The 288,358-nt window shown below is 39.1% G+C and overlaps 4 protein-coding genes across 7 annotated transcripts; all 4 read right to left on the bottom strand.

Annotated features, from left to right (window-relative positions):
- Positions 1-59,729: 59,729 nt before the first annotated feature.
- F11 (coagulation factor XI) lies at positions 59,730-90,408 on the bottom strand. The gene is made up of 15 exons (XM_036763223.1): positions 90,319-90,408; positions 88,525-88,583; positions 81,664-81,826; positions 79,745-79,851; positions 76,382-76,541; positions 71,301-71,410; positions 69,601-69,760; positions 68,239-68,348; positions 67,956-68,118; positions 67,734-67,840; positions 66,440-66,608; positions 64,263-64,438; positions 62,488-62,583; positions 61,324-61,463; positions 59,730-60,311 (listed from the first exon to the last, which is right to left on the bottom strand). The coding sequence occupies exons 2-15, from the start codon at positions 88,580-88,582 to the stop codon at positions 60,153-60,155; spliced, it is 1,878 nt and encodes a 625-aa protein (XP_036619118.1). The 5' UTR covers position 88,583; positions 90,319-90,408; the 3' UTR covers positions 59,730-60,152.
- A 2,854-nt stretch (positions 90,409-93,262) lies between these two features.
- Positions 93,263-126,296, bottom strand: KLKB1 (kallikrein B1). Its single transcript, XM_036763551.1, has 16 exons — positions 126,163-126,296; positions 124,900-124,958; positions 122,576-122,738; positions 118,435-118,541; positions 117,600-117,759; positions 116,167-116,276; positions 109,162-109,321; positions 107,997-108,103; positions 106,103-106,265; positions 105,563-105,675; positions 104,992-105,160; positions 102,894-103,069; positions 102,000-102,089; positions 98,150-98,289; positions 95,102-95,296; positions 93,263-93,505 (listed from the first exon to the last, which is right to left on the bottom strand). Exons 2-15 carry the CDS (start codon positions 124,955-124,957, stop codon positions 95,138-95,140), a joined length of 1,875 nt encoding a protein of 624 aa, XP_036619446.1. The 5' UTR covers position 124,958; positions 126,163-126,296; the 3' UTR covers positions 93,263-93,505; positions 95,102-95,137.
- Positions 126,297-135,947: 9,651 nt separating this feature from the next.
- On the bottom strand, positions 135,948-167,028 carry LOC118852593 (cytochrome P450 4V2). Of its 3 annotated transcripts, none has more exons than XM_036762240.1 (12): positions 166,421-167,028; positions 166,221-166,329; positions 159,611-159,723; positions 153,127-153,212; positions 151,970-152,160; positions 151,497-151,566; positions 145,641-145,767; positions 143,084-143,263; positions 141,095-141,197; positions 140,063-140,197; positions 139,778-139,957; positions 135,948-136,478 (listed from the first exon to the last, which is right to left on the bottom strand). In XM_036762240.1, the coding sequence occupies exons 2-12, from the start codon at positions 166,327-166,329 to the stop codon at positions 136,318-136,320; spliced, it is 1,455 nt and encodes a 484-aa protein (XP_036618135.1). In that variant the 5' UTR covers positions 166,421-167,028; the 3' UTR covers positions 135,948-136,317. The 3 variants fall into 3 exon arrangements, 2 of the variants coding, with proteins under 2 accessions (XP_036618135.1, XP_036618134.1); XR_005010616.1 differs by adding an exon at positions 136,594-136,697 and having other exon boundaries at positions 136,389-136,478; positions 166,221-167,028; XM_036762239.1 differs by having other exon boundaries at positions 166,221-167,028.
- Positions 167,029-184,595: 17,567 nt separating this feature from the next.
- Positions 184,596-276,347, bottom strand: FAM149A (family with sequence similarity 149 member A). 2 transcript variants are annotated; one of them, XM_036764826.1, is made up of 15 exons: positions 275,653-276,347; positions 275,116-275,556; positions 235,379-235,489; positions 232,594-232,732; positions 231,509-231,651; positions 229,115-229,240; positions 226,222-226,371; positions 224,801-224,991; positions 222,454-222,608; positions 215,144-215,247; positions 213,919-214,146; positions 207,861-207,981; positions 188,693-188,821; positions 188,525-188,603; positions 184,596-184,851 (listed from the first exon to the last, which is right to left on the bottom strand). In XM_036764826.1, the coding sequence occupies exons 1-15, from the start codon at positions 276,345-276,347 to the stop codon at positions 184,778-184,780; spliced, it is 2,886 nt and encodes a 961-aa protein (XP_036620721.1). In that variant the 3' UTR covers positions 184,596-184,777. The 2 variants fall into 2 exon arrangements, with proteins under 2 accessions (XP_036620721.1, XP_036620722.1); XM_036764827.1 differs by lacking the exons at positions 275,116-275,556; positions 275,653-276,347 and adding an exon at positions 245,704-246,341.
- Between the last annotated feature and the right edge of the window lie 12,011 nt (positions 276,348-288,358).

Below are 288,358 nucleotides of genomic sequence, written 5' to 3'. Positions count from 1 at the left end.
GGAACACGCAGTAGATAAGCAGTTACATCTTTTCCATTGACAACCGACAGATTATCTTTTCTCAAGAAAAGCCACCATTCTTCTGTATATCTCTTAATGAAATCTAACAAGGACAGAGCAGCTGTTTGTGGATTTTAAATATGTAAGAAGATAGTAACCAGAGATACTTTCTGAAGGATCCATTGTTGAAATCCTCTCCAAATGTAGATTAATTTAGATGATGCAGGTTCCTAATCACTAGATCAAATTGGAAGAGGAAATGAGTATATATTGGTTCTCACTTTCATAATTTAAGAAATATTCTGTAAGGAACTATAAAGTCCACCTAATCCCACCCGTTCTTCTCACAGATGAGGAAACTGAGTCAAGGAGATTAAAGTGACTTACCCAAGGTCACATAAACAATAAATGACAGAGGCAAGTGTTGAACCCAGCTTCTCTGATTCTAAAAACAAGTCTCTGCCCATACTGTACCATACTGCCTCTTCAATAAAATGGTGGATATTAACACACGATCACAGCATATGTGTCAGAGGGGAACGATATTTTAAGCTTTGGAGAGTATTGATTTCTTTTCCTTTATCACTCCATTCATTTTGCATAGTGTTGTGTACAGAGTGGCTGATCCATTTGAACTCAGGCCTTCCTGACTCCAGGCTCAGTGTCACATCAGCCTAGTGGCCATTTAGTGCTAAAATATTAAGGGTAAAGATACATAGAATATAGATTTCATTTTTTTCTCTCTTAGAAAAAAACCAGTTCTATTTTCCCCATAATCTGGCTTCAGACACTTACTACTTGTGTGACCTTAGGCAAGTCACTTAACTCTGTTTGGCTTGGTTTCTTCATCTATAAAAAGAGTTGAAGAAGGAAATGGCAAACTACTCCAGTATCTTTGTGAAGAAAACCCCAAATGGGGTTGTAGAAAGTCATACTTGACTGAAATGACTCAACAATAACTACAAAAATTTTCCCATCCCACTCAAGGGGGAGTTAGGCAACAAGAAAAATGACCCAATATGAGCCCTACTCAACTCTCCAGTTTTTTCCTCACCTAGTTGAAAAATACTATAAGTCTAACCTACATGTTGAAATAAATTCAACATATATTTATTACCTTTCATAAGCAGGGGAAGGCTATCCCTAGGTCATGCTCACATGCAGTTTAGGGATATGACAATTATGCAAACTCAGTGCAAAATTATATTATCATAGCACATAAGAAAGGTATAAAAGTGTGAAGTCCAATCACGGATAATTGATACTGACTAGGGAAAGCAGGTATTGCTTCAAAAAGAAAGTGTTGTTGGTTATTGGGCTTTAAAGGATGATTAAATGCAAAGAGGATATACAGGATTGGCATTCTAGACATAAAGTACATAACCTTGTGTAACATAGAGGAGGAAGGGTCAGGATGTGAGGGAGCTGGTGTAAACCAATAAGTTAGGTCAGCTTGGTGCCATTTTGTATACGGAGTTCCAAAATCTAAGGGGCTGAGATGAATAAGTCAACTAGGTAATGAAGAAAAAATTCAGGACTCAGAGGTCCAAAGTAAAGCAGGAAGCCAAAATGCAAAGAGTACCAAGGAACTGACTTTATTTGATTTAATCTAATTCCTTAGAGCTTCAGTCTTTTAATGGTAGTTACTTGCATTCCTTGTCACCATCACCTGGCATTTAGCCACACCCAATGGGAATCAGCCAGACTGGAGAACTTTTTGTGATGCTCTTTGATAGCTCTGATGTTGAATTTAATAAATCAAATGATGTGGTTTACCTTGGGATACCTAACAACTGGTCAGAAACAGCGAATGTCAAGGGAGCAGGAGATTCTAGGAAGACGCTAATGAAACATTAAAGCGGCTGGCCAGATAATGGAATTGGTGAGATAAAATGGGGTAACAGAAATAGTTCTAGAGCCTGAAAGTCATGATGAGGATGAAGACTAAGTTTAGAGGAGAGGTACGGTAGAGGTGGAAAGGCAGAAAGTTGTAGCCAGAGGGTAGAATTTCAAAGTTTCATCTCTTAGAGTTGGTACAAGAGTTTTGCAAGATATGACCATGCTGGTATGTGGTGAGAAGCTAATTAAAAGTGAGGTTGGTTCAAAGTCTCAAATGGACTTTGTACCATGGGTATTTTGATTTGGTTAATATTTTTTTCTGATGGTCTTTCTTCTTTGTTTGCTGAGATATTTCTCAGCAAAGGAAAGAGAGAAAGAAAGAGAGAGAGAGAGAGAGAGAGAGAGAGAGAGAGAGAGAGAGAGAGAGAGAGAGAGAGAGAGAGAGAAGAGACAGAGGAAACAGAGAAAGAAAAAAGCAGAGACAGAGACAGAGAGAGTTCCAACAACAGGATGGTTGGAGTCAACAGTGGCCAATGGTGTCATATGCTGGAGGGATTTGCTGATTAAGAAACTACTCTTGGCCTTTGATTGAGCAATTTCAATGAAGTGGAGTAAAGGGGCTGAGGAGCTAGTGGGTAATGAGTTATTGGAGGCATGGGAAGTTCGTAGAGAACTATAGCTGCTATGGAGTCATTGCTTTCATGTGGCAATTGGCATTTCCTCTCTGTCACAATTACCTTTGAAGACTTCACCTTTGTAAGGAGTAGGATATATTTTTCTACCTTAACTTCTCAAGTGATGTCTCATTAAAACAGATGAAAGCAAAAAAGGGCTAAGGAAATTAATAATTCATTTAGGATAAATTCTTTATTATGCTAAGAAGGATGAAATGGGTTCAAAACATGCTTGGCATAGTCATTTGCATACAGCTGGTGCTCAGTAAGTGCTTGATGATGGCAACATGGAGTAGTGAATAGAGTACTGGACTTGGAGTCAAGGGGACCTGGGTTCAAATTTGACTTCAGATACTTACTGGCTGTATGACTCTGGGCAAATCACTTAACATCTCTGGGCCTCTGTTTCCTCTGTAAAATGTGGGGTTTGGTATTGATGACCTCTCAAGTCCCTTCAGTATTAAATTTATGTATGATCCTATGATCTGATGCTTCTTAAAGCCCAGAGCTTCCTCTAAGGTTCAACTCAAGGGCCATCTCCTACAAGAGGCCTTCGTTGATCCTCACTTTAAGTTTTTAGTGCTCCTCCCACTCTCTGAAATTGTTTTGTGTTTACTTTTTAGATGTTTTATATTTGGGAAGATAGTACAGTAAATAGAGTGCTGGGTCTGGAGTCAGGATGATTCATCTTCAAGAGTTAAAATACGGCCTTAGACACTTACTAGCTGTGTGACCTTGGGCAAGTCACTTAACCTCGTTTGCCTCAGTTTCCTCGTCTGCAAAATCAACTGGAGAAGGAAATGGCAAACCACTCCAGTATCTCTTACAAGAAAACTCCAAATGGGGTCATGAAGAGTCAAACATGGCTGAAAAATGACTTAACAACAAAAATACATATTGTTTCCCCTAAGTAAGCTCCTTCAGGGCAGGAACTTAATTTATTCCAGTGCTGAGTACAGTGCCTTGCACATAGTGGGTTCCTTAATCCACACGTGTTGAATAAGATTTAATTTATGCCTTTTAAATGAAATACATTGATTTAGAAACACCATCACACTAGGAAATGACTTGTTATCATATACTGTTGACTATGTGATACCTTGGAAAGTAATTTTAAATAAAGCATTTAGGCCATTTGGATTAAATATTTTGGTGATTCTGTGCATCATTTCAATTGTTAATTACTTTAGAATTTGAATTTAGTGGTTTCTTGTAAGTGGATATCCCCTTTACTGACATGAATGGTACTTTGTCTTAGTAGAGAACATTTATGAGTTGCAGTATTCCAAAGCCTTCTTCACCTGATGGCCGACCTTCTGTAATAAACCTCTTCAAAATTAGTTAGACTGATTGTTGGACAGTAGACATCCATTACCAGGCTATTCTTGAAGACATCCCAGCTTGCATTGCAAAACAATACACACAGTGACTTACCACAATGTAGATGGGAAAAAGATGACACACCACAAAATCAAAAGTAAAGGTAACAAAACTATGAAGATCTAGTAGGACTTGAAAGAAGAGAGATGAGAAGACAGCCCCAACCCACCTCTTCATGGAGGTGAGAAGGATCCAGATGTTACACACTGCACAGGTTTTTGAACTTTTTCAATGTCATCCATCAATCAGTTGTGCTGACTTGATTTTTCCTCTGCAAAAAAAATACTATTTGTCATATGGGGTGGCTTTCTGGGAAGGGAAAACCAATAAAAACTTCTTTTTTAAAAAAGTATTTTAGCTTCTTACAAGTAGGAATTGGTTTATTCTTTGAACTTGTGTCCCCAGCACATTATATTCACCAAGTAAATGAATGCTGATTGATTGAAAGTGTGGTGGATATCAAAATCTGACTGTAACAGCAAGCATCCTGGCACACCCAGAACGGCCTGCTAGCACAGGTTTTGATCTGCTTTTCTAAAGGAAAGGCAACTTTTAAAGGGGTCAACAATCCTACATTAGTTACAGATAAGTAGAAAATACAAGCAGAGAAATTAGCACAGAGATTCAATAGACAGGGCTCCAACTGTCTGAACAAAGTAATACAACCACCTACATACACCACCAGATTGGGAGAGCACTAACATCTGAGTAGTCATGGGGCTCTTAATAAATGGCTACTCAGAGTCCTGTCCAAGGAATCAAAAGATCCTTCTCATGAGCAAATCCCCAAAGCAAATTCTCACCTCAGAAAATACATATACACTTTTGGCTAATAGGCTCAAAGCCAGAAGGCATCACAACCCTTGTGATTCGGTGCCTAATTAGCTTAGTACCAACCGGTGTGAAAGCCTTCCTGCAAGCAAGCTTCCCCTAAGCAAGCTTCCCCTTAGGCAACTTCCTCTCCCAGTGGGCTCTGTGTGACTCAGGATGTATCACAGCTGGGCCAGAGTTCAAAGCAGCAAGACATCTGTGATTGAACACATGTAGTCTCATAGGCCTATTAATGGACAGGGAAGATCTTGGGGTCAAATGTAATGTTAATGGATATTCTCCATCCATTAACAGGTCTATGCGACCACATGTGTCCCCTTTTTTCCCAGAACAGGGGCTGTGTTCCCAGGTCTAAAGGTAAATCACGGATGTCTTGCTGCTTTGTGCTCTGACCCAGCTTGCAGCTGTGATACATTCTGAGGCACATAGAGCCCATTGTGGGAGGAACTTGCCTAAAGAGGTGTTGGCTTAGGGGGAGGCTTGCTTGTAGTAAGGCTTTCACAACTTTTGTTACTAAGCTAACTAGGCACTGAGTCATGAGGGTTGTGATGCCTTCTGGCTCTGAGCCTATTAGCTAAAAGTGTACATATATTCTGAGGTTAGGTTTTGCTTTGGGGGCTTGCTCATGAGAAGGACCATTAGATTCCCTGGATGGGACACTGAGTGGCCATTTGTTAAGACCCCCCCCCCAACCCCAACTCAGATGTTGGTGCTTTCGGGATCTAGTGGTGTATGTAGGTGGTTGTATTACTTTGTTCAGACAGTTGGAACCCTGTCTGTTGAATCTTTGTGCTGATTATCTGCTTGTATTCTCTGCTTATATTTTCTCCATGTGTAGGGTGCTGACCTTTCCCCTGTACTAGTGAATGATTTGTACATGTTTGATTAAGGTAAGATTAAAGATTATAGTTGCCTTTCCTTTAGAAAAGCATATCAAAGAACCTGTGCTAGCAGGCCGTCCTGGGTGAGCCAGGGTGCTTGCTGTTACAGACTGGAATAAAAAACATAGTATCAATAAAATTTTAAAATGAAAACAAATAAATATTTATTGACGTGTTTGATAGATTGAAATATCAACGTTATGTTATGGAACTAATAAGGTCAGTGCCTGGAAAATGCCTTCCCAAAATATTGGTTTCCAATTTTGTAAATACAGAAAGAAGAGAAAATAATGCAATGTCTTCTCTGTAAATAGCAACTGGATAGAGCACCCGACTCTGGAGTCAGGAGGACCTGAGTCAGATCTGTCCTTAGACATTTGACACTTACTAGCTGCGTGGCACTGGGCAAGTCACTTAACCCCAAATGCCTCGCCAAAAAAAGAATAAATAAAAAAATAGCAACTGTAGTTAGAAACCAGGAGATAGTCTGACAATGGGAATGGAGGGGGGAGGATAGATGGAGAGATGTGCATCTTTAGCAAGAAAATGATTGTGGAGCTTTGGATAAGGACCCCAGACATGAGGCCCATAAACTTCCTGAGTTTCTATATCTCAATAGGCAAAGTCTTGGCAAAAAAAGAGGGGCTTCATCAGAGACTAGTAAAAGAGGGTAAGAATAGGACTTTGATGTATGGAGTAGGGGAGAACATGGAGCTCAGAACAGATGGAATAGGTTTTGGAGTATGGCGCATAGGTATCAAGACTTTCTTTCTCCCTCTTCCTCCTACTATTCCATCACACATGCACAGTATGGAAAGGAACATAGGCCTTTTGGGATAAACCGAGATCTAGTTAATGCATGATGACTGTGATTAATATCACTGCCTCAAAATCAAATAAGGTCAGCCTATGTTGTGCTATTAACTGTCACTTTACAGACTTGAGTTTCCAAGCCCAGAAATGACAAGGCAAATTATTTCCCTTCTGCTACTTTGCTGTGACTGCCTAATTGTCACCAAATGATAATTAGCGGTACCTTGGTTACCACATGGTCCATGCTCCAAATGGAAAAATTTCCAATAAGCATAAAAAGGGCAAATTTGCAGGTTTACCAATAAATATTCAAAGAGAAGTAGCATAGAGAACAGGCTTAGAAGAAGAGACCTGGGTTCAGATCTTTTGAGACATTTTCCATCCCCACCTCTGACACCTAATGGCTGTATCACTCTGGAGAAGTAATTTATCCTAGGCAATTCTCTGAGATATGAGTTCTGAACTAGGGATCCCTGGATAAATTTCAGAGGGTCTGAACTTGAATGGGAAGAAAAATATGTCTTCATTTTTGTAATTTTTTTTTATTTTATGCTATTAAAATATTATGTAGAAGGGTCTACAGTTTTCATAGGACTTCTAAAGGAAGCATCTAGGTGGCACAATGGGTAGAGCCCTGATCTAGAGTCAGGAGGATCTGAGTTCAAATCTAGTTTCACACACTTAATAGCTGTGGGACCCTGGGTAAGTTGCTTAACCCCAATTGCCTCAAAAACTACCCCCAAACAAAAAAACCTCAAAACAGAGTTCCAAAGGGATCTGTGACATACACACAGAAAGGTTAAGAACGACTGCTATGCTAAGACTATAAATTGCAGAAAAGTTACCGACCTGTATTGGTAGAGGTAGTTTCCTCAACTGAGATTTCTCTATACCAATGAAATTATAGGTCTAATCCTTATCACTAAATTATATATTTTTATATATGTATATGATGATGATAGCTAACATTTATATAGCCCTGACAATGTGCCAGGCACTGTGCTAAGTAATTTATAATTATTACCACATATTTATATATAATTATATGTATACATGTGCATATGTATGTATATACATGTACACCTGTGTTATAAACATAATGATACATACACACAGAGCACAGTACCTGGCACATAGTAAGTACTTAATAAATTTTTGCTAAGCAGAACCTTTAAAGAATTACATTACTATAGAGCAAGTTACCATGAAAAATCAAAACCTACTCAGAATCTTCATCTGAAAATAGAAGGGCTGACTTTGAGAATCTCTAACATTCTTTCTAGCTCTAAAATCCTATGTGCCTGTAAGTCTACTGGATAGAGTTTGATGCCTTCTTCATTTATTCTTTAAAAAAATAAATTAGAAAGGCATATTTATTAGAAGAATTTAAGTATTTATATGATGATATAGTGCTAACATTCTCAGGGGGAGAGAAGAACAAAATGCCATTTTATCACTTTAATATCTTTTTAAAATTTATTTTAACATTCTTTTCTTTTTAAATCTTGAGTTACAGATTCTTTTCCTCCTTTTTACCCCTCCCTCACCCACTGAGAAGGCAAACAATGTATACATATAAAATAATGTAAAACATATTTCTGTATTTGTCATATCACCAAGACAGAAAGACAGAAAGAAAGGAAGGAAGGAAGGAAGGAAGAAAGAAAGAAAGAAAGAAAGAAAGAAAGAAAGAAAGAAAGAAAGAAAGAAAGAAGAAAAGAAGGAAGGAAAGAAGGAGGGAGGGAGGGAGGAAGAAAGGAAGGAAAGAAGGAAGGAAGAAAGGAAGGAAGGAAGGAAGGAAGAAAGGAAGGAAAACAAAGAAAGAAAATTATACTTTAATTTGCACCCAGAGTTCATCAGTTCTCTCTCTGGAGACTCATGATTTTTTGATCATGAGTCCTTTAGAATTGTCTTGGGTACTGTACTGATCAGAGTAGCCAAGTCTTTCTCAGCTGATCATCACCGCAATATTGTGGTTACTGTATATGATGATCTCCTGGTTCTTCTCACTGTACTTGGCATCAGTTCATGTTGTCATGTCTTGCCATGTTTTTTTTTTTCTGAAACCACTCCCCCTCATCATTTCTTATAGTACAATAGTACTCCATCACAATCATATCATTTATTCTTTACTCTTATTAATCACTGCTCAAACTGGTTCCAATCCCCTCTTCCTACTTCCACCCTCTTCAGCCTTGAGTAGATCTCTTCCTTCTCAGCTGATCCTGAACCTTAATCTTGAGGTCGAGTCACTCCCCAGAGGACCTTGAAACTTCAGACCAAATTAGTGTAAAAACAAAAACAAAAATCCCTATGGGAGCTTGTTCTCTGCTAGGCTGATAGATCAAAGGCAAACGTGGACCCTACCCTTCCCTCAGGTCCATCGATTTCTAAACTCCCTGTCAGCCTCCCTCCTGAACCTTACATGGAAGCTAGGAGTTCAAGGCATCAACTTCCTCCGACAATAGAAACCCCAATGACTCTTCTCTCTAACGAGGAGGTTTCTTTTCACCTAACCACCTTTCAGTCTTCACTTTTTAGGTTTTTGAAAAAACCGTTCTTTCTCCCTCTTGTCAAATGTTCATCTTACACATATATCCAATGGATGGTCTCTTTATTGAGGAGCTATATCTCACCATCTCAGTTCAGCTCTCTATTGCCTTGCCCAGGTAAAAGTTTAATAAAGGCTTGCTGATGTTGAGGCCACTGTTAATGTTGGTGTCGATACTCATGCTGTAGGTTCAACTCAACAAGGGTTCGTTGAGCCCTTATCATAACAGTCATCCAGTAAATGTACTGGGCCCTGGATAGCTGACCTCAATTAGCGATAATATTAAAGGGCTGATGCTTCTGTATACGAAAACTCCGGTTACAATATATATTTGGCATATTTTACATAATTGCAAATATATAATCTATATCAAATTGCTGACCATTTTAGGAAAAAGGGAAGAGAGACAGAGGGAAAAAAATTTGGAACTCAAAATCTTATAAAAATGAATGCTAAAAATTATCTCTACATATAATTGAGAAAAATAAAATACCTTTAAAAATAAAATATATATTTGACCATGACTCAATTTTAAACAAAAATTTAATGTGCTTTCAAATGTAATATAAGCACCCATTTAGATAGCGCTCTCCAGTTTGCAAAATATATTATCTCGTTAGGTCTTCAGTCCTCCTCCCCCTCTACCCTCAGAAATGCTATTATTTTTCTCATTCTCAGATGTGGAAACTGAGACTCAGAAAGCTTGTGTCTTGCCCAGGGTCGATCAATCCATCAACAAATCAACAAATATTTATTAAGTTCCCACATGTCAGGCACTGTGTTGGATACTGAGTACACCAAAATGAAAATGAAGCAGCTCCTACTTTTAAGAGGCTTTTAGTATACTAGGGGGAGAAAACAGTTGGTAGGCATCCAAAGCAGTAACTGGAGTTAAGTCTTCCTCCGTGCAGGAGCAGAGATATTTCTGTAATCCACATTGTGTTTCATTTATTATACATGTTCAGATAGAGAGATAGCTAGCTAGCTAGCTAGATAGATGGATGGATGTATAGATAGATAAATAGATATCTAATACAATCTAATAGAGATAATCTAATACAATATCTAACAGATAACTAATACAATGATGATTATATACATGATATCATAAAAATATGTAGTTGGGATGTCATCCATCATTGCGTTAATTTTTCTTTTCTTGAGGGAAATAATCCTTTAAAGTTATCCATTTTCACTGGCTTTCCTCCATGTCTGGAATTCTGTTCATTCTCATTTCCACCTTCTGGCTTCCCTGGTTTCCTTCAATTCCCATCTAAAATCCCACATTTTGGCAAAAGGCAAATCCCCCTTAATCTTGGTGCATCCCCTCTGAAATTATCTCCAATTTTCCTGTACATAACTTTTTTTGTACGTAGTTGTTTGCATGTTTTCTACCCCATCAGACAGGGAGGTCCTTGAGCAAAGAGGTCAATTTTTGCCTTTCTTTGTATCTTATCATTTAGAACAGTGCTTGGCACATACTAGGACTTATTAAATGTTTATTTACAACTTGACTTACCATCAAACATTGGATTAGAATATATACACACCAATTTTGTTTGAAAGACACAGGTTTTTCATCTTGACTTATATTGCTGTATTTATTGAGTGATGGAATATACAAGCCTAGTATAGAAATTCAGTGCTTAATATTGAGTTTCAGAATCTATGAGCCATCATTTAACAAGAAGTTTTATTGGACATTTTCAGTTTTCTCTCAACCCTTGACAACATCCTTTCTCCCTCCACTCCCATCACCTCATACACAAATATATGTTTACGAATTATTATATTATTTAAAGGATATATGCAATATATTAAATACAATTATTTATACATGATACATGATTAAAGGAAAGGTTCTCATCTCTGTTCTGACATGAGGGTTCAGCATGAATTTTTATTTCCATTTTTTTCTATTTTTGAACTTTTCAAAAAAATAGACAATCTTTAAAAAAATTCTTCCCTAAGGTGCTGGAAACACTTGAGCTTCAATTCACGTACTCAGTAACCAAAGGTGACAGAATCCCTTTCCAAACTCTCTATTGCAGTAGGCACTGTGTGAAAATCTGACTCCTCCTGTACACTGAATTAATCAAGCAAACAAAAGATAAGTCCCTGAAAAGTCAAAGTTGGCTCTGTTGCTGTTACAGAGAAAGTCTTGATGCTAGAATAAAAGTCATCAGAATGGCTTTTCCCAAGCAGTATGAATAATTGAAATATTAATCTAGGAAGTTTTGCCAGTGGGTGAAGTGAAAGAGAAGAGAAAGGAGAATTAGTTTATGGTTCTAATAGGGCAATAAGGGAATGGAATGATTGAACAATGGTCACAGACTTAACCTGTTAACCCTCTCTCATTCCTACCTCACCCCCCAAAAGTAGCAGAAAGATTGCAGACTATCATAAAAAGCAATGGGGAAGACATCCTCTGAACTCAACCCTTATTTAAGCCCACTTTATTTGAGATTAAGGTAGGAAAATTCATGAAAAATTAGAATTTCGCTATGACTATAAAACCAAAGTCATCAGCTAGTTGTTGACCATCTCCCATCTTCCTAGGGTGGTTAGTGAAATGTTAATGGAATAGAAGATCTCCCCTGCCCATTAATAGGCCTCACATGGAGCCCATTAAGGGAAGCTTGACTAGGGGAGGCTTGTTTGTAGGAAGGCTCACCCCTTTTTGCTAATTTCAAATTAGGTACTGAGTCATTGAGGGTCGTGATGCCCTTTGGCTCTGAGAAGTATATATATACTCTGAGGTTAGCATTTTGCCTTGGGGGCTAACTCATTGGAAGAGTATTCATGTGATTTGGCCAGATGAGACTCTGGGTAACTGTTAAGGAGCCCCCTGGCTTTGAAAACCCAGATACTGGTGCTTCTCTCTCTGGCAACTATGTATATACAGTTGGGTGTGTATGTTGATCTGTGCTATTTTCCCTGCTTGCAATTTCTGTTTGTATTTCCCTGAAGTTCAGGGTGCTGACTTTTCCCCTGAACTAAGTGCATGTTTAATTAAAGGAAGATTGTTGATCCGTTTAAACAGCTATCTTTCCTAGGAAAGCAGATCTAAGAACCTACACTAGCAGCCATCCTGGGTGTGCCAGTGTGGTTGCCCTTACAGTTAGATACTAACATACCAAGATGACCTTATTACCAAGGGACTAGACCTAAAAGGGAAATCCACAACATTTCCCTACATCTCAGTATTAGCTCAAGGCTATCGTGTATTTGTTTTCTGTAATGGTAAATTGATATAAAATGACTGTCCAACTGAAGTAATCTTTTAATTAAATATGTTCAGGGTTTCTCCCCTCCCCCCTTTTAATGTTTCTATTCAATTTGTCTCTTCACCTATAGAATATGTTGTGGAAGTCTCCTAACCTGGCCTCTCAATGAACCCAGTTTGGGAAGCTCCCATAATGAGAAAGGACCTCAAGGATCCAGATTATCTCTGTGTTGTCAGAATATTTATACAACTATTTCCTCCAGGTCCATCCCTTTATAGACCAAAGTCTCCTAACCTGGCCTCTCAATAAACCCAGTTTGGGAAGCTCCCATAATGAGAAAGGACCTCAAGGATCCAGATTGTCTCTGTGTTGTCAGAATATTTATACAACTATTTCCTCCAGGTCCATCCCTTTATAGACCAAGATCTCTCTCTGTTTCTAGAATATATTGCTATAAGGTAATGAACAGAGCTAATAACCACTGGGGTGGGAGAGCAATTGTCAGTGCGTACTTCTAATTATTGAACAAGATCAGGTAATTTACCAGCACTGTTGGTTTGTGATTAAATATGATCTTTTGGCTCTGCTTTCCTCACTCTACAAGAACTCATACAAGGCATCCCATGTGTCTCTGAATTCTTCAAATCCATAATTTTCTCTAATGCAATAATATTACACTATATAAATGTGGAAAATTTATTCAGCCATTTCCCAATTTGGGAGGACATAGATTGTTTTCATTTTTAGTTATCACAAATAATAGTGCTGTGAACATTTCTTATTTTCTTTCTTTCTTTTCTGCCTCCCTTTCTCCCTCCCTCCCTTCCATCCTTTCTCTGTCCCTTCCTCCTTCTCTTTTTCCTTCCTTCTTTCTTTCCTCCCTCCCTTCCTTCTGCTGTCCCTTTCTCCCTCCCTCTCTCTCTCTTTCTTCCTTCTTTCTTTCTTTCCTCCCTCCCTCCCTTCCTCCCTCCCTCCCTTCCTCCCTCCCTCCCCTCCTCCCTCCCTTCCCTCCTTTGTTCCCCCCCCTCGTCCCTTCCTCCCTCCCTTCCTCCCTTCCTTCCTTCCCTCCTTCCTTCCTTCCTTCCTTCCTTTCTTCCTTCCTTGTCTCCTTTGGATATGCCTGGGCCTTGAACACCTGCTCACAATGGTCTCAGAAGGCTATAGATTGAATCCTTTGGCCCTGGAAAGTGAGTAGAGGAACATTATCAGGTTCAGGCAGCAAGAAGGTGGTAAACCTACAAAAGTCACCAGCATGGAGTGCTCCTGCAGAACTACAGGCTTAGTAACCATCCCATAACACCACTCTGCCCACCAGTGTATTGCCTGCATCAGTCCTTCAGGGATTAATGAGGAAGGAGGAGTTAGTTTCCATTGTATGCTTGTGTTATGGTCAAGGACCTATGAACTTCAACTGTCACAGATATGTCTGAGAGATTAGATCCTTCTCAGATCTAAAATTGGGCCGTTCTCCTACAGGGAACTTCAGGGGAAGAGAGAGACCAGTACCTTCACTTCAGATATTTCCAATAGCTAAAGATTTCCTGTATCACAGAATAATTCCCCTGCTTTCCTCATGTTGGGAACATGTAAGCAGGCATTTCCTCTATAATGTCCTAATATCTCCTGTAACAGAGAGCTCACTACATTCTGAGGCAAATGATTCCACTTTGGGATAGCTCTAACTGATAGGGAGGCTTTCTTTCTGTCTAGACAAAAATCTAGATGAATCTATACAAAAAAATCTGTCTCCACCTCCCACCCATTGTTCTTTCTTCTGCCTTGTGGGACCAAGCAGAACAAGTCTATTACTTTCCTCCACACGACAGCCTCCAAATACTTGAAGGTGGCTATCAGATCCTCCACCTTCAATCTTCTGTTCTCCAGGCCAAACATTCCAGTTATATCAGCTGATTCACAAATGGCACAGTTTACCACCTCCTCAGCATCTGCTTTCCCATCTCTAGATGTATTGTACTTTGCCCAAACCTAGAAATAGCATCATGAAAAGAAAAAAAACATTTTTTTCCTACAGGTAAAAGAGAATATCTCCTCATTCATCACTGATGTCACACTCACTCTACTTAAAACATCTCAGGGTAGTTTTGGATTATACTGTTCCCTCAAGTTCTCTAACATGACAAAAAAAATTTTTAGAGGGAGAGAGACTCTTTGTTATAACCTGAAGAAACCTTTCTATCATTAGTTAATTAAAGATGAAATTACTAGCTGAAATGTAGCTAGCACTTAAAAGTTTACAAGGCGTTTTACATAAATTTGAGCTTGAAAAGAAGCCTTTGAGGTACTGCAGATGTTATTATTGCCAGAGTATAGAGAAATGGGATGAGAAGAGGTTTAAGTGACTTTCCCACAGGCACACAGCTTGTAAATATCAGGGGTGGGAAGTGCTTCTTCTTAAACCCAAGTGTGAAACTTTCTCTGCTATTTGCCACTAACTTAGGTCCATTTACCTCCTTTTTTGCAATATCTTTCGTTGTCTTCTGACTTCCTTTTTCAGAGTCTTCATTCTGTTCTCAAGATGATGAGGCTGTCCACATGGCTTGTGGCTCAAGCCTATTTAGTTAGAAACACTCCTATGCTGTGGGGCATTCTCCTATTCAAACTTGCCGGTTTACCATGGCTCCAAAGAAGAGATCTGAGAAGGCATTCCCTACCCCACTCCAGTACATTGCACATATTTTTACACTTATTTAGGTACTGATCAGTTTTGCTGATTTTTTTCTCTTCTATTCTTTTTTTTTTTTGGAGGAGAGAAGCAAGGCAATTGGGGTTAAGTGACTTGCCCAAGGTCCCACAGCTAGTAAGTATCAAGTGTCTGAGGCCGGATTTGAACTCAAATCCTCCTGACTCCAGGGCTGGTGCTCTATTCACTGCTCCACCTAGCTTCCCCTCTTCTATTTTTCCTTTAAACATATTGTTATATAGGATGGCACTCTTGGATGGAGAAGGGGAGGTAGGATCCTGGAGGAAATTATGGTAATTCATGGATATGGGGGCACAATGGATAGAGTGCTGGTCCTGGAGTCAGGAGGATCTGAATTAAAATCTGTCCTCAGATACTAGCTGTGTGACTCTGGGAAAGTTATTTAACCGTGTTTGTCTCAGTTTCCTTGTCTGTAAAATGAGATGGAGAAGGAAATGGCAAACCACTCTGCTATCTTTGCCAAGAAAACGCAAAGTGGGGCCATGAAGAATCATACACAACTAAAAGATGACTTAATAATAACAAAAATAATATATTATTGCAAAAAACTTCCTTGTCCATTAAACAGACATATTGAATCTGTCCATTAGGCAGAATATTGCTAAGGACTGTAGGAGGTACAATGCATAAAACATGGTCCCTGCCCTCACAGAATTTACAATCTAGCTGGGAGATGACATAAACACAAATAATGGGAAGCTGAAAGCTGGGAAGAGGGAACAACCAGATCCAGCTGAGGTGATAAGGAAAGGAAAGAGGATGAGAACCAAGCCTTGAATATGGAGTATATTTTCAACTGGTAGAAATGGAACGTGGAATATTCCATTCAGGGAGAGAAAGCCAAAACAGGAACTGGGAAAATGTAAAGCATATTTCAATTTAAAATAAAACTGGGGACAGACTGCAGGAGGCCTTGAATCACTTTACCCAGAATTCCATTGAGAATGTTTTTAATATTTTATTGACATCCTTTGTTTTTATATCCCTGATATTTCCCCTCTCCCTTTTCCCCCCTTACAGAGGGCCATCCCTTGTAACAAAGAATGACAGTTCTTGTTTTTTTGTTTGTTTGTTTGTTTTAATTCAACAACTTTCCCTCCATTCTCTCCTAGTTATCTGGAAAAGCAATCTGATAAACTCATTTCTGCTAAGGTGTGACTGACTGATAACAGCTTAATGTTTACACTCTCCCCTGGGAATCTCTAATCTTAGATTTTAAAGAGAGGATATCTTCTTAAGGCTGGCCTGAGTGGAAGTAGAACCTCCAAATCCTGCCTTGCAGAAAGTCATCTCTTTACTCATTTTTCTGTGGGATGCTTTGGTAATTAGTTTAGCTTATCTTTTTTAGCTTGGTTTCCATATTCACTGTTATCTCTTTAAAGTCTGGAAGCTTGAAATGAGCCTTGTGTCCTAATTTTAAGGGACACTGCTGTGCTTCAAGGATAGTAATCAAGCAAGCAAATTAGGAAGCTGGAGGTTGATTTTTTTTCTTTTTTAATTCCTGACAGCCCTGGGTTGCAGCATCTTCATCACAATTTCTTCCTCTTTCCACTTTCCCCACCTAGTGTTCTTTGCTAGAAATGCACTCACTTTTAACTGTTCCCCATCCCACTGGGGACAGACACAGAGTCATAGGCTTGTACAGACCTTAGGGGCCCACACAGAGAAGAGTGACTCAGCCCAGGACACAAGGCTATTATGCTAGAACTTGAATCTCCGTTTCCAAATTCCAAGTCTAGGTCTTTCTTCCACCATACCCATCTCTGCCTCTCGGATCACCCATTTCTGTCCAAAAGCAAATGGCATTGGTTCATTGTTTATTCTAGTTTATCCTATAGAAACTATAAGGAATTACTTTATAATATTAAGAAAGAGGGGTAAGACTAACCTCTATATTACAGGTTAATTCTGTTACTTCAGGCTTTTCCTCTAGGAATGTGGTTGTTTAGGGGAATGTTAGATCATAGATTTAGAACTAGGAGGGATGTTAGCTGTCATCCAATCCAACCCAACCCTCTCATTCTACAGTTGGAAAAACTAAGGCACAGAGAAGGTCAGTGGATTGTTCAGGTTCTCACAGGTAGTAGGAGGCAAAGCAATGATTGGAACATAATTCCTTGGATTCCAAATTCAGTATGCATTCCACTAGACCACACTGGTATACATGAATCCAGGTCTAAGCAAACCCTATTATCATGAAGTGGTTTTATAAATTTGTATTTATATGACTTTAAATTTTGAAAATTATGTGAATGAGGACTTTTGAAAACTCTAACCACTTTCTATCATTTCTCAAGGAATCCTTAAGCAAAAAATTTTTTAAAAAAGGCAGGAGGGATGTTTGTCTTCAGCAACTTTCTACCTTTTTTCTGTCCTTTTTCCTCCCCTCTGAAGACCCTTTTCCTTCGGCTACCTGAGCCTTCCTTCTTCAGGACACTCTGGACCTCTTTGCCCCCAAACCTCCTTCCCTCCACTATCCAGACTTGCCTGTCCAATGTGCCATTCATTGAGAACTCTACTGTTTGACTCACTGAATTGATAAACCAATTTGAATTAGGATATATATGCATATATATATATATATGTTAGCTGAACATAGGTGCACATTATCTTTCCCAGATAAAACCATCTATATCCTATATCTGAACCCAAAGAAGTAATTAAGTAAGAATTTCAACTACCATAAAGGAGATATTTTGGGATAGGGTAATAGGAATCCCATTTGTGATCCCAAATCACACCATATTAAGTAGCTGCTTTTCAATTCTATAAATTTTATGGTATCTTCTTAAATCAGAGTTTCTGGAGCTTGAGACAGTAGAGTAAGTATAGCCCTTAGAGACAGAGAAACAATAGTTCAAATCCTGCCAAATGTCTACCTGACAAGGTCATTATAAAACCCAAATGAGATAAAGCACTGTGCAAAACTTGGGTGCAGGGGTTCTTAAATTTTGTGTGTGTGTGTGTGTGTGTGTGTGTGTGTGTGTGTGTGTGGTAGTCTGGTGAAGTCTATTTTTAAATATATAACATAAAATACAGAGGGTTACCAAGGAAAGCCAATTATATTGAAAAATATTTATCAAATTTTTTTAAAACATGTTCATGAATCCCAAGTCAAGTTAATAGCATTCTATAAATGCTAGCTGTCATTTGGTGGCTGAAGAGCTATTCTACCCACATCATTATGTGCAATAAATGGTTGCACCCAGCTCAGTGAGAATGAGTTTTGTCTCACAGTGACCAGTTAGCTTTTCCTTAATGTCACAACAATATGTTTGACATGTGGAGTCCTTGTAAGTTGTAGTTTAAAGTCATGTTTTCTTATATAAGGGACAAAAGAGCTCCAAATATCTAACCTAGGAATTTCTGAATATGACTAAAATCACAAGAATATGAAAACATCACTGGACCACTCATGGATCTTACAAGGTCACCCAAGTGGAATTCCGTGTCCCATCACAGAGCCATTTGTTATTCAGTCATGTCCGACTCTGTGACCTTGTGGATCATTGTCCATGGGATTTTCTTTGCAAAGACACTGGAATGGTTGGCCCTTTCCTTCTGCAGAGGATTAAGGCAAACAAGTTAACTGACTTGGCCAGGGTTACACAGCTAGTAAGTGTCTGAGACCAGATTTGAACTCAGGTCTTTCTGACTCCAGACCTGGTGCTCTCTCCAGTGAACCATCTAGCTAGTCAGAGATTCAATGACTTGCCCAAGGTTACACTGTAAACATCTGAAGCTGCATTTCAACTCAGATCTCCATGATTCCAGGCCCAGAGCTCTATACACTGAGCCACCTAGCTACCCCAACAGATCCATAGTGACCCCCAAACTTATATATCCTAACTTTTCCCCCCTTGTCTGAACCAGTGACTTTTTTTAGGTATAAGGCTGTCTCTCTACCAATGTATACGGGTATCTGTTCTGCAGTGTATGGTCATAAAGAAGTGGGGCACTGAAGAATTAAGTGAATTGCCTAGGATCACTCAGCTAGAACACATCAGAGGTGAGACTTGAATTCAGGTCTTCCCGACTCTAGTCCAGGCTCTTATGAATCCACTATGCTACACTGCCTTTCTTTACTCTTACAAATGCAGGCAAACTGTCTGTCATCTTTCCTCATTCCCCTACCCCAAACACACACACACACACACACACACACACACACACACACACACACACGCACACACACCAGAACCAAAGGAAAAAATAAGACTTTAAAGTAAGTTACTGCCTTCCCCAGGCACCAAAGATGTCCCTGAGTGAGAGGATGGCTGTGGGAGAATGAATTGCTCATCTATGACAGGCCTCTGAAAAGAAGCCCGGTTACTATTGTTTCGTTTGTACTAACAGCAATTTCCTGCATGTCAGTATTATTTTAACTCAAAAGAAAAATCCCTAGGTAGAGAGAAAATGAATGCAATTTATCAACCTAGATTATTTTTATGAATTTGAATTTCTAACGGAAAACTTTCAGGCAGAAATTTTGAGGATTGAGTCAAGAACCCTTATTGACCTAGCAATATCCCTACTCAGAACCACTGAATGAACTTGTCTGCTTTTCAAATGACTGCTTAGAAGTTAAAGCAATTTTCTCTAATAGCTTTTCCTCCCCCAAAGGTCTAATCACTCCCCTGGACCCAGGAAGCCTGACTACTTTCAGAAGCATTTCTGCATTAATGCCTTCTCTACCCTTCGACGTTAATTTAGTAGTGGAGGCCTTTGGGTCTGTATATGGTAATTCCTGGGAATCTGACTACCGGGAGAGGAAGTGTCTCTAATTCTCATCCTTGAGGAGCAAAGGGAAAATAAAAAATCTATTCTCCGAGCCATGCCCAGAAGAGCCTATTTCCATTCTTAAGAGGAAAAGCATAGTAACTCAGGCTCCTGTGAAGCCGTACTAGAAATAATTTAGGGGACAAAAAAAGATAATCCCTAATGGAGTCTGAAAGAGCTTGTTCTGTGAAATTTAAATTCTTTCCCCCATTTAAGATAATACATTAATCCATCTTAGCAGGTTTATGTACACTTTGTAACATAACTAAATCCCTATTAAGATAATCACCCTGGACTTCGCTGCCAGATTTCACATCCTTAACGACTTTTTGTCTAGGGAATGGAGGATGACAGAGGGCATCATATTATATAGCAGGGCTTCTCTGTGGCTGGTTTCCCACTAGCAGGGTTTCTGATAAGGACAGATATTTTACTTTTAGTCAATTAGTGTTTAAAATACACAAACTTTCAGGTATTTTTTAGGGGGCAAAGGAAACTATTACTAGAATGCCCAGGCTACACAGGTTCAACCTCTGTAGCATGTAGTCAGATCTCTTAGCAGTGGTTGACTCTTTAAAAGGTTATTTCTTCTTTCCTGACTGAAAAAGATTACCCGGCTGAGAAATGTCTCATGTAAATGCACATATTCGAATATGCTAATATATGTAAGCAAGTACATCTTTTCTACTGCCTGTAATAATAATAGTGGACTTTTATAGAAGGACTTAAGTCTTACAAAGCACTCTATAAATGAGATAATACAGTTTTAACAGCCTAAAACTGAACTAAGTCTTTTTAACACCATATATATATATATATATGCATATATATATATATCACCATATAAATTTTTAACCAATCTTCTTCATATGATTGATAGATATAAATATATGTATGTATATCAATTAGATCATTTGACTCTCAAAGTTATCCTGTGAGATAGGTGGTACAAATAGCATTACTCACATTTAACAAGTGAGAAAACTGAGGCTCAGAGGGTTAAAAAGATTTCCTCAAGGTTACCTATTTGGCAAATAGAAGGGTGCAGGCCTTCTGGCTCCCAGTACAATGATCTATATAAATAAAAAGTCCGACAGTCTCAGTGTTCTAAGGAGTTGAATATATACAATGATGGAAATGAGATAGATGGAGAAGCTCTTGTTTTAAGAAATAAGGAAAAGAAAGAGGAAAGGAAAGGAGAGGATAGGGAGGGAAAAGGCACATTCACCTTGGGATAATACTGAACCTTGAAAAATCTGCCAATTGGTTAGTTAGTCAGCAAGCATTTATTGAGTGCTTACTATATGGTAGACAAGCGCTATGCTAAGGGTTGAGGATAGCCAAAAGAGACCCAAAAAGCCCTTATGTTCTAATGGGAGAAATAGCGTGTAATAGATACCAGGTAAGTACAAGATACAGTATAGAGAGAAGGCAGTCTGCAGGGGGAAGGCATTACTAGTAGCTGAGAGGATGAGAAAGGCCTTTTGCAGAAGGTTAGATCTGAGGTGAGTCAAAGGAAGCCGGGGAAAATGAGAGAAAGCCTTTCAGGGATGGGGAACCCAGAACCTCCCCACCAACCCAATTCTGTATTTTTTCCCCTTCTCTCCTCTACAATCCTCCTCCAGGAGAGCTCTTTAAAGAAATTGCCTAAGTTAATGGACAAAAATACTCAATTTAGAGTCTGAAAGAACTTCAAATCTTGCCTCTGACCTCGATAAGTGACACTAGATGAGTCACTAATCTATTAAAATCTCAGTTTCCTCATATGAAAAAAATGGATATGATAATATCTTTTTGTAACAGCTTCACAGGACTATTGTGATGTTCAAATGAGAAAAAGTGTGTTTGAGGCGTGTGCTCCCCACGTAAGATGTGTATGTCCATATGGGTTGCTTAAAACTGGCTCACAAGGAGGCCTTGGTAGACATCTCTGGAATATTGCTGATCTCTCCAATTCTTGCCTGTATAACAGCAGGAGAAGGGGCCATGGCATTGGTCTTCTCTGAGAAGAGAATACCAGACTAGAATTGTATCTATCTGCCTCCTTTGTTGTCGTTGTGTTTGTCCTTCGTTTTAGAAGAGGACCACAGCATCAGGGAAATGATGACATGACTTGCAGTTGATTTTGTTTTGAGTGAGGGAGGGCTGTGCAAGGTCACCAGCCTTACTTTCTCTTCCAGCGCCATCTGGATCCAGTGACTGGACACAGATTGGATCACAATAGGTCCCTGCCCAAGCTCCACTTAATGGTTATATTTTGGGCTCTCTTGCCTTAGAGTGAATGTCAGTCTGCCTCCTTAAATATTGTTGGGTGTAGGGGCACAATTTTTAGGTTCAAGATATTTCCCGGCGGGGTTTTGCAGGGGAAAGTACCCTAAGCTCGCAGCTACAAAAGTGACTCCTTCCCACCAAAATATAGTTACACAAAAGACCACAACAAATAGTGATTAGAAAATAAACCCATTTGTCAAAGTCAATAGCAAACAGAAGTCAAGGAAGTTCTGTAGAATAAAATATGTCAGAGCTAAGATCTCACTTGACCAAGATTGAGCCCCCAATCTCACCCAAGGGGACATTCCAGGATGTCTCTAGGTGAGCTGGAAATCAGGAGCATGTTGAAGTGTTGGCTTCTCTATGTCTGCTGCTTCCCAAAATCTTTTATCCCTCTCCACAAAGACAATCTCAAAACACAAGTGTCCTCTCTCAAAGCAGAAATGAAGAATGTCTCTTCTCAGAACTAAAGAACCAACTTCATATGATCAAGTAGGACTGCATCATCATTCTCTGCATAGATTAAGAGTCTTAACAAAATGCCTTAGACATGAAACCCAAGTTAGATATCTAAAGTTAATGGAGGTCTGCTATTTCATGTCTAATCCTCTTTCTCTTCTAGTGTGTGTATCAAAATACCCATTTTATTTGGTATTTGTTAAATTCAGAATAAAAAAATTTAAAGAAAATTTATGTAAAGTGCCCTGCAGACTTAAAGGCATGGTAGAATGCTAGTGGTTATGATTATTATATTTTTAAATTAATAGTGTTTTGTCCTGGAACACCTTGTACATCTTAATATGTCACACTCACCCCTGAAACAAGCTGTTTTGTCCTTCATCAGCCTCTCTCATGCCAGAAATCTTTCTTGGACTTGGCCCTCACCCTTGGGAAAGCTCTCCCAGACTCATACTCTGGCTCTGACTCCAGAACAATGAGTGATTATTTTGTATTCCTCCTGGACCCTGTAGCTGTCTTTTCTTCCCTAATAGGGCGAGGTCAGGTCAAGCCCTGGTAAGCACCAAAAAGTCAAGGGCCACAAGGCTGTCAAAAAGCAGCAGGCAGAGCCAGAGCAATTGTCATTTGTGGTCAGTCTCAGGCCACATCCCATCTCAGTCACTATGCTCTGACTTACTCTAAATACAGGAGTAACCATAAAAACAAACTCACACACAAACAAAAAATCCCTTTCCCCTCCCACCCCAACTTTGATCTTTTTCTTAATTTACAGATCTTTGGACCCCCTGTATCTCTCCACAAGGTTTAACTTCCTACACTCCTGGGGAATAGCTTGGCTCCCACTCCTCCCCTTTCCCAAAAAGAAGTAGAAACATTCTTTTCTCCCACAAACCGACTTCTGAAATCCATAATGTAGGTAACCTTTTCTGACGATCCCTTATCTTCCACCAAAGGCTCTTCATACGCTCTTCCCTATTTATTCTGCTTTTAATTTAAAATGGAATGATACTCTCTTCTGAACATACAAGCCCACCCCTATTGGTTCATGATTAACCCTATCACTGAATATAAGATCATAGCATCATAGATTGAGAGTTGGAATGAACCTCAGGGGTCATCTAGTCCAACCTTTCATTTTACAGATATGGAAACCAAGATCCAGAAAAGTAAAGTTACTCATTCATAGTCATGCAGTGGCAGATCTGGGTATCAAACCCATATCCTCTGCCTAAAGTCAAGTGCTTTTCTTCCAGTAAATCACATAGATGCTTTTTCCTCCTTTATACTCATTTCTCAGGCCTATGCAATCTTAACATTATAGGCAGCTGGGTCTAACAGTGGACAAGGGTGCTGGATCCACAGTCAGAAAGACTTTCTGTTTAAATCCAGCCTCAGAGCTTCCTAGCTGTGTGAACCTCACTCTGGCTCACCCTCTGGAAAATGAAGACAATGATACCACTTACCTCCCAGGGTTGTTGTGTGGATCAGATGAGAAACTTTGTAAAGCACTGTGCAAACCTTAAAGCATTATATCCATGGCAGCTAGCTCTTATGACTTTTATTATTATTTTATTATACTTTATTTGTTATTATTTTATGACAATAGCTAGCTATTATTACTATCTTCCTTCCGTTCCCCACCACTATTCAGAAAATGCTTTCTCAGGTTACCAGAATCCCTTTTCTCCTCTCCCTTACCCCCAACCAGTAGGCTCTCAGAAGAAATTATCCTTCTTCATGCCCAAAGAGATCAAAGAAAGAGGAAAAGTACCTATATGTACAGAAAAAAAGTCTTAATAGCCCTTTTTGTAGTGGCAAAGAACAGGAAACTAAGAGGGTGCCGATCAACTGGGACAAGTTCAGCACACTTTATGGTAAATGGACATAAGAGAATATTATTGTTGCAAGGAATGATGATAGCGATGGCTTTGAAGAAACCTGGAAAGACTTTTATGAATTGATTTATTTGACTGTGAGCTCCTTGAGATCAGGGACTGTGTTTCGCCTTGTTTTATAGCTGCAGCATTTGATAGAGTGCCTAGCGCACAGTAATTGCTTAATAAATGTTTATTGACTGACTAGCAATAAGTGAGGATAACCAGTAGAAAAATTTAGACCATTACAACATTGTAAAGACTAACAACTTGGAAAGACTTAAGAATGATCAAAGCAATAACCAACCCCGATTCCTGAGAACTGACAGTGAAGCCTGCTACCTTCTTCCTGACAGAGAGGCCCAAGATTCAAGGTGCAGAACAAAGCACTTTTGGACAAGATCAGAGTGGGGATTTGTTTTGCTTAAATATGCTTATTTCTTGCAAGGGTTTAGTTTTTCTTTTTCCCAATGGTGAGGAATGGTGTGGGGGTAAAAAAGAGAGAAAAATAAATACCTAATAATTGCAGATGGAGGAAGAATAGAAATAACCACCATTTCCTTGGGTTTGGGCGGTGGTGGTGTTCCACCAATTGCCTACCATGCCAGGGGTGGGGAACCTCCAGCCACATTTGGCCTTCTAGGTCCTTGGGTGCGGCCTTTGGACTGAGTCCAAGTTTTACAGAACAAATCTTTTTATGAAGGAGATTTGTTCCGTGAAGTTTGGATTCAGTCAAAAGGCCCAGGACCAGAGGGCCATATGTGGCCTCAAGGCTGCAGGTTCCCCACCCCTGGGCCCTACACCTTCTCTTTCACTGAAGTATATTGAAATCGTCATGAATCTAATATGGTCATTTCTCTGAAATATTTTTCCATTTATTATTTTCAGTATGATGCAGTGAAAAGAATATTGAATCAAGGATGGTAGAGAGGGTACTGGTTGAGGGGAGATGTAGGGGGTGACCAGGGACACCCTCAAGTCTCAAAAATATATATTCTGGTATTTTATGTTTGAGCTATCTTGAATTTTAGATGGATGGGTGAAAACCAACCTAACTCACTATATCTAGCTCGCCTCAGACTACGCTTCATATGCCATCCACCATCCGCCAGGAAACCAGGAATTATCAAGCACAGAGTTCAATTTAGCCAGCCATCTATGCCTGCCATCTCTAGCTATGCTCTTCCTCCCTCTTCCTTTGTGTATCTCCCATTCTGGTCCCTCAGCTTCCTACTGGTGTAACTCCATTCTGAGGAAGTGCCCAAGCCAGCCATACTCACACTTCTCCTCAATCCACTCCTGACTCTCTAGACTTTTCCACCATGTCCCAACTGCCATCTTACCTGGGAAGATCCCTCTATCCCCGTGGCCCCTTCCTCTGATTGGTGACTTCCTTTATTTTGAGGAAGTGCCCAGATCAGCCACACTCACTCCTTCACTCTCATCAGGCTTCACTCCAGACTCTCCGGGCTTCTAACCCTGCCCCTGGGTGAGTGCCTTCTTTTTCCAGCTTTTCATTTCCATTTGATGGGCTGTCTTCCCCCCATTCAAATGTAAAATTCTTGAGAGCAAGGACTTTTCTCTTCTTTTTTTTAGTTAATTTATTTATTTTTAGTTTTCAACATTTACTTCCATAAGTTTTAAATTTTCCCCCATCCCTCCCCAAGATGGCCTGCAATCTGATATAGGCTCTACATATACATTCCTATTAAACATATTTTCACGTTAGTCATGTTGTTTAGAAGAATTATAATGGATGGGAAAAACCATGAAAAAGAATAAACAAAACAAAAAAGAAAATAGTCTGTTTCACTCTGCATTCAGACTCCATAGTTCTTTCTCTGGATGTGGATGACATTTTCCATCATGAGTCCTTTGGAATTGTTTTAAGTCCTTGCATTGCTGAGAAGGGCTAAGTCTATCAAAATCAGTCATCGCAGACTGTGGCTGTTACTGTGTACAATGTTCTCCTGGTTCTGCTCCCCTCACTTAGCATCAGTTCATATAAATCTTTCCAGGTTTTTCTGAAGTCCATCTGTTCCTCATTTCTTATAGCACAATAGTATTCCATTACATTCATATACCACAACTTGTTCAGCCAGGACTTTTCTTTTTTACTCCTATTTGTATTCCTGGTGCATAGTAAAAATGGGCTTAATAAATGCTAATTGATTTGACTTAGTGGAAAGAGTGTGGGACCTGGAGTCATAAAAGACCCGTTCTCAAATCCAGTCAAGTGTCTGCCTCCCAAAGTTGCTGTGATAGCCAGGTGAGAGAAAAAGCTATTGAAACCTAGGTGTCCAGCTCTTACCACTCAGACATGAATGGCAGAGAGCAGCATGCACAGCTGGCTTAATGCATTTGGACTCTTCCACTTGTACCCAAGCCCAGCATGAAAGTATTCGGGAGACAAAATTGCTAATTTACTTTGTGGAGATGTCTCTGCCTGTGCCCACCCCCTGCATGTACTCAGAGACATTAACTAGTAATGTTTGCACATAAAAGAAATGCCAAGAAATGGGGGTGGCAGGAGGAGACTGGGGAGAAATTGTCCTGGGGTATGGCTGACCAGGGGAAGAGTACCACGGTCCATTGTGAGACCTTGGCCAAGAGATGGGGGGGGGGGGAATGCCAGACTAGGAAGGAGGTCACCTGAGTTGTGGCTGCTAGGGCAAGGAAAATCTCCTTTGACTAGTTAATCTGTCTCAACAGGCAGTAAGCTCAGTTGCTTCTATGCTATTCAAGGACTTTAAGTGCTAATAGGCTACTCTAAATTTCTGTACCCTGATGCAAAGCCCCAGTCTCCCTTCCCTCATTACATTTCTGCCTCCAGCACTCAAAGCATCAGGGCCAGGGTCAGAGAGTAGGCCTGGTGACATAAGACTGGTATTTCTACAAATACCATGTAGTAGTTTTCTTGTTTGACTTTGAAAATTGTTCAATAAAAGCTGATTTATTCGTAGATGCAGGCCAAGAAGATGAATCCACTCCCAAACAGAGCAATAGCCTACTGTAAATAATTATAGCTCCCAACATCCACCAGGGTACATGATTTACTCAGTTTGATTGTCTACATTGATTAAACCAACTGATTAACAGACAGACTGTCCTTCTGCTTGGTGCCATGCCCGCCCAGTCTAGGTCTGGATGCCTTCAGAATTCCAACTCCTTATTTGTTGACATTTATACCAGATGCCTTCATAGAATTTCTCTTTCTTCTTACCCTTTGCAATAAATGTTGGTACATAAGCTATAATCCAATAGAATTTACATTCTCCTTGATGGGGTGAGTGAGCTGTTCTGGAAAATGAGTCAGTCATGCCTGTGCAATTGGAGGGTCTATCCATGTAGAAACTACTTGGCTAGGGAATCATACCCGGGAAGGGAAAAATTACATGTAAGGTATAAATTAACTAGGAACGCTAACAGCCGGCTGCTGCAAGTGATTGTAACGATCAGTGACACCTTCTGCAGTCAGAATAAGGTGGTTGTTTGGGAGATGTTGGGAAGTAGAAGTGGAAGGACTGGACTTGGAAGATGCAACTCACAGGGTGTTAGGCTTACTGTCCCTTAGTTTGCAATAGTGAGTTTTTATAATACTTTGTGATTCACTATTAATAATAATATCATTTACATAGTGCTTTAAAGTTTATAAATCATATATGAATATATGAGATTATAGGTATATATATATATTATACATATGTATGTATATATACATCTATGTGTATATGCATGCATATATACATACATACATACATACATACATATATACATAATTTGATCCTCACAACAACCTTGTGAGGAAAGTGCTATTATTATCCCCAATTTACAGAAGAGGAAACTGAAGTTTTAAATGATTTGCTTGGGATATATGAGGCAGGATTTGAACTCATGGCTTCCTCAGTCTTTCAATAAATATTTACTGAGTGCCTACTGTATGCTAGGCACTGTGTTAAGCACCAGGGATACAAAGGCAAAGAAAGGTTAAAAAAAATTCTGCTCTCAAGGAGCTCACGATCTAATGAGAGAGACCCCATGTTAAGAACGGGATGCCAAGTCCAGTACTGTGTACCCCTATGCCACCTGGCTTTCCCAGAGGAGTAGTCAACACCACGGCCAATAGAGTATGAGACTACTGAGAGTAGCTGGCTGATTTAGCTTGTCATTAAAGCGATGAAAATAAGCAGGGGCTAGTCTTCATTGAGCCATCATTATGGCAATGTGCTGGGGCAGTCACACTAAGGATATTTTAGGAGGCTGGGAATGAGGTGAGCCTCCTGACATAGAATGGGAACTCTCGTTTTGTCATTTTTTGAAGTTAAATTTGTCTAATCTGAGTGTGCTTCTGCATCTTTTCATTGTTGCTAACAGCAAGTGAGGAAGCAATTAACAAAGACTGGGCTAGGGAAGGCTCTCTCTCTCTCCCTTTCTCTCGGTCTGTCTGTCTGTCTGTCTCATATTTAGTGTATTGTAGCAGCACTTGGAAAAGTCTCCACGCATCAAGGGGTCGCTGATCCAATAAAGGCTGGGCCCTCGATGAGAAGGTGTTTCAGAAATAACTTTGACTATAGTTCTAACACAGACTAAAACTCTGCCTACTTTTCTGTAAGGTTGTGTCTTGAAATCTCATACATAACATTGGTCAATGAGGATGAATTCCTTATATGTGTCCTCCAAAGAAGTCTAAAAAGGGAGGATAACCCTGGGAAATGAGAGTTACCTAGTTTATCTGAAATTAGGGTAGTCAGTCAGTCAACAGTAAATTAATCAATCAATAAACATTTATTAAGTGCCTACTATGTGCCAAGCAGTTCCTAATGGGAGGCAAAAGATAGTCTCTGCCCTCAAGGATCTTACAATCTAATAGGGGAGACAACAACAAATACAGACAAAGTGAGATATAGATATATATATCTAATATGTATATATACATTATATACACATATGTATATAATGTGTATATATGTATATATACACATACATACATATATATAAAAAATAATTAACAGAGGTCACTAGAATTAAGAGGGGTTGAGGAAGACTTTCAATGAAAGACTTGGCTTTTAGTTGGGACTTAAAGGAAGCTGCAGTGGAAGAGGGAGAACATTCCAGGCTTGGGGGATGGCCAAAGAAAATGTCCAGAGCTGAGAGACAGAGTGTCTTCTACATGGAACAGTAAGGAAGTCAGTGTCACAATCAATAGTCAAAAATCACCAAGTATTTCCTGTGTGTCAGGCATTGTGTTAAATGTTGAAGGATAGGCAAGCAGGAGTATTCCCTACCCACCCGTGCCCACCCCCATATACCAGGGCCTCACACACTAACACAATGAGTGCACATGTATAGAACAAACACTTGCTCATTGGGAATTACTTCTTCTTTAAAAACCAAGAATATCCATTCAAGCTGTCAATTAACCAACTCTTCCAGAGTTCAAGTCTGGCCTTAGACATTTAATCTGTGTGATTCTGGGCTCGTTGAGGATACAAAGAAAGGCAGAAAAAATTATCTCTGACCTCAAGTAGCTTGCATTGTAAGGGGGAGACAATGTGAACATATAAATAGACAATACAAGATATGTACATAGTAGATGGAAAATCACCTTAGAGGGGAAAGTTCTAGGAACTGGAGTGGGGCTCAGTAGGCTGAATATCCCAGGAGTTAGGCAAGATGGCTGAGAGGGTGGGGCAGGAGAGGGGATGAAGTAGAATGAAAAACCACTCAATCTTAGCTATTCTACACCTGTATCCTGACACAGCTCATTTTCTCCTACTTCTTCAGCCTCACCCTGGTCACCTCTCTGACCAGCTCAGAATTAAGCATGCTTGATGGTGGTTTTCATTATTATTCCAGTAGAGGGAACATGGTTGCTAAGAGGCTGGGTCATTTTCCTGGGTGGCGAGGGTCTAACTGGTTGTGTACCTAAGGTCCCTCCAAGCCCTGAATCTATGATTCCATGATCCTTCCAGAACCTTTCCTGGGAGGTTTTGAATCAAAGGGAAGGATCAAGCGGATGAGGTCATCTCTTAATCCCTTGTTTGCCTAGCAGAAAATTCCCCATGTATTATCCTGAATAAATTCTACACAATGCTTTGAATTATTTATCCCAGTGTGATCTTTGAAAATGACAGTTTAATCTCATTTGAAAATAATTTCTAAGTGAGTTTAAATTCCTTCCTTGGGATGAGAATTCACCGTGTAACTTCATCAGTGGCAAATCCTTGCCCTGCTAGAAAACCACCAGGCTCTGGGAAAGCTTTTCTCTTTTCTTTGCCACTGAAGCATAGTTAACTAGCCAGAATTCTCTTCAACCCAATTCGCTGCATCATGTGCCAGATGAAATCCCAACCTTTCTGCAAAAACCCATTGACATAGGCCATCTTCTGGTGTTGAAATTATGTGAGAAAAACTGAATAAGTGACTTACTAAAAAAAGAAACCACTGATTGGAGGTGATGACAGACATTAGGGTGTGATCTAATCTTTGAACTTCAAATAGATAAGACATTTACAAGACTAATACCAACAGATGACACTCAAAAATGATAAGTTAGTAGACCTACAGCACCCAAGGGGCTGGGGGCACCCTTTCTCATTAAGGAGCTGCAGCTCTGGACCCATGCAGAAGAGGTTCAGTCCTGAGGGGGTCTGACCCTGAAAGAGGAGGTTTAAGCTCTTCTCACACTCTCTAGCTCATTATGTATCAATGGAATTCTGGAGATAATTGACATAAACAAAATCTCAGGTTTGATTCTGTTTAGTCTCCGCAAAAGTAATTAAAAGGATCCCTAATGGAAAGTACATAGCAGATCACCTACAGAACAGCTATTTACTTCCTCTAGCATATAAGAGAGCAGCTTTTGGATAGAGTATGGGCCTGGAGTCAGAAACACTCATCTTCCTGAGTTCATATCAGGCTTCAGACACTTATTAAGCTGTGTGATCCTTGGCAAGACAGAATTAAGAGAGGTACGGTGTTCAAAAGCAGTGAGGTAGTACAGTAGAGTGCAAGCTTAGAGTTAGAAAGACCTGAGTTCAAATCTAGCCTCAGTCACTTACTAGCACCGACCCTGAGCAAGTCACTTAACCCTATTTACTTCAGTTTCCTCAACTGTAAAATGAGCTGGGGAAAGTAATGACAAACCACTCCAGTATCTTTGCCAAGAAAACCCCAAATGGGCTCCCAAAGAGACAGGACTGAGAAACGACTAAACAACGGCACATAAAAATGTTCAAGCACAAAACACAAATATTCATTGACAAATACTTAAAACATGAAGCAATAATTAATAACTGCTATTATATTCTCAAAAAAGATTGATGTTTAAAACATAAAATAATATACTGCGTATGACAAACAGGCATTTCACCATGACTTCAGCTGCGAACTATATAAACAATTCAGTCAAGGTCCGTATGTTGAGTCAAGCTCATTCCCCCGTTGTTGGTCATCTTCTCTTCTGAGAAATATTATAGTAGTTGCAAGAAGCACCTCCCACCCTAGTCACTTGGATCTTTCAATGACTCCAGTTCTCTTGAGTCCACAAGGTAGCCAACAAGATTGGAAATGTCCATCCCAGGATTGCTATTTCATCACCTGTGCTTAGGACATGAAACACAGAACAGGCACAGCAACCAGAGACTGGAAGTCTAGTCTTGGACTTATCTATGCCATCTTGGGGGTGGGGGTTGGGATGGAGGGGGTGGGAAGTATCTTTGCACTTCTCATGGGAAGTCCAAAGCAGAGCTGTCAGTGCCCCCAAGATACATTTTCTGAAGAGAGAGAATAAAAGAGTAAGAATTGAAGTTATTTTTTTCCTTTAACATCTCCCGAGTGGCCAATTTCTTGCTGTTCAGCAGCTCATCATCTTTGATAGGGTCTGGGGAAAAGACAGCATGTGGAAACAAATTGAACAAACAGATTGAACATACCCTTTTATCTTGGGAGAGGGGGTGAAGGGTAAAAGAAGACAAGAAAGATTTGGGGGGACATTATGTAAATTATAAAGAGTTTTGATTTAAAAAAAAACTTGCTGATATAAGGTATTGCTCAGAAAAAGATGAGAAAAAAAATCTGTGTGAGGAGCATAGATAAAAGCCACAAGAGGAGAAACCCAGCCCCTCAGATACAATTGACGGAGAAGGGACAAAGACCTGAGGACCTGAGTCAAAACAAGATCCTCAAAGGCAGAAGTGCTGATTGGAGGTTGTTGCCTGCATAGCATTACTGTCCATCATGTCATTTACACATGATTGTTTAATACTTTTGAAGGCTAATTGCTAAGTAGTCATTGGTGTATCTGTTGTTGTTTGTCCTTCATTCTTTGAGAGGACCATGACATCAAGAAGGTGATGACATGACTTGCAAGTGAATTGGAATTGCAAGTGAGGGAAGGCTGTGCAAAGTCACCAGCCTCACTTTCTCCTCTGGAGCCCTCTGGGTCCAGTCGTTGAGATCCAGATGCAGTAGGGGACCTTGACCTTTTTAAGCTAAGGTCTTTCCCAGGTCTTAGTTTGACTGAGGCAGAGCCCATTGAGTAATTAAGGCTAAGTAAGAAATGAGTCAAAGAATGTCCTCTTTTACCTAGTCCAAAAAAATATGACTGTTTTCATAGTTTTGAAGGTTAATAGTTGATAACTCATAAATCAAACAACAAGGTGGTGGTGGGGGAACTTATATAATAACTACTTATACTCTATAGAAATATCTATTCTGGTTTCTTCAATCTAAATTGAGCCATAAGCTGAGGCATTAGATACCAAGATCATGGAGAGAAAAAGAGAAGAGATCATGGGAATAAGAAGGCACAGCAGCTGTTTAAAGAGAAATATTGATAACAGTGACAGAAGCTAGGAGCTGCTGGGAGTTCATCGGAGGAGAGCTTTGTAGCTGATAGGAGGAAACAGGATCCTCCTCCTATGTGAATAACTGGATATATTTGTCTATGTTTTTAGTATCGGCTGTCTAGTGTTTGAGAAATGACTGAAGACAAACTCCTCCAAAGCCGATGTGGGAGTTGATTTACTTGGGGGAAACCTGCGTCACTGCTGAAGAGACATTGGAGGAGACATCTGCCAATGCTTCCTCTGAGACACATTTAGATAACTCATGGAGACTATGTTTAAGTTTGTTCAACTTTTATGACATTAAAAGAAGTATGGGATTGTGGATCAATCTTCCATTTAAGTTTTATAATTTAAAAGGAGTGTACAAGACTACAATATGTTGAAGAATTATTTCTATGTCACTCTGATATAATTTTGCCTACAACTTTTCTCAGAGTACTAATGATTATTCAGGCTTCCTCTGAGGCCTGAACGATGCTTGAACATAATAATAAAACCTAGTTCTTATCTCTATAATTTCTACACTATGGTAAATATATATTTGGCGGCGGTTACTTACCACATGAATTCAGAGATAAGATATTTCTCCCATCTCAGGTCCTTGATGTTTCTAGAATAAGGCACTCTATCCCTTGTGTCCCAGCATTTTCACTGGCCTTCCATCCCCCATGGCTGGAATGCATCTCCCTGACTTCCTTCAAGTCCCAGGTAAAATCCCACCTTCTACAAAAACTTTTCCTGATTCCCCCTTAAATCAAGCACCTCCTCAATTGATTGATTATTTCCAGTTTATCCTGTATATATCTTGTTCGTATGTAGTTGTTTACATGTGGTCTCTCCCACTAGACTGTCAGCTCCTTGAGAATAGAGATTATCTTTTATTTTTCTTTGTATTTTCAGCACTTAGAGCAGTGCCTAGCACAGACTGGGTGCTTGCTGAATGCTTATTGATTATTAATTGGACCTTTGATTTTTATCATTGTAGAGAACTCGTGGAAAAGAACTTCCCCTATCAATGTGGATGGTACCTGTTACGCAACATATAGTCTCAAAGAATTGCCTCACGGTCATTGCAAGGCTAACTGATTTGCCCAGGTTTACACAGCCAGGATGTGGTGGTAGTAGGCCTTGAGGTCAGGTCTTCCGAAGTGAGCTCTTAATCTGCTGTGCCATAGTACCACTGATGGTAGGACTGAAATCCAGTCCTGGAATAGATCCAGCTAACCCCAAGTGGATACAAAAAGTGGTTGGCTGCCAAGTAGATTCGAATCTATTCTAGAGTTGGAATTGTTTCTTCTTAGGGAATAACGCTTGAGTATTTTACATGTGGTGCAGTGTGGGTGTTGTTCCACTCCTCACTTTAAAGTATATTTCAGAAATAATCATTGTGGACTTTAAGCAGAGGCTTAAACAGCAACATTCTTAAAGAATTTATTAAATCTCTCTCTGGATGTAGATAGCATTCTCCATCGTGAGTCCTTTGGAGTTATCCTTGCACCTTGTGTTGCTGAGAAAAGCGAAGTCTGTCAGGGTTGGTCCTCACGGAATCCATATATCTGTGGTTGTGTACAATGTTCTCCTGGCTCTGCTCCGCTCACTCAGCATTACGTCGTGTAGGTTTTTCCAGGTTGTTACGAAGTCCGTATCATCCCCATTTCTTATGGCACAATAGTATTCCATTACCTTCATATACCACAGCTTGTTCAGCCATTCCCCAATTGATGGGCATCCCTTTGATTTCCAATTCTTGGCTACCACAAAAAGAGCCGCTATAAATATTTTTGTACATGTGGGTCCCTTTCCCTATTGTGTGATTTCTTTGGGATACAACCCTAGAAGTGGTATTGCTGGGTCAAAGGGTATGAACATTCCTGTGGCCCTTTGGGCGTAGTTCCAAGTTTGAATGCAGATTGAGGCACACTTCATGCTCGCCTTTTTTTCTTCTCTTTTGTTTTTGTTTTTGGGTTTTTTTGGTTCTGTTTCTTCTTTCTCATGATTCATTCCATTGGTCATAATTCTTCTCCACAACTTGACTAGTGTATAAATTAATTTAATGTGAAGTTATACGTGGTAGTTATATGAGATTCCATGCCATCTTGGGGAGGGAGGGGGGAGGGAGGGGAGAAAATCTGGAACTCAAAATTATGTAGAACCGTGTGTTGTAAACTAAAAATAAAAAAATTAAAATTAAAAAATAATTAAAAAAAAGAATTTATTAAATCTCAACTTTGGATTGACCTTTAGCAAAGTCCCATTTGTACAATGAAGAGGCTCTAGTTGGCTGTTTATTTGCTAACAATATTGAAAGTAACACTTTAAGTTTCAATGGATGTCCTCTTTTTGGGGACAGATATTCCAAGGCAACATTCTTCTATTAGAGAAAATTATACATGGTTCTACTTCCTGAAACAAACATGCCTGATTTTGGAGACTATTATATGGAAAGTAAAAAGTAAGAGAAGTGGGAGAAAATGAGTGGACTGAAATATCAGGTTTCTCTTAGTGCAAACCCCTACATTCCAAAATGGAAATGTAAGAAGATGAGCAAGAAAAGGTTAGAAGGGGAAGGGGGAGAGATGATTCCTTTAGAGAAGACAAGTCCCTTGCAACTCTCAAACTTTTGTGATCATTATTAAGCTAATTCTTTCCAAGTAGAAAGACAGCCTTCATTTGAAATCTCCATGTTAAAATCACCTTTCTTTATAATCCATAGGGAATTACTAGTTGAAGGAAGTGAATTATCTCTTAAAATGTCCCTCTTGCTTGTGGTGAATGGGAATGGAGTGATCAGATCATCAGGTACATTGCATTCATATTAGCTCATCTGAAGACTTCTAATACTCTTTGGTGGTAGGGGAATATTGGCCACTCTAGGAGCTCTCTGGATTCAACACAACTCAAATATTTAGACTTCTGCATACAGAATGCTGTGCTAGGCACAGCTGTGCTGGGGAGGATAGTAATACAAAGTAGAGATCAAGAAGGCTTATTTCATGTTGCAGGGTTTATGAAGAGCAGAAGAAAACCAACCACTATGAAGATTATTACAGCTTAGGCACCATTTCAGAAGATGAAGATATAGATAAGTATTACAAAGACTTTGACGTGATCCTTCAAATGAAGTCAACGTTTACTTTGATAACCAGTGACTGCAGTGCAGCACAAGTGAAGACTGTATCAGAAAATAAGATTCAGGATCAAGAAATGAAGGAGAGTAAGAGTCTAAGGCTACTTAGAAGCCTCATGCCCATATTATAATGGGTAGATGCAGGTGTTGCTTTTGGAAAGGACTCACCTTATTCTTGTCTCTTCCACCTTTGCCTCTAGAGATTTAATAAGAACAATCTGTCACAACAGTTAGCTTTTTTTTTAGCCTTGGGGCAACAAAGTGACCCCTCAGGGCTAAATCTACTTGTCTCCTGCTCTACTGTTTTAAAGAATTTATATGAGATGAAAATTTGAGTACAATCTTAATTGCTCAGAGCCTTCAGTTGGGAAAATATCTAACACTTAGGCAGAAATTTGGCACTGGCCTTAATTTCAATTTATCTCTACTTATCCCTGGTCTCTATAATCAAGGCAAAATTCAGGTTACCAGGAACAATTGGGTAAAGAAGCAGAGTATGTTATAGTGTCTGTTAACAGATAGGCAGCAGGAGGGGAAGGTGGGAACTTCTTGGAACTTCCCTCAGTCTATGGGTACAACCAGTGGCTTCAACCTGAATTTACTGTTCTGAGAGACCAGTAGGGCTGATGCCCCTTTTTTAATCTCTCCCTACTCTGTTGCAACTTGATGCTACGTTTTTTTCCCCTCTTTTGACCTATTGATCTTATGCCATCAATACTTTCTGGCTCAGCTTCCAGGTCCTCAATTCTCCCTTTCCATCTTTCTCTTTTTCTCCAACTGTCTTCTCCACAGAAAGATTTTTAAACTCCTGCTGTGGTGGCGGAAAACAAAAACCAACTTCTACCCTCCAGTTCCAAGTTGTGATAGCTTCCTCTTTTCTGTGGGAAAGAAGGAAGAAATCTGGGGGGGGGGGGTGGAAATGGCATACCTGGAATCTTTAACCATCTAACCTCACCATGTAGCTAGTTCACATCTTGCTGAAATGACTATTATACCTGCAAATAATAAGTGTTTTCTTTAAGAATTCAGTTGGAAATAACCTCTTTATCAGAAACCGATCTCTCTCTCTCTCTCTCTCTCTCTCTTTCTCTCTCTCTCTCTCTCTCTCTCTCTGTCTCTCTGTCTTTCTCCCTTCTTCCTCCCTGCCCCCCTCCCACTCATCATTTGGGAGTTGTTAGCATGGAGTATGTTCAATTTAATTCCAATATATTTAACCCTCATTTACTTATTTATTTGTTTCTGGGTGCGGGCACTAGAGCAGATATAAAGTATAAGTGAGACCATCTTGTCTTGTGCTGAATATGACTGTACAAGCGAACAGACTGCCATGAAAATAGCTTCAGCTTGAGCACTGAAGTCCATTTCAGAGGGTGACAAATTAGAGGAACCTTATAAAGTAGGTCACAACATCTTAAGTTAACATTCACTGTGGCATTCAGTACCTCCAATCCAGCACAGGTGAGAGCTGTGTTAGAAAAATAAGGTCTTGGACCAAGGAATTGAAGGGTTTTAAGGTCTGAGTCTATTCAGAAGCCTCACTCCAGTGTATCAGGAATATTTTCTTCAAGAATGTAGTTGGAAAATATTTTGGCGGCAAGCTTTGAACATCACATACGCTCCCATATACACACACATACACAAATAAAATTGACTACAAATTAGCAGACAGGAACAAATTGGCTACAGATGTTAGCAGTCATTTCAGAATTAGCTGTCTGTGGGAAGTCAGACCATCTGCTGGCTAGAGCAAAGGTTAAAGTAAACAGGAATTTATAAGGACAAAAATGTGAGCAAGACCGTGTGTTGCGGCAGCTCCAAAATGACTTGTGTAAATTAGCTGGTGACTCCAAAAAAAAATGTGAGATAAATAAAAGCAAAGACACAGCCTCTGTTCCAATTTCTTGATAAACTTGACTGTTATAGAACAGCCTTTGAAGTGAAAGGCCAAAAGATCTGGCAAACAATTCATGTCCTTGCCAAGTAGAGAGACATGGAAGCTAAGGACATTGGCTGTGTAGAGCACAAGCTTGTTTCCAAAACACAGTGGAGAAAGATGACAGAAAATTATGAACAGTAATGTCTCACCAACTAGGAAGAAGCAGTCACATAGAAAACAAGACCGCAAAGAAAGCTTTTATGCAGAAGCATTTAGAGATGAAACTGGAAAGAGGAAACTCAACAAATGTAGAATGGAATCCATCTGCTCTTGTTTTCATAGCGACTTTTTCTCAGTAGCCACGAGAATGGAACCACCTCATTTAGATTCTATATATCCATATAGAATATACGCACACACACACACACACACACACACACACACACACACACACATATATATATATACATACATACATACATACATACATACGTATGCTATGATCTGAGAGGAAGTGGTGCTTAAGGAAATAGAGTGAAGAAAAAGGACTGGATCTAACCAAGTAAGTAAATGGAGAAGAAATCCACATTGGTGTGGCACAATTTTAAAGGCACCGAAGACCAGTCATAAAAAATGATGTAGTCTAGGGCTTCCTTGAATGCTATCCCAGGTTCAAGGTCCATTTGAGGTTATTTTCTACTCAAAAATCATAACTTATGAGCTCCCACCAACATACGTGCTGGAACATGTTAGATCATAACAAAAGATTTTTAATTAAACAACATTGCAGAATGAATTTTAGGTAAATGCCCTCCCTCTCACTCTCACGTACCCCCCGCTCACATACACCCACACTCCCCTACCATATCCCCTATATATATTATACATATAAATAATATGTTATATATATGTGTATATGTGCACACACACACACACACACACACTCACGCACGGATACACTCTGCCATAAATCACCACAGTGCCACTGGAAAGGAAATACATGTGGAAAAGTCACAAATATTGTTAGCGATTTTGAAACAGGAGTATGCTTTACTGGAACAATCCAAGTTCCATTGAACTACCTCTGCATCCGATGCTACTGTTTCTTTCCCATGCCCTACCCGCACACATACCTGCTATCACTATTTGCTTTGGCAATGACCCCAAACTGTGGTCAGCTGTACTGTATCCCTGTGTTGCCCTCTATGGCACTGTGTCCACTAAGTTTGCTCTTTGTTGGCATTTGCTGATCTTCTACGTAGCTACAAACTACTATCCAGTCTCTTTCCTGCAGGAAAGTGCATTAGATCTTCCTTACCCCTCCATAGCCTCGGGTCATGAAGTTAACCCTGTTGCACCCAGCCATCCCCAGGGCACTTTGAGTTAATGTTGTCATGACTTTTTACTCCTTTGCTTCTGTTTCACCTGCCGCTTACTTAGCCCAAGCTACTATTTCACAGAGGATGAGAAAATTCCATTCAACTCCTTCCCGTCATGGTACTCGCGGTACACCCAAATTACTTGAGGAGCTAGCTTAGTTTAGAGAGGCAGAAAAGGGTTGGGTGTCCTTTTGTCCTGTGTCCTCGGACCAACAAAACTGCTGTCCTCCCCAAAAGCTCAAGGAAGACATGAGGGAAAGATTTAAGAGTACTAGCTCTGGACCCAGAGGACTGGAGTTCAAATGCTATTCACTAACTATTGAACAAATCACTTAATCTCCTTAAACTTCAGTTTCCTTATCCATAAAATTAGGGGCTTGGACTAATTGGTTTCAGAAGTCCTTTCCAACAGCAAGTCCATGATCTTATGAAATACCCACAGGCTTGTACCTCATAGCAAGTCACAGTCTAGTAAAAAGAACCGTTGAATTTAGTGTAAGAGGAGCCAAGTTTGAATCCCAGCTCTGTCATTTAATTACCTTCATGGCCTTTAATCTCTCTTGGCCTCAGTTTCCTCATCTGCAAAATGAGGGGGTTGTATTGGTTGTCCTTTGAGGTACCTTTCAGCCTTAAATCTATACTTTTATGAAAACTCATCCCAAGATAAAAGGATGCCAATTTCACCAGACACATTAGTCATTTTCATAATTCTCTGGCATCCTACTCCTATTTCCTCCTCTTTGACATGACTTTCCCAAGGAACTCTGGCATCTGAGCCATGGATCTCATCCTTCTTTTCCAGGGAGGAGGATTTCTATTAGGATAAAGGATTACCCCAGTAAAAAACAACAAAAAAATAAAACACGGTCCCTCATTTTAGTGAAGAAACAAAACATGCAAACATGTACTGGGCAAATGGGAGGTAATCTCAGATGGAAGGCACAAGGAGTGGAGGGAACTGGGAAAGTCCTCCTGCAGAAGGTGAGGTTTAAATAAATTCTTGAAGGAAACCTGGGAATCCAGGATGTTGAAGTGAGGAAGGAGGCTGATTATGTGACAGAATGAAATTACCACTATTCAGGAAGCAAACTTCTGGCTTAGGGAGCATTGAAAGCTAGTGGTATTGCAAGGTCCAAGGGTATGCACACTATTATAGCCCTTTGGGCTTAGTTCCAAATTGCTCTCCAAAATGGTTAGATCAGTTCACCAAACTCCACCAAAAGTTTGTTAATGTCCCAATTTTCCCATATCCTCTCCAACATTTGTCATTTTCCTTTTCTGTTACATTAGCCAATCTGATAGGTGAGGGGTAGCACATCAGAGATGTTTTCATATCCATTTCTCTAGTCAATAGTGATTTAGAGCATTTTTCATGGGACTATAGATAGCTTTGATTTCTTTTTCTGAAAACTGCCTATTTATATACTTTGACCATTTATCAGTTGGGGAGTGACTCATATTCTTATAAATTTGACCCAATTCTCTTCATATTTAAGAAAAGAGGCCCTGTTCAATTTCTTTTTCTAAGACAGGGCTATTTAAGTATTTTATTTCTTCATTTGCAATTTATGTTTTTATAAATATTAATCCATTTCAATTAGATTGTTAGATTTATTGACTTGTATTTGGGAAAGTAGTTCCTAATAATTGCTTTACTTTCATCTTTATTGGTGGTGAATTAACCTTTTTCATTTTTAGTACTAGTAATTTGATTTTCTTTTTTTAATCAATTAGCCAATGGTTTATGTATGGTTCCCCCGCCCCATAAAACCAGACCCTAGTTTTATTAATCAGTTCAATGGTTTTCTTACTTTCCATTTTGTTAATCTCTCCTTTGGTTTTCAGGATTTTCAATTTGGTGTTTCATTGGGGGTTTTCACTATATTCCTTTTTCAGTTTTGTTGTTGTTGTTGCATGCCCAGTTCATTGATCAGTTCTTCATTAAAATAAGCATTTAAATTTATATATTTTACCCTAAGTACTGCTTTGGCTGCATCCCATAAATTTTGGTATGTTTTCTCATTGTTGCCATTCTCTTTAATGAAATTATTTATTGTTTCTATGATTGATTCTTTGACCTACTCATTATTTATGGTTAGATTATTTAGTTTCCTATTACTTTTAATCTATTTTCCACAGCCATGTATTAAATATAATTTTATTGTATTATGATCTGAAAGATGCATTTAATATTTCTGCTTTTCTGTATTTGGTTGTCAGGGTTTTATGCCCTGATACATGGTCAATTTTTGTGTAGGTGTCATGTACCATTGAGACGAAAAGGGTATTTCAATGATCTTAGACAATTCCAAAAGAGTCATGATGGAAAATGCTATCCACATCCAGAGAGAGATCCAAGCATACCATTTTCACTTTTTTTCTTTCTTGTGGTTTTTCCCTTTTGTTCTGATTCTTCTTTCATGACATGACTAATGTGGAAATATGTTTGATAGGATTGTACATGTATAAACTGTATCAGATTGCTTGCTGTCTTAGGGAGGTGGGGGAGAAGGGAGAAAAAATTCGGAACTCAAAATCTTATAAAAGTGAAAGTTGAAAACTATCTTTACTAGTAACAGGAAAAAATAAAATAGTATTAAATGGGGAAAAAATGGTATTTGCTTTGTGATCCCATTTGGGATTTTCTTTACAAAGATTCTGTAGTGGTTTGCCATTTACTTCTCTAGCTCATTTTACAGATGAGAAACTGTGACAAACAGGGTTAAGTGACTTGTTCTGGGTCACAACACGAATAGCCAGATTTGCAGGCCTAGCACTAGGAAGCTAGATGGCTCAGGGGATAGAATTCTGGGCCTGGAATCCAGAAGACCTGAGTTCATTTAATCTCTGTTTGCCTCTGAAGGAAATGGCAAATCACTCCAGTATCCTTCTCAATATTGAGCACAATTGAAAAAAAGGTATATTCCTTTCTATTCTCATTCAATTTTCTTCAGAGTTCTATAGTATCTAACTTTTCTAAAATTCTATTCATTTCCTTAATTTCTTTCTTATTTACTTTTTGGTTTGATTTATCTAGTTCTGAGAGGGGAAATTTGAGGTCCCCCAACTAGTATAGTTTTACTCTCTATTTCCTCTTATAACTCATTACACTTTTCCTTTAAGTATTTGGATGTTATACCATTTGGTGCGTATATGTTTAGTATTGGTATTACTTCATTGTCTATGGTACCTTTTAGCAAAATGTAGTTTCCCTGCTTATCTCTTTTAATTAGGTCTATTTTTGCTTTGGCTTTTTCTGAGATCAGGATTGCTACCCCTGCTTTTCTTTTTACTTTGGCCGAAGCATAATAGATTCTACTCCAGCCCCTTACCTCTACTCTGTTTATCTTTCTCTGCTTCAAGTGCACTTCTTGTAAACAACATATTGTAAGATTCTGGTTTTTTAATCCACTCTGTTATCTGCTTCTGTTTTATGGGTAAGTTCATCCCATTCACATTCACATTTATGATTAATAATTATGTATTTCCTTCTATTTTTTTCCTGTTTATCCTTTTCTTTCTCTCCTTTTACCCTGTCCCTCCTCAGAAGAATTTTGCTCCTGTCCACTGCCTTCTTCAATCAACCTTCCCTTCTATCGGAACCCCCTTTCTTGTGCCATGCTCTTTCTACTTCCCTGTAGGGCAAGACAGATTTCTATACCTAACTGAGTGTATATGTTATTCCCTCTTTGAGCCAATTCTGATGAGAGTAAGGATCAAGCGTTGCCCTGCCCCCATCATCCCCTCTACTGTAAAAGCTATTCCTTCCACTCCTCTTTTATGTGAGATAATTTACCCCATTCTACCTCTACCTTCCCCCATCCCCCAGTACCTCTCTCTTCTTACCCCTTAATTTTATTTTTACGAAACTTCCCATCATAGTCAACTCATATCCATGTCCTCTATGTATACTCCTTCTAACTGTCCTAATAATGATAAAGTTCTTAGGAGTTACAATTATCATTTTCCATGTAGAAATATTAACAGTTTAACCTTTTGGAATCCCTTATGATTACTCTTTCATGTTTACCTTTTTATGTCTGTCTTGAGTCTTATATTTGAAAATCAAATTTGTTATTCGGCTCTGGTCTTTTTATCAGGAATGTTTAAAAGTCTTCTATTTCATTAAATACTAATTTTCCTCCCAAAGGAATATATTCAGTTTTGCTGGGTAAGTGATTCTTGTTTGTAATCCTGGTTCCTTTGCTCTCTGGAATATCACATTCCAAGCCCTCTGATTTAAAGTTGAAGCTACTAAATTTTCTGTCATTCTTCTGACTATGACTCCAATTCTTTCTGCTGGCAATATTTTCTCCTTGACCTAGGAGCTCTGGAATTTGACTATAATATTCCTGGGAGTTTTCATTTTGGGATCTCTTTCTGGAAGTGATTGGTGGATTCTTTCAATTTCAAATTTACCCTCTGTTTCTAGGATATCAGGATATTTTTTTCTTAATAATTTTTTGAAATATTATTTTAGGCTCTTTTTTATGACAGTTTTCAGGTAGTCCAGTAATTCTTAAATTCTCTCTCCTCAATCTATTTTCAAGATCAGTTGTTTTTCCAATGTGATATTTCACATTTTCTCTTATTCTTTCATCTTTTAAATTTCATTTTATTTTTTCTTGATGACTTATGAAGTCATTTGCTTTCAGTTGCCCACTCCTAATTTCTAAGGGATTGTTTTGTTCAGTGAACTTTTTTACCTCCTTTTTCATTTGGCTCCTTCTGCTTTTTAAGGAGTTCTTTTTTTCAGTGAATTTTTGTACCTCTTTTTGTACTTGGCTAATTCTTCTTTTTAAGGAGTTCTCTTCCAAAGATTTTTGTGCCTCTTTTACATGTGGTCTATTTTGTTTTTAAAGGTTTATTTTCTTCAGTATTTTCTGTGCTCCTTAACCAAGCTGTTGACTCTTTTTTTATGATTTTCTTGCATCCCTTTCTTTTCCCAATTTTTCCTCTACCTCTCTTATTTGATTTTTAAAATACTTTTTGAGCTTGTCCAGGGCCTGAGACCAATTCACATTTTTCTTTAAGGCTTTGTAATATGACTGCTTTGATTTACCTGTTTTCTTCTAAGTTTGTTTTTTGATCTTCCCTATCACCATAGTAACTTTCTATGGTCATGTTCTTTTGTTGTTGTTTGCTCACTTTCCCAGCCTATTTCTTGACTTTTGACTTTATGTTAAAGTTGGACTCTGTTTTTGGGGTGGAAGGGCCTCTCTCTCAAGCTTCAGGTTTTTTATGTGGCTGTTTTCAGAGCTAGCTCTGGGCCTCTTAACGATCTCAGTTCTTCCAAGGTGGCATAATCTAAGGAGAGGTGTGGTTGCTGCCCTCCTGGTCTGAGCTGGGGTCTGTGAGAGACTACAAACACTCTTTTCCACCCTAGAGCTGAGCTAGTGCTCCTCCTTGTCTTGGGCAAAATTGCAAATGGGCAGTGGAACAGAGACCTGCTCACAGCTCCAGCAAAGAGTCAGCTGTAACCTCCTTCTGACCAGTTGTCTAACCCCCCTACTATCTGTGGGTTGAGAGCTCCAGAAGCCACTGCTGCTGCGAATTCAATCGCCACAAGTCCTGCTCTGAGCTGCATTCTACTCACACTCCAGTAAGACAGGCCTTTCCTGCCTACCTTCCAAATTCCAGTTCTTTTGATGGTTCTACCACTCCAGAATTCATTTTGAGGCATTATTTTAATGTTGTTTGGAGGTGAATTGGGGTGCACTCAGATGAATCCTTGCCTTTACAAATCTGCCATCTTGGCTCTGCCTTTCCAAAGTGAGTTTTGATACCTTTCTCAGATCCCAAATTGGCAACCAATGGATATGTTGACACCATTAAAGGCAAAGTATTGGCATAGTTATATACTTAATATTCTCCAAACCCCGGGTCACTAGTTTTAAGATACTCCTGTTTTTGTAAATCAATATCTTGTAGTGATTTAGCATATCTGTTTTTAATGAATTAGCCAAGTAGGGCATAGCTACCAACCTGTGACATTCATGTAGTAATATATGTATGCACATCCAGTAATATATGTATGTACACATATGTACATATGTGTGTACCTCCTACCTTAAGTGGTAATTCAAGTTGTGAAAGATCTCTGAGTAGTATCCTGACTGGCTTACTTCCTAAGACTGTGTTGGATAAAGGGACTGGGAGGAAAAGAAAGGGATGATGCAATTTGAAAAGGAGTGTTTTGAGAAGGGATGGGGGGAATTATGAGCAGATGACAGAAGTACGCAGAGCCAAGAAAACAATATACAGTACACAATAACTACAGCAATTTAAAAGGAAAGAGCAACTACACACACACACACACAAGTGAATGTTGCAAAATTATAAAAGAAATACATGGCTTAATAGGAAAGATATGAGAAGGTACTCCTTCCCCACCTCTTCTTGGAGGTGGAAGATCCACAATTTTTGCATATTTTACAAGTTTTCAGACTTCTTCAATGTGTTGATTGGTTGTGTTAATTTTTTCTCTTCTTTTTCTTTTTTCGTCTACAAATAATATTATTCGTTATATGGGATAGCACTCTAGGAAAGGAGAAAGGATGCTAGGGAAAATTATGATGATCTAAAAAAACAAAAGACATCAATAAAAACTTATTTTAAAAAGTAGATGACGTTTCCAAACAAGAGAAGGGATGATCACGGGAGTTAAAATGGATAATTTTGATTGCATGACATTTAAAATGGTTTGCACAGAGAAAACCTATGGAGCCAAATTAGAAGGAAAGCAAGAAACTCGGCAGGGGCAATATTTTAAAGCACGTTCCTCTGATAAGGCCTTATTTCTCAGATACATAAGGAACTGAGCCAGATTTCTAAAAGTAAGAACCATTCTCCAATTGATAAATGATCAAAGTATATGAACACTCAGTTTTCAGAAGAAGAAATCAAAGCTATCGACAGTCATATAAAAATACTCTAAATCACTATTAATTAGAGAAATACAATTTAAAACAACCCTTATCAGATTGGTTAACATGATAGAAAAGAAACATGATAAATGCTGGAAAGGATGTGGAAAAATACAAACACTGTGGGTGGAGTTTTAAACTAGCCCAACCTTTCTGGAGAACAATTTGAAACTATGCCCAAAGGGCTGTAAAACTGGATGTACTCTTTAATGCAGTAATACCACTACTAAGTCTATATGTCAAAGAGATGCCTTTGTGGTGGATTTAAACATGGACTTATTGCAAATATTCAAATTTAATTAATAGGATAGAAGTTTGGGGGGAAGAGGAAACTAAACAATTCATACAATATTAAGGAGTCTTAGATGACTTGGCTATTTCCTACCTGGTAACAGTTTAGCCCGGATATGATAGCTACACATGCCAACTGTTCAAGGAGACATCATTTATGCTTAACATGTATGAATTGTTCAATAGTCACCCTTTTCACAATTTCTGATTTTAAAAGGGAAAAAAATCACCCTCTGTTAGGACTTCTGATAAAAAAGGAAAATGTTATCATCTCTTACATTTTTAAAATTATACTTGAATTGCCCTTTCCCCAAGCCAGTATCTTTCCAATATATCCCTTTTATTCAGTAACGAGCCTAGAAATCACATTTCAATTCATTCTAACAAGCACATATCATTCACTTGCTATCTTCTAGTCACTGTGATAGACCCTGTGAATACAACATCTAAAATTAAGCAGCCTCCTGCCTTCAACAGTTTTATACTATAGATCCAAGATCTTCTAAGGTCTCTTTCATTTTTCAATCTATAACTCCATGATCCTATGCTGAACAAATTTGAAGAGGGGGAGAACACAGCCAAGGTGATGTTGACAGATGTGCATAACAAAGGCAGGAATGATGGCTAAGTGAATGGGGAATAATGAATGTTCAAGCTTACCTTGAGTTCTGGCTCCAATATATTTTCGTGCTAAGCCCCAAGGGTTTTATTTATCTTTAACATGCATGAATAGCTCAGCAATCACCGTTTTCATGCATTTCTGAACCTAAGTCAGATAGCTCTCTGGAACAAAGGGCCAGATATAGGGGTCAAAAGAAAAGACCAGATCTTATCCTGGGGCTACTTAGTTTAGCTTTTCTGTAATGAGGATACCTAGTAGCTATAACTAAAGAGCTATTAACTTGGTTTTATCAGAGAGACATTGCAACCACTGTTACCTAATAGGCTAGTAAATGGCCCAAAAGAAATTTCATCCCAAAATTGTGGGGAAAGGATCAGTAAATTACAGTCCCAGGAAATAGTAGAAGACCATCTGAGCCCAGTGGAGCTCACTGAGATGCCCACCTGAGATGAAGTCACCTTCAGACCAGCAGGTCCCAATAAGGCAACACACCCAGTGAAGACACTACCTGCAACAGGAAGAAACCCAGCAACAAAAGCCCAGTGAGAACCGTACAATGATATTATGAAGAGGCATACATGGTCCTGTATCCCCAGGCTATACAAGTTCCTTGTGTATGTGGTTGTCAGGCATCATCAATCCATTTGAATTGTTTTAGGGAGATTCTGAAGATCACCTGGCAGGATAAGATACCAGACACTGAGGTTCTTTCTCAAACTAAACTGCCAAGCATTCATGCTCGGCTTCAGAGAGAGCACAACTCCAATGGTCTGGCCACGTCGTTCAAATGCAAAATGTAGACTTGCCAAAAAGCCTATTTTATGGAGAACTAGTGATCAGAAGAAGCTATGCAAGGACACTCTCAAGGTCTCTCTTAAGAACTTTGGAATTGATCGTGTGACTTGGGAGACACTGGCACAGGACCACTCAGCATGACGTGCCCACATCAGAGAAGGTGTGCTCCATGAGCAAAGCAGAATGGAAACAGCTCAAAGGGAACACAAGATGTACAAATTTAGAGAACTCACCCCAAATGTTCACACAGACTATTTGTGTCCAACCTGTGGTAGAGCATTCTGAGCTCCTATTGGTCTGATCAGCCACAGTTGGACACACTAAAACTTGACTCTAGCATAGCAATGTCATGTTGGTCCTCTTCAAGAATGAAGGACAACAGCAAACCAACCAACCATGTGACCCCACAGAATACCTTGAACCTGGTATAGCCATTCTAGGAGCTCAATATGTGAGAAGGTAGTGTCTCAGTTGCTACACTGAGGAGGACCAGGAAAGTCTTTCCATAGGAATGGTACCTCTCAGTCAAATTTTCAAAGAAGCTAAGAATTCTAACAGGTGAAGGTGAGGAAGGTCATCATGCATTGGGCATGATGACCAATCTATACAAAGTTAAGAAGGTAGGAGATAGAATGTTAAATTTTGAGAAAAATTAAGTAGCCCAGTTTGACCAGAAAATAATGGACATGAAAGGGATTAGGAAAATAAGATTGAGAAAAAAGGCTCAGGGTGGACTGGGAAGGGCTTTAAATGCCAAGCAGATTCAGCCATCAGTTATGATGTTAATTCTCGGATGAGTGAGTTGACAAGCTGTCTCAGTGTTTGAGTATACTTTTGATATTTTCTCTTGTAATCATTATGATTCAGCCTGATTTGCAAAATTACTTATAAAAGTGAAATTGATCCCTAAGTTCTATTCTTATAATAAAGAATCTGTTGAGCCATGAATACTGCAAATGCTCCAACTTGCTCTCATGGCTGCCAGTTTCTTCTTGGGTAAATAAATAGTGTAGGGATTGATGTTCTAACAACTCTAATGGCCAATGTGATAGCAAAATGATATAGTCATGTAGCAATGATTGTAAATATCTATCTATATCTATATCTATGTCTATGTATATATGTATATATGCCCAATGAGGACCCCGTTGAAGCCAGGAAGGACCTGAGTACATGGAAGCACCTGAACCTCAGTCTTACTGACAATTATACAGAACATAGCAAGTCCATTCTCCTAAGTCTGAGGCATTCTATAGATTTTTAGGAGACCCTGATCCCTAGCTTTTCATCAGAGTCACAAATAATGATGGTGTAGAGCAGAGATGTCAAATGTGTGACCCACAAACCTTCCAGAATGCCTCCTGAATCAAGATTAAAATGTAATTGGGAAATGTTTAATGAAATAAGTAAAAATATAATACCACATAGATAATGTCAATTTGTGGGTTTCTAAGTCACTGTTCAACGTGGAGACAGGGATCTTTTTCTGTTTGATTTTAACATCACTAATATAGAGAATAAATTACCATTAGAGCTGGAGAGGGCCTTAAAGAGCAATACTTAATTTTACAGAGGAAGGAGTTAAGGCTTAGAGAGTTAAATAACATGCTTGCTCTTAAGGTCATAGAGTTAGAGCTGGAAGGTATCATAAAGGTCTTCTAGTCCAATACCATTATATATATATATACACACATATGAGATCCTAAAGCGCAGAGACATTAAGTAACTTGCCCAAAGTCACACAGTTAGTAAATAGGAGAGCCTGATTGAAACCTATGGCACAATTACAAAATGAGCTGTCTTTCCACTGTGTTACTCTGCTATCGAAAGTCATAACTAATTAGCAGAGCTCACATCCGGTGCCACTCTACCATGTTTTGAATCTCTACCACTATCCAGGAATTTGGAGTGCCCCAACTAGACAGAATTAGGTAAGTCCCTTTTCTTCCCGTTAATCTCTAGGGGCCAATTGCTTAGCGGTAGAGCAGGAGCTAAATGATTTGCTGTGTAATAGAATCTACAACTTAGAAAATCTAGGTAAAGCACTCAAGACCTTACTATATTTGCAGCTGCTATTATTGAAAAGTCAAATCTATTTGCACTAAGGTATCTCCTCTCAATTGATGTTGTCAGATAACACACACACACACACACACACACACACACACACACAATATTTGCGTTAGAAAGTTACAAATAAAATCATTTCAGAGATGCAGTTAGGAAATGCAGCATACACTGGTTTAAGAGTGCCACCTAGTGGATAAAGAAAGAACTGAGTCAGAAACATTTGAAATTTTTATTCTATAGGAGGTAAAAAAAAAACATTTATTAAGCACTTACTGTATTTTGGTTACTGGGTATACTAAGGCAAAACACTGACCCTGTTTTCAAGGAATTTGTAGTTTAATGTAAGAAACAGCATATAAACAACCATGTACAAACAAGATATATACAGGATAAATCAGAAATCATCTCGATAGAAGATCCCAGAATTAACGGGGTCCAGAAAAGGCTTTGAAAGAAGCCAGAAGACCAAGAAGTAAAGGGAGAGAGTTACATGTATGGGACCCAGTCAATAAAAATGCTTGTAGTCCGGAGCGGGAGTGTCCTTTGCAAGGAACAGACAAAGAAACCAGTGCCATTGGATTGAAAATATGGGGAGGGAATAAGGGGCAAGAAGACCAGATAGGTAAAAAGGCAACAGGTTTTTTAATAGCTTTAAAAGCCAAACAGGGGGCTTCATAGTTGATCCAAGTGGTGATAGGGAACTACATGAGCTTATTGAATAGGTGAGTAGCATGGTCAGACCTGAGCTTTAGGAAGTTTACTTTGACCATTGAGTAAAGAATAGACTAGAGTGAACAAAGACTTGAGGTAGGGAGACCAACCAACAGGCCAATGTTTTCAGGTATGAAGTGGTGAGGATCTAGGTGAGAGGTTCCCAAACTTATTTGGTCTACCGCCCCCATTCAAAAAAAAATTACTCAGCAACCCCCTGGAAATCTACTTTCTTTAACCCTTTAACATTTTTAAAAAATTGTGTCATTTCAAAAATAGGTAAAATATTTTTAAATGATGCAGCTTAAATTTAATAATTTATGTATGGTTGTGGGGTTTTTCCTGCATTGAAATGTTAATGATGCAATATTGCCTCAAGTGACCATAGCATATGGTATTGTAAACAAGTCATTACACACACATATTCCTGCCAATGCATGCTGGACATCCCAACAATGGGCGACAGGTTCATCTGCCAACATTTGCTTGTTAGGACTTTCTGTGGACTTGACCACTGATCAGTTACAACTTGCATTTTGTGGGTTTATTTGGAAAATAATGTAATCACCATGACTTTAACTCTGTTATACAACAGATGAAACATGTACGAACAGTTTTTCAAATTTTTCTTCTCTTCTTTCCTTATGCTTCCACCTCCCCTTTATTTTTATTCAGTGCTCCCCAATTGCACCACAGGATACTACCACCCCCCATATCACTCCAGTGCCCCCCCCAGAGAGAGGCATCACCCGCTTTGGAAACCTGTGTGATGGCATTGTCAGAGGAGAGATAGAGGCATAAACAGGGGATGTCATGAAGAACGAATGACAGGACTTGGCAACTCATTGCATATGGAAGTGAGGTGGGGCGGGGAGAGATGAGAGAGAATGAGAAATTGAAGATAATATCTAGGTTGTGAGGCTAGGTGACTGATAGGATGGTGGTATCCTCTACATTGCTAGGGAAGTAAGGAAGTAAGTACTTCTAGTAAAAAATATTTGTTAAGCATCCAGGGTATATTGAGCATGCTACTCTGAGTGTTTGGAGAGAAAGGAGCAGGTACTCTGTATTACATCTGAGTATGTGTTGGAAATAACGCTGAACTCAGAAGAACTAGATTTGAATGTCAGATCTCCTCCTAACTAGCTGTTACCTTAAGGAAGTCACTACTTCTTTGAGTCACTCTTTCCTCATCTATGAAATAGGAGAGAGAGATATCAGGCTTGATTATCTCTAAAGTCCATTCTCGCTTTGACTTTTCATGATCCGCATTGACAGATACAATTTCCTTGCGAGGGGATTCTCTACACTACTGAAACCACAGATATGGAACAAAAAAAGTATTCAAGAACCAATTGTTGTTTGTCACCTGCTTCTTTATCAATCCATCAATTAGTAAGTCGACAGTTCTTTAATAAGCAATGTACCATGTGTCACAGGCACTGTGCTAGGGACTGGGGTTATAAACATAAACAAAAAGAGAGACAAGCATTTATTAAGCAGCTATTATTCACTCCTTCCTTCTGGAACAACAGCACTAAATCCAAGTGGGTAGTTAGGGAGAGGTGCCATTAAATAAATAGACTCAATCTGAGTAAGTCATTAGAGCTGCTTTGAACTTCACTGACTGAGCTTACTAGCTCTTCTCACTTTCCTTGAGTTTTTAACATACCCTGGGTCCTGAGAAGTGAAAGGCTTAGAGGCACATATAAGATCAATTTCCAACAGCTCTCTATAATCCTTGAAAATGAAAAGCAAAGAAGGAATCCATATCTTTAATTTAGCCAAATCAATTGTTCTAAGGCCAAACACAGTCATGTATCTTCTACTAAACCCATTCCTTGCAGCCTGATGAAATATTTGAGGCTATCACATAACAGTCTAGTCATTTCACACTAAATCACAAATGGATCTGAAAAATATATATGTTTTCAAAACTGTTCAGTGTGAAAACTATGTCTTGGTCATTTACCGTAGTTTTGCAACCCACTGAAATAAAGTTTGATTCCAGAAAATCGTTCTTTGGGCTCCTTCAGTTTATCCTCTCTCAATGTTTGTATGTGCAATACAAAAATATTGAAAGGCACATCTAATGGGAAAGACAATGTTCCCTATCCTCACTTCCATGAGATTCTGCACTTCCAGGACAGACCTGATTGAAATTCTGCAGACTTTGGTTCCTATGATGCCATACTCATGAGTTCAGGGTGACTATTCCACGAGGAGAATAGAAAAAAAAGAAAGGAATATGGAGGCTTCCACCAAAGTACATCATGAAAGAAGAGAGACAAGCAGGGCAGCAAGCATATGATCAGGGCACAGGAAAGTATAGACAAGAACTGCAGGGATACACAAGGTGAAAGAGTGGGAGGGGTTCCTAATGGGTAGCAGTTTTTGAGTTGTGATGATAAGGCTGTCTGCATCGATGGCCAAAATCCTTCCTCACACCACAGTATGAGTAATGAAGGATGAATTCAGAGGTACAAACACAAAGTCAAGAATGCTAAAGATAAGAATGAGCTGTGCCTGGTGGGGAAAGTAAAGGGCAATAAAAGGATTTTCTTCCTTTTCCTTTTTCTCCTAAACTCCATTGGCTGATGATAACAGATGACAGAGAGAAGGCTTAGAGACACTAGAATAATTTAACTGCTCATTTCACTGCCAAGGAGAAGAATCTTTGAACAGGAAAGGGCAGAACAAAAATGGCTGATAAGGAGTTGCTACCAAAATTAAGGCAATTTTCTAAGCACAACGGATTGAGTGCTTGACTCAGGAGTCAGAATAACCTGAGTTCAAATCTTTCCTCAGATACTATCTGAGCCCTGGCAAGTCACTAATCTCACTCAGCTTCAGTTTCCTCAACTGTAAAATGGGGATAATAATGGTACTTAGCTCACAAGGTTGCTGTGAGGACCGTAGGCAACCATAGGTATAGCATTTTACAAACCTTAATGTGTTATACAGGGTGTTCCTAAAGTCTGAACACAGGCAAAAATGCATTATTTCAAGAAATGAAATGCATGGAATTTCCAACAACATTTTTATTTAATTGGAACATTAACAAATAGCATCTTCAATATGATTTCCATCATTTGTGATGCAAAGGTTGATGCACTTTGCAGGATTCACGTGAACTCAATGCAACAACTCCACATTGCTGTCAATTTTAGCACATTCACTCTTTATGCTTTCAATCAAATGTGTTGCATCTGTGATTTTCATTGAGTACACCTTCTCCTTTAGCATACCCCAGAAAAAGAGGTCGCTGAACAACACAGAGTCTTCAGGGAAACGGTTAATGAGATGCTAATGAGATTTCCCATGTGTCCAGACTTTAGGGACACCCAGTATAAATTCTGGTTATTAACTTAAGCATGGAGAGAGAGGAGCACCTAGCTACATTCAATAGCAGACAACAAATATTTATTATGCATTTACTTTGCTCCAGGCACTGTGCTAAGCACTACAAATACAAATAGAAGCAAAAAGAAAGGTAGTTCCTGCCTTCTAAGGGTTTATATTCTGATGGGGAAACAGAATCTATAAAGAGGAGCTGCAAAATGGGAGTGGAAGAGAAGGCACCTGCATGGGAGCATGATGGTGAAATATGGAGTCATTCACTAGCTGAGCCAGGAGGAAAATGAAGGATGATGAGATTGGACCCCTCCAAGAGAGGCTCCAAGGGAGACTGACTCAGCAGTGGGATAAAGGGGTTGCAGGGTGGAGGAATAGTCTAAGTTGAGAAGGCACCAGAGGCTTGGAGGCAAAATATGGGAGTCAGTCGCAAGAAGAGGCATTAATGAATTCAAAGCAGCAGGTCCAGATGAATTACATCCTAATATCACTGAAGGAACTGGCAGATGTCATGGCTGAACTATTATAAGTGATCTTTGAAAGATCATGAAATCCAAAAAGTTTTCCTCAGCATTGGAGAAAGGCAAATTTTGTCTCCATTTCTAAGGAAAGTAAATGGAATTTGCAAACAATAAGCAAGTGAGCTTGACTTCAATTCTTGGTGAAATAAATACAGAAATTACTATTAAAGAGATGATCAGTAAGCGAAAAGAAAAGGAAATAGTCATTGTTCAAGAACAGGTCATGCCAGGCAAACTTTATGCCCATTTTCACATAATTATTAGAATGATAGATCAACAGAGCAACACAATACTAATCTAAAATGGCAAATGCCCACCTGTGCATAGCACATTACATAATTCTGATGATGTGTTTCAAACTTCCTGTTTCTACTAAGAGTTGTGTTCCATCCAATTCATTTAGTTAGACTTGGTAAACATCCTATCTCCCACCTATAGAACACTTTATAAATAACAAAGCATCTTCACAGTGACCCTGTAAGGTGGGCAAGGCAGGGCAGGGCGAGTATTATTATACCTATGGGGAGTGTGACCAGGCAAAGCCAGGGCTGGGATGCAGGTCTTCAGGCTTCTAGCCCATTATCCTTCTCAATATTCTTCAATGCCTTTAAAAAGTGTACCAGATTTTAAAAGTTCATAGGATCTTAGATCTAGATGTAGAAGGCACCTTCCTTAGACACCACCTAGCTCAAACTTTTCGCTTTATAGATAAGGAAACTGAGCACCACACGGATTAAGCAACTTGCCCAATGTTCCAGGTGAGTGTTCAAGCCAAGATTTGAACTCAGCTCCTTTGGCTCCTAGTCTAGTATTCTTTATTTAATTATTTCTACAGAGTCATTTTACCCCGAAGTATGGAAAAGGCCAGAAGATCAGCAAAGCAGTGGAGGGAATTTCTACTTTATATAATTACTGCATAGTATTAGGAAAATAGGTCATAAGATTAGAGGAACATTACTGGAAAACTGGAAGAGACCTGAGGTTTCTAGTCTCACCCCTCCCTTTATTTTATAGATGACTAGTTAACTGAGGCTTAAACAGATTAGGTAGCTTATTATGATCACAAGATTAATAAGCATCAAAAACTAGATCTAAACCCAGTTTCTCTTGACTTCTGAGGCAGCTGATGTCCCAGTGGATAGAGCACTGGGCCTAGAGTCAGGAAGACCTGAGTTCAAGTCCAGTCTCACATCCTAGCTGTGTGACTCTGGGCATGTCACTTAACCTCAAATTGCATGACAAAATGGATCCACTGGAGAAGGAAATGGCAAACCACTCTAGTATCTTTGCCAAGAAAACCCCAAATGGAATCACAAACAGTTGGACTTGACTGAAATGACTGAACAGCAACAACCTCTTGACTTCAGAGCCTTGACACAGTGCTTAATTAAAGGATTCATTCAACAATTTTTTGACAGTTCAGGAACAAAATCAGCCTATATAACATATCTCTTAGGATTGCAGAGAACTATCAATTAAGAATTGCATATCAAAAAAATTATCAGAAGCAATTTGTTTTTCTAATACTTAACCATTGTCCATGTTGAACAATATAAACTCAGAGGTTAAGCTGTTGTTTAAAAAAAAGCAGCTCTATTTAAATCCATAATTATTTATTGAGTAGTTACAGTTGAATTTGCTAAAGAAAATATAGTCCAAGAAATCTTTCCAGATTTAGGAATCAGAAGATAATCCAACTATGGCCATGTGATAGTTTTAAAATAAATTGATTTTTTAAAGGTCCTCTTGCTGATTTAATGCTCATTAAAATGCACAGAATGATTTATACCTCAAAGAATCCTGAAAGAAAACATAAGAATGGAAAGGGCAGATTGTTGCAGATTATTTTTTACAAAAGACAACACTTTTAATAACAACTATATTAGAGAAAGAGAGACTATAAGATCCTGCTGTGTCTATTATTGATTTTTTAAATTTGATTTATTAGAATAAATATAGCTTTAGAGACTCCCCGCAGACAAGATTTCGCCTATATGTACAATAAAATTATATCAGACTTTAGGACAGACGAAAATGGAAAAGCCAGTCAATTGTTATGTGATGTCTCACATCAACTCTGGGTCTTCCCAGTTCCAAATATCCATGCCCAGTCTCTGCTCCCATATATGTGTTATCCTCCGTCAAAATGTAGGCTCTTGGAGGGTAGGGACTTTCTTGCCTATTTGTAATCCTAGTGCCTTGCACATATAAGTAATAAGTGCTTTATAAATGTTTTTGTATTCATTACTCCATTCATTCATATTTTTTCAAGTTTAGTATTGTCATCAGTGGAGGTGTAAACAGTTGAGGTGCTCATCAATGTTATGAAAGCAATCTTTGTGCAAAGTCCAAACAAGAGATAGATTTCCTGTTGATGCTAAGCTCTTCCAAATACTCCTATGGATGACATTGCACTAATAATGTTCTACACCCTATCCTCCCAATACTACAAAACTTTCTGAGTGAAAGTCATAGCAATAGGGAAGAGATCCACAATGGAAAAAAGTAGATAAACAAAACACATCGAGGCTATGGCACACCGTTGGGTAGGTAGCCTTTGAGTGAGTTTATCACTATGACCATCTTGCCCAGGTGATTCAGATGGGCCCAGAAAATGAGTACTAGGAGGAGACCAGGCTGTATTGCATTTAGGAAACTGCGTAATACTTTCAATAAACCCAGACTACTCCCTGCTGCAAAACCTTTTACACCAGGATTCTCCCTCCCTGTAATTGTAGAAAAGTAAATCGCTATGCTTCCTACTTTTAAAAATGCAGTCTGAGAGGGAGAGGTCTTCCTGAGAGGGAGAAAGCTGGGCTTTATCTAAATTGTAGTAAGGGTATTATGAAGCTGGGCTTTATCTAAATTGTAGTAAGGGTATTATGAGTTTATTGTATGTATATGAGTCTCAGATCCTTTTTATAGCCTTAACTGGTAGAGCCACCTCCTCCCTTCCTAGCTGCCTCCCCAAGTCACTGGTAGAAGCATGGGGGTTTCCATAGCAAAAAGATCGGAGCCACCACTTTGTCCCACTTTACCCTAAGGACATCTTGGCCCAAATACAGAATTAACATTAACAAATTGACAATTTACAATTACTAGTTATAAAATTAACAAATTAAAAATTAACTTTAACAAATGCAGAATAAAAATAGCTTTATACCTGGAAAAGACCTTAGTTATCATCTAAGCCACCCCACCCTCATTTTATAGATAAGGAAACTGAGCCCTAAAGAGGTTATGTGTTTCATCTAATATGAAAGAGCTGAGATTTGAACCCAGACCATTTGACTCCTGAGAAGAGCTCTTTCTGTTACGCCACATTCTTAGGACTGTTTCTACTTGGTAAGATGAAATCCCAATGTGTGTGAGACTCACATGGGTTGTTAAATATCCCAGGTAATGGATGGTGAGCTCTCCATCACTGAGGGTGGTCTAGCTGAGGCTAGGTGATCACAGAGAAGGGGCATGGTAGAGGAGAGTCATTCATTGGGTACATGATTTCTAATCTAGCTTATATTCTAATAGGGAAATGGTGGCCAGCGAGTTGGAGTTTGGGTCTGAGAAATCAGAAAACAGTGGGTGAAGCAAGAGGGCACCGACATAGCCTTTCTAGGAATGTTTACTGTTGATTTGTATACTCTCCTGAAAACAAGAGGTGAAACATTGGTGGGGAGAGAAGGAAGTAGATCCAAGTGCATAGTAGGAAGATGGGTATAGTGCAGCATGCTGGCTCTGGGGCTAGCTCAATAAGGAGATCTCTCACAGATAGAGGCTATTGCAATAATCCAGGCAAGGGGTGATGAGAACCTGAACTCAAATGGTTATGGTATAAGTAGGAAGGAGGGACATGCACGAGATCTTGTGGAGGTAGAATCAGTAAGCCATTGATGAGGGGGACAAGGGAAGATGAAGAGTTGAAGTCATTCATGAGAGGGACAAGGGAGAATGAGGAGTTGAGGCAAATGCCAAGATTGGGAATTGCGGTGATTAGAAGAATGGTAGCATCCTTGATGGAAAAAGAGAAGTCAAAAAGATGGGTGGGTTTCAAGGCAAAGATAATGAGTTCTATTTTGAACACGTCCAGTTTCACTCTCTCCTTCTGCATCTAAGATCATTGTCTACTAAAATTATCTTCCAAATAGTAAGCAACCACGGTATAGGGGAGAGATAGGTGGTCTCAAAGCCAGGATTAACTGGGTTCAAGTTATGATTTGACACATGCTAACTTTGTGACCTCGAGAAAAACAATTAACCTCTCAGTGCTGTAGACCAGAGATGTCAAACACATGACTGCCTGACTCATTTGGGCAACACTCCCCAGTGTAGCCTTAGGTTTTTTGGGTTGAAGTTCCTTGGAAGTGAAAAACTTCCATCTTTAAAACCTTTTGCCTCTTCCCATGTCACACAAGGAGATTCTGGAGGGCCCCTATCCTGTTGAAATGTAACAGGGAAATATTTAACAAAATGTATAAAATGTATAAATACATTGTATTATGATATATAATATATATCTATAATAAACGATATATGTAATATATTAAAATGTACAAAAACACCCCCAAAATAGATAACATTACGTTTTAAAACTAAGTCTACATGCTGCTGGCAGAGATCCTTTTTATGGATTAGTGGTGCCATTTCTATTTGCATTGGACACTGCTACTCTAGGCAACCCTTGAAGCAGAGGGTATTACAGAGAAGGGGGCACCCTGCCTTGGTAGAGGGAATTTCTTCATCTAGGAATTCCATGTGTCAGTTAAATCATAGGTCATCCCTATCCCAATTTTTTTAAAAAGCCGCATAGTAAGTCTTTATCTTAACAAATATGTATAGCAGTAGTATGAGGCAGACTGATCAACACTAGGACTTTAATTTTTAAAATCATAAAACAAAGAAGCCGAAAGTTTGCTTTCTCTCTTTGTCATGTTTTATTTGCAGACAAGCAGAAGTAATCCTAGGAGACAGGAATAGGAACTAGACACATGGTTTCATTGTTATAGGTTATTCTCAGATGAGAAAACTCCTTCTTCTAGTGCATGTGGAAACCCGGTCTGCAATGCTTAGAGAGCTGCTGACAAGAAAAAGAGGTTAAATGACTTCTCCAAAGTCATACAGCCAGTGCTTATTGAAAGGAGGCTTTGAACCCAAGTTCTCCAGGCCTCAAAGTCAGCTCACCACTGCCCCAGCTGACTCTCCAAACAAAATCAAAGGAAAATCGATGACTTTCTGGTCTTCAATGGGACCAAAGGAAATGATGTACTAAAAAACTGTCTTGCAATTAAAAACATTTCTTATTTCTTAGAAGCAAAAGACACTGAAGGTCCTCTTCATGTCGAGGTATTTTTTAGAATCCAGTCCACATACTCATCCACTCTGGTATAAACACCAGGATGTCCTGGGCGAGCACAGCCTTCCCCCCAACTGGTTATACCCACCAAATGCCAGATGCCATTGTGTTGACAGGATAGGGGCCCTCCAGAATCTCCCTGTGTGAGATGGGAAGAGGGAAAAGGTTTTAAACATAGAAGTTTTTCACTTCCAAGAGACTTCAACCCAAAGAACTGGTGAAAGATTTCTGACATTGTGCATCAGCCTCAACGCTTCAGAATTTCATGTTATTGCTTTGCCCGCAGTTTGCATACTTTAGATGTGGGCATAAACCCGTATGTATGAAATGGTCAAGGTCTGTCATGTATGTATGTATGTATCCCAAGTTCCCAGCCTTGGAATTTTCCTCAACTCTTCATTCTCACTTTTTCCCCCTCATCAATGACTCACTGATTCTATTTTCACAATATCTCATACATGTCTCCCCTTTTTACTCATACTGTAAACCCATGGTCAAGGTTTGCCATATGTGTACACATGCGTGTATACGTGTACATATACACATGTATATATATCTGACCTAGAGCACTGTACATACATACATACATATACATTTATACATACATATAATGTATATACACACACACATATACGTTTAAACATTTTGGTGTTGTTCAGTCATTTCAGTCATGTCTGACCTCATTTAGGGTTTTCTTGGCAAAGATACTGGAGTGATTTGCCATTTCCTTCTCCAGTCCAATTTACAAATGAGAAAGCTAAGGTAAACAAGGTTAAGTGACTTGCCCAGGGCGACACAGCTAATGAGTATGTAAGACTGGATTTGAACTCAGGTCTTTCTGACTCCAAGCTCAACACTCTATCAACTGCCCCACCTAACTGCCTTGCTACACAGACATATATACAAATGACACATGTATGTATAAGTCTATATGTATGTGTGCATATATATATATATATATATATATATGACCCTCAGAGACCTGTTGTGAGGATCAAATGGGATAATATCTATAAAGTGCATTGTGCTTGACTCAGAGTGAAGTACTTAATAGATGCTTGTCTTACTCCTCACTCCCACCCAATTTCCAAATAATTCATGAAAGCTTTCTCATATTTATACACAAAATTGTACCAAGTTCCCTCTGTTACCTTGCAAGCATCTTTCCCACCTTCTTTATAACCAGCACAGATCATCTGACTGGTTATTTTGTGTTCTCTGTACCTCATCTGGCAATCTTCATTTGTTATCAAAGGAACAGAAGTCTTCTGAAGAGTGTCTTGGATTTTTCCTACAAAAGAGAGTACACAGACCTTGGGTTTTAAATGTTAGAAATGATGCATTCATAAGAATTGAGTTATGCAAGTATGTGCACAGGGAGGTCAGAAGAAATGTTATAGTGATGCTGTCAAGGTCTCTGAAGAACTCCGGAATTGATTGTGAGACATGGGAGATGCTGGCACAGGATCATTCAGCGTGGCTCACCCACATCAGAGAAGGTGTTATGCTCAATGAAATTGCAGTAGCTCAAAAGAAAGGTAAGATACTCAAATTTAGAGACAGTTCCAACCCTTGAATTATGTAAGGAAGGGAAGAATACATTCAGGTGCAGGGATCAGCCTCGGCTTCACTCGGCGCCTAAGCTGAGCTTCGAAAGCAGAGAGGAATTCATAAAGGCAAGATCACAAAAAGAGAGAGTGCAACCCAAGCATAGGGGAATAAAAGCAGAAGACCCCAGGTCTGGCTCAGGGAGCAGGGGGTAGAACAGTTTTTCTGGAAAAGAGATTGTCTGAAAGAAATAAGTTTGCAATGAAGAAAAGGTAGATTGCTGCCAAACCATTCCATTAATGCTTTAGATAAGTGAACTAAAATAACAGCTAGATGGGGCAGCAGAGAGAAGGCTGAGCTCTGGGGCTCAGGATACATGAATTCTAATCTTGTCTCAGACATACATGAGGTGTGTGACCCTGGCTGATTTACTTAACCTCTCTTAGTGTGTTTTCTCTGCTACAAAACAAAGGGTTGTGCTTGATGGTCTTTCAAATTCCTTCCAACTCTAAATCTAACAGGGCACACACTCTACCATTCAGATATCTCCTAAAGAACAGCATGTTTTTAACATTTTATTTTATTTTTAATTTATGGAATAAAGCAAGCATTTCCATAATATAGTATAATAAAAAGATGATTGCACATGAAACTGCAAATCTACTTGCTATTCTTTTTAAATATACAACAAAGTTATCATGTAAATTTCTTTTTTTCTTCCCTCCCCCCATATTTTAACACAGCATATTTTAAAACACATTCATTACCTCTTTCTTTTGTGTATCCCCAGCCAGTTACCCAGCAATTGGTATATATCATTTTTCCATCTCCTTTGGAAGGAAGGCATATGGGTTGCTGGAGAGCTAAAATTGAATTTTAAAGTTTAGTTATTTAGGAAAAAAAAATTTATTTCCCCACCAGAGCTCCCCATTGAGCTTCCACCTAATTAGAGTTTTCTAAGCCTCTACTTTCATTAGCTCAAAGGAAATGCAAGATGCACAAATTTAGAAAATTCCCCTCCCCCAAATGTTCACACGGACTATTTGTGCCTGGCCTGTGGTAAAGCATTCCAAGCTCGTATCAGTCTGCTCAGCCACAGTCGGACATATTGAAACTTGACTAGCAGAGTGATGTCATTTTGGTCCTCTCTGAGAACAAAGGACAACAACCGTACTTTCCCCTCCTTGTCCTGTGTCTTTATTGCACAGAGTGCTGCCAGTAGGTCATGGATGATCATAGGTTTTCGATTTGGGAAGGACCTTTGAATGCTATCAGCCATTCCCACTCTCTCCTTTACAAATGGGCACATCGAGGCCCATGGAGGTTAACTGACTTGTCCATGGTAAAAGCAGAGACTAAGAAGCAGAGTCAGGATTTGAACCAAGGCTTTCTAATGTCAAATTCAGCACTCTTTCTACTGTGCTACATCATGGCTCAGTGAGAGTGCTGGGCCTGGAGTCAGGAAGACCTGAGTTCAAATGCAGCCTGTGTGACCCTGGGAATGTCACTTAATCCTTTTGGTCTTAATTTCCGCAACCGTAAAATGAGGTTAATGATAGCACCCACCTTCCAGGTTTGTTGTGAAGATCAAATGAAATACCACTATGTATTTGTGTCTTTCACACAGTAGGGACTTAATAAATTTTTCTTCCCTCCCCTCAAAAAGCCCTGAGCTAGGAGGGAAGAGACCTAAAAATAAGAACAGTTCCCATTTCTATCACTCTTTATGGATCATAGGGTTAAAGTGGAAGAGAGTCTAGGAACCTCATATTCCCACCTTCTTAATTTACAGATGAAGGAACTGGAGACCAGAGTAGGTATGTGATTTCTCCAATGTCACACAAATAGTAAGTGATGGCAAGATTTGAATTCAGGTTTCTGACTCCAAGTCCAGTACTCTTTTAACTCAACCATGTTGCCTCTACGAACTAATTTCCTTACAACAATCCTATAAAGTAGGTAGTATTCAGATTATTATCCCCATTTTACAGATGAGAAAATTGAAGCCCAGAGAGGTTAACTTCCCCGTGGTCACACAGTAACTAATAGAATTTAGATTTTCGGACCTCAAGTCTCGCAGGCTTCCCATGGCACCACGCTGTCTCAACCACTGATTCACTGTGTGACCCTTAGACAGATAATCAACCTCCCTCTGTCTCAATTTTTTTCTTCTGCAAAAGGAAAGGACTAGGGAAGATAATAGATAAAGTTCCTGCCCAGCTCGGTAATTCCATGATTCTATATTATTCTATATAGATTAAACTTTCCCCAGCATTCTGTACCCATTCTTGAATGTTTAATAATGAGGCAGAAGTTTCACCTTTGAGACACTAAGTTAGTTGCCCTTTACCTAGGATACATGGGCATGATCTCCATGCTTCCCCAGGTTCTGTACCTTCCCTGATAGCAAAACAATTGTCTAGATCACCAAGTGAATACCTTGTGGTTGATCCCGCACAATATTATTACATCTCGGTAACTAACACAATACTTCGTCTAGGTAACTAATACAGCTAACGTTTTCAAATAAATATTTACTTACTGGTATAATTAATAGGAAGCTCAACTTTCAACAAAGCAATGTCATACCCATGTTCTGCCATTTCATATTTTTCATGAATAATTATCTCTTGAACTCTGAAGAATGGGGTATTTCCACGTATCTCAGATTGGTTTACAATGCCAGCATAGACACGTAAAACTGTAGCAGCCTCTAGTCTAGATCACAAAAGCAGGGAATTGAGCTTATTTTCTTTTTACAAAATGTTGCAAATATTTGTTGCTTTTAAGTCATTTAGGAAAGCTTGAGCTATGTAACTTGCCTTTCCTGCATATATTATATGGGAAGTTCCTGGTGGACTTGGGACAAAGAAAACAATGACATAATGCTACTAAGCTTTACCAGTCACAGAATGTTAAGAATCATTCTCTTCCTCATAGGTAGAAGGGAATTGCTAGTATAGATATTACAGAAAGGAGAAAAAATTACTGCCCAGTCCAATCACCTACCCCCTTGCCCATACATACACATGTATTCATAGACAGGTACAAGAAATCTGGGCAGTGAGGTGGTACGGTAGATAGAAGGCTGAGCCTGAAGTCAGGAAGACTTGAGTTCAACTCTGGCCTCAGATGTTTATTAGCTATGTGACCCTGGGCAAGTCACTTAACCTTGTATGCTTCAGTTTTGTCATCTGTAAAATGAGTTGGAGAAGGAAATGGCAAACCACTCCAGTATCTTTGCCAAGAAAACCCCAAATGGGATCAGGAAGAATTGGACAACAACAAGAAGCCTGAATGCTACACAGAAGTGGGTTCTTGTACAAGCTTTATTCCCAACTAGCTGTATAGCTTTGGGCAAGTCTCTGAGCCCCCTTGGTCTTCAGTTTCTTTCTCTGTAAATCTAGAAGTTGACCTAGGTGATATCTATGTCCTCTTCTAGCTCTATGATCCTATGAGATTGTTTTTGTTACATCTAGCTACGCCTCCTCTGCCGATCCCTAGAGGTGAAGTCTAAATGTAGCCAGTCTAGGGACGTGACTCCTTAAAATTCCCTGGGACATTAATGCTCCAGTTTAGGCTTCTCTATTTTGCTTCACCTTTGCAAGAACTCCTCTGGGGAATGATTCTCTCCCTGCTCACCATGGATAAGGCTAATTAAAGAGAAGAATCTCAAGGGTGGATGTAGAGTGACGTGGCTTTGTACGGTGGAAAGAGCAATGTCTCTGACTTCATCCGGGATGGGTTAAAGTCCTGCCTCGGTTGCCTGTGTTATCTGTTATCTGGTGCCACTTGCGTGACCCCCCTGGGCTTCAGTTTCTTCATCTATAAAACGGAGGGGGCAGGGGTGGACAGAGTTGAACTGACTTCTGAGAACCCCTCTAGCTCTGGATCTATGGTCCTGTAACTTTCTCTGCCTTTCAGTAGGGCTTCTTAAATGTTTTCCACTCACAACGCTGGTCTAGAGAGCAGAGGAGCTAGTAGGAGGCAAGGCTAGAAGAGAAGAGGATATTATTCTATGACTATATTGGGTAAAGGGTGGCTTCTCATAAAACCAAGTGAACAAGCAAAAATCCCCAAAGGATCTAAGGATTCATGGGGAATGCAAAGGGGGTCCTGGGCAAGGATGTTATAAAATTGAATAGAAGCATTTCTCCAAAGGAGATAAAGCTTAAATTACCGGTGCTGGCATATCATGGATTAGTATTTTTCTCTTTGATCTTATTTAACCATAAGCCAACATTGCTCTAATGTGAGGGATATGGAATATATTAGAAGATATAGAAAGCTAGTATGTATACTAGCTGTGTGACCTTGGGCAAACCATGTTCTCTTTAAGAATTACAGTTTCCTTACATGTAAAATGCAGAGGCTATATTAGATGATGTCTCCTGGGAGATATAGTCTGGTGCATCAGAATTGGTGTATGAGGATCTGGGTGCAAGTATGGCCCCAACACTTAATGGCTGTGTGACCCTAGACAAATCACTTTATTGCTCTGGTCCTCTGTTTCCTCACCTATAAGATGGCGGGGGTGGGGGGGGAGGCGGTAGGACTAGATGACCTCCAAGGTCACTTCCATCTCTGAACCTACTAGTCAATGGTTCCTTCCAAAACATTCATTTTATAACATACAATTTGAAAGAGTTTCATTAGCTAGTAATAGATCGCAAAGGTGGGTATGAATATAGACATTAAAAAAACAAGAAAAAGACTAACCCTTCAAGGCAATGGGCAGCTGTTAATATCCACTGGTTCCCAATGATAGATCCTCCACACAAGTGTTTCTGGATGGGCGATGTAACATGCAAGCTTACCTGCCATGGCCATTCAGCACGAACTGAGTTAGTTCCTCCAACAACCTTTGCTTTTATTTTGTTTGTGCATGCTGGAAAAACACACACACAAAAACAGAGAAGTACACAGCTGGATAGATGACAGATGATTGATAGATGATAGATGATTGACAGATGATACATTGATGGATGACAGATGATTGATAGATTATTGATAAACAGGTGAAAATAATATAGACTAGATCTCTTATTTTTCCTTCTATATCCTCTAATTGCATACCTTCTAGCAAATAATAAATTCATTCACTGATACAAAACATTTGTTAAAGACTTAATGTGTGCCAAACTCTGTGCTAAGCTTGAGACATGCAAACACAAAGGAAAAAGCTACCTAAGGTGCTCACATTCTAATAAGGGGAGACAACATGTCTTGGGAGGGTACCTGGGGAGAGGAGTTTGGGTTTGCAAATTAACAGGGATTGTAAGGGAATAATAAGGCAGACTCCCTTTCCCCAAAGCAATGGTAGAAATTATTTGTTCACTATTCCCAGATCAAAAGGTGGAAAATACAGCAGTGGGAAGGTAGACAAACTTTTGGAAGCAGGATAGTTAAGATGATGGCAGGGGCAGATCATGGTCCACTCTGGGGCCAGCTAGGATTAGTGAGCTTTCGCTAATCAAGACCCTGCGACCCAGGGTAGAAATTCAAAGAAAAAAACATTTATTTCTCAAATTAACCATTCAGCAAGCATTTATTGAGTACCTACTAACTGTCCATCTCTACATATGCATATAAGAACTAAGAATCACAGGCATTTATTAAGCATTTATCATATGCCAAGCACTGTTCTAGGCACTTGATACACAAAGAAAAAGCCTAAACAATCCCAGTCCTCAAAGAGCTTGCATTCTAATGGAGGAGACAACAGATATATAGACTGATCATAGAAGAGAAATAAAGAGAAAATGGCAGGTAGCCAAGAGGTGAAGAGTTGCTCTGTGCTTATAGGGTGGTGTTCTAATTAACAAGACAACACCTATATGAGAAAGCAAACAACAATGTCATGCTTTGTGATTAAGGCCTAGATAATGATTTTTTAATAATTACTTTAGTTGACAGATAGATCTTTAGTTATATCATTGTAAGACATTTCATTTTTTGTTTTGTTTTGATATAAATTTCACAAGTCAGGTTGTTCAAGTGACTTGTCACTTACCATTTTCCATTTTACATAGCCTTAACGTGTAGCCAGAGATACCTCTCCTTCCATGAAGTATTTTAGTTGGGGATCCATTCAAAGACATTTTCAAATAACATTTACCTCTGAATGAAAGAAAGAAAGCATTGTAAATGACAATGCCACTAGGGGAAAAGAACATCTATGCATTTTCAAGCAGTTGCATGATTTTTCTATGTAACACTTAAAAATCGACCTTACCTCCCTTTGTTGTATGTTTCTTCAGTTGGTGAAAAGGTAAAAAATTGGCAGCGTATGGTGTCCGTGCACCTTTCTTGGCAGGCTTTGTGACCTTTGACTTCAAAAATATCTAGTTCCTCTCCCAAGAAATCAGTGTTGGTATAAATGGCCCCATGACAAAACACTGGACAGCAAACACACATAAGCAGATGTGAGATAAAGTGCTTGTGTTGACCATATTTTGTGATAGATAATAATTCTCTAGATCAAACCCAATTGTTATGAAACTGGTTATATTGTTTACCTGGGACACTGTGCCTGCAGCTTAATAGGCTAAAACCTGAAAAGGCATTCTGTCTGGTGATACGTGTACTTGGAATTCCACCTTGGGATGTTTTAAGGAGGCAAAGATTTCTAAAGGAAAGATTTGAGAGTGCTATTAAATCACATAAGGCAATGAAATTCTTGCAGCTCCAAAATATTTGCTATGGTACAAGTCATGATTGCATAGTCTCAATTTTGCTACTATATTTATGGATGGGGAAGACAGGGGGAAGGAGAGATGAAGGGGAAGAGGAAAGGAGTAAACTTTTACTAAGTACTAACAATGTACTATGCCCTCTCATTTGATCCTCAGAACCCTGAAAAGTAGAGGCTGTCATTACGCCCATTTTCCAGTTGAGAAAATGAGACAGACAAAGGTTAGTAAGTGACTTGCCCAGGTACACACAGCTAGTAAAGTGTCTAAGGCTGGATTTGAACTCAGGTCTTACTGACCCCAGGTTCAACTCTCTATCCATTGGGCAAAATTTTGATGGGGCTAAAACCAATCTTTACCTATCTATTTTCTTTCTCCATAATTAATACACTTCTTTCTCCTCAGGAATTCTGATGCTGCCTAGGTCTCTCATGTCACAAGAAGGAAAGCAGTCTGTAATTTGGAACGTGAGATGTCAACCTGGAATCAACTTTAGAGATCATCTCATACATTTCCTTTATTTTATAAGGTACACAGAAGGGAATTGACTTATTCAAGGTCACACAGGTAGCAAAGGACAGAGCCAGTATTTAAGCCCGAGTCTTTGGATTCTGAACCCTGTGTTCTTTCCACTATACTAAACTTCATTCACATTATTATGTTACCCCTCCAAATTTGTATTTGTAAAAGAGGACAATGATTTACATAGAGGAATGGATCATTAATGGTGGAATTTCAGGCAGCAAGATGGGTTGATGGTCTCTTGGTGGGGAGGAGAGAGTGATTTTTTTTCTGCTCTGGAATCACAGTCTTCCTACATATAAGCCCAATCCTATACATGGACTAGGATTATGTTGGGAGCTAATAAAGGAATATAGCCAAACTTTTCTGAGAATTCCTAAATAGACAAGTGGAAAAGGGGAGAGAGTGATACCTTTGATCACTGATGGGTCCTACTCTCACCAGGGAGTGATCAAGCTTGAGAATAGCTGAGTTTTTAGCATCCTGAGATGGGTACCATAAAAATGCAATCCTTGTAGCCACTTTTAAACTTTGAATCTTTTGTTTGGATTCTTCTCTTGTAAATATTTTAACGTGGGATTTTTTAAAGTTTTAGAAATTTAGAGCCAAGGGCTTTGGTTAGCTTTGTTTTAAAGGAAACACCCCCTACTGGCTTTGCCTCCTCACCGTTGAGATTCTTTAGGCCATTCTTTAGAAAGGAATGTAAAAAACAGGCAGTTGGGGTGATGAGTACAAATACTTTGGCACACCCAGGGATCAGGAGTGAAAAGCCTGTCTTCATCAACATCAGCAAAAACGGTATTAGGAAAGATGTCCCGGATGCAAGCTACAGAAGAAAAGAAATTTAACATTGCAATCATTTCAATGACACTGGAATTAATTCATTCATTAACCACCTCTATTAACCACACACTATGCAGTAGGCATTTGGGATCCAAAGATAAGATGAAAAACATCATCTGCCTTCAACAAGCTTATATTCTATTAGGGGAATTTATATTCAAAAAATATGTAAAAAGAATGAATTTGGAGGAAATGGAAGACTTCTATAAAGTGATGCAGAGATAAGTGAGCAGAACCAGAACTATATTATATATATATATATATATATATATATATATATATATATATATATATATATATATATATACACATATATGTGTGTATGCATGTACATATACACACATATATACATACACATATAAGTATATAAAACAAGTGTAAAAACAGCTTTGATCGATTTAAGAACTGTGAACCAAGAAATGACCAATTATGATTCCAGACAACTGAGGGTGAAGCTACAAAAGTCCTGACAAAGAGACGATAGATTCAAGGAATAGAATGAGAGACATAGTTTTGGACTTGGACAATGTGGGAATTTGTTTTGCTTGACTATATATATTTGTTACAAGGGTATTTTTCTTTTTTCTTCTTCTTCTTTGAAATTTGGGATGGTATGGGAGGGAGAGAAAATAGATGCTTACTAATTGACAAACTCAAAAAAGAACATTAAAAACATTAAAACATTAAAATGTGGTATGGTAGAGATCTGGTTTTGGAGTTAGGAAGACTGCACCAAAAGTCCACCTCTGACACATGCTGGCTGAACAATCTTGGGCATAACACTTAACCTCTCAGAGACCCCAGACACCTCTCTCTCTAAGACTATGCATTTCAGACAATGTACAGATCTGCATTGGTAGAGATGTCCTCATTGGGAGCTCCCTATAACCATGATGAAATCACAGATCCAGACATTAAATAAGTAATTGAATGCAGTATAATTTGAGAAGGCAGTATAATTTGCTAGTGAGAGCACTAGCAATAGGGAAGTCCCTCAAGGGTTCCTTAACTAGTGTTAAGAAACTTCGTCAACACAGTCAATATTGCATAATATACTCTAAATCACAGGATTTGGTTCAGCACACTTTTAAAAGTAAAACTTCTTTCATGAAAAATTTGCCATATGTTCATCTTTTTATTACAGAATACTAAAGTTTTTGCTAAGAGGTATCTCAGATGAAAAGCTCCTTGAGCTAAAATTTTATTGTAAAACATCATGATGTAGTACTACTTCCCTTGTGTCATTTGTCTATAGTATTTATCCTGTATTATTGTATCATAATTATCCGTGTGCATGACTTATGCTCCCACTGGATTGGAAGGTCCAGGAGGGCAGGGCATCATCTTATCTAAGCTTTGTAACTCTCTAGCACAAAGCTTTGCACAAAGTAGGAATATAATAATAGTTTTTTGAACTATATTGAATTACCCTAAGTTAGACTATCAATACTTTATATTTTAAGGACAGAGCAAACCTCATACGGTAAAAAAATACATACATACATATGCATACATATATTTACCCATTTTAGAAATTGCACAATATTTCAGTGAGAATCCAGATACCACATTCTCAAGCAAGTCTATTTTTGTTGGGAATCCTGTTGTAGTATATTTCAATACACACACATTGCTGAATAAAAAGAAAAGAAAAGAAAATATGGTTTACTTAGGAATACATCAGCTCATGGTTATATGCCAATTTTTTTTCCAAAATGTAGTTAGGATAATCCAAAATGGTTGACATGTTCTGAATAATTACATCGTCCAATTAAATCAGACTTCTTTGGCGTACTTTAAAATCACAGAATTTCAGTGTTAGATGTCATGTAATTCCATCCCAAGGAATGGGGGAACCCTTCTATATATTCTGGAAATGTGGTTATCTGACTTCTTCTCAAACATGTCCAGTGACAGGGAAAGCATCTTAACCACACCATATTGACCATCAGATCATACTGTAGAATCATAGCATCGTAGAATTGGAGGGCTAAAAGACCTTAGAGATCATCTAGTTGAGATCCCTTACCTTACAAATGAGGAAACTAAGGTGCATATAGGCTGAGACTTGGCTAGGGGCACACAACTCATGTCAGAGGAAGGATCTGAATTTACCGACTCCAGATCTAGCACTCTATCCACCATACCGCATTGCCCCCTTGTAAGTGTCATTGTATAGTCCTACAGGAGATTAACAGAATCAAAGGCATTGGTCAGATCTATGAGCGTTGTGTACAGACCTCTGTTGTGCTCCTGGCATTTCTTCTGGTGTTGTTGGATAGCAAACACCTTATCCTTTCTGAAGCCATACTGGCTCTTGAGTAGATGACCATCTTCTAGATGAAGGATCAGCCTATTAGGGAGGGACTCTGGCAAGAATCTCAACAGCAATGACTAAGAGAAGGACCCCCCCTGTAATTGTCATTGGGCAATCTATTTCCTTTTTCTTTATAGAGATGGACAGTGAACATCCTGGAAGATTTTAGTCAACATTTCTATGAGCAGTGGACCCCCTAACTTGCAGATCTCTGCTGAAATGGAATCAGCACCAGGCACTTTACCACACAAAAAAGAGTCTAATGGTATTCAAAACCTCTTCAGTTGGAAATTCAACTAGAGAGGGACTGACTTCAACCTGAGGTATATGGTCATTTGCCTCAGCATTGGTTGATGATGGTTTATTGAGAATACTATGGAAGTGTTCCTCTCATTTCTCTAGAATGGTGTCCTGTCACTGATCAGTGTGGTTCCATAAGCATTCAGTAGTTGAGATGTACCAGAGATTCTCCACCAGCCAGCACTGCACCATCCATATATGGGACCATTGGGTATAGTAAAGGGAAAAATTTTGAATACCGTGGATAAGTTCACTTGCCTTGGCAGTATATTTCCCAGGGGTTTCCACACAGATGATAAGGTTGATGCACACATTGCTAGAACTAGCTCAGTGTTTAGGAGTCTCCAAAAGAAGGTGTGGGAGAGAAGATGCATCAGGCTGCCTACCAAACTAAAGGTCTACAGAGCCTTTGTGCTAACTTCATTGTTATATATCTGTGAAACCTGGACAGTCTTCCAGTGCCATACCAGAAAGTTGAACTGCTTCCATTTGAATTGCCTTAGGTCAATTCCCTATCAAGATAAGGTACCTAATACTGAGGTCCTCTCTCATGCTGAACTGCCAAGCACTCAAACTCTACTGCAGAGAGTACAACTCTGATGGGCTGACCACATAGTCCAAATGCCAAACGTGTTTATCTAAAAGACTATTTTACAGAGAACTTGCACAACGCAAGCGCTCACATGGAGGTCAGAAAAAGCAGTAAGAAGACATCTCAAGTTCTCTCTGAAGAACTTGAATATCAATTGTAAGACATAGGAGACACTGGCACAGAATTGTCCAGCACGGTGTGCCCGCATCAAAGAAGGCGTTGTACTTCACAAGCAAAGCAGAATCACAGTAGCCCAAAGGAAATGTGAGATGCTCAAATCCAGAGATATCTCCATCCCAAATGTTCATACTATTTGTGTCTGACCCATGATGGAGTCTTCCAAACTTGTATGGGACCATTCGAACACGTTGTTCCCTGACCCAATATGGTGATATCATATCATATCATATCATGTCATCTTCTTATCATCAGATTATCTTATCATCATCTTCATATCATCAGATCATATCATCTTCTTCGAGTATGAAGGACAAATGACAAGTGGGAGATTGAGCTGAATTTCAGCCCTAAGAGTTTATTTTTGCCTCTCATGTTTTTATCATGCACTATACCTTTAGTATGAGTTCCTTGAAAAAAAAAGAGACCATGTCTTATATATCTTCGTATCTCTTGTGCCACATAAAAAGCACTTAATGTTTATTGAATTTTTTAAAGATAATTTCTTCTCTCTGGGGCTCAGTTTCCTTATCTTCAAAATGAGGAGATGGACTGGACAATATTCTGTACCTCTTCAAGAAATGTATGATCCGAAAAAGATGCTGGTCCTATAGCTTACAAGAGCTGGGGATAACAAGCAGGCAATCTAAATGCCATACTGGTCCACACAAAAAATAAAACAACAACAAAACCTAGAAGAAGACTTCCTCCCCATTGGGTAGACCATCAATTGAGGACTTGTAGGAGGCCATGGACATGATCAGGATGAAAAGATTTGGGTGGATTGGGCTCTGCAACTATAGGAGGGAGTGGAGAGAGAGGAAAATACCCCAATCACAGATTCATTGGGAAGGGAAGGAGAACAAAAATGCATTAAGCACCTGCTATGTACCAGGCATTGTGCTAAGTGCTTTACAAATATTATCACATTTGATCCTCATAAGAGGTCTATTGTTTATCTCCATTTTACAGTTGAGGAAATAGGTATGCAGAAGTTAAGTGACTTGACCATGGTCATACAGCTTACAAATATCTGAGGCCAGATTTGAACTCAGGTCTTCCTGATTCCAGGTCCAGCACTCTATCCACACTGCACTACCTAGCTGTTTCTGAATATAAGACTATTGAGTTATAATAATTACAGAATCATAACAGAAAAAAACAATTTTCATTACCAGACAATGAGAGGAAATCACATCTTAGTTTGATATTTAACCCAAAGAATATGTCAATATACAGTGTCCTGTTATAATATTAAGAAGCCCCAAGTTAAAACAACTTTATGAGGAATAAGTCTGATTTCAACAAAGAATTAGGGAGAGAAATAGGTAGAAGGTTTTCTTTTTTGTGTTCTCAATTCAGTTCAAGAAACAGTTCCTAGATTCATAGAGTTAGAGCTGGAAAAGATTGTAGTGGTCTTTTGGTCCAATCTCTTCACTTTCCAGATGAGGAAACTGAGTCCCAGAAAGATTAAGTGATTTGTCTAAGGTCATGCAGGCAATAAGTGACAGACCTAGGATCTGAACCCAGGTCCTCTGACTCCAAACTAAGTTTTGTTTTCATTGCACTATGCTTTAAAAGCCCAAAGAGGAGAAGCAAGCTTGATGGGATCTGTTTTCAGAAAGGCAACAAAAGTTACATCTTTTGTGAAATGAGAAATTGGATATATATATGTATATATACACACATATGTATATATACACATATATATTATACATACATATGCATATATGTGCACATACAAACAAAAAATATCTTTGTTCAGGCATGTTCCAATTCTGTATCAAAGAAATCATAAGACAGGTAGTGGCATGCCATAAGACCACTAAAATCCAGATTTAGATAAAGTATTCATTCATAAATTGTTAGTGTTAGAAGGGACCTTAGAGATCCAACAGCATCATGTTACATATAGGGAAACTGAGGCTAAAAAAGGGAAAATGTCACATAGTAGCAGATGTGGGGCTCCAACCTAGTTTGGTTGAGTCATGGTACAACGGTCTTTTCCCCAGCAGCATACTGGTCCTTTGCATGTTTTCTCATTCCCATTCTATATATATTCTGGTTGTTTCCTCCATTGGATTGTTGTTGTTCGTCCGTTGTTCTCAAAGAAGATCATGACATCAGGAAGATGATGTCATGACTTGCAAGGGAATTGGGTTTAAGTGAGGCAGGGCTGTGCAAGGTCACCAGCCTCACTTTATCCTCCAGAGCCATCTGAGTCCAGTGGCAAGATATAGATCAGGACAACTGGAGATGGCCCTACTACCCCAATCCCAACCCACTGGATTATATGTCCTTTGAAGACATGGATTTCTTTCCTGTATCTCTTCATGGAGCCTAGTATAGTATTTGGCACTAAATAGGGGCTTGGTCCATGTTTCCTCTGATATTTTCAAAACTAAATAATAATAACTGGAAACAAGCAGCTTCTCTATCCACTAGCATAGTAGATGGAGTGCTAGACTCAGGATGACGCTGGGCAAGTTGCTTAACCTCTCAGTCCTCCCAAGAAACTCTCTAAGACCCCAGTTTGCAGAATAATTGCTGATTTCCATTGGTACAGGAGTTTCCTGACCCCGTAACTCCTTGCCCAAGTGGAATTATGAGTCCAGAATAAGAAAGATCAAATAAGAGCAACAGTAGTAATAATAAATTGAAACAATAATCAATCATATGTTGTGACACATTATATTAATGATGTGTTATATGATATGTTATATGATATGATATGATTATGATATGATATATGATACGATATGGCATGGCATAGTATAATAAGATACAGTGTAGTATAATTAAGTATGTGATATTTGTATGATATAATATATGATATAATTTATAGTATGTATGACATAATATATAATATATGATATAATTTAATATAATTCTGACATTACTGTAGTGGTTTAAAGTTAGCCCAGTATTTTATGTGCATTCTCTCAATCTCAGAGTAACCCTTTAAAGTCAGTATCACAGATATTGTCACTCCCATTTTACAGAAAAAGAAATCTAAGATTCAGATAAATGAGGTAATGCCCAAGAACACCCACCTAGTAACTGTCAGAGGCACAATTTTAATCTATTTCTTTTGACTTCAGATCTCTTTCTACTAAATCATGTTGACTGTATCCTGTACCACACTATGAGTCAATAGATGTTTCATTTGCTACTCACACATTTGAGGAACCCATAGACCCAGCCTAGATCTCTCTCACCGATAGGCCTCACCGTGAAACTTCTGCGTGGCATATGTAAAGAAGTGACAATGGGCATCATTGGTGCATCTGTCTTCACATTCTTGAGCACTCGTGGTAACAAAGGAATTGTAGTTCATTCCCTTCATACTGAGGCCTATGTACATATCTGTGTGGCAAGCTGGGTAAGCAAAAGAAGTTGAAATATTTTTATCTGAAGTTGACCCTAACAATTACCAAGAAATATAGGATCTCATTGGTACCATGTGGGACCAAATATGAACAACATGATTCTATTTCAGTAACTTCTCTCCCAACTTACCATCAAGCTCCCCCTTCCAACTTTCTTTTTTCTTTTTGCATTTACACCATTTTTGCCCCAATGCAAAAACAATATAATAGCTTATGCTTATATAATAATTTAGTGTTAGAAAGTACTCTATACACTGAACATAGGGCTGCATGCCGAAAATTCCGGCTACTGGGGAGACTCAGGTTGATGACTCTTCTGAGATACAGAGGACTATGCCAATCAGGTGAGTCCCCAGAATTGGAAAGGAGTCCACCAGGTTACCTAAGGAAGGGTCATGTATAGCTCTATATCAGAAACTGAACAGATTAAAGCATTTGGGCATATCACCATTGGGACCAGACCCCTGAGTAGGTCCTGCCCTTTTAGTTCTAAGATAGAGAAATATAGTTTAAAAATATATTAAAGATATTATGTATTAATATCTTGATATATTAAAATATATTAAAGAAAATACTTTATACACATTACATCATTTGATCCTACTCTCCTCCCCCTGCCCTATAATCCTGTGACTTAGGTAATATCCCCATTTTAGGAAAGTGGGTCTCAAGGTGTTACCCAGAATTATTCAGTCAGGACTTGAATTCCCCAATTTAAGCCCCCAGTTCAAAACCCAATTTTTTTTTCATGACACTCCACTGCCTCTCCAGTAAAGTATCATCAGTATCTTTTCCATTTTCCAACTTTCTAGACTATTTCATTCACTCATTTCCTATTCACTTTCAGGTAAGAGTGAATCCAGTACTTCCTTATGGAACTGAGCGTATGCTCTGGCTCTGTGGGAGTTGACACAGGTGTTTTGGCCCTGGAGGAAATATATAGCTGTCATATCTCTGATAATACTTTGTACATTCAGTATCTTTCTTAAAAAGTACCCTGTTAATTCCTTTTGAGGGAGACCCTGGACATGAGTTCTTTTTAATCTTTATCTAGGATGGGAATATAATTGGAGCTAGAGAGTACAAGGAAAGCCTGATTCCAATCTCTTTGGGCCCAGTCTCTCTCGGGACTAAACCTGGTGCATTATGAGTCAAGAAGCCTTTGTGAGTATGGACAGTGCCAACCCCTAGCCCCAGGCCCCTTAGTAACACCACCTTAAGTTTATTCATTCTTTTTCTCTCATTTTCCTGTTCATTCATTCATTGAACAAAGGTTTATTGAATATTTACAATGAGGACAGACTGTTTGCCTTTTGTGTATATAAAATTTATGTCTAAGATTGTTATTTGTAATTGGGTAGTCTGTAAGAAGGATTAGGGTAGACCTGAGAATAATGTGACTTTAAAAAGTAAAACCATTTAAGAACAACTAAAAAGAGTAATTATCTTATACAAGTGAAGTACAAGAGGAAGAACAGACACAGAGGAATTAGATGGGGAAGGAGGGCTAGTAGTTCTAGAAATCTACTTTTATCAGAAATGGGTTCAATACACAATGAAACATATACATCTAGAAGAGTACAAAAGTCTTCTAAATTCAGAAAGAAATAAAACCCTAAGGGGATAGGGAGGGTGGAGAGGATAAGGGAAGAATCTCTAGAGGGGAGGCTGAGGGAATAGGTCAAAGGAGGGTATAGAAGGGTATTTAGATAAATGAGAATGGGAGGATAAGGGAGGGATCCAGGTTAAGGTACCAGGTAGATGTAAAGTAGAGGAGTTTAGAGGTATAGGAAATAATAGATACACACAAATATAAAAACAAAGATCAGGAGTAGAATTTGTTAGGGAAAGTATATGTTTATATATGTATGTATGTGTATATATGTACATATCTATATATTAATATATCTCCATTTAATTGTAGCCTTCTTGGGGGTGGTGGAGGAGGAAAAAGAATAAAGTAAAGAGTGAACAAAAGAAAACTTATAAGGAAGCAAAAAAAAAGATGGACAGCTCTCAACACAACGTGTAGTATTTATTGCATAGACTTTCTTGAAATGGAAATTTATTGCTATATACTTTAAATCCTCTCTTATGTTCTGCTGTGTATGTGACATGCTTTTTTTCTTTTCTTATTTTGTATTTAAGCTTATAATATGTTTCTTTTTCTTTTCTTATTGTGAATTTAAGTTTTAGTATTTAAGTCTAAATTTTTAAAAAAGAGTATTTCCTGTTTTTAAGGCACTGTTTAGAAGATGCAAAGGTGAATAAACCACAGTCCTAGCCCTGAAGAAGTTATAGCACAGTGGATAAGTATATTGGACTTGGAATCAGGAAGACCTGAATTTAAATCCTGCCTCAGACACTTACTACCTTTGTGACTCTCGGCAAGTCACTTAACCACACTCAGCCTCAATTTATTCAGCTCCACAATGGGGATAATAACAGCACCTACTTCACAGAGTTATTGTGTGGATCAAATGAGACAATATATGTAGAAAAAGTGCTTTGCAAACCTTAAAGTATTATCAGTAATCATTATTATATTCAAGTCTCTAATCTATCTTATCCCCACCCCCACATTTTATCATGTAGTTATTTATTTTCTCCATTAACATTAGCCCTTCTTGTTACTTAAGGTTACAACACGGAATCTATTAGTGTAACCAACATTTGGAAATTATTTTCCTTATTCCCTTTGAATCTATGTTTGTGCTGCTTCCATAGCTAGCCTACATGCTCCCTGAGGACAAAGACTTCGTCTCTTGCTTCTCTGAACTTAGTGCCTTACTAGGTTGGTGATTAATATGTGCTGCATCTTTGTATCGCTCATGGTAACTGTCCTTGTATCCATACTCTTTCCCTTTGTTTTCTTATTGTTAATGCACTTACTTTTTTCAGAAGTCACTGACAAAAATCTGAATCTACAGGAGCATATTATAACATGGTAGAGATAGAGAAGGATGGAGAGAATGGGGAGGGGAAAGAAAATATTGATAACTGGGAGTAAAAGTATGTACCTTTGTGGTAGGAATTAAGGCTTCCTGAACATTGGAGGTGTAACTGATCCCCATGTATATCTTTGGATCAATTTAGTCACTTCAGAATCGCGACAATATATCTACACTTTGTTTTACAAGAAAACAAGGACTCAATGAGAGCCGTCTTCATTGAGCCACCTCAATATCTTACCACTTAATTGGTGTTGACATTGTTTAAAGGAATGCCCAGAGATTGCTCCTGTCATGTTCACTGCTGGCAATGTTTCTGTGACGCTATCTTTCAAGAGGCAGGCAAACCTACATTTAGAAAGTAGCATGAGTCAGTGGAAGCGGTTAAAAACAAACCATGGACCCTGGAAGTTAGCATACAGAAAACCAAGGAAAAAAAGGAATCTATTCTTATGTCTCACACTTAACCAAAAATACTTTCTTAGCAGATTGAGATGGTCTTTAAAGAAACCTCCATCCTTATAGATCTATAAATGTATGATTGTATTCCTATGCATTATCACATGTACTCCCTATATACTGAACCGTATTGTTACTGGTACAGGTTGTTGCTAACTAGGGGTTGCACATCTAAAATGAGATCTCCTTAAAAAGGAAATACAAATGTAGAGTTGCATTTTTTTAAATAGGAGATAACAATCTTTGGGAACAAACAATAAAAAACTGTAACCTCCACACAGACTAATGGAAAATAACATGGAACCTTATATCTATTTATAAGATGACATTTTTCTAAGCAGAACTTGGGGTATGGAAGTGCAACCTAGAATAGAAGCATAAAATTTAGAATTGAAAGCCACCTTAGAGATCACTGAATGTGAGCCACTAATTTTATATACTATAGAAATAGGCAAAATTTGAGAATCAAGGCTGAGTAAGATGACAATGATTTAGAGAAAGTACATTTGTCATTCACGGCTGAGTGGCTGTAGTTGCCACACTTATCACAACTAGTTTGTGTGAGGACCAAACCTCAAAACAAAATCCCCCTCACTCCATGGGTCTCTCAAGTTGTCAATCCACCACAGTCAAAGGTTAGGATTCCTTAAGATTCCCTAGCATTATGATTTAGAGAATTTTCCACAGGCTCACCCACATTTTGAGCGCATAGAGTCAAGTAGGACTGGGACTACTGTATGGCATCTTAAATGTGGCCTCATATGGAAGAAATTTGGAATGGTGCATAGTAGGAACACTCTGGAATCTGTGGGGGCCCAATCAGACATAGTTATTTTTTTTTAATGACCAAAATACAGGGTCAGGCTATGCCTATGTATAATGCTAAGAATTATCTCCAAAAGCTCTCACTCCTCCAAAACAAACAAACAAACAAAAAACATGCAACAACTCCATAGTGCCCAGAATTCCTACATTAGCCAATCATTTAGAATAAAAACATTGAGGGCCACTGTTTTTTTTCTTTCTTTTTTTTTGAGGGCCACTGTTAACTGCTAACTTATTTTCTATAAAAACAAATGAATTAATCATGACTTGGCTCTTAGTTCAATGTCTACCACTAACTAGCTATGAGAATTTGGACAAGTCATTTAACTATTTTGAGCCAACCAATAGATAAGCATTAATTAGGGGCCATTATATTTTTAAGCACTGGACTGGGAAATGGATTTTTGTTTCCTTATTTTTGAATTAAAGGAACTGTACTAGATGACCTCCTAAGTACCTCTCAAGTCCATAGTTGTGGTCTATGACTTGAAGTGCTGACTTTTCCAGTGGGGAGGAGGTCATGGGCAGATACTGACCCAGTAGCAATGCCAATAATTGGTTCATACCTCTCCCTGTAGCTTTCAGAAAGGTTGTCTAAGGTCCCTTTCAATTTTATGTCACCTTTATGAATCTATTAACAGTCACTGACTCCATAAGTGAATTAAATTCATGAAATTGTCTAGCAAGTAATATAGCAAGAACTTTTGGGATGGGGTCAGCTGACCTTCTTATAAGTCCATGGCATCATCCCAATCCAATGGGGAATATATGAGCAGATTGTTTCTATTAAATATAGAAATATATGCATATGTACATATACATACATATATATTATGTGTGTACATACATAACTCCCTAGAATCAAAAAATCTTTACCATTTACTGGTATCTTTGGTTGATCCCGCAGGCAGAAAGCTGAACAGCAAACACCTTGGGTGATAGGTACACACTATTTGGCAGTACTTGGAGGTAGGTGTAAAAATGGTAGCTACATCTCCTCCCTGAAAGTATTTGTCTTTATACATCTCAGGCATGCATTCTGTAGTGGAATAAATAAAATATCTAATTAGAGACTTTTCTTCCAGAAGAGATGCTAGATAGATCCCTTTGATAGACAGTCAACCCAAACATGCAATCAATCAATCAACAGGAAATTATTAAGAGCCTACTGGATGTTAGGCACCATTTTAGCACCTAGTAGATACTTAATAAATGCCTGGGGGTTGATTGATTAGATTGATTCATAGTGGTTAAGGGACTTACCCTAGGTCACATAGCAAACTAGTGGATCTTAGACCAGAAGTCCAATCACTATTAATAAACCAATTCCTATTCTCAAGGAGCTTAGATTCTATCAGAAGACACAGTAATTACAGATGTTAAGTATGAAAAAAAATGAATACATTCAGAATAAATACAAAATAAATACAAGGTCATTAAATACAAGCTAGTTAGGGAAGAAAGGGATACTAGTAGTTGGGGAATAATGATAATGAAAACATGCTTGAAGGTAGTAAGGGAGGAACTAATAGCTAGGAGAGGTCGAAAGTTAGATAGGAAGGGAATGCTTGAGTAACGCGTACAATGTGAAATGTATAATAGAACATATATAATCATAGATTAGGTTTATGCCTAGGCAGGGTGTGGGAGGTGGTCTTCAGGGCTCATCAGTGTGTTTTCTTTGGTCCCTTCTGAGCATTGATACTCAGTCTTCTACATCATTGAAGTATACAGATGAACTCTGAAGTTATGCTGTCTTCAACAGGTCTTCAACAGGCATTCTTCTTGCTATAACTAAAAAGCCCCTTAATGACTATAGAAAGCCAACTTATTGGTGATGAGTTAATATATCCAGGACATCTGATTTATGCCTTTAGTTTAGTTGGAAGAGAGTTGCCTGAGGCTTTGAGAACTCACACTGCTAACCCAGAGCAAGTCACACTGCTAATAAGCATCAGAAGTGGATCAGAGTTCTAGTCTTTTTGACTCTGGGTCTAGCACTCTATCCATGGCTCTCTACCTCTCTGTTGATGTTGAAAATGCATTAATAATATCATTAATTAACCCATTTAAATGATAAAGCCATCCTAAAATATCTTTAGGAAATGAAGGATAAAGGAAGCTTTTACGGAATCATGGCTATTGCTCTCCCTCTTTTTTAAAAGTTGATTTTAATAATTGAATCTTGTAAAGGGTCACGACAGCATACAGTGAGGAATTTTTTTGTGCTTTCAATGGTATTTTATTTTTTCTCACAATTATATATCAAGAAAAATTTTAGCATTCATTTTTATAAGATTTCGAGTTCCAATTTTTTCTCCCTCCCTCCCTCCCCTTCCCTCCCCTCTTCTGAAAATGGTAGGTAGTTTATACATATACTACCATATAAAACATATTTCCATATTTATCACAGTTGTGGAAGAAGAAATAAACCAAAAGGGGAAAAACACAAGAAATAATAAAGTGGAAAAAATATGCTTCGATTTGTATTCAGAGTCCATCGGTTCTTTATCTGGATATGGATAAGCATTTTCCTTTATGAGTCCTTAGTACTTGTCTTGAATCATTGTGTGGCTGAGAAAAGCTGAGTCATTCATAGTTGATCATCACATGATGTTGCTGATACTGTGTACAGTGTTTTCCTGGTTCTGCTCGTTTTGCTTTGCATCAGTTTGTACAAGTCTTTCCAGGTTTTTCTGAAATGTACCTGTTCATCATCTCTCATTGCACAATAGTATTCCATTATATTCATATACCACAGCTTGTTCAGCTGTTCCTCAATTGATGGGCATCCCCTCAATTTCCAATGTTTTGCTATAAATATTTTGCACCTGTAGGTCCTTTTCCCTTTTATGATCTCTTTGGGATACACACCTAGTAGTGGTATTGTTGGATCAAAGGGCATCACAATTTGGTTGTCCTTTGGCCATGGTTCCAAATTGCTCTCCAGGATGGTTGGATCAGTTCTCAACTCCACCAACAATGCATTACTGTCCCAATTTTCCCATATCCTCTCCAACATTTATCATTTTCCTTTTTTTGTAATTTTAGTCAATCCAATTGGTGTGAGGTGGTATTTCAGAGTTGTTTTAATTTGCATTTCTCTAATCTAAAGCAATTTAGAGCACTTCTTTATATGCCCATAGATAGCTTTGATTTTTTCATCTGAAAACTGCCTGTTCATATACTTTCACCAATAATCAATTGAGGAAAAGCTTGGATTCTTATAAATTTGACTCAGTTCTCTATATATTTGAGACATGAGGCATTTATCAAAGACACTTGCTGTAAACATTGGTTCCCAGTTTTCTACTTTCCTTCTAATCTTGGTTGCATTGGTTTTATTTCTACAAAACTTTTCAATTTGATATGATCAAAATTATCTATATTACATTTTGTAATGCTCTCTGTTTCTTGTTTGGTCCCCATAGATCTGATAAATAGGCTGTTCCTTGGTCTTCTAATTTGACTGCTTCATTGTTTATGGTAATTTTTAGCAAGATGTTGTTATTTTCTTTACCTCTTTTAGTTGGGTCTATTTTTGTTTTTACTTTGTGTAAGATCAGGATCACCACCCTTACTTTTTTTTTTACTTCAGCTGAAGCATAACAGATTCTGCTCCAGCCCCTTACCTTTACACTGTGTGTGTCTCACTGCTTCATATGTGTTTCTTGTAAGCATTTTATTGTGGGATTCTGGTATTTGATCCACTCTACTATCCACTTCCATTTTATGGGAGAGTTCATCCCACTCACAGTTATGTGAATCACAGTTATGATTACTACCTGTGTATTTCCCTCCATCCTATTCTTCCTCCTGTTTGTCCTCCCCTTTCACCCTTTCCCACCTTACCAGTGTTTTGCTTCTGTCTACCATCTTCCCTGATCTGCCCTCCCTTCTGTCAGTTCCCCCCTCCAACCTTTACTTAATCTCCTCCCATCCTACTTCCCTGTTGGGTAAGATAAATTTCTATATTTAACAGACTGTGTATATTATTCCCTTTGAGGCAATACTGATGAGAGTAAGGTTCAAGATATGCCCATTGCCCCCTCTCCTAATTTCCCCTTCACTGTAAAAGGTCTTTCTCACTTCTTCATGTGAGATAGTTTCCCCATTCGACCTCTCTCTTCTTTCTGCACCCATTGTACTCCTCTTTCTCATCTCTTAATTTTTTATGTCATTCCCTCAAATTCACCTTACACCCATACCCTCTGTCTATGTATATTTCTTCTATCTGTACTACTAGTGGTACAATTTTTAAGAGTTACAAGTATCATCTTCCCATCTAGAGATGTAAACAGTTTAGCTCTATTTAATCCCTTAATGCCTGTTTATGCTTCTCTTGGGTCTTGATATTGAAGGTCAAAGTTTTGGTTTAGTTCTGGCCTCCTTATGAAGGCTTGACATCCTTTTGTTTCCTTGAATGACCATTTTTATGTTGATGTATTATGCTTAGTTTTGCTGGGTAAGTGATTCTTGGTTAGTCTTAGCTCCTTTGCCCTCCAGAATACCATGTTGACCTCCAGTTCTTGCAGCTGCCACGTCCTATGTGATCCTGATTATGACTCGCCAATATTAAAATTGCTTCTTTCTGGCCACTTTTATTTTTCCTCCTTGACCTGATAGTTATGAAATTTGGCTATAATGTATTCCTTGGGAGTTTTATTTGGGTATCTCTTTCCTGAGGTGATCAGTGGATTCTTTCAATGCCTATTTTGCCCTCTGATTCCAGGACATCAGAGCAGTATTTTACATGTTCTTCCTTTTTTTCTCATTCATTTGAATTTGTTGGACTGATTCATGATGTCTCCTAGAGTCATTAGCTTCTCCTGGCCTAATTTGAACTTTTAAGGTGTTGTTTTCCTCACTTAGCTTCTGTACTTTCCATTTGACCAATTGTACTCTATAAGGAGTTGTTTTCTTCACTGGAGTTTTGTAATTTCTTTTCCATTTGGCCAGTTCTACTTTTAAAGAAGTTTTCCAAGCTGTTGAGCTTTTTTCATAATTCTCTTGTATCCCTCTCATTTGGTTTTCTTCTACCTCTCTGATATGATTTTAACCTCATTTTTGAGCTTTTTCATGAGTTCTTCCCATTTTTCTTTGGGGTTTTGTCCATAGATGTTTTCATATCATTGTCCTTTTCTGAGTTTGTGTCTTGGTCTTCCCTGTCACCATAATAATTTTCTCTGGTCAGATTTTTTTTGTTGTTTTTTGCTCATCTTTTTTTGGGGGGTGGCTTTTTCCTTTCTTTTAAATTTGATCTCTGCTTCCAGGGTGCAAGGGGCTCTGTCTCAGTCTTCTTGTGCTAATGGCTGCAAGTCCTGGCTGTTTACTTGGTGTTATGCTGATGTTGCCATGAGGCCCATGGGAGACCCTCATATCTGGTACTGCGTTGAGAGGGAGAGGTGGGGAGTGGTTGGCACTGCTGGAGGCTGTAGGGGCCTGACAGCTTATCTGGTGCTGAACTGGGGTCCTATTGGTGGTGTCTGGCATGTGCTGAGGCCAGATGGAATCTTTCTGTATTTCCCTGGGGCTACACTGAAGCACATGGTGGTTCTCGGAGCTGGAATCTGCTGGTTCCCCTAGCTATGCTAGGGCACATGGTGGGTCCTGGTGTTGGTATTTGCCTGCTCCACTGCACTGAGACTCAGGATTCTCGTGCTGGTTTGCTGAGGTGGGGCTTGCTGCTGGCTTGCTGGGATGCTTCTTGTCCTAGAATGTGCTCTTCTTTTGCCCAAGTGAGATGGACCTTTCTGCTGATCCTCCAAGGCTAAAAGACTGCTCCACCCCAAATTTCTGCTGGCTCTGCTGTTCTACAGTTTGTTCTGGGACACTATTTATGGCTGTTTGGAGGTGAATATGGGAGAGCTACAGCAACTTACTGCTTATTCCATCATCTTGGCTCCCAGTGAGGAATCTCGAAGCAACCTTAGTAACCTTAGAACTGGTGTTATAGCCAAAAATCTCAATTACTTGTACTTCCTTAATATTTTCCTCCATAAAATGACAATTTACTAGATAATGATAGTCTTGGGGCACTGAAATATACTGAGATGACTTCTTAATTATCAAAGAAAGATAGATGTGTCTAATACATTTTTTACTGCCAAGTGAATTTTCTTGACCCTTAATTCTATGAACATGTGAATGTAATTCTAATAACCAGACTCTCTGACTCATTCAAAATGTCCAAATGTGTATGCAGAACTAATCAAGGTTGTCACACTTTAATATGGAAAAATACCAAAAATATGCCATAATTTAGATGTAATGCACCTCAATTTCTTTTCAAAATGCAAGATATGTCCCTTCATTTTTCTTTAAATAAAGATGCATAGGTTTAAAATAATATACTAATATTATGTATCCTACTCAGCTTTTTGGTCTATACATAGTTATTAAGTAGTTTACTAAACATAAGAAGTGGATGAAATCTATTAATCAATTAATAAGCTTGGTCCACAGTTTCTTAAGGAGAGAATGGAAGATTTTAGAACTTTGGTTCATGGGGTAGAAAAAATACTAAGGAGGTTCTTGTGGACATCAGGTGTAAGTTTGAAGAAGAGGCAAGAGGAAAAAATCTCCAAACCCTATCTCAGACAAATAGTAATAATAATAAATTGCATTTGGAAGTACTTTAAAGTTTGCAAAGTATGTCCCCCTCAGTCTCTCTCTATGTTTCTCTATCTATGTCTCTCTGTCTCTGATGCTGTCTTTCTGTCTCTCTCTCTGTTTCTCTCTGTCTCTCTCTGTCTCTCTGTGTATCTGTTCATCTCAGTATGTAGATAAAGAAACTGAAGCTCAGAAAAGATAAATGACTCACCAAGGTGAAGGTCAAGCAACTAGGGCATGGGTTTGAAGCTAGATCTCCTCTGTTCCTGGGGCCAGTGCTTTTGCCACTACAATATCTGGCCTCAGAGGATCTCTGGTGGCATTGCTCCCTCTGCCTCAAGGAAAAGTGTTGACTGTGTGATAACCAGACTGAGCTAATGAATAGCAGAGAGCAATGGAACCAGATAATTCTATTCTTACTAGGAGGAGATGAGATGGGCTTCCAACACTGGACAGCTAGAATGAAAAAGCAGCAGGTGCCATCCTCTAGGACCTCAGGAAAACCATAGGTTAAGGAACATGGTAGACAGGGAAGGAAAATTATGACATCCTCAATAGGAAGCATGTATAGTGGGAACCCAACCAATGTGGGGCATTCATAGATGACTAAAACTATGGGACAATGGGAAATTTTTTAACTGGTTACTTTCTAGGGCTTTGATATGAATCTTTTTTTATATTTATAGCAAACCTGTTCATTTTTTAGCCTTGTGAGCCTGCATGGCTATAAATGGAGTCAGTGGTCACACCCCAGAGGGGCAGGAGATATGGTGTTGAATGAACCAAAAATAATAGAAGTCCCCTAAAACAGTGCTCCCAGGTCTGTCGTGTCAGGGGCAGCCTCTGATTCAAGTTTACAGTTCCAACAAATTATGTTTTATCTCAAAACAACTCAATTCCTGCCACTATCCCTGAAAGGGATTTGCTCTTCTGGGTAAAACAACAGACCTTTCGGAGGGTGCCTTCTACCTACAATTGTTCCAGGAGAACAGAAATTTCTCCCATTCTTTTAAATCCATAAGAGACTTCCCTCTACAAATATGTGTGGGTTCCTAATCTGTTGATTAGAGAATCAGACAACTTCTGGTCTATAATGTTTATATTTTAAAATAAAATCATACTTACCACCCAAAACCAAAGCAAATAAGACAGTGAAATGAATCATTTGATAAAGCCAAATCATTCTGAAAAGAGAAACATATAACATTTTTTGGAGAGAATACAGTTTTTACTTTTTTGATAAACTCATCACTATGCTGATTGATCATTGCAGAAACTTCAATGAAAGAACCATAGAGTTTTTGAGGTGGAGTCTTCCTAGTTGCATTACCTGGTATAGCTGGTGTGCTTAACTCTTTCAGAATTCCCAATGGAATAGGAAGGAACCCAAAGAGGTCACCTGATCCTCTACCTTGCTGAACATAAACAGCTATCAACACTGTTGCAAATCTATGGTACCTCATGCCGAATCAGTAACTTCCTTCCTTCCTCCCTCCCTCCCTTCCTTCCTTCTTTCCTTCTTCCCTTCCTTCCTTCCTTCCTTACTTTCTTCCTTCCTTCTGTCCTTCTTTCCTCCTTTCCTTCCTTCCTTTCTTCCTTTCTCTCTCCCTCCCTCCCTTCCTTCCTCCCTTCCTTCCTTCCTTTCCTTCCTTCCTTTTTTCTTTCCTTCCTTCTTTCCTTCTTTTCTTCCTTCCTCCCTCCCTCCCTTCCTTCCTTCTTTCCTTCTCCCCTTCTTCCCTTCCTTCTTTTCTTCCCTCCCTCCCTCCTTCCCTCCTTCCTTCCTTCCTTCCTTCTTTCTTTCCTTCCTTCCTTCCCTCCTTTCTTTTCTCCTTGGCTCTCTCCTTCCTTCCTTCTCACTCCTCCTCTCCCTCTTTTTTGATCTCTTTTTCCATTTCTGAGATCTCCCTATACAGTTCACCAATGAACTCTCCACTCTCCCTGTGCTACAGTAGAGGACTTTTCCCACGATGCTCTGCACATTTTTGAAATTTAGTAGTAACAGGAGTTCTTGAAGAACATTTAGATGATAGAAGATACATAGTACATAGCAGAACATAGTAGATAATAGAGCTAGCCTCAAAATCAGAAAGACCTGGCTTCAAATACTAGCTGTGGCACATACTATATATACCAGAGGTGCCAAACACACTGCCTGCTGGCCAGCAACACTAGTAACTGTGGCCTGAATCAGTTTAAAATGTAAATGGGAAATATTTAACAATGACAACAATAGAACATAGATAATGTTGGTATGTTGTTCTCTAAGTCAACATGCAGCCTTAGGGATATGGTTTAGCGGCCCTCATTATTACTTACATCATTGGTCCATATTCCCCTGGGGATGTAACCTTAACCACTCAGTGCCCAAGGCAACCCCCTGAGTCAATTACTGTAAATCAGGTGCCCATTTGCATCGGCACAAAAATACTCCTCACCAATCCAGATAAGATCTCCAGCCTGGTCCAAAGTAAAAGTAGTGGTGCTTAAGCTACTAAACTCTAATTGTGCAAAATGATACTTTAATGTCCTGTGTGAGTTAAGGAACTTTCTCTAAACATTGAAATCAACTCTTCTGTGAGAAGGTTGGCAAAGAGGCAAAGGAGAAGAGAATCCCTTGAATCAGGAGCTCTTGTGAGATTAAAAACTGAAAAATGCCTCCCTTCATTCTAGTTATTAGTTATAAATGATGCTAACACTTCCAGTTGGCTTAACCAGTGCAGCGACCCTTCTTAAAAGTTGACTTCTTTGAGATCAGCTTGTCTTGTAATGTGGACCATGTCCCTCAGACCAAAATGAATTCTACATCTAGATTAATACCAAGTCAGTCAATGGTTGGTAAATAAACTAATTAAAAAGCTAATCATAAGATTTATTTGTTCTAAAAGAAAAATGAAATAATTCACAAAAAAAAATCTGTACCTGAAAGCACAGCTGTGTTCCTATTTTGCTTTTAACAGCTCTACAATGAAGAGGTTTCCTTTCCACCAAAAAAGCACACAAAAACCTCTTCCCAGCATGCTCAATGGGCTCCTCCAGGCAAAGTTCACTTGATTTAAATATTTGCTTTCCAGAGTCACCTGTTCTAGGTAAACAGTCTGTGTTTCTGTTGTTTGTGCCTACCCTCAGCTCTGTGAACATTATCACCAATCTCAGCTTCCAAAAAGTTTTAAAGAGAGAAATAGCCTCCTGGCATTTCTTGCTCCAAAATAGAAACTGGCTGGCTCTTGACTATATATTCTATAGCAAGAGGGTTAACCAGTTTGTACTCAGGCAACAGACCAGACTGGACACTTCCTGGAGAGATTTCGGGAAAGCTGAGAGGTACACAGGTGTCTGTTTTGTATATGAGCACACCACCTAGGGTATTTCTGTGGCAACTCTCAGATGACCTATTACATTTCTGATAATATTTGATAGTATCAAGCACAGATTCCAGGAAGAATTTATCATAGCTTTCAGAGAAAATTCACAGTTCTCCAAAATGTCTGGGAAAAAAAGCAGGACCTTAAACTCCCATCTAAGGAGAGATAGAAGGTAGCAGAAAAAAATTTTTTCACCACTATAGAAACTGTAAAACTATAATTTTATCCTGGCCCAAGACCTTAGTGAAAAGGAATGTGTATGAGTGTGTGTGTGTGTGTGTGTGTGTGTGTGTGTGTGTGTGTGTATGGGGAAGGAAAAATGCCAAAGAAAGTGTTATACTTTGTTCAAGGATCATTTGTTTATTGGAAAGCTATCTACAAAGCTGTGAAACTTTGGCAGATTTCAGAGAACACGGTGACAGAGGCAAAAAGACCCCTAGCAAGTCTTTTTAGACCAGTCCCTTCATTTTGCCAGTGAAGAAACTGAGGCCCAGAGAAGAGTGATTTTCCCAAAGTCGTACTCAAAGCCAACTCATGGTGGAGCCAAGAACATGTGTCTAGGGTCCCAGCATATACTCTTCCCAAATATCAGTGAGGGCTGTCTTCCAGATCTATGGCATTTGAGAAAGCAGGCCAGATTCCATTTTGACTCAAGTCCATTTGATATGGTGACTAACTCTGATTTGACAGGTTACAAGCTATAAATAAGGTCTCCAAAATGATGGCAGTAGATCAGATTCCTAAGGAAGTAGGTGAACTGAAAGGAGATTAGGAGGAAGGATAACATCAGCAGAGACAAGAATAACCAATGGAAAGTAAGGAAAGGTACTATTTAAGGAAATAATGAAAGAGACATTTTAGATGAAACTCCTCCGGTTTCAAATAACTGCGGAGCAAGAAGAAACCTAAAGAAGCCTAAGCAAGGGGGCCATTCCTATTTTAGCTGCTCAACACACTTGGTTATCAGCACTGCCATATGAGGGCACAGACTTGAAGAGCATTTTTAAAAGGGATGAGAGGTCAACTCTTTTTTTGGTTGGTCATCAATAAGCATACATGCCAGGCAGTGTGCCAAGTGCTGGGGATACAAAGAAAAGTCAAAAACAACTCCTCCACTCAAGAAGCTCACAGTCTAATGGGAAAGACAATATGCAAACCTCCATGTTGAACATGGAGCTATATCCAGCATATATTGGAGATAATTAATAGAGGGAAAGCAATGGCATTAAAGGAAATTGGGAAAAGCTTCTTGTAAAAGGTTGAATTTCTCCCAAGGAAAAGAAGTTGAAGATTAGGGCTTGGAAGAAGCTTTTGCATACAGAGTGCTTAAATATCTTGGGATTTGGTGTGGAAGCCAATGATTCAGGTATTTTCATTTGATCTGTTGCTATTGTCTATGGACATCTTGGCAGGAAGTCTCTCATTTAAGAAGCTCAGTTTTCTTGAGTTTCTATCTTTTTTTTTTTGCAAAAAGAGGAAATTTGATCTATTCCAATCTCACAAAAGGGATATTCAAGATGCATTGCCTTTATATGAAGTCTGTAGGTAGGATGGTAAGACTCTTTGTGCAGAAAGATTTTAAAGGAAATTGATATGTGAGATTAGATAAAATCATTATGTTCTTGTACCATTTAGAGAGTGTATTTACATGTCCACACTCAAACAATGGTGAAAAGGAGGTAACTTTAACTCCCTGACCATTGCTTATAGGAACAAAAAGCTTCAGAATAAGAGAAGAGCTTTAATGAGGAAATGTTTAGAGGGGTGGGGAGCCTGCGAACTCGAGGTTACATGTGACCCCCTAGGTCCTCAAGTGCAGCCCTTTGACTGAATCCAAACTTCACAAACAAATTTGGATTTGGTCAAAGAGCCATACTTGAGGACCTAGAGGGCCACATGTGGCCTCAAGGCTGCAGGTTCTCCACCCCTGGTAGATGACCCCTGAGGCCCCTTCCAGCTCTGAGGTTCTGGGTATGTGAAGACTCTCTGCAACATGGTACAGTGGAAGGAATGCTGAACTTGTCATAGGACTTGTCTTTTGGTCTTGACTGACACCTATTGCTTGCATGACTTTGGGCAAGTCACAATTTCTCTGGCCTCATTTTCCTAATGTACAAAATGAGGTGTTGGACTAGATGTCCTGTTAGGTCATTTCTAGCTCATATCAATGATCCTCTTTACCCCAGGGACAACAGAAAGTTTGTCAGTGGGAGTAGCTGTCTCAGAAGCATGACTGATAATTAACTTCAGAAGCAGAGGCAATCAGTCACTCAGGACAATACTGAGCTATGGCTAGGAGGACCCCTGGGGGCTAAGCCCCAAAGGGCTGAAGTTTGGCTTTGGGGGCAAAAAGCCTTATTTTCTTCTAGTCATAGAGCTCCACTACCATTAAATGGAACGGAAGTGTTTATCTGCCGTAGCAACGGCCACTCCAAAGGTCAGGTCTAATATGGTTTATAAACACCAAACACAAATTGGAAATAAAAGAACCCCAAACCATGTCTTTAATTTTTTTTTAATTGAAAAACAATGTAGGTCAAAGTTCCAGATCTCAATTACAGACTGAGACAGCAGCATCTTGTTCTTGATTTATTGTAACTTCCAAGATTCCTGTTCGTTTTGCCAGAGTTAATTGCTCCTGTAGCCAACTCTTGATTCTTCAGTTTCTGATTGTTTTTCTGTCTGTGGATTATTCAGACCTTTTAGTTCATCTGGTATTCTTGACTGAAGCCACTTCAGTGTTCCTTTTTATGTCCATCACAGGATGTAGAAGAAAAAATAGTAAAGGAAGGAAGGAAGGAAGGGAAAAGAAAAAGTGAAAGAAAAAGGAAAGAATTCAGAACACTTCCATTTAGCTACTTTGAACCAGTTGGGGTAAAAGATTTGTAGGTGAATATAAAAACCATCAGAGTATTTCATTTAATAATAATCCCAATGACAATCATAATAGCTAACATTTCTATAGTGCTTACTATGTGCCAGGCACTGTACTAAACGCTTTACAGTAATTATCTCATTTCATGCTCACAACCACCATGGGAGGTAGGTGAGATTATTATCCCCATTTTACAGGTGAGGAAACTGTAACGTTTCCACATTACCCATAGATTTGCATTACCCTTTCCTATTCCCCAATACTGTGGATAACCTAGGTTAATCTGATGTAACATTTCATACTTTTAAAATGTCTTACTATTGCTATGATAGAGCTCAATTATCTCCATTTAAGTCCCCTAATACTAAAAATTTCTGGGGCTACTAGGAAAACAATAAATTCCTTACTATAATTCTGTAAGACTGCACAATGAAGCCACAGCACTATTAGAAGACTCTTCTGTCCTGCATAGTCACTGGCCTTATTATTTCTAGGACTTAATTTCCTTTTGGGATGAAAAGGTCCCTGTGCAAAGTAACTCTGCTCATGCATAGTTTGGGGATAACACCTATTCCCTAAATTCCACGATCTATTTGAGGAATAAAAAGGCTGAGGCACAAAAAAAAATGTTGGAGGGGTTGTAACAAATCAGGCACATTGGTGCACTGTTGGTGGACCTGTGAATGGGGGTGGCCATTTTGAAAAATGATCTGGAATTATTTATGAAAAATTCCTAAACAATTTACGCTGGTTGACCTAGCTATACTTTGGTATTCTGTGGCCTATGAAAAGATATGTTAACCTGAGTTAATAGGGAAGGCCTTGGACAGTTTTTTGAAGAATATAGTTGTTGCTGACATGGTGGCACAAATTATCACAACAAAACCATGTTATCTCTGCCCAAGAATTTGGGCGGCTGATAGCATGGTCTGGCACAAAAGACTCCCTCAGAGACAAAAATAATACCAGAAAACATAAGCACAGATGCACAGAAACACCAGACCCCTGGTAGCCACAACTCTCTGCCAGGAAGAAGACTCTCTCTCTCTCTCTCTCTCTGTCTCTCTGTCTCTCTCTCTCTCTCTCTCTCTCTCTCTCTCTCTCTCTCTCTCTCTCTTTTCCCCCTTCAAGGACAGTGAGCTCGGCAAGTCATTTAAAACACCAGCCAGGAAATCAGGAAGTCCTATTCCTCCAAGCTTTTATATGCTATGTACAAGGCAACTCCAATAAAGAAGAAAAACCACTGTTCTTACCATCTGTTTTTGCTATACCCAAATAAACCTTAGATGCTCTGACTCTCATATTGTGTGACAGCTAATTCTTAAATATTTGAAAGCTTCAGATCTGATTCTGCTGATCCAAAAGAAGAAAATGTGGTGGTGGTGGTGGGGAATCACTCTTCCCACTGGGTTATTAGATTTGATAGCCAGCGTATTTGTAAAAGATTCTTGTAGTCTCTCATTACCATTCACAAGCAGCCAGCTTCATCGAGGGACATTGGTCAGTTCTGTGTCATCTCTAAAATCCAGTCTGCGTATGTAACCACTTTGGTATAAACTCCCGGGTGATCCTTTTTAGCACAACCCTCTCCCCAGCTGGTGATGCCAACGAGTTGCCATATTCCATTTTGGTAACAGGACAGGGGGCCACCAGAATCTCCCTGTATCACAGGGGTTGGAAAAACAAAATAGAAAAGAGGTGTTTTCAAAGCCAGTTCATAGTGTAGGTTTCTGCAGGCAGACACAAAAACATACATACACATACACATTTACATAGAGACTTAAAACCTTTTTGGTACTTGACTTGAACTTATTAATGAATGCCAAACTAATGGATGATATGGGTTTCAAAATAACAAAATAATTCTATTACCCTGATAAGAGAATAAATGAAAATTCAAAAGCTTTTGCGCAGTGAGACTATAAGAATCTTTTCCCAAATCTTTTATTTATCATAATACTCCAAAATCTCAGTATAATACTAGTTACCACAGAACAGATTTAAGTATAATGCACGTTTTTCAGAACCCATTTTTGGGTAACTAGAGTACCAAAAAGACCTAATTGTTAGGTGGTTTTACTTATAAGAAAATGCCCCATGTGCCCTCAAGAAAGCATTATAGTAAAACTCCTCTGTACTTCACTGTTCCCCCCATCAAAGATAGTCTTGCAGTTCAGTTGTACTGTGAAGTCCAATTCTTTGTGACCTCGTGGACCATAGTATGCCAAACCCTTTTATCCTCCACTGTCTCTCTCTAAGTCTGGCCAAGTTCACATTCTCCTGGCAACTGGCATCTGTTTCCTAAGCTGACCCTGCCACTCCTCTCCGGACTACAAACCCACCCTTGCCCACCTGCACTCTCTCTTCTACTAGCGGCCCAGTCTAATTTTGTTTTCACTACGTATCAACTCACTGGATCCATTTCATTAACATTCGTTAAGAATAGTAGAGGCAAATACCTTCCCGATACATCAGCTCTTTAGTATGTCCTCCAATCACCCTGGCAGCTAGCTATTGCTTCATCCCAGATTATCCCAAACTAGTACAACACTGATCCGAGTAAATGCTCTGAGTTAGAATCCCAATATTATAATATTTAAGATTTTAGAGAAAAAATAGTTTGGTTTTCTCAGATGGGACTAGAATGATGGGAGCTCATGGGGCATCTATGGATCATTAATGAAATGTCAGCATGTTTGACTGAAGGACGGCCCAAGGGAATAGTAGAACCATGTCATAAAGGTAAATGCTAAAGATGCACTGTGGCATGGTGAATACAGCACTGTATCAGGAGTCAGGGAAGCCTGGATTCGAATCCTGCCTCTGACACTTAGTAGCTACATGACCACAGTCAAATCATTTCATCTGTCTGAGTTTTAGTCTCCCTAGCTGCAAAAATGGAAATATTAATATCTGTAATGCCTATCTTGGTGAAATATTGCTGGGCTCAAACGAGCACATATGTGTGTGTGTGTATTTGTTGTACACACACACACATATACACACATATATACAGAGAAAGAGAGGAAGGGAGGGAGGGAGGAGAGGGAGAGGGACAGAGAGAGAGAGAAACACTATTCAAACTCTGAAATGCTGTATAAATGTCAGTTAATATTATTGGCTAAAAAGTTTGAGTGTTTTTGGGACAGGGGCATAGGAGCATAAAGGAACTTGACCTGAGAGCCCTATGAGGAGACCTGGAGCTCATTGAAGGCTATATAGTATAAAGCTGACAAATTGGAAGGAAGGATGAGAGTGCACCCAGATAGGCTAGGGATGGAGATTTGTATTATATTTTTGTTGTTTAGTCACGTCCAATCATGACCCCACCGGCCATATCATGACAATACTGTCCACGGGGTTTTCTTGGCAAAGAGACTGGAGTGATTTACCATTTCCTTCTTCTAGTAGATTGAGGCTAACAGAGATTAAGTGACTTGTCCAGAATCACAATCTGAGGCTAGATTTGAACTCAGGTCTTCCTGACTCCAGGCACAGCACTCTATCCACTGAGCCGCCTGTCTGCTTCTTTGGCATTCTATGGTTCCTAGCCAAAGATCCAACAAGACCCATTGGGGCTTGGAGAGTGGCCCAACCCATTTCCTCAGTGGGATGCTGAACAGCAAATAATTTAACTCAATTCGACAAGGGGGAAAAAAGCTTCCAGTGTTTATGCATCTTAAAACGTCAAAGTTCTCCAGGTAAGGAGTGAGACTGAAGACAGTTCTAGGTACTTGTTTTCATTTTGTTATTTCCCTGTCTTATCCAATAACCAAGTTTATCTGTTCCGTATCTCAGGACGATAAATAGAAAAGAAATCCAACGTCCATATATTTGAATCTAACCATAGTCCACTCTTAACACACATCATCAGCACAGCTGAAATAGTTGTGCAATCCTAAGGTTCACAAAACTCTTTGCTTGCATACATTCGTCATTTGACCATACACACGATGCATGTCTGAGGACTTTGGAGCCTGTATGATTTCAGCGTATCCTATGCTGCTTTTGTAAGAAACAGATGGAAGCATTAAAATGGGACTTGACAGTTCGTTTTTAATGTGAAGTTGATTCTAGCTTTACGACTTAGCTGGAGAAGTCACTAGTCTGACCTTCAGTTTCCTCATTCGTAAAATGAATGTTGTGAACTCATAAGACCCCTTTTCATTCCAATTCTATACTCCTTCACATCACATTCTCTCACCTCTGAGCAGGAAGGAAAGGAAGGAAATAAGCATTCATCGAGCCCTATGCTAAGCACTTTACAAAGACTATCCTATGTGAGCCTCACAACAACCTTTGCAGATATTTTCCTAATTTACAGTTAGGAAACTGAGGCAGAGACTAAATGACTTACCCAAGGTCACACAGCTAGTAAGTGTCTGAGGCAGGATTTCAACTCAAGTCTTCCTGACTCTAAGGTTAGCACTTTATCCGCTGGTCCACCTAACTAGATGGTCTTGCTTAGTAGTCCCACTCCGAAGGCTGATATTCATATAACAGACTTTGTTACCTTACAAGCATCTTTACCCCCTTCTTTATAGCCAGCACAGATCATCTGATCAGTTATTTCATGTTGAATGTATTTTTCCCGACATTCTTCAATGGGGACTATGGGAAGTTTAACCTTCTGGAGAGTGTTTTGGATTTCACCTAGCAAAATCGAAGGAACATGTGTATTAAAATCAGGATGAGAAATTGAAGCAAAATTAGAATTCTGAATTCTCTAATAGGACCCTTTGGGTAAAACCTGGACATTAGAAGTTGGCAAACCAGTTTTTTTGTGGCTTAATTTATGGTGGCATCATTCAAGTGATCCAGAAGGATCTAGTCAACAGGTATTTATTATGCACCTACTGAATACCAGGCACATAAGCCATATACAATATAAGCAGAAAACAATAAAGAAAAAGAAGGCATTAGCATTTTCCCGCTATATCCTGGATTTATTTCTCTTTTTTGGTGAAATAGTATTTTATTTTTCCAATCACATGTAATGATAGTTTTCAATGTTCATTTTTTATAAGATTTTGAATTCTCCCCCACCCTGGTCTGTCCCCATCCCCAAGACAACAAACAACGTGATATAGGTTATACATGTGCAATCACATTAAACATATTTCCACATTAGTGATGTTGTGAAAGAAGAAACAGAACAAGAGGGGAAAACTATGAAAAAACAAAAAAGTGAAAATAGTATGCTTCGATCTGCATTCAAACTCCACAGTTCTTTCTTTGGAAGTGGATAGCATCTTCCATCATGAGTCTTTTGGAATTAAGGCACTAGCATTAAAGAGGATTGGGAAAGGCTTCATGGAGATTTGGGGTTCAACTGAGACTTGGAAGAAGCCAGGAGAGCCAGGAGGTGAAAATGAGGAGAGAGAGCATTCCAGGCATGGGGGACAGCCAGGCCAGGGAAAATGCCTGGAGTCAGGGATGGAGTATCTTGTGAGAAGAGTAGAAACCAGTGTCACTAGATCATGGATCAAAGCCCTGGCTTTGCCTCTGAGACATTATCAGAATAAGTCTGGCTACGAAGCTACCTCCAATCTCTGGTCCACCATCTTCCTCCATAATCATCCGCCGTTCAAGGACCGCTAAGAACTTCAAAGCTCATCATTTTCATTTACTGCTTATAGTCTCACATTCTAGTTCTGTATTTTTCAATGGGGGAGGGGCAAGGCAATTGGGGTTAAGTGACTTGCCCAGGGTCACACAGCTAGGAGGTGTCCAGTGTCTGAGTTCGGATTTGAACTCAGATCCTTCTGACTCAGGGCCTTCTGACTCTATCCACGATGTACCTAGCTTCTCCATATTTTTAAAATAAAAAAAAAAACAAAGAACTATTCTTCCATTCTTCTTTTCCTACCAACCCAAACCTCCAACAGAAGCAATCGGTGGTGTGCTAGTAAATGTTTAACAACCTGCTCTCTGGGGGAGAGTGGATGCCCAACATACTCTTGAGTTTAATTTGCATTATTACTATTCTCTGCACCACTTTCTTAAATCTAGACAATCAACAAAACAACGACTCAAGCTCTGATTTGTTCTGTTTGCCGCTTTCCAAGGTGTAAATGCCCATTCTGAAAATTTAACAATCAGCCCTTCCAAAAGCAGTTCAAGCCGAATCCAGCATTCTTCTGAATGATATAGTGGAAAGACAAACAACAAAAAAACACTGGCACTGGAGACAATTAGCTTCAAATACTATGTCTGACACTTACTTCTTTGTGTCCTCAACAATCACTTAAACACTCCAGGCCTTCATTTCCTCACCTATAGAATAAGGGAGTCGGAGTAAATCAGAGGCCTCAAAATGAAGGCCTGCAAGCCACAAGTAGTCCCCCAAACTCCAGAGAGCAGCCCAAACCAGATTAAAATGTAATGTGAAACCATTTAACAAAACAAATAAAAATGCAATACAACATAGATAATAACATTTTGTGGTTTTCAGAGTGACTATGCAGCCTGCAGAGCGCCATTTCTATTTGAGTTTGATACCACTGCAGATGACTTCTCAGGTGTCTCTAAGATCATAAATATAGACCAAGAAGGGGCCTTAGGGGACAGCTGGCCCAACCTCCTTATTTATCCATTGAGGAGAGGGCCATCTCCAGTTGCCCTGATCTATATCCTGCCACTGGGCCCAGATGGCTCCAGAAGACAAAGTGAGGCTGGTCACTTTGTGCAGCCCTGCCTCACTTAAATCCAATTCAACTTCAATGTCATGGTATCACCTCCCTGATATCACGGTCCCCTTTGAGAACAAAGGACAAACAACAACAGCAGTTGAGGAACTAAGACCCAAGGAGGTTAAGTAATTTCCCCCAAATCTCAACTGTTTTCAAATATTGAAGTAAGTATACTTGAAGGGACTTTCAGCCTTCAGTGAAATGAAGTAAACAGCAAATCCTCCCTCTTTCAGTGGGAAGTTCAAATGCATGAGTTGAGATACTCCTTTCAGGACCAATCACTCATTGAATCAATTGTTGTTCAGGCATTTTCGACTCTTTGCAACCCCATTTGAGGTTTTCTTGGCAAAGATACAGGAGTTATTTGCCATTTCCTCCTCCAGCTCATTTGACAAATGAGGAAACTAAGGCAAAAAGTGTTAAGCCCAGGGTCACACAGCTAATAAGTGTCTGAGGCTAGACTTAAACTCAGGTCTTTCTGACTCCAGGCCCAGCACTCTATCCACCTTGCCACCTGGAGGACTGGACTGAGACTAGGGGACCTAGGTTTGAATTCTGCCTCTGACATTTACTCTCTGAACATGGTAAGTTATCTTTGTTTCTTCCTCTGAGGGGAGAGGAGGGTGACAATAACCACAACAACAATAAATGCCTGTAGTTCCTACCTCCATCTCTCCATCTCCCAGCTCTGGGCATTTTCTCTGGCTGCCACATGCCTGGAATGGTCTTATTCCTCATTTCAACCCATTGACCTCCCTCATTTCCTTTAAGAACCAGCTACAGTCCCATCTCCTCGTAGAAGCTTTTCCCAATCCCTCTTCCTTTTAGTGCCTTCCCCTCTTCATTATATCCCATTTTTTCCTAATATATAGCTTGTTTGTACATATCTGTTTGCTTTCTCTCTCCTCATTAGATTGTGAGCTTCTTGAGGGCAGGGGCTGACTTTGGCTTCTTTTTGTATCCCCAGTGCTTAGCACAGTACCTGGTATATAGTAGGTACTTAATAAATGTCTATTGACTGACTGGCTGACTACCTCATGGGTTGCCATATGAATCAAATGATATAGTAAGTGTAAAACTTTATGCCAAACTTAAAACATTATGTTGATTATGGTGATAATTACATTAAAGAAATTCAAAACAAAGAAGAAGAGATTGGTAAAATTGTGCAAAAGGTGAGTAGATTTTGAAGGAATGGAAAAGGTGTGTTTCTATTCTATTTGTTTTTTTTAATTCGGACCTGTGATTTCACTGATGTAATGGCGTGACCAGCGAAGAAACCCCTCCCTCTCAGATCAACACAATTCTCTCTACTATTAGAGAGTTGCCTTAGGTACTAACAGCTAAGTGATTTGCCTAGAGTCACACTACGGTGTGTATGTATACACACACATACACATATACATACACACATATACACACATATATATGAGTGTGTGTGTGTGTGTACCCTGCCAGAAGGCAGGACTCAAACCCAGGTCTTCCGGACTCCAATGTTGACCCTCTACCCACTACTCCATGATGCCTCTCATTTACTTCTAGATTAGAAGTATTAGATTAGATTTACTTCTAGATTCCTCTGAAATGCCCCAGATGGTTTTTTTACATTTCTTTTATTTTACAGGTAAAGCCCCCCCTCATGAGCATTTATTTTTAAACATCATTCCATACCTTTTTCCTGAGTGAAGCCCCATCCAGTCACCCAGCAGTTGGTATAAGCCATGTCTTCTTTTGAAGGCAGGCAGATAGCTGATTGGAAATCTAGATTGTATTTGTTATATTAGAGTTTGGTTAGAGAAGAAGGAAAAAATTCTGATTTTATAGGCGTACACACACACGCAAACACACACACCAATGCTATGTCCTGCTGTAGAAACCCTAAGACTGAGATCTCTCCACTTTCTGTTAAATATCCAATAATACATTAAAGATAATGGCATAAGAAAGTGGCCAACTTATAGGGAATTCATCATCCCAGGGCATTATGGGGATTAGAAATTACTAAATTCTCCCCGTCCCTCCCCTGCCCACTGGTGCCTGGGGCACCAGTTTACCATTGGGAAAAATGTTAATTTCTTCCTTCTTAAAGCTTATTCAGAATATGGTACCCCATAGCATGTCTCCAAACCAACCTCTTGCCTTCAGTCCAATCTCACCCCAACCACACCATCTGGTGCTTAGTTGGACATTGCTCTCTGACTCATTAGCCCCCGCCTGCTCGTGGCAATGTCTCCATTTAATTACAACACCAAATGGCAAGTTGATAAGGTTCTATGTTTGAGATCACCACCCACGTTTAGCCTTGTGCTTTTCTGGCACCTGGGATGCATCATCTCCTCTGATTTTAATCTCAATAATTTATGAGACATCACTTGTTAGCCTCTTGTTCTGGATGATACTTTTTTAGTTTAGAAAGAAGACTTGTCTTTCCCTTAGGGAACAGTAGCAGTTATTATTCCCTATGCCAAAAGTCAAATGCTGATGGAAAAGGCCTTACACAATGTGCTGTGAAATGTAAATCTAGAAAACTCAAGTTGATAATTTTGTGGAGAACAGTTTACATACCAGTGAAATTCATGGGAGTTTCAAGCTTGATTAAGGCAATATCATGTTTCGTTTCTGAAATTTTATACTGAGGGTGGATAATAATCCTTTTAGCCCTGGAGAAAGGTGTGGCTGCCTGGATTTCTGACTGATTTAAAATGCCCGTATAAATTCTCCAAATATCAGATGATGGTAAGCTAGAGGTAGGAAAAAAAAACTTCATAAGAATATTTAAATGTACAGAATGCCCTATTCACTCCCAAATTTCAAACTTTGATGTGCTTTTTTATCTCCCTACATTGCCACCCCACTGACCAACCTCTGCTCCCAATTAAAAAATCAGGAAAACAAAAAACAACTGTTTTTTTCCTCCCTCATGTTTTTGGAGCTCTGTTTCCGTCGTTAGCAACAGTCCTCACCATTTGAGCTGTTGGTAAATTAATAGCTAGCTATCGTTGATACAGTACTCTAAGATTTGCAGAATGGCTTACGTGTGTGTGTGGGGGGGGGGGGAGTGTGTAAAATCTCATTTGATCCCATCTTCTATAGAAAGGCTTTCCCATCCCTTCTTAATTCTAGTGCCTTCCTTCCTTCCATTATTTCCTATTTATCCTGAATATAGCTTGTTCATACATATTCGTAGATTAGATTGTGAGCTACTTAGGACAAAGGCTTTCTTTTGCCTCTTTTGGTATCCCCAGAGCTTGGTACAGAGCCTGGTCCAAAGCAGATGCTTAATAAAATGTTTATATACTGATCTGCTACTCAACTGGTTCTCTGATTCACACAGCATCCCATCAAGGCGCGTGCTATTACTCTCTCTCTCTCTCTCTCTCTCTCTCTCTCTCTCTCTCTCTCTCTCTATATATATATATATATATATATATATATATATATGTATATATATGTATATATGTATATATGTATGTATGTATATGTATATACATGTATGTATGTGTGTGTATATATATATATACATATATATGGAAATTGAGGCCAAAAGCAGTTAAGAGACTTGCCCAAATCAGACACTTAGTGATAGCAAGGCAGGATTTGAACTCAGAACTTCAGTCCAGAGCTCTAACCACAGGTTTACACAGCTAGTAAAAGCAGTTAAATACATATGAGATGTCAGATTGGGGGAGGGCATAGTCAAAAGCAAACATTTTTGAAAAGGGACAGGGTCAAAGGAGAAAATTAAATAAATGGGGTACAGGATAGGATGGAGGGAAATATAGTTAGTCTTTCACAACACCACTATTATGGAAGTGTTTTGCATAACGATACATGTATAACCCATATTGAATTGATTGCCTTCTCAATGAGGGTGGGCGGGAAGGGAAGAAGGGAGAGAATTTGGAACTCGAAGTTCTAAAAACAAATGTTAAAAACTGTTTTTACAAGCAACTAGGAAATAAGATATACAGGCAATGGGGTATAGAAATCTATCTGGCCTTACAAGAAAGTAAGCAGGGAGGGGCAAAGGGGGGGATGGGGTTATAGAAGGGAGGGCAGACTGAAGGAAGGGGTAATCAGAATGCATGCTATCTTGAGGTGGGGGGGGAGGGTAGAGATGGAGAGAAAATTTATAACTCAAACTCTTGTGGAAATGAACATTGAAAACTAAAACTAAATAAATTTTTAAAAATATATATATATGAGATGTGTTTAGTTACAGCATGTTTACTGTAAGCTAGTGGAAGCTCTCTTTACTTTTTATAATTCTTTAATTGCTCTTGTGAAGACATCAGAGCTGTTAATTTTGAAAGCAATAGCATCCCGCTGTGGAAAACTATGCTGTCCCTATATTCATTGAAAATGCCTATGTTTGTAGAAATTTCACTTGCACAGATTGGCCCTCATTCCTTCCTTCCCTCTTCCCCAATTAGTCCATGTTAATGAGACTGTGAAGTATACATCAGTTCTCTAAAACACAGCAAGAACTCTTCACCTTGGTGCACATTTAAATGAGAACAGCAGGCAATAGGGAGCCAAGAAATGAAGGAAAATAATTCCCGACGTGAAGATTAAAATAATAACGACACGGTGATAGTGAGGTTTTCCCCGGTATTCTTCCCCCTCCTTCTATTGGAATCTAAAGAGAAGAGTCAATACTCACTCATCAAAGCAATGGGCCGCCGTTACGACCCACTGATTCGCGATGACTGAGCCTCCACACACATGACTCCGTGTTCTCAGTTTGACTTGTAAGGAGGCTTGCCACGGCCACTCTTGGGGAGCAGATCGCATGCCTCCAACTACCCTTGATCTTACTGTCTTTGAGCAGACTACGAACAATTATAACGAGAGTGAGAGGCGACACGCATGTTACATGGACATAGAGTGGGAAGTTATGAAGCATGTCATCTATGTTATCTCATCTGAGACTGACAACTAATGAGATAGATGGTACGAGTCTAACAATTGCTATCTTATAGATGAGGAAAACTGAGGCTTAGAGAGATGGAGCGACTTGCCCAAAGTCACACAACTAGGAACTTGGATTTGGACTCCAGTCTTCTGATGGTAAGAAGTGCTGAAGCCAGTGTCCAGAATTAAGCAATAAAATCAGAGAACCTTCACCCTCAAGGTAATTCAAAATAACGGGCACCATCAAAAGACAGGGATTCATTGAATTATAATATAACAAGGTATCTGATTACACTTAGAAAAATAAGGACTTTACTTACCAGAAATGCTTGGCGATTTACACATTCTTAAAGTATAACCAGACGTAGCTTTTGTCCCATAGACTATTCTAGTTGGAGAACCATTTGAAGACATTTTTAAGGAACACTTACACCTAGAAAGATATATGGAAAAGAAAGGAAAGAAGGAAAGAAAGAGAGAATTAAAGGAAGAGAGGAAGGGAGGAAGGAAGGGAGGGAGGGAGGGAGGAAGGAAGGAAGAGAGGGAGGGAGGGAGGCAGGGAAGGAGGAAGTGAGGAAGGGAGGGAGGAAGGAAGGGAGGGAGGGAGGAAGGAAGAGAGGAAGGGAGGAAGGAAGGGAGGGAGGGAGGGAAGGAAGAGAGAAAGGGAGGAAGGAAGGAAGGGAGGGAGGGAGGAGGGGAGGAAGGAAGGAAGGGAGGAAGGAAAGGAAGGAAGAAAGGAGGAAAGGAAGGAAAGAAAAAAGAAGAAAAATGTGAAGTTTTTAAAGATGTAGTTTTTGTAGAAATGGAAAATATGTTCAAAAATTTTGTTAGCTAATTTTCAAAAAGAAAATTGATTGTACTTGTCTTCCTTGCATTCTCCTTGGTGGGGTGTATATGTGAAAAACTGACAGCGGATTTTGTTTGTACAGATTTTTTCACAAGCCTCAGCTCCTTGAACATAGACAACTTCCAACTCATCCCCTTCAAAGTCCACACCAGAATACCACTGTCTATGGCACCGGTCTGTACTGGTCACAGATATGAAAAATGGAAAATGCACACACAAATAATAATAGCTAGTATTTATACAGCACTTATTTACAAATATCTTATTTTATCCTCACAACAACTCTGGGAGGTAAGGTGCTATTATTATCCCCATTTTTACAAATGAGGAAACTGAGGCAGAGAATAGTTAAAGTAATTTGCTCAGGGTCACACAGCTAATAAGGGTCTGAAGGAAGATTTGAACTCCAGTCTTCCTAATTCCAGGGCCATCATTCTATGCATTGTACCACCTAGCTGACTAAATATATAGGTATGACTGGTTTCATCCTGCTATTATCACTTGTTTCTCTCTCTCTCTCTCTCTCTCTCTCTCTCTCTCTCTCTCTCTCTCTCTCTCTCTCTCTCTCTCCCCCTCTCTGTCTCTCTCTCCCTTCCCCCTCTCTCTGTCTCTGTCTCCCTCTGCGTCTCTCTCTCCCTCTCCCTCTCCCTCTCCCTCCCTCTCCCCCTCTCCTTTCTCCTGTGATTTCATTGGTATAAGAAACTCTGAATGGGGAACTCACTCCAACCAATGTAGATAAGCACCAACTCTGCAACTTAGAGGCTTTACAGGGAGCACTGAAAAGTTAGGAGACTTGCCCAGTGCCACCTGGCCAGTATATATCAGAGGCAGAACTTGAACTCAGGTCTTCATAATTCTGAAGCCACCTTTCTATCCATTCAGTCATGTTGTTTTTCTCTACAAACACTATCCAGTTACTAGCTACATGACTAAGGCCAAATTATTTCATCTCTCTGAGTTTTAGTCTCCCCAGCAGCAAAACGGAAATATTAATATCTGCAGCGGGGAGTGAGTGGAACAAGGAAGAACTGAGTTTGAATCCTTCCTTAGACAATCACAAGTTGTATGACCCTGGGCAAGGCCCTCATTATCTCCATACCTCAATTCCTCATTTATAAAATGAAAAGTTTGGACTGGACAATCTCTAAGACCCTTCCTGACTTTAAATATCTGATCATGTGGACCCAAGGCTTCCTATCTACATGTCCAGCACCCCATTCCACTCTACCACAATGCTAGAATAGCCTTGGCAATCTTATCTAATCTTTTTAAAAATGTATTTTATTTTTAATTTATGGAATGAAACAAACATTTTTATAACATAGTATAATAAAAAAAGATTATTTCACATGAAACTGAAAATCTAGTATGTACAACTTGCCATTATTTTGAATATATAATAAAATTATCATGTAAATTTCTTTTTTCTCCTTTTTTTTTCTTCCCTCCCCCCTCACCCCACCCTAGAGATGGCTACCATTAGACAAACTGTGGTGTCGAAGAGCTATAAATTACAGGGATCCCCATCAACTAGGGAATGGTTGAACAAGCTTTGGTATGTGATTGTGATGGAATCCTACCGTGCTATAAGAAATGATGAGTTCATTGATCTTAGAAAAACATAGAAAGACTTGCACGAAATAATGAAGAGGAAAGAGAGCAGAACTGAAAGAACATTGTATACAGTAACAGCAATATTGTTTTAAGAAAGACTTTGAGGAACTAAGTCATTTTGACTATTATAAATACATAGATTAAAAATAAGGGACATAAGAAAAAAGATGCTATCTGCATCCAGAGAAAGAACTGAAAAGTAGACGTATGTCTAGAATAAGGAATCCTCTCCAATCTAACCCCTTTGTCTTACTGATTCTCATCAGTTATTACTTGTTATTTTACCACATTACCAGGCAAATCTTTGCAGCCTAGAAGACTATATCCTGAGGTGGCGTTGACTTGTGGTATTCTGGAGCTTGGTTTTCCATTGTTTGATGTCTTGAGAAAACACATATTTCTAAAAGCAAATTTAAAAGAGCATGAGAAACATTAGGTAAGTAGGGAAAGCATCTATAATTGAACTCTCCTTCAGGAACAGAGGGATCATTATTCTTTCCTTTTAAAAAAATTGTGACTGGAGGCACTTTAGGGACTAGAATTTTGTAATATTGACAAAAGGTAAGTAGACTTTGACCTTGATTTCTCGTAAAGGCTTTGGTAAGGTAATTGGGCTTGGGAGAAGAGAAATCAGGGACTTTGGTTGGAGGAATACTGACTTCTTATCCTATCTTATCTTAGCCTCCAACATGTTCCCCTGCTCAAAGAGTATTATTGTACATGACTAATGTGGAAATATGTTTAATATGATTACACATGTATAGCCTATATCAGAATGCATGACCTCTTGGGGAAGGAAGAGGGGAGGAAAGAGGGGAGGGAGGGGGAAATTTTAGAACTCAAAATCTTATAAAAGTGAATGTGGAAAACTAAAAATTCATTAATTAATTTTTAAAGGAGTATTGTTGTAGAAAGTTTTTGATCCAAACCTACAATTTCATTAGAGTAGGGAACCCAAGTGTGGGTTGGAAATTTGTCTATAATTTGTAGTCTTTAAAAAAAGGTGCAGATCGAAGCAAACTATTTGCTTCTCTCTGTTTTGTTTGGTTTCTTCTTCCTCGTGGTTCATTCCACTGGTTATAATTCTTCCTTGCAACATGACCAATGTGAAAATACATTTAATGTGAATGTATATGTAGAGCCTATATTAGATTGAATGCCATCTTGGGGAGGGTGGAAGAGAGGGAGAAAGAGAAAATTTAAAACTCAAAAGTTCGTGGAACTGAATGTTGTAAACTAAAAATACATAAATATATTTTTTAAAAATGTTGCCTGGGGCATGGAAAGGCTAAGTGGCTTACCCAGGGACATACCCTGGCACACAGCTACATGAGAGTTTCCTAATATAAGACCAGCCATCTATTCACAGCACCATTGGCTCTTTTTGAAAAAGACTAAGCCTTTATAACATGCAAATTACAAAATCTGTTATAAAATGACAGCCAAAATCCCACATACCTTTGTGATCCTATGTGCCATGTGTTTTCATAGAATGTAAAAAATAAGCAATTTGAATGATAGGTACAAATAGTACGGCATACATTAGAGTCTGGAGCGATCTCTCTGCCAACGTCTTGACCGGAAAATGACATATGTTGAAAAATATCCCTTTGGCAACCTGTGAAGGCACAGAAGTCATTCGCTACTCAGAATTCCACGTGCTGTTTCATGCTATCAGGAAGAAACAATCTCCTCTGCTTCCAAATCCTATCCCCAACCTTTCCCCTCTACCAGACTCTGATTTCCATCTCTGCTGGAGAGAACTCAGAATTCTCTGTCTCACTCTGATCCTTCCCAGTAGTGGGGGTCCAGTGCCCTCCAGGCTCTCCACCCTGCAGAGCAGAGTCTCTGCTGCATCCTAAAGTTTCATGGGTCTTGACATTCACCCTGTACCTTTAGGACTTTGGGGCCTTCTCATCAACCCTGCTGATACAACCTCTTGTATGTACTGTCCCCTCCAATTAAAGAATCAATTCTTTTAGATTGACTGTCTTCTTTTTCTCTTTACATACCCAGAACCTTAGACTAGTACTTGGCACATTCTGAACATTTAATAAATGCTTTTTAATTCATTACTATTAACATTAAAATTATATTAGATTAAGATCTGGGTGTACTATTAATCAAAACATTAAGATGTAAGTCCACTGCTCCTTTGAAGCTCAATTCTCATAGGATCAGAGACTTGGCTGGAAGTACTGGTACATGTCTGTAATTCCTGCTCTGGGGAAGTTGAGACTGGCAGATCTCTTGACCTCAGAAGTTCTGAGCTACAGTGGACTATGCAGATGTGGGGTATCCACATTAAGTTTGGAATTAATTAATAATTGAGTCCTTGAAAGAAGAGAGGCCTCAAGGTTGCACAAGGAGGAGCAAACCGTCCCAGGTTGGAAGCAGAGCAGTTCAAAGGTTTTGTGCTAATCAGAAGTGAGATCAGGCCATGAGAAGTCCCTATACTGCTAGGTTGGGCAAGATGGAGAGATCTAGTCTTTATGAAAAAAAAAGAGAAGGTATCAGGTCTAGAGTTAGAAGAGACTAAAGGGGCCATGAAGTCCAAGTCTCTCATTTTACAGATAAGGAAACTGAGAGCTAGATAAGTGAAATTTCTTGTTCAATATCCTACAGATAGTAGCATCAAAAAGAAGGAGAGATTTAAACCCAAATTCTCTGATTCCAAGGCTACCGCTCTTTCTGCTGGAGTTGGATGCAGCGCAAAATATTTCTTTGTATTTGTTACATCATTTGAAAGAAGACAGAATCATTCCATGTTTGCAAAGTGAGCAAATTCTTAAATTTTTAAGGTAGGCAGATTTTTCCAGTGGCAGTAGACTCTTGATCGAAACTCTGCTAATCCCCATCATTCACTCAATCCTGTCTAAAATTATAAAAAAAAACTGCATTTTACTCCATTGGCCATCTGTCATATACTCAGTTGTCCTTTGCATTAGTCAGACCCACAGTCTGGGTACTTGGGAATATGAATGATCATTTACTTTGAGCTATTTTTCTGCAACTACCCATGATTCTTCACCAACTTCCTCCCTCAGTACCTCATCATGATGTGAAGGTAGCCCATGGCTATTCCTGCAAAAGCCAAGGACTGCCAGTTTCTACTAACCTGGAAAGGCTTCAAGTATTGGCCAGGCTATTTAAGTTCAGAGATTCTTATTAACAGAAAATCATCCATTAGGTGATAGATTTTCCAGGGACAGTAACTCTTAAGATGATCTACTAAGGAATACACAAGATACACAGTGTGCATTGATAGAAAAAAAATCCCCTCAGTAATGAAGTCATAGATTATTAAATCCCCTCAGTAATGAAGTCGTAGATTATTTAAGTATTATTAAGTACATATGTAATAAGATTAGGTAATGAGATGGCATGGTAGATTAAGCAATGGACTTGGAGTCAGTATGACCTGAGTTGGAATTCTGCTTCAGACACTTATTAACAGTGTGACCCTGGGCAAATCACTTAACCTTTCTCCACTTCAGTTTCTCCATCTGCAAAATAGGACGATAATATCACCTACATCTCAGGATTTTTTTATTAGGAACAAATGAGATAACATATGACAAAAAGTGCTTTGCCAACCTTATTCTATAAATGTTAATTATTATCACCACAGTCCCTTATAGCTCTAAAGGTCTGTGACTTTTATGATACTCAACCAAAAAAAATATCAGATAAATACCAAAGAGTTTATAGAGCCTGACATAAGCAAAGTTAGATTAGATCAGGAGAAAGTTCATTGATTATCACTTTTATTAGACTTGTTTGTCAATTCCAGTTGTATCCATTTCTAGTTATCTTATAAATTAGCATAACCTTTATGTAACTTTCAATAGTAATAGGGAAGTTGAATCACTGGTAACACAGGGAAAGCAATACCAAACTGATTGTGCATAACTTAAATGACTTAACCCATCAAATCCCCAAAGAGGTATGTGGGCAAGCTAATTTGAGAAGATGAATTCATTTGTATTTGCAATCCCAATGCTTGGCACATAGTAGGCTTTTAACATATACTTGCTGACTACAAGTATTTATGGAATGTCTTTTATGTGTAAGTCAAGTCTAGTCAACTCAACAAGCTTTATTAAGTACCTATCATGTGCAGTCATTGTGGTAAGTGCTGGGCAAGCATTGTGTTATATCCTGGTATTACAAACCTGAGCAGTGCCAAAAGAGCTATGAGTACAATGATGAAAGGGAAGGCTTACTTCTGAATGCAGGAGGACTAAAGTTAGCTGGCCCTTTTAGTCTGGGGATCACTCCAGGCACAGGGAAGAAAAAACACCAAGCTGAGAAATCATTAAAGGAATAGGGACTGTCTAATTTGGCTAAAGCATAGGGCTTCCATGGGGGGGTAATGGGAGATACAACTAGAAAGCTAAGGTGGGACCATAGGAAGAATAATCTTTTCATTTTAGCCTTGAGAAGTTTTACTTTATTCAGTAGGCAATATCGAGCCACCCAAGTGTTTTGAGGCTGGAAATGACATGGTAGGAGGTAGATTCTCTTCCAGCTCAAAGACTCTATCTTCTGGGCCCTAGTAAAACATTAATCTATTGGCAATATGTAGGATGGATTGGAGTGGGAGAGATACTGGGAGTGGGAAGGCAGGGAAATCAAAAGAAAATTCTTGTAGTAGTTCACTTAAGAGGTTATGAGAGTTTGAACCAGGATGGTGGTGGTGGGAATGGCAAGGCAGGGACTGATGTAAGAGATTTTGTAGGACACAGGAATGATAATAGTGCCTAGGAGTGAGGAACAAGGGAGAAGGAGGAATCAGATATGAAATTTCAAGCCTGTGTGACTTTGAATACCAGTTCCATTCACAGAAATACGGAAATCTGGAAGTGTAGATCATTTTAGGTAGTAAGATGATGAGTTCAGTTTGAGACATGCTGAATTTAAAGCACCAGGAGGATAAGACCTGGAAGAATCTAAGAGATAATTGGGTATGTAGTTCTACAGGTCAGGAGAAGGGTCATGGCTTTGAGATAAAGATTTAGGAAGTAGATTATCAAGGTAAAGAGTATATAATAAAAGAAGGCTGAAGACAGGAACCTGCGAACCATCAACATTTTTTTGGTCTAGGAAGAAAAAGAACCAGTGAGAAAGATAGAGTAGGAGCTTATGAGTTTTTCCAGAGCCTCCACTTTGTGGAGAGGTCCTGGCTATCCATCCTTCATCCGTCTCCTGGCTCTGCTTCTGACTGTTCAACTCTGCCATTATGTAGGCGCCTCCCTCTCAACTCTCCATCATGTTTTTTGGCTCTCTTCTATGAATTGTCTCACCCCCCCTCCATTATAATATAAGCTCCTCACTCCCCTCCGTGTTTTTCAGCTCTCTTTTATAAATTGTCTTCCTCATTAGAATGTAAGCTCCTTGAGGGCAGTGGTTATTTTTCTTTTTGTTTGCATTTGTATCCTTAGTGTTTGGCACAATGCCTGACATGTGGTAAGAGCATATTAAAAGTATGCTGACTGACCACTGACTAATAAAGAGATTCATGAATTGGATAGAAGGTTGAACTAGGTAATCTCTCTGAAGACTCTTTCAACTCAAAGATTCTATGACTATCTTCTTGACACTCAATTCCCCAGACACCTGTCCATACATCCCATTTTGTTTAGTGTTTTCAAGACAACACTCCTCACTTCTATACTCCATCTATCCTCTTCTGCCTAGAGGCATTTATCCCCATTCCCTTTCCCCTGGATCTCCAATTTCTTTTCATCTCTATTGACTCCTTCCTCTTCAGCCTAAAAACACATGCTCATGAATCCCCTATCTTGAAAAATCATTGTCCTATGCTACCCTCTTTTTCTATTATTTCTCTCTCCTCTTTTTCACCACTAAACTTTTAGCTATAATACATTATCTATATTCACTATGTCCTTCTCATCACTCTTTAATGTCTTGGAATATGGCTCCTATACAAGATAATAGATTTTGAGCTCGAAAGGACCTCCAACTCAGTGAACTCATTTTGCAGAGGAAGAAAGCAACATCTGCAGAAAGCCTTGTCCAGAGGCTAGAGACATGATTCAAACCCAGTTTCTTCCTGACTCCAAGTCTAGCACTCTATCCACTATCCCTATGACTATATTAAGTCTAATGTTTTCAACATCATTAATCTTTCTAGTTGCTAGTTGCTAGATTTGATCTTTTTTTAGTTCCTATCTTACTTGAGATTTCTGCATCATATGATACTGTTGACCACTTCATCTCTCTTGAGATGGTCTCTCATCCTCTCAATTTTCTGATAGAGCCATACCTAGGAGGTTTTTGCTGGAAGAGGCAGAGACAATAGAACAGGTGAATACCAGTGGCTGCACTGAGGCTTTGAAGATTTTATCAAAGAGGAACTCCAAGAGAGGTTTGGAGAGAAAGATAATTAAGTTCCCTTTGAACATGTTTAACTGAAGATGCCTATGGGATTTCCAGCTTGAGTTGCCCATTGAAGATATAAGTCTGGAGGTTAGAAGAAAGGTTAGGTAAGGCTGAATAAATAGATCTAAGAATCATCAGCATAAAGACCATAAATGAACTCATGGTGCTAGTCAAATTACCAAGCAAGAGAAGGATAAAAGGAGAAAGTTCAGGCTAGATACTTGGGGGAGTATCCATAGTAAGTGGGCATGACCTGGATGAAAATCCAGAGAAGGAGACTTGAGAAGGAGCAGTCATACAGGTAGGAGGAGAACCAGGAGAGAGTAGCATTGTGGAAACCTAGAGAGGAGAAAGTAGCCAGAAGGGGAAGGTGATCAACAGTGTCAAAAACTGCAGAGTTAGGAAGGATGAGGTCCAAGAAAAGGTCATTAGATCTGGTGATTAACTTTGAAGAAAGAACAGTCTCAGTTGAAGGATGACATCAGAATGAGGCACTGGAGTAAGCCCTAAGTGGATGATTATGCTGAGAAATTATAAAATTTGCTTGAGATAGAAAGTTGAAGAAGAAAGTCTGTGAATATAGCGATTAGCCAATTCTTTAGATCATAGATTTTCAATGATTTTTAATGCCAACATGAATTAAAAGTCAACCTAAAAGATCCTATCTCTCAAAAATCTCCATTCAAATGTTTTAATTTGTCTCAAGGACAGTCTTACAAACAATCAATCAATGGGTATTTTAACCACCTACTGCACACCAAACACCAAGTTAGAGTATATGAATACAAGGGCAAAGATGAAGTGGAGGATGAGGTGATGTATAAGGGATGCAGAAAGTCCCCAGGGCAAAACTAACTTATCCGTTGTCCTATCTGAAGTCTCCACCCTCTCTCAGTTCCAAGCCCCATGTAAAGACACAATGAAAACACTCCCCTTAAAGTAGTAAAGGAGAAAAAGCCACTAGAAATGTCTGTAGCAGCCAATGAAGCATCACTCTCATTGGCATTTGGTCATACCACATCTCATGGCTTTTGTTTATATTGCTAATTGCATGCCCCAACATACCTTCTGGACTTCCCCTTCTTGGATCTCTGCTTAGCCCCATGAATTTTGGTCCTCAGACTGTTCCCCTCCTCACGTTTTAGTCTCTTCTTCAAAAAACAAACTAATAAATAAACAAACAGCCTAGCTCCCTAAGTTGAATTGGCTTGTGTTTTCTACCAGCATCTAGCAATCAGCCCTTCCTCCTGTCTACTATGGAAAATATAGTATACTAGGTGAACAAGGTACTCTCCTTACTGATGTCTACTTCTCCAGATCCTCTGACCTGTCTTCCCCTACCCCTTCTTCACCTTTATATCAGCCCTAGTTAACCTAGTTAACCCCATATTTCCTTGGGGTACATCAGTATCACCCCTTAAAAGAGGTCATATAGTACAAAGGAATGAGGATTGCATCTGGAGCCAGAGGATATGGGTTCCAGTACTGGGTTTGCTACTTACTTAACTTCTCAGGAATTCAGTTTCCTTGATTGTAAAATGAGGAGATCTGACTGGAAGACTTCTGAGGTCCTTTATAGCTCTAAATCTACAATGATGCAGAAAACCTATTTCATGCATTCTATTTGTCAGTAATATCAGAATTTGTGCTACTCCATTTTCACTCACTGGGGATAGGAAGTTTTGACAGTGGGCAGGAAATTGAGAGGACATCCCAGGCAATTTAGGGGCCAGAGAGGATCATCTTAGGAAAAAAGGGATCAGTGTGAAGATATTGAGAAAGGGCTGATGAAAAAGAGAGACAGCCCCCTGGCCTTGCTATAGCTTGTCTGGTTTTAATAATGTTACCATCATTGATGCTATCCATAGCTTCATGAATTAAAATGAGCATTAGAGATAATCCTCTTGATAATCCAGGTGAATTATCCATCCATCTCAGGAGACAGAGTTCCATTGGTCCAAGTTATAGGAACCTCCACATTAGATATAAGCTCTGTTCAAATGTTCCTTGTATTCTGTACAAGAAATTGTGTAGAATGGTGGATATATAAGTAATTACCCGTATTAGAAAGTCCACAGAGCTTCAGGGAGAATCCTGACACCAAGCCATCTATCACTTTGATGTTGTAGGGGAATCCTGACTGGCTGTGCTTCAGCAGACATGTGTTTCTGAGCCAGAAGGAAAGAAAGCTCATTGATGATTTTGCTTCATATCCATTCTTTGCTTTCTGAATATTGTCACAAAATGAAGTAAGTTATGTTCGGCAGCACAATTAATACTTCCATCTATAACTGGTTTGATCCCCTCCCTCGGCAAATCCCCATTGAAAATTACGTAATGATGATCATGGCAATAAGATAATTGTGGCAATAAGAGAACAAGAGATGAAGCATTTGGAAACCATAACATGGGTGGAATGGTGAAAAGAATCAAGGAATAAATCAATTAGGAACAGGTTTGGGAAGGCCCTGACTTTGTGTGCATAGTTGTGTGACTGTGTCCAAAACTGGACTACTAAGCTATAGCTAAAAATCTATTCACTAATAATACACCCATAGACCTTTAACAACATTACCATGCCTAGAACATTGCCTTGAACAAAGCCTGTGCTTAGCCTGGAAGAGAGAAGACAAATCATCTTTTGTGTTTGAAAGGGTCTTTAGCTGAGACTCAAGCCACCTGGGCTTATGCCTCGGCTCCAATACATAATAGATGAGCAGTCTTGGGAAACTGGTGCACCTTGGTTCTTTTCCATCTGTAAAGTGGGATAATACATATTTATGTGCCCACCTCACAGGGTTGCTATGAGAATCAACTGAGGTGACAATATATTTTGCAAAGATAAAGTAGAATACAAGCTCCTTGAAGGCAGGGACTTGTTTTGTATTTGTCTTTATTGTTAAGTTTTCATGTTTCCCAATCCCCCTTCATGCTAGTCCCCTCCCTCTATTATCATCTGTAATTTATATTGTCTATGTCTTGTTCATTCATAGTTGTTTGCATATCATTTCCCCCATTATACTGTGAGCTTCTTGAGGACGGGGACAATTTTTTTAACTTTAGTGTCCCCAGCACTTAACAGGTGCTTGTTAACTTGTCTTGTCTTCACTTGATTCTTGTGAATTTTCCATCCAGTGTGGTATAGCAAACCCAACAACAAGGGTGGAATTCTAAAATGGACATTCTTTGGACAGAGAGGAGGCTGGAATGCTTTCAGGTCCATCAATGAACCATGCTTGACCATTTACCTTTGACACTTATGAAAATATAAAGTCTCTTTCTATGCCATTGTCCACTTCCCTGAACTACTCTGTCTCCCCTGGGAGATCTCATCGGGTGACTTAGCCTCAACCATAAAGATAGCTGCTATTTCAAGAATCCCAAGAAGGAGAAAAGTGATATTGAAATTTCCTTCATTTCGATTTGAAAAAGGTTAGTTGAGGCTTAAATTAAAATCCTTAACAGAATCTTTAAGGAAGATTGTTACTCACCGATCCTCGGGACTGTGGAATGTCTGCATGGCATACGTGTAAAATTGGCAGAGGGCATGGCTGGTACATTGTTTTTGACACTCTTCAACACTGTTCACCTTGGTTCTATTGACATTCACCCCTCTCATATCAAGTCCGACATACTTTTCCTTGCTACAAGCTGTAGAAACATAACAAACAGAACTAATGCAGTTTTGTAACTGGAATAATGTAACCCCTTTAATCAATGGCCCTGAAAGAATTTCCTCTTTAATACACCATTAGGAAAAAAACTCTTCTTTTTAAATTTTCTTTTCAATTCACAGAACAAAACAAACATTTCTGCAACACACTACAATAAAAAAGATGATTGCACATGAAACTGTGCCTTTAGGCCACAGGTTCCCCACCTCTGTAATATAAGAGAGAGCTATTAGAATAGAAGGGAAGGAGGGAAGGAAGGAGGTAAAGGAAGGAAGGAGGAAGGGAAGGGGGAAGGGGAGGGGAGGGGGAAAGGGAGGGGAGGGCTAGGGCAAGGTTGAGGGAAGGAAGGAAGGAGGGAAGGAAGGAGGGAAGGAAGGAGGGAAGGAAAGGAGGGAAGGAAGGAAGGAGGGAAGGAAGGAGGGAAGGAAAGGAGGGAAGGAAGGAAGGAGGGAAGGAAGGAGGGAAGGAAGGAGGGAAGGAAAGGAGGGAAGGAAGGAAGGAGGGAAGGAAGGAAGGAGGGAAGGAAAGGAAGGAGGGAGGGAGGGAAGGAAGGAAGGAAAGAAGGAGGGAAGGAAGGAGGGAAGAGAAAAGCTAGGCAAAGCATGTTATAACTAAGTCAGACCAATTAAAACTTAAGTAAACTACAACTTACCACTTTTTTGGTAAATACATTGTTTTAAAGAATGCCCAGAAATTGCATTTGTCTTAGTCATTCTTGGAAGAGTCCCGGTAACACTGTCTTTTAAAAAGCAACCAAACCTGTAGGAAAGGAGTGCATCACTTAGTGAAAATGGATAAGTATGTGAACAAATATTTTATAATTATATAAATTATTATATCTATATAACTATCAACACATTTAAAATTCCTAACTCATCAATACTTAATATGTTTTTAAAATGTATTTTATATTTAATTTATAGAAGAAAACAAGCATTTCCATGACATAATAAAAAGATGCTTGCATGTGAAACTGCAAATCTACTATGCACAACTTCCTATTCTTTTCAAATATACAACAAAATTATCATGTAAATTTTTTTCTTTTTTTCTTCCCTCCTCCCCACCCTAGAGATAGCTACCATTGACACAAATATAAATATATATACATATATATGTGTGTATATATATGTGTGTGTGTACATGCATACACATATATGTAAAATTATTCTATACATACTTTTTATCAATTCTGTCTCTGGATGCAGATAGCATCTTTCTTCATATGTCCTTTACAGTTAGTTTGGGTATTTTAAATATTTTTAACGGACAGAGAATCTATCACACACACCTTTTCTGACACTCACAAAAAAAAAGAATTAATTGCCAGAAAGCAATTGTCAATTTAATTCTATCCAATAAGCCATTGAGGTCAGAACACCGCACTAGAGGAGATAACAAAGTTGAGACAAGGCATGGTTCCTTCCTGGAGCATATAGTCAAGCAGGGACGTATAGTCTATATACAGATAACTCTAGTGAATAATAATACATACTAAATACTGTTTTTCCTTTTCTTTGCATCCCTAGAACTTAGACCAATGATTACTATTTAGTAAGCACTTAATAAATAAATGTAGATGAATTAATTCTATAATTGTATGTGTATTTGTACGTTGTCTCCTCCCTTAGATTGTAAGCTCCTTGGGGGCAGGAACTGTCTGTTGCCTCTTTTGGTATTCTCAGCATTTAACACATGGTAGGTAGTTAACAAACATTTATTGATTAATTGAGTGATTGATTAGTGTGGCACGATATAAATTTCCATCTAAGATAGGTGGAACACAAGGTCTTTCCTGGCTTAAGGGACAGGGAAAGGCTGTGATAAATGAGCTGCAATACTTTCAAAGATAGGTGATTTCATCACTTTGGGCTTTCTACCCATGCAAATCAAAACCCATCCAGCAGAGGGAGAAAAGCCCTTAATTAGAGTCTAAAATTCTAGGTGTGAAAATCAGAGACTAATGAGGTAAATTAAATATAAGATCAGAGCAAACAGCAAAGATAGCAAAAACTAAGAATTGTGAAAATTTCAATCTCAGGTGTGGTTGTGGCTCAAAAAAAAAAGCATTACCTTGTGGTTAATTGACACCTCCACCCCTGCCATCCCTTATAACAAAGAATTTAAAAACAAGGGAAAAAATCAACCAAACTAATCAACACATCAAAAAAAATATTACATGCAATATTAATTCAGTCAAGAAATATTTATCAAGAACCTACAATGTTCCAGGCACTGTGCTAAGCTCTGGGGATACAAAGAAAAGCAAAAGATAATTGACAGGCTTCTCTGAGCTTAGAAAGGCTAGTTCCAAGACTCCAATAGCACTGGAATAATATTTTCAAAGCCTATCCATATTCTTAGGACCTACCAGAACAGGCATTTCATTGGCATAGGCTTCAAGAACCTGGAATCATCTCCAAACCATGATGAGTCATCTGAGAAGGACTTGAGTGGGAGGAGGGGGACGCCTATTATCCTTCCTCATTTAATGATTTGTTTATGAATTATTAAAGATATAAATAAGGACTGGGATTGAAACTAGGACTTTACTGATATAGGAAGCTTCTTCTACCCATGCAAGCTTGCTCCTTTTTTGCAATGTATATGTAGTCTTCCAGAGTTGCCTAGAACACAATTGCTTAAGTGACTTGTTCGGAGTCATCCAGTTGGTATGTGTTAATCTTGAACCCAAGTCTCTCTGGCTCTGAGATCAACTTTCTATCCATGACACTGTGCTGCCTTTCTTGTGAATATTTGTCAGACAATAAAAAGGATCCATCTACTGAAGTCTTAGTCTGAGATCTCATGATGGCATGGAGGTAATCTGGGCACTCAAGGGCCTTTTCTCAATGAAGGATGATTCCTTCTTCTGGGCCTCTGTCCAGCATCTGACACTATTGAGCTCTCTCTCCTCCCACATACTTCTATATATTTTTACTGTCTATGGTTTTGTGACATTACTCTTTTTCTATCTATCTTCCCACTTCTTAGTCTTCTTGGCCAGATCCTCCTCCAAGGTCATGCCTACTGACAATGAGTGAGCTATGTCCTATGTCCTCTTCTCTTCTCCTTTTATACTATTCTGCTTGGTGATGTCATCTGTCCTCATGGGCTCGATATCAGCTCTATGTAGATGATTCTCAGATCCATATATCCAGCCCTATCCTTTCTCACAAGCACCAGTCCAAATTCTTCTTGAGTATCTTGAGCTGGTTGTCCTGTATACATCTCAAACTCAACGTGTCCAAAGCAGAACTCATTATTAATCTCATCCAAAGCTCATTTCTTCCCTATTTCCCTATTCCTGTCAAGGATATCACTATTCTTCCATTATTTCAGAGTCATTCTCTGCAACTTACTTATACTCACCCCCAACACTCACCAGATCTATTGCCAAGTTTTCTCTTTCAATATTCACCATACATCTACCTTTCTACACTCACACTGCTGCTGCCTTGACTCAAGCCTCATATCTTTTTTCTAGAATACTGCAAAAGCCTTGTTGGTTCCCCTGCCTCACACAAGATGACTCCTTTACTCAACAAATTCCAGTGGCACCCTACTATCTCTGAGATCAAATCTAAAATCCTTTGTTTGGCATGGAACGTCTTTATCACCCTATGACCTCCCTAGTTTTCCAGTCTTCCAATACTTTACTCCCATAAACTCTGCAATCCAGCAGCACTGGCCTTCATGCTGTCTCTTGAGTACAGTACTCCATCTTTGGATCTTTTTTACTGAATGTTCTAGAATGCTCTCCTTTCTGGCTTCTATGGTTTTTCCTTCAAGACTCAGTTTATAATCTCCTTCATTTAAGAGGCCTTTCTAGGGACTACCCACCCACCAAAGGCTAGTGCCTTCCTTATGGGATTACTTTTCGTTTACATTGCATATACTGTGTATATAAAATTTTGTGCATATTAGTCACTCCTTCCCCCATGAGGGGGACCTCGTTGTAGGAGGGACCATTTTTGTTTGTTTGTTGGTCTGCCTTTCTTTGAATCTCCAGGGCTTCAGATAGTGCCTGACACTAATTAGTAAGCACGTAATAGATGTTATGGCAAAGTTATACCAGCTTTGAAGATAATCAATCAATAAGCCTTTATTAATTGCCTACCTAGTACTAGGCACTTGACGTGCAAAATCAAAAATGAAAGAAGGAAAGACAGAAATAACTGTGTGTCTATAGTCCATGGTTCATCCTGGGTTAAAATCAGTGAATTAAGTTACCAGGCTATACCGTATAGCTATGTCAATGAGATAAAAGGATTAGAACAGTGTCTGGCACATAGTAGGTACTGTATAAATGCTTATCCCCTTCCTTTCCCTACCATGTGATTTTTTTTGGAGGAAGATGGCAACATGAAAGGCTAAGATCTGCATTAGTAAAGGAAGCAGTCTCAGAAATGAAGATATACATCTTTTCATAGCATCATAGACGTAGAGGTCTAAGAGACACTACAGGCCATCCCAGGGGTAAAGAACCTGTGGCCTCAAGGCCACATGAGGCCCTCTAGGTCCTCAAGTGAGGCCCTTAACTGAGGACCTAGAGGGCCACATGTGGCCTTGAAGCTACCAAGTTCCCCACCCCTGATCTAGTCTCACTCCCTCATTTTACAGATGGGGATGCTGAAGCAGAGGGAGGCGAAATGACTTGCCAAAGGTCACACATGTAGATGCTAAAGTGGTAGAACCAGTGTACTCAGACTCCAAAACCAATGAGCATCGTTGGGGGAGGGGCAGAGGGAAGAGGGGATCAGTTTCTCTGATAACGAATTGAAAGCCTTTACCTTTTGTTCTCATCACCAATGGCGTTCGCCGGTAGAAAGCTAAACAGTATGCACGTGGGGTGGAAGGTGCATACTCTCTGGCAGTGCTCAGCAGTTGGAGTGTGCACTGCATCCACATCTCCTCCTCTGAAGAAGGTGTTTTCATAAAACTGAGTCACGCACTCTGTAACAGAATAGGGAGAACAAGGATCTGGCGCAGTTAGCAATGGATGAGTGCCTTCTTATTTACTTCTTCCCTCGACATTATCACCTTCACCCACCCTCTCCATTCTTAGCAGTCCCCTCCCCCCACAATCTCAAGTAAGATACTGCTCAAATTCCCTAGATCATTCGGCAGTGAAACAGAGCAATAGATACCGGGCTGGCCCTGCAGGCCTCAGAACCTACCAGCTGGGTGACCTTGGGCACATCATTTAACCTCCGTTAGCCCCTATAAAATGGAGTTGATAATAATAGCACCTATTCCCGGATATTGTGAAGGTTTAATGAGGTCATATTTGTAAAGCACCTGACACACGGCTGTTATTATGATTTTTATTACCATCATCATTATCATTGCTGCTATTATTAATTATTATTATTAATTATTATTATTATCATCATTAGACTCCCACCCATCTGTCTGGACTTCTTTCATAACACCGCCCTTCACCATCTCCTCTTTCCAATCAATTGCCCTAATAATAATTAACATTTAATTAGTGCTTTTTTATACATATTATCTCATTTGATCCCACAACATTCTTGGAAAGTTAATGCTATTATTATTTTCATTTTGCAGATGAGGAAACTGAGGCAGACAAGAGCTCAGTAACTTACCTAGCAGTGTGCTAGGCACCAGAGGTTCAAATATAAAGAGTGCCTCTGCCCTTAAGGTGTTTAAATCCCACTGGAGAGGCATGTAAAAAACATATTCAAAATAAATGCAAAGATTATTTTTTGCAGGGGATTGGGAGGGAGGTTGAAATACCAGCAGCCAGGGGGGTCAGGAAAGACCATATAAGATTTGAACTTAGGAGGAAACTACGGATTCTAAGAATTGGCGGGGGTGGGGGCAGGGAGCATTACAGGTATGAGAAATAGGTTGGGAAATATCATGGAAATGGGAGATGGAGAATTACATGTGAGAAACAGCAAAAAAGCCACTTTGGCTTTACCATCTGTGCATGAAGGGGGCTCATATGGAGTGACTCTGGAAAGGCAACTTGGAATCAGATTGTGAAGAACTTTAAAGGTTTCACAGAAGAGGATACATTTGATTCTATAGGGAATAGGGGAGCCACGGGAGTTCATTAGGGGAATAATACATTGGATCTGTGTTTTAGGAATATAAATGAATAATTGAAGTGGCACATTGGAATCTCTGATATGTGGAGAGAGAGAGGAAGAGAGATAGAGATAGTGACAGAGACAGACAGATAGGCAGAGACCAACAGGGACAGAGAGACAACAGAGAGAGACAGGCAGAGACCCGAGAGAGAGAGGGAGAGAGAGGAAGTCTTCCACCGTGGACAAGAATTTCACAGAATAAGATGACATAAAGGGGGTATGATTTGGGGTAATTGAGAGAGTATCCTTGTGGGTGACAATACGGATCCATCAAGGATCTTATTATTTCTTATTCCCTATAAACTGCAAGAGAGACAGGTGTTTGTTTGGGGACCACTTGAATACAGTCAAATGCATTTTGACACCTTCTAGTAGTGAAAATAAGTAATGATCCTGTCGTAGATGTAGATCCAGAAGAGATCTCAGAAGTCATATAGGCTATTGAATAGAATCTATTCCTTTTTTCAATAAAAAAACCAAGGCCAAGGAAAATTTGATGATTTGTCCAAGGTCACACAGGTAGGAAGCATCAGAGGTAAAATTTGAACTCAGTTCCTCTGCTTTCAGAGTCAGTGCTCTGCTACAGTGAAACAAGACTCCTAAAAATGGGCATAGCTCTTCGAGTATAGTTCTTGATTTTGTTTTTGAAGTCTGTGTTGTTAATTCATTTCAAAGGTCTGTTTTCTTGGATTAGCAACCTTCCCCTCCCATCTGATTCTGCACTTCTGGGCCTCTCCCCCTGGTTCATGATAAAAGACCAGGACAGTAAGTCTAAAGAGCTTAACTGCTAGTTCTTGCCTTAGTTCTTGGTCCTCTGGTCCCTAGAAGGGGAGTCAGATGATCACAGACCCAGGGGCAGATTGCTTTTTAGTTTCCTACTCTCCCCAGAGAAATGAGCCCTCTTCACAGGCTGATGCCAAGGACAGCCACCCTCTCAACTTTACCAACTATGGAAAATTCTATTTGGATAAGATATATGTTAAAGTTGAACTTACCACTGCTCACCATAGCAAAGAAGAACAGGAAGTAAACTGCCTGGTGTGGGAAATCCATCCTAAAATGACAAAGCACATGAATAAGTCTCTAGGCTAGGACAATGTCTCCCAAAAAAGCATGACCTGGAGTTATGGTGGCCAAGTAATCTAACAAATCAGTAACTCGGTCATCTGTCTCTTCCTTGCTGATAGATGTTAACTATGAATTCTGGGCACAGAATTCCAGGCGTTAAGAAGATGGGTCAGCAGTAATTTTGTGTAATTTATCATTTGGAAAACAAAGTCAGTGCACGTCAGAAAACATGGAGTATGACAGCAGTAAACCACTCCCAGATCTTGGCACCATGCTTGACACATAGTAGGTTCTTAGGAATGTTCATTGACTTAACTTGATAGCAGCCCCTCTCGTCCACCTTCTTAGTTTTGTCTTTCTGAAGGACATTTCAGGCTACCAAATATCTAAATCATAGCTATATATTTACATCCATATCTATGTCTATGTCTATATCTATGTCTACACTTAGTTCTCTCTATGATATAACTTATATATTACATATTATAAAATATATAAATATGTTATAAAATTTTAAATTATATAACATAATGTAATATATCATAAAATATATGTTATAAAATGATATAATATAACACAATGTAATAAAATATTATGTCATGTAGATATATCATTATATTATAGAGATATATAATAGTTATATATGTAGATACAGCTATATTAATACAGCTTTAACTATTAGTATTGGTGGGGAAGGAGGATAGAGAGGGAAATATATATGTATATATGGGGAGACAAATCTTCTATCTCTTTCCATATATATATAAAATCATCATGCAACTGTTTAATCCTATATTATCCCTATGTATCAGTGATGCAGCTTGTGATCTTACAGTAAGGAAACAGTATGGGAGATATCTGCCCAGGCTTGATTTTAAATCGTATCGATTTCCACACATACAGTAGATTTAGAGTATAATCTTTTTTCTATTCTACTTTGTATATGAAAATGTACGATGTATTAATGACAAGTTTGGAATGAACAAAAAACACATTTTGTTTAAAAAGGTGACTTATGCTCCATCTTTCCACTCATAGCTGGCTCATTTTGGCTTCCTAAATATGCAGTGATTTAGAATCAAAACATCGCTTCATCGATGTAAAAAAAAAAACACACCAAAACAAAAAACCATAGTCCATTTCAAGCAATGACCTATGGAGAAGTGATCAGAATAAGAGAGGTTCTCTACCTGAAATTTTGCAGGCTTCGATGGCTCTGGCGGTAAGGATTAGGTCTTCTTTCCACTTAAAAAGTTGGATGATCGTCCCTTCATACAGAGGACTGTGACACAGCACGTATTTGCTTGGCTCTAACATTGACTCTGATCCTCTGCCAACGGACTGTCAGCATTTTTCTCTGTCAACATCTTTCATAAATGTCCAGCCCTCCTGGGTTCCAGCGACCTCATTAATATGTCAGCTATTTTGCTGTGCGACTGTGTAATTCAGGCCCGGGATTATTTCATGTTTCGGAACATCCCCTGTCATTTCTGAGCAAGTAAATTGCCCTTCTTGGACTGCACTTTTTCTATAGGAGAAGTATGAAGGGGATCTGACACGGTGGATAGAGTCCATAGAGCTAGATTGAGAGTCATAGAATCATAAAGCCAGAGGGGACCTCAGAGTCCATTCAGAACAACCCTTTTGGATATGTGGCTTGTCAAGGTTATACAAGGTGCAAGAGACAGGTGGGATTTGGATAGCAGTGTGTGGGTGGGTAAATGTTTAACAATAGGTGCTTTGAAAAAATGTACCCATGACACACTTTTTATGTTTAATCTGCAGAACTAACATTTTCCCCATTGGTTTCTTAAGTCTGGAAATCAATAAAACAATAAATCAAGCCTGGATTTGTTGCATTTGCCCATTTCTGAGGTATAAATACTCATACTGAAAAATTTAACAACTGGCTCTCTAGCAAAAGCAAATTAAAGATAGCTCACTAATTGAGTTCAAGTTGGATTTGAACCCAGATCATTTGACTTTGAACCCAGTGATCTTTCTACATGATCCTGCTGCCTGGGTACAGATCTCACCTCTGACTAGCTGTGTGATCATGAATGATGAATCAAACCATCAACAAGCATTTATTCTTCATTTACCAGGTGCTAGACTAAATGCCGGGGGTGCCAAAAAAAAAAGTAAAAACATACTTTGGCCACAAAGGACCTTATATTCTTTTTTTTAATTATGAATTTTTTATTTTAGACAAATACTAAAATTTAAATACATAATAAGAAAAGAAAAGGAAACACAAGGGGTAGCTAGGTGGCACAGTGAGTAGAGCACCGGCCCTGAAGTCAGGAAGACCTGAGGTCAAATCTGGCCTCAGGCACTTGACACACTTACTAGCTATGTGACCTTGGGCAAGTCACTTAACCCTAATTGCCTTCTCTTCTCCCCTGAAAAAAAAGCAACATTATAAACTTAAATATAAAAGAAAAAAACTTCATGTGCACAGCAGAACATGGGAAAGGATTCAGAATATATAGCAATAACTTTTCATTTCAAGAAAGCCTACATATTAAATTCTGTTCATTATGTTGAAAGGTGTCCATCTTTTCTTCACTTCCTTGTAAGTTCTTTTGTTCTCTGCTGTACACTTTTTACTTTGTTCCTTTCTCCCGCTTCCTCCCCACTACCCACCACCCCAAGACTACAATTTGAGCATGGATATATTTATATATAGGTATTGATATATACATATATGTGTACAGACATACATACATACATAAACATATTTTCCCAAAGAGATTCTACTCTTAATCTTGTTTTTATGTTTGTGCATATCTCTTTTTTCCTATCTCTCCTAACTCTTCTACTTTACTTCTACCTACTACCACACTCTCCTATTAACCTACCCCCACTCCAGAAATCTATCTCTTACCCTTCCATTCCCCTAAATCTAAACACCCTTTTATATACCCCTTTGACCTATCCTGTCCCCCTTCCCTCTAAAGCTTCCTCTCTTAGCCTCTCATTCCCCTAAATCTAAGGACCCTTCTATATCCCCCTTACAACCTATTCCCTCACCTTCCCCTCTAAAGATCCCTCCTTTATTCTCTCCCCCCTCTCTATTCCCTTAGAGTTTTATTTCTTTCTAAATCTAGAAGACTTTTATACTCTTCTAGACGGATATGTATTTTCCCCTCAAATCTATTCCTGATGAAAGCAGGTTTCCAGAACTAATAGCCTACCTCCCCCATCTAATTCCTCTGTATTGGTTCTTCTTCTTGTACCTCATTTGTATAAGATAATTACTTTTTTAGCTGTTCTTGGATGGTTTTACTTTTTGAAGTCATATCCTATTCAGGTCTACCCCAATCTTTCTTATAAGCTACCTAATTACTAGTAACAATCTTAGACATAGGTTTTACATTTTCCACACATAAGAGGTAAACATTCTATCCTTATTTAGTCCCTTGTAATTGGTCATTGGTGTATACCTTATATTTCTCTTGGTTCTTGTATGTCAAATCTTCAATTGAGTTCAGGATTTTGTTTGTGTTTTTTTAAACAGAGTCCGGAAAATCTGACAGTTGATCAAATGTCCATTTTTTTTCATTCAGAATTATTCTTAGTTTTACTGGGTATGATATTTTCATCCAGAGGCCTAGTTCTTTTACTGTTCCATATATAGTGTTCCAAGACCTGGGATCTTTTAGTGTCACCAGTGCTAGGTCTTGTGTGATTCCAATCGTGGTACCATCACATATAAATTGTTTTTCTCTTGTTGCTCATAATATTTCATCCTTGATCTAGGAGTTTCAGAATTTAACTATAATATATCTGTGAGTTTTCCTAGTAGGATGTCTTTCAGGTGGTGATCAGTGGATTTTTTCTATTTCTACTTTCCCCTTGTTCTAATGCTTCAGGACAATTTTCTTTAATTATTTCTTGTATTATTGTATGAAGATTCATTTTTTGATCAGAACTTTCAGGAAGCCCAATTATTCTTATGTCTTCTCTTCCTGATCTGTTCTCTAGATCTGCTGTTTGTCTTATGAGATGTTTCACATTCTCTTCTATTTTTTCATTCCTTATTTTTTTTCTTATTTCTTCATCTCTTATAACTTTGCTGGCTTCCCCTTGTCCAATTCTGATTTTCTTCCTTAAGATTCTGAATCTCCTGTTCTAATTGGCTGACTTTCTTGTCATAATCTTCCTGTATTATTCTTATTTTTCTTTTTAATTTTTCCTAAATCTCTCTCATTTGATTTTAAAGTCTTTTTTAAGTTCTTCAATGAATTCTTTTTGGGCAGATGACCATTTGACATCACTCTTTGGGGTAGAAGAGGGTTTCTTTGCTTCAATATCCTCTTCTGAAGATGAACCCCAGTCTTCTCTATTCTCATAGTAGCTTTCTATGGTTGGATCCTTTCTCCTTTGCCTGTGCATTTTTTTGGTAATAATTATCCTAAACCCTAAATCTAATCCTAAAGTATGGGAGATGGTTTCTTTGGCCTCTGATCCTCTTCATACTTTGATCCTCCCTCTGACCTTGAACTCATATCAAGACCTCCAGCCTCCTGTAAGTGTCCACAGCTGCCCCACTGCTTCTGTACTCACAAGATATTTGCTGTTTCCTTCTCAAACCATTCCCCCACCCTAGTTCCACCCCCCCATCAGCACAGCTGGGTCTAGCATTCCTTGTCAGCAGAGGTTCCCTAGATCTTCCCCAGGTCAGACACCCAGCTCCCCTCATTGTCCCATGTTCCTGTGGTGGGGCAGAGATAGCCTCCCTACCCAGCTACCCCCGGGGCATGTCACTTATTATTTAAGCAACTTGCTGAATGTTGTTAAAGCCCGAAGGTTTTTACTCTTCAAAGGGAGGAAATCTAGTCCTGGGATTTTTCTTCAGGTCTTCCCCAAATGACCCATGAGGACCCCTGTTCTGCCCCTGCTCTTATTTGTTTTCACGGCTCCATGTTCACCCAGAGGTACTGTTTATCTCTTTTGTGGACAAAAATCTGGAGAGCTTGGAATTTTCGGACCTACTCCACCATCTTCCCAGAATCCTCTCAGATCTTATATTCTAAAGGGGAAAACAACATGTGCATGAAATATTCAAGATACATACAAAATAGGTATAAGGTAACCTTAGAGGGGAAAGTATTAGCAGCCAAAGGGGAAAGGGAGGTGATATGACTAGCAAAAGTCTCCTGAAGAAATTAGTACTTGAGCTTTGTGTTGAAGAAAGCCAGAAGTCCTAACAGGTAGAGGCAAGAAGGGGATATATTTCAGGTACACTGCAAAGGCACAGATACAGCAGATTGAACATTGTGAATGAGGAACAAGACATTCGACCCACATAACTAACTGTAGAGTACTTGAAAGGAGTATATTTAAGAAACACATAAAGATAGGAAGAGAGCAGGTTGTCAAGTGCTTTAAATGTCAAACAGAGGCATGTATATTTGACCTTACATGAATTAGGGAACCAATGGAGGTTATTGAGTAGGAAGAAAAGGTGACATGATCAGAGCTGGCACTCTAAGAAAATTACTTTGGCAGTTCTGTGGAGGCTGCTTAGAATGGAGAAAGGCTTGAGGCAGGGAGTCCAATGAGAAGGCAATTGCCGTAATCCAGAGATGATGAAGACTGGTTGTGGTTGTATGAATAGAAAGGAGATATATCTTGTAGAGGTGGAAATTGAAATAACTAGATTTCTAAACTAGTTGAATATGCCGAGTAAGGCATCGAAGAAAACACCAAGGTGATGGTCCTAGGTAACATAATAGTACCGTCAGAAGTAATATGGAATTCATTTGATGTCTCTAAGCCTCAGTTTCTTCATCTGTTAAATGGAAATAAAACTATCTATTGTACCAACCTCACATGTTTTGGTAGGGCTTGAGACAATGAATTATAAAGTACTCTGTAAACTTTAAAATGTGACATGAATATAGGGGCCTTTTGCTCAAGAAACTGGAATGCCATTGGAATGGAAGAGAAATCACCCCACCTCAGCACAAAGGACAAAAATTTAAAGGGAAATGAAAGAAGGGGCCCTAGCAGTACTAGATATCAAACTGTATCACAAAGAGGTAATCATCTAAACAATTTGATACTGGTAAAGAAATAGAAAAGCTGATCAATGAAACTGATTAGAAACAAAAATAGAGAAGCAAAAGAGCGCAGTAGCCTGATATTTGATAAACCCAAATATCTCAACTATTAGGACAAGAACTCAATATCAAACAAAAACTGTTGGGAAAATTGGAAAGCAATTTGGTAGAAATGCAGTTTAGGCTAACATCTCATACTGCATACCAAGAGAAATTCTAAATGGATACATGATAGATATAAAAGATTATATCATAAACAAATTTGAGGAACTATTATCTGTCAGATCTATGGATAAAAGGAGATTTCATGACCAAATAAGAAATAGAAAGGATCACAAAAGGTACAAGTGATAATTTTGATTACATAAAATTTTTTTGATTACATAAAATGTAATTTTACATAATTACATAAAAATGATTACATAAAATTTGAAAGTTTTTGCATACCAATGCATTCAAAATTATAAGTTTTTGTTCAATCATTTTTCAGCATTTGACTCTTTTTGTGACTTTATTTGGGGTTTTCTTAGGAAAGATATTAGAGTAGTTTGTCATTTCTTTCTCCAGCTCATTTTACAGATAAGGAAACTGAGGCAAAAAGAGTTGAGTGACTTGCCCAGGGTCATACAGCTAGTAAGTATCTGAGGCCAGATACAAACTCGGGGAGATGAGTCTTCCTGACTCCAGGCCTATTACTCTATCCATTGGTCACCTAGCTGCCCAAATTAGAAGAGAAGCAGATAAATGAAGAAAGAGCCTCATTTCTAAGAAATATAAGGAACCAATTCATGTTTACAAGAATAGAAGCCATTTTCCATCTGATAAGCAGTTAAAAAGTAGGAACAGGCAGTTTTCAGAGGAAGAAATCCAACCTATAAATAATCATATTTAAAAAGTGTTCTCTAATAATTAGAGAAATGCAAATTAAAACAACTCTAGGCTCTACCTCATTAGATTGGCAAAATTGAAAAAAAATAAAAAGGAAAATGACAAATTTCACAAGGGCTGTTGGAAAACAAGTATGTTAACGTACTGTTAGTGGAACTGTGAACTGGTCCCGCCATTCTGGAAAGCAATTTGGAGCTATGCCCAAAAACTATTAAATTATGCATACCTTTGGTGCAGTGATACCCCTACTAGGTCCATACCCCACACAGATTTAAAAAAAGAGGAAAAGAACACATATGTACTAAAATACAGCAGCTCTTTTTATGGTAGAGAGGCAACGTGGTGCAATCAAAAGGGCATTGGACTTTGAGTTCAAGTCCTGGTTCAGATACTTCCTTACAACCAGTCATCCAATATGGCTATTGGGTACATGAAGAAGAAGAATGTACAGTATGGCTGGAGGAACACACCAGAATCAGATTGTGGAAGGTCTCAATTGCCAGGCTAGCTGGAAGAGAGTGAGGCTGACAACTTTGCACAGCTCTGCCTCACTTAAATCACTGAATAAATGCTTGTCAACTAATACATATCTGTCCATAGAATATCTGTCCTCACTAGAATGTAAGCTCACTAAGGACAGGAACTGTTTTATGTTCATTCAGTAGAATAGCAAAGAAGAGATTGAGACAAAGTGTTGGGAAGAATTGGAAGGCAAGAGAGATCTACTTTCTTTCCACTTTTATACTCTTCCTCCCTGAAAAAGGAGCCACATTAAAAAAAGAAATGAAGAAAGAAAATAGTAGATATGAAGTACCTGTTATCCAGTCTAGGGCAGCTAGGTGTTAGAGTGGTTGAATTCCTAGGCCTGGAATCAGGAAGACTCAAATCCAGCCTCAGACACTTACTAGCTGTGTGACACGGGGGAAGTCACTTAACCCTCTTTAGCTCAGTTCTTCATCTGTCAAATGAGCTGGAGAAGAAAGTGGTAAACCACTCCAATATCTCCAGACTTAAAGAAAAGGGGACTTCTTAAGCATCTATGCTTTTATGAAGAATAAAAGTTAAATGTCAGTATTTCTCTTTCCTTGATTTATTTGGATCTATAAATAGATGACAATAAATCAATCTACATCCTCCATGTCAGGAAACTTGTTACCTGCTCATCCTGTGATTGACATCGATGACCACTGGGAAACATTTCAAGGACATGGTCACTACCAACTTTTATACTGATAATTGATACACCCAAACTGTGTTTTCACAGCTCTAATTCTGAAGCCATTGAAAACAGACAGATCATACCTTTGAAATGGGTCTTCAGATTTCCTCCACAGACAGAAAAATCACCACAAAATAAACATAGACTAGCAAAAATAAAAGAGTAAAGCAATTATCTTCTTAAGAAAACTTGAGAGGCCCTCGGAGAAGACTCCAGAGGTTGAGGTTTGGTCTGAGTGAAGTGTAGACACATCCAGGCCAACTGCTCTGAATTAAAGGACAGCAGACTCTAGGGGCGGCTTGGTGGAGAGGCGGATAAGGTCTCAAGAAATTTCATCTCAAATTATGAGCTTTTACCTCACAAGCTTTCATCTGACAGCACACAGCTGAATGGGGGGGATATTGAAGGAACCCAATGTTTATTATAACCAGGTGGGATTTACAGCAGGGATGGTTAATCCAAAGGAAAACTGTTCCCTATTCTGATTCCTTCTATTTCTTTTTCTTCTCTTATTGCTATTGCTAGGATTTCCAATACAATATTGACTAACATTGGTGACAGCGAGCATCCTTGTTTCACACCTGATCTTACTGGGAAGGCCTCTAGTTTAGATAAATGTTTTTTTTGTAAATTTAAGGAAAAATCCATTTATGCCAATACTTTCAAATATTCCGATAGAAATGAGTGTTGTACTTTATCCAAAGCCTTTTCTGCATCTATTGATATAATCAAATGATTTTTTTTACTTTTATTATTGATATAATCAATTATGTTGATATTGGTATATATTATACATATATATCTTATATTGATATGATCAATTATGTTCCTACCCACCTCCTGCCGGGAACTGGGCTCAAAATGGAGAATCAGACAAGTATTTTTGGACACAGTTAATATGGCAGTTTGTTTTGCTTAACTATGCATGTTTGTATACTGAGGCACTTATCATGCACAGAATATTATATGTGTGTGTGATGTGTACTATACACACACACACACACACACATACACACACACACACACACACACATATATATATATGTATATATATATGTAAGTATACATATATGCCTACATGTATTTTGGAGCAGCTAGGTGAGACAGTGTGTAGAGCACTGGGCCTAGGGTCAAGAATTCAGATCTGGCCTCAAACACTTGCTACCTATGTGACCCTACACGAGTCATTTAACCTATTTGCTGCCTCAGTTTCCTTATCTGTAAAATGGTGGTTAACTACAGTGCCTACCTCTCAGGATTGTTGTGAGGTTGTTATTCGCTCATTATCAAATGAGTTAATAATTATAAAGCATTTACAATGCCTGGCATAGTAGGTACTATGTTAGCTATCCCAAAGAATAGCTACAATTCCTTTGAAAGATCCATTTTGTTTTGATATTTAAAAAACCCTTCTTTTGATCTAGGGGACCTTAAAATAATTTTGTGAATTCTAATAATTTCACTTGCAGTAAGAATTATTTTAAGCACTTCATATTTTCAAAGCACTTAATAGTCTTTATAAGTTATTCATAATTTACATAAACAGAATTTTTACAGCCAAAGGAGATCTTACAGACTTCTAGTAATTTTTTTATTCTATTATTTTAGTAATCTATTATCTAGTAAGCTATTATTATCTATTCCAAAGATTTTCTTTTTCTTTTCTTTTTCCTTCTTTTTTAAGTAAGTGAGGGAGATGGAAGAAAGAGAAGAAAACTGTTTAGAAATTGAAAAAAAAAAAGTTTTATATCCAAAAGTCAGTGCCTTCATTTTAATACTTTAGATCCCATACATGATTATTAGCCAACCCAGTAGGTATATGATAACCATGGCCATGTTAGACTGAGAAACAGAACCATTCCACTTACATTTTATCTATACATGCTCACTAAGTGAATCCTGCTCCTGTAAGCAGCAAAGGTGGAAGCGTTTCCCCTCTAATTACAAGGCAATCTGGCATATTTCTACTTCATATTTTTACTCTCTTATGCTATCAATGCACCTATCACTAGGCTTTTGATCCTCTTCTTCCTGTGCCACACACCATATGATTTTCTGCGGATTAAGAAACTAGAAAAATGATTTTATTAGAAGTATGTGCTGAGTAAAAAATAATAAACCTTAAAGAAGGTACATAGACGTTAAGGCATCTGCTTTGTGACATTTGTTTTTGGCTCCTCAGAGGCCTTTTTGCTTCCTTTCAAATGATGGCTTTCTTGGGGGTGAGGTGGGGGTGAGGGTGTGAAGATTGCTGGGAGTCTCTAAGATCTCCTTTGGCTCTAAAAATTCTGTTTCTTTATGTAAATTATGAATAACTGATAAAGACTATTAAGTGCTTTGAAAATATAAAGTGCTTAAAAATAATTATTACTGCAAGTTAAATGATTATAATTCACAAAATTATTTTAAGGTCCCCTAGAGCAAAAGAACAAAATATTAGGGTTTTTTTCAAATATCAAAACAAAATAGATCTTTCATCTCAAAGGAATTGTAGCTATTCTTCAGGATGGATCCCATCAATGAAAGTGTAACTGACTTAAAGAAAAAAGGGTTTCTTAAGCATCTATGCTTTTACGAAGAATAAAAGTTAAATGTCAGTATTTCTCTTTTAAAAAAAAATGCTGATAGGGGCAGCTAGGTGGCACAGTGAGTAGAGCACCTGCCCTGGAGTCAGGAGGACCTGAGTTCAAATCCGACCTCAGACACGAGACACATTCACCAGCTGTGTGACCTTGGGCAAGTCACTTAACCCCAACTGCCTGTCCTTCCCCCCTGCAAAAAAAAAAAAGCAAAAAAAAAATGCTGATTTCCTTCATTTATTTGGATCTATAAACAGATGACAACAAATTGATCTATATCCTCCAGGTTGGGGAACTTGTTACTTGTTCATCCTGTGATTGACATGAATGACCACCTGAGGAAACATTTCAAGGACACGGTCACTACCAACTTTTGCACTGATACTTGATATATCCAACCTTTGCTTTCATAGCTATAATTCTGAAGCCGATGACAACAGACAGATCACACCTTTGAAATGGGTCCTCTACCAGAGGGCCCACAATTTTGTAAGTTTCTCTCTCTCTCTCTCTCACTCTCTCTCTCTCTCTCTCATCTTTCAGGCTAGATGATGAATTGACAATACAGCTGATCGAATTTCAGGTTCCTTCCTATTTTCTCCTCTTCAGCTTAATCCAGATGCCGTTCTTTGGCCGGAGAATCATTTCTCCCACCAGGTGAAGTTCTTCTCTTTTTTGAATGGATTCGATCCAAAACTGCCTCAGCACCCAGGAAATGACAGTCTTTTCTTCCATCATTGCAAACTTCTGACCTTAAAATTTAATAGACACATGGCCACTTCAAAGTCGATTCATAGACAGAGATTTCAGCGTTCTCTATGATCTTAGGTAAGATATATCTGAAACATCTTCCCCTCCTCCTCTTACCTGTTGACTCCCTACATATCTTTCAATTCAATTCAGTTATCATTTACAAGGTGCCCACTATGTATAAGGCAATGTGGTAGAAGGTATGGCTCCAGGGACAAAAACTAAATAAAGGAGAGGGGAACAAGCGTTTATTAAGTGCTTACCATGTACCAGATACTGCTTTTAACAAATAGTATCTCCCCTCCCCTCCCTTGCACTCCCCTTCCCTCCCTCCACTTCCCTACCTCCTTTCCCTCCCCTCCCCTCCCCTTCTCTTCTCTCTCCTTTCCTTTCCAGTAAGCATCTGAGGCCACGCTGGAACTCAATATCACTGACTTCAGGTCTAGAGTTTTACCCACTGTACCACCTAACTGTCCTTGAGGACACCATATAAACATAAGTAAATATACAAGCAGGATAGGGAGAGGGATGTTTCAGCTCCAGGAATCAGGAAAGATGAAGGAGGAAAGGAGTCAACAGCTGAGCCAATTCAAGCCTGAAGAATTCCATGGATTCTAAGATATAGTGGTAAGAAAGTAAGGACATCCCAGGTATATGGGGGGCAGCCCATGCAGAGGCAGAGAAAGAAGAGATGGGATATCAAGTTAAAGTGATAGCTGACTGTTTTTCCCATTTGTACGGAACATGAAGTCTGTGAAGGGGAGTAATAGGAAAGGTGTTTGGAAAGGTGAGAGCCAACCTGGGCAGAGTTTTAACTTCCAGGATGATGAACTTGTATTTTATTGCAGTGGCCACAGGGAGTCACGGGAGCTTTTCTGAGACGGATATTCAGTGTTTAGAACTATCAATGTGGCAGTGTCACCACCTCTTCCAGGAAGCCTTTCTCAATCAGTGGCAATTCCTGGCACATACTAATAAATCTTAGGAAATGACCATTGATTGGTTGTTTGAATCCTCCCAGTTGACAAAACCTTCACCCTCAGGACTTAGGTTTGTAACTCTTTGATGCTGATATACTGAGAATGCATATTGTATGTTATATATAGTTTATTATATACAATTGTACATACAATTGTATATTATAACTATCTTTGTTGATGTATTCCTCCCCATGCTAGACTGGAAGATCCATGAGGGAAGAGACCCAGTCACCTTCACCCCTAGCATACCAGCAGCATTTAATACATGCTTATTGAACTGAATCACATTGATCCATTGTCTTCTGACATGATTTTCTCAATGAGTGTTTTCTATATAGACAATGAAGACATACTTCTTGGATATGTACATACATAATGCCAGATGGCACTAAGTGCACAGAGGAAATAGAAGACAAAGTCTGGAGCTCAATAATATAGTACAGTTGGGAATTTTATTATCTATACTACATAATGCTGTGCTTTGCTATGCATGTTATAATATAATAAAAATGATATACTGTATTATTTTGTATTATATTATATTACATATATTAATTATATTAAATTATATAATTTTGTACATATAGACATATATATTTAGTATATAGGGCAGCTATACGGCATAGTGGATGGAGTGCCAGGCTGAAGTCAGGAAGACTTATCTCCCTGAATTCAAATCTGGACTCAGACACTTACTAGTTGAATGACTGTGGGCAAGTCACTTAACCTTATTTGCCTCAGTTTCTCATCTATAATATGAGCTGGAGAAGGAAATAGCAAACCACTCCTATATCCTTGCCCAGAAGACCCCAGATGGGGTCATGAAGAGTCAGACACAACTGAAAAATAAAAGTCAAATCATATAATGGGGCAGCTAGGTGGCACAGCGCATAGAGCACTGGTCCTGGAGTCAGGAAGACTACTCACTGTGTGACCTTGGGCAAGTCACTTCACCCTGTTTGCCTCGGTTTTCTCATTTGTAAAATGAGCTAGAGAAGGAAATGACAAACCACTCCAGTATCCTTGTCAAGCAAAAACCCCCTACAGGGTCGCAAAGAGTTGAGCACAACAAAATCATATAACTGAATTATATTTATCCTCATATTAAGACGTTACATTATATTATCATACTATGCTATAATATTGCTATGTTACATCATGTTATGTTACATTGTTATGTTATATCATATGATCACATGTAACAGTCATGTGTTTAATAGTCTTTGGACAAATGCAAATGATGAGTGCTCATCCATGTCTTACTCTTTAAAAACAGTTTAACACTTTGGTCAAATATTAAATGACAGTTGATAGATTAATTTTGTTAAGCATGTTTTAAATATACATCAGTATGTTCACTTAATGAATAAAACAACTAAATAAATGGTTTTAAAGACAAAGTATCCCAAAAATCTTGATGCAGTTTAAACCTTTAATAGCACAAAGTTGCCCTAAGATTTCTGGGACACCCTGTATTTGGAGTTCATTATTGTGACTGGGAGAGGAGTTGTTATTGTGTGTGTGTGTGTGTGTGTGTGTGTGTGTGTGTGTGTGTCAATCTCGTCCTGTTACAAATGTTGAATGAAATGTGCTCTCTTGTTTCCAGGGCATCTGCACTCACTCCCCATCCCTAATCCCTACCCAACCTGTGCATCAATACAAGAACCATTGAAGGTGTTTACTCCACAAATAACGTTTTCCAACAGACTAGAAATCTCAACCCAAAGCATTTTGCTTTTGGAAATAACAATGTTTTCCCGGCATTCTGTGCTTCCCCATGTCCCCTATCAGTAGCAACATTCCCCTCACTTTGTTCCCCCACACCCTTCTGACATACTAAGCGGATAATAGTTTCCTTTCAAAAGTAATCAAGAGGGATTTAAAAGAAAGAATCAATATTCCAGGCAGAAAAAAAAAAATGAAATCTATTTCAATGCCTCAGGTCACAGAGGAAATAGTATTGCCTTAACATGAAGCCCTTGCGAACAAATTTTGCCACTATCCCTAGAAGATAGAAGTTAAAGAAATCTTTCATTTCCAATCCTAGCAAATTTATAGTTCTACCCAAGCTTGCCTTTCTCTTTGGAAGTTAGCCTCTGATAAGATCAATGAGTATAACAAAGAGTTGGACACAACTGAAATGACAGAACAACCAAAAAAGTGCTATATAAACATTGCTGCTTATAACTACTACCACTAGTAGTACTACTACTACTAGATTTCAGATCTGGGGTTTAGTGAGGTGAATGATAAAGTAATAATGTGATGCCCACAAAAAGGTTTTTTCACAAGTTTCATTCTAATTCAGATACTATACGTACCAATACAGTTTCTAGGTCCAGCTGAGAATGGAACATAAGCATAAGGATGGCGTCCACGAGCATTCTCAGGGAAGAAGCGTTCGGGCTGGAAATCCTCAGGGTCTGGAAAGTGCTTCGGATCTCGGTGCAGGGCATAGGGTAAGATAACTGCTTCCGTGCCTTTTGGAACCTTGTAACCAGCTACGTGGAAAGAGCCAAAGAGACACGAGTGACGGTCTACTGCAAACAGAAGTAAACTACCCAGAAGAGATGGTTCCCCTCTCGGCCTAAACATGAGATGCTTACCAATGAAGCAATCTGAATTGAGAGTACGGGCAAAAAAAGGAACAGAAGGAAAGAGACGAAGGGTCTCCTTGATGACACAATCCAAATATTTAAGTTGTTTCAGATCATCCACTGTAACAGGGCGGTCGGATTTTCCTTATTTAAAAAAAAAACAGTGAAAATGAAGAAAAGCATCAAAGAAGTATAAATTACACACATAAGGCTGAATATTCAGAGTTAAATAAGACATGGCTAATAAAACCTAAATTAAAAATCAGTATAAGGTAATTATTATGGAACCCAGATATATACAGGAATAGTAGTATTACGTTCACCATAATCAAGAATACGGGATAGTTCATCTTTGAATGGCAATAGTTGTATCAAAAAAACAAACCAAAACCTAATGATGGCACCAATCTCTCACCTATCCTAAGACTTCCTATTGGCAGCTGATAAAGGCCTTGAGGCTGGTAGATTTTAGCTGGGTCTTATATTGTGGTTATATGGCTGATAATGTTGGAAGACAGAAGAGTGGTACAGTATAGTAGCTCTAGGGATTCTGGTTTTCTGAGTTAATTTTCATCTTTGTTTTTATTCCCTGCCACTGTCTACTCTTCCAGAAAAGTCTCTGTGTACTGTGCTGGGCTGAAAACTGCCTGAGGTCGAGACACAAAATGCACCTAAGGGCTGGATGATAATTCTTCACCATAAAGTCAGTGTCAGCTGCTTTCTTGACAACACTATCTGAGACCTTTCCTAGTCTCTCAATTATGCCTCCATTAGAGGCCATGAGACTACTTGTCAGAACAGATCCATGGTTCATGTTACATCAGGAGTCCCCATGAAGTAGACCTTCTGTTTCTTCTCAGTTTCTCCTCCTGTAAAATGAGGGGGTGGACTGGATGACCTTAAGGTTCTTTCCAGCTTTAAATCTATAATCACGTAATCCAAGTATGGCATTCATTTTCCCAAGTAGGAATATATATATATATATATATATATCAACTTTATACTCCTGCATCACCTAATAAATGAATAAATCTAACATACCAAAGACTTTATCCAGTTCATTGTGTACTTTGCGCTGGACTTCTGGGTAGGAGCCTAACAAGTAGATGACCCAGTTCATAGCTGTTGCTGTGGTGTCATGACCCTAAGAAGAAAAATAAAAATGATGGTAGAGAATTGAGGGGGAGATAGGAGAAGGCAGAAGCACAAAAACTGTATTGATATAATGTTATTTCAGATGGAATATGACCAGGAAAAGAATATAATATAATTAAATGCAGAAATCAATGACAACTCTAATACTATGACTTTGAACAGTCTTTGATGAAGAGGTAGTGCTTCTCCCCATCAAGGCCAACCCCTCCTATATGATCCCTTGATTCCATTCCAGCCCCGGTCTTCTCTAGCAGGCCACCTCCACTATTATCTCATTCTCTCACTAAGCCCCTAAGGGCTTCTTCCCTGATGCCTACAAACTTCCCCAATTCTCTACCATTCTTTATAAACCTTCACTATACTCTAACATCCCCTCTAGCTATTGTGCTTTATTTTTCCATTAATTCTGAGTGAAGCTCTTAGAAAACAACAATCTCATTCGTTGCCTCCATTTCCTTTTCTTTCACACACTTCTCAACACTTTGTAATCTGGCTTCTCACCTCATCATTCAACTGAAACCACCTCCTCCAAAGTTACCAATGGCCTTTCCAACAGCCAGATCTGATGGCCTTTTCTCAGTCCTCATTCTCCTTGACCCGTCTGCCATACAACTGACACTGCTGAAGATTGCGCTTGCTCTCTAAGATTGTGCTCTCCCCCTACCTATCTGACAATTCTTTCTCCATCTTTTGCTGGAAGTATCAATATCACACTCCATCCACTACTTTCAGAACTATCAAATAGAGACAATTATATACACAGGAAGAAACTTTTAAGTTCCTTGGCGGGAGGGGGGAAACAACCTTATTTTATCAGTCTAAGATAACATGATACATATTTGATTAAGAAGAAAAAAGACCATTGTTCTCCTTTTTGGATGAATGATCCCTTTGGGTTTTAAAAGCTTATCACCCTAAAAAAGGAAGACTGGTGGGCATGTGACAAAGGAATCTTTTGAATCTGCTGAGTCAGCCTATGCCTGCTCTATATCTCTTTTGTATCTTTATATAGATGAGTTTAAGACTTTTCTGGGTATTCCACACAGCAGCTATCCTCTGACCAATGAACTCAGAACTCAAATGAGGAGCAACCACATCTGGCACCTTTTTTTACATATTTATCTTGCTATAATACTTCTTAATATACTTTCCTGGATTTGGCAGAGGAATTGATCCAAGACAGAATATAAATGGATATGAGTTATATAAATAATAGATAGATACACACATATATACATTTACATATATATACATACTTTTGTGCTATATATACATATATACATGCATGCATATATATATACAATTGTTGACACACATATGTGTTTATGTATATATATGTATAGTTAGATGGAAGAATGTATAGTGCACTGAGTTTGAAATCAGAAAGACTCATCTTCATGAGTTCAAATCCAACTTCAGACATTTACTAACTATGTGACCCTGGGCAAGTCACTTGACCCTGTTTTCCTCAGTTTCTTCATCTGTAAAATGAGCTGGAAAAGGAAATGGCAAACAACTCCAGTATTTTTGCTGATAAAACCCCAAAAGGGGTCACAAAGAGTTAGACACCTCTGAAATGACTCAACAACAACAATGTACATGTGTGAATATATAACATGTGCATACACTCACCCATATACGTACGTGTATATGTGTGTGTATCACAAAACTCACATATATCAAAGGCTCGTGTCACTTTATTTTTTATAAAGAAGAAAACAAGTGGGGAAATTTGTTTTTAAAAAATCTAATATAGTCTCTATCTCAGCAATATAAGAAACCCCAGAAAAATGTGGTTATGGGTATGAAATAATACTACATATGCTAAGAATCTTTTCAGTGGTATTTGGAAAGCCCCATGATACGACAGCTTACTTCAAACATGAAAGTATCAACCTCCTCTCGAATGTCCTGATGACTTAGTACGTTTCCGTCTTCATCAGTTGCATTAAAAAGCAAGTCTAGAAAAGCCTGCCTCTTGACGTTTTTTGCTTTCGTGTCCCCAACCTTCTGTGCCTCACCTTCCTTCATTTGTCTGGCTCGTTCTTCAATAACCTTTATATAGGAAGAAAAGAAACTCGTTTTTCTACATTCTTCAGTTTAAAGGGGCCATCCCTTGACTCACTTCTCAAAGTGGTCTATTCACTGAATGGGGTCACCTCACTCTAAGTGAGAACCTGAAAAGGCCTGAAGCTAAAAGGGTTGGGGTCTCCCATTGCATCCAGTCATCCTGATGAGTCACTGGATCCAGATGGCTCTGGAGGAGAAAGGGAGGCTGGTGACCTTGCACAGCCCTCCCTCACTCAAATCAAAGTCAACTGCGAGTCATGTCATCCTCTCCCTGATGTCATGGTCCTCTCTGAAAACTGAGGACAAACAAAACAACAACCAGCAGTTTGACATTCCTGCAGAAAGAGCAACAGCTTCAGAAGGCCCCAAGGTGGAACAAATGTTAGGTCTCATTGCATCTACGTTTTCCTCAACAAGGGGATACAGCTCTAATGATACAGCTCTAATGAATTATTCAACGCATTATGAATGTCAGCTGGGTGCCAGCACTGAGCAGGGACAGTAGTAGGGACAAAAACAAAAGAATCCCTCAGTCTCTGCGTTCAGGAAGCTTCCAATTCTCCTAGGGAGAAAAAAATGAAAATTACTATGGAAATGTTAATGTGACTCCATAAAAGGCAAGTGTGATCCAGTCGAAAGCAAGCAAATCTTGAAATCAAAACTCAGTTTTGGATCTGACACTATAAGACAACCCAGGCATCACTTTCCTCTCTATACTTCAGCTTCCTCGCCTGTAAAATGAGCAGAAGCCATTAAACTATATACTATACGTACTCATATTGTATCCTATGTATTGCACAGGATTGTTAGGAGGAAACCACTTGGTAAATTTTAAAATTCCCACTGAGGCAGGCATGTACACACAGTTCTGTTTGTGTATTTGCATGTGTGTTTGCATGTACATGTATGCAGTAGTTATAAGGATTAAGGCTGGCCCCGAAGCGGAGAGGAAAAACTGCACCTTTCTCCCTTCTTAGTACAGATAAGGGATTGTGCGTGTCAAAAACGGCATATTCTTTCAGACTTAGTTGATAGATCAGTTTGTTTGGCTGAACTGATTTTTTTTTCCTTTCTTTTTTATTTTTTGTTATAAGGGATGGACCAATGGAGAGGACAATAGGAGATCTGTTTGGAAATAAAGACGATATAAAAATAAAAGATATAAATAAACATTTTAAAACAACCTTAAAAGTTCATTCATTCTCTTCCAGGCCCTGTCCCTGACTTTCTGGATTTCAGTATCATGCCTACTCTACTGATGGTTCATCCCGCAACTATTCTCAGCACCTGGTGCCACCTTGCCCTGGAACAGCCTACCAACCCTGCAGTCTGCTCACCCTGCACTATTCCTTCACCAGGCCTTTTCCCCTTCTCCCACTGGTGAGTTCCTCCTGGACCATCCATTTTGTCTTGACCCTGTTCCTGGTTTTTTGGACTTCAAAGACCCTGAGCCAGGTTTCTGTCTCTCTCTGTCTCTGTCTCTCTCTGTGTCTATCTCTGTCAGTCTCTGTCTCTCTCTCTCTTTCACGCGTTTATTTCCCCCATTAGGCATTGACCCCATTAGAATGGAAGCTACTCAGGGGTAGGGATTGTCTTTCTTTCTGTTTGTATTTGTATCACAAGATTTAGCATGGTACCTTGACAAATAATAGGCACTTAATAAAGGCTTATCCCATCCCTCTCTTCCTTCTTTCCTTCCTTCCTTTTTTCCTTCCTTCTTTCCATTCATTTCCTTCCTTCCTTCCTTCAAATGATTATGTCCAGGAACAGTTTGTAAGATGATATTAACTAACACAAGTTCACTCCAAACAGGTAAAATCAATTGCTTTTCAGTAGAATATCTATTAACTGGTTACCTAGTTAGCTGATCTAGTAACAGTAAAATAGATGAATGAAACCATCAGCAAACCCAGTATATGAAAAGATAGGTTTATATGGGAACATGAATCAAGATGGCAACTGATTACTTTAGATAAGAATTCACAATAAAATTTCTTTAAATATCTTTCCTGTGGTGTTTAAAATGTGATTTGGCATACTACCTCTTCTTCACCCCACCCAAATCAACTAACATTCAATTTTTCAAATCCATACATTTTACACAAAGTGAAGGACATTTAAACGGTGTCACTATCTCTCATTATTTTTTTTAGTTTGCTTAACCAGCTATTTTATTTTGGAACTTGAATGTTTTCTCAGGTAGCACAACACAGAGAAAACCCAACTACTATTGCCTCTGAAAACTGTCTATACTCACTCCTGCTGAAGGTTTTAATCTGAATGTCTATTTAATTTTTATCATCTCCTATAGGATTCAGGATGCTATGAAAATGGGATGTGGGGGAGAGGAGAAGGAACATACTTTGTCTGTGAAATCATGTAGGATTTTTAGACTCCTCTTGTGTTCCCATCCTTCTTTAAACAGAAGATACCACACATCAAGCCAAAGCCAAGGCATCTTGATTCTGCGAAATATTATATCTGTCATCCTACAATCAAAGATTTAAAAAAATGAATCAGCTAAGATTGAGACTAGAATGAAATCCAACAAGAATCCTTCAAATTAGTACCCATCTGGCATTATTATGGCATTCCCTTATAGATCTTGAATGCTAATTACTTATAGTTACTAAGTTATAAATAGGTTATAAGTATATACTTACTAACTTATAGTTTAGGTTATAAGTTTATAGTTACTAAACTATAGTTACTAAGACAAGGTCAAACATGGATAGAGCACCAGGCCTGGCATCAGGAAGACCTGAGTTCAAAACTAGCCTCAAACACTTACTAGCTGTGTAGTCCTGGACAAATCACTTAACCTCTATCTACCTCAATTTCCTCGATCGTAAAATGGGGATAATAGGAATATCTACCTTCTAGGGTTGTTGTGAGGATCAAATGAGATAACATTTGTAAAGTGTTTTTTAATATTAGAGTGTGATATAAATGCTAGCTATAGTAATAATTAGTATCATTATTATATTAAGCTCATCACTAGTTCAAGCCACTTGGAAGGAAGCTACTCAGACTAGAATATGTTTTGAACACCAAGTCCACGAACGAAGTCAATGTGTTTTTAATCAAATTGTTTATAATTAGGACTTGCATTTGAGAAATCTTTTATCATTCTATTGAATTCTTTGGTTTTTATTTACTAAAAGGTGCATTGATAACAACAGTATTTCTTAAGGTCGTTGTTAGGATTAGATATACAGAAAGAATTTTGCAAATAACCAAACATTGAATAAATGTCAGCCAGCATTATTATTATCATTTCTCTTTGTTGTCATCTTTTTCAATGGGGTTAAGATAGAAATGGCTCACTTCTGGGAGCCAGGATAGTGGAGTGAGAAGTAAATTTCTGTAACTCTCCCATATTCACCTCCAAACAACCATAAAATAGCACCCCAAAACAGATCCTGCAACTGCAGAACCAGCAAAAAGATGGGGCAAAACAATATTTTAGCCCAAGAAACTTGTAAGATAGGCAGGAAAGTCTGTATCACTCGGGTAAAAGAGGAGCATAGTCTAGGACAGGAGGTGTCCCAGCAATCCAGCAGTAGCCCCACCTTAGCAAACCAGCAGGAAATCCTGAGCCCCAGTGTGATGAAGCAGGCAAACACCAACACCAGGATCCCCCACATTCCTCAACATAGCCAGGGGAAGGGGCAGACTCCCGGTGCAAGAACCACCATGTGCTTCAGCATAGCCCTGGGCAAACAGGCAACCTCCAGCAGCCAGATCACCATGTGCTTCAGTGTAGCACCAGAGAAATGAAGAAACATCCACCAGCACATCACCACTAGGACCCTGGCTCAGGACCAGATAAGCTGCCAGAAACCTATATCCTCCAGCAGTGCCAGCCACACCCATACCCACCCCACCTCCTCCAGGAGGGTCCCCTATGGGCCTCAGGACAACATCAGTGCGACACCAGGTAAACAGCCAGAGCCTGCAGCCCCTGGCACAGGAAGCCTGAGACAATGCCTCTTCTATCCCAGGAGCAGCGCTCAAATTTAAAAGAAAGGAAAAAAGACCAAAAAAAAAAAAAAGAGGAAAACACAAACAAACAAACAAAACAAAAGAATCTAACCATAGAGTGATGTTATGGTAACAGGGAAGATCAAGACACAAATTCAGAAGAGGACAACAATATCAAAATACCTATGGGCAAAGCCCCAAACTAAAACAGGAAGTGGTCTCAAGCCTAGAAAGAACTCATGGAAGAGCTTAAAAAGGAGCTTAAAAACGATGTGAGAGAGGTAGCAGAAAAATTGGGAAAAGAAATGAGAGTGATACAAGAGAATTATGGAAAAAGTCAACAGCTTGGAAAAAGAAAACAACTGCTTAAAAAGTAGAACTGGATAAATGAAAAAGGAAGAATAAAAGTTAACTGAGGAAAACAATTCCTTAAAAGTTAGAATTGGACAAGTGGAAGCTAATGAGTCTATAAGACATCAATAGTCAATCAAACAAATTCAAAGGAATGAAAAAATAGAAGAAAATGTAAAATACCTCATTGGAAAAAACAACTGACCTGGGAAAATAGATCCAAGAGAGACGAGGTCAGAATCATTCAACTACCTGAAAGCTAGAATCCAAAGGAGGACCTAAATGGCATCAAGAAATTATGTAGGAAAACTGCCCTGGTATGCTGGAACCAGAGGGCAAAATAGGCATTGAAAGAATCCACCAATCACCATAGGAAAGAAATTCCAAAATAAAAACTCCAAGGAATATTATAGCCAAATTTCAGAACTATCAGGTCAAGGAAAAAAATTCTGCAAGTGGCCAGAAAGAAACAATTCAAGTATCAAGGAGCCACAATCAGGATTGCTCAGGACTTAGCATCAGGAATATTAACAACAACAAGGACTGCAACCAAGAATCACCTACCCAGCAAAATTAAGCATAATACTTCAGAAAAATCTCCAATATCAAGACCCAAGAGAAGCCTAAAAAGGGAAGAAGGGAAAAGAAAGCATAAGGGATTCAATGGGGCTAAACTGTTTACATGGGAAGATGATACTTGTAATTCTTAAAAATTATACCACTAGTAGTACAGCTAGAAGGAATATACATAGACAGAGGGTATGGATATGAGGTAAATTTGAGAGAACGGCATAAAAAATTAAAGGATCAGAAAGAGGAGTACACTGGATACAGAAGAAAGGGAGAGGTAGAATGGGGTAAATTATTTCACATGAAGAGGCACAAAAAAGCTATTACAGTGGAGAGAAAGATGGGAGTGTGGGCAATAGGCATCACTTGAACCTTACTATGAGTATTGCCTCAAAGAGAGAATAATACACACAATCAGTTGGGCATAGAAATCTATCTTACCCAATAGGAAAGTAGGAGGGGAGAAAATTAAGTAGAGTGGAGGGGACAGTGGGAGGGAACTGACAGAAGAGACGATGTACCAGGGGAGGGGGCAGAGAGAAGCAAAACATTGCCAAGGAGGGAAAGGGTAAAAGGAGAGAGAGGACAAATAGGAGGAATAATAGGATGGAGGGAAATACATCCAATCACTAAGTTCAGTCTCTGTAAGAAAAACCCTTCTATAATTTCGTGGTTTAATAACCTGCTCTTAAATTGCCATCTTGAACCCTTGTGCTCCCACAAAAGAGTTGTATATGACTCAGTTCTTGCTCTCCACATCTTTGTTGACAATGCTGGTTGAGTTCATGTGGACGTTGCCCAAGGAAGGAAGGCCTTCTGATTCTCTTCTTCAGTTTTAGCCAGAAGCAAACCACTTTCAGATACACTGAACAAAGCTAATGGCGTGTACTAAGTCTTTTCAATTAAGTGATACCTGCTTGTTCCCAAAGTATTTCTTTGAGTTTTTGACCTGCTTATCATATGCTCTGGGACAATCTGTCAATACTATTTCTCTTTTTGGATGAGGAATGGTTAATCATTCTAGAGTTGCCTTAGAATGAAGGGTTCTGGGTTGCTTGATATTGTACAGATTTTTATTAGAATATTTTTCAAAATAAAAAAATAATATTTTTCAATTCCTATCCTAATCTGCTTTTATCTGTCCATTTTACAGTTCTCAAAGTATGCATTAAAGTTAGTTTCACTTTATGTTCATCCCATTGAGTGTTATCATTATCATTACTACTATTACTAGTAAAATCATGACAAAAACTAATTTGATTTTTAGTCTCAGTATAGATGAGAAAACGTCTAAATCTATTGATCTGATAGAAATAAATAAGGCATATTCACTTAAATGGAAATAAACATAAAACTAACTTAATATGATTGTTTTAAGTGTGTGTGCCAATGAATGTCAGCATATGTTCTGCAACATGGGACACTAAAAGGTTAAATGATTTGCTCACATAGGCAACATATATGAGAAGCAGGACTCCACCCAGATCTTCCCGACTCTAAGGTCATCTACCCACCACACTGACTTCAATATGGTCCATTCATTTTCCCAACTTGGAACTTTTTAAACGAGTCACCTTTGTATCACAATTTCTACTGCTAGGTACCTAGTTGGCCCAGTGGATATAATTACTTATAGTTACTAAGTTATAACTATGTTATAGGTATATAGTTACTATATAGGTTATAGGTATACAGTTACTAACTTATAGTTACTAAGAAAAGGATAAACATGGATAGGACATCAGGCCTGGAATTCAGAAAATGAGTCCAAATCCAGCCTCAGAGACTTATGAGCTCTGTGTGACCCTGGACAACTTACTTAACTGCTTTCTGCCTCAGTTTCTTCATCTGTAAAATGGAGATAATAGTAGGACCTATCTCCCAGGTTTGTTGTAATGCTCAAATGAGATGAATCTGTAAAGTGCTTGGCACAGTGCCTGGCAAATGGTAGGTACTATATTAGTTTTTGTTGTTATTATAATCACTGGGCTTCTAAGATCTTTAGCGCATTTCTTACCTTCAAGTTATACATGAACAGGATTCATTTAACAGAGCCAGGGAAGGAAGGAAGGAAGGAAGAACAGATACATGATTAAATTAAATGCTCTGGGCTCACCAATGAGGAGAAATAATTTGTTCTAACCCTGGGCAACCCAGAAAATCTCACAGCTTAACAGTATTTAGTATGTTCCTTCCTTCTCTTTCCTGCTCCTTAACTGAGTATGCTTTCCAAGGTTCTCTCCTTAGCCTTCTTCTACCCCAGAAGTTATTAACTTGGGCCTATGAATTTTTTAAAATATCCACTTAGATAAATGTATTTCAAATGTATTTCTTTGTACTCTTATGTATTCCAATTTATCCATTTAAACACATGATTCTGACAAGGGATCTATAGGTTTCACCTGACTGCCAAAAAGGTCCATGACACAGAAATGTTAAGAGTCTCTACTCTAGTCTGTTCTTTCTCCAAGCCATCCTTCGGATTGCTACCAACACCCCTCCCCTATTCAAAAACCTTCTGTGACTCCATCATTCTAGTCAGGTCACTCTTCTGCTCAAGGACCTTTCTTGGCTCTCCACTGTCCACTATAGAAAGAATGAATTCCTTAGCCTATAGTTAAGGCTCTCAAAAATCTGGCTGTAACCTTCTTCACCAGCCTTATCTCAACAGCCTTGCCTGTCCTCCTAGATTTACATACAGAAAGGACGGCTTGCCACCTTCCAATCTTGTCTGGCCCTTTCAAAAATTAATTTCCTTTCTACTTCTAAGCCTAGGCTAATACTCTGAAAATAAGCTCTGTAAGACCCAGGATTTCATTGATGTGCGTACCCACCTTCCCCATCGATGTGAATCCCAACCCCATCAGGAATTGCTATGAAGACTCTTTCCACTTTTTAGCAAGCTGGTGAATGAACAAGAGAAACAAAGCACAAAAACCCAAACTTGACTGCAAAAGGTTTTCCAGCTTGTTAAGACTGGAGACTTTGAGAACTTATGAGAACCCAGGGTCACTTCTACTCCAAAAGGACACATTGAAGGAAGGGTTGATTTTGGGTGGGGGTGAGGGGTGTCAAAACCATAAATACAATACATTGTTCATAGAAGAAATGGTAGATGCCAGAAACTTGGGCAATTTCCTATATTAATGCAAGTCTACTTAAAAATATTCATTTAATATGCAGGTATAATAAGGGCCTGTAAGAACCACAGAAAATGAAATGTCACATACATGACTAAAATATCATTGTTGGCACTAATTTCAAAAACCTGAATAAATAATCATTCTTTGAAAGCTCAAAAATATCTATTTACCTAAAAACTGAGCGGACATACTCAGAATCACCATTGGCCTGGGCACCAACATTTTTACCCATAGCAGTTTCTAGAAGATGAAAGAAAAAGCCTGAATTAGACTCATAAGAATATCCATCAATTGGGAGGGGAGTAGGGGTTGTTTGATGATTTACTATTTTTAAAATTGTATAATGTTTATTATGTTTTTCAATTGCCTACCATCTTCCATGATCCTTCTCTTTCCTTCCTTTATCCACTACACCCTCTTTTCTGCCTCTCCCCCTTTTGTGTTTCTCTTTTCCTTTTGTCTTTCCTTCCCTATCCTGCCATTGTCCCAGGAATGGATGTAAACTGGGGAGGAATCCCCAACTGAGCTGGTGCTACAAGGCCCAATTCTGAGCCAGTCTGATGCTAGGTTGAGTGACCTAGGCTTTTTCTCCAACACTATTCCCATATCTGATTACTATAATTAAATAATGATTAGAACTTACCACAGATTATGTCTAAAGCACAAAGAGTGATGTCAAGAAAACAGTTAAAGGCTTCTTGGTCAACGTGTTTTTCAAGCTTATTGACTAATACATTAGCTTGTTCATTCATGATATCTAAGAATTCTTCCAGAATCGTGAAATGAAAGGTTGGGGTTAGCATTTTTCTCCTAGAACGCCACTTGTTTCCAGTACTAGACATTTGTTACAAATAAGAAGAAGAAAAAAGGCAATGAATCTGAGATTTTTTTAAAACTTCTTGCTCCAAAGTACAAATTTGATAATTAATCTATACTATAATTAACAATTAATATATAATTATTATTATAATCATAATTAATCTATATATTCTTAAATGTTTTGTAAGAATTTCAGTGAGTCAGTCATAATAAATATATTTTAGAACCCTGACACATAAGATTCTGATTATAATATGATATTGAATGACTAGAGCCTGCAGAAATGTAAGGTTTTGTACAATTCTCTATTCCTGGAATGCCCTGCCCTTGTTAAATCCCTACCCTTAAAAGCATAACCCCTAGGCTACCAAATCCATGAAGTTTTCTCTGATTCTCCTGCTGCTAACTACCTCCCCTCTCTGACGTCAGAGAGTACCTGGTTTTGTCCGTCTCTGGCAAATACATATTTTACTGTGTATTATACTTCTCAATAGTTCTGTCTTTGCCTCTACCAGACTCTAAATTCCATGAGGGCAGAGAAGTAACCTGTAAACTCCTCATCTACCTTAATACCTAACAAAGAGGCTTGTATACAGTAGGCACTTAATAAATGTCTGTTGAATTTTGATATAGTGTTGGAAATATTACAACTTAAATATTTTCATGTAAATCCCCATTGAAAAGACTCCTTAATTTGAAAAGGAAAAAGTATCCAAAATATCAGAAACCCCAAACACGTTTTAATCTAGATTCATAACTATAGGATTAGACTATAAAAATGGGATGTGTCTTTTTAACACAGTTGTAGCAATATCATTATATATTGAGTAGTCGAATCACAAAGATTCCATATATTATCACAAGTACTTTATTCATTTCAACAAAAATAGATAGTATGAAAAATGTTTAAGGTAGCTAGAACTAGCTTCTGAAATCTTCAATTCTCAAAAGAAACAGGATAACATCTTTACATTAGCATACCTTGTAAGGAGTCCAAGGCCCAGCCAGGGTTCCAGGAACTTATACATGTAGGATTTGTCTATTTGCTTTGAACTTGATAAAAGTGCCTTAAGAAAGGAAAAAGAAAAATGTGTGCTCCAGGTTATGGAAACCTTTGGAGAGAGGGTAGTGGGGAGTGGTCTTGGATTCAGGAGGCCTGAAATACAAACTCTCTCTTCTAGTGGCCATGTGACCAGCCATTTAACTTCTCATTATTTCCAGAAAATTCTATGAGGCTATCAGTGACATGAGAGACACTATACTATGTCAGCAGAGGGAATTTCTACACCCAGAATTCTTTACATCAGTAAAGCTGTAGGCCCAAACCAAAACTATGCATTGATTCACACCCTGTGCATGTGCAGATGTGTGTGTCTATATACCTACATGTAGACAGATAGACAATAGACAACTAGATTGATTATTTTTTAAATTGATTTTAATCAAACCTGTGGTTTCATTGGTATAGGGAACTCCAGATATGGAAGTCCTTCTTCCAAAACAAGACCATAACTACTATGCAACTTTAGTCTTTGGGAGTTGCCTAGTTCACTGAGAGAACAAGTGACTTTCTTAAAGTCACAAAATATGAGTCATAGGCAGGATTTGAACCTAGGCCTTCTGGACTTCAAAGCCAGCTTGGAGGCTGTCCACTACACTGATTCTTGCTACACTGTTCTGCCTCCACCTCCATTTTCTCTCTGTCTCTGTCTCTCTCTCTGTCTCTCTGTCTCTGTCTCAGGAGGAACCTTTCTGTTTAAGTGTTTAATTATACCCACATGAATCATGGACCCTAAATGAGGAGAGCCAAACCTTTAACCAGCTTGATGATTTAAGGGGGCTAAGAGATAAAATGTAGAAAAAAAAGTTGATTTTTTTTTAAGATTTCCAGAATTAAGATCAAGAGTTGGACCAAGGGGCAGCTAGTGGTGCAGTGAATAGAGCATTGAATCAGGAGGACCTGAGTTCAAATCTGGCCTCAGACACTTACTAGCTATGTGACCCTGGGGAATTCACTTAACTCCAATTGCCTCAAAAAAAAACAAGTTGGGCCAATCATGTGGCATGAAAAGGTACATTGCTACCATCAGAATACTAAGGGAAGAGGAGGGAGGTCTCCTGTGTGTTGGACAGCAGTTCATTATGGCAAAGGGAGAGGGAGAAGGGAGAAAGAATAAAACGATAACACCTGATATTCGTATATAAATAGTACTTCAAGGTTTACAAAGCATTTTCCTTATGACAGAAGTAGTACAATGATTAAGAGAGAAAAATGGAAGTTAAGAGATTAAGTGAAAGGAGGGAAAAAGTCAGAGAACCTCTAGCTGACCTTGATAAATTCAAATCACTAGGTTCAGATGAGAACTGGCAGATGAGACGAATGAGCCACTGTCAGGGATCTCATGGATCCTGGAAGACAGGAGGGGTTACTATGGAACCCGAGAAGGGCAAATATTCTCTGGATTTCCAAAAACAAAGAAGACAAGAGTCTGCAAAACTCTAGTCCAGGGAGCTCCAATTCCTAGGAAATTTCTAGAAAATATTATTAGAGGGATGAATAATGAACAAACAGCATAAAATTGCAAATAACCAAATGAAAGACTGCTTCAAGTCACTAATAATAAGAGAACTGCAGCTCAAAACAACTCTGAAATGTAAACTCATACCTAGCAAATTGGCAAAGATGACAAAAGATGGGAATAGGCAGTATTATAGGGCACATAACAAGACAGGTAGATTTCGGGCACTCAAAGTGTATAGAGTGTAAAGCATACTTGCCTTGTGGCTAAGAGACCAACCACTGGGCCACAATTGTCTTGGAGGAGTTGTGAATGGATCCAACCATTCTGAAAATCAGTTTGGAAGCAGTGGTCAGATAGGTAGGAGGAGAATCAGAGGAGAGAGGTGACCTGAAAACCTAAAGAAAAGAGAGTATCAAGGAGAAGAAGGTGGTTAACTGTGTCAAAGCCTACAGAAAAGGACATTAAATTTGGCAACTGGGAGGTAATTGGTAACTTTCAAGAGAGAAATTTGGGTTGAATGAGTTGGAAGCCAGAGTGTAAAGAGTTAAGAAGAGAGCAAGAGGAAAGACTGTGGAGGCACTTGTAGACTGTTTCTCAAGGAGTTTAACCACAAAATGGAAGAGGGAAATGGAACTCAAGATAGCAGGGACGGATGGATGGATGAATGGATGGATGGATGGATGGATGGATGGATGGATGGATGGATGGATCAAGAAAGATTTTCATGAAGAAGACCGGGGCATGTTTGTAGGCAGTAGGAAAGCAGTCAATAGACAGGGGAAAACTGACAATTAGTGAGGGAATGGATGATAGAGGGGGCATTCTGCTGAATAAGAGAGGATAGAATGGGGTTATTTGTGGGTGGAGCAAGATTTGCCTTGGCAAGGAGAAAGGTAACCTCATTACAAGAGAGAGGAGTGAAGGAAGAAGTGGTAGAAGAAGGCATCTGGGCTATGCGTGATAAGGAATTGAGGAAAAGATACAACTGTTGGCAAATTGCCTCAATTTTTTCAGTAAAATGTGAGGCAAGGTTCTCAGCTGCGTTGGTGGGAGTGGGGGAGCCATAGGAGGCTTGAAGAAGGAAAAAAGGTTTAGAAGAGTTGCTATGACAAGAAGGATAGCAAAAGGATTGCCTGGCAGCAGTGAGGACCCAGTTGAAGTTATGTAATATAAATTCATAGTGGACCCAGTCAGAACGGTCACATGATATATTCTCCAGCTTCATTCAGCAGCATGTTTAAAGGAGGAATGGCAGCGGACAGACTTTCTCCAAGGCTGAGGCTTTGCAGGGCAAGTTCTGTGACATGATAATGAGCAAGAAAGGGGGGCTGTCTGTCCTGAGGAAAAGAAGACCGAAAGGTGGGGAGGGGCGACATGACAATTGTCTACACACATCTGAAGGACCATCATATGGAAGAGGGAATAGATTTATTCTGTTTGCTTCTCAAGGGCAGAGAGTGGCAAAGAGGTAGATTTAAGCTTGATATTAGGAAAAAAGTTCCTAAAAATTAGGGCAGTCCAAACGTAGAGGTCCCTCCTCACTATAGGTCTTCAAGCCTTACAAGATTAGATGATTACTTCTTGAATATTCTGCAGAAGGGATTCTGGTTTGGGTATTGGTTAGACTATATCAAAGATCTTAACTTTTTTTGTTTTGTTGTTATGGTTGTTTTTTGTTCTTCCGTTGATTCAATCGATTCTGACTCTTCTGGACCCCATCTGGGGTTTTCTTGGCAAAGATACCGGTTTTTTATTTCTTTCTCCAGCTCATTTTACACATGAGGAAACTAAGGCAAACAGAATTAAGTGACTTGCCTGGGGTCACAAAGCTAGTATCTGAGGCTAGATTTGAACTCAGGTCCTCCTGACTTTAAGGCCAGCACTCTTTCTACTGTCCTATCTAACTGATTAATTTTCAGTTTCCATTCAATTTGGCCAGTTCTCTTGCATCTAAATTCAATACTTTTAACATTCCCTAACAGAAGGATGTGTAGAATGTAATCCTGAAGAATAGTTCTTGTTTTATGAAGCAGAAATAATTGTAATATAATGACAAAACACTTGGGTTTTGTTCTGAGACCTAGTTTGTTCTGCCGGTGTTGTTCTTCAATTTTTTCAGCCATATCTGACTATTTGTTACTCCATTTGGGGTTTTCTTGGCAAAGATACTGGAGTGGTTTGCCATTTCCTTCTCCAATTCATTTTGTAGATGAGGAAACTAAGGCAGAGTTAAGTGACTTGCCCAGGGTCACACAGCTCATGTCTGAGGTCAGATTTGAACTCAGATTTTCTTTACTCCATAAAAGAACCCTTTGGCAGTTTCAGAATGATATTTAATATGTAGGTTTAAAAAGGAAACCAATTATATTGAAATAGCTGTTTTTTTTAAAAACACCTTTCCAGTATTCTTACACTTTACTCCCCTCATGACTCTGTCATCCAGTGCAGGGACCTCCTTGCTAGTTCTCACATACAGCACTCCATTTCCTGACTCCATCCATCTTCACTGGCTGGCTGTTAGGTATGGAATTTTCTTCCTTCTCTTCGCTGTCTCCTGGCTTCCTTCAGATCCCAGCTAAAATCATACCTTCCTCAAGAAGCCTTTCCTGGGCCTGCTTAATGCTAGTACCACCCCTCTGAGAATATCTCCAATTTATCCTGTATATCTTGTTTATATATAGCTGTTCATGTGTTAACTCCCCTGTTAGATTGGGAGCTCCTTGAGGTCAGGGCAGGTTTTTTTGCTCATTTGTGTTTTTTGCTTTTCTGTGTATTCTCAGTACTTTGCACCACCGTGCCTGGCACGTATTAGGTGCTAAATAAATGCTAGTTATTTGACTTGATAAGTTCAGATCTATGATGTTCTCACAGCCTGTATCATCACAGATTAGATTTGAACCCTGGTCCTCCTGACTCCAAATACCACGCTCTGTTCTGTATGCTCTGCTCCATAAAGAATGTGGGATAGTGCTTCATTATAGAAGGTGGGAAACAGCCTCCATTTAGGAGGCAATATTTTCAAATATGGCTCCTCTGGTTTAAGTGAGTTAAGAAACAGTACTCCACTAATCTTTCAGCTGGCTGCTAATAGGTATAATTAACTTGATTTGTACTTGGAGAAAAGTGAGCTTCTGAGAAATCAAACTATAGTCACAAACTTTGATTTCCTCATTCTCATTCTGTTGTATTCTTTACTATACCACTCTTTCTTCCTGTAAAAAATACTTCACATTGTCTTCAGACTGTGAGATCCTTAAAATCAGGCAGCGGTATGATACAGAGGATAGAGCATTGGACCTGGAATCAGGAAGAACCAAGTTCAAATCCAGCTAGCTGTGTGACCTTGGTCAAATACCTTATCCTCAGTTTCTCCAACTGAAAAATGGGAATATTAATCAGCACCTAGCTCCCAGGGTTGTTTTGAGGATAAAATGAAGTAATATTTGTAAAGTTCTTAGCACAGTGCCTGGCTCATAGTAGGTGCTTAATTAATGCTTACTTACTGAATAATTAGACTAAAGAATTATTTTAATATGATTCTCATGAAATAATATTATAGTTATACATTTATAAGCAATTACATTAAAATAATATAATATCAATAAATAACATGTGTAATTTGTATTTAAAATAAACCTTTTCCCTATCTCTAGAAGGACAAAAGTTTTCAGAAGTAGATAAAGATTATTAGAGATAGAGCTGAAATGGGAAGGAAGGAATATAGAGGTAATTCTGAGGGAAAGAGACTTTACTGTTTATATACTTCCTGAGCAGGCATGTTATATATACCCCTGTAATGCTAGCTATATGGGGGCTGCTGATCTCTTGATCTCTGGATTCCTGAGCTGAAGTGAGCTATGCCAGTTGGGTAATTTAACCAAGTAAAACACCAACATGGTGAACCCCAATGACTGAGGAGCCACCAGGTTGCTTAAGGAGGGTTGAACCAGGCCAGGTTGGAAATGGAATACATTAAAGTTTCCATGCTGATCTGGGTCCATAGATGCCTCCCGTACTTCCAGTCTGGGCAATTTAAAGGACCCATTCTTAAAAAAATAAATAACATAATTTTAAAGGCTTTCTCTTTAAATTATTGACCACGGTCTCCTTTGATTTGAATGCCAATAAAACAAGGCATAGTAGGAGAGAAAACTAATCATAATGATAGGCCATAAATAAAGAAATCTCATTCTAGAATATTTGAATTAACTTTTTTCTAATCATAAGCATTACGACTGATGTTCACACACACACACACATGTATGCACACATTTATAGGGCAATATACTATAATAGAGGAAAAGTACTGAATCTTAAGTTGAAAGATGTATGTCTAAATTTTTCCTATAATATAGGCAGCTAGGTGACGCAGTGGATAAGAGCCCTTTACCAGGAGTCAGAAAGACTTGAGTTCAAATCCAACTGCAGACACTTAATTGCTGTGTGACCCTGGGCAAATCAGTTTACATCTCTGAGCCTTGGTTTCCTTACCCATAAAATGAGGGAAGTAATAGCACCTACCACCAGTTGTTATGAGGACAAAATAAGATAATGTTTGTGAAACTTCAAAGTGCTATGTTGATGGGTGATGTTACTATTTTTAATAATACTCTCTATCTTGCAGTAGATAATACTTCCTAATATTATTTACTATCTATCTAGCTGGCAAATAATACTATCTAGTTGAACTTAGAGACCTCATATCACCTGTACACGTCTCAGTTTCTTTATCTACAGATTAAAAGGGCTGGACTAGTTGCTTCCCAATATCCCCATGTCAGTGTTGTAATGTATGGAAAGGTACCTTTTAAAACCTAAAACTCTCCAAGTATCCAAGGATACTTAAGTAATGAACCAAGTAGCAGGGAGCATTTCCAATAGGCATCCCACTAAGATTCAACAGTTCTCCAAATTACATGCTTCTATTTGAAATACAAACTCACCTCCACATTATCAGCATGATACAATGCCACCATTGGCACTGGTCCTATCCACAATTTTAGCAGGGGTTCCTGTCTGTATTCTTCAGTATACTGAGTGACCTGTTCAAAAAATTCTAGGACATAAAGGTTTTCAGTTAAAATTCAATCAAAATGAGCATTTGGGTAATTAAATGTTTGTAAAAATCATGCATTTTATAAAATACCTCTAGCTTTCTGAAAAACCATTGAGACCTCTTAGAATTCAATTTTTAAAACAGGAATGAGTGACTTCCTGCATGATAACGAAAAACAGAAACCAAATTCTCTGTATGGGCTTCCATGTGCTAAAAGATATTTGATATTTTTATCTAAATTTTTTAATGTTTGTGTTATATTTTCAGTACTTTCATATGGTACAAGGTGAGAATCTGTTTTGTTTTTTCCACATTGCTAGCCAGCTTTCTCCAAACATGTTCTCCTTAATTAAAACTTTCCCTCATTTTTACTAGCTACGAGCTCATCAAATACTAAGTTCTTATATGTATTCAGTCATTTCTACAATTTCTATTCCATTCCACTATTCTGGTTTATCCTGTTTAGTTTTATTTAGGGTTTTTGTTGTTGTTTCAGTATCAGCTTTGATAAGGGTTACTTTATCACATATTTTAAAATCATTAGGGCAGGGAGAAGAAATTACCTTAATCCATTTTTTCTCCCTATTAACCCATAATTCCACAAAATGTAGGTGATTCGAAGGGCAGCAGACCAGTGCATTGTGTGTATGACTACAGCATATTATCGATGATAACTTGCAAATTTGCGTACATTGTCTACTCTGGCTTGATTTTAAGTTCTTTGATGGCAACAATTTACCACATTTGTCTTTGAATCCCAGCACCTACCATCAGGTCTGGAACACTTAATAAAAGGCTTTCTTTGACTGAGGTTTTGTTTTTCTTCCTATCTCAGGTGCTTGGTACATTATAAGCACTTAAGTAAGTGTTTGTTGACTGAGTGAAAAGTAGTAAGCCTGGAAAAAGAAATGGATTAGTTATGCATCAAAAGGGATGGATACCAGATGGACAGTCTGAGTTCTCCTCAGCTGCCCATTAAGTGTTAAAAGGCCTGGAGGAAGGCACTCAATGTATAAGGGAGAACCTTTTTGAAGAATTTATATTCATGGGAGGACTTGGATTGTATGGTTAGATTAGCATCACCAACTTCTTTTGATTTACCCCGTCTAATATCACTTGTAACTATTCCTTGTCGGCCTTTAAAAAGTTCTTATGTTTATGATCCCATGAAATCATCAAAGGAAAAAGTGAGTGAGAGAAAACCAAGGACTGAATTTTGGAGGTCAAAGGAAAAAAGAGCAGTCAGCAAAGGAAAGGGAAAGCTTCCAGAGAGGCAGAAGAAAGAGAAAAGGTTATTAGTTCACTCATTTATTCATTCAACAAACCTTTAATATGAGTGTTTGCAGAACACTGTGGTAGATGATGGAAGAGGTACAAAGTTTGGACAAGATTGAGTTTACGATCTAGCAGGAAGACAGTTGTTCAGTCATTGAAGTCATGACTGACTCTTCATGGCCCCATTTTGGAGTTTTCTTGGCAAAGATACTGGAGTGGTTTGCCATTTCCTTCTCCAGCTCACTTTACAGATGAAGAAACTAAGGTAAATAGGGTTAAATGACTTTTCCAAGGTCACATAGCTAGTAGCTGTCTGAGGATGAATTTGAACTCAGGTCTTCCTGACTCCAGGTCTGGCTCTCTATTTACTGTACCACCTAGATGCCCTTTCTATTTTATTATGCCACTTGGGACAGCGTCATATTAGGACAGGCCTTGAATGTTAGACAAAGGAGAATGAATGTTGAATGGCAGACAATGAAGGAAGATGTGTCACAGGAAGGAAAAGAGCATCAAGAAGGAAGAGTCAGTCAACGGTGTGCAGATAATACAAAGCTGGGTGAGATAGCCAACAGACAGTCAGGAATCCCAAGATTCCTGTCTTGATAGGCTAGACCATGCAAGAATTAGATTTAATAAGATAAAGCCATTTTCCTTTTTAAAAAATTGACTTTACCAATACAGGACAGAAAGAGACTGTTAGATAGTAGTTTATCCCAAAAATATCTTGGGGTTTTTGAGGACTGGAAATACAATAATTTAATTCAGACATAGGATGTGGCATACCAACAATTACAAAAATCCATTGCAATCTTGGATTCCACTAAGAGAGGTATCACCTCCAGGAATAAGGAAGTGATAGCTCCTCTGTGCTATGTCATGCTCAGGTCATTAGAAGGGTTTGATAAATTGGAGAGTTTCTTGTGGAGAGCAACCAAGGTGGTGAAAAGCCTTGAATTCCATGTCATGTGAATGTCTTTTCGTGGAACTGGAGATGTTTAGCATGCAGCAGAATTGGTACAGAGGGCATGTGATAGACCTGGTCAAGTATTTGAAGGGGTGTCCTAGGGAAGAAGGATTAGATCTGTTCTGTCTAAAGCCAGAGGGCAGAAAAAGCAGCAATGAGTGAAGATGCGAAGAGACAAATCTAGGCATGTTGTCAAAAAAAACCTAATGATTGGAACTGTCCAAAAGTCTTCCCTTTGAGGGCAGGTTCAAAACAGATTCAGGATGACCACTTGTCGGTCAGGTGTGTTATAGAGACTACTAGACTACTTCTTTCTTTTTTTGCGGGGGGGTGGGGGTGGGGGTGGGCAGGCGGGGCAAGGCAGGGCACTTGGAGTTAAGTGACTTGCCCAAGGTCACACAGCTAGTCAGCTAGTAAGTGTGTCAGTGTCTGGAACACTGAGTAGGTGGTAAGGTATAGTTTGAGATAAAACTGGAAAGTTAATCGGTTAGAATCAAGAACTCAAATCCAGGGGATGGCCTGAGAAAGGTGGATTCTTCTTCCCCTTAAATAAAACAGAAAGAAAAAAGACTGGACAAAGACAGACAATGAAAACTAAACTTTTTCTGAGATGAGCCAGGGTGTATATGGGAAGGAAGAGGAAGAGGAAGTAAGAGTAGGGCAGAGAATATATAATCTAAATTTACAGTTAATCCAATTAATGAAGTTTCCAATTAATTAATTAATCAGATTAATGAAATTATATAGAGGAGTGGAACAGAGGAAGTTCATGTTCTAAGACTTATTCCCCTCAATAAAAATAGGGCAGATAAGAATAAAATGGAGTTCCTATGAGGAGGACAGAAAAATTTTCAAATAGTCACTTCTGTTGGTGAGGGATGGCATAATAGAAAGGGCACTTTTTGTTGTGGCTCAATCATATCTGACTATACCTGACCCCATGGACATTATCCATAAAATTTTCTTGGCAAAGATATTGGAGTGGTTTTCCATTTCCTTCTCTAGTGTGTTCCCGTTTTACAGATGAGGAACTAAGGCAAATAGTGGTTAAATGACTTGCCCAGGACCACATAGCTAGTAAATGCCTGAGGAAGGATTTAAATCCACATCTTCCTTACTCCAGGCCTGATGATCTTTCCACTGCACCAACTAGCTGCCCCAGAAAGGTTAATTGCTCCAGAGTCAAGGGACAAGTGTTCATATTTTGATTCTGATCTGTGTTACCCTGGACAAATCATCTAACTTTCCTGGGTTTCAGTTATCTCATCTGTAAAATAAGAGGGTTAGACTAGATGGCCCATCTCCAAAACTATGATCCTATGAACCAAGTCAAAGAATGTTGGGCACAGAGAACACTTAACATAATATTAATCTGTAGTGAATCCAATTGACGACTTCATTTAGGCTAGGAGCTGAGAAAAACAGTGGTGGTAGTGCTTTATATGTTTACTTCTCCCATTAGGCTGAAGGCAGGAAGGAGGTCTTATATGAATTTTATATTCCCTATAGTGCCTAGGCTTAGAGCATTGACCAGGCACTATCCCTAAGGTAGCCCCCCCCCAAAAAAAGTTATAGGATTTAGTTTAAAAAAATACCTCATCAATAACAAAGAACCTAGTACTTTGAGTGCATACTGAGTATTAAGAAATAAATAAATGTTGATTGATAGCAGTCACCCTTGGGAAGCCAGCATGTTCTCAACATACACACACACACACAATTGTTCAGAACTGCTTTAGATACTTCATCAGCTCATTCCTTATTTTAAAACTGTATCATTCACCAGAGGTTTAAATTTCTTATACCAACAATTTTCCAATAGCCTAGGGTATCTTCTTAGCTCATAGCTTATGATGGGGGGTGGGAGAGACTATATTTCTACATGCTATTTAATATTTAATTCATACTTAATCTATTTAATACATACGGCCACAAAATCTGAGAAAGAATCACAGATTTAGAACTGGAAAGGACTTAGCAGACATCTAGTCCAATCCTCTCATTTCACAGAGGAGGAAACTGAGATCGAGTGACTTGTTCAGAAGTGAGCATCAAAGGTGGGATTTTTAACCCACGTCTTAATTCCAGAGCCAGTACACTTTCTGGATGTGTTATTGTATTAACTCCCTTGTTCTCTTTTCAAAAATGTTTTCTATAAATATCAACATATTATATATGTGTGTGTGTATATATATGCATATATATATATATATATATATATATCGTGGAAAGTATCAATCATACTATAAGACAGTTTTGAGTTGATAAAAATTCACTTTATACACATTTGACTAAAGATTAATGATAGGGTGAAGCTGACAGTCAGTATTTTCATCCAGAGAAGCAAGCTAGAAGTGGCCAGCTAACATTTCCAGCCTTGACGTTGAATTCAAGATAAACATTTTCTATGTCAGACTATTAACAGTTAAGTTTGGAGAGCTTAAGAAGAGCTTGAAAGGAATCTAGAACATCTTGCCCTGATCTTATCACTAGTTTCCACTTGAAATCGGACTATTGGAGTCTTATAACTTCAAGGCTCCTAAATTTTTCTACTGACAGAAATGAAAAAATAACAAAGCTGGCCCCTAATCCTGTTTTATGCAGGTATTTTACAATAACATTTAAAGATTTATGTAAAATAGATTTATAAGAGTTTTATAGCTTAATAGGACAAGACCCATTTGATATATTGTATCAAAATAGAACTGAGATGTTCCAGATCTTAGAAAAGGTTTATAAACAAGGACATCTGCCATTAGTTAACAACTTTCGTAGCAAATTTCCCCCAGAATTCAACTGAAAGCCTCAGCTAAGCAAGCTCAGAGTTGACTAGGTCTGAAGAAAAGAAAGATTGTTGTGCAACCCCCACGTGTCAATGAAAGGGGAACCAACAAGTAGAACATGGCTTAAAATGTTTTGTCTTAGGTCCTAAACCATCCTACATAACTTTTTTTTCAAGTTGAAAGCTACACTGGAGCCCTTGTTATATGGGGATGAGGAAGGAGTTGGGGTATTTGTCTCCTTTTGTGTGACAGATCCCTCCTAGGTTTTAAGCAATTATTGTGACAAAGAAAGCAAGACTGAGTAATTAAAACGAAATTTTTTTTTCTAAAGAGAGCTTGCGAGTATGTGGGAAGTGAGGGAAAGAGGAAGGGAAGGCAGGGCAGAGGAGGCATAGTCTAAATTTCTAGTGAATCCAATTAATGAAGTGTCCCTACTATAACCCCAGAGCTGAGAAAGTCGATGGTGAAGATGGCTTTTATTTCACTCACTAGACTGAAAAGCTCCTTGAAGGAAGGACCTTAGAGATAGAAGGGACCTCGGACAGCAGCAACTCACAATTCACAGGCTTTACTGTTCACAGAGTGTTAGAACAACTTTGTGAGGGAATTAGTCCCAGTGTTATTATCCCTATTTTACAGAAGAAGAAACTGAATTTTGGAAAGGTCAATATAAGTAGTTAATGATGGTCCTGAGATCTAAGCCTTCTTCTAGTTCCAGGGTTCCTGACAATCAAAGCCCCTCATTTTGTAGATGACAGGGCTGAGGCTCTGAAAGAAAGCTAAAGAACTGTCAGATCCAGGTCCAGAACCGACTTCTGAGTCTAATTCCATTTCACATAGGGGAGCATCAAGAACAGGAGCAACGAAGTGCACAGAAAGCCGAATCAGAAGTGCGGGGCACTCCAGATCTCAGCAGCTGCACAGGGAGTCGCTGGGAAGTTCTGGAGGTTGCTGCTGGCATGTAGAAGAGTTAAAGGTTGCAAGGAATGGCAGACAGATGGGATATAATTTAGCTTATTTAAGGAAAAGATAGAAGGGATGAAAATAGAGAGAGGGAAAAGGAGACAGAGAGACAGGAGGGAGAGACAGAGACAGGAAGGGAGAGACAGAGAGAGAGAGAGAGAGAGAGAGAGAGAGAGAGAGAGAGAGAGAGAGAGAAGAGAAGAGAAGAGAAGAGAAGAGAAGAGAAGAGAAGAGAAGAGAAGAGAAGAGAAGAGAAGAGAAGAGAAGAGAAGAGAAGAGAAGAGAAGAGAAGAGAAGAGAAGAGAAGAAGAAAAGAGGGAGAGTGGACTGGGGATTCGTAAAGGTGGAAAGGAGATACGAGAGAGAAACTAAAAGTTCAGAGCTGGATGAGGATGGAGAGTGGAGATTTCCTGTGTGCATTCTCTCTGAACTGTCCACCCTAGACCAAGAAAGTAAGTTGCCTGGAGGCGATAGTGGTCCAGCTGCTCCAGATCGACCCATTTATTTACCTTGGCTATCAGATTTCATAAGCAGGGAGTGTCCCAGCAGGGGGTACGCGGTGGCAACAGTGGGGATGGGTTTCATCTGATTCCATTTCCGGACATAAGCGACCAGCATCTGCAACAGAGTCAGCGCGATGATGGTGCCCAGCAGAGTAACCGCACCCGTGGCTCCCCAGTAGAGTAGCTTCTGCCCGATGGGCACTAACCACATGTCTCCTCCCATTATGAACGCCTGCTTCTCTCAGGCTGTGCTAAAGCTGCAGGGGCAAGGGAGTTCTCCGTGGGCAGCCTTGGCTCGCTGTCAGCCAGCCGCGTCCTGGCCCGGCAAGTCGGCCAGCTGCGCCTTCCAGGGAGCCCAAGCAGGTGGTCCGGGAGCTTGGGGCTGAGGAGGAGGGATGCTGCCAGCCAGCCACCGACGCACCCGGGAGCTGGCTTCCCGAGGGCTTAATTTGCTAGACTATCTGCGCAGGGCAGGGCACTGCAGCTGGGTCCAGGGAGGAAGGAGGAGTCACGGGAACTCCAGGCCTCGTTAAGTGGGGTTTCTGTTTGCTCCCCAGGCTCTGGTTACAATCCTGAAAGGGAGGGAGGGAAGAACAAAAGCGGTCTAATATGCCATGATTTTCGAAAGGTGAACTCTGTGCCCAAAACCCTCAGAAACGCTGCGATCGCGCGACAGTGGAAGTCGAGGTCTGCAGAGCCCTCGGAGGTCCAACTTTCGTTTTCTAAGGGCGAAAGACCAAGGCTAGACTGCGCGGCCAGTACTGCCACAGCTGGGGCTCAGAACCCAGCTGTCAGTCTGCGGAGTTTGCGGGACCTGTCACTCTGGAAAGGAAGAGCTTTTTACTTTTGGGGGGCTCAGCCCCCAGGGCGGGGCGAGGAGGAACGAATTTTGTGGCATTTTGCGTCATCAACAAACTCAAGTTTCAAAGGTTTTTCAAACCCACTAGCTCAGCAAAGCCTGAGCTGTTAGATACTGCCTCCACTCTAGCGCAGGACATCTTGATTATTGCAACAGCCAGCTGGTGGGTTTCTCTGCCTCAAGTCTCTCCCCACTCCAGTCCATTCTCCTTTCAGGCACTAAAGTGATTTTCCTAAAAAGCAAATTTGATCATATCACCCACCCACGCAGAAAATGCTAGTGGCTTTCTATTGCTTCCGGAAGCAAATGAAAAATGCTCTGCTTAGCATTCAAACCCCTTCAAAACCTAGCCCCCTTCCCATCTTTCTTGTCTGCTTAGACCTTACTCCCTGACACATACTCTTCCATCCAGTTAAACTCCCCCATTCCCTGAACAAGACTCCAACTCTCTGCTCCAGGCATTCTCTCTGACTGTCCTCCATGCCTGGAGCTCTCCCCCTCCACTCTGACTCCTGACCTCCCTGGCTTCCCTTCAGTACCAACTGAAATCCCCTTTTACACGAAGCCTTCCACAGCCCCTCTTAATTCCAGTTCATTATTCATTATATCCTATTTATCTTGTATATAGTTTGTTATATATATATATATATATATATATATATATATATATATATACATATATATATATATATATATATATATTTGTGTACAGTTGTCTCAGCCATTAGATTGTAAGCTCCTTGAGGGCAAGGCCTGTCTTTGGCCTGTTTTTGTATTGTCTGCTCTTGTCATAGTGCCAGGCACACAGGAGGCACTTAATAAATGTTTATTGATGGATTGACTTGAAAGGGACTCTAGTTAGAGTCCATTGACTTCATTCTATAGATGAGGAAGCAGGTTCTAAGAGATAACTTTTAAAATCAGTTACTAAGAAGCAGAGTCTGGGTTTGAACCTAGGTCTGTCTTTACCCAAGTCACTGCATTGCATAACTTGTACCTAGTTAGAAGTGGATCTCACATTCAACCTTTCGAGATTCAAATACATAATACATACATATGTATTTATTTAAGGCAACAGCTAATAAAGCTTAAAGGTTGGGAAAAGGATGTGACCTACAGAAATAAAGACTCATTTTGGAAGGACACAAAAGGGTAGCAGGGATGGGTCCTGATTATGGAAAAACTAATATTCTAAATTAGATAATCTCAGCTAGGCGATTCAGTGGGTAGAACATTGACCTGGAGTCAGGAAGCCTCTTCCTCCTGAGTTCAAATCCAGCCTCACATACTTACTAGTTGTGCGACCTTGGACAAGTCACTTAACTCTGTTTGCCTCACTTTCCACAGCTATAAAATGATCTGGAGAAGGAAATACCAAACCACTCTAGTATCTTTGCCAAGAAAAGCCCAAATAGGGTCATGAAGAGTGGGACACAACTGAACAACAAAAAGCCTGAGTTTTGCACTGAAATCAAAGCAGCTCCTCCAAGTTTACTTCAGGGAAGATTCGAGGAGTGGGTAGACACAAGATCATAAATTTAGAGCTGGAAGGGACCTCCAGAACAATCTTTTCATTTTAGATTTGAGGAAATTGAAGCCCAGGGATGTTAAGTGACTTGCCCATGGTCACACAGGTAGTGCGAAGCAACATGATATGTAGTATATAGAGAGGTTACCTTGCAACCAGGAAGACTTGGATTCAAGTCCTCCCTCAGATACATAATTGGTTGTATGACCCTGGACAAGGCATTTAACCTCTAAACAACTCTCTAATATAAATTACAGGGAAAGTGTCAAATTGCATTGGTAATAAGGAATTTCTTCACCAGTAAATTCTTTATTTTTGTTGTTCGCTGACATGCGACTCCGTAATCCCACTTGGGGTCTTCTTGACAAAGATACTGGAGTGGTTTGCCATTTCCTTCTCCATCTCATTTTACATATGAGGAAACCAAGGCAAACAGGGTGAAGTGACACAGCTAGTTGTCTGAGGCTGCCTTTGAACTCAGAAGAGGATCCTTTCTGACTCCAGGCCTGGCGCTCTGTGCACTATGGCGCCACCTAGCTGCCCTAATAGAATTCTCTATACCAGTGAAATGATAGGTCCAGTCCCTATCTCACTGGTGTCAGAACTGGAATTCAAGGTTCTCTGTCTCTCAGAGTCATTGTTTACAGCCCTGCACTGCTTCTAAGGGCCAGCATCCTGAGAAAAACCTCTGTTATATCTCTCTGTTTTAGAAAAAAAAATCAAATAAACAACCCTAGCCTCCCCCCGACCAAAAAACATGGGTGTCTGGATTTGATTATTCAGGGTCTGAGCTAGGGATTCTTTGGCTCTTCCAAATTTCCTCGTGACCACATCTGACTTCCTAGGGTTAGGGGGACCATATTTTCAGCCAGCCGGTGCAGAGATAGGCAAGACCAGGTAGGAGAAGAAGTCTCTCTGTTTCCCTCTCCCTTTCCTCAGCCTCCAATCTGGGCAAGGTGGGCATCACTGAGCAAAACAGATCATGGTACTATAGCATATGCTTGGTCCTAGAGGAGAACCTGATGAAACTTTTTTTCTCTATAATTCAGTATTTATTGCACACTTTGGGGCAAGTCACTTAGTCATTTTAGGTTTGTGAAGGAAGTGGATTAGATCTCTAGGGAGGATTCTTCCAATTTAAGATTTTTGGATCCCATGAGGAAAACCGTGCCCCCCCCCCCAAAAAAACGGATTCGAAAAATACTGTCAGAAGATCTGGATTCAAATGCTGGCTCTGTTACCAACTACTTCTCTCTCCCTTTCTGGGCTTCAGTTCCCATCACTGAACTATAAAAGGTACAAAGCTATTTCTGCTTGGCCCTAAAGGACAAAACAAGGAACAACAGATAGAGATTTCAGAAAGGCAGATTTTGGCTGGAAAATTATAAAATTTGATGTCTTCAGAAATGGAATAGCTTGTCTTCATAGAAGTCTTCAATCAAAGGCTGGATAAGCGCTTACTAATGAGGGTTGGGAAGGGGTTACTTGTTTAGCTTCTTCTCTACCTCAAATTGAAACTTTGGAGACCAAGCTTCTGATGATTAGCTTCTCTACACTGGACTAAGCTTGTTGTCTGATTCCAAGTGAATAGCCCTCTGCTGGCATAGTCTTCAAGGATTCGGGGTTACCTCCACTCCACAATGAGACCTTAAAATAGACCGGGGAGGGATTGCAATGAAATATGAAACCTCATGGCAAGCCAGTCAGGCAAGAGCACTGTGAAGAAAAGCACAGAGGCAATGATGAGCATGTTGGGTTCTGGAGACCTTAACAAAAACAACCACCAAGGCTGGAACACGAGAAACTGGAAACTGGAAATTAGTGAGGAAAGGGTTGGATTTGGTAGGCTGGGACCAAAACACTGAAGGCTAAGGAATTTGGAGTTCTGCCTAAAAACAGTGGGAGCCACTGAAGGTTTTCTAATCAGAGAAGTAACATGCTTTTAACAAAAGCTCACCAATGGCACTTTTAACACTATAGGGTAAGTAGCGTATCATTGTTCCCCATCTTAAAGGGGAAAAAAAGGCTTATAGAGGTAAAGGCACTTGCTCGTGGCCACACAGCTAATGTCAGATCCAGGATTTAAACCAAATTTTGTTTGTTTGCTTGCTTGCTTTACTTCAAATCCAGAATGTTTTTCACTGTCTCACACACATATAAGAGAAAAAATTAGTAATAACCAATGATTTGGGACAATTCAGATTACCCCCTTTTTCTTTTGTCTTCATTTCAAGACCTCGGTCTCTGAAGATTGAGCGAAACTTCTCTATCCGGACCTTACCCTAGTGAGGTTCCACTCAGGTTTGGGTGGGGATAAATTCTTTGAATAGATTGCCCAAGGTTGGGATTAATTTAGAAGGAAATGACATAATCAAAGTTCCAGTCCAGCTTCTCATTATAATATTCATTCTCTCATTAATGGTTAGCCAAACAAAGTTGATTGGAGGGGGGCATACTCCTCTTCCAAAAAAGCATATAAGCTGTGAGCCCACACCCCCATGACTTTCTTTGGTCTAAGACAGAGATGAGCAAATGACCAGCCTTTTATTAAAATGCTGACATTATTAATGAATTAATAAATTATATTAATTATATTATATATGTAATTAAATTAATAAATTAATAAAATGACTAAATTACCCAGAAATTATGTCTCTTGAACCTTTTTTAAGTCACAAGTGAAAGCCTTTTCCCAGAAAAAAAATTTTCTATATGCTGAATAAATAATACCTCATATATATATATATATATATACATATTACCATTTTTCAATTGTACATTGATGTACTGAATTATCAATGTGATCTCCCCATTAGAATGCAAACTTCTTGAGGCGGGAGCTATTTTTCTTTTTTTCTTTATGTCTCTAGAAATGGAGAACCATTGCTGTAGACCAGAAATGTCAAACATGCAAATAGCAGACTACTATACTAATGTTAGCTGGAACCACATTAAAATATAATGGAAAATATTTAGCAAAATAAACAATAATGCAATATATGAGAAATGGTGGAAGCAGTTTTGTTTCCACAGGATAGTGATAACAGATTGTAAGTCAGGTGACTGGTTCTAATCAGAGCTGTGATCTAGCAGAGACCAGGCTTCTGAAGCTGGTACACATGCTTAATGAGCCATTGGAGGAGGGCATGCTGTAGGCAGTCAGGGGGTTGCATCTGGCCAATGAAGAGCCAGGCAGGAGATTCGAATTGGGAGTCAATAAAAGGACTGGCATTTGTCTGAGTCCTTGTATTCCCTTGTACTCTGTTCAAGGGGGTGTACCCATTTATTCAGAATGAATTAGTGTAATTATAACCTTCCTGGTTTCCCAATGAGTATTGTTTATTCCTAGACAACCTGAGTATATTTATAACACAATAGAACATAGATAATGTTAACATATAGTTTTCTAAGTCAAAATACAGCCCACAGGGATCCTTATTATGTGGTTTAATGGCTCCTTTCTGTTTGAGTTTGCCACCAATGCTCTATACCAAGCTTTTTTTGTCCCCCATGCTTGTCATTAAAAAAAAAAAAGAACATACCCCAATATGTACATATTTACTTATTTTTAAATTATATGCATGTGCTAGTGTACTACCAACATAAATTATGTAAAAAAATTATATAGAATATAGAAATTTAAATGTAGATATTTAAAATGATGAGCTAAGGATAGAATAATATGATCCTAGAGGAAATAGTGAGCCACTGGAGTTTGTCTAGATGACTGACCTGTTCAGACATACACTTTAGGCAGGGCAGCTAGGTAGATAGAGCACCAGGCCTAAAGTCAGGAAGATGAATCTTCCTGAGTTCAAATCTGGCCTCAGAACTTACTAGCTGGGTGGGCCTGGGCAATTCACTTAACCCTGCTTGCCTCAGTTTCCTCATCTGTTAAATGATCTGTAGAAGGAACTCGCAAAACACGCAAGTATCTTTGCTAAGAAAACCCCTAGTGGAATCAAGACTGAAAAACTCAACAATGACAAATACTTTAGGGAGATCGTTTTGTGAGCTGTATGGAGAATGTTCTGGAGAGGAGAGAAATTTGAATCAGGGAAAACCATTAGGTAGTTATAGCATTGATACAGGCCACAGGTGATGGGGGCCTAAAGAAGGGTGCTGGACACGTGACCCATGTGAAAGATGTGGAGGTAAAGCCAATGACTGAATATGGGGGTGAGAGATCTTAATACCAAAGTTGTCCTGGGTGACAAGGAAGATGTTGGTACTCCTGGATCCAGGGGGTACTGCAGTAGATAAAATGCAGGAAGACCTGGATTCAGATTTGACCTTCGACACTTGCTGTTTGACTCTGGGCAAATCACTTAACTTCTCTGTGCCTCAGTTGTAAATTAGGGATAATAGCATCTACCTCCCAGGGTCATGGTAAGTATCAAATGAGATAATATATGTAAAAAGCCCTCAGGACATAATGGTCACTATATAAATGCTTATTCCTTTCCCTTTTCTCCCCTCCACCTTGACAGTAATAGAGAAGTCTGGAAGAAGTGTCATTTCAGGGGAGGGTGATAAAGGAAGGTAATGTAATGAGATCTTTATGTAGGCCACAACCCCTCCATGCTTGTTCATCTTGTGTAACTCCCTCTGTCCCACCTGAAATCAAGAGAGGCAAGGTTTTTGCTCACCTGCAGTGGCTGAGTTAGTGAACTCAGTGTGATCCTTTCAAGGGGTTCCTTCAGAAGTAATAAGGTGAAAGGGAGGACTGGAGGAGGAGTAGAATTTCCCCAAGGACACCTGTGCTACTACTGCGGGTGGCAGTTAGTTTAGGTTATAACTGCCCCTGGAGGGCTAACACCTGCAGTGGGACTTGGAAGGTTACACAGCAGAGGAAGGAGTCAGAGTGTTAGGGAGTGCATGGCTGGGTGTAGTTCTGTTGCAAACAAGTCCCAGGATTGGCTATAATGTCTAGGTTGGAATTGTGACACAGCTGATTCATTGATTTTCTTAGGGTCAAATGACAGTCCCCCTGGGGCTATTCCACAGTCAGCCCAGAACACCTATGAAAACCTCACTAGACCAAGAATACTTTGAAATTCTAGGCTCTCAACCAAAAGCCTCTAAAGGAACTTCTCTAGCTAAAACCCTCAGAAATGCTACGTTGGGGACTCCCTCCTTTTGCACACTTCCAAATGCTGTAGTATTCCTATGAATGACTTTTCTATGAACTGTGTGGTTCTATTATCTGTACTGATCAGATCAACCAGATCTTTTTTCAAATGTGCATTTCATAGTGCTGAGTAGCCCAGGTGAACCTGTGGTGGAACCTAAACAATCTGTGATCTTGTTTTCTTGTTTAGCAGCCCAGCTTTGCTGGCTCCCACTTTAGAGCAGGCGTTGTGTTTGTCTTTCATTCTTGAAGGGGACCATGACATCAGGGAAATGATGACATGACTTGCAGTTGACTTCGATTTGAGTGAGGGAGGGCTGTGAGCAGGCATAGACTTCCCTGGACCACTTTGCTAGGAGCATAGAGGGTGTAATATCCCACTCCCTGACTCCAAGCAAGCTAGGCTGGTTTTTCTTTTAAAAAGTGTTGAGACCGTTCTCATGACTTGGTTGCTGCTCAGGGGACCAAAGGATCAAGCTGTTGAAATCGCTTCTTGGTTGTTCAAGTACACAACATCCATGAGGTACCCCAGGCACCCTTGCTGATGCTTGGCTGTCAGACCACTATGGCTAGCTTGGGCAAGGGAGCTTCACTCAGCCAACTCAATTGAAGGTGTCCTCAGTGCCTATGCTTATTGAGGGGCCTTCTGCTAGGGCTAACAAATCTCCTTTTGTTAACTGCTATGAGTGTCTAATTCTGTCCCACTATCAAACATAAACCACCAGGGATCTGCCCTGAGGCAGACCCAGCCCAGTTAGAATTGGGCTTCTCCAAGACTAAAGCCATAGAAACTAATTTTGTCCTCTAAGACTAAGCAGAGCTAATCTATTTTCTCTTCAGTGTTTTAATCAAAAAAATTATCATGTTCTCCCTGATTTTTCATTTCTCCTGATTAATTATTCCTATTTCCTTCCACTGATCTCTGTAGAACATGAATGGGAATCTCTTCACTCAGAATACTCTCCATCTAATTGATGTCCTTCCTAAAGTGGGCCACCAAGAATACTGGGCAGGATTGGAGATGCTTCCTGACTCAAGGAAGCCAGAAAGAAAATATACATTGTACCAAAGACTAAGTGATCATTTCTGATTATCCATACAGTTGGTCCAGTCATAGGCAAAACTGAGAAGTAGGATGCTCCGCCTTCCCATTTTTCTCCTCCAGAGCCATGATTTCTGATTTCTAGCTCTCCCCTCCTTCCCTAACCTTCCAATGGAGATCTCTCTCAGGTAGTTCAATTACACTTCACTTGTGAAAGACTGTTAATAGCTTAAGAAATGTTTCACTTCCCAGGAGCAAGTGCCCTTACTCACTTTGAAAAGCATCATAGTGTGGTAACTAGACCTTGAGTCAGGAAGCCCTGAGTTCAAATCCATCCCCTCCCCCAAGGCTTTACTAGCTGTGTAAACCTGTGTGTCATTTAACCTCTCTGTCCTTCAGTCTCCTGATCTGCTAAATGAATGATTAGATTCAATGGCTTCTAAGGTTCCTTTTTAGCTTTGATTCCATAATCTACCTTTTAAAACTTTAGGCCAGGGGGTGGAGAACCTGTGGCATGAAGGCCTTCTAGGTCCTTGGGGGCGGCCTGCTGACTGAATCCAAGTTTTACAGAACAAATCCTTTTATTAAGGGAATTTGTTCTATGAAGTTTGGATTCAGTGAAAGGGCCACACTTGAGGACCTAGAGGGCCACATGTGGCCTGGAGGCCCTGCTTTAGGCAAAAGGGATGCCAGGGAAATAGATTGAAATTAAGATTCATTTTGGCAATTTTCAAACTGAAAACTTTTCATCGAAGCCATCTTTAATAGTAAGAATAATAGTGATAATACTTTGTGGTGGGGAGTCAGGGGGATTTTAAGTCATATTAATGGATCCTTTCCTACTCCATGGCAAAATATGCAAGGTGTATATACCAGGGCAAAAGGAGAGAGCAGTGACAGGGAAAGGCAAAAATATGAAGCCCTGTCAGTTTACAGATGGAACAATGAGATCTTATGTCATCCGAAGTTGCCTGCAGATTTTTTTTCAATCTTCTTTGGGGACTTCTAGCTCAGTTAACCAACCAGCATTTTCTGCTGCTAAGTAAGTCAGAAGTGCTTGCATTCATGTCTTGTGAGTAGTGAGTCAATCAGTTGATGAGTTGCAGGTTCCAGATGCCCATCCACTCAGAGATTTAAAACAGATCACTGCCACCTCATCCTCAAAGGGGCCACTTTACGCTAGATGCCCAGAACTCCAGAACTGGCTTTCACGAGGTAAGAGAATCTCTTTCTGAGAAAGGCTCATGTCCCATCTCTCAAAGGACAAGGGGTAGACTTGAGGTATGGAATGAGGCACACAAACTGTATTATACTTGTCTGTTATTCATCACATTATACTCCTTAGATTTGACTCCACAATCATTTAATCATCATCCCCTACCCCTCCCAAGAGAAGCTCATCACCAGGAAACTCATTGTCATGAAGATTGCATGGAAGCCATATCTCATTGGCATCTTCAGTTGCCTCTACAGGGCAGAGCAAAAAACTTCTCCCAAACCTCCATATAAAGAGGGCTCAGAAGCCCAGCCAACTCTTCTTTTGCCAGTAGTTTTGCCTTCTTTGGACTTGACTCCTCCACCATTACCATGCCCCATATGCTTCTCCTGCATCCCAACCCCATCTTTAGGCTTCCCTTTTGTTGTTTTCCCCAATTAGGTTGTAAACTCCTTGAATTCATGGACTATCTTTTTTTTGTTTGTATCCCCCACCATTTAGCACAGTGCTTGGCACATAGTATGGGCTTAATAAATTTTTGTTTTATTGTATTGTATTGTACATAATAGGGGTATTTTGCACATGCTCCAACCCCAACTGATGTCACGTATCTTTTATGTGCCCCCTTCTCTTCCCTGATACTACTGCCTTGATGCAGACCCTGATTCCCTGCTACCTAGACTACTGCAGCAACCTCCTGGTTGGTCCCCCTGAGTCAAGTCTTTTCCCTCACCAGGTCATCCTCCATTCAGCTTCGAAATTAATTTAAAGAGAAGATCTGACCATATCACCTCCCCCACTCCATTTAATAAACTCCAGTGGCTCTGTATTACCTCCAGGATCAAATATAAAATCCTCTATTTCTCCTACAAAGCCCCCTCCTAGCTTTCCAATCTTCTTTTACTTTATTCTGGGAGAATGTCTCAGACTATTGGAGGGATGTTTTTGTACCAATTATACCATTTCAGCAAATATTCCTCTCTAAACCCTTATTAACTCTGGCTGGCTAATTGATTTTGAGGAATAATTATTTGCAGATGATATGATGGGTCCTAGAGAATCAACTGAAAAAACTACTTGAAACAATTAACAACTTTAGCAAAGTTGCAGGATATAAAATAAACCCACATAAATCATCAGCATTTCTATATACTACTAATAAAGTCCAACAACAAGAGATAAAGAGAAATTCCATTTAAAGTAACTGTAGACAATATAAAATATTTGAGAATCTACCTGCCAAGACAAAGCCAGGAGCTATATGAACACAATTACAAAACACTTCACACAAAGTCAGATCTAAATAGTTGAAAAAATATCAGTTGCTCATGGGTAGACCAAGCTAACATAATAAAAATTCTATCTAAATTAATTTACTTATTCAGTGCCATACCAGTCAAACTACCAAAAATTATTTTATAGAGCTAGAAAAAATAATAAAATTCATCTGGAAGAACAAAAAATCCAGAATATCAAGGGAATTAATGAAAAGAAATGCAAGGAAAAGTGGCCTACCCATAGCAGATCTAAAACTGTATTATAAAGCAATAATCATCAAAACAACTTGGTACTGGCTAAGAAATAGAGGGGCAGATCAGTGGAATAGGTTAGATATACGAGACACAGTAGTTAACGACAATAGTAATCTACTGTTTGATAAACCCAAAGACCCCAGCTTCTGGAATGAGAACTCACTATTTGACAAAAACTGCCGGGATTTTGAGAAACACATGAGATTGGGGGCCAATAGACAGTACTAGAAACTCTCCTGCCCCTTAAGATTTCCCCTAGATGTTGGAGTGGAGCAGCAGTCATTTTGTCCTCTGGGGACCCAGTTCCCTAATGTAAGTGGAAGCTCTCAGAGGGAGAGTTCTAGTGGGGAGTGAGTAGTCATCATTACAAAGAGACCGTAATGCAAAAAAAAAAAAGCATTTTATTGATGCACAGATGGACAGATAGACTTCAGTTCACTTCAGAGCTGAATGTAAGAGTCACACATTGGTCGCTGTGCTAAAAGTATCTAAAAAATAATGGCTACCCCCTATAATAAGCAAAAAAACAGTTTTCATTTTATTCCCAGTGAAGAAAAATGTTAAATCAGTCATTCTGGCCACTTTTACAGTGGTGGTATTCACTAGAGGCTATAGCATTTTTATATATTCTTATCTATATATGCTTTAATTTTTCAGTCTTTATCAGCATATCTGCCACAGTTGGGGATTCTTAAACAGGTGAACCATTTGGGACTAACATGGGGAGCCACATAGCCACATATGGTCCAAGCAATATCCTAACCTCTAGCCCCCATGCAAGTTAGGTTAGCTTTTCCTTAAAAGTATTGAAGCTGTGCTTGAAATTTGATTAGCTCTGTGGACTAAAAGGTTCTAGCTATTAACCTCAGTTCTTGGTTGCTTGTGTATAAGCCATGATGATCTCCAGTCTTTCTCTGAAGCTTGTCTGTTGGGCTATAATGGGCAACCCAGAAGCTTGAAGTTTTTTTTCAGCTGAATCAATTCATTGTACTTCTATGAGTCATATCATTGTTAAATATCTTTCTGCTTCCATGGCTAAGTAAATCTTTTGTTAAGTGTTGAACTGCTTCATTTTATTTTAATTATTGAACCTAAACTACCAGGGGACCAACCTTAACCCACCTAGCCTAGAATACCATAAATAAATGTACCAACTTTACAAGCCATAAAATATCCAGATTGCATAGACTTAATGAAAGCAAAAAGGGCATTGTTTTAAAATTTCACTGGTTTTGGCAAGCTCTGTCCTTCCAGTCTATTTATAATTTGTTAAGAAATTTAGAAACAAAGACAACTGGCAATGATCTCTGCCCATAAGAAAAAAAATTGAGAATTAAATATATTATACAAACTGTATACAATGTTATACAAGTTGTATACAATGTTACACAAACTGAATACGATGCCATGAAAATGAATTATGTATCTTAATTTGTATAGCTACCTTTTCAAAATACATCGGCATAATTATTTTCCTTAAAAATAAACCCAATAGTTCATGGTGCCATTTCATTGTTTTATTTCCCTTTTCTCTTCCCCTGCCCCCACTCTCACTGTTGATCTGTCTGATTATGTCCAAAGGCCTTCTCTTCTCCTCCGAGATAAAACAATGGAAATTATACAATATAGCTAGTAATTGAAATATAAAACTATATCTTAGAAGAATTAAAGCACATCATTAATTTCCTTAGAATAAAAATCCCTTGGGGTGAATTGATGATTTGTTAGTGGTTGGTTTATGAAACACTGTCCCAAGTACTCTCTTTTTTTATTTTTTAGCATTTTTATTTAAAGTTTTGAGTTTCAAATTCTATCCTTCCCTCCCTCTTTAACCTCCCCCGTCCCTAAGCAATTGATGTAGATTGTACGTGTGCAATTATGTAAAACATTTCCATATTAGTCATTTTGTACAAGAAAAGAAACGAAAGTGGAAAACAGCATGCTTCAGTCTGTATTTAATCAATATCAGTTCTTTCTCCACAGGTGGATAGTATGCTTCATCTTTAGTGGTTTGGGATTATCTTGGATCATTGTATTGCGGAGAATAGCTAAGTCGTTCACAGTTCTTCATCAAACAATACCATTGTTACTGTGAACAACATTCTCCTGGTTGCTGTTTACATGACATCCTTGTTCCAAAGAGTCCAATTTCTTGTCCAACTAATTTAAATTATGCCAACTAATGTAAATATTAGTTGACTTATTTTTCAGTCTCATGGCACCTTAGAAAGACATGTCTGTTTTATACAAGTAGGAAACAGGTGAATAACTGGAAAGCTGTAATTTCATTTGTTAGAGACTGTCAGGTCTTCAAAGACTCAACCCTTTGTTTTATCTTCGAAAATGCTCCTTTCTCTTTTTGCAAAGTACCTAATATACATAGCTTTTAAATTAACTATTAACAGTAGCTAATATTTTAAAATTGTTACCCAATTTGCATTAGGCATTTCAAAGAGCCTGGGCCACAATTTAAATTCATGGGTTCTCTAAATTGTGATATATGAATGTAAGAGAGTGTTTTTGTCATTGTTAAGTCATTTTCCAGTTGTGTCTGACTCTTTGTGAACCCACTTGGGGTTTTCTTGGCAGAGGTACTGGAATAGTTTGCCATTTCCTTCTCCAGCTTATTTTGCAGATGAAGAACTAAGGCAAACAGGGTTAAGTGACTTGTCCAGGGTCACACAGCTAGTTCGTATTGGACGTGAGATTTGACCTCATGAAAATACGTCTTTTTTACTCCGTGCCCAGCATTTTATCCACTGTACCACCTGGGTGCCCCAAGTAATATCACTGTGCTATTGTTCACTTGTATCCGACTCTTCATGACTTGATATGGGTTTTCTTGGCAAAGATACTGGAGTGGTTTGCCATTTCCTCTCCGGTGGATTAAGGCAAATAGAGGTTAAGTGACTTGTCCAGGCTCACATAGCTAGTGAGTGTTTGAAGCCAGATTTGAACTCAGTTCTTCCTGACTCAAGCACTCTATCCACTGTCTAGCTACACATTATTATGTTACGAGAAACGGCACATATGAAGAATTCAAGAAATTTAAGAAGACTCATGTGAATTGATGTAGAGGGCAGTGACCAGAACCAGAACAAATTACATGATCCCCACAATTTATGCAAACATATACACCATTGATAGGCTTCAAAACTCTGGTCAAAGCAGCCTAATTGTGACTCCAAAGCACTTGGTAGGGAAGCATGCTCCCTGCCTATGAATAAAGAGGTGGTGGGCAATAGGTACAAGATGAAGCATATGTTTTCTGACATGTCCAATATATTGACTTGTTTTGCTTGATTGTACATATTTGTTATAAGGGAGAGTTCTACTGGGGAGGTGGTACTCATTGGGAAGACCTAATAATATAAAAAGAAAGATAGGAGTATCAGTTAAAAACATATTTAAAAAATCACTGAAATGAAACCTTTCTTACCTTAGAAGTTATTACCCTTTTCTCATTCCAAAATATCCAAGCTGCTTTGGAAAAGAGGGGGGCCTCACAGAGGCATGCCAAGCTTCTTTGAGAGGGGGAGGGCTACAGTAGCACACACAACAAGGTCAAGGGAACATCTCAACAATAACTTCTATGCACTAGACTCCGTGTCTCAATGTATATTTGTTTTTTTCTGGCCTTCTGATTTCATCCATGCACAGAGTTCCCAGGGAGGGAATTTTCTCTACCAATGAAGATTGGTATTTGCTCTTCCATCTCAAAGTCTAGTTTCTTGACCTGGGATCCAAAGAAGAGGTCTGTGGGTAGATTTCAGGAGATCTGTGACATTGGATGGGTAAAATGGGTAAAAAATTATCATTTTGTTCAGTTATTTAAAAACATTATTCTGAGGAGTCAATAGGTTTTGCCAGAAGGCCAAAGAAGTCAATGACACACACCAAAAAAGGTTAAGAATTTGTTGTAGAGAGTTTCCTGGGCCACTGATCAGGGAAGGGACTTGTCCAGGGTCACACTTCTGGTGTGTGGCAGAGACAGGAATTGAACCCAAATCTTCTTGAATCCAAGGCCCCTGGAAATTCCCAGGAGACTTTCATTTTGATAATTAATCTCTTAATTTAAGAATCATATTTCTTCTAAAAACATTTCTGTCAGCATCATCACCAAAATTAATGTATGAATATTCCCCAAGTGCTTTGGTTCGAATTCCCCACCCCCAGGAGTTAAGTATGGAAAAAAATTTCCTGGACTTAGCTTTCCTACTAAAACATGGATCTTCAACTATCGGTCAAATACGTGTCTATACCAGAACCCCAATTCTGTATTTTCCACATATTCTAATGCCCTTTCTTTCTATTCTACTCAGTCTGGGGGATCCTAGAAAGAGAAACTAGGGTATTAAAGAGCTTATGGTTCAAAAGCATCTTCTATCTGTAATCTGATTCTTTCAACAATCCTGGGAGGTAAGCACTACCATTATCACTCTATTTTACAGATGGGAAAAGAGAAGCTAAGAGAGGATTGATGATTTGCCCAGGGTCACAGAGCTAATGAGTGTCTAAGGAAAGATTTCAGTACTCTATCCACTGTGCCACCTAGATGGCCACCATTTACATTGTCAGTCATTACGGATGCTGGTTACTTGATTCTGTTTACTCTACTTTGTATCAGTTCATTCAAGTCTTTCTAGGACTCTGTATTCTTCATACTGATTGTTTCCATTGCATTCATTCTGATACTTTTAATCCAACATTCCAAACATCACTTCACTTTATTAGAAATCTAAACATCCCTTGAGAACATCACATCATTTACAACTCTCTCCACTGGAAACCAATCTGTCTACTCACCCCAGCTCACATGGTTAGAAGGGTCAGTATATTCCTTGTGCTCCTGGCATGTGACATTTCCATCTTTATATCTACATGGTGACCTCTTTGTGGCATATGTTTAATACTACTTAACATATATAGATAAATAGGTAGATAGATAGATGATGTAGATATATACACACATATATACATATGTATACACATATATATAATACATATACATACAAACATACACATATAGATAATTCTTACTAATGGTGCTCATGATTGTACTGCACTAAAGTGCAGACACCTACCTCACAATAATACTCACACACATGTGTGTATTACATAACACATACATAGTACTGTTATTATACAGTAATGTATAATAACGAAAAGTTGGAAACAAATTGGATGCCAACCAAGGGTGATATCACAAAACAAATTGTGGTACATGAACATTATGGAATATTACTATGTCATAAGTGATGGTGATAACAAAAGATACAGAGAATGTCCTGGTTGTGGTTTGTCTCTGATGCAATAGATCATTCATAGCTCAAGGGTTCAAACAAACACTCCTTTTCCTAAAATATATTCCAATACAGTTTCTAAAGTCATTCAAGAGCAGTTTGGGGAGAACAGAATCACCAGCAAAGAGATTAATAGCAGCAGGCAAGAAGCTTCCCTGGGGTCACTGGAGCTCCCTGCCAAAATCTAAACCAATACTTGTATACAATACTCTTCTCCTGCAAGGTGATGAAATGTGGGTCCTAGATCAATCCACCTCATGGCAAAGTGAACTCAAGCTGCCCCAAGTCTTCACCATAGCTTTCCTTGCTTACAACAGTCTTGGTTGGTATTGTGGAAATGTAGGGAATTAACTTACACCTCCCCAATTCCACTAATTTCCTAGCCCACAACATATGCCCATGGCATAGAGACCAAGACCAATATGAACTAAGTAGAACCAGGAAAACAATAGATGCAATGACGTTAGCAATATAAAAAGATAGAATGACGATGAAAACAAGCATCAAAACTGAATGCTGCCATGTAATCATGACTAAGTTTGGCCCCAAAGAGGAGATATAAGAGTAAAACTCCTTCCATTCTTTGCAGAAGTAGGGAGTTATATGGGGCAGCTAGGTGGTGCAGTGAATAGAACACCGGCCCTGGAATCAGAAGGACATGAGTTCAAATGTGGCCTCAGACACTTGACACACTTACTATCTGTGTGACCTTGGGCAAGTCATTTAACTCCAACTGCCCTGCCTTCGTCCCTCCAAAAAAAAAAAGAAGTGGGGAGTTATAGATGTACAAAACTGAATGTGTAATGACAGACTTGGTTGATGTGTTGATAAATTTTACTGGGTTGGGTTTTTTCCTCTCTTAGTTATTAGGGAAAGCTTCTCAGAGATGGATGGGAGAGACAATGGATACAAAAAAAAAGATAATAATTTTTAAAAACCTCATTGGACATAAGTATAGCATCCTAAACAGGAAGAAGAAAAGAAAAATGGTAAAAAAAAAAATAGTCTTTGTAACTAGCCACTATAAACTTTCTTAAATGGATATATGTTTTGAGTCTCTTTAAAAAAAAATTAAAAACTTGTCATACATGGTCACCACTGAAGTCTTCTTCTGAGGTTTCACAGTCATAAGCTAGGGACCTATAACTCCTGAATGCATCAGAGGGTAAGCTCTGGCAGGTTCTTCTAATCTGGAAAGGTTTTGAGAATAGATCTGCTGGCAGAAATGGTGTCTGCCCCTAAAGACCTACTTGATTAATTTCAAAGGGGCTCTTCACTAGGAGGTTGGACACCAGGAGATGAGGATTTGTGGCCGGAATGACTCACAAAGACTATCTACTAGAATGAGTAATGATTCTGGTTTATACTGGCGGAAAAGCACTCCTACTGATGATGTCACAGATCTCTGAGGTTCATCAAAGGTAGATGAGTCTTTTTAAAGAGAGAAATTCTATAAAATTTTAATGGAATTATGCTGTGATGAGAAAACAGTAGGTATATTCAGATAAAAAATTACAAAGCTGGTTTGTTGTCTTTTTAAAAATCACACATTTTTAAAAAATCACACATTTTGTACATGAATCAGAATAAAGGTCAACCAACAGCTTTAAAATAATAGATCACAGTCAGAGGGATTAAGTGATTCGCCCAAGTCCACATAGGTCATATCTTTGAGCATAAGAAGCAGAACAATACAAATGCATCCCATACCCCGAAAGTCTGTGTGTATATTTGGATTATGTCTTACTGGTGATGCAAAGTTACGGCACGTTCCAGTTAAAAATGGACATGTTTATTATGACTGGTTTTCTCCAAGGGTCCTGCCTCTAGGACCAGGAGACAAAAGGACACATCAAGATAACATAATACTTGCTGTTACTTCTCAAGTAATAAAGAGTAAGTTGACACTTGACAGATTTCACTGAATATAGTGACTGACCAGCCAAGTCGTATCAGGAAGCCACTGGAAATCTCCTTCTTGAAGATGAGGTATTTCTTTGATAAGATTTAGGTAGATGCTGTGAACCTGAAATCACAAATACAAGGAAAAGTCTAAGAAAAGACAACTATATCAAAAAAGAGGTTAACTAAGGTTTATGTAGGTTTGGTTTTTCTCTCCAAAGTCCATGATTTAATATAATTAACATTTTTACTGAAGAACTGTGATGATAAAGTGAATTCTTTTTTTTGTCCTGGCCTCATTTCATCGGTATGGGTACACACAATATCGCAGGGCTGGTACATCATAGGCACTTAATAAACGCTTGTTGACTGTTTGACAGTGGGAAACTTCCAATGTGGAGACTCCTGCCAGCACTGAATATTAGTATTCTGAGTGTGGAGAGCTCAGCACCAGGTGAGCTTCAGTGGGACAACCATTAAGGCTATGCAAGTTTCATAGACAATCTATTGAGTTCTTTATAGGGGTACTGAGATTTTCATCAGTGGAAGGACTATCCAAAATGATTAAAATGTAAATTCTTAGAGTATTAAGGGGGAAGGAAATAAGCATTTATATAGCACCTACTATATGCTAGGCACTGTGTTAAGCACTTTTACAAATACAGTTATCCCTTCCACATTGCAACTTTCCCCATCATTGTTTCAGTATATCGCAGGTCACATAAGAAATTACATGGGAATTTGGGGCAGTTTTACAGAAACTTCAGACAACACACAAAGGCCAGCAGATGACACAAAAAGTTTCAAAACTCAGAAATTCATAAAATATATGTATAGTATGGTCATATTGTACATATATGCATATATTATATTGTATACAAATAATATGTATAATATAGTATTACATTGTATAATAGCAACCCAAATTTTACCAAAAAAAAGTACTGTAAAAAACAAAAGAAAAAGAAAAAGAAAAAATTCAGACTTCTTCTTTGGTACAAAGAGAGGGCCAAAAAATTTTACATAGATTTTCCAGATCGTAGAGGTGCCATGCCATGCCCCTAACCCCTTCGATGTGGAAGGGATAACCGTGTTATCTCATTTGATCTTCATTTTACAGTTGAAGTGACTGAGGTGAACTGAGATAAGTGACTTGCCTAGGGTCACACAACTACTAAGTGTGTGAACTCAGGGCTTCCTGATTCTAGGCGTGGCACCCCAATCACTGTGCCGTCAGCTGCCCCCCTCCACACATTATTAAGTTACATATTGTGAGAAATGGTGGAAGCAATTTTGTTTCCACAGGATGGTGATAGCAAAATGTAAGTCAGGTGACTGTGAGCTGTGATCTAGCTGTAAGTCAGGTGAGCTGTGATCTAGCAGAGACCAAGCTTCTGATCAGGCGTACACCTGTAAGCATGTACACATGCTTAACGAGCCATCTGAGGAGGCCATGCCGTATGCAGTCAGGGGGTTACATCTGGCCAATGAAGAGCCTGGTGGGAGATTTGAATTGAGAGTCCACAAAAGGACTGGTGTTTGTCTGAGTCCTTGTACTCTCCTACTCTGTTCAGGAGATGTACCCATTTATTCAGAATGAATAAATGTAATTAAAACCTTCCTGGCTTCCCAATGAGCATAGTTTATTGCTAGACAATGTGAATATATTTATAACACATATCAAAGTTTCTGTTTATTGTTATCTATTTATTAAGGCAAAAAATGTTTGATCCATCTTTAGAAAGATGTCCAGCCTAAACGGCTTAAATTGAAATCGTATAAATACTTAAAGGTATTTATCCACCAGAAAAATACTCATATAACCATACTCTATATGGAATGGTAGTATTTCATGTGGCATGCTATGGTCAGAAAAATTAATTAGTTATCCATATATACATACAGATAGAGTTAGGGACTAATCCTAGAATCTTACTGGCAGAGAGAACTCCTAGGCAAGAAATTCCCTCTACAAACTCAGACTAGAATCTTTTTTTGTAATTTTTAGTTTTCAACATTTACTTCCATAAGCTTTTGAGTTTTAAATTTTCTCTGCCTCTCTCCCCTTCCCCCTCCCCAAGATAGTGTGCAATCTGATATAGGCTCTACATATACATTCACATTAAGCATATTTTCACAGTAGTCATGTTGTAAAGAAGAGTTAGAACAAATGGGAGGAACCACGAGAAAGACAAAACAAAGCAAAACAAAAAAAGAGAGCAAATAGTCTGCTTCACTCTGCATTCAGAATCCCAAGTTCTTTCATGAGTCTTTTGGAGTTGTCTTAGATCTTTGCATTTGCTGAAAAGAACTAAGTCTATAAAAGTTCGGATCAGAATCTTTTTCTGCTCCTTATAATCTTCCAGGATCATTTTGAGGTACCAAGAAGTTGGGTCACACAACCTGTAGGTTTCAGAGGCAGGGCTTAAAGTCAGGTCTTCCTGGCTTCAAAGCCAGCCCTTTATCCATTATGCCATTCTTTTTATCCAACATATAAAAATATATATTTAATGCCTTAATAACTGGCTTATGTTTTTCTTGGTTTATAGGATCATAGAATTAGAATATGAAAGATACCTCAAATCATCTAGTCTAATTCCCTCATTTTACAGATGAAGAAACTGAGGTCCAGAGAGGTTACTTGATTTGTCCAAGATCAACTTTTTACATGTGTAGTAACCAGCTGGGGTCTGAACCCATGGCCTCTGGCTCCAACTCTAGCCAGATGCTATGCTACCAAATCATAGAGTTCAGGTCAGTAGAGGATGATGGAAAGCAATAAATTCAGAGACCTATCAGAAGGGAAAACTAGAGTAATTGTTATATTCCCAATGGAGGCAATTGTTCACTGTTTATGAAAATGATTACCCAGAATATCTAGATGGGACAATTTTGCCCCTAAAATAAAATGGCCCTTTGTAATAATTGGCACTGGTTCTTCCTGCCCCACAGAAAAATGTGACTCTCATGAAAAAGGGGAAAGGACCTACTTGTACAAAAATATTTAGAGCAGCTCTTTTTATGGTGGCAAAGAATTGGAAATTAAGGAAGTGTCCATCAACTGGGGAATGGCAGAACAAGTTGTGGTATATGAATGTAATGGAGCGCTATTGTGCTATAAGAAATGATGAGCAAGTGGATTTTAGAAAAACCTGGAAAGACTTACAGGAACTGATGCTGAGTGAAGTGAGCAGAACAGGAGAACTTTGTACACAGTAATAGCAACACTGTGCAATGATCAACTATGATTGTCTTAGCTCCTGTCAACAATACAATATTCCAGTTCTGAAAGACACATGATGGAAAATGCTATCTATATCCTGAGAAAGAACTATGGAGTCTGAATGTAGATCGAAGCAGATTATTTTCACTTTTTTATTGTTTTGGGGGTTTTTGTGGCTTTTCCTTTTTGTTCTGTTTCTTCTTTCACAATATGACTAATGTGGAAATATGTTTACATGATTGCACATGTATAACCTATATCAGATTGCTTGCCATCTTGGAGAGGGAGAAAAAAACTGAAACTCAAAATCTCAGAAAAAATGAATGCTGAAAACTAAAAATAAAAAAAATAACCAGAAGTTTCATTTAAGTCAACCAGTCAATGTTATTTTTACATTTTCTTTGGAGGAGAAGTATCTTTGACATGATTAAAAAGGAAGAGAAAATTAAAAAAAGAAAGAAAATAGAAAAATGTGACTCTCAGGTAGCAATAGGCTAAGACAAAAAAATGTTTTGAACTAATCAGCACTACTCTGAGTATTTTGAAATGTGTTAAATTATAAAACTTTACTCACCTGTTAAGAAACCCTGACCTGTCCACGTGTGGTTTACAAATTCCATTGGTGTCAATGACCTTTTGTGAGGAGTATCAGACTGATGGGAGAAAAGGAGGGAAAGAAATGTTTACAATGTTTACAAAAAGGAATTCCGAAAAGGAATCTCTGATCAGAGCCAGAACCTACCCTGAAGGTGTGAGTGGTATTAGGCCTTGAAAATTGCTCGGAGATAACAGTCCTTTCCCGAAGAGGTGGTCTTTCAATATTGCCAGGCACAGCACTTAACACTTGGTTTTGAGAATATCTTCCTCTGTGCTTAAATTAAAAAACAAAAAAGCAGTAAATCCAAGTTTACCACAAATTTCATCATTAACATAGTTAACTGAACAATTGAGCAACTTAACTCATTCATTCCACAAGTATTTGTTTAGCCCTCAATATATGAGCTATTGCAAGATAGCAGAAATAGAAATGTGCTTGGAGTCAGAAAATCTGGGCTTGATTCTTAGCCATAATATTCACTACTTGTGTAAATGTCATATCCCTGAATCAGTTTCCTGATCTGTAAAATGAAGGGGCTGAACTATATGTTCTCTGGGACCCCTCAAAACTCAAAATACTATGATCGGATGGCACTATGAATCAATTATTAAGCATATAGGACATGTAAGCTAAAATGCTAGGATTACTTAGTCTTTTAAATAAATTTTTATTCCTATCTTTTGTTTTAATATCACTAATACTTTCCCCATATCCTTTCTTCTCCTCTTCCCGGAGAGCCATCTTCTATAACAACATATTAAAAAGAAAAAAGAAAAGGGAGAGAGGAAGAAAAAAATGAATTCAGCGAAGTTAATCAATACGTTTTTTAGAACCCACTGTTCTGTACCCATAGACCACCCCTCCCCCCAGCCTCTGCAAAGCAGTGTGGGGAGGTGTCTATTTCTCATCTAGGTTTACTTATAAAGTCACAATTGTTAACCCTGATAAGATGCTAAGGAACCTTAAGTATTTAATGGTTTAAATTTTGAAATTTGAAGGAAAAATCAATTTATTTAATTTTTTTATTTATTTATAACTTTTATTTTTAGATCATCTACATTTCCCAGCATAGGTGTTCTCTCTTTGCCCACTCGGAGAGAAATCCTTTGTGGGAAATGATGGGAAGAGTTTTGTTTCCACAGAGTCGAAAATATCTCCCCCCCCACCCCAGCTTCAGCAGAATATAAGTCAGGTGACTGGTTCTAATCAGAGCTGTGATCTAGGAGGCTTCCAATCAGGTTAAAGGTTAGAGGATTGTAAGCATGCTTAGGAACTGTTTGAGGGAGACATGAAGGGGGCAGTTCAGGGGTTTGCATCTGGCCAATGAAGAGCCAGGTGAGAGATTCGAATAAGGAGCCAATAAAAGGACTGGCATTTGTCTGAGTCCTTGTACTCTCCTGTACTCTGTTCAGAGGACGTACCCATTTATCCAGAAAGAATAAATGTAAGACATTCCTGGCTTTGCAATGAGTATTGTTTATTCCTAGACAATGTGAGTATATTTATAACAATTTTGATGGCTCTCCCGAGATTTGAAAACATTTCAAGCAAAAAGTTGTGGAGTACAAGAAAGACGTGTCGCATTAATTTTAAATGGTTTTCATGCTTCCACACTTTTGCTTGCAGACTGTTAAGAATCTCAGGACCAGATTAATTAAAGTGGCCAAGAAGAAAGAAAGGGTGGATTCTCCTGGAAAGAAAAAAGGAGTGGATTCTCCTGCCCTAGGTAAGGCACAAGAAGGAGTGGATTCTCCTGGAAAGGGGTGGATTCCCCTGGGGAAAAAAAGAGGGAAGGTTCTCCTAAGGATCATTAAAAGGAATATTTCTTGGATGAATTTTGAGGCTTATATTAGGTCTCACTTGGAACCTCAAGTGAACATTAGGGTGTGGGACCTAGGAAGGAAAATTTGAAATATTCCAGCATGTTATAAGTGCTGGGGCAGAGGAAGAGATCTTGAAGTGGTCTCTGAGAAGGATATCCTTTTGAAAATGGCTAAAAATGTCAGAGCAAATTACAACTCTGAGTTTTCTTTTGACTGGTCTGAATTTAAATTCTAAATTGGTTTCCAAATTGTTGTGGTTTTTTTTTTTTTTTTTAATGCATGCTGCCTTGTAAATGTCTTGTCTAATGTTTTGTCTGTGTGTTTAAGAAAAGTTTCATGGTTTGGAGTGAGAAATTTCTAAGGTCTGTAATTAGGGAAAGAGAACATTGGGAAAGAACTCCCATTTTTAGGCTTTCAGTGGGAGATTAAGATTCTTTTTGGTTCCATCACTGGTCAAGTTGGAATATTAGACTAAAAATTAAGTCATGAAAAGCCTTTTTAGAGTTGATAAGGAATCAGAGCCAAAGCAGCCCAGGGGAAGTGAAGGCTGATAGGGAGAAGAAAGCTGAGGGTTTCGATTAAGGTTTAATTAGATCCTAAAGGTTAGATATCTGTATTTTATGTTTGTATTAAATCGACGTATCTGATATCAAGCAAAGTGTTTTAAAACTGCAAAAATAAGGGGGGATAGAGGTCTTCTGCATTATGTGAATGGGATGATCAGGGATTCAGCGGTCTGTTTAGAATGTGATTAAGTTGTTAGACATTTAACTTCTAGTCTTTAAGGTACAGAAAAACTGGATGGAATTGATGAGTATAATTTTTTTCATTTATTTGAAATGCCTGAAGTAGTTTGGGTTGAGATTAGAAAAAGAGAGAAATTGAGACAGAATGAGATAATCCTGTGCTCCTCTTCAACTCACCTTTATCAATTCTCTTTAGCACTTGAGAGAGACCCTTTCTCACCCTAACTGAGGCAGACAAATGGAAGGGAAACTAAAAATATTTTAGTTTGGTATAAAGAATTAGTGTGTATGAAAATGAGAGGGGTGGGGGAGCAACAAACCCATATGCTCTTAAGAGCCACTCCTTCCCCATCTTTCTTTAGTTGATTTGGGGACTTTAAAGAGTACAAGGAAGTTAAGTAAAAGTGAAAATTTGTAAAGGAATTATGTCTATCCATATTTCAGGATGGATCTGGGTGGGGGGGGGGGTTATATTAAAAACTGGGTTAAAAAATGGATATTGACTATGGTAAAGATATGCTTTACTGTGATTTGTAATTATTCAATTAATTACTAAGCTCCAGAGTTGGCCTAGCATATTTTAAGCTAACATAATTTCAATTTTTAAACTTTCCTCAGAAGGGGAGTTATTCAGTGTTGGGAATATACAACTAAATAAAATGTATTGGGAGGGGTGGAGCCAAGATGGTGGCTGGAAAGCAGGGACTTGCCTAGGGCTCTCCCGCAGGACCTTCCAAACACTGATAAAAAACTGTTCTGAACAAATTCTAGAACTGCAGAACCCACGGAATAGCAGAGAGAAGCAGGGATCCAGCCCAGGACAGCCTGGATGGTCGCTGGGTAGGCTGTATCACACAGAGCTGGGAACAGAGCGGAGCAGAACCCAGCGTGGGCCGTGCCCTGGACGAACCAGACTGGGAGCTGGGAGGAACAGGACCTAGTGTCCTGAATCAGTGAGCTGTGGCATTTACCAGACTTCTCAATCCACAAACACCAAAGACAACAGAGAAGGTTAGTGGGAAAAAACTGTGGGGACATAGCGAAGGGAGTTTGCCGTTTGGTCACCGCCCTGGGGCACCAGAGGAGGTGCAGCTACAGAACTACAGCTGCAGTTGCTTCCAACCCCATGGCCACTCCTTGGGAGGAATTAAGTGGCAGATCAGAGCAGGAGTACAGAGCCTGCTTAGATCTGAGTCACAGTCCTGGTTGGTGGTTCTTGGGCGAGGAAGAGCACTGGTGTGGCAGAGCTTGCTGTGTAGAAATAGCTCAGAAAACAACAGCACATCCCCTCAAGCTTGGGACAATGTACTCTCTACTCTACAAGCCATCATACCCCGATGAAAAACTCAAGGGCCAAGTAGTTGGCTGGGAACATGGCCAGGCAGTGAAAACGCACCCAGATTTAGACTCAGACTTTAGAATCTTTCTTTGGTGATGAAGAAGACCAAAACATACAGCCAGAAGAAGTCAACAAAGTCAAAGAGCCTACATCAAAAGCATCCAAGAAAAACATGAACTGATCTCAGGCCATGGAAGAGCTCAAAAAGGATTTGGAAAAGCAAGGTAGAGAAGTAGAGGAAAAATTGGGACCAGAAATGAAAGTGATGCAAGAAAACCATGAAAAACAAGTCAATGACTTGCTAAAGGAGACCCCAAAAAATACTGAAGAAAACATCACCTTAAAAAAAAGACTAACTTAAATGGCAAAAGAGCTCCAAAAAGCCAATGAGGAAAAGAATGGCTTGAAAGGCAGAATTAGCCAAATGGAAAAGGAAGTCCAAAAGACCACTGAAGAAAACACTACCTTAAAAATTAGATTGGAGCAAGTGGAAGCTAGTGACTTCATGAGAAATCAAGATATTATAAAACACAACCACAGGAATGAAAAAAATGGAAGACAATGTGAAATATCTCATTAGAAAAACCACTGACCTGGAAAATAGATCCAGGAGAGATAATTTAAAAATTATTGGACTACCTGAAAGCCATGATCAAAAAAAGAGCCTAGATATCATCTTTCAAGAAATTATCAAGGAGAACTACCCTAATATTCTAGAGCCACAGGGTAAAATAGAAATTTAAAGAATCTACCCATCACCTCCTGAAAAAGACCCCAAAAAGAAAACTCCTAGGAATGAAGGGCTTGGAATATGATATTCTGCAGGTCAATGGAGCTAGGATTAAAACCAAAAATCACCTACCCAGCAAAACTGAGTATCATGCTCCAAGGTAAAATATGATAAAGTAAAAAGACCAGAGCTGAATAGAAAATTTGACTTTCAAACACAAGAATGAAGAGAAGCATGAAAAGGTAAGCAAGAAAGAGAAATCATAAGGGACTTACTAAAGTTGAACTGTTTTGTTTACATTCCTACATGGAAAGATGATGTGTATAATTCATGAAACCTCAGTATTAGGGTAGCTGAAGGGAATATACACACACACACACACACACACACACACACACACACATAGCACATAGACAGAGGGCACAGGGTGAGTTGAATATGAAGGGATGATATCTAAAAAAAAATCAAATTAAGGGATGAAAGAGGAATATATTGACAGAGGAAGAAAGGGAGAGATAGAATGGGGTAAATTATCTCACATCAAAGTGGCAAGAAAAAGTTCGTTGGAAGAGAAGAGGGGGCAAGTGAGGGGGAATGAGTGAATCTTGCTCTCATCGGATTTGACTTGAGGAGGGAATAACATACACACTCAATTGGGTATCTTACCCTACAGGAAAGAAGGAGGAAGGAGATAAAAAAGGGGGGATGATAAAAGGGAGGGCAGATAGGGGGAGGAGGTAATCAAAAGCAAACACCTTTGAAAAGGTCAAGGGAGAAAATTAGATAAATGGGGATAGGACAGGAACATGAGTATTGTGAAAGGGTTTTGCATAATGATACACATGTGGCCTATGTTGAAATGCTTGCCTTCTTAGGGAGGGTGGGTGGGGAGGGAAGAGGGGAGAGAATTTGGAACTCAAAATTTTAAAAGCAGATGTTCAAAAAAAAAAGTTTTTGCATGCATCTAGGAAATAAGATATACAAGCAATGGGACATAAAAATCTATCTTGACCTACAAGAAAGTAAGGGAAAAGGGGATGGGGGGGAGTGGGCTGACAGAAAGGAGGGTTGACTGGGGAATGGGGCAATAAGAATATATGCCATCTCAGAGTGGAGGGGGAGGGTAGAAATGGGGAGAAAATTTGTAATTCAAACTCTTGTGAAAATTGGTGCTGAAAACTAAAAATATTAAATAGATAAATAATGATTTTTTAAAAAATGAAAGCTGAAAACTAAAAATATTAAATAAATAAAAATAAAAGTGTGTACCATTTGACCCAGCAATACCACCACTAGGTCTGTATCCTGTAGAGATTTTTTAAAAAGGGTGGGCAAAAGACTTATTTTACAGAAGTATTTATAGCAAAATATTTTGTGGTGGCACAAGAATTGGTAATTGAGGGAATGCCCATTAATTGGGGAATGGCTGAACAAGTTGCAGCATATGATTGTGATAGAATACTTTTGTGCTATAAGAAATAATGAGCAGGAGACTTTCAGAAATACCTGCAAAGAGTTACATGAACTGATGCAAAGTTAAGTGTGAAGAACCAGAAGAACATTGTACACAGTAACAGCAATATTGTATGATGATTAACTGTGAATGACTTAGCTATTCTCAACAATGCAATGATCTAAGATAATTCCAAAAGACTCACAATGAAAAATACCATCCACCTTCAGAGAAAGACCTGATAGAGGCAGAATATAGATCAAGTATACTTTTTTACTTTCTTTATTTTTCTTGGGTTTTTTTGGTCTGTGGTTTTTTTCGCAACATGACTAATATGGAAATATATTTTGTATCACTGCACATGTATAACCTATATCAAATTACTTGCTTTCGCAAAAAGGGTAGAGAGGAGGGAGGGAGGGAGAGAATTTGGAATTCACCATTATAAAAAACAAATTTTTTGCATGTAATTGGAAAAAAAGAAAATATTTTTAAAAAAGAAAATAAATGATAGAGTGGAAATGACAGAGCAGTTTGCCATGGTAAGGCATCGGGCCTCCTCTTCATATGAGACAAGGGTGAAGGAGGAGACAGTGGCAGAAGGCATCTGAGTGATACGAAATGAGGAAGTGAAGAGAAGAGGGAACTCATGGCAAATGCCCTCAATTTTTTCATGTAAAATACGAGGCAAAGTTCTTAGCAGACATGGTTGGGAGAGAAGGAGCCATGGAATGTTTGAAGAAGAATGAAAAAATTTGGAAGAGCCTCTGTTGAGAATGGGATAATGAGTTGATAAGTGAGGTATAGTAGAATTATCCAGCAGCCATGTGGTCCCGGTTGAAGTTGTGTGACAAATTTGTAGTGGACTAGGTTGAGAACGGCTATCTGATTTTCCCCACCTTCATTCAGAAGCATGTGTATAGGAGCAAAGACAATAAATGGTAGGATTGGTCCAAGGCTAAAGTTTGGTAGAGTACAATAAGAAATGTGATAATGGAGCTAGGGACTCGAGAAGAAGCCAGTGTAGAGTTGAATTGGCTTACTAAGGGGTCAAGATGGGAAAAAGAAAATAGAGTGGTTAGTCCTGGGGTGTTGGCCTGGGAGAGAAATAAGGACTGAAGGAATTGGAGATTACTGTGTAGGAAAAGAGTAGGATTTGGTGAGGGAAGACAGAGGTAAAAGTAGAGAGTCAGTAGATTATGGTCAGACAAGGAATTCTTGACCATGGAGGTGGTGCATTTCTGGGTGATGGCAAGATCAAGAATATGACTGTGTGGCTGAGGTGGGGTGGAATTTTTAATTCATGGGAAGTAAATAGGGTGAGAAACTGAGATTTTCACTCCCTCAAACTGTTTGAGGGAGTCAATATGCGTGTTGAAGTCACCTGGTATGAGGGGATTTGGAAGGAGCTGGAGAGGAGAGAAAAATTATGAGCCAGGTAGCAAATTCATTGAGAAAGGAAGGGGAGTCACTGGGAGATTTGTAGACAACAGCTACCAGGATTTCGATTGGGTGGTAGATATAACTTGCATGAATGTCAAATAAGGAGTGATGGAGGCAGAGGGAGAACCTGGAAGTTACAATGGGGAGCAAGAAACATTACAACTCTCACCTTCAACCAGAGAGCCAAAGAAAATGAGTGAAGGTGAATCTGGTCCTAGAAAAGGTGGTAAGGAAGATTGTCATTACAGGAACCAGGTCTCAGTGATTGCTAGGTGATTGCTTGGAGAAGAAAAGATTTAGGATGAGGGGAACTTTGTTGCTTATGAAACAGGCATTCCAGAGGGCACAGCATTTGTTTGGAACTTTGGGGTGGGAGGTTTGAGGTGGATGGGAATAAGGAATTGGGGGGGTGACATATTGGGAACTCAGAATCACTGGAATGTGCATGTATGACCAAGTTTGAGAATGCTCATCACCAAATGGAAGTTAATTCTTCTCTTTTCAAAGGAGACTGGAGATTAGGAAGGAGATTGTGTAGCAGGAGTTGGAAGGCAAATCTGTATAGCAGGAGTTCTACTCCCTACCAACTTTCATCTTCTTCTTCCTTCAGTGGACAGGAGAAGGTACCTAGCAGTCCCCTTTCCTCCTCGATACTCTACTCTCTCCAGGTTTTCAAGACATCATTCTCTTGTGGTTCTCCTCCTACCATTACTTTTCTGTCTTCTTTGCTGGATCCTCCTGAAGATCACACTCTCTAACTGGGGATGCCCCTCAGGGTTTTGTCCGGGGCCCTCTTCTCTTCTACCTCCATACTACTTCACTTGGTGATCTCATCAGCTTCCCTAGATTTAATTACCATCTTTATTCTGATGATTCTCACTGTGACCTATCCTGCCCCAACTTCTCTGTTGACCTCCAGTCGCCCATCTCCAACTGCCTTCCAAACAACTGGATATCCTGTAAACATCTTAAACTCAATACATCCAAAATGGATCTCATTATCTTGCTCCCCAAACCCTCTCCACCTTCTTCCTTCCCTATTAATGTAGAGAGCAACATCAGTCTGCCAGTCTCTCAGGCTCACAACCTGGAATGTTCAGTATCTCTCACCTCCTGCATCCAATCTTTTGCCAAGGTCTATTGATTTCATCATTGCAGCATCTCTCCAATACATCCCACCCTTCTCTCCTTTGACACTGCCACCACTCTAGTGCAGGCCCTCATCACTTCATACCTGGATTATCACAATAGCCTGCTGATGGATCTTTCCCCACTCCAGTGCATCCTCCTTTTAGCCACCAAAGATAGATTATATCACCCCCTTATAAATAAACCTCAGTGGGGGGGTGAAGCCAAGATGGCAGCTGGAAAGCAGGGACTAGCATGAGCTCCCCTCCAAGTCCCTCCAAAAACCTATAAAAAATGGCTCTGAACCAATTCTAGAATTGCAGAACCCACAAAATAGCAGAGGGAAGCAGGGCTCCAGCCCAGGACAGCCTGGATGGTTGCTGGGTGAGGTCTTTCACACACGGAGCTGGGAGCAGAGCAGAGCTGAGCTGAGCAGAGCCCAGAGTGGGCGGTGCGAAACAACCAGACCAGGAGCTGGGTGGAGCAGGCCCTAGCGCCCTGAATCAGTGAGCTGTGGCTGCTGCCAGACTTCTCAACCCACAAACGCCAAAGACAAAAGAGAAGAACTGCAGAACCCACAAAATAGCAGAAGGAAGCAGGGCTCTAGCCCAGGATAGCCTGGATGGTCTCTGGGCTGGATAAGGTCTATCCCACACGGAGCTGGGAGCGGAGCAGAGCAGAGTGGAGCAGAGCCCAGCATGGGTGGCGTGGAACAACCAGACCAGGAGCCAGGTGGAGGATGCCCTAGCACCTTGAATCAGTGAGCTGCAGCAGTTACCAGACTTCTGAACCCACAAACACCAAAGACAACAGAGAAGGTTAGTGGGAAAAGCTGCGGGAGTGGAAGGAGTTCGGGATTGGGCCACCACCCCTCGGGGCAGCATAGGTGGGGCAGCTACAGAACTACAGCTGCAGTTGCTTCCGGTCCCAGGCCCACCTGGTGGGAGGAATTAAGTAGCAGATCAGAGCAGGAGTGCAGAGCCTGCTGAAGATCTAAGTCCAGTCTGGGTTGGGGGTTCTTGGGGAAGGAGGAGTGCTGGTGTGGCAGAGCTGGCACATCCCCCCAAGCTTGGAACATAGTTCTCATTACTCTACAAGCAGTCATACCCCACTGAAAAACTCAAGGGTCAAGTAAGTTGGCAGGGAACATGGCCAGGCAGTGAAAATGCACCCAGATTCAGTCTTAGACTTTGGAATCTTTCTTTGGTGATGAAGAAGACCAAAACATACAGCCAGAAGAAGTCAACAAAGTCAAAGAGCCTACAACAAAAGCCTCCAAGAAAAACATGAACTGGTCTCAGGCCATGGAAGAGCTCAAAAAGGATTTGGAAAAGCAAGTTAGAGAAGTAGAGGAAAAATTGGGAAGAGAAATGAGAGTGATGTGAGAAAACCATGAAAAACAAGTCAATGACTTGCTAAAGGATACCCAAAAAATACTGAAAAATATACTGAAGAAAACAACACCTTAAAAAATAGACTAACTCAAATGGCAAAAGAAATCCAAAAAGCCAATGAGGAGAAGAATGCCTTGAAAGGCAGAATTAGCCAAATGGAAAAGGAAGTCCAAAAGACCACTGAAGAAAACACTACCTTAAAAATTAGATTGGAGCAAGTGGAAGCTAGTGACTTTATGAGAAATCAAGATATTATAAAACAGAACCAAAGGAATGAAAAAGTGGAAGACAATGTCAAATATCTCATTAGAAAAACCACTGACCTGGAAAATAGATCCAAGAGAGATAATTTAAAAATTATTGGACTACCTGAAAGCCATGATCAAAAAAAGAGCCTAGATTTCATCTTTCAAGAAATTATCAAGGAGAACTGCCCTGATATTCTAGAGCCACAGGGCAAAATAGAAATTGAAAGAATCCACAGATCGCCTCCTCAAATAGATCCCAAAAAGAAATCTCCTACGAATATTGTCATCAAATTCCAGAGCTCCCAGATCAAGGAGAAAATACTGCAAGCAGCCAGAAAGAAACAATTTTGAGTATTGTGGAAACACAATCAGAATAACCCAAGATCTAGCAGCTTCTACATTTAGAGATCAAAGGGCTTGGAATACGATATTCCGGAGGTCAATGGAGCTAGGATTAAAACCAAAAATCACCTACCCAGCAAAACTGAGTATCATGCTCCAAGGCAAAATATGGATTTTCAATAAAATAGAGGACTTTCAAGATTTCTCAGTGAAAAGACCAGAGCTGAATAGAAAATTTGACTTTCAAACACAAGAATCAAGAGAAGCATGAAAAGGTAAAGAAAAAGAAAAAGAAATTGCAAAGGACTTACTAAAGTCAAACTGTTTTGTTTACATTCTTACGTGGAAAGATGATGTGTATGATTCATGAGACCTCAGTATTAGGGTAGCTGAAGGGAATATGCATACGTATATATATATATATATATATATATACACACACACACACACACACACACATACATATATATATATACTATATGTATATGTATATATACATACATATATACATATATACTATATCTATATATACATACATATATACATAGATATACTATATGTATATGTCAGTGTATATGTGTGTATATATGTATGTGTATATGTATATACAGAGAGAGAGAGAGCGGGCACAGGGTGAGTTGAAGATGAAGGGATGATATCTAAAAGAAATAAAATCAAATTAAGGGATGAGAGAGGAATATATTGAGAGAGGGAGATAGGGAGAGATAGAATGGGGTAAATTATCTCGCATAAAAGTGGCAAGAAAAAGCAGTTCTGTAGGAAGAGAAGAGAAGGCAGGTGAGGGGGAATGAGTGAATCTTGCTCTCATCAGATTTGACCTGAGGAGGGAATACCATACATACTCAATTGGGTATCTTACCTCACAGGAAAAAAGGAGGAAGAAGATAAAAAAAGGGTGATGATAGAAGGGAGGGCAGATGGGGGTGGAGGTAATCAAAAACAAATACTTTCAAAAGGGGACAGGGTCAAGGGAGAAAATTCAATAAAGGGGGATAGGATAGGAAGGAGCAAAATATAGTTAGTCTTTCACAACTTGAGTATTGTGGAAGGGTTATACATAATGATGTGCATGTGGCCTATGTTGAATTGCTTGACTTCTTAGGGAGGTTGGGTGGGAAGGGAAGAGGAAAGAGAATTTGGAACTCAAAGTTTTAAAAACAGATGTTCAAAAACAAAAAAAAAAAGTTTTTGCATGCAACTAGAAAATAAGATACACAGGCAATGGGGCGTAAAAATTTATCTTGCCCTACAAGAAAGGAAGGGAAAAGGGGATGGGAGGAGAGTGGGGTGACAGAAGGGAGAGCTGACTGGGGAACAGGGCAACCAGAATATATGCCATCTTGGAGTGGGGGGAGGGTAGAAATGGGGAGAAAATGTGTAATTCAAGCTCTCGTGAAAATCAATGCTGAAAACTAAATATATTAAATAAAAAAAAATAAAAAAAAATAAACCTCAGTGTTTCCTATTGTTCACAGGAGCAAATATGGAATAATGTTCTGTATGGCATTCAAAGACCTTCAAAGCACATAACCTAGCCTCTTCTACCTTTCCAGTCTTCTTACACCTCACTCCTTGATATGCACTCTTTCATCCAGTGACACTGACCCGGTTGTTCCATGAAGAAGACATTACATTTATGCTCCAGACACTTTCTCTGGCTTTAAGAGAGGTCATGTAGAGTTAGAGACTCCCCTTTTTTGGAGGGGGGAAGGCAGAGCAATTGGGATTGGGTGACTTGCCCAGGGTCACACAACTGGTAAGTGTCAGGTGTCTGAGTCCAAATTTGAGCTTGGGTCCTCCTAATTCCAGGGCTGTTGCTCTGCTCACTGAGCCACCTAGCTGCCCATAGAGACTCTCTTCAGAAAGAGGTTCCTAAAGGGAGAGTAAAGGAAGAAAACCAAGAAGTAGAGGAGCCAGTGCCTTGAATGTGCACCTATTTTTAGCTTGCATCTCTAGAGGCTTGGGGAACCCTCAGATGATATTGGGCTCACTTTCTCTCCCTCTCTCTCTCTCTCCCTCTCTCTCTCTCTCTCTCTCTCTCTGTCTCTCTCTCTGTCTTTGTCTCTCTCTGTTTCTGTCTCTCTCTGTCTGTCTGTCTCTCACATCTGCCTAGAGGAGAGGGGGAGAGAAAGAGAGAGAGAGAGAACTAATTTACTGTGAGCACTGGTAGATCTCATCAGTGTCCTCAGTCTCTCTGATTGGACCCTTTGAATGGAGGGCAGAACCAAAGGCTCCAGGGCTTGTATTTAACGAGGGGTCTCGGCACAGTTTTTCTGCCCATTTCCTACCAGCTACACTGCTTTTTGGACTTACTGGAACTTTTCATCATGCCCCCTCCCGTAGTATCTTCTTCCTCCCCCTCAGTTTTTCATGTCTTCCCATGTGTCTTCCCCTCTTTCAATGTTTTACCATATTGTATTTTAAGCTCCTAGAGGTCAGAGAGTCTCTTTGTTTTTATTTGTTATCTTCAACACTTAGCACAATATTTCGAACTAATAGGTGCTTAACAAATGTTTATTGACTGACTATGTTATATTCTCATCTATATAGCTTTTCTGATTTCTGTTTGCTTGGATAAATAGATTTATTTGCTGTTCAAAAAAAATAAAATAAAATGTATTTAAGGGAATATATAAGTACCAGGATATAATTAAAATGTTTACATATTTTTATTTGGCAACAACTGGCTACCTGATAACTTTGATGGTAGTCTTTAAAATACCAAAAGCAATAGGACCAGTAATTTCTATATGTGATAGTCTGGAAATGTAATTTATGTCATCTTATTTTTAAATTGTATTTTTAGAGTTCTCTTAGGTTGGAAAATTTGGAAGACTGTTGTGAGGTAGAAATGGTATCTGAATTTTGTTATATATGAATTGATCTTTTAAAGAGGGTGTGATAAAAATGTGATGGCTTGAAACTGTTATATTTGGTTATAAACAAGTCAAAGTGACCTAGTTAATGAATGGGTTAAATAGAAATTATAAACTTCCAAGTTTGGGTCTTTATTTCAGTTAAAATTGTTTTGCTATCACTTGTAGCATTTGTGAGATTGTTAACTAAGTGAGATCTCCTCTTGTAATTTTTGTGAATTATGTACAGAAGGGTTTCGTGACAATTTGGCACTTTGTGATATCTAGGAATTTAGTTGTTATAATACTTTGGGAATTTATGAAAAGCAATTCCTTTTGTAATCTAGATGTTGTTAGATTAAGGCTTGTACTTAATCAAGAATTGAGGCTATTAACTAAAACAAAGATTTTTGGAATCATCTAGTCATAAATTCTTATCAACCTTGCATAAAGTCTTGAATTTTATGAGTCTCTGGTTGGGTCGAGATGCCAGGGAGATATGCACAAGCTAAATGTTCCTCATAGAGATATCCAGACAGGTCTGGGCAAATGTTAATTTCCCCTATTGTTGAGTGAGATGGAAAATGATGCCTCTTTGATCAGAATCCAGTGACCTATGTCTACCCCGGACTTCATTTTAATATAGCTCGCCTCCCAGCATGCCAGCCCATCAATTGGCTCCCTCAGGAACACCTACTCTTTGAAGGGCATATGTTTTATAATTGTCATTTAGGAAGATTGTTGGCTAAGTTATTTATGGTCACTGTTTTAATGTTAATTGATCACTGTGTATGGAGAGATCGGGGGGAGAGACAGGAAATTCTATGAAAGGAGACTTTGGGACGCCTTCAGGACTGCTAAGGTTTTTTTTTGTTTGTTTGAAACACCACCCTTATTGTCTCCTCAGTCCCTTCCCCCACCCCCTCCCTTCCTCAGTCTAGATAAGAAGAGAGAGTTTTACCTTTTCCCACCTGGCAGAATGGAAGAAGTGGGGAGGGGCAGCGGCAGCAGTTATTGGGATTTCTATTTGTACAATAAGGGACCCTGAGGCTGGGAAAGCCTGGAAGTTTTACTGAAAGTAAGAGAACAGAAACTGGCCGACCTCAAAACCTGGCTTTTTAAAGTCAGCAGAACTGATTTCTAGTGATTGTTTTTTAGGACAAATTTTAAAATTAGAATTTGAGATGTAGGGTCCTGGTAAAGTTTTGATTAATGAGACTTGCCACCTGATGTAAAAGAACCTGCCCTCTGAGGGAGATGTCACGAGTTACTTAAGAAGAAAGAACAGGTGGGTGTGATGCTGTATGTGGAAGGTTATGATGTTTTCTTTTCTTATGGCAGGTCTCTGTAATCAAAACAAGTAGTTGGTGATAGAAGGAGATGTCTCTGTTGGAGGTTGTTACTATTATAAAGTGAAGTTGTGGTAATGGAAATTTTGATTAATGCAAATATGTGAACTCTTGCTGTTTTAGATCAAATGATTGGGTAAATTGGTACTCTTGTGTAGTCATGTGAAAGATAACATTCTTTCTAAATATTAATGGAAATAATTAGACAAAGGGAAAAAGAAGTTTGTGAAATAAAGATACAAATATAATGTTGAATCATTATTTCATAGTCTAAGACTGGGATTTAAAGTAACTTTGCACCTATGTGGAATAAGGTCCTTAAATTAGTTTCAAAGTGATGTAAGAGCAATTGGGTATTAATACAAATGGTGTAATTAATTACTGGAACCAAATGAGAGACATCTTCAGTTGTAGGGAAAAGAATTTCGGTGTAAGTTTCATAGGGAGAGGTAAGTTGTAGAATACTTTTGCACTGATGTAGAATGTTAAATGTGGCTGTTCTGATTTGAATTCATCCCATGGTCTAAAACATAAGATAAGTTAGTGTTTGAACCTATCATATTTATATGGTTCAGTTCTTGGGGTATATTTCATTAGAAACTTGGGAAACTGATACAAATCTGTTAGAGCAATAACTTATGGTCTTAATGGAAGATTTTATGAGCAAGGGTGGAAGTACATGCAAGCTACTCCAGGCTCACTTTAAAGATGTTCCTTAAGCAATGTGAAATTATAGTCATATCTTAAACTGATTATTGGAACTTGCTATTCAAAGACCTAATTTGAACTGTAAACTGACTGTTTTTCTGAGTCTGACTCCAGGTATGAATATCAAGAAAGGCTGTCTGAGCCACTGATCCATGATGCCCTGTAAGGGGCAAGAATGAACTGCAGGTATGAATTGCAGGTTGAGAGGGCAACTGTTCCACGTGTGCTGAGGTTGAACTCTCTTGACTTGATTCCTTAACTGAAACCTGGCAGACTTTAAGCCTGGCTCAATGCAGTTTGCCATTTGACGCATACAACTTCTGCCTGGAGGTGACATGAAGTTGGGGAAATATTGTTCCCTTACTATAAGTGAAGTCTCTAATCTCTTAGTGGCAAATTTCTATAATCAGAAGGGTTTGTAAGTACAGTAACAAATCTCTTGAATAATTGATTATAGGGAATCTTAGGTTACTATAAGATTAAACATTAAGCTTGGGATTTTGGCCCAAACAACTATACATACATACATACATATACATATATACATACATATGTATATGTATGTATGTATGTATATGTTTGTATGTATGTATATGCATATGTGTATATGTATATGTTTGTATGTATGTGTATATATGTGTGTGTCTGTATATATGTATATATGTGTGTGTATATGTATATGTTTATATATAATATATATGTATGTGTGCGTGCGCGTGTGCATGTGCATGTGCGTGTGTGTGTGTGCATGTTCCCTTATAAGTTAGAGTCCTTTAATTCTTTGTAATAGTATGGAGACAATTAAGTCAAGGGTTTGTGAGAACGTTATTTTGTTATTTGATTAATATCATGCTTGTCTAAAGTTTTGTTATAATTAGTAATGTTAAAAGAAGAATGGCTTGTGTTTTATTTTGTAAATACCTTAGAAGAAACATGGCATGCCTAGAATTTGGAATTGTTTTATGATTTTATATGTACTGTGTTAAAAATTGATTATTTAACATATTTATGTATGTAGCCTGTTATTAATTTCTTAGTGAAATCTCATCCTCCTGATGGGGGATTAATAATGGATTAATGTAAAGTATAAGAAACTGGGTTTGATGTGAATTTCTTAAACATGACAATTGTCTGAGGTTCTAATTTTGAATTTTTAAAAATGATCAGGGTATAAGGATTAGAAATGGTAACTTAAAATTGTGCTGAGGTCACTTTTGTAGAAGGATGGACATCAGAAGGCAGAAGACAAGGAGAAGATGCTGAGATGCTGTGATGGAAATGGCTGAAACAAAGACCAAGGACCGGAGGACCTCATCAGACGATCCCCACTAGGCAACTGTATGAGAAGAGACTTCTGAATCTTAAAAGGACAATTGATTATTCATTATTATTTTCTTTTGGGCCTCTGTATCTGTATTTGTTTGGAAAGCCCCCTTTGATTTGTCAATGCCTTGATCAACCTTTTCTCCTTCCCATATTTATTTAAAGGGAAGAGTTGATGGTTAAGGGGAAGAATTCATATGAGACAGTAAGGGAGTGTTAAAGATGAGGAAACAAAAATTTTAATAAAAGAAAAGGGGATGAATTGTGGGAAATGATGGGAATACTTTTGTTTCCATAGAGCTGTGATCCAAAGAGCTTCTGATCAGATAAAAGGTTAGAGGCTTATAAGCATGCTTAAGGAGCTGTTTGAGGGAGGCATGAAGGGGGCAGTTCAGGGGGTTGCATCTGGCCAATGAAGAGCCAGGCGGAATATTCAAATTAGGAGCCGATAAAAGGACTGGCATTTGTCTGAGTCCTTGTACTCTCCTGTACTCTGTTCAGGGGACATACCCATTTATTGAGAAAGAATAAATGTAAGGCCTTCCTGGCTTTCCAATGAGTATTGTTTATTCCTAGACTAAGTATGTTTCTAACATCCTTTAATGTCTTTAATTTTTTATTTTAAATTAAATTTTAAAATAAGATAAATTTAATTTTAAAATAAAAATAAAACAGAACAAAACAAAATAAAAAAAATAAAAAGGGGGGCAGGGAAGAGCCACAGTTTACTAAGATGAAATAACATATTGAAAAAGTTAACATAGTATGCAGTGGTCTATACCCACTGTCCTCAAACTGCAAAGAATAGGGGAAAAGAAATGCTTAAACTCATTTAAAAAATAACGTACACATCAAAACCATGTTAGGTGCCTAGCATTTTGGGAATAATAATAATAAAAATAGCTAATATTTATATAGCACTTACTACATGCCAGGCACTGTGCAGGCACTCTTTACGATTATTATCTCATTTGATCTTCAACAACCCTGCAAAGTAGGTGCTTTTATTACCCCCTTTTTATAGATAAGGAAACTGAGGCACACAGAGGTTAAGTGACTTATCCAGGGTCACACAGCTAGTAAGTGACTGAGGATGGATTTGAACTCAGGTCTTCCACTCAATTCTTCCCCCTTCTCTACAGCCTTCCCTCACCTCCTATCACCTCATCTTGTGCCACCGATTTATAATGGCACAACCCAACAAGCCTTGTACCTCTTATCTATGTTCAGTAAATAATATATTCCACTGAGCATGACCCTCCACTTTCAGACTCCTTCCCTTTTCTATAGTCCTGGAAGCCTGTGGTCACTGGTCTCTTTTTCAAGATTACAAGTGACCTTGGCTGGATGTACTTGAGAATTATAATACTAGTTTAAGAAGATAATTTTTTTAAATGAGTTTTAATAAGTTAACAGCCTCAGATTGTGCAATACAATGGAAAGATCCTTGGCTCCTGGTCAGAGGATCTAGCTTAAATCTCACCTTTGATGCTTGCTACCTCTGTAACCTTGAGCAAATCATTTAACCTCTCTGGGCCTCAGTTTTCTAATCTGAAAAATTGAGGAGAATGGAGTAGATAGCCTGAGGTTCCTTCCAGTTTTAAATCGATAACCCCAGCCTTTTCAGAGCAAGCTGCTGTACTGGGAAGATAATGTCTCTCCCCTGAAGATCTCCCCTGAAGAAGTAGTCCTTAGAATTACGAATCTGGAGCTGAAAGTTTATCTAGTCCAATCCTGTCATTTTACAGGTGTGGAAACTGAGGTACAGGGAGTCTAATTGATTTGCCCCAGGACACACAGGTAGTAAGTGACAGAGCTGGAATTTGAACCCAGGTCCTCTTTCTCCAAAACCAACCTTCTTTCTGCTGGACTACACCACTTCCAGTTAAATGAAAACTGTATCTGTAGCTTTATAAAATGAATCTTCATTTGACATCTGAACATGTTAACTCAATTCCACGATTCCATTTGCTTACACCCATGTTTCCTGGTATTAAATTATTGATTGATTAACTAATTTTAAATTAATTAATTTCAAGTGCCCCCCTGAAAAGATCATGGAAATGATTTTGAATAGAGCCCATCACAGCATTCCATTAAATTCTTCCCAATGCCTAGCTAATAGCTACATTTACTTTTTTTTGGTGGTCTGGACTTCTGACTTCATCAGTGTAAGGAATTCCCAGTCTAGAAACACTTTCCACTGATGCATTCAGGCAACTCACCTGCATCTTAGAGTATCTTAATAGAGCTGGGAGCAGTTCAGGGTTAGGTGACCTGCCCAAGGTAATATATCCAGTTTGTTTCAGAGGTTGGAATTAAGCCTATGTCACTCTGAGGATGGGTCAGTTTTTTCTATGCCCTACCGCCTCTTAATAGCTTCATTAGCATACAATAAAGTAAGTCTTACAAAGGCTTGGCGGGATCCAGGAGAAGCAATGTTCTGTTCACCAGCCTCTGACCTTATGGGTGGTAATCTGTTTCGAGGCACTTGAATGGATGGAGAAGTCAAGCAGTCTGAGCCAATTTGCCTGTAAAAACCAGTCACAAAACAAATAAAGATTTATTAAGCACCTACTGTATGCAAGGCATTATAATGTATTGAGTCTCCCACTACATTATGAGTTTCTTGAGTTCAGGGGCTGTCTTACCTTTCTATTTGTATCCTCAATGCTTAACACAGAGTTTTGCACATAGTAATATGAATTTAATAAATGCTTTATTATCCATTCATTCATTCATTGTATGAAGTGATGAGGAAACAGAGACATAAAATAAACAGCCCTAAAAGAGATGACCTACTATATCAAGAACCAGCTTTTGTAACCAAAATAATATTTTTTAAAAACCCACATATCAATTGATGTGTTTTATAACTATTTGAAATTATTGACCTCTATTAGGACAAGAGTTAATGCTTTTGCTAGCCATTAAAGAGCACAACACGAAAGAATCCAGGCTTCCTATCAAATGAAACATTTATTTAGTGTTCTCTATGTCCTCAATGCTGCTAGACTCTGTAAGGAAATAAGGAGGACCTATAATAGCCCTTAGGATCAAAGAAATGGCAATTTGTTTGGGAAACAAGACCAATCACATATGAAAAACTTAAAGAATGGAAGACATCATGGAATTTAGTACTAGATTGTGTGGTTAAGGTCATGTTAACATGAAGGTGTTCCAAAAACTTTTTTTGTATAATCAATTTCTTTGGTAGTCTGGTAAAACTAATGGAGTACAGGTTTAAAAATGTATAAAATAAAATACATGGGATTCCAAAGAAAAACAATTACACCGAAATACACACATACTTATATATCATCTATTACATATATTACATATTGTACATATATTAAATATACACACATATATACTCATATATTATATTTATATTATATACATACATCATATACACATATATATGTATACACACACACATATATATGTAGAGAGAGTGTATGTGTGTGCATGTATGTGTATAAAGTTTATGGACTACAGGTTAAGAACCATTGCTGGAGAGGAAAGGAAGGCTCAAGTCAGGGCAGCATCATGGAAGTGCGAAGCCTTGAATTGTGGGGTGAAGCATATATAGAACGTGAGTTAAAAGGAGAAAGAAAAGAAGGAGAGCAGTCTAGAACAATGGAATAAAATAAGCAAAGGCACCAAGAAGAGCATGATAGCGGGAGTCAAGGGCCAACTCTCAGCTCTTCCACTTACTACCTGTGTGACCATAGACAAGTCACTTAATCTCTATTGGCCTCTGTTGTCATCATCTCTAGAATAATCTTTTAGCTCTGAAATCAGGATAAAGCTTCCACCGTGTTCAAGGAATAACTATAATAAGTTATTATTCACTTGTCACTTAATCCAAATTAGCCAGGCATAAAAGAAACATTCTCAAGAAAAAGGAAAAACCTTGTACAAATACTGCCCCTCAAGTATTGGTGATTAGATAAATTTGAGTCTTTTTCAAAGATCCCTTAGAAAATAAGCAATAGGAAAGTCTGGCAGAAAGAAATTTGGGGAAAAGTGGTTGGAAAGCTCTTTGTATACAATTCATATTAAATAATGTATATTAGAAAGTGCAGGCATAGGAAACCAAGAGAAAAGTCATTTTAGATGATGAACATTCCATTTCCTTACCACCTCTAAGTTCCCCAAGCCCATTGTTAATTAACTTACTTCTCAAATGGATCTGTGATCTCATCAGTTTGAAAGTTTTCTCCAGCTGTACAGAACACAACCTGCCCAAGCCTGCCTATCCTGGTGATTCTTCTCTGTGTACTCTCAGAATGTACCCACCCAATCAAGGTCTTCTTTGATTTCTCCTGACATCAAAAACATACCACTGGGGTGCTGTTGTCTACATGTTGTCCCTGATCACATGACAAGTCCTCATTTTTCCTATCATACATTTCTCTGATAAAATGAAAATAAATATCACACCCACAGCAAGGGAAAGATGCATGGTGTCTGTGAACATGCTACATTATAAACAATGAGGAACTTGAAAGAAAAAAAGGTATAACGTGTCTATTTCCTACTTTATCCATTTTTTTCCTTGCATTTTCTCCAGATGCCTATGTCTTAAATACTGTCCCATTTCAAACTAAGTTACCTGAGTTCCAAACTTGCCTCAGCCACTTAAGAGCCGTATTATCCTGGACAAGTTACTTCACCCTCTTCATGCCTCAGTTTCCTTATGAGGGGATTGGACTCAATTGCCTCTAAGATCCTTCCAGTTCTAAATCTGTGATCCTATGATCTATGATCCTGGAAGAAGTCAAATTTGTTTCCATGTTCTTTTCTATGATAAATGTCAAATATTTAAAATATTCAGTACTCATTAAAGGAAGAGCTATAACCCTGGGAACTATAAACCCCAGGGAATCTATGATTAGATGAACTGGGATGAGAAAAAAATGCATTATTTTCACTAAACTTTGATTTCCTTTGTAATCCTATTTTTTTTTCCATTTTACGCATTTAAAAATGAGTCCAGAGGTTTCACCAGACATCCAGAGGGGTCCCTAACATACACACACACACATACATACACACACTCATTAAGAACCCCTTATTTAGAGACATATAATCAATGAGCCCTCCTGGATCACTTCCTTGTCACTTTGGAAGAGCTTGCATACTACGCAATGCAGATGGACAGACCACAGTAGAGAGTTCTGACAAAAGGTTATCCACTGGGGAGGGAAATGGCAAACTACTTTAGTATCTCTGCCAAGAAAACCTAATGGACAGTATTAAATTGTTAAAAGGTATTACATCGGAAGATGTAATAGGTCAGGTCACAAGGTGTGCGATGCATTATGGGGGAAGAGCAGAGGGAGACTACAACTAGCACCAGAAAGAGTGAAGCAGCTGGGCTAAAACCAAAAGAAAGCTCAGCTGCAGATATATCTGGTGATGAAAGGAAAGTCCAATGCTGTAAAGATCCATATTGCACAGGAACCTGGAATACAAGACTCATGAACTAAGGCAAGCTTGATGTGGTCAAAAAGGAGATGAGAAAGTTAAACATTAAAATCTTGGGTGCCAGTAAACTTAATGTCCAGGAATGGATGAATTTAATGCAGGTGATCATTACATATACTACTGTGGTCAAGAATCCCTTAGAAGAAATGAAGTGGCCCTCATAGTCAATAAAAGGCTGGAGTATAATCTCCAAAATGGCAGAATATGTTTGAATCCAAGGCAAACTGCTCAATGCCACAGTAATGCAAGCCTATGTTCCAATCACTGATGTTGAAGAGACCAAAGTTACTCAGTTCTATGAAGACCTACAACTTCTAGAAATAACACCCAAAAAAGATATCATATTCATCACGGGGAATTGGAATGCTGAAGTAGGAAATCAAAAGATAATTGGAATAACACGCAGGTTTGCGCTTGGAGTTCAAATGAAGCAGGACAGAGACTAATAGAATTTTGTCAAGATAACTCACTAGTCATAGCAAATACTCTTTTTCAACTACCAAAAGGCAATTCTTCACATGGACGTCACCAGATAGACAGGGCCAAAATCAGATTGATTATATACTTTGCAATCAAAAATAGAAGGGCTCTATATAGTTAGTTAGAACAAGACCTGGAGCTGACTGTGGCTCAGATCATGAGGTTCTTACTGCAAAATTTAGACTTAAATTGAGGAAAGTAGGGAAAACCATCAGATCTCATAGGTATGGCCTAAATAAAATCCCTTAGAAATATATGGTGGAAGTGATGGAAAGATTTAAGAGATTTGAGCTGGTAGATCAATGGATAGAATAGGAGGCACCACCAACAACAAAAAAAACATCCCAAAGAAAGAAGAGCAAGAAAGCAAAATGGCTTCTGATGAGGCTTTATAAGTAGCTGAAGAAAGAAGGAAAACAAAAGGCAGAGGACAAAGGGAAAGATACACTCAACTGAATGCAGAATTCCACAGAATTGCAAGAAGAAATAAGGTTTTCTTAAATGAGTAGCACAAAGAAATAGAAGAAAACAATAGAATAGAAAACATAAGAGATCTTATCAGAAAAATTGGAGTGATCAAAGGAATGTTTCATGCAAAAATGGGCATGATAAAAGACAAAAATGATAAGGACTTAACAGAAGTAGAAGAGATGGCAAGAAAATGCAAAAGAACTATGCAAGAAAGATCTTAACATATACTGATAACCACAATGGTGTCGTTACTGACCTGGAGACAGACATACTGGAGGGTGAAGTCAAGTGGGCCTTAGGAAGCATTGTTAACAATAAAGCTAGTGGAAATGACAGAATTCTAGCTGAACTGTTTAAAATCCTAAAAGATGACACTGCTAAAGTGTTGTGCTCAATATGCCATCATATGGAAAACTCCACGGTGGTCACTGGATTGGAAAAGGTCAGTTTTATGTCCCAATCCTAAAGAAGGGCAAAGGATGTTTGAACTATCAAACAATTGTACTCGTTTCATACACCAACAAAAATTCTGCAAGCTAGTCTTCAGCACCACATGATAAGAAAATTAACAGAAGTATAGGTTGGTTTTTGAAGAGGCAGAAAAACCAGAGACCAAATTGCCCACATTCACTGGATTGTAGAGAAAGCAAAAAAGTTCCAGAAAAACATCTACTTGTGCTTCATTGACTACACTAAAGCCTTTGATTGTGTGGGTCACAGCAAGTTGTGGCAAGTACTCAAAGAGATGGAAGTATTACATCATCTTACTTGTCTCTAAAGAATCTGTATATGGGCAAGAAGCAGTAGTTAGAACCAAAAAATGTAATAATTGATTGGTTCAACATTGGGAAAGGAGCACGGCAAGGTTGTATATTGTCACTTTATTTATCTTATAAGCAGAGTATATCATATGAAATGCCAGGCTGGATTAATCAAAAGTCAGAATTAAGGTTGCTGGGAGAAATATTAATAGGTTCAGATATGCTGACAATACCACTCTGATAGCACAAAGTGAAGAATTAAGAAGTCTCTTGATAAGGGTGACAGAGGAGAGTATAAAAGCTTACTTGAAGCTTAAGATTAAAAAAACTAAGCTCACGGCATCAGGTCCCATCACTTCCTGGAAAATAGAGGGGAAAGAAATAGAATCAGTGTCAGATTTTATATTCTTGGACTTAAAGATCACTGCAGATGGCAATTTCATCCATGAAATTAAAGGACTCTTTCTCCTTTGAAGGAAAGCTATGGCAAATCTGGACAGCATACTAAAAATCAGAGATATCACCTGTTGATAAAGATCCATATAGTCAAAGCTATGGTTTTTTTCCAATAATAAAATATGGCTTTGAGAATTGGACTATAAGGAAAGCTGAGCAACTCAGAATTGATGCCTTCAAATTATGGTGCTGGAGAAGACTTTTGAGAGTCCCTTGGACAAGGACAAGGAGATCAAATCAGTCAGTCCTTAAAGAAATTAACTCTGATTACTCATTGGTAGAACAAATAATGAAGCTGAAGCTTAAATACTTGGGCCACATAATGAGAAGACAGGATTCATTGCAAAATATTTTGATGCTGAAAAGATTGAAGGCAAAAGAAAATGAGATGGCAAAGAATGAGATGGATAGATAGTGTCAGAAGCAATGGATATAAGTTTGGACAAGCTTTGGGAGATACTAGATGGTCCATAAAGAGGGTCATAAAGACATGGCTGAACAACTGAACAAAAACAATGGGCATTTATTGAGGATTTACTATGTGCCAGGTACTGTGTTAACCATCAGGGATGCAAAGAAAGGCAAAAAACAATCTCTGTTCTCAAGGAACTCACAGTCTAATGAAGGAGATGACGTGCAAACAATGACATATAAACAAAATACATACAGGAGAAGTTGGAATTAATCACAGAAAGAAGTCACTTAAGATTTCAATGCCTTCAAGATAACATCCCCTCAGTCCTGATGGAAAAAAAATGCCTTGGCCCAAGTTAATATTCACTTTAACAAGAAGAAAACACGACTTACAGCTTGGTGCCCCTGAGAACTTTATCACTGCGTACATTGGAAGTTTTCGATTGATGTGGATCTGAAGAGAGAGATGGCAGCCTCCTGTGGGCAGGTGTCTTCCTTGCAGACACAGGTAGCACCCGAGACGAGGAGAGAACACTGTGATCTGAGACTTGCCCCAACCGATACCGTGTTGAGGAGAGAACACTGGACCTTACAACCAGCAATCCATCATCTTGATCATGCCTAGGAAGAAAGTCCAAGTTATATACTGCTCCCATCTAGACCAAAGAATCCTTGTAGAAATGCACCAAGGCTTTTCATTGTTTACAAACAAAAACCAACTACAAAAACCAGCACCCAAAAGGTTTAAGTTAATGAGTATTTTCTCCACTTCTCCCACCTTCTTTTTATGCTATGGGATTCATGGGAGGCTAGCTCCCAAGGCTAAGTATCTGCTATCAATTACCTCCACTACTACTGGCCCACTCTTCCCTAACATAGGTCTATTATTTTATATTATAAAACTAGAGTCCATAAGGATAGACATGGATCAAGAGAAAAGGTAGGAATAGAGGTTGGGAGGTAACAAAGTATAGGTGAAAGGAAGAGAATTGGATCATGGGGTTAGACTAGACCTGAGGTTATTAAGCTTTTTTAGCGCTATGGACCCCTTTTTCATTTACGCCTATGGACTCCCTTTCGAAATGTTTTTAGATGTATAAAGTACATAGGATTACAAAGGAAACTCATTATATTGAAATAAAAATGTAATTTTTCCCCATCCAAGTTCCCAGATCCCCTAAAATCTATCCAGGGATCCCAAGTTAAGAACTCCTGGAGTACACAATTTCTGTAAGGCTCTTTCAACAAAATTCCATGAGGTCATGAGTCAAGTGATCTGAGTTTGGATTCTGGCACAATCATTAAATAGCTGAGTAATATTGGGCAAGGCTCTTAACTTCCCTGATTTCATTCTCCCTTATCTGTAGAGTTAGGGGTTTGAACTACTTGATCTCTCAAGTTCCTCTAGCTCTGACATTCTATGTCTCTTTGGCCTTAGTAACAAAGAAACACACACAGAGACATTAGCTTACTGTACTTTACAATCCTCAGGCTATGTTTCTCTCAGCCAGGAAGTTAGGTATATTTGTTTACAACTAAAAGATGTCTCTTACAGCCTTTCTATCCTCAAAAGCCTTAGGCACAGGAGAGTTGAGACTGGGTCATTTCCCATACGTACGGTGTTCTGTCTGCAAAATGCATATGTCTCTGTTGAAGGGGTTTTGCTTGAATTGTCATCACACCATTTAAATCACTGTAAAAACTACTGGAGGAGCGATGGTTCTAGAGAAAGAAATAAAAATGGAAGTTATTGTAGTCCTTGTTATTTGTCTGTTTCATGAATTGATATGACCAAAAATAAGAATAATCTGACCCCATGATAGTGATGAGCCATTCTGCATTTAGCCAGGCTAGTCCTTGGATGACAAGTATAGTCTGTTGCTGGATTTTCTTTGTAGCCTTTCCAATTTGGGGAGATGTGCTAGAGTTTTTACTCTGAAGGCGTAGTCTTCTAGAACCCAGGGCCCCCTATACCATGTTCCAGGATCAGAGTAGGTTTTTAGTGGGCATGGACTGCCCCAAAATCAAAAACTTCAAGAAAAGAGACTCTAGTGTTTATGGTAAGGTGTGTTTGGAAGGAGGTTGGAAAAGGAGAGTGTAACGGACAAGAATCAGATATGGTAAAAAAAAGTCATGGAGGAGTTCCAATCAGTATCAGGACTGAAGAAATCATGGATATGCTCAAGTATCAAAAGACAGCAATTTCACAACAATGTAGGGATGGACAAGTTACACCTTCTATTGTTCAGTTGTTTTTCAGTCATGTCCTACTCTTCATGACCCCATTTGGGGTTTTCTTGGCAAAAATACTGAAAGGGTTTTTTCCATTTCCTTCTCCGCATAGGGAAACTGAAGTAAATAGGTTTAAGTAACTTGCCCCGCTAGTAAATGTCTGAGGTCAGATTTGAACTCAGGAAAATGAGTCTTCCTGACTCCAGGCAAGGCTCTCTAATGATCATACCACTTAGCTGCCCCCAAAGTTACCCCTATCCTTTGCTAATATCTGCCTTTCCCATAAAATCATCAGAAGAATCATAACAGTGTAACAGTATTTCTTAGCCTTCTATTTTGTGTTGTTGTGTTTGTCCTTCGTTCTTGAAGAGGACCATGACATTAGGGAGATAATGACATGACTTGCAGTTGTCTTGGATTTGAGTGAGGGAGGGCTGAGCAAGGTCACCAGCCTCACTTTCTCCTCCAGAGCCATCTGGGTCCAGTGGCCTGATATTCACCAGGATGACTGGGGATGGCCCAGGATGCAGTGGGGGACCCTGGCCCTTGTAGGGTAAGGTCTTTTCTGGTTCTTACTTTGAGTGATTTAACAACCATTCAGTGAATAGGCCTCTTTAAGAAGTAAGTCAAGGGATGAGCCTTCTATTTTAGTTCAAGGATCAATGCAACCCTTTTACGCTGGGTATCTATGGGAGGGGAAAAGCATGTTGGTTGGCAATAATGGACATGAAAAAAATTAGATTTAATTCTTTGAAATCAATTACTTTAATTGCAAATAGTACAGTTTAGGTGATTCTACTGATGTCCAACATTCAGTTTTTAATGGATCACTTACAGTTAAGATAAAAAAGAAAAAATATAATCACTCCATAATAATAATAGCTCACATTTATATAGCTCTTGAAAGTTTGCAAAGCACTTTGTAAATATCTCATTTGATCCTCACAATAGTCCCTTGGGGCAGGTCATTTTAATATCCCCATTCTATTATGTCTAATCCCTGCTTCATATACAAAACAATTAACTGATAGAAACCAAAATCAGAACTGCTTTGCGTTTAATCATATTAAATCAGGAAGACCTGAGTTCAAATTTGTCCTCAGACATTTACTAACTATGTGACCCTGTGCAAGTCACTTAACCCTGTTTGCCTCAGTTTCCTCATCTGTAAAATGAGCTGGAAAAGGAAATGGCAAAAACCACTCTAATATCTTTGCCAAGAAAACCCCAAATGGGGTCAGGAAGAGTTGGATATGACTGAAACAACTGAACAATGACAAATATATATATATATATATATATATATATATATATATATATATATGTACATATGTGTGTATGTATATATGTGTGTATATGTGTATGTATCTATATATGTATGTGTGTATGTGTAGATGTATATATGTATGTATATGTGTATATATACACCATTTTGCATATTTTTAAGATCAATTATTTTCTGGGGTTAGGGAGCATGGTGTAGTCCAATGGTGTCAAACTTAAACAGAAATGGGGGCCACTAAAACATACATAAGGATCCCTGCAGGCTGCAGATTGACTTAGCAAACCACATATGGTTACATATTTCTTTCTTTTTTATTAACACATCAACGCATTAAAATCATATAGGAGCTACATTTTCATCTGGTTTGTGCCACACTTGGAATTGTTGTGAATCCCATGTTTTGATGTAGTCAATAAAGAGCTGGCTAGGGAGCCAGGAACATCTGATTCTACCACTTACAGACTGGCTGTGTCACCCTGTGTAAGTCACTGAAAGTCTTAGTGTCCTGGGCAGTTTTTAAAGAATGTAAGTTGCATTAGTAGAATGAGTTTCCAACATCAAGAAGATCACAGGTCCAGGTCCACTGTCTCAATCCTCATTTCCTGCAATATTTGCAATACAGAGAAAGTAATGTGGCATAGAGAGCTGACCTCAAAGTTAGGAAGACATTCTAGTGCTCAGCACGGTACCTGGTAGATAGTAGGCATTTAATAAATGTTTATTGTCTGACTGACTGACAGGAGTTTAAATCCCACTTCTGATACATACTGGTTGTGTGACCTTAAACCAATTATTTAACTTTTCTGTATCCCAGATAATTCTATAAGAGAGGTGTTCTTAATTTGAGGTTCATGAACTTTAAAATTTTTTAAATATTTTAAATATTTTTATTTTTATATTTATTTGATATTTGATATTTTTGATATTTCAATAAAATTGTTTTTCATTATAATCTTATATATTTTATGCATTGGAAAATATTCTTGTGAAAAGGGGTCAGTAGGCTTCACCAGACTGCCAATGGGTCAGGGGGCACCAAAGAAGTTAAGAATTCCTGAGGTAAGCTACAGAAAAGGTGCCAATCTGCATTGTTAAGCCTAACTGGGAACTCTTTAACAGAGATAAAATCACAAGCCCAGTCAAAAGAGAACAAATAAGCACAAGATACAAGTAGTTTATAGAAACATTCTGAGTTGGCAGGATAATGAGACACCAGTATAACTGCCACGTGCTTTGCTTTTTAAATCTCCATCTTCCCCGGGTCTACCTGCTTTACCAGATGTTTTCAGGTCTTTGCTTATTCTGTTTTTAAAGCCTCACTTGTAAGATCCTCATTAAATACGCAACAAAGCAGATAACAATAACCCCTGCTTCCTTGTGACAATGCCTTTCACACTTGGCCAGTTCTCAACCCTGCACTACCCTCTCATCATCCACCAGCTGTCCTCCTACTCCCGTGCTGCTGAGGAAGTCACAGAATTGTGCTGATGAGGACATAAACACATTCAGATTATCTACACCCACCTTTACCCTCATTGCTGTATGGCAATCCCTTTAAAAATTCTTCCCTGATTCACTTTTATGCACTCCACAGAAGTGACTACAAACTTTTCCTCTCTCTTGCAACTCTCTATTCTTCCCTCCACCAGCTTTCTCAGCAAACGACTGCCTTCTACTTAAATGATAAAATTAGGGCCACCCTTTATGAGTTCCCCCATCTCCCTTATTCGCTATCTCAAAATCTCTCAATTCTTCCCCTTCTCTTCTTTTTGCTCCAATCTCCAAGAAAGCTGCTTCCAATCCTTTATGGAACAACTCATGGTAACAGAACATTTTAAGGTTTGGAAAGCACTTTACAAATATTATCTCATTTTATTCTTGCAACAACCCTGCAAGGTAGGTGCTATTATTACTCCTGTACCCATTTTACGAATAAGGAAACTGAGGCAGAGAAAGGTTAAGTAAGCTAATAAGTGTCTAAAGCTGGATTTAGATTCAGTCTTCCTGACTGTAGGCCTAAAGCTCTATCTGCTGTGCTACCCAACTACCCCATTACCACTCATCCTTTCTCACCTTTTCCAGGAGCCTGCCTTTCTACCATTCTCTCTATGATTACCTCCTTTCAAAATGGCTGTTTTCCTGATTCCTAAAAACATGCTAAGGTCTTCCTCATCTTTAAAATATTTTCACTTGACCAATTCCCTTGACATCCCTTCAAGTCATGTGTCTCTTCTCCTTTTCACTGCCCAGTACCCAGAGAGAGTTATGCATTCCCACCCTATTTCCTTTCTCACCACCCACTCAGTTCTCAAACCTTTGCATTCAGGTTTCTGACCCTACTAATTAACAGAAACTGCTCTCTTCAAGGTTGCAATGGAGCTCTTCTCTGCCAAAACCAATGGCTTTTTCTCAATCCTTTCTATAGATTACTATGACACTGTTGACTATGCCTTCTACTGCCCCCTTGGTTTCCATGACAACACTCTCTACTGCTTTTTCTTCCTGTTCATCTATTCCTTTACAAACTTCTTTGCTGGATCCTCCCTCTCTTGCCCTTTAAGCATAGCTTGACCTTAAGGCTCTATTCTGGGTCCTAGTTTTTCTTTATACTCTCAATTAGTGATTTCATTTGCTCCCATGGGATCAATTATCATCTTTGTGCATATGACTCCCTAATTTATATATCCAGTCTCTCAACACTAGTCCCACATGGCCAATTGCCTGCTAATTATCTCTAACCAGATGTCTCAGTGAAATATCAGAATCAACTGTCTAAAATAAAATATCAACTTTCTAAAAATGCCTTTATTTCAAACATTTCTGCTAAGGGCACTGACATTTCCCAGGACCTAGGTTCTTAACCCCAACCATACTTGACATTTCCCTCCTACATATCTCATCAATTTCTAAAACTTCTCCATTTTATCTCCATAATGTATTTCTTATCATTTCCTTTAGGTCCACTCTTGCATCGATGAGGCTAACGTAGGCTCTCATCATCTTTCACCTTAACTATTGCGACAGCCACCTAATTAGTCTCTCTGCTTCAAGTAGTTTTTTCTTCAATCCATTACACCACAAGTTAAAAAATAAAAATTCTTGCTAAGGCACAACTATGACCATACCATTCTTTTTCTCCATAATCTTCAGTAGTTCCCTATTGCTTTTAGGATCAAATACAAACTCTTCAGCCTGATATATAAGACCCTCCACAATCAGAATATTGAAGGAATCTAAGTGTTCCAAGAGGTGGAGATAGTGAGAGAAGAGCATACTGAAGAAGGACAGCTTGTGCCAAGGCATGGATATAAGAGATGGGAAAGAGAGAATTAACAGGTTGTATGAACCATCAGAAGCATGTGTGAAAGTTAAAGTATAATCCACTTGGAAAGCTAGCCCAGAGCCAAAGAAGTCTGGATATTGTACCAAAGGCAAAGGAATACCACTAAAGCATTTTGAACATAGAAGGGATACAGGAGAAGGCTTTAGGAATATCAGTTCAGCAGCCATGTGGAGACTGGATTGGAGAGGACACTGAAAACAAGGAGATCAGTTAGGACCCTATTATAACAGTCCAGGCAACAGATAATTGGTACCTGAACTAGAGAGGCTATGGTGTGATTAGAGAGAAGGGGGTGGATATAAGAGATGTTGAAAAGGTAGAATGGGTAAGACTTGGGAAATTGTTGGGGATGAGAAGTTAAATGAGAGAGAAGAATCAGAAATGCCTTCTAGGTGGTGAGCCTGGGTAGGTAGAAGAATAGTGCCACTCCTTACAGAATTAGGGAAATGCAAAAGAGGGTGGAAAGATAATGAGTTCTGTCTTAGACATATTGAGTTTGCAATGCTTGCAGGACATAGTGATGGGGATGCCCAATACCCATTAGAAATATATGACTGGAGATCAAGAGAAAGATAGCTTTGCTGAACAATGTGAGAGTCCCATGCATAGTGACTGAATTCATAGGAGCTGATAACATCACCAAGAGACAGTGTGCAAGGTAGGAATTGTCAGTCTGTTTCGTGTCACAGACCCTCATTGTAGTCCGATGAAATCTATGGACCCTTTCCAGAATAATATTTTTAAATGCATAAAATAAAATACGTAAAATTACAAGAGAAACCAATTGTATTGAAATATAGCTAATGAAAAAAAATTTTAAAAAACTGTGAACTTTTTTTCAGAATTACCCCTCAAGAATTAGTACCTAGCTGGTAATCAATAAACACCTGTTGATAACTTTTTCTCCTTTTTCTGTCCAGTTTTTTAAGGCTACAGATTCTTCTCCCTTTCCCTTAGCTGCAGTGGAGAGGGCTCTGAACCTAGAGTCTGGCAGAATCCCTGGGTGCAAATCTGGCCTTGAACATTAGCTGTGTGATCCTAGGCAAGTTACTTAAGCTCTGCCTGCCTTGGTTTCCTCAACTGAAAACTGGAAATCATAATAGCACCTACCTCCCAGGGTTGCTGTAACATGCAAATGAGATAATATTTGTAAAGCATTTAGCACAGTGCCTAGCACATAGTAGGTACTTAAATAAATGCTTATTCCATTCCCACCTCTTTATTACTCCAAATGATCAAAAACAAATTTAAAAATAAAACATTCTCCACCTCCACTCTCTAACCAAAGCAAAGAAGAAAGAGGTATCACAGGGTAGTAACTAGAGTGATGGCCCTGGAGCAAGGAAGACCTAGGTTCTACCACCGATACTTAACAGTTCTGTGATCATGGGCAAGTCATCACCAGTCATCCTGACCTACATCTTGCAACTGGACTCAGGTGACCCTGGAGGAGAGAGTGAGGCTGGTGACTTTTCACAGCTCTGCCTCACTTATATCCAATTCACTTATAAGTCAAGACATCACACTCCTGGTGTCATTGGTCCTCTTCAAGAATGAAGGACAAACAACAACTTTCAATGCTCTGAACCTTCATCTATGAAATGGGAACAGTAAATCATGCCTGTAGTGCCTACCTCACAAAGGCAAAGAGTAAGACTTGATAAGATTCTATAAAAGTTCTATATAAGTGTCAGTTATTGCTATTAGCAGAAACCTGGGGATCAAGGGGTAAGATTTTTACTCCCAGCTCTATCACGAACTAGCTATGTGACTTTGGACAAGTCATGACAATTCTCCAGACCTCTACTTCCTCATCTGCAAATTGGATTAGATGATCTCTATGGTCTCTTCCATCTCCCAAATATAGGACTCTATGGTCTTTGTATCATTCAATCAAGAAGAAAATTTCTTCCATTTTTTTTTCAAATATAAATGGATAGGGTTCAGTAAGACCTTATATTCAGGTCTGGTCCTTCTAGGAGATGATTCTAGAGGAACTATCACAACTGTAGAAACTAAGAGAAGCTTCCAGGAGAGAAGAACAAAATTGAACAGAAAAGCACCTGACCTGAGATGTACCCAGATGAGAACCCAATGACATGCTGTGGGTCTCAGAACCTCTGGAAGGGGGAACACTCGATGGATTGGGTGGAATACGGGAACTTGGTAGTTTTGCCAATTTATTTCCAGCTGTCTTCAAGTTTTCTCTCTGTTTACTTCCTCCTGCAACAACATTAATTATAAATAACAATTCAAAAACACTACCATTTATCCAATATATGCAATGCAATTATGCAGTTTTTCAAGTTCTACCAGTTAAGAGAATTGTCAGCTTTCTTAGTAAAAAAGTTAGCCATGGAGAATCAAACTAAAATTCTCTATTTTATGATACCACAAGGTGTAATGAATCTAATCTCCTCCTCAGTCAAAAGAGAAAACATGGCCAATAATTAAGGAGCATTCAATTCAAAGAACACTTATTAAGCACCTGCTGTCTGCAAGGACTTGTGTGAAGGACTGGACACATAACAAAGAGCAAAGAAGGAGCCACTGGTACTTTTTGCCATCTGTACCCATTTTGAAGGGCAACCAGGTGGTAGAGTGGGTATAACACTGGGCATAGAATCAGGAAGATTCTTCCCCAATTGATAAAGGGTCAAAGGATATGAACAGTAGTTTTCAGATGAAAAAGGGCAAATCTATCTATAGGCATATGAAGAAGTGCTCTAAATCACTTTTGATTAGAGGAATGCAAATTAAAATAACTCTGAGGTACCACGTCACACCTATCAAATTGGCTAATATGACAAAAACGGAAAATGATAAATGTTGGATAGGATGTGGGGAAATTGGGATACTGATGCACTGTTAATGAAGTTGTAAACTGATCAATCCTGTTTGGAACTATGACCAAAGGGCAACCAAACTGTACATACTCTTTGATCCAGCAATACCACTACTAGGTCTGTATCCCAAAGAGATCATAAAAAGGGGGAAAGAACCTACATGTGCAAAAATATTTATAGCAACTCTTTTCATGGTGGCAAAATATTGGAAATTGAGGGAATTTTCTTCAATTGGGGAATGGCTGAACAAGCTGAGGTATACAAATGTAATGGAATACTATTGTGCAATAAGAAATGATGAACAGGCAAATTTCAGAAAATCTTGGAAAGACTTATACAAACTGATGCAAAGTGAAATGAGCAGAACCAGGAAAACATCATACACAGCAACACTGTGTGATAATCAACTATGAATAATTCAGTTGTCCACAAAAACACAATGATCCAAGACAAGTACAAAGGACTTAAGAAGGAAAGTGTTATCCACATCCAGATAAAGAACTGATGGACTGAATGCAGCCAGAAGTATAGTTTTTCACTTACTTTATTCTTTTTCATGTTTTTTTTCCCTTTTGATCTGTTTCTTCTTTCACAATTGTGACTAATAAGGAAATGTTTTACATAATAGCACATGTATAACATATATCCAATTTCTTACCATTTTGAGAAGAGAGGAGGGAAGGGAGGGAGAAAAATTTGGAACTCAAAATCTTGTAAAGATCAATGCTAAAAAATGTCTTAACATGCAATTGTGAAGATAAATAAAATACTATTTTAAAAAAGAATCAGGGAGATTTATCTTTGTGAGTTCAAATCCAGCCTTAGACATTTACTAGTTGTGTGACCCTGGGCAAGTCACTTAGCCCTATTTGCCTCAGTTTCCTCATCTGTAAAATGGGCTGGAGAAGAAAATGGTAAATACCTCCAGGATCTCTGCCAAGAAAACCCCAAATGGGGTCACAAAGAGTTGGACACAATTGAAAATGACTGAAGAAGAGCAACAACAATAAGCATCCATCTTTAAAGAATTGTTTTGATGTATGGTAAGGTCATGACTTATGCATAGCCCTCCATGTCTTTGTGGGGGGGGTCTATTTTTCTCCCTCTGGAGGGAATTAATTAGAAAAATTAGTCATCAAAATAGGTCACTATGATTTGTATTTCTGCATCATGTCAATCTTTGTCAGTCTACCAAACATTTTATTTGTTTAAATAATCCCTGGAAGCTAAATAGACAATAAATCTAGTTATGACTTTTTTGATCAAATAAATTTCTTGAATGGTACTTCCTCCCAACTCCTCCAGTGTCAGCAAAGATATGGTACAAAATAATCAATAAAATTTTCTCCCATTGAGAAAGTATTGGAACGATTACTTTGAGGAGAAAGAATGTTTTCCTTAGGACACATAATAAGGGGATGTGCCTAAAACAGAAACTGGATAGCCCTGGAAAATATTCCTTTAAAGTGTTTCTTTTTAGATTTTGTTGTTGTTCTTAGTATTTTTGGTAGGTTGTTTGTCATTGCTGTTTTAAATTAAAGTCTCACATAAAGGACATTTCTCAAGTACCTGGAGGGGCAATTTCCCACGTTTTTCTAACCAGCTCTTCCAACATTTCAACCACATTTCTCCAAGCATGGTCAAACACTTCAGCAGCTGCCGCATCTTTAATGCAGTCCTCAGGGGAAATGGGAGGGATGCCATGTTTATTGCTTTGTCGACCAGCTACAGCCTTCTTGGGTTCCAGACTTTCATCATCACTTAAAAGAAAATAAGGAAATTCTTGTTGCTAAAATCAGCCAGTTTTTGCTAATGAAAAAGATTTCCCTAATAAAAATCATTAAAAGGGTCAAACATGCATTGGTTTCACAAAGCATTTGATTGTGAATCACAGACTGATAGTAAACTAGATACTTAAGCATTAAGGATTAAGTCAGTGGGATATCAACTGGGTGAATAAAGGGGCCATAAGGAAATTTTTTAAAAAACCGCAGCATCTCATTGCTAAGCATTACAAATTAGAACTATCCTATTCGCAATACTAGTGCCTTTCTTCTGAGACTCCCGCCAATTTACCCTATATATATCCTATATGTACATAGTTGTTTTCATGCTGTCTTCCTCCAACAGTGTGGAAGCTCTTTCAGGGTAGGGATTGCTTTTGCTAGTGTCTGGTGCATGGTAAGTGCTTAATAAATTAATTGATTGATCATCATGAGAGCCAGGGAGCCATAGTGGATAAATAAAGCCAGGAAGATCACATCCTAGACAGATACTGGGTATGTGATTTTGGGAAAGTCACTTAATCTCTTAGAGTTTTAGGAAACTTTCTAAGATTATAAAGTTGCATTGGTACAGAAATTTTCCATCTTCAGGAGTTGTCTATATCAATGAAACATAATGCAAAAACTTTGTCATGTCATTGCTAACCATAACAAATCAGAATTATTAATATTTGCCATGTTAGTACCTTTCTTGTGAGACTCCCTCCAATTCACCCTGTATGTACACAGCTACGAGTTGTCTTCCCCATTAGAATATAAACTCCTTCTGCATGGGGACAGTTTTTTCTAGTGTCTGGCACAGGGCAAGTGCCTGATAAATTGATTTATTGATCATCATGAAATAATTGAGCTGGGAGGGACCTTAGAGGAATCATCTAGTCCCCCTTATTTTACACAGGAAGAAATCAAAGTCCACAAGCTAATGAACATTTTTCAAGTCACACAGCTAGCTGACTAGAGGGGCAATATTACAACTCATGGAATGACTCTCTAGCACATGCTCTTCTTAGAACACCTGTGTTAAATTACTTTGCAATAAAGAGGTTTGTACAAATATTTTGATTTAAAATCAATGAATATTTCAAAAGGTACCCCAGGAATTTGGGAATTATAGCATCATTCTAGCAAGCAAAGGCATTTGAAGACAACTCAAGCTAAATAATGTCACCCTCGAAACTGTCCATCTCAGTGAAATGTTCTACTTACAGTTCTTTTTTGTCAAAAGCAAAATACTCTTCAATTTCTCCATCCACATCATAGATCTCTTCTTCAAGGAACGAAGCAGCTACATCAGAAACAACAGAAGAAATCCTCGTGTAATCTTCTGGGACAAGCTTAGAGCCTGAGATGCACAGCCTATAGCAACCAAAGACAATAACCATAGATTATATTTCACAAGATGTTCCAACAGTACTGGACCAGCACCTGCATGATCATGGCTGATGCTTTCACTTCTGCTGAAATAATATGATTCCATAGGAAAGGATCAGTCAGATCAAAATTTATTTTTTGGAGAAATAAATATATTTTGAAGGAATACATTAATAAATATATATGGTTTGAAGAAAACTATATAAATATATTAATAAATGTATATTTTGAATAAATGAATATTTAAATGTATAAATAAACGTGTATTTGAAGAAATATATTGTGAAGAAATATATTAATAAATATATTTTAAAGAAATAATTAAGTTTTAAAGAAATCAACATTAATAAATTATACATTTTGAAGAAATTTCTTTTAAATATATTAATAAATATATATTTTGAAGAAATGTTAATAAATATATTTTAAAGAAATAAATGTTTTAAAGAAATATAAATAAAAGCATACATTTTGAAGATATAAATATTTTAAATATATTAATAAATGTATATTTTGAAGAAATAAATATATTTTGAAGAAATATACATTAATAAATTGTGTACTTTGAAGAAATGAATATTTTAAATATGTTAATAAATGTGTATTTTGAAGAAATATATCAATAAATATATTTTAAAGAAATAAATATGCTTTAAAGAAACATACATTGGGGCAGCTAGGTGGTGCAGTGAGTAGAGCACTGGCCCTGGAGTCAGGAGGACCTAAGTTCAAATCTGTCCTCAGACACTTGACACATGAACTAACTGTGTGACCTTGGGCAAGTCACATAACCTCAATTGTCCTGCCCCCCAAAAAGAAAAAAAAATATACATTAATACATGTATATATTTTGAAGAAATATATATATATATATATATATATGAAGAAACAAATACACTTTTAAAAATAAGATAAAATCCAAACTTCACCCCTCAAAAACCAAAATCCTTAAGAGACTTTCTATAAACTCGGATCACTCTATGAGGTCCAGTTCTTCTTTCCTGAGCAGGAGAACTCTATTTGAATATTACCCACCTAACAGCCTCCCCTCATTTCAAAGGGATTTGGGGCAGGAATAGACTGCCAGGCAGGCTTTATCCTTTAATTCTGTTCCTACCTTCACCTTGTGATAGATTGGAGTAACACCACCCTGCTCTTTGTGCCACTGTGAGGTTCCTCTAATATTGGAACTAATTCACCAGGTAATCGAGCTATATAACTAGGGTGGGGAAACTGGAGCTTTGTTCTAGAAAGCTGACATAGGGGAGGGCATTTCTCTTTCACCACAATCCTCAGGATCCCTGCATAATCTCTGTACCTGCTACCTCACCTGGACCTAGGCCACCACACTATGCGGGCACCAACATTACAATGGACTCACTTTTCCCTCCTCTTCCCAGTGATTAGAGGATCAAGAGACAGGGCTCAAGGGATCAGGGATCATTTAGAGTTAGAAGAGGTCATCTAACCAAACTCCTTGTTTTACAGATGGGGAAATAGAGGTTCAGAGAGTTAAGTGTCTTGCCCAAGGTCACATAGATAGATAGTAAGTGTCAGAGGCCAAATTTGAACCCAGCTCTTCTGACTCCAAAATCAGTAAATTTTTATCTTTAGCACACTACTTCTCCTCATCAATACTCCAAGGGATGGAGATAAGGCTCTCTGAGAGACAGTCCCCTTTCATGGCACAAATGCTCCTAACTGAGGTAAATTAGTCTCTACCCCATTCTCCTCAAATGAATGAGCATCAGAATTTCCAGTTATAGCATTACCAGGAATATTCTTCTCCAGTCCTTTTAAGACAGGGGCTTTAAGCCAAAGCCATTTAACCGGACCCCCTAATCTAACTCATACTCAAAACAGGGATTTTTGAGAAGCTGCTCTCTCCCGATCTTCTACCCAAATTCAAATTTCCCTCAGTGGTGCAGCTTTCTGGTGTGTTGATCTGCCAATAGTTACTGAATGTCAACCAAGTCTTGATTGGACAGACAGAGAGATGATCACAAGTAAAATAAACCTTTCTAGAATAACTCATAGAAGCAATGATAGAGTGAAGAAAAGTACACCAAATGAGGTGGAAGCAAAATCATAACCCCTCAACCTCATATACATTAAGCATCATCAAGACTTGACTGGCTCAGGCTGTTGCTGTGACTTCCTGCTCACCTAAGCAGAGAGAGCCACAAGAACCTCTGATACTTGGCCGGCAAACCACAATGGACAACTCAGAAGCAGGGGAACATCACTCAGCCGAATCAATTCAGAGTGTCCTCAATGTATATCCTTGTTGAATATATTTCCTTTCCCTCCTTGACTAAATAAATCTCCTTTTGTTAATTGCTGATTGATCCACAAATGCCTCATTTCATTCCAGCAGCAAACCCAAACTCACCAGGAAGCTGGCCTGAGTCAGCTGGGTCCAGAACACTAGGAGAATAGCATTTATAAAGACTACAATAATACAATGAAAACAGAACTCAGATAAATCACAATGACCAATCCTGGTCATAGAAAATAGATGATGAAATACATTTGCCAAGATGGACAAATACAGAAATGGAATGATGTGTACATGCTACAAGGTGCAGTCCTTTGTGATCACGTCTGCTTAGAAGCTTTGCTTGGTACACAGGACAGCTTTATGACAGGGGAGAGGGACCACATCGGAAAATGACAAATGTCACTCAGGAGGCATCAATAAAACATAAAGAAAAAAAAGAAAACATACTCTTTAAGACTGTTATTCCTTTCACAGAGATCAACTGAGGATTTGATGTGGACAGAACTAGCAATATTGCTTGGAAAATGTTGAAAACCTTCATCTGTTGGAAGCATGAGTTGTTTTCCTAGAACCCTGTGAAATATAAAAAAAAAAAGATAATCATGGCTATTAAAATAGTCACAAGAAGAATATCATTCTGAGTTTTTAAAAAATAGAGAACATGGTAATAGTTGAAAAGACATTGAGAGGAAAGGATTTTTTTCCATAGGATTATAGATTTAGAACTAAACCAGACCTTAGAGTTTATATAGGCCAACTCTCTCCTTTTTCAAATGAGGAATCTGAGGCTCACACAGCTAGTAAGTAGCAAAGACAAGAGATCAATTCAGGTCCTCTCATTTTACACCCAGAACTTCCCCTGCAACATGCACTGGTACAAGTATAGGATTTAAAAATAAGAAAATATAAGAATATACACAAAGCTCACATACTTTTTAACATATAACACACAGTTATATGTATATATATATATATACATACGTATATATTATATATATATAACATACAAATAACATGCTGTAATCACTTATATAGTACTTTAAAGTTTGCAAAACACTTTATATCTCATTTGAACCTCACAACAACCCTAGGAGGGAGGTACTGTTATTATTTTTTTTTACAGATGAAGAAACTGAGGCAGGCATAGATTAAGTGACTTGCCCAGTGTCACATAGCTAACAAGTGTCTGAGGGAGGATTTGAACCCAGTTCTTCTGACCTTAGGGCCAGCTCTCTAACCATGGTGCAATCCAGATATCTCTAGGCATTCATTCATTGACCTTTTGCATATCTCTATTTGGAATGACAGCTACCTATTCTATGTAGTACACCTGAATGGGGGTAATTACAAACATATTCAATTAATATCTCCTGATTTCTCTTACACACTTGCATCATTACATACCCCTAGGCCCTTGCACAAAGTGGTAGTGAAGGGGTTTATAATATTATGAAAACGTGGACTTTTTAGTACCTAGACAAGATAAGCCATTAGAACATCTATCTATCCATGTAAAGAAAAATAGTATACCATGTAATGAAAATTAATTTGCAAATTAATTTCCTTCCATTTTTGGCCCAGCTTTTATTCCCATGGTTACCTTGCATCTATTACGTATCATCACCAAGTATTTATTTAACACCTACTATGTGTCAGGCACTATACTAGGCACTGGGAATTCAAATACAATTAATAAAATAGATCCATGTATGGGAATGCTTTCTCTCCTGTTATACTAATATATTTAATATTGGGACTACCTCATCAGGTAACCAAACTATATACCTAAGGTGGGAAAACTGGAGCTTTGCCCCAGAAAGCTGACATAGGGGAGGGCATTTCTCTTCTACCACAATCCTTTTTAAAGGATTTTAAAAATCCTTTTACTATAGTATAGCCCAGTGAGGGCACAAGCTGTTTCTCTCTTGCCTCTGAATCTTAAGTATCCTGTGCTGTACATAGTACAGAATAGGTACTTAACAAAAGTTTGCTGACTGATTTCCACATAACATAATATAGAATGAAGGCAATTCCAAATGATTGAGTTTTATTTTCCCTTTAGGGCTGGGGGAGTATTAAATATGCAGCCACCTGGGAACTCAGGGCAGAAAAGCCTCTCTTTGTGTACTTCCTTTGTTCTCCAACTTCAATATGTTTGTTCAGACTAGTTCATTACTATTATAAATGTAATTTTTATTATAGATGCTATGCCTTCCAACAGAGGCATTAGACAGGCTGTCTATATCAGTGGTGTCAAACTCAAATAGAAAAGGGGACCACTAAACCGTAAATAAAGATCATTATGGGGACATCTTGACTCAGAAAATCACATAATAACTTGACATATGTTCTATGTTGTAGGTAGCTGGTTGATTCAAAAAGATCTGAGTTTGAATTCAGCTTGAGACACTTCCTAGCTGTATGACCCTGGGCAAGTCACTTAGCCCTGTTTGCCTCAGCTTCCTCATATGTAAAATAAGCTAGAGAAGGAAACCACTCTGGTATCTTTGCCAAGAAAACCCCAAATGTGGTTATGAAGAGCCAGACGTTGACTGAAATGACTGAACAACAAAATGTTCTACTGAGGGTTTTTTTTTTAGTTTTGTTAAATATTTCCCAGTTACATTTTAGTGGAGATGCATTTGGTAGCATGGCTGGAAACATGTTGGACCTCTGCTCTATATTACTTTAGTACAACATACACAATTATTTAGATATTTCGTTTTTTCCCAAGATTTTGCCATGAAGTAAACAATTTGTAGATCTTGGATGCATTTACCGGCTTAAAGGGTTCTTCCACTAATGTTTCTAAAAAGCATCCACTGTAGAAAATAACATTACCTGAGATGAAGCGACCTCCTAGTCCACTCTTCACATTCGGCCTGCAGATTCTGGCAGTGAGGACTGATCTTCCCTTCAAAGAGCATTTCATCCACCTCTCGGAATAACTGCTGAACTTTTTTTGTTGTGGCTTTATCGAACTCCTAAAGCAGCAACATAAGTGGAAGTTTGTTTGTTTGTTGTAATTTCCTTAGGAAGGAAGTATCTATAACCTGAGAATTTAGTAGGGGTAATAATTTCTTAGAAGATACCACAATACCCAATTCCTCTCATGAATCACATTGATACGTTTGTCCTGAAATTTGTGAGCAGATAGGGACCATCTGGGTCTTGGATCTAAATATGGAAGGAACTTAAGAGGTTGTCTATTCATAGGATCCTAGATGAGAGCCAAAAGGGATATCAGAAGCCATCTAGTGTATCCTCTCATTTTCCAGGCATCTAGGTGGTGCTGGGGATAGAACACTCAACCTGGAGTCTGGAAAAACTGAATTTGAATCTGACCTCAGATACCTAGGCAAGTCACTTAACTACTGTCTGCCTCACTTTCCCCCTTTGTAATACAGGAATAATAGCAGCACCTACCTCCCAGGGCTGACTAATCTGAGGATAAATTAGATGATATTTGTAAAGGGTTCTGCAGACCTTAAAGTGCTATATAGATGCCAGCTATTGTTACAAAGGAGGCCTGGGGAGGTTTCATGACTTGGCCAAGATAGTAGAGGTAGCAAGTGTTAGAGATTTGAACCCAGTTTCTCTAATTTCAGAGCTGATGTTCTTCCCATTGCATCATGTCACCTCAAATTCTGCATTCAGATCATAGGATATGAAAAATAGAAGGAAAAAACCATTTATCAAGCACATTACTATGGACCAGGAACCGTACATCCCCACAATAATCCTGCGAGGTAGGTACTATTACCATTGCTATCTTACAGGTGAGGAAACTTAAATGACCTACTCAGAGTTACACAGCTAGTAAGTGCCTGAGGCTGTATCTGAACTCTGGGAGCCTTCCCAACTCCAGGGACAATGCACTATGCTACATCACTTCTAGGTAAGCTATAAAATACCCGTTGACATACGTCATCTGTCCAAGAGGAGATTGAGCTTCGTTCAGTAGACGCACTTCTTTCAGTAGTAACGCTTTGTATTCCAGACCAAGAATTATTCAATTCTGTAGGGGTGGTGTTCCCACTCGACAAGAGAGATGAAATAGATTCGCTGCAGAAATTAAAACAGATGTGTAAGAATAACATTTAGAGAGAAAAGGAATGCATGGGTAGTTTTATTCCTTTTGTGACTCATTTCTTTTTTCTTTTTTGGCTTTACTTGGGCTCATTTAGCCCATCAAATCAGCTGCATCTGTATCTATCTGCAATCTGGAACTATACCTCTCTATCTATAACCTCCCCCTAAAGACCCAATTCTTCATCAAAATATGGAGGTGAACTTATAAGGCTACACCAACAGAAGGCCTCTGTCAAGGTTCAAGCAAGCAGGAAAGGTGATAAGTACGGGAACGACAAGGTTGATGTGTGGCTGTTATCTGAGGTGGTACCAACTTTGGTTAATTTCAGGATGGGTCATCACCAGAAGGCTGGCCAACAGTCGATAAGGCTTTTCAGCCACAAGAAACCCATGAAGAAGGAGTATCCATGGGGAAAAAACCAACTCCTCGGTAAATGGATATTTATCTGCATGTATGTGTAAAATTATGTATGACATATACTCTCAAAATTCAAAGTTATTCCAAAAAAGTTAAGCATTTTATAAAACGTATTACTTGATAATTAGGTGATATAAGTATGTATATATATACACATGTGTGTGTGTGTATATATGTGCATGTATGCATATACATACACATATAAATATATATGATATGTGTGTGCATGTGTGTGTATGTATATATGCATGTGTGTGTATAAATGTGTAGGAGTATGTATACCAAGTTATAGAGATTCCCTTATATTTCTCAATAATCAATCAGTATTTATTAAGGACCCACTATGTGCCAATCATTGTGCTAAGTGCCAAGAATACAAAGAAAGACAAAAAACAGTCTCTAAACCCAAGGAGCTCACAGTGTAATGAAGAGATGACATGCAAAAAACCTATGTATAAATAAGCTAGACAGGATGAATTTGAAATAATCAACAGAAAGAAAATACTAGAATTAAGGGGGATTGGGAAAGGCTTCCTGTAGAAGGTGAGACTTTGGCTGAGACTTGAAGGAAGCCAGGGAACCTAGAAAATAGAAATGAGAGAAAAAACATTCCAAGCCTAGGGATGAGCTAGTGAAAACTCTTGCAGTCAAGATTGTGTGCCATGTACCAGAAGCAGCAAGGATGTCAGGGTCACTGGATCAAATAGTACAATTAGAGGAGTAAGGTGTAAAAAAAACTGGAAAGACAGAAAAGGGTCAGTTTATAAAGGGCTTTCAACAACAAAACAAGATTTTATGTTTGATATTGGAGGATTACATGCTATGAACTCTTGAAAGTATTCAATCCTTTTTCTAATATCCCTGTATATATAACTATGCCTATATCTATATCTATATCTTGACTACATCTATATCCACACCTTTATCTAAGTTCATGTCTATCTATACATAGTTATATTATCTGTATCTAGAACTATCATAAGATACAAGTTAATAATCTAGAGCAGGGCTTCTTAGTTTCTTTGTATCACTGACCCCTTCTGTAGTCTGGTGAAGCGTATGAACCCCCTCCGTTTCAGAATGATGTTTTTAAATGTTCAAAATAAAGTCCATAAGATTATAAAGGAAGTCATTTATATCGAAATACGGTTAGCAAAATATTTTTAAAAGTTCATTGACCCCTGATTAAGGACCTCATATCTAAATCTAGTTCTACATTTAGTACATAGCTGAAAGCCTGTGTGGCGTGGTGGATAGAGAGGTGGCCTCAAAGCCAAGAAGATCTGCCTCTGATAAATATTGGCTGTGTGACCCTGGCTAAGCCACCATAGCTTCCATTGATCCAAGCAAACCTCCAAGACTATAAATTGCAAAGAGGAAGCCAACCTACATTGGCAAAATACTTTCTTCCTCTTGGAAGTGCCTTATATCAACGAAATCGCAGGTCCAGGCTTTATAGATAGGTCATTGAGAGTATAACCTCGCTGGGCCACTGTTTCCTCATTTTTTAAAATGAGAGCATTGGACTTGATGGTCTCTGAGGTTCATTCCAAAAACCTGTCTATGATTTTCAGAGAGACAGTATGATGTAATGGATAAAAAGCTGGCCTCTGAGACAAGAAGGACTGAGTTTAAGTCTTGCCTGACATATGCCAGAATCACAAGTCTGGCAAAACATATGTGTCTGTCTGTATATGTGTATGTGTATGTGTGCATATGCACATGTGTACAAATACATGCATATACGTGTGGATACGTATATGTATATACATGCTTATATCTGTATGTGTGCACATTATGTGTTTATACATTATCTATATTAAAAACACAATTTTGTATATTGCGTATATATAAACATTATATCCAATAATATATATCACTTTTGTGTGATATGCATATTACCCAGATATATACAGTATACTATACTATGCTACAAAACCAAACACTCTAATAGAATATGTCATACTATTCTATACTATACTGCACTCTACCATCATTATATTTCTATGGTTTCCCAAAAGTCTTATTAGCAAAGTATTCAGCTTTAATAGCTTAACAACATTTTCTGAACACTAAGAAAATGCCCTATGATGCTTTACTTTTATAAATGTAAGGTCTCCACTTAATATACCTCCCCTCCACATAGCCAGCATACATTTCTCCATTCTAAGATCCATAAGAGATTGCTGGGTTATTCTTACCAGCTATAATTCTGAATGGCTTCCTGCACATTTTTGGTGAAATGCTTAGGAAGAGGGTCCCGGCTCTTCACAGTAAGACGTTGCTCTCCGGGCCCTTCAGTCAGTCCTTTTCTGGGAATAACAAAAACAAAGTAGAAAAAAGAGGAAATGGACACTAATACATTTACCATGCTTAAGCACCTTAATTTCCAAGAAATCTAATTACTGTGTATCATGTGATGAATTTTCAAACTCCAGCAGAGAACACTCCTTTACATAGGTGATTCTCTTGCTTTTTAAAATTTTTTATTCATTTTAAACTTAAATACAACCAGCACCACACCATCAGTTACAGCAAATGGAGAAGTGATGAATGTTGTGGATAAATTCACTTACCTTGGTAGTGTACTTTCCAGGAATGTACACATTGATAATGAAGTTGGCACGCACGTTGCCAGAGCTAGCTCAGTGTTTGGGAGGCTCCAAAGGAGTTAGAGAGAAAAGGTATTAGACTGTCTACCATGTTGAAGGTCTCCAAAGCTGTTGTGCTGACCTCACTGTTGTATGCCTGTGAAACCTGGACAGTCTACCAGCACCATGCCAGGAAACTGAATCGCTTCCATTTGAATTGTCTTAGGAAGATTCTGAAGATCACCTGGCAGGATAAGGTACCTGACACCGAGGTCCTTACTCGAACTAAACTGCCAAGCATTCATACTCTGCTTCAGAGAGTGCAAATCTGGCCATGTTGTTCAAATATGAAACGTACATTTGCCAAAAAGACTATATTATAGAGAACTCACACAGGGCAAGCGTTCACATGGGGGTAAGAAGAAGCAATACAAGGACACTCTCAAAGTCTCTCTTAAGAACTCTGGAATTGATTGTGTGACACTGGAGATCCTGGCACTGGACCATTCAGCATGGTGTTCCCACATCAGAAAAGGTGCTCTACGAGCAAAGCAGAATTGAAACAGCTCAAAGGAAACGCAAGATGCCCAAATTTAAAGTATCCACACCAAATGTTCACATGGACTATTTGTGCCCCATCTGTGCTAGAGCATTCCAAGCTTATATTGGTCTCATCAGCCACAGTTGGATACATTGAAACTTGACTCTACCATAGTGATATCATTTTGGTCCTCTTTGAGAATGAAGGACAACAACCAACAACCAAACTTATCAACCACTAATAGAAGCATGGTTTAAAAAAAAAAAAGGCAAAGTCTGTATTCGGTGAGACCAGGGCAAAGCCTTATGACCTAACAGAGTAAGAGTCTTGTTTCTCAGACTTGTGGGTCTCCACTAGGCGTCACAGGAAAAATTGAAGGGTATAGAATGATGCAGATTCCCAGGATGGGTCTGACCCACATCACCATCCCTTCCTATTGTTAGTGACTAATAATTGGTGTGTCCTTCATTAGGAAAGGTATGAAGCTGATTCACCCATTAAATTTCAGGACTTGCAGCATCATGTAGTTGCAATCAATCAATCAAATGATTAATCCATAAATATGTATTAATGGCTTGGCGATCTACTGGGTTAAGCATCAGAGATAAAAAGAAAGACAAAAATATCATCCCTGACCTCAAGGAGGTCACATTCTAGTGGAGGAATGGAAGTAATTAGGTATGTATAACATACGCACAGAATAGATCCAACGTAATCTCAGAGAAGCAACCAGGTGGCTCAGTGAATAGAGCTCTGGACTCAGAGTCAGGAAGACCCGAGTTCAAATCTGGCCTTAGACACTTACTAGCTGTGTGACCCTGGGTGAATCACTTAACCTCTGTTTGCCTTAATCCACTGAGCAGTAAGTGGCAAACTGACTCTAGTATCTTCTCCAAGAAAACCCCCTATAGGCTTACAAAGAGTTAGACGTGACTGAACAATGAGCTCAAGGGAAGGCAACAGCAGTTGGGGAGACCATGAAAGGCTGGTTTTAAAGTGTCTTGAAAGAGGCAAGGGTACTTAGACAGAGATGATGAGAGAGGGTATTCCCAGCATGGAGAATATGCAAAGGTGTTGAAGATGAAGCAACAGTAATTAGGCCCGGGGTGGGAAACCTATGGCCTGGAGGCCACATGTGGCCCTCTAGGTCCTCAAGTGTGGCCCTTTGACTGAATCCAAACTTCCCAGAACAAAGCCCCTTAATAACAGGATTTGTTTTGTAAAACTTGGACTCAGTCAAAAGGCAGGGCCCAAGGACCTAGAAGGTCACATGTGGCCTCAAGGCTATAGGTTCCCCACCCCTGAATTAGGCCAACAAGTGTACCTGGATCCTATAGAGTGTGTCAGGGAATAAAATATAAGAAGATAGGAAAGATAGGAAGGGGCCAGGTTGTGAAAGGCTTTAAGTGCCAAATAGGACTTTTCGATTTGATCTTAAAAGTAACAAGGAACTGCTGGAGCTTTCTGCAAGGTAGGAATGAGGGAAATCTGGTCAGCCCCAAGCTTAGATTTAGAGTTAGGAGCACTAGTTTACTGTGTGACTTTGAACAGTCACTTAACTTCACTGGGTGTCTAAGTAACCTTGTCTATAAAATGAAAGGCTTAGATTAGATCTCTAAATCCCACATGGGTATGCATGCTGAGTATGTCTTTGTTGTTGTTATATAGTTATAAGATTATTTAGGTCATTCCAAATGAGAGAAGTAGTTCATAATCTTAGAACATTCCAGGATTCCTTTCCACCTGGTGTCAAGGATTTGGGTCATTGGATTCAAATTTAGGGCACAATTCCTCTAGTTCCACTCACTGCATGACTTTGGGTTTGGATCTCTTCCAGGTCCAGATTTATGATTTGGAAGAAGTCCCTCTACCAATGAAGCTCAGCATCATCTCTTAATCTATAATCTCAGAGAATTGCTTGGGGCACTGAGAATAAATGATTTTCTCAGGGTCACACAGCTAGTATGAGTTAGAAGCAAGACTAGAACCCAGGTCTTTCTGACCGAGGCCAGTTTTCTATTTCACCACATCATTCTGCCTCTTTATTAACAATTATTTAAGAAAAAATGGTAACTAAAAAAAAAATCAGCCCATCTCTTGAGTCATGGAATAAAACACTTTCCACTAGAATACATTCATTGTTAATCATTAAATGTCCTTTCGATGAACCTTTAGAAAACTTCATTCCCATCTAGTTAAATATTTGGTCAGTATATACTAATAAAAGCAGTTTCCAATGGTACGAGAGGTCTACAATTTTTCATAGAAATAAAATGCATACATCATATAGATGACACCCAAGTGCACACTCAGCCCTTGTCTTTCTTCCAAGCTTCCAGTCCCACATCTCCAATCGCCTGCTGGACATCTCCACCTGGATGTCTCTTTCATAGGGATACCAGACTCAACAGGTCCAAGTAAAAACTTATTTTCTTTCCCCCAAACTCAACTACCCTTCTTCCTGGCTTCCCAGTTTTTGTTGAAGATACCATCATTTTTTTAGTCATCCAAGTTCACAGCCTAGGGGTCATTCTAGACTTTTCACTCTCCCTCATCCCTTCTATCTAATCAGCTTCCAGATCCGGCTGAATCCATATCCTGAACATATATTGCTTTTATCCTCTTTTTCCCAGTCAGCCAGCCTAGTTCAGAATCTCTTCCTTTTCCTCCTAGACTATTGCTATAGCCTGCTAATTTGTCTCCCTGCACCCAGTCTCTCTCCCTTCCCCAGTCCACTATCCACACAGCTGCCAAATTTCTCATCTTAAAATCCAGGTCCAACCCTGTCACAACCCTTCAGGTGGTCTCCATTAACCCTAGGATAAAATAGAAATTCTTCTCTTTGGCATTAAAGGCTCATCCCAGCCTTGCTCCACATTTACCTTGCCAGACTGCTTACGTACGATATACTTCCCAATATGTACTCTATGCTGCACCCAAACTGCCTCACTAGATTTTCTGCATACATGACATTCAATCACCCACCTTCATGCCTTCACTCAGGCTGTGTCCCTCATGTCTTCAACACTCTGCCTCTTGGAACCCCAAACTCCATTCCAGGCTTAGCTTAGGTACCATCTCTCTTCAGACCCCTAGTAGTTAATGTCCCTGCCCACCCCCAAATCACTGTGTTTATTTTGTGTACAGTTTCCTTATCCTTGTCTTTAAACATGTAACATCTCCCTAATAAGTGCCTTGAAACATGGCATCCCCACTGACCAGTGTACTGCCTTAATCATGGTAGGGGCCCAACAAACATAGGTTCTTCAATCACAGTTTAAGGCAAACCCCATGCCAAACAGAATACAATAAACAAGGAAACAAGTAAACAAGAACATAAATAAAATATAAACTATTTTTAAAATAAATAAAATATGAAAATAAAATAAATAAAGCACCACATTAGGATCGGTGCCTGATTGAGAACAAGACGCTCCATCTCTGTTTTTCCAAGCATTTTCTCTGGCTATCCCCATGCCTGGAATGCTCTCCCTCCTCATCTCAACTTCCTGGCTTTCCTGGCTTTCTTTTGTTGTTTTGTTGTTGTTCAGTTTTTTTTCAGTTGAGTGGGACCCTTCGTGACCCCATTTGGGGTTTTCTTGGCAAAGATACTAGAGTGGTTTGCCATTTCCTTTTCCAGCTCATTTTACAGATTTTTTAGTTTTAAATTTTACATTATTACAGATTTTTACAGATGAGGCAAAGAGGCTTATATGATTTCCCTGGGGTCACATGGCTAGTGAGTATCTGAGTCCAGACTTGAACTCAGGAAGCGAGTCTTCTTGACTCCAGGCCTAGCTCTCTACCCACAGCACCACCTAGCTGCCCTGGCTTTCCTGAAGTCCCACTTAAAATCCCAACTTCTAATCTATAGGAAGCCTTTTCCAACCCCTCTTATTTTAGCCCCTTCCCTTTGTTAGGTACTTCCTACTTATCCCCATATTAGCTTTTTTTGTACATCTTTCTTTGCTTGTTATCTCCCCCATTAAACTGTGAGCTCCTAGACACCTGCCTTGCCTCTTTTTATATCTCTAGGACTTAGTACAGTGCCTGGCACATAGTAGGTGTTAACACATGTTTACTGACTGGCTGATGAGAAAACAATCGTCACTCAAAAATAAAGCAATTTGAATATTATACTTTTCATGAGGAACTAAAATGGGAAAGTAGGGGGGAAAACCCACACACTGGATTTGGAGTCAAGAGAGCTGATTTCAGGTCCTGGTTCTGCCAAGTCCTACCTGTGTGACCTTGGACAAGTCACTTAACCTCTAGTCTTATCCTCCCTAAAATGAAAGAACTGAAATTCAATATAAGGTCCTTTCCCAGTCTAAATCTATGATCCTTTAATAATATAATACAAACATTAATGATGTTTGTAAATCACTGTTGATTACTGAATTTCTCATAGTTGAAAGTTTAGAAATATTTGTGGCATTGAACAGTTATAGAAAATGTTCTACGAAATGTTCTGTACATTTCACAATGAGCATTCATTAAGCAACGCTTCAGTGCCTAGAGAGAGACAGTATAGGGTTGTGGACAGAAAGCTGGCCCTAAGGCCAGGAAAATCTAGGTTCCTGTTCTCCCTTTGACTCATTCTGGCTGTTTAACTAAACCTGACCAAATCATTTAGTCACTTGGTACTCTAGGCAACCCTCCAAGACTATAAATTGCAAAAACTGTGCCAGCTTTTATTGGCTGGGGAACTTTGTTTCCTTACCTGGGAGTTTCCTATAGTAATAAAATTAAATATATACTCATACTAATAGCACATATTCCCATACTAATAAAATAATATCTCTATGTATGCTAAATCCTGAGGATATAAAGAAAAAGCAAAAACAGTCCCTACCCTCAAAGAGTTTACATTCCAGTGAGGGAGATGACAAGTATATTGAATCAGAATATACAAAGTAGGTACAAGTGAGAGAAATAATTATTTTTCTCCTATATTAATAGCCAATTATTGAATTAAAACTAAGACTTTTCCTCATTTTCCTTCTCCTCATTTAGAAATCAGCCCTGTAGCTTATTCAGGCAGCCTTTGAAGTGCAGGGCTCATAATAAGGTGAAATCTTGGGTGAAACTAACCAACTGGAAAACTCAAACTTGATCAAAAGGTAAAGAGATTTTAGTTTAGGTGAACTGGTGGATTCCAGCCCATCGTGTTTTAGCTACACAGGTTTGGGTAGAAGTAGATTTCCCCTTTTGTCTAGATTACCCTAGGCAGGGTGACATGGGTATAGATAAGTCTATTTGACCAAGACTGAGTGATCAGAGTTAGGTCTCCAAGACTCTCATTAAAATAAGCCCACCTCTCATTATAATATTCATTCTCTAATTGTCAATCAGAGTTGAGTGCCGTTGATGCCACTCTTCCAAGGGCATATAAGCATTGAGTGGGTTCCACGAGGGGTCTCTGGCATTGAAAAGTGCCACTGACCCCTTTTATTAACTATCCATTAGCATGATTAATAAAATGATTAATCATCCAGAAGCAACGTCTCTCAAACTTTCTATATGTCATACTAGGTAACCTTAGAGGCAAGAGCACCGGGAGCTAAGGGGGAGCCAGACAGGTCTCCTGGAGAAAATATCATCAGAAAGGAATTCTTCGCTTTTTCTTTTTCTTAATTTATTGCCTCCATGATGGAATTCACTGTCACCTAAGGCCATATCAGAGATGTTGTTGGGCAGCTAGGTGTGAAAGTGGATAGAGTGCCGAGCCTGGAGTCAGACAGCTATGAGTTGAAATCCAGCCTCAGATACTTACTATGACCCAGGGTAAATCACTTAGCCCTGCTTGCCTCAGTTTCTTCATTTGTAAAATGAGCTGGAGAAGGAAATGGCAAACCACTCCAGTATCTTTGCCAAGAAAACCCCAAAAGGCATCACAAAGGGTCAGACCCAGCTGAAAAATTGCTAAACAACACAGTGTTCCAGATAAAGCAGCAAAACTAAGATAAGAACACAGATTGATCTGACAGGAAATCATCCCACCTCACCTTTAATACTAACTCCAGTTGTTTTCAAGCTTTGAGACACCAGAGAGAAATAAATCCAAAGAGATTTATGATCTTCTTTGGAACCATGAGTGAAATATTTCCTCAAATGGAACTGCTCTGTGGTGTAGCAGATGGAGCACTGTACTTAGAGGCAGTGTTTAAATCCTGTGCCTCAGTTGACTCATTTGTAAAATGAGGGTATTGGACTCAATGGCTCCTAAGGTCCTTTCCAGTTCTAAATCTATGACTATAGCTATGTTTTCATCCACAAGTAATACCTGAATTAGTTAATTTGTCCTCCCCCCATATCTATAAAAACTTCAAATTACAAAGGAAGAAATATGGGATTGGAACAATAGGATATATTGTTAAAATTAAATCAATCAACTGGATTCTAACCACCCTGTATTTCCATGCTTTGTAGTAGAGTATTTATTGCAACCAGACTTTTGAACAGAACTTGAACAGAATAATCCAAACAATGTGTGCCCTAGCACACCTTGGTAGGGGAGAGGGAGAAGCTAGAAGCAGATAGAATAGGATTAGGCACTAAAAATTTCAGTGTGCTCCAATACCTTCCTTCCTAAGGATGAACTTTATTGGATAATGACATCTCTTCTAAATACAACCTGGTTTACACAACCCTATCTTTCTTCCCTTCCCTTTCAGTTCGTTTTGGCAATTGGAGCAGTTAATGAGTCATCCATCCACTATCACAGAGAACTCTCTCCTTCCTCCTTGTATACATAAGGAAGAAATCTCTTTTCTAGGCAGTTTCATTCTTAGAAAAAAAAAAAAGACAATTTGTCCAAACAAGATGGACTCAGTCCTTTCGTTACATTACATCTCTTCCAAGGGAAGTATTCCTAAGATAGATATGTATGCACAGGAAAACTGAAAGATTTGAGGAAGTAGATTCTTATTTCTATCCCAACTCCCAGCATTTTACATAGTATCATTAATATTTCATGAATAAATGAAGAGGATACTTTGCAGTCATCTCAAAAGTTACTATGAAGCAGCTTAAATCATCACCCTCACCACTACCAGCATTTACTAGAGTAAAATGCTTTAGAAATATTATTTTATCCTCACAATGACCCTGAGCGATAGGTGCTATTATAACCCCCATTTTAAGGATGGGGACGCTCTGAGGTTGTGACTTGACTATGGTCACATAGCTAATAAATGTCTTGAGTCTGGATCTGAACTCGGGTCCTCCTGGCTCCAGGTGAAGTAGTCTATCCATCTAGCTGCCTTTAAATTTACTTTTTACTGACACAGCCAGAATCTGTGTTGGTAATATGTTTAGATTGAGGGTCTGTGGCATTTAAAAAGGTTCAAGAGATGTAACTTCTGGGTAACTTGATTATTTTATTAATAAGCCAGCATTTTAATAAAAGGATCATGGTGGGCAGGCTCAGGGCTTATCTGTTCTTTCGGAGGAGGAATGTTTAAAAGGATGGCAATCAACTCTGATTGGTTAACAATTAATGAGAGAATGGATATTACAAGCAAGGGCTGGATGGGAACTTTGATTAAGTCATTTACTTCTTAGGTTAACCCCAGCCTTGGGCAACCTATTCAAAGAAATTATACCCCACCCAAACCTGAGCAGAAGTACCTGGGTGGAGTCTGAACAAGAAAGTTAGTCGGATTTCTTTATCAGAAATGTCCTTCCAGAAACTGAACTTTTAAAATCAGGACTTTAGAAAAAGCGGGAGAACTCTGGATCTCCCCAAATCATTGATTATTAACAATCATTTCTCTCAGGTCCCTGGAGGCAAGGACTGTCTTTTGCCACTTTCTGTATATCCAGTGCTTAGTGCAGTGCCTGGCACATAGTAGACACTTAATAAATGTTTATGGATTGATTGAGCCACAAATAGGCATCTGCCTGAAACCTTGCCCATTCATCATCGTAGGAATACAATTACTATGACATGACAGCATGACATAGCAGTGATAAATTTGGAGTCAGAGGATCTGGGTTTGAAACCTGACTCTTCCCCTCAGCAAATGGTTAACCTTGGACAAAGCACTCAAGAGATCTGTTTTCTCATCTGTAAAATAAGGGATTTGGAATATACGACCACTAAGGTACCTGCCAGTTCTAGATCTATGATCCAATAATTCTATGAACTTTAATGATCAAACACTTTCATTGTTACTCCTTTCTCAGGACTATTACTCTATATATAGCACAGTGGAAGGAACGTAGATTAATAACAGCTAGCATTTATGTAACACCTACTATGTGCCAGGTACTGTACTTTACAAATATTTCACATTATCCTCACAATAAGTGGTCTGAGGACAGATTCAAACTTAGGTCTTCCAGAAACCCAGTGTTCTAAATGCTGCACCTCTAAACTACCCAGAAGTTGGGAGAGCTAGGTTCTAAGGCCACGGCTGTGTAACTTTGGACTTCAACTTCCTTGTCTGTAAAACTTGGGGTTTGTTCCCTCAGTTTCCTTCCTCTGTAAAATGAGAGGAAGCATATATGCTATAAGGGAAAGAAAGAATGCTGGTTGTGGAGTTGGAGGACCTGAATTCAAATTCTGTTTCTACCATTTACTACTACCTGCTTACTACTTCCCAGGCTGGAGGAAGTCACTTTCTTCCACTCTTTGGGGTTCTATACCCTCATCTGTAAAATGAAATGTTTAGACGATCTTGAACGTCCCTAAATTCTAATCTGTGATTCTGATCAATCTGGACTAATCTCTGCTCCTATACATAGGAGATATCTGAAAACTGACGCTAAAAAAAAGGGGGGGGGGGATACTCTCTAATCCATAGCATTTTGAATTTAACTGAAAAATACAAATAAGAAGCAGCTGGTGCAGTGGATAAACGTTGGCTTCAGAGACAAGAAGATCTGGGTTCAGGTCCTACTTTGGATTCATCCCGGCTTTCCGTGCTCCTGAGAAAATCACTTAACCTCTTAGTTCCTCTGGGCAACGCTTCTGAAAAGGACTATAAAAATGGAGGGAAGGTGCAGATCTTCCTTAATACAGAGAGTTTTCCTAATGGGGAGTTCCCTATACCAATGAAATCGCAGGTCCAGTCCCGTCCACAATACAAATGCATTGTAAGGAAAGAATGTTATGCTCTGGGCGGATGGGAGAGATCTCAAACGGGAGGACCGCTATAATTGCAGAGATGACCCAAAGATGCTAGTCTGCATGGTTTTCTGTATTAAATACCTACGCGATGTATTGATGAGTATGAGTTTTGTAAACATAGAAATTCAAGCAACCCTTCCCCACCCCTCCAGAAACCCGAAGATTATATCTGCAGAGGAAGAAAATCCGAGAGGCCTCTAATCTCGTGCCCCGCCCCAGCACCAGGATAAACAGCTAAGGCTTGCCCTTTGGACTTACCCAATGACAATCAGTCCCTTTCTGCTGCTTTTGCTGCTGCTCCAGCTGCTGCTGGTCGCGGTGTCCCGGACCTGCCGGCCGCTGCTAGGGTGCAAGGCCCGGGAGCGGTGCCAGCCCCCACGGCCCCCATGCATGAAGCAGGCAGCTGGTGCCCCCAGCCCCGCTGGAGCTCAGGGTTTGCAGTCTCCTTGTCCCCCCTACCCCCACTCCGCCGCCGCCCCTTTTTCCAGGGCCTACGCCCCCTTGGGACGTGCGGCAGTCGCGGCAGTCCCTTGGGCGTCCAGGCCTGGCTAGCGCTGGGCATGGACCTCCACAGCCAGGTCCAAGGGAATGCGGCCGGGGTAGGGTCCACCGTCCCGTAGCACGGGCTGCCCGGAGTCCTGGAGCTGGTGAGCGCCGGCCATGGGCTCCTAAGGAACTCCCCCGAGGACCCTTCGCTCTTCGAAGCCGCCGCTCTTAATCCCGGGACAGCCCGGGTCTCCTCTCCCTGCCAGGTGGACGTGGGAAGGGGCCTGCACCCAGCCAGCCTCCAGCCCGCCGGCCAATGACCCGAATGCTCTTCCTGGATTGTCCTTGGGCAGCTCCGCAGCGTTCCCCAGGCTCCTTTGCCCCCAGTCTTAGCTGGGCTGGGGAAAGCTGACCTCTCTCTCCCTCACAGCCCACCCCACCCCACCCCACCCCCCACCCCCCACCTCTGGCTCCCACGCTCCCCCCGGGGCTCCCACGCTCCCCCCGGAGCTTCCACAACTAGCTGTAGTCTCCTTCCAGGGACACTCGAGTTGATGAAAACATCCGCCTGTCTTTCTCTCAGGGGCAAGAGCGAGGAGCCTCCCCTAAGCAGATGCCAGATTTCGTTGTCAAGTGACAGGCAGGCGTTCTGCAGCCGTCCAGCCCCAGGAGGCACAGTCAGACTGCCTGGCCCATCCCTGATCTCCCGAAATTCCCAGCAGACAGACTCCGGAACTCCTTTACCTCCGAGGACCAAGGCCTCGGTGGTACCAGCCCACTGCCCCGGCGTGGTGATAAACCACTCAATACCGGGTGGCAAAATGGAAAGCACAAAGAAGCAAACCCAGTCCAGCAGCCTCCTGCATCAGAGATCAAGCATCCCCCGCCCTCCAGTTTCCCCAGAAAGATGTTAATTCAGTCCCTCCCTCTGGATTTTCCTTCTCCGAATTAGTCTACTGCTTCTGCCTCACACCCAGCAAGAAAGTCAGATTAAAAGTGTGATAATTGGACCCCTCTGAGTCCTCAAGACCCTTTCAAGGGGTAATCAAGTTCGAAACTATTTTTAAAATAATACTCCTCCCTTTCCTCAACTACATATCTGTGTGAGGCCAGATTGTTCTCATATATTTCAAACAAAATCACCACAAGCCACTGAACTCAGAAGCAGATAGGAGAATCCAGTTAAGTCAGACATTTGGAAGATTTGTCAATCTTCTCACTATTTTTTTTTTTTTGCTTTGGAGAATAGAGGTTTTTTTTTTTCATTAAAAATATTGTTTATGTTAACATGTAATGGTCTTATTATTGTTAATTTTAAATGAATTCATAAATATTTTAGACTTTATCAGGTTTAATTCTGAGATACTAAATTTCTATAGATATAAATCACGCAAACAAAAGTCTTACAGGATTCTTAAATTTTAAGAGTATAAAGGGGTCCTGAAACCAGCAATTCTGCAAACTGCTGATCTAACCTATTTTTTTAAATGAGGAAACTGAGGCCAGAAGGAGAGGTTATATATTCTTAGGATTGTAGATTTCATGGTGGAAGAGACCTTACAAACCATTTTGTTCAATGCCTTCGTTGCATAGTTGACAAAACTGAGACTCAGAGAGAATTGAATGACTTTCTAAGGTCAGTCAGTGGTGGAACTGGAACTGGAAGCCAAGTCCCGTGTCCTGGACAAAAGGTTTGAGTCTCCGCTCCAGCTCAGTTGACACTAGTTTGCCTCCCCTTCCTTGTACTCATCACATATCTTCCTCCCCACCTCCACCTCTAATAACTTGTGTCTTAATGTCAAGTACCTATGTCCGTTCAAGTGTTTGAATCAAAATGTGAATTCTGGGAATGATCCAATTACATCTGGACCTAACCAAGTTGGATTGAACTGATTTTTTTTTTGTCAGAAGGTAAAAGTCAAGAGTGAGACCACATCATTGGGTAAGATATATTCGAATGCCATGGACCACAGTGCAACGACAGCACCATTTATTATCTGGGCTACAGCCTGGGTTCCAATGCAAAAGAAAACTGCCCCGCAATCGGGCCTCCTTTCACTTTGCATGTCCAGTCACAGGATGGCTCTGGAAGCCTTCTCAGTAGTGTACATCCATTCCAGAGTGAACCCCAGCATGTGCTTCAGTCACAATGCAAAGGTAGGACTATTTTCCTTAGCTCCCCAATCAATGCCTTCTCTGTCCACATTCGTATCCGTAACATCAGTTATCCACATTCATAAGAAGCAGAAAAGTAATGGACAGAGCATTCAGACCCTGGTTCAAGTCCTGCCTTGGACATTTATAAGCTGTATCAACTTTTGAAAATCACTTAACCTCCCTGGTCCTCAAGCATCCTCATCTGCCAAATGATGGGGTTGGACTAGATGACCTTTAAGATCCCTCCCAATTTGAGATCTATAATCCTATTATCCTACACTCCCTTAACCTCCAAATCAACCACTCAAAAAACATTTATTAAGCACCTACTGTTTGCTGGGCACTTTATTAGGTGCTACAGATATAAGTAGAAAAATGTTTAGTGATCCCCACTCTCAAGGGGCATACATTCCAACCCCAAAAGTTCTGTTCTTCCTGCCTCTAAAGTATTTCTCCCCCTTTGCCCTCATCACCATCCTATTGACAGATATCTTCCTTTCATTCATATGTTATACACACACGCAATAACTATAGTACTTTAATAATAACAAATTGAATAAATGTAGCACTTTAAGGTCCCAAAGCACTTTACACACGTTATGTCATTTGATCCTCATAACCACCATGGGAGGCAGGTTTTATTATTTATTATCATCCTCATTTTACAAATGGAGAAACTGAGGCAGAGATTGGCAAGTGAATTGTCCAGGGTCACACAGCTCAGTAAATTCTAGTATTCCTGAATCCCAAGTCTAGAGTTCCACCCTCTACACAACCTAGCTACCTAATATATGTCCTAGTATCCATCTCCTGCTCAGATTCCAAAAGTTTTTGATAGTTCCCTAATTATAAAAGTTCAAACTCTTCATTTTGTCATTCAAGACCCTTGACAGTCTGGCACTACCTTCCTCTCCTGCCACTGTCTGCTACAGATCACATGTGTATGCAGTACTGAAGACCACCACTAGGTGTCCACCTTTCCTTTCTGGAGGAGGCACTTTTGTTTATAGGTCTTAGGTTTTTAAAAAAACAAATGGTACTGAGTCAATTGGTTCCCAGCCTGGTGTTCTTTCCACTATTCCATGTGTATGGGGCTAGATGGTATTAGAATATTCATTATACTTACGTATTTCTGCCTTGTTATCCATTCATTGTGTTTAAAATTTTAAAATATCATTTTCCCCATTATTAACTTCTATGAATTTCTAGCTCTGTTTCTTGTTCAGTCAGTCAACAATTATTTATGAAGCATTTGTTACAAAATGTATCTGGAGATACAAAAAAAAAAGACAACGCAAAGGGAGACCAGGGGAAGGGAAAGGGAGGAGAAGAGAGGGGAGGGATTACATATGTCATATTTTGTGTATATTACACAATGTAATATACACTACTAGTATAGTCTATATAATGTATATTGTGCCATGTATATTGTTATAATAATATAATATACAATATAATTATATAATATTTGCATTATGTAAATGTTATAAGTATATTATATCAGTAAGATAGTCACTTCTGAGAGACAGAAGACAAGAAATGAATCATCAAGAAAAGCTGAGCTTAGACAGTGGCTGGAAAGCAGGGATTCGCTTAAGCTCTCCCCCAAATTCTTCCAAACACCTGTAAAAAATGGCTCAACAAATTCTAGAGCTGCAGAACCCACGAAATAGCAGAGGGAAGCTGGTCTCCAGCCCAGGACAGCCTGGATGGTCTCTGGGAAAGGTCTGTTATACAGTGCTGGGAGCATAGCACAGACCAGCGTGGGCCATACCAGGACAGACCAGGCACTGAGGAGATAGGGCGAAGCGGGTCATAGGGCCGCAAATCACTGAGCTGTGGCAGTTACCAGACTTCTCAACCCACAAATAACAAAGACAACTGAGCAGGTTAGCTGGATCAGGGTGAGAGTGGTCAGGCCCCAGCCCCAGCATGGCGGAAGTGGCAGGCAGCAGGCTGCTTTCAGAGCTCCAGAGTCAGCTGCTTCCAGAGTCCCTGGCCCACACAGTGGGAGGAATGAAACGGCAGATCAGAGCGGGAGTGCAGAAAGGGTTTTGCTGGTGCTAAGGCAGGGTTCTCTTGCTTTACCTTACTTGGATCTGCTGTCCTGGTTGGCAATTCTTGGGGGAGAAGGAGGGGTGGCATGGCAGAGCTTGCTGTAACAGTGGAGTAGAACAGCAGCACAGCCCCTAATACTTGGGACAACTCTACAAGCAGTCATATACTGAACAAAAAGCTCAGGGGTCAAGTAGTTGACTGGGAACACGAACAGGCAGCGAAAAAGGATGCAGACTATTGAATCATTTTTGGTGACAAAGAAGATCAAAACATACAGCCAGAAGAAGACAACAAAGTCAAAAAGCCCATATCAAAAGCCTCCAAGAAAAATGTGGTCTCAGGCCATGGAAGAGCTCAAAAAGGATTTGGAAAAGCAAGTTAGAGAAGTAGAGGAAAAATTGGGAAGAGAAATGAGAAGGATGCGAGAAAACCATGAAAAACAAGTCAACAACTTGTTAAAGGAGACCCAAAAAAATACTGAAGAAAATAACACCTTAAAAATAGACTAACCCAAACGGCAAAAGATCTCCAAAAAGCCAATGAGAAGAAGAATGCCTTAAAAGGCAGAATTAGCCAAATGGAAAGGGAGGTCCAAAAGACCACTGAAGAAAATACTACCTTAAAAATTAGATTTGAGCAAGTGGAAGCTAGTGATTTTATGAGAAATCAAGAAATTATAAAACAGAACCAAAGGAATAAAAAAATGGAAGACGATGTGAAATATCTCATTGGAAAAACGACTGACCTGGAGAACAGATCTAGGAGAGATAATTTACAAATTATTGGACTACCTGAAAGCCATGATCAAAAAAAGGAGCCTAGACATCATCTTTCAAGAAATTATCAAGGAAAACTGCCTTGACATTCTAGAAGCAGAGGGCAAAATAGGAATTGAAAGAATCCACCAATTGCCTCTTGAAAAAGATCCCAAAAAGAAAACTCCTAGGAATATTGTCACCATATTCCAGAGTTCCCAGGTTAAGGAGAATATACTGCAAGCAGCCAGAAAGAAACGATTTGAGTATTGTGGAAACACAATCAGGATAACCCAAGATCTAGCAGCTTCTACATTAAGGGATTGAAGGGCTTGGAATATGATATTCTGGAAGTCAAAGGAGCTAGGATTAAAACCAAGAATCACCTACCCAGCAAAACTGAGTATAATGCTCCAAGGCAAAATATGGATTTTCAAGAAAATAGAGGACTTTCAAGCTTTCTCAATAAAAAGACCAGAGCTGAATAGAAACTTTGACTTTCAAATACAAGAAACAAGAGAAGCATGAAAAGATAAACAAGAAAAAAATTAAAAGGGATTTACTAAAGTGGAACTATTTTGTTAACATTCCTACATGGAAAGATGATGTGTGTAATTCATGAGACCTTTCTCAGTATTAGGGTAGTTGAAGGGAATATACATATATATAGACAGAGGGCACAGGATGAGTTGAATATGAAGAGATGATATCTAAAAAATAAAATGAAATTAAAGATGAGAGAGGAATAAGGGAGAGATAGAATGGGGCAAATTATCTCACATAAAAGTGGCAAGAAAAGATAGTTCTATTGGAAGGAAAGAGGGGGCAGGTGAAAGGGAATGAGTGAATCTTGCTCTCCTCGGGTTTGACTTGAGGAAGGAATAACATATACACTCAATTGGGTATCTTACTCCACAAAAAAGTAGGGGGAAAGAAGATAAAAAAGGGGGGATGATAGAAGGGAGGGCAGATAGGGGGAGGAGGTAATCAAAAGCAAACACTTTTGAAAAGGCACAGGGTCAAGGGAGATAATTGAATAAAGGGGGACAGGATAGGATGGAGGGAAATATAGTCTTTCACAACATGATTATTGTGGAAGTGTTTTGCATAATGATACATGTGTGGCCAATGTTGAATTGCTTGCCTTCTTGGGGAGGGTGGGTGGGAAGGGGAGAGGGGAGAGAATTTGGAACTCAAAGTTTTAAAAGCAGATGCTCAAAAAAAAGTTGTTTTTGCATGCAACTGGGAAATAAGATATACAGGCAATGGGACACAGAAATCTATCTTTCCCTAAGAGAAAGTAAGGGATAAAGAGATGGGGGGAGAGTGGGCTGACAGAAGGGAGGATCGACTGGTGAATGGAGCAATCAGAATATATGCCAGCTTGGAGTGGGGGGGAGCATAGAAATGGGGAGAAAATTTGTAACTCAAAATCCTGTGGAAATCAATGTTGAAAACTAAAAATATTAAACAATAAAATGTGAAAGAATAAAAAGAAAAATGAACAAAAGAAAAGCTGAGCTTACAGGAATAAGGAAGTAATCATTCCTCTGCATTCTGCCTCCATCAGGCCATATCTGGAGTATTGTGCCCAGTATGGGCACCACAGTTAGATAAGCATTGATAAATTGGAGTATTCTAACTTCATCACCTTCTCTCTCCCATCATCTGCAAGCAAGTTCCTAGTTTATTTCATTCTGGCTTTCTCTGATCACATCGCTTTTGCTAAAGGATATCCTTGACTCACATATGTGATGGGGCCATCCAAAACGACTTATGGACTAGCCAGAGTATGAAGATGATGAGAGAATGTGGAAGCCAACATATAATGTGCATGCCCCAGAATTGCTGTCAACTTTTTCCTAACACAAGTCTACTAAGTCGTGTCTTTGATGTCTAAGTTCTTATTTTATAGGGAGGGATAATCCAGCAGCCTCAGCAGATTCTACCCATAATAATGCCAACACATCAGTGCCAGTTGGGTCCACAGAAACACAAACAACTTTAATAAAAAGCAAAATTTTGAAGAATTTAATTATCAGGTAGCTAAGACCTGATATTCCATTCATTTTTCATTTTTAATTCTAGTATGGACTTCCCAGGCTCTGACTATCTGCCCAGTGACTGCTCTTCTTGCCTATCTCAACCCATTAATTTGTAGATATCTTAGTACCATGCTAGCCTGACCTTTTAGTTTATACTCATATGCTCAATCTCCTTCCCATTCAAGCTCCATCTCCTTAGCCCCTCTGTCCAGGGATTCATCTAAATGCTGACATTCATTGTCCCTGTTTCATGTAGGATGTAACAGTGGCTGAGCCATCTCCAGTCGTCCTGATCTATATCTGGCCACTGGACCCAGATGGCCCTGGAGGAGACTGGTGACTTTGCACAGCCCTCCCTCACTTCAATCTAATTCACTCACAAGTCATAGCATCACCTTCCTGATGTCATGGTCCTGTTTGAGACCAAAGGACAAATCACAATTACAACTACACTTACAAGTCATGGCATCACCTTCCTGATGCCATGGTCCTCTTTGAGACCAAAGGAGAAACAACAACATTTACATGATTGATCACCATCTTCACCATCATCATCGTCATCATTGCTAACATTTATATCATACTTTCAGATTTGCAAAGTGCTTTACCTATGTTCTCACTTGACAACTACCCTGGGAGAGAAGTGCTATTATCATCCTTATTTTACAGATGAAGAAACTAGTCTGAGAGAAGTGACTTGTTCAGGGTCACATAGGTAGCAAGTGTCTGAGGTAGGATTTGAATCCAAGTGTTCCTTACTCCAAGTCCAATGTTCTATCCACTGTGCAGCCTAGCTGCCTATCAGTAGCAGAGCAAAAACTGGTAATTAGTCTCTAATTCTTCTGGTCCTATCATCAGCAAAATCATCACCCCCTCCCCATATCAAACCTTCATTCTATTCTTTAAAAAAAAAAATACCTAGCCTACAAACTTCTACTACAACGTGGGCCAGCCCCACAGCTGCCTATGGCCAATCTCCTTACTTTTGTTGTTGTCGTTCAGTCATTTCAATCATGTCTGACTCTTTGTGACTCCTTTGGGATTTTCTTGGCAAAGATACTGGGCTGGTTTGCCATTTCCTTCTCCAGATCATTTTACAGATGAGAAAGCTAAGGCAAACAGGGTTAAATGACTTTCACAGGGTCACACAGCTAGTGAGTGTCTCAGGAGAAATTTGAACTCAGGTCTTCCTGACATTCTATTCCATCCTTCTTACTACAGATGTTCTTTAAGCTTAAGGTTATTATACATTTTGTTGATGTTTGTCCCTCTCTCTGGATTCGAGCTTCCTCTTGTTTTTTATTAATAGCTGTAAGTCTTTGTTACCCTTTTCCAAGGACTATCCTGGGCAGGGTCGAGGAAACTTTCAGAGGAAACCCTCCTTTTAATACCACAATGAAAACCACAAGCCAGTCACAATATGGGTTATGTATAGAACTGACTGACCTGGAAGGAGAACACAATAGACCTCTCTCTTTCATGCCTTAGAGTACATAGAACAGAGTAGAGAGTTCAGACTCAGTTGGCTTGTGTCTTTTTGCTTTTTGTCTTACAAAGTAAACTCGTTCAAATCAGGAATTGTGTTGTTTTTCCTTTTCTCTAATTCCACTGACTTATTCCTATTTCAAGCATAGGATGTTTCCAGGGGGAAAAAAAAGTAACTTGAATGAGAAAAAAAGTTAATCTTTTCAGAAAAAAAAAATTTAATTGAAAGGCCAGGAACCATAGAGACTCTGGAGTTCATCAAAATGACTGGATCTTTGCCAAATCTGTGCATTATAGGTACACATAGTCATAGACCAAGACCTTTCACATAGGAATGCCTGATAAATATTTGTTATATAATCAAAAAAGGAACGATCACTGTATATTCATTAATTAGCTAATTTAGAGCATGAACACGCTGAAAATTATGAATTAAATTGTGAAAATTGTGAATAGATAAGAAATCGTCTTTCTCAGTAGCAGCTAAATTCTCCATAAAACCAAAGAATACCTCAAATGGTGTTTTATCTTTCTTTTCAGGAGGATAACCAGACCATAGATAAAAAAGGGCACCTATCATCTCGTACAACCTGATCTTTTTACAAATTAGGAAACTGAGGCCCGAGATCACAAAGGTAAGAGGTAGCAGAACTGAGGTTTGAACCAGGGTTTCCTGTTTTCGGATTCATGTTTTTTGTTTGCTAAACCTTGTTCCAATTTAGTGGCTCATAACCTCCTTTGGGGTTTGCAATGGATCGTCCAAGGCAGGGCCAGAGAGCTTGAGGCCCCAAGGCCACATGTGACCTTCTAGGTCCTTGGATTCGGCCTTCTGACTGAATCCAAGTTTGACAGAACAAATCCTTTCATTAAGGGGATTTGTTCTGTGAAGTTTGGATTCAGTTAAAGGGCCACACTTGAGAACCTAGAGGGTTACATGTGGCCTTGAGGCCACAGGTTCCCCACCCCTGGTCCAAGGGGTTCACAATAAAAATTCTTTAATGGTGCCATCAGCAGTAAATTACTATAAAGAAAATTATGAATAGTATATTAAATTGCCCTATGGATTTACAAACTTTTTTTGTTGTTGTTGGAAGGTGTTTGTGGAGCAAAAAAACATTCAAAACCCCATGCTGCCTTGAGAAGCTGCAGGAGCCTTCAATTATCTAAGCAAACAAATGTTAACCTCCACTCCATCCCCCTTTCTGTTAAATGAGTTCCACTGGGTTGAAACAATAGATGTTTAACATTTTGTATTTATATTAGTTATTACAGAAGGTACAGAGGTTATTATAATCTGTATTGAGGGAGGGAGGCCACCTGGAAAGTCACAGATGTTAAATTAGAATGTAAGCTCCTTGAGGGCAAGAACAGTCTTCCTTTTTATTTGTATTTGAATTCCCAGCTCTTAGCATGGTGCCAGCCATATTGGAAGCAATTAATAGATACTTGTTGATTTAACTTTCAAAGTATCAATGGCCTTTTCTCAGTTTTAATTCTCCTTGACCTCTCTGCAACTTTTGACAATGTCGATCCCTCTCTCCTCCTCAATATTCTCTTCTCTAGGATTCTAAACACCCCTCTCTCCTGGTTTTCCTCCTATGGCCACTCCTTCTTTTTCGCCGTTGCTGGATCCTCTTCCAGATCACACTCTCTGACTATAGGTGTCCCCGGGGACTCTGCCCTGGACCCTCTTCTGTTTTCCACCTATGTGACTTCCCTTGGGGTTCTCATCAACTCCCTTCTCTATTTTGGTGATTCTCAAGTCTCCCTTTTGAGGCGGCTGCTAACATCATTCCCATTTTACAGAAAAAGAAATAAGTTAAGAGGTTAAATGACTTGCCCAGAGTCACAAAACTAATGTCTAAGGTGGAACTTGAACACAGATCTTCCTTACCTGTCCTCCTCCATGATCAGGATCGTTGCAAATATTTTGTTTGGAGACCAAGTTTACACTTACATTAGCACCTCTTAAATATGGCCGTCAGTGATGCCTAGAGGTAGCTAGGTGTTGCAATGGACAGAACCCTGGACCTCGAGTCAGGAAGACCTGAGTTCAAATTTGACCTCAGAGACTTACTAGCTGGATAACCCTGGCATGTCAATTAACCTCCTTCTGCCTCAAGTTTCCTCAACCATAAGATGGGGATAATAATAACATCTATATCCCAGGGTTGTTGTGAGGATTAAGTAGGATAATATTTGTAAAGTGTTCAGCACAGCCCTAGTGGGCTTTTAATAAATGCATGTTCCCTTCCCTTCCTATTCTATGGAGGCAGAGAGAGATTAAATTGCCCAACCTTGATTTACTTTTCCTGTGTAAGTTATTGTATCCCCTCCCCTCCCCTCTGTAATGTTAATGGGTTAGGAAGATCTTCCCCATCCATTAATAGGCCTACGTGACCTGCTCTGGGCTCTGGCCAAACTCATAGTTGTGATACATCCTGAGTCACATAAAGCCTATTGGGGGAGGAACTTGCCTAAGAGGAATTTGCTTAAAGGAGAAGCTTGCTTAGGGAAGGTTTGCTTGGAGGAAAGGTTTCACACTTTTTGCTAATTTCTAATTAGGCACTGAGTCACCAGGGTTGTGATGCCTTCTAGCTCTGAGAAGTGTATATATACTCTGAGTTGGTAGTTTGCTTTGGGAGTTCCCTTATGAGAAGGATCTTGTGATTCCCTGGTGGAGACTCTGAGTAGCCATATGTTCAGAGCTCCCTGACTGCTCAGATGTAAAGGCTCTCCAGATCCAGTGGTGTATATAAAACATATAGCAATATTGCTTTGATTCAGGCAGTCAGAGCCCTGTCTGTTGGTCTTTATGCTAATTTCTCTTCTTATATTTTCTCTGTATTTTCTCTACTTGTACTTCCTCTGTCATTCAGGGTGCTCACCTCTGAACTAGTGAATATAATTAAAAGAAGATTATTGACCCCCTTTAAAGCTATCTTTCCTGGTAAAGCAGATTAAAGGACCTGTGCTAGCAGGCCACCATGGGCATACCAGGATGCTTGCCTCTATACCCTCCAGCCTCAGATACTCATTCAAATTGACCATTGACAAAGCTAAAGAATGAGGAACTTAGCTACTGTTGCCAAGAAAAACAGATAATTTGAAACAAAACTTGTAGTCAAGAGACTACTAGGGAGGATGTTTATTAAAAAGCTTTAAGTAGAGATGCTATTGTCTAGAGTCATATTTTAAATTCTTGTAAACAGACTTTCTTTAACCCTTCCCAAAGTTGGTTGGTTGGTTGTTGTCCTTCATTCTTGAAGAGGACCAGAATGACATCACTATGTTGGAGTCAAAGTACGGTGTGTCCAACTGGCTGATCAGATTAATATGAGGTCAGAGGGCTCTACCATAGGTCGAGCACCAATAGTTCATATGAACATTTGGAGTGGAGATGTCTCTAAGCTTGCACATCTCCCGTTTCTTTTGAGCTACTACAATTCCACTTTGATCATGGAATACGGTAGCACCTTCTTTGATACAGGCATGCTATGCTGGGCGGTCCTTTGCCAGTTATCCCCCATATCTCACAATAGATTCCAAAGTTCTTCAGACAGGCCTTGAGAGTGTCCTTCTAATGCTTCTTTTGACCATCATGTGAGCACTTGCCTCATCTGAATTCTCCATAAAATAGTCTTTTAGGCAAGTGTACGTTTGGCATTTGACAATGTGGCCAGCCCATCGGAGTTGCACTCTCTGAAGCAGAGTTTGAATACTTGGCAGTTTAGCTTGAGAAAGGACCTCAGTGTCTGGTACCTTTTCTTGCCAAGTGATCTTCAGAATCTCCCTAAGACATTCAAATGGAAGCAATTCAGTTTCCCAACATGGCACTGATATACTTAAAGTCCAGGTTTCATAAGCATGCAACAATGAAATCAGCACAACAGCTCTGTAGACCTTCAACATGGTAGACAGTCTAATACCTTTTCTCTCTAACTCCTTTGGAGCCTCCCAAACACTGAGCTAGCTCTGGCAATGTGCGTGCCAACTTCATTATCAATGTGTACATCCCTGGAAAGTACACTACCAAGGTAAGTGAATTTATCCACAACATTCATCACTTCTCCATTTGCTGTAACTGATGGTGTAGTGCTGGTTGATGGAGAACCTACATTTTCTTGGCGCTAATTGTTATGCCAAATTTAGCATAAGCAGCAGAGAATCGATCCATACTTTGCCGCATCTCAGCCTCTGAGGCTGCATTGCGTGCACAATTATCTGTGAACAGAAAGTCATGCACCAACTCTCCTTCCACTTTAGTCTTAGCTCACTGCATTTGGAGAAATCACAGGGGTCAGCCCTGGGGATGAGCCTCACCCTGGGGAAACTACCTTCATGATCGTGGAATCGCCCTTGCCAGGTAAGTCCCAAGGAATAGAACAATGAATAGAGTGCTGAATCGAGTCAAAGGATGGGGGTCTGAATCTTGGCCATGCTACTTGCTGCCTGTGGGATCATAGGTAATTCATTTAATCTCATGGGCTGCAGTTTTCTCATCTGTAAGTACATGACCTCTCAGGTCCCTTCCTGCTCAAAAAGTATTATCCTCCCCAGAAAGAAGTCTAGAAAATTCATCTGGTCTTGGCTACCTATTAATAATAATAATTAATATTTGCATGAAGTTTACAAAGCATTTATATGCACTAACTCATTTAAACCTTTCAACAAACTGATCAGGTTTCAATCCTATATTACAGGTAGTATTACTTCCATTTTACAGATAAAGAAACTGAGTCTTGTTGGTTAAATAGTTAAAAGCCAGTGAAGTTAAACGGATTGCTTACGATCACATAGATAGAAAATTTTGTCAGTGGGACATGAAACCTTCAAAACTCAATATGCTGTCCACTCTGTCCTACTGATTCTCAACTTGTACCACACTAACTGGGGTGTGTGTGTATGTGTATACACATCTATATCTATCTACCTGTATGTAATATACAAATACACATATATACATGTATATGTATATAGAGACAATACGATATATGCATACATACATATTATATATATATCATATACTGTCATGTGTAAGACATGTTGTTTTATATCTATACATATATATATACATATATGTATACATATACATATGCATGTAAATGTAATAGAGACTAGAATTTGAAGTTTTAGGACTATTGGAGCAGCTAGTTGGCACAGTCAACAGAATGGAACCTGGAGTCAGGAAGCTCTGAGTTCAGATCCAGCCTCAGACACTTATTAGCTGTGTGACCCTGGATAAGTCACCTAACTGCTGTTTGCCTCAATTTCCTTATTTGTAAAATGGGGATAGTAATAGCACCTACTTCCCGGGGCTATTGTGAAGATCAAATGAGTTCATGGTAAAGCACTTAGCATAGTGCCTGGCACATAGTAGGTACTACACGAATGTTAGCTATTATTATCGTAAGAATACAAGCTTGCCCTTTCTTTTTCTTTCATTTGCCCCTTTCTCCTCCCATACTTCTCTCTTTCCCTCTCTCCTATGCCACCTGTGCACCGCTCTCAAGTTATGACTCAATTCTCGCCCCTCCACCCCAGTCTTGATACAAAGTACAGTAAAGTAATTCCGCTCAAGTGAAGACCTGATCATGTCAGCTGCCTACTCAATGAACTCTACTGCCTTTTTATTATCTCTAGGATCGAATATATATTCTTCTGTTTATCTTTTAATGTCCTTCCCAACTTGGTACCTACCTATTTTTTCAGGCTTATTATGTATAATAATATATCATATTGTATATAATTCCCTTCTACTCTCTGTAATCCAGTAAAAGTGTCCTTCTCTCTGTTCCTCATATCATCCACTATGTTTCCAGTTTCTGTAACTTTGCATTGGCAATCCCCCTCGCCCAGTATGTATTTTATCCTCATCATAGAATTCCTCTATTCTTTTAAGATGTAACTTAAACACCACTTTCTTTTTTTAACTTTTATTTAGTATTTTATTTTTCCTCAGTTACATGCAAAAGCAATTTTTAACATTTGTTTTTAAACCTTTGAGTTCCAAATTCTCTCCCTTACTTACTCCCTACCACCACCACCCCCTCATTGAGAAGGCAAGCAATTCAATTTAGGTTATACATGTGTAGTCATGCAAAACATTTCCATAATAGTCATGCTAAACATCACTTTCTACTTCCTAATTTTCCCCCTCCCCAAATACTAGTGCTTTATCAACCTAACTAGCTAGTACTTTGCTACCTTGAATAATGGTCTGCCCTCTTGAGATTTCACAAAGCTAAAGTCTGGAGCAGGAAAAAAAAGGCATGAAAATATAAGGAAGAGGCTCTTTCAAGAGTAAGGGGGGAAAAAACAAGTCCAAGGCTAAAAAAAGGCCTGAGGTTTGAATAGCTCAACTGCATATGCAGAAGCTAACTAGACCATGAACTTGCCTCTAGGAAATAGATTGTATTTATAACTTTGACCTGAATAGGATTCTGGGAAGTATGACTGCCTTTATCTTCTTCTTGTTGTTGTTACAGTTGTTGTTCAGTCATTTCAGTCCTCTTTAACAATTTGTGATCCCATTTGGGGCTTTATTGGCAAAGTCTAGATGGATTACCAGCAGTACAGCCTCTTGCTAAAGGAACTTCCTTTGTACCAGTCAGGATGTCTGAACAGGAGGGGCTATATTTCTCACCATTCCTGACTTGAAACCAGCATTTCAGAGCCTGATACTGAGGAAAGTTAAACAGGAGAGACTTGAGTTAATCCATGACAAAGGGTCATGGCCCAGACTGAAGGAGCACCACAGCTAAAGAAAGCATAGTACCAAACCAGTGGCCAGAGGAAGTAAAAGATCGTGAATGCTTATCAAAAAGCAAACACGGGGAATCTAAAAGATCATCTGCTTTATGAGAAGAGCCCAGCAGGTCAGTGCTCTGGCCAGTCCATCCTGAGAAACCATAGCTTAGCAGCAGGGCAACCTGTGCAGCCCTGTCTAGCAGCTTCCCAGTGGCCAAGCAACCCTTCTTGGTCCAGCCCAGAAGCAACTGAGTCTGGTAAGCTCAGCAACTATAGTCTCAGTGCTTCATCCAGCACACTTGTTAACAAGGAGCACACTGATGGGGGCTCTCAAGCTATAGGTTAGGAGGATGGCCACCCACAGCATTACCCCTAGAACTCTGGGAACTGGGGGACCCAACATTCTAGTTCCAGTGCAGGCTTAGGGGAAGTGAGCCCAAAGCAGGTATTAACTGTATATTGTTTTTATATTTATTCTGTGTAGCATATACTTCTCGTATAAGTATTTGTTGTCTCTGCTGTTATAATATAAGGTTCTTAAGAGTAGGAATTGTTTCAGTCTTTATTTTTGTACCCCTCAGTTCCTAAGACAGCCACTTAATAGATAGTTAATTGATTCTTACACAAGCAAAATTCTCTTCTTGCAATACAATTCCCAAACGCCTCCCCTGTCAAAAGGTACATTATTCTACCTCCATGACTCCAATCAAGAAAATTCCACAGTATGTATTAATAGGAGATCTTGCTAAGCAAACTTTTGAAATGTTCAAATAGCTGACTCTGGCCCACTAAATCCAGGCAGTGACAATAGTGATAAACCAAGAAGGTGGAAAGAATTCCTTTATGAGCTTGTAGTTAATTCTAAGTTGAATCTAAGGCCTCAGGCTCAGCTATTAATTACGTAAAAGGATTAGTGAGAGCGACTCACCCATCTGACGATTTTTCATAGGGTTGATGATGAGAAACAGGCAGGTCCTTTAGTTTACAGGTGGTTTTTTTTTAACTTCTCAGGACTCATTTTTGCTTCCTAAATGATGTAATTTTCAACTAATGGCCAACCTTCTGTGGATAAACCTCTTGGGACTTAACTTCAGGGCTCTTGGTGACAGGCACTCAATCCATCATTGGGCTGGTACCCAGAAGCCTTTTCAGCTGGGTGGGACCTGCAAGAGCTTATATTTAGCTCCCATTGCCTTCAAGAACTCTCCTAAGAGTTCTCCTAAACCACGATGAGGCATCAGAGGGAAACTCCAACATCAGCATCATTTTCAAATCTACAGGCATCTCCAATGTCCAGTAGCTAAAATCTTCAAAAGCGTTTAATGTCTATTAGTAATCATGATGAAGTGTACAGCATTTCATTAATCAAGTGAGATAAACATCATATTCAAACTTGATAAACTTTCAATATGAATTCACAGGAAGGATCATAGTTGTCAATATTTAATTATGGGGTTTCTCCTAAACACTTAAGTGGAGTCTTCTAATTAAAAAATGCTTACGTAAAGGGATAGCATTTCCATCAGTAAGTGCCATATCTAATTGCTTCTTCTTTGTTTTGTTTTTTCCTAGAAAGACAATACATTCTCCTTACTTGTCTTCCTGATATGAATAAAATATTTGATTTGCTATTAAATGGAATCACAGATTATGAGAGTTGGAAGGAAACTCAATAGCTGTCAAGTACATACAAAAAGCATTTTTAAGTGATAATTATATAGTAAGGTTAGTAGAGAGTGATAAAAAGAAATAGTTTACAAAATGAAGATTTTATTTGAATGTCAAAATAAATAAAAAGTTTTTAAAGTTGTTTTCCCATCCATGTATATTAGAACTTATTTAATGAATCATTTAAAGCATAATTTTAGATTTAATTTATATCATGTTTATGTTTATTATATTTATATTATTGATTTTATTTCTTCATCTTATTTTACTTTTTGAGGGAAGATTGCCATTCTTAAAGGGCAGGTCTATTTTAAATATGACTAGGGTTAACAGAATATGCCGGAGCCAGCTCCAACAATCTCAGGAAATGTGATGATTATTCAATTTTCAGTATGACCATTTACACCTCAGAAATTGGCATACTACAAATCATGATTTAATTTACTGTTTTGTTCATTAAACCTAAGAAAGTGGTGGAGAAAATCTTAATAAGGCAGATTAAACTTAAAAATGTGTCAAACATTTTCAGAGAGTTGGTTATTAAAAATTTACCAGCACACCTCTAACATATCATTAGTTTAGAACTGGGCATAAACTGCAAAATAACAGATTCATATAACATTCTTTAGTTCCATAATTTTACAAAAATGCTTCTCTCAAGTAATCATTAGTCACTGTTTTTATTAGATTAGTAATATCTTTATTCTTGAAAAATTAATCAAAATCATGTTCATATAAACACTAATATTTTATATTATTCACTTTGATTTAATCCTTGGGTGGCCTTTGAATTAATCAGCTTAAAACGCCTTTTGAAGATCAATTCAGACCTCAAAATGAATTATTTGCTTAGCAAAGGGTTGCCTTTGGAGCACTAATATTTCCAAAGAATTAAAATGGAATTCCATTTAGAGGTCAAGGAAGAGATATATATTGAGTATGCGTAGCCTTCAACATATAAGGATTAAGGAACCTCAAAGGAAAACCAGAGTAGAAGATGCCATTAGAGAAATGTATGATGGAAAAAGATGATCCAGTCATATGCCAACGTTGAGGGATAGCTGAGGATGCCCCCATCCCACCCCACTTTCCCCTGGTTCTTTGGGTGCCCTTCCCCCTGGTGAACTTAGCAGAGGGACATGGAAAACAGTCACTCAGGACTGATTTGGAGGGAACATTGGAGGGAACATCCACATAGATGCAATCACAGATTCCTTTGAATATTTGGGTATTTTAGAGCTTCGGATCACTATTAAAGTAATTCTAAGTGATCGCTATCACAATCAGCGCACTTTGCTGGTATATTACAGTATGGTCATGTCTTCATTAGGAAGCCTTGCCTTTCTTTTCGACTATACATTTTATAGTCATTTATTCCAAATTAATTTTTGACTCACTATACCAATTCTCAGTTTTGTTTGCTCGATTCCCAATTATGCCAAATAACTTGAATGTGGGTAGAATTAATCCAAGTTGTTGTAAACCAATCCAACCATTCTGTGGAGCAATTCAGAACTATGTCCAAAGGGCTATAAAACCATGCATACCCTTTGACCTAGCAATACCACGACTAGGTCTGTATCCCGAAAGAGATAAAAAAAAAAAACAAAAAGGAAAAGGACGTATATGTGCAAAAATACTTATAGCAGTTTTTTTTCTGGTGGCAAAGAATTAGAAATTGAGGAAATGCCCAGCAGCTGGGGAATGGCTGAACAAATTGTGGCATGTGATTATGATGGAATACTATTGTGCTATAAGAAATGATGAGCAGGATGCTCTCAGAAAAACCTGGAAAAATTTATCTGAACTGATACAAAGTCAAATGAGTAGAACCAGGAGAAAATTGTACACAGTAATATAGTAAGATGGTCACCTGTGAACAACTTAGCTATTCCCACCAATACAATGATTCATGACAACTATGAAGGACTTCTGATGAAAAATGCTATCCATGCCTAGAGAAAAAACTGATGGAGTCTGAATACAGATCAAAACATTAAAAAAAATTAATCCAAATTGTTCTTTTAATAGTTTTTACTAATGTAGATTTCTACAAACACTAAGATTGAGCAGGCTTGTATAAAATAAATATCTTTCGATTTTAGGCCCAAAGTTTAATTAATTTCCAGTTCAATTGTTAGTCAACAAGTATTTATTAAATGTCTCCTATATAGTACAATGGAAATGGTGTCGGATCTTGAGTTAGAAGACCTAGGTTTGAATCCTTTGAGCAAATCATTCACCTTCTCTGTGACTCAGTTTCCTGATTTGTAAACTGAGGAAGCTGAACTAAATGACCACTAGTCCAGCTCAAAATCTATGATCTTATGGTGTATAATTCCCAAAGCTAGGTCTTGGTGTACATACATACTGGATTAAATTTTCTTTTAACACATTTTCAGAGATAAACATATTCAAACCCCCTAAAGATGAAATAATAAGAGAAAACCATATGGTGTTTTGTTCTAATTATTACAACACAAATTTAATTTAAATTAGATTTTGGAAGACCTTTAGTAAATAAAGACAGCTTATCTTCTATTTTTAAATAAAAAAAAATTACTAAGTATTTATTTGTTCACTAGGCCCCTATTTTATCCTCATTTTTATTTGACCAGAAGCAATATGGCTTAAGCATATGGGTACAAAGTTTGCCTTGGAGTATGGAAGGCCTGGGTTCAAATCTTGCCCCTGATGCACACCAGTTGTGTAACACAGAGCAAATCATTAACCTGTTAGTGCCCCCAGGCAACCCAGTAAGACTCTAAGTTATAGACAAGTTGCTGAGCTACATCACAGAAGGGAATTTCCATGCAAGGAGTTCTTTACACCAATGAAATCATAGAATATACCGTCCCAAGGCAATGAAAAAAATACCAACACTTTTTGAGTTTAAGAATTCCCTTTGAACACAACCACATGCCGTAAAAGTTGAATATATTCACCTCATCAATCCATTGCCAAATTTTATCATTTCTATCTTCATTATATCTGGCCTGTGTATTCCCTTTTCTCCACTCACACAACCACCAATCCTTCTTCAGGCCTTTATTATCTCTCACCAGGACAATTACAATGGCCTTCTAACTGGTCACTGCGTCTGGTTTCTCTCCACCTCCCTTCCCCCACCCCCACATCCTGCCCTCAGCTGCCTATGTATGAGCCTACTCAACAGACTGCACTGGTTCCTTAATACTTCCTGGATCAGATATAAAGTGCTCAGTTTGGCATGTAAAAGCTCATCAAAACCTGGCATTTTCCTACCTTCCCATTCTTCTGGCACTTTCCTCCTCTCCATGCACTCTACAACACAGCACTCCAGGACTATTTACCCTACTCTAGCACAACGCATCGTCTTGCTTCTCAGAGACTTTGCATTGGCCATCCCCCACGAGAGGAATGCACAGCTACATCACCACCTCCTCACAGGTTTCCTAGATTCCTTCAAGATTCGGCTCAAATCCTACCTTCTGCACGAGGTCTGGTCTAGTCCCTCTTCAGCTCCAAATGCCGTTCCCTCTGAGGTCACCTTCCATCTACTCCCTACATATCTTGCAGGTATGAAGAACTCACACAGGGCAAGTGCTCACATGGTGGTCAGAAGAAGCGACACAAGGACAAGCTCAAGGTCTCTTTTAAGAACTTTGGAATGGATTGGGGCACTGGACCACCCAGGAAGGTGTGCCTACATCAGAGAAGGTGCTGTGCTCTATGAGCAAAGCAGCATTGAAACAGCTCCAAAGAAACTCTAGATAGAGAATCCACCCCAAATGTTCACATGGACAATTTGTGCCCATCCTGCAGAGCACTCTGAGCTCGTATTGGTCTGATCAGCCACAGTCAGATACACTGTAACTTGACTGTAACATAGCAATGTCATTTTGGTCCTGTTCAAGAATGAAGGACAACAACCAACCAACCAGGCAGCTAGTTTTTTGCATGTTGTTTCCTCCATTAGAATGTAAGCTTCCTGAGAGCAGTTGTGGTTTTTATCTTTCTCTTTTTTTTTTTGGAGGCAATCTGGGTTAAGTGACTTGCCCAGGGTCACACAGCTAGTGAGTATAGAAAGCTGGATTTGAACTTAAGACCTCCTGACTCCAGGGCCAGTACTCTATCCACTGGGCTACCTAACTACCTTGGTTTTTATCTTTCTTTATATCACCATGCTTAGCCCAGGGCTTGGCACAAAGGAAGAGCTTAACAGTTGCTTTCAGTCATTTTCAGTCACGTCCAACTTTTTGCGACCCAATTTGGGTTTTTCTTGGCAAAGATACTAGAGTGGTTTGCCATTTCCTTCTCCATTTTACAGATGAGGAAACTGAGGCAAACAAGGTTAAGTGACTTGGCCAGGGTCACCCATCTGGGAAGTATCTGAAGCCAGATTTGAACTCAGGAAGATGAGTCTTCCTGGTTTCAGGCCCAGCACTCTATCCACTTCAGCACCTAGCTGCCAAAGTAGTTGCTTGATGACTGATTAATGTATGAAGTAACCGCATAAAGCAAATGTTAATCTTGTTCCCCCACTTTTTGTATTGTAAGCAGCTTTCACTGTATTCTGGAAGTATATTGTAATAGTAGTAATAACCTTAAATTTGTGAAAGTACCAAGGCTATGACAAAAGAATGCAATAGTGGATACTTCATTTAATTATTTTTGTTCTATTCCACATTGAGTTAATTTGAGCCTAAATAAGCAAACCATTAAGGAGAGCCTTAGCTTGTCCTCTTAGGCCATGACCGGGAGGTGTGGGAGAACCCTGATAAGTGCTCAAACTCCACCCTTACTGCATTAAAGCATTGGCAAGCCCTTTCGAATTGTGTCACCGTTATTAGGCATTATGAGGCAGCTGGTTCTATTATTTTTACTCCTTTGAGTATTTCTGTCTTCCATAGGGAATGAGACATCATTTATTTCCATTTGGTGCTAGTAGTTAATTGAATCATGTCCCACATTGTGTATGTTTGTGTAGTACCTGCTGTTCTTTTAGAAGAACACACACTATTTGTAGGTGGGCCTTGAATGCTTCCTGTGGGGTTGGGAGTTTGAAGAAAAACATACCTTTATTCTGTTCTTAGCAGGAATAGGGGTCACAAAATCAGATTTAATAATAATAGCTAGCAAGGATTTATATAGCACTTCAGGGTTTACAAAGTGTTTTACAAATATTATCTCATGTGATCCTTATGACAACCCTGGGAGGTAGGTGCTATTATTAACCCTGTTTTACAGATAAGGAAACTGAGGCACATAGTGGTTAAGTGACTTAGCCAGGGTCACTCAGTTAGGAAGTATCTGAGGCTATGTTTGAACTCAGAGATTCCTGACTCCAGGTCCAGCACTTTCTCCACTGAGCCAACTAGTTGCTGGAAGGGACCAGATGAGGAAGCTGAGGCATGCAGAGGTTAAGTTACTTGTCCAGGGTCACACAGCTAGTACCTGAGGCAGGATTTGAACCCAGGTTTTCCTGCCTTCAAATCTGGTACTCTCTCCACTATGCCACACTGCTTCTCAATAGGTGAGGGTCTTTGCATTGGCACCCTCATTCATAGCAATTACCTACCTAATATTCATGTACCACAGTCATGTGTCATAAGAAGGTGTCATGGGAAGACTTTATGCTGGGAATGATAAATATTAGTCAATGACATAACCATCAATGATCAGCCTGACGTATATGCTTGCCTAGCATTCAGAAGCAAAAATATTTTGATGTACATGGGTTCCCTTTTTGAAAACACTGAAATTTGGCCAGCTGTGAAACATAACTTAAGGTTTCAATCTCACCTTTGACTGTCTTGCTTCAAGATGTGCTGCATGAGACTAATAAGCAAATCCAAACAGGGGAGATTTAACACTAAGAAATCCTTGTATAAGACAAGGGGAAAAAAAAAACACCTCATTTTCTCCCGTTGAAAGCACAACACCCTTGTTCAGCAGCCGGCCTAACCAAAGTCATCACTCTCCTTAAGAATAAATGGAAAGTCATATGATGATCTGTAGGGTGAGCTCACTCTCTAACGGGTCCCTGTGGAAATGCAAGGTCCCAGCAGAAAACACCATGAACTTCAGAAAGTCTCCCAGGCAACCAAACAAACAAGCAAAAAAAAAAAAAGTCCACGATAGCGATTGCTATAAATGAGAGAGATTTAAAATACTCTTGGGTTTTCATGAGGTAAGCAGAAAGGGAGGAAAGAGGATTCTGGGGGAGAGGGGAATTTTCCTCCATAGTACTTTGTATTGTATCTGTAAAGCACTTTGCATCCCAGGGCTAGGATCGAGATTGTCATCTTCCTCCTTTTTTTCTCTATCCTGGTCTGGTTGACTAGTCAATTCATACTACAACAACATGGAGCCTCCTGAGTATTTCAGACCAGACGTGTAATTTCACTGTGATAGGGAACTCCCTATAAGGAAGTGCCCTCTGCTAATGAAGATCAGCACCTGCTTCGAACCTTATAGTCTAAGAGCCCGGGGCTGTGAGATGTTAAGCGACTCTTGTTGAGTTTTGTTCACATAAAAAATAAATAACAGAGGAAAGACTTGAACCCATATCTTGGAGCCTCTGAGCTTGGCTTTCTGTATGCTGGCTATGTTACCTCTTAAGGCTTCATGAAATATATCCCCTCAATGCTCAAAATTTTGGATAAAAAATGAAGGTTAAAAATTATGATAAAGAAAAAAAGGGAAGCCAGGCATAGACCAAAAAAAGAAAAGAAAGAAAGAAATCATGAGCTCAAGGATCTTGGAAAAACGTGGATAGACTTGCACAAAATAATGAAGAGTGAAATGAGCAGAACCAATACAATAACAGCTCTATTAAGCATAACTTTGAGTGAATAAATTTTGACTATTATAAATACCCAAATTAACTGCAAAGGACATATGAAGGAAGATGCTGTCTGCCTCCAGAGAAAGAACTGATCAGTATGTATAGAATATAGGCATAGAATGATTTTACATATATATACATATTTGTGTAAAATGGCAGCTATCTCTAGGGTAGGGACAGGGGGAAAGAAAAAAAGAAGGAAAAAGAAATTTATGTAATAACTTTATTATGTATTTAAAAAGAGCGGCAAATTGTACATAATAGATTTGCAGTTTCATGTGCAATCTTTTTTTTATTATTATACTATCTCAGGAAATCCTCATTTTATTCCAAAAATGAAAAATAAAATAAATAAAAATTTAAAAAAGAAATATTTTCTTTCTACCACAAAAAATAGAGAACCAAGTTTTCTTTGTATTAAACAATAGAAATTTTATACTTCAAATACATGGGGCATCTTGGCTCTTTAACTGACTTACCCTTTGTAGGCAAGCACTTTCAGTGAAAATTTTTCTCACATCCCTTACCAAGGAGCAAGTATAAGATCAAGGATATAGAGCTGAAAGAAACTTTACAAGCCATCTAGTCTAATCGTCTTTTATTTTACCGACAAGAAAATCAAGGCCTAGAAAACCTACACCTCAGTGCTCCACCATTGACTAGATTGGAGCCTCTTCCCTACTACCTTCCAAGCTGGAAGCTCAGGTAGTCACTGTGCATGACAGGTTTTTGTTGTTGTTGCTGCTTTTAAATTTTGAAATGATGAAAATCTGCAATAGCTCAAAACGGAATGTCCACTTTGGAACTAATCCTGCACTGGGTTCTTTTAATAATTCAGTGGATCCACAATCTCATGCAAGTAAGTTCATACCAGTACAGCTTATACCTGTTTTTGTCCAAATATTTCCCCCCAAATCTTCCATAAATGAATGAATGTAAAAACTATTTAATAATGGAGACATGCCTAGAAAAGCAAGAAAGTCTCTGCTCTTATGGAGGGCCCCATATTAGAACATGGGGAAGGAACAACACACGTGGGAAGGACGAGCTACAGGATGGATGGCATTGACTGGGACTCCAGAAGATAAATAGTCATGACAGATGGCAAGGCTTTGAGGTAATTCTTTTTTCTATGTGGGAGGGCACATAGCTTAGCTTCTCATTTCGGAAGGAGACACTGAAGGGTTTCTTTGCTATGGCCCCAGTAAAAGAGTTCTTGAAGGTGGGATTCATGGTGAAGCTAGAAAGCACAATTTCAAAGGTCAGATTTGGTCCTGAGAAAGAGAACTTCCGATTCTAATGCCAACATTTACTACCTGTGTGACTTTGAACAGACTTAACCTCCTTGGGCCTCAGTTTCCTTATCAGTAAAATTAGGGCTTTGGATTAGATTGTCCCTTTCAGCTCTGGAACTCCAAGGTTCCAGTCCAATGGTCTAGGATACCACGATACTTTCCCTTTATATTAACTTGTGTCCAAAGTAAATATACAAGGTAAATGTTATCAGTGGAAGGTTTGCGTGTTCACTCCTAACATTGTTTATGGTATCTCTATGCAAAAATGTACAGGTAGGATATAGTGCTTTATTTCTAAGAGCACTTGCTGCCCTTCAGGTGCCTTAAGAACCTCTGAAATTGATTTTCAAGTCTGTTTCAAGGATGATGGTGATTAGGCAGCTAAGTGCTGCAGTGCATAGAGTATTAGGTCTATAGTCAAGAAGAACCGAGTTCAAATATGGCCTCAGACATTTATTAAGGGTGTGGCCCTGGGCAAGTCACTCAATATTGGTCTGCCTCAGTTTCTTTAACTGTAAAATGGGTATAATAAGAGCACCCACCTCCCAGGGTTTTTGTGAGGTTCAAATGAGATAGTATTTACAAAAGTGTTTAACTGCTAGTTATTAATATTATTATTAGTTTAAATAGCTATAAAGCTAGAGGCAAAAATCGGTGAGAATCTTAAGGTATGTATTTATGGGTTTTATTTTTCTGCTGTTCAAAGATCCTGGTGGTATAAAAGTCAACAGATTTTTGGACTTTTTCAGTGTCTTTACTAATGCAGAACATCCTTTTCTGTAAACAGAACTGATCGCAGTGTTAAGCACACAGTAGCTTTCTCCACTAAAATCTGACCCGAGTGCTTCATTATCATGACCCACAGTGCTAACACTTATTTATACAGCACTTATAAGTTGCCAAAGCCCCTTACAAAAATGGAGGTTGCCATGGGTTCTCAAACATGTACCATTGGAATTTAAGACACGGCAAGTCCTGTCTAGATGGAATGAATATAGGGCTGATGGTGGATTGCTTGTCTCTTACCTGAAAGCTAATCTCTTTAAAGGAGGAAGAGCTCATCACCAAAAGGTTGGCTCTCAGATGATAATTTTTTTAAAATAATAACTCATGAAAACCACCCACTGAGTCAAATTTATTTTTTTATGGTTTAGTTTGGGGTTTTTTTGGGAGAGTGGTAATAGGGAAGAGTATCAATTTATCTTATCAGTAAATGGAAAACCTACACTAACAACCTACACTACACTAACAAAAATCATAGGTTTGTAAAAGCATTTGAGGTTAAAGACTCATCTTCCTTGCTGTTTTTGTTAACAACACCACTGTCCCCTGTCCTTCAGACTTGAAATATTAGTCTTCACTGACTCCTCTTTCTCTATAGCTTTCTTCCCCATCCTTGACATACAATCAGTTGTTATGTTATATTAATTCTACCTCTGAGATAGCTCTCCTTTTTATTCCCAGTGGTAACACCTTTGTTACCTCTCCTCTAGATGATTGTAATATTTTCTTAACTGGTCTTGTGGACTCCAGTATCTCTTCTGTCCATTCATTTCAGTCCTATCTGACTCCTCATGACCCCATTTGGGATTTTCTTGGCAAAACTACTGGAATGATTTGCCATCTTCTCCAAATCATTTTGCAGATGAGGAAACTGAGGCAAATAGGGTGAAGTGACTTGCCCAGGGTCACATAGCTCATAAGTGTCAGAGGCCATATTTGAATTCAGGAAGATGAGTCTTCCTGATTTCAGGCTGGGCTCTCTATTCCCTTTCGACCACCTAGTATGTCTACCCTGCTAAGAGACATTAAGGAACATCAAGTCCTTTGTTTTACAGATAAAAGAAATGAATCACAAAGGTAAAGAGGTAAGTGACTCTCTCAGGGTCACACAGCTAGTGTTACCAGTATGATTTGATCCAATCCTGACTTCAAGTCCAGTGCCTGATCCTCTACTCTAGAGTGACTTTTTTCATGAAATTCATCCAAATACTTAAACTCAGTTCAGGACAGTGTAGTACCCAAAGCAATGTTGTATGACGAAGAATTGTGAATAACTTAGCTATTCTCAGCAATACAATGACCCAACACAATCCCAAAGGACTGATGATGAAGCATGCAATCCACCTCCAGAGAAAGAACTAATATTGTCTGAATACACACTGTAGCATTATATTTTTCACTTTCATTCTTTTTTTTACTCAAATCTTTGTGTGCAAAATAACTAATATGGAAATGTTTTACATGATTGCACATATATAACCTATATCTGATTGCTTACCATCTTAGAAAAGGGGGTGGTATGGGAGGGAAGGATAGAATTTGGAACTCAAAACTTAAATGTTAAAAATTGTTTTAATATGTAATCTAGGGAAAATAAAATATCATATATAATTTTTAAAAAATTAGTCTGTCCTGATCCGTGCTGACCTATGATCTATTATCCTGATCTATGCTTAGCAAAGCACATGGCATATGGTAGGTATTTAATAAATGCTAATTGACTGACATACTGACTGATCCTCTGTCAGAAGTCCTCCCCTTAGATCCCATAGTACTTTGTATCTCTTAATATACTGTACTTTCACCTTCTTACTTGCACGTGTTTATTTATGCACATCATATCTTCCACAGAAAAGCTTAAAAACTCCATGAGGACAAAGAGCATACCTTATATTTAATCCTCCTCACCTCCAAGGAAGGAGAGAGAAGGGAAGGCATGATAATGGTTGGTGATGAAAACATAATTTCCATTCACAAAATTATAAAACCCTAAACACATGTTCTACAAATTCTTTTCAAGTTCCATGTTGAATATTTAGCATCTCTCATGAAGAGCAGTCAGATCAGAGTTTAAAGCAGGTGTATAGCTCTGTTTACTCATGAAACATTAATGGTATAAATGCTAAGGACCAGTAGACGAAAACAAAGATCTTGTTCCTGAGACTCTCATTCAGCTACTTACTCAAGTGAAATGGAATCGTCTTAGAAAATGGTTCTACCTCTTTGGTGAGATTCTTCCATATATATACAATGTACACTATTACTTAGGCATACAAAGCATTTTTAAAGGCATATTTTAAAGTTAAATCAATAAGGCATTTAGTTGTAAGAAAACATTTTTTCCCATTGTGAATTTAATTTCTGTTAGGAATCCCCTTTCTAGATTCCAGGGAGGAATCTCCATCTAAATGAAGGCCGCTCTACCTAGAGTTCTCTTTGATTTTCAAATTGTGTGTGGAGTTTTTTGAAGAGTGAAAGCTGCTGTACCAACTAAATGGTTTACTTGTTTTGTCTGTAAAATAAATAAATAAATAAATAAATAAATAAAAATTAAACTTTAAGCCTTCAAAATGCCTTTATAAAAATACCTATTTCTTAGCTATGAGAACATTCTTATTGTTCTGGGGACCATTGACCTGTGAAGTGAATTCTAAATAAGATCGGGCAAGAAGCATTGATGGGAGGAGAGAGCTGAGGAGGAAAAGGCAACTGGAGGGAACATATTAAGATCTGCTATAAAGTTTGAACTACTGAAATTCTCCATGTCCGTGTGAGAAAACTGTCATAAAGATGCACACTTCCAAGGGGGTCTTGGCCCATTTGGGGTAAAAACTAAAGTTGTTTGTTTTGTTTTTTTTAATCTGGAGATATTTTGTTTGCTTTGCAGAAAATTCCACCCTGTCAGTGTTTGTGTTTGGTTACTCAGGGTAAAAGTGACTCTTGCCAATTTCCACAGGAGGACAAATGGTTTCTCAAAGCTCTGGAGCATCAGATAAAGGCCCAAAGCAAACAAGAAGATGATATAAATTAAAGCAGCAAGTGCAAGTACACTTCAAAAACTAACAAAACTTCTTTCCTTCTTCTCCCTAGTCCTCTCTGTTCTCGTCTCTGCTTCCCCTTAAGAATACAGGGGGCCGGGGGTGATGGTAAACCTGATGAGAAGAGATCTGGGTAAAATGAGACTACACCCTAAGACTGAGGAAAGCAGAGAGGGAGAAGTACTTATAGCTCAGTTTGGGAAGCAAGACCAAATGCCGTGGTTATTGGGAGATGCGGAAGGGAAGATGCTGAGGTAGATCCTGAAAGCCGGGCCAGGGAGGTGGGGAAGGGGGGCGGCTTAAAAAGGTTGAGTCACTCACTTTTCACTGCTCCCATCCTCCTCCGACTCAGTATCAGTCCCCCACTCCTCGCCGATGTCCGGGAGGGTGATGCAGAGAGTCTTGGGGCCTGGCCCTGTCACTATCCAAGCACCAGGCTCTCGTTCTCCTGGGCCAGGCTGGCGCGGAGAGCGAGCCGGGCTCGCCGCTGAGCTGCTGTTGCTACCTCCGGTGCCCGTAATGGGTTGCAGGACCACTCCGACCCCTCCAGGGCCTGGGGGCGGCCGCCACAGGGCCACAGGAAGAGGAAGAGCAGGGGAATTGGCCCCACTGCTGTTGCTGCAGCTGCCGCAACCACCGCTGCCTCTCTGGGCCAGGGGCTGGACAGGGGAATGGAGGAGAGGGAGAGGCAGGGGCTGGGGTTGGAGTTGGGGGAGAAACTGAGGTTGGGGTTGAGACAGGGGCTGGAGCTGAGGCTGGGGATGAGATAAGACCTGGAGTTGAGCCTCAGAGTGGGATTGGAAAAGAGGCTGGAGCTGAGACTGAGGAAGGGGCAGGAGTTGGAGATGAGGCTGGGGAAGGGGAAGAGGAAGGGATTGGTATAGAAGATGAGGAGGAGGTTGGGAGAGGGGCTGAAACCCGAGCTGCGGCTGGGGCTGGGGCAGCGCCTGAACATGAGGCTGAGAAGGCAGCTGGGGAAGGGGCTGCGCTTGGGGCTGCGCATAGGACAAGAGCTGAAGATGAGGAAGATGGGAAGGAGGCTGTGAGAGGGGTTGAAGTTGAGGTTGGGAGTGAGACTGGGAGGAAAACTGGAATTGGGATGATAACAGGGGCTGAGATTGGGTCAGGGGATGAGGCAGGGGCAGGGGCTGGGGAAGGGGTTGAAGTCTGGCTGCCCTGGGGCTACTGGGCAAGGAGAATGGGGCTCCTGCGAATTCTGCTACTTTTCTTACGGAGGAAACCCTGGGATAGGAGGCGGTAAGGAGAGGGTGGAGGGTCGCCGGGGAAGGGAGGGGCACGGAGGGTACCCTAGGGGCGGCTGGGGATTTGGGAGCCACCGTGGGGAAGAGGGTGACAGTCTGAGCAGCACCTGGGCCGGTTCTGGCGGTGCTGCCGGCGCTGCCCACGCTAGAGCCCGCCGGACCAGTCGCAGCCACTGCGGAAGCGCTGCCGGAGGAAGCGGGGGCTACAGGAGAGGCGACCGCCGGTGGCTGCACAGATGCTTTGAAGATTTTGGCAAAGAAGGACCCTAGATCCAACATTGCGACCTTCATATCTCAGCACAGGGAGGTGTCCTGAGGAAGCGCAGAGTTAAATCACAGGGCACAGAGCCTACCCTTGGCAAGGGAGCTCCATCCACCACCCTAGAGGGGAAAGGATTCTAGGGGCCCAGTAACAGCTCTAGGGAAGCGAGCTGAGTGGACAAGTGGCGCTGCCAGGGTAAGTGAGTGTTGCTTCTCCTGCCGCGAACAGAGTGGCGCGCTTTTCTGTGAGCATCAATTCCTCAGATCTTTGAAAATCGATTCCAACTTCAGGTCACTGATCTTCTCCTCCCTCCGCCCCCTTTACCCAAGAAATGAGGAAAGCACGGAGGTGAGAAGGCAGCGGCACACTCAGTCTTCTTTCCTCCTTTGTCACTTGGCTGAACGCAGGAGCAGCAGGGCACAGTTAGCTGCCTCTCTCCCTCTCCACAGATCCGAGCCTTTGGCTTCCCAAAAAGTGAAAAAGCCCACAGCCAGAGCTGCAGGAAGTCCTGACTGCAGTGAGAGAGTGCCCAGAGGGATTGGCACTTGCAGCCGCCGTCCTCACCGCGCTGTTGCCCGGCTCCCTTTGTGGGCTTCTACAGGTAACACCCAGAAGAGGGAAAGGGAAGGCGGTTGCTAAGCTAAACAAAAACTGAACTCACCGCTAATTGGGCACCAGACCTGAAGTACACTGTGCATGCAGAGGCTCCCCAACTGAGTTGGTGTAGCTTAAAAAAAGAGTAATCAGTGTCCCCGGTGTCCTCCTCCTACTCTAGATAGGGGTCCGATTGGGTGAGTGGCGTGAAGTAGGGAGTTGTCACAGGCCCAGTGGGAAAGGAGGGCAGAGTTTGGGCACACTACTGAATAGTCTGGGTTACTCTGGAAGTATAGTGACTAAGAAGCAGTCATAATCCCTCTTCTTCCTTGACTCAGGCTGGAGAGGCCAAGGTTTAGATAGGTGGTGGGGAAAGAAAGAAGTTAGCCCTTGCGAGGCATACACATTGTTCCCCAGGGATGTCCTTTGTAATTAGACTTTATTCCTTCTCTCACTCAAGGGCTCCATGCTCCAACCTACACTACTTTTATTCTATCTCTCAGATTCGTTCCTATAGCTGTTCCCCAGCCCCCGTCAATCAATCATATTCTCTTCATCTCAATGTACACTTCTTAGAAACCCCAACTCACTTCAAGGCTCAGCTCAAATGCCACCTCCCACAAAGAGATCTTTCCTGATTTATGCAGTTGTTAATGTTCTCCATCTTAGATTACTCTCCCAACATACACTAAAAAATTGGGTCCCTTGGAGATGGCTGATACTTTGGGTGCTCAGAGTAACCTTCTGGGTGAATATCCTCCTAACATGATAGCTCACAAGCCCACATCCATATGCTTCTCTTTAACATGATCACCCAGTAGATTCAGTTAGATTTTTAAAATAGGCATTTATTTAAATGGAACACCAAAAACAGCAATTACAAAGCATTTCCCCCAAAACATGGGGCACATATTCCCAAAGATACAGGGGAGTTTGGGGAAAAGTGAGTATGAATTTAAAAATACAAGGATACTGAGGCAAATATGTATGGAGCACATGTGGCCTAAGCAACTCAACTCTAGAAAATAGGGACCTCAATACCCTTTCTTTCTCTGCAGAAATCATATGCAGTTGACTGTTGGGATAGAAGAATCATTCCCCTGCCAAGCTGGGTTTATTTCTCACAGGGTACAGCATCCCTTCTGGACAGGTCAATCTGATGCAGATCGTTCCTTACCTGGTTTATTTCTTGATGAACAAGACAGGGCAAGTCACTTGGTTACTAGGTATGAGTGCTGGTGAGCCAATAATCAGACTGCTTAGCCAATATGCTCCTGCTGCCAATCTGGGCTGCATGAGCTGTTTTGCCAATAAGGACTTCATAGGGTGCCATCTCTACTGGTTGGGTTGACCCACTGAACTCTCCGAGGTCCTTCTTCCATGTTCAATTCCAGTCTTCTACAATCTTCAGCCTCTGGCTCAGGTGGGGGTTACTGTGATCTTTTCTACTGTAGTGTTATAGTACTCTTTCCTCAAGGGCAAAAACCCTTAACCTAATATTGGCAGAAGCCTCTCCTCTTTGAATTCCTCAGGCTTTTAACGCTGAGGCTCATCATCTCCAGGTATGAGGTGCAAAGCAAAATGTTATTTCAGATCCGAAGAAGAGGAGGGTTGGGAGGAAAGGGAACAATCATGTGCCTGGTTCACAGGAAGCACTTAGAAATGCTTAACTGATTATATTTGGAATTCAATAAGCATCATGGGATAGGATTTTCAAAGTATAGGGAACAACATGAGCAAAGGCCCAAAGACTAGAAATTGTAGGGAGGATTTAAGAGACAAAGTAGCATCTTGGCTCATGGAAGTGATTAAATGGACAAGAACTGAAAGAGAAGATTGTCATGCTGAAGTGTGGAGAGCATTGATGATAAAGAAAAGGAATTTGTATATGACTTTCCTCCCTCCCCTGAGGACATTACAATGTATTCAGCCATAGTCTCTCTTTCTTGAGCTCCATTACTGCATCACCAACTCCCAGTGGAAATTCTTAAAAAAAAATTTTTTTATTGATGTGTTTTACTTTTACATCACAACCATTGACAGATTACTCCCACTTCATAAGAAGTCTCTTGTAACAAAACAAAATAAGTAAGCAAAACTAGTAATACAGTGACTTCCTTTGAGAGTGCATATGACATTTTACATACATAGCACTCTCCTTATTTTTCTATTTAAAAAAACACAGAAATCTATTTTATCTCTCTTCCAATTCCCATACCACTAATATGCATAATCAAGCAAAATGAATTCACTCAACAACGTCTGTTAACAAAAATATATGTCTCATTCTGTATCCTGAATCCATCATTATCGGTCCTCCAGAATCCTGAATGGTCATTGTATAGACCATAGTTCTTGTTTCTAAGGTAGTGTTGCTATCGTATAAAATATTCTCCTGGTTCTGCTCATTTCATTTTTCATTAGCTTATAAAAGTCCTCAAAAAATTTATTTTTTAATAATATTGGTGTTGCAGTATAAATTGTTCTTCTAACAGTGCTTTCTTCACTCTGCATCAGTTCATACAAGTCTTTCCATGACTTTTTAAAGTCATCCATTTCCTCATTTCTTACAACACAGTAGTATTCCATCACATTCATATACCACAACTTATATTCCTCAATTTATAGACATCCCTAAAATGTCCAGCTTTGGGGTTTTTTGTTTGTTTTTCACTACAAAAAGAGTCACTATAATAATTTTTGTACATAAAGGACCTTTCTTTGATCCCCTTTGGGTATGGGCCTAGCAGTGGTACATCTGGGTCACTGGGCATGTGCTGTTTACTAATGTTTTGTGTATAATTCTGAGTTGTTTTCCAGAATAGTTGTACTTGTTTATAGGCTCACTAACTGGGCATCAGTTGCCTGTTTTCCCAAGCATCTCCAACATTTATCATTTTTATTTTTTGTCATCTTTCCTGCTTTAATGGGTATGAAATAAAAATCTCAAAATCACTTTAATATGCATTTTACTAATTGACAGTGATTTGGAACATTTTTCATATGACTATAGATATTCTGGGCCCCTTCCCTTGAGAACTACCTCTTCATATGTTTCGGCCCCTAATCAAATGGCAAATAGCTCTTTTTCTTGTAAATTTTCAGCAGTTTTTTAAGTATCTTGAAAATGAAAGCTTTATCACAGCTTCTGCAAAGACTCCCTCCCCCGTTATCATTTTCCTTTCAATCTTAGCTTTTTTGCACATGTATGCATGAAACCTTTTAAATTTTATGTAATCAAAATTACCTATTGAATCTTCTATGATCCTCTTGATTCTTTGCTGGTCATGAAATGTTCTACTACCCATAGATCTAGTAGTATCTTTTTATGTTTCTATAATTAGTTTATGATCCCACCTTTTTATATCTAGGCTATGTACCCATCTGGAGTTTATCTTGGTAGAAGGTGTGAGATTTGGTCTAAATGCAACTTCTTCCATACAGCTATCCAATTTTCCTATCAGGTTTTGTTATCTCATTGTTGTCATTATTTTTAATGAAATCATCTATTGTTTTTATGATTTATTTTTTGACCAAATCATTCCTAAGAATTGTTATTTAATCTCTAATTGATTTTTACTACTATTTCAGTGGCCCTTTATTTAATATAATTTTATTTCACTGTTTTCAGTTTTAAAAATCTGTGTAATGTTTCTGCCTTTTCTGCATTTGTTTGTGAAGTTTTGAATGCCTTAAAGAATAATCAATTTTTATAGATGTGCTATGCATAGCTAAGATATATGTATACTCCTTATTTCCATTCAATAATTTCTAAAAGTCTATCATATCTAATTTTTCTAAAATTCTATTCAGAATTGAGGCACTCCATTATTATAATCTTATTGTCTATTTCTTTTTATAATTCATTTAGTTTTTCCTTTAATTATTTTGAAGCTATGCTATTGGGTACATATATATTAAGTATTAAAATCAATTCATTGTCTGTATTACCCTTCAGCGAAATTTCTTTCTATATCTCTTTTAATTAAGTTTGTGCTTTGCTGTTGCCTTGTGTGAAATCATAATTACTACCCCTGTTTTTATGTGTGTGTTTAGATCAGGCGTAATAGATTTTGCTCCAACTCTTTATTTTAACTTAATGTAAGTCTTCATGTTTCAACCGTATTTCTTGAAAACATATTGTTTGATTTTGTTTTCTGTTTTATGGGTGAGCTCATTCCATTCACATTCAAAGTTGCTAGTCCTCCTTTGATATTCATGCTATTCATATCTACCACCAAATCAAAATCCTAATACCCATTGTCTACCTTCCCCTTTCTTCTTCAATGAATTTGGTAACTGGATCACAATTTTTCTCCCCTTCCCAAGTCCTTCCCTGATACTATATTGCTTCAACATGCATATTGACTGTTTCTCAAACACCCAAACCATTTAGTTTCTCAACTTACTTCTTATGACCTACTTGTCCACCCAGTCTCGGCTACACAAAAAGAGGGTCATACGCTTGACCTTGCTGATGGAGTGCTTGGGTGCTTGTACTTGGACCCCAATTTAAAGATCACATTTCTCCCTAGTTGCAAAACTATATCCCTGACGGTTTTCTCCCCAGCCCAAGGACACTATGCCTAGCAATAACTCATGAGTGGTCCCTAGTAAGACAAACTACCTTTCCCTGCAATTACTCATAAGCGGGTCCCCAGGAAAATAAACTATCTTTCCCCACCACAAGAACAAGCTGACCTCTGAAGAAATTCTCTTGTAAAAACAGGACTATCTTGTAACCACAGAATTATCATGTATTGTTTCCCAAAGTTATCATGTTCAATCCAGATATCAAGCTATAGTCATCAACTCTCAAAGCTATCTTGCTACAGATATAACAGACCAAAAATACACACCTGAGAAACCCCTTCCCCTGGTTTCCACTAGTGAATGACTCCAGTGACCAAGGTTGTAGGTTATCACCTAATTAGCATATCTGTCAGATAATCCACTCCTTTTCCTATATAAGCTTTAGCATCATTCCTGTTAAGTTGCAAGTTCCCTAAGGAGCTTTGGCCACTATGTTACAATAAACCTTTGCCACCTTGACCTAAAGAATACTTGAGTCCATGAATTCATTCCAGAAGACCCTCTCCTGTACTCCAGTCTTTGGGGGACCCCTGAAGCCCCCCTCAAACCTCATCATTGCCATCATAAACAAATGTACCACCTCTAAGTCCAAGGATTCCGAAATACCCTTACCTGACCATGATCTGTTGGCTCTCCACTTTTCTCTCTGCTGTCCCCTACCAAACTCCACTATTCATTCATAGTGACCTCCAGTCCTTCAGTTCTTCAGTTCTCTCCCAGTTCTCTATTCTCTTTTCTCTATCTCAATACTTTGGTGAACAAGTTCAAACCTATACTGTCCTCTTTTCTGGAGTCCCCACCCACCTAATTTCATCGATTGTACCTGCCAAGCCTTAGCACTTCATGATTCCCTGCCTTTGCTTCTACACATTTCCTGCTGAATATAGTTAGATAAAATAACACAGCTGCTGTATTTGTTTGTCTGTTTGTCCTTAATTCTAAAATCTACCAGTTTCGCTCTTGTCCGTCAGATTTCTTCCTGCTGAGACTGTTGAAGCTTTTAAAAGGGCAAGTCTTCCACTTTCACTTTTGCTTTCCTCCTGAAAACTGTCTGAAGTCCTTCACTTTCATCGTGAGGGCGTCTAGAACATACTTAGGACTTGTCTAAGCGATGAGTTATTCAGTGATCAGATTGTTTCGCAATGGGATACAACTGAGCCAAACTACTCCCTCCTACTCCATCATCTTGGAAATTCTAACTGAAGGTTCTATACTGATGCTGCACTTGAAGTTTTATGACCTTAAGCAGTCCAATAATTTTGCAAGCGTTTGCTTACCCAACATTTTTTTAATCAAGTGAGTAACTTCCTAAGGCAGAGTTTCATACACAAACATATAATCCATATGTTACTCTATTATTAATCATTAATCTTTACTAATTAATTTATTATTCATTTTTATTAATTTATACATTTGTTTTAATTAAATTATTAATTTAATCAATAATTAATTTGTCCTAATTAATTTATTAATTATTATTATTACTTAATTTATTAAGGTTCAAAAGTGCAATAAGACTTTTGAGACAACATGTATAAGCAAATATATATGTATGTATACATGTATATGCATATGTATGTTTATGTGTATTATACATACATATATATATATATGCTTATGTGATATGCATGTAGCTTTTCTCTCTTAAAGAACTTGAGCAAGACTGGACTGGGAGCCCAGACAACCACAGGGTGTTTCAGGAAACAGATGTTGCCTTAATGTTTAAGGAAGTAGGCTTAGTTTCCCATGTTTCTGTCACTGAATTTCTATGAAAATTCTGTAAACCATAAAAGAAAGAAATAGATTCAGCTCCACTACCTCCTCTACCACCATACTAAAAGACTTGTTATTAATACATTTCCCTGTGCCTCTCAACAGTTATTTACCTCAAGCTACTTAAGGTAAACAATTATTTTACCACAGTCCAGACAATAGGCATCTGGAACACAACCTGTCTAAAACAAAATTCATTACCTTACCCCCCAAACCCACTTCTCTTAGTAACTTCACTATTTCTGTTGTTACCTCCAGCCTCATAGTCACCCAGGTTTGAAAACCTTATTGTCATTCTCTGATTTTTTCTCTCTTTCACCCCGTCTGCCTCTCATGGACCCTACGTCTACCATATCACATACTCATTCTCTTCTCTCTGCTCATAGCACCACTTCTTGGGACTCTTATCTCTCTTCTAAAGCACACTTGCAACAGGTCTTCTCTTCTCCATTCCATCTTCTACATAGTTATCAAGTTGATATCCCTCAAGAACAGACCTGACTAAGTAACTTTTCTGCTAAAACAAAACAAAACAAAAAATCAAAAACAAACAAAAAACAACTCTAGCATCTACTTATTGCCTCTAGAATAAAATGCAAACTCCTCTTTTTGGTTTTGAAAGCCTTCCATGATCTTACTCCAGGCTAAAAAATTATTACGCATTGTTCACCTTCACATTCTCTCTATTTATACAAACTGACTGTGTTGTTCAGCTTTGTCCTCCGTGCTTGAAATGCATTCCCTCTTCAATTCTGACTTTTAAAATCCCTAGCTCTATTCAAAGCCCAGTTCAATTATCTCATGCATGATACCTTTCCTAATCCCTAGCTGCTAGCTCCCTGTCCCAAATTATTGTGCGCGTGTACACATATATACAAATTTTTGTGCATACTTTTTTCTCCTTATAGAATGTATTTTTTTAAGATAGGCACTCTTTCATTTGCATCCCCAGCACCTAGGATATAATATCTGCTTAAAATATTCATTGGTAGATTGATTGATTGTATTACTCGAAATCCCATTCTTTGGAATCTATTTTTCTCACTCCCCCCATTTACAAGTCATAATACTTTCTCTAAACTGTTGCTTCCATACCATCCCTTTATCATTCCATCACTGACCTTTCCTTTTCTGAAGTCCAAACAATCTTTTTATAACACTCTCCCCACCCCTTCTTGTTGTAAACATCTTTCACTCTCTAGGTCACTGACCAAAATCTTACTGCATTTAAATCATTATTGTCCAGTCGTGTACAACCCTTTGTGACCCCATTTGGAGTTTTCTTGGCAAAGATACTGGAGTGGTTTGCCATATCATTCTCTAGCTCATTTTACAAATGAGGAAACTGAGGCAAACAGGGTTAAGTGACTTGCCCAGGGTCATGCAGCTAGTAAGTGTCTGAGGCCAGATTTGAACTCAGGAAGATGAGTCTTCCCAATTCTAAGCCTGGAGCACTATCCACTGAGCCATCTAACTGCCCCCCCCAAATATGATGTGAGGCTCTACCCAAAAGCAGAATTTCTCCAGAATTGCAGAAATTCCAACAATTAACTTTTAATATACTTCATCACAGCCTTGCACCATTATATATGTCATGTAAAATTAAGAAATCTACCAAAAAGAGAGAGATTAACAAGTTTAATAATTCTTATCTTGGTAGCAGGACCAAATTTGGCAGGTAAGCTTAGCTGCAGCATCAAAAGCACCCTGGTAGAGAGAGAAGGTGATATGTGCCAAGCAGGTAAGGCAGCCACAATCACCTTGACCACCATTTCTCCTCAGACTTCAATGGAGCCAACCCAGGACTCTGAACCTGAGAGCATGGGGAATGTCAATGCTTCTAGTCCAGTGCCCTCAACTACAATCCTGGAAAACAATCCCAGGAGAGATGCAGCCTGGCCAATTGCTCATGCAAGTGCCGTAACCTTCCCTTAACTTATTCAGCCCCGCTAATTATCCAATATCAGTACACCTGTTTTCTCCCAAGACATCCAACAATGATCGTTTTCCTTTTTTGTCATTTTTGCCAATCTTAGGGTTATGAAGTGGAATGTCAGTATTCTTTTGATTAATATTCCTTAAATTATTAGTGATTTTGATGTTTTTCATACATTTGTTGATAGCTTAGTTTTTTTTTTCCTTTGAAAACCTCTTATTCTTATCCTTTGACCATTTATCTATTGTGAAATGGTTCTTATTTTTGTATCCTGTTCTTTTTCCTCCTCGGAATTTCCCAGTACAATATCTTCTTCCACATGCCCATAATGGCAGCATTCTACAGCTACACGGCTACCCGTGAGTTTCTTAATTTTGCCTTAATGCCAAATCATTTCTCTACTTTAGGTTTCATGGATATAACATACCATATCATTTCACAGCCATGGTGCTGGCTTGGACTGTTCCTGTCATCTGAGGAGCAGCTGAACTAAGTTCTCAGGCTTTTTATCAGAAAGGTAGCCACTGATGATTTTTTTTTTTTGGCCATTTCAAGTGATGGAATGTGCAAAGTTTGCAATGCATATTTGTAGAAAAAAAGCACTTAGTTTTAAAACTATCTCTTTATCATACTCACTATCTCCGTCTCTGTCTCTCTGTCTCTTCCTTCTCTCTCTATCTCTGTCTGTCTCTGTCTCTGTCTTTCTCTCTCTCTCTCTCTCTCTCTCTCTCACACACACACACACACGCACGCACGCACGCATGCACGCACGCATGCACGCACCCTCTCCTCAGCAAGCTGGCATAGTGGATCAGGAGGACCTGAGTTCAAATCCATCATCAAACGTTTATTAGCTCTGTGACGTTGGGCAAGTTACTTAACCTTCGTTTGCCTTGGTTTCCTCCACTGTAAAACAGGGGCATTAATAGCACCTACCTCTCAGGATCATTGTGAGGATCAAATAAGGTAATAGTTGTTAAGCTCTTAGCATGGTGCCTGGCCTAACCAACAAATCCTAGTTTCCATGTTTCTACATCTGAGACAGACTTGGCCAAGGGGATGGTCAAGGTATTGAGTAAATTACCAGGGTGATGGGGGATTGCTAAGATCTGTAGTATGTGATGGCAAGAACACTTTGATACAGACACAAAGACACATTTGAATTCTCCTTGTTTTCTCAAAAAGAAAAGACTCAGATAAGTTAGCACAGATCAGTCAGTACCCCTTCACACATGTCTTTTGTCATCTCACCAAATGCTCTGCCCACAGCACTCTGAGATCTCCCCTCACCAATATTAATCTGCCTACTTTACATATACACACTGCGTAGAAGGTACTGGCAAACAAAATAAGACACATGAAAATCATGCATACATCTGGGTGACCATACCAGGGAAGAGGCTCAAGGCAAAGGTTTAAGCTAGACTGACACCTCAACTTCCTTTCATTCCTTCACTGCTCTTGTGACAAAATCCACAAAATCCACAGTTTACCACAACCTCTGACTCTTTGTGACTCTATGGTACCCCATGGCTAGGTTGACTTCCTCTATGTTTTTACCACTTAAAGACATCACTCTGACTACTTCCTAATCTCCCTCAATGCCCTCCCTAACATAGAATTATAATCAATAGCTCCCCATCCCAGCTACCGACACAGCAGCTTTGAAGGCAGGCAGATGTCCTATTTATTTTTAAAGGAAAAAATGGCATCTGCAAACTATAGGTTTTAAGCTCTAGCAAAATCCCAGAAAACACTGTTAATAGAGTGGTTAGTGAACATGTAGAAAAATGGAAGTGGTTATCACAAAGAATCAGTATGACTGCATTAAGAATAGTTCATGCTCTATTAGTCTCATTTCCTCCTCCTCTTCCTCTCTCTCCTCTTCCTCCTCCTCCTCTCTCTCCTCTTCTTCTTCCTCCTCCTCCTCTTCCTTCTTCTTCTCCTTCTTCTTCTTCTCCTTCTTCTTCTTCTTCTTCTTCTTCTTCTTCTTCTTCCTCCTCCTCCTCCTCTTCCTTCTTCTTCTTCTTCATCTTCTTCTTCTTTTACAGTTACTAGACTTTTAGATTAGAGGAATTCTGTAACTATAATTCACCTGGATTTTGGCAAAGCAGTTGATAGTTTATTATCCTATTTTGTGAATCAGATAAAAAGACAAAAATTAAATATCAGCATGGTTACATGGATTGGGAACCATATATACATATATATACATATATGTATATATGTGCATGTGCGTGTGTTTATACACATATATGTGTGTGTACATGTGTGTTTATACACACACATGTGTGTATACATATATATATATATATATACACATACATACCTGCAGAAATGAATGAATGGCTGCATCCAAAGTTGTTGTTCAGTTGTGTCCAACTCTTTGTGATGCCATTTGTGGTTTTCTTGGTGAAGATACTAGAGTGGTTTGCCATTTCCTTCTCCAGCTCATTTTACAGATGAGGAAACTGAGGTAAACAGGGTTAAATGACTTGCCCAGGGTCACACAACTACTACGAGTCTGAGGTCACATTTGAGTTCAGATGTTCCTGACTCCAGGTCCAGTGCTCTATCCGCTGCACCCCCTAGCTGCTGATCAGTACTATGTAAGGTCTGGGGATGGAGCAGGGGATGGAGAACACAAGGTCATGGGAGACTTCAAAAAGGAGCATTTGAGTTAAATTTGAAGAACGAATAGAATTCAAGTGGTTAAAAACAATCTAAGCATAGGGAACAGCATGAACAATAATGTGTATTCAGGGAACAAATCGTCTGGTTTGACTGGAGCACAGAGTATGTGAACTGGGATAGTATGAGATGAGGCTGGAATTGTCTAATTGTCTAATTGTCTAGTGGAGTACAGGTATGTTATATAGCAGGTGCAGGAGTTTCAAAAGTTCTCTGTAAGCTATTGAGAACCATTGAATATTTTAAAGCAGAAGCATGACATGATCAAATCTATGGGTGAAAATGGCAACCTTGTAAAGGATGAATTAGAAGGTCAATAGTATAGAGAAGGAAAGACCTCTTAGGACATTGTTGTATTGTTCCAGGTAGGTGGTAAGGAAGGCCCGTATTGGGATGATAAGGGTGGGAGCTCCATAAAAGAATGCACAAGTTATAATACAGAGAGTGTTCTAC

Source organism: Trichosurus vulpecula, chromosome 6 (genome assembly GCF_011100635.1).
Source record: "Trichosurus vulpecula isolate mTriVul1 chromosome 6, mTriVul1.pri, whole genome shotgun sequence".
Classification (NCBI taxonomy): Eukaryota; Metazoa; Chordata; class Mammalia; order Diprotodontia; family Phalangeridae; genus Trichosurus; species Trichosurus vulpecula.
Note: the sequence above shows the minus strand (reverse complement) of the source record. Positions and strands in the feature narration are given on the sequence as shown.

Coding starts and splice junctions, on each gene's coding strand:
- F11 (XM_036763223.1), bottom strand. CDS start 88,582: ATGATTTGGCTTTATCAAATGATTCATTTCACTGTCTTATTTGCTTTG. Junction 62,584..64,262: donor GCTTCCTATTAATTATACCA/GTAAGTAAATAT, acceptor ATTCAATTTTAG/CTCTCCAGCAACCCATATGC. Junction 60,312..61,323: donor GTGGGAAAGATGCTTGCAAG/GTAACAGAGGGA, acceptor CATCTCACACAG/GGAGATTCTGGAGGGCCCCT.
- FAM149A (XM_036764826.1), bottom strand. CDS start 276,347: ATGAAGGTCGCAATGTTGGATCTAGGGTCCTTCTTTGCCAAAATCTTC. Junction 275,557..275,652: donor CAATCCCTTCCTCTTCCCCT/TCCCCAGCCTCA, acceptor GGTCTTATCTCA/TCCCCAGCCTCAGCTCCAGC. Junction 215,248..222,453: donor CTCATCTGGGTACATCTCAG/GTCAGGTGCTTT, acceptor TTCTTTCTCTAG/AACCATCGCTCCTCCAGTAG.
- KLKB1 (XM_036763551.1), bottom strand. CDS start 124,957: ATGGATTTCCCACACCAGGCAGTTTACTTCCTGTTCTTCTTTGCTATG. Junction 118,542..122,575: donor ATTGGTGATGAGAACAAAAG/GTAAAGGCTTTC, acceptor CCTTTCCTACAG/GTTTGGTTGCTTTTTAAAAG. Junction 98,290..101,999: donor GGGCTTCACTCAGGAAAAAG/GTATGGAATGAT, acceptor CGATTTTGCTAG/GTGAAATCCAAAACACTCTC.
- LOC118852593 (XM_036762239.1), bottom strand. CDS start 166,437: ATGGGAGGAGACATGTGGTTAGTGCCCATCGGGCAGAAGCTACTCTAC. Junction 141,198..143,083: donor TTGATACTTTCATGTTTGAA/GTAAGCTGTCGT, acceptor TTTTCTTCTTAG/GGTCATGACACCACAGCAAC. Junction 140,198..141,094: donor TGAACTGGATAAAGTCTTTG/GTATGTTAGATT, acceptor TTTTTAAATAAG/GAAAATCCGACCGCCCTGTT.